This window comes from Lonchura striata, chromosome 4 (assembly GCF_050655825.1).
Source record: "Lonchura striata isolate lonStrDom1 chromosome 4, ASM5065582v1, whole genome shotgun sequence".
NCBI lineage: Eukaryota > Metazoa > Chordata > Aves > Passeriformes > Estrildidae > Lonchura > Lonchura striata.
Window position 1 is genome coordinate 48,439,315 of NC_140706.1, and position 253,362 is coordinate 48,692,676.

General features: G+C 37.9%; 6 protein-coding genes and 1 long non-coding RNA gene across 20 annotated transcripts; 5 read left to right on the top strand and 2 right to left on the bottom strand.

The window, feature by feature from the left end:
• Nucleotides 1-52,568: 52,568 nt before the first annotated feature.
• TACR3 (tachykinin receptor 3) lies at nucleotides 52,569-116,843 on the top strand. The gene is made up of 5 exons (XM_021531474.3): nucleotides 52,569-62,536; nucleotides 75,020-75,208; nucleotides 76,926-77,076; nucleotides 94,567-94,763; nucleotides 97,656-116,843. The coding sequence occupies exons 1-5, from the start codon at nucleotides 62,061-62,063 to the stop codon at nucleotides 97,969-97,971; spliced, it is 1,329 nt and encodes a 442-aa protein (XP_021387149.3). The 5' UTR covers nucleotides 52,569-62,060; the 3' UTR covers nucleotides 97,972-116,843.
• Nucleotides 94,743-147,245, bottom strand: LOC146767625 (uncharacterized). The gene is made up of 3 exons (XR_014955170.1): nucleotides 144,734-147,245; nucleotides 96,662-96,707; nucleotides 94,743-96,454 (listed from the first exon to the last, which is right to left on the bottom strand). It is a non-coding gene; the product is annotated as an uncharacterized LOC146767625 (long non-coding RNA).
• Nucleotides 147,246-147,553: 308 nt separating this feature from the next.
• LOC110471163 (radial spoke head component 4A) lies at nucleotides 147,554-154,604 on the top strand. Its single transcript, XM_021531473.2, has 6 exons — nucleotides 147,554-148,151; nucleotides 148,650-148,884; nucleotides 150,469-151,209; nucleotides 152,396-152,525; nucleotides 153,285-153,402; nucleotides 154,015-154,604. The coding sequence occupies exons 1-6, from the start codon at nucleotides 147,919-147,921 to the stop codon at nucleotides 154,232-154,234; spliced, it is 1,677 nt and encodes a 558-aa protein (XP_021387148.2). The 5' UTR covers nucleotides 147,554-147,918; the 3' UTR covers nucleotides 154,235-154,604.
• A 967-nt stretch (nucleotides 154,605-155,571) lies between these two features.
• On the top strand, nucleotides 155,572-194,696 carry CENPE (centromere protein E). Of its 12 annotated transcripts, XM_085579004.1 has the most exons (49): nucleotides 155,572-155,746; nucleotides 155,914-156,005; nucleotides 156,849-156,938; nucleotides 157,016-157,134; nucleotides 158,188-158,307; nucleotides 158,970-159,051; nucleotides 159,251-159,318; nucleotides 159,400-159,471; nucleotides 161,032-161,083; nucleotides 161,855-161,942; nucleotides 162,125-162,251; nucleotides 162,776-162,895; nucleotides 163,964-164,122; nucleotides 164,475-164,619; nucleotides 165,598-165,692; nucleotides 165,991-166,047; nucleotides 166,128-166,295; nucleotides 168,264-168,338; nucleotides 168,587-168,709; nucleotides 169,065-169,199; nucleotides 169,806-169,983; nucleotides 170,436-170,590; nucleotides 172,029-172,343; nucleotides 173,103-173,414; nucleotides 173,562-173,720; nucleotides 174,210-174,419; nucleotides 174,658-174,951; nucleotides 175,054-175,212; nucleotides 175,968-176,210; nucleotides 176,593-176,637; nucleotides 177,397-177,639; nucleotides 178,149-178,358; nucleotides 179,277-179,570; nucleotides 179,673-179,831; nucleotides 180,578-180,820; nucleotides 181,200-181,244; nucleotides 182,007-182,249; nucleotides 183,105-183,305; nucleotides 183,388-183,528; nucleotides 186,036-186,248; nucleotides 187,429-187,638; nucleotides 188,112-188,321; nucleotides 189,389-189,610; nucleotides 190,245-190,448; nucleotides 191,026-191,138; nucleotides 191,624-191,721; nucleotides 192,286-192,445; nucleotides 192,856-193,118; nucleotides 193,920-194,696. In XM_085579004.1, exons 1-49 carry the CDS (start codon nucleotides 155,691-155,693, stop codon nucleotides 194,015-194,017), a joined length of 7,683 nt encoding a protein of 2,560 aa, XP_085435130.1. In that variant the 5' UTR covers nucleotides 155,572-155,690; the 3' UTR covers nucleotides 194,018-194,696. The 12 variants fall into 12 exon arrangements, with proteins under 12 accessions (XP_085435130.1, XP_085435131.1, XP_085435135.1 ...); XM_085579005.1 differs by lacking the exon at nucleotides 181,200-181,244; XM_085579009.1 differs by lacking the exon at nucleotides 179,673-179,831.
• Nucleotides 194,697-196,296: 1,600 nt separating this feature from the next.
• Nucleotides 196,297-207,078, top strand: BDH2 (3-hydroxybutyrate dehydrogenase 2). Its single transcript, XM_021531457.3, has 10 exons — nucleotides 196,297-196,618; nucleotides 197,957-198,037; nucleotides 199,440-199,518; nucleotides 201,395-201,491; nucleotides 202,059-202,167; nucleotides 203,348-203,408; nucleotides 204,077-204,190; nucleotides 204,713-204,771; nucleotides 205,472-205,564; nucleotides 206,852-207,078. Exons 2-10 carry the CDS (start codon nucleotides 197,966-197,968, stop codon nucleotides 206,903-206,905), a joined length of 738 nt encoding a protein of 245 aa, XP_021387132.2. The 5' UTR covers nucleotides 196,297-196,618; nucleotides 197,957-197,965; the 3' UTR covers nucleotides 206,906-207,078.
• Nucleotides 207,079-207,228: 150 nt separating this feature from the next.
• On the top strand, nucleotides 207,229-232,119 carry LOC110471142 (sodium/hydrogen exchanger 9B2). 3 transcript variants are annotated; one of them, XM_031504705.3, is made up of 12 exons: nucleotides 207,229-209,930; nucleotides 212,516-212,615; nucleotides 213,780-213,963; nucleotides 215,268-215,438; nucleotides 218,098-218,240; nucleotides 220,021-220,148; nucleotides 221,041-221,216; nucleotides 221,749-221,855; nucleotides 222,985-223,134; nucleotides 225,448-225,556; nucleotides 225,726-225,862; nucleotides 226,845-232,119. In XM_031504705.3, exons 1-12 carry the CDS (start codon nucleotides 209,614-209,616, stop codon nucleotides 227,082-227,084), a joined length of 1,962 nt encoding a protein of 653 aa, XP_031360565.2. In that variant the 5' UTR covers nucleotides 207,229-209,613; the 3' UTR covers nucleotides 227,085-232,119. The 3 variants fall into 3 exon arrangements, with proteins under 3 accessions (XP_031360565.2, XP_085435142.1, XP_085435143.1); XM_085579016.1 differs by having other exon boundaries at nucleotides 213,783-213,963; XM_085579017.1 differs by lacking the exon at nucleotides 207,229-209,930 and having other exon boundaries at nucleotides 209,945-212,615.
• Nucleotides 232,120-233,144: 1,025 nt separating this feature from the next.
• Nucleotides 233,145-241,242, bottom strand: CISD2 (CDGSH iron sulfur domain 2). The gene is made up of 3 exons (XM_021531458.4): nucleotides 241,081-241,242; nucleotides 235,190-235,401; nucleotides 233,145-233,553 (listed from the first exon to the last, which is right to left on the bottom strand). Exons 1-3 carry the CDS (start codon nucleotides 241,181-241,183, stop codon nucleotides 233,464-233,466), a joined length of 405 nt encoding a protein of 134 aa, XP_021387133.1. The 5' UTR covers nucleotides 241,184-241,242; the 3' UTR covers nucleotides 233,145-233,463.
• Between the last annotated feature and the right edge of the window lie 12,120 nt (nucleotides 241,243-253,362).

Here is a 253,362-nt window from a genome sequence, read left to right on the forward strand (position 1 = left end):
GTCATAATTGAAATAAAGTAATAAATAAGCAATATTATTAAGGGGAAAAAAGAGAAACAAAACCCAAGAAACACTAGTGATGCCCAATACACTTGCTCACCACCCACTGACCAATGGCCAGCTTGTTCCTGGGCCACAATCAGCACCTCCTGGCCAACTCTCTCCAGGTTATACACCAACCAGGATGCTCCATGGCATGGAATATCCCTTTGGCCAGTTCAGGCCAGCTGTCCTGATCATACTTCCTCCCAGCTTCTTGGGCAGCTGCTCACTGCCAGAGCACAGGGAACTGCGAAGTCCTTGACTTATCTAAGTACTACTGAGTAAAACACCTGTGTGGTATCTACATTATTCTCATACTAAACTCAAAACACAGCACTGTGCCAGCTACAGGAAGGGAATTAACTCTATCCCAGGTGAAACCAGAAGAGTGACTGACCAAAACAAAGGCCTATCTCATCACAAAATACAGCATCATTCAGACCTAATTTTCCCATTTAGTAAAGTCTCTTATACCTATTGACATAGAATATAAAACAAACAAGCAGTGCTCTGACATATTCAAAATAACTGGGTACATAACATAATGCAAAAGAAATCATATTGTTAAGTGTTGCACAACCCCCCCCCCCCCCCCCCCATATCTGGTCTTGCACAGGATATCTTCAGTAGAGTTTATACAACTGGTTACAATTCCCAGGCATTTCTAGGCACGTGCTTCAGGATGTGGCAAGTTCTAGGATTGGTAGATCTTATAAGCTCTGAACCTTGTTAGCAAGGCAAACAGTTTTCCATATGATGAATTTAGGACTTACGCAATTTCATTTCTACCTGAAGATGCCCTGCTGTTGCCTCTCCTGCTCACCTGTCTCACCCAACTCATGCTCCTTTACCCTGTACATTTGAAATTGGTTATTTTGAGTCTCTGATACATTTGTTGTTCCTCAAGGCAGTAAGCCCCTTCTTCACTACTTCTTGAGCTCATCGTTTCAGGTGGACAGTCAGCTACTGGCCCTACCAGGGTTTCATGGACTGTCAGGCAGCCACTGGCAGCAAGTGGGAGTACTTTGGATATTGTGGCCCATGACAGCATAGAAAAACCAAAAAATGCAAGACCAAGCAAAAATACCTTTGAAGATACCATGCATGTAAAGAGTCAAAGGGAAGCTGGCAGAGGGCAGCAGCCAACTCTTTGCTACTGCAGTGAATCACACCAGGAAATCCAGTTCTGCCTCTGTTCTAAACCTACTGCAAATTGCTGCTGCATTCACCTTGGGCATCAAATCAAACTGCTTTAATGAGAGAAGACAGCTTCTGACAGAGTGTAGCCAATTTATGCACATTTTTTGTTGTGACAGTATTATCTTTAATACAGAGTGTTCTTGCACTCAACCAGCCATACAGGTCTCCTTTCAGCCACAGGGACAGAGTTATACATCATTTCCAACAGATGGCACTTTTTAGCCTCTTCGTGTGCGCAGGTGAGTGCGTGTGTACAAACATGTTTCCATAGTAACTGGAAACTGCTTTTTCAGAACACTGCCTACCATAAAGCAGAGAAATTATAGTTGAGCTGAAATGACATCATCTTGTATTTTAGACACTTTTTTTTGAGCCACAGTGAAAATAACATGATCATTTCCTTTTCTTTCTTACCTTGTGGTAAGAAATGCATCCTTGTGCAGAAAGAAAAACACTTAAGGGTAAATATAAAATCCATCAGGTATAGGGAGTTTGTGGGAGAAAAAAAATCAATACAACCTTTCTGATAGAATCTATAGGAAGCCTTTATCATAGATGAATACAGCCTTCCTACAAGTACAAATTGAAGTTATCAAAAGTTAATTCCTGGTTTCTTGGAAGGTACTGTAAAGGGCATGTAGCCACAATTCTCAGGGGACAGGCAGGGCAGCACAGCAAGGCTGTGCAGTCCTTCCTCACAGCCTCCAAGATGAAAAGACTGAGACCTTTGCTTCTCCAATAAAGCTTCTGGAATGGAAGGGTTGTAAATTCAAGCCACTGGGTAATCAAGGTCTAAAACACTCCTCCTGCATCTGGGTTCCAAAACATTTACTTCAGTTTCTTTTTCTATAGTGAAATTGCTGTCTCGTCTTTGTGGTAAATTTTGAGGGGGTTTTTTTGCCAGTCATCTTGAATTTATATTAAGCTTGTCTTTCTTCTAAGGAAACTATCTGCTATGTAATTTGGGGATTTGGGTTGCTGTTTGTTATTCAGTAGTCCCCTTTGGTTCATTGGGCCACTATAGAGTTCTCCAAGTCTTCTCCATGCTCTGGGCATCAATTTTATAGCAGTTCCAATTATGTAGGCATAAAAAGGGACAGAATGTAATTTCTCTGTTATTTTTGTTCACATGTTCTGCTGATGATATTCCTCAGCTGCCCCTACCTCAGCTTAGTCATTATGTTTGGTTTCTCCCTCTCACTCAGCTCTAAGCCAAGCTTGTCTTCTAGTCTTTCCTGCTCTTGCTTTATTCCGTCTCTCACCCTGCCATTGTCAAGATTTCCTTGGGGTAATTAGAGAGTGCCAAGAACATAATTGTATTCATTTCTAATGTCATGGCAACAGCAATGGCTATTCCTCAGGTAGTCTTTCCTCCCTGATTTCAAGGAGGGAATACTGAAAGTGAAGAGGTTGCCCTTTACTTCTGTGACCAATAGGCAGTGTGTGCTATGCTTTGGGAATTAATATTCAGTTGCCAGAACCCCAGTATTTTAGATTTCCAAAGTAAGCAACTTTTGAGTTGCTTCACCTGAAGCAATGCACTGTACTTAGGGGTTGATAGAATGAAGGGCATACTATAAAACATCTCTGCTCCCAATGAAAAAACCAATCATTGGAGAGAGGCAGACTTACTGTTCACTCAGCGGAGCTCAGTCTGACCTGGTACAGGGGGATCAGCCTGGCCCTGTGCAAGAATGAGGAAACTACTTAGGTGCAGAGAAAGGGAGGAGCACACAGTGTTCTGCTACAGACTGCCCACAGCTCAATCCTGTAATGCTGGAATGCAGCAACATGAAAATACAATCTATGAAAATCAAAACATCATCACTGCTTCTTTATTCTCTGCTGAAAATTTTGGTTGGCAGGTTTTGTCAGCAGACAACCTCCATGTCTCTTATCGCTATTATTGCAGCACATGTACCAAGATAATGCAGACCTTGGTGTCATCTGGCAAAAATACATTACCAAATAATGCTTGCCAATGTGTTTTAAATTGTATGCTGTACAGTGAGCAAAGAAAGGGGCAACCAGATTTGTCAAATTACTGTTATGCTATTAATCAACTATTTATTTAGGGTCTTCATGACTCAACTCTACACCATATGGGCAACTTCTAAAATATTTCACAGTGTTTTCTTAAGTGTGAGATTGAAGGTTCAAAAAGAAAATGGTCAACTAAGTCAAACTGAAGAACAAGTTGCAAGCCTCAAGTTCTGAACCAGAAATTAAACAGTCATGAAGATGAGAAATAAGATAGACTCATAGAATGGTTTGGATCGGAAGGCACCTTAAAGGTCACCTACTTTCAACCCTCCACCATGGGCAGGGACACCTTCCACTAGACCAGGCTGCTCAAAGCCCCATCCAGCCTGGCCTTGAACACTTAGAGAGATGGGGCAGCCAGAGCTTCTCTGTGCAACCTGTTCCAGTGAATCTCCACTCTCCCAGCAAAGACTTTCTTGCTAATAGCTGATCTAAACCTGCCCTCTGTCAGTTTAAAGCCGTTCCTCCTGGTCCTGTCTCTACATGCCCTAGTAAAGAAATCTCTTTCCAGCTTTCTTGCCAGCCCCCTTTAGCCACTGGAAGGCTGGCGGTATGACCCTAATACGACTCCATTTAGTCGGAAAGACAGCTATTAACAGGTGGAGGTCAAAAGAGATGCCAGACTAAGTGCTGTACTTCCTATTGTCAAAAGAGATAGCCCTTCTTTTCAGTGGTTCTTGCCATTGTTAAGGAGGTAGTTAGTGTTTTTATTTCTTAAATGTTGTGAATTTCACATCCTTAGGACACCTCTAATAATTTGGAAGCATTTATCTAAGCATTGTACTAGGTCTCATCCTTACACTTTACAACTCTTTTCAGAGAAACCCTGAGATATTCCACCTCTTCAAATTTATTATTTTCTTCTTCAAAAAAGTCTCACAAATACAGCAGTTTGGCTCAGGCTGGTATTAGCAAAGCATCTTACGGAAGTTATTGCCAAAGAATTAGGGTGCACCAGCACACCTCTCCAAAATAACTGTTCATGGAAAATTAATTCATAAATACAGATATTTATATAAATATATACAAACATTCAATATAAACATTACATGCTGCTATTCAGAACTTTTCATACATTTATAACTTTTGTTTAGATTCATATGTTAAAAAATATGCAGTGGTCAGGGAGTAGTTTCCTACTGTGCTGTAGGACAGCACAGTATTTTGCGCTCTACCAGCCCAAATTACCCCATAAAACTGCAACTAAGGACTCTTTTCAGAGAATCTACATTGCATCCAATTTGCTAAAATTCCTCCAACCCTTTTTACAACAAACTAGAAGAATGCCTAGGTGCACCACACTGTCATCTCTCTTAAGGTAAATGAGGGCACTTCTCTCCTGCTTATTATAAACCACCTTAGAGTCAGAAATTCCATGTGGTCCTAAAGAAAACTGCCTGAAGACTGTGCTGCTGTTCAGACTTGACCTCTGAACAGCAGCTCAGCAATATCATCTCAAAATCTCTCCACATAACTGCATTTTAAATGAACAAGAAATACACAGAAACAAAGTACATTTCAAGAATATTTGGTGAGTGAAACCAGGTGCTATCCAAACTAATGGTGTTCCTGAAGTCCTGAAACCTTTCTAGAATAAGTGTCCAAGCTCTAGCTGGCTCCCAAAAGGCAAATGCCCTTGTGCCTGGGCAGTACTCACAGTTTAGCTATGGTTTTTGCCTTCAGAGAAATTGTGCTGTCAGCAAAGAAGAATCAAATGTTTAAACACATCATGCAGTCATAAGATCTGCCATCTTCACACGAGGCTTATACACAATATCATATTCCCAAAAGACATGATTCAAGTTTAAATTCACTGATTTTGGCTTTGCCACTTCCACAGCCTAACAAGCCCTGAAAACATAATTATATCTTTTTCCTCCATCACTATAAGTCTCATGTTCTAAGCATGACCTGTCCATATTACTGTATTTGGAAGGAAATATACCAAGTCTATTTATCTACATGCCTACTTGAATGTAGAAACCCTAATATTCTTCCTGAAACAGTACTTCTCTTCAATGAAAGCATCATATCCTAAATATTAAAGGAAGTACTTTTTTTTTTACTGTCTAAATGTACCATATATCCTTTCACTATTCCCCATGAATGTGAGAGAGGAGCCTCTCTCTTTTGCAAGGCAAAACCATGAAGTGAACACTGCCAGTTTAGCATTCAAAAAGGAGTTGCCAAGAGTATTAATAACTATCTCAATTAAGTGCTGTCCAAAGTGGGACCTATTGAAGTGGGGAAATTAAAGGTCCTGAATAAAACACACTGACCAACCTGAAGTTCTGCATTACAGAGCTCTAAATTAAGTGCGGTCGAGGTGTGGGGTAAATTGATAGCACACATGTTAAATCTGTTTGGACACAACCTTTTCTTTTTAGTATTTACTATATTACTAATGTCTTTGATAAATTTCCACAAAAGACAGGATCAAGCTCTCAAAAGTTACCATAGATGTCACTTCAGCAGTAAGACATTACACATCAGCTCTGTTGTACTAGTTTGTAAGTAAGTTCATAAATGCACCAACAGTTTTTTTAAATGGTTTGTTGTTGTTGTTTTTTCATTGATTTTAATTACAGCAGCGCTTCATGCTGTGCTATAGGGAAGTGGCTGCTGGTAGATGGAGTGTGAAGAAGACAAAAAACTATGATTTCCAGCATATCTCTAGCATCTGTTTTGTCACAAGCTGCCTTACAATATTTCATATGAGTTTCTATTAGCTTTAAATATTAGAAAAAACAAACAAGGAACAAAGGTGGCCCCACCCAGCAATTTTTCAGACTATATAAGGATGTCCTTGTCAGTGGTGCCACCACAGGAGTCTTGATGGACCCCAGGTTTAAGAGACCTATCTGTAAAAATGCACAGAGAGGCAGATAAAAGCCAGGCATCTTTCTATGACCCTTCAAATTGGAAGGCTCAAACACTTTGTCAGCAGCTTTTGAATGACAACAGAGGGTTGTTTCCCCAGTAAAAAGGCTGTGGAAACTCCACAGGCTGAGCTGCCAAGTTCCAGCTGTGCTGAGAGAGAAGAAGGCAACAGCACTCCCGGAACTGAACTCTCTTGGCAGGAACCTGAGCCAGTTTCTGCCTCTGCAGGCTATGAGTTTTTTGGTTCAGTAGCAATACAACTATACCTGCAGCTTTGGGTTTTCCTGCAATTCCAATAGCACAATGCAAAGGGCAAATGGCACCAGCTACCCATTATTTCCCTTAATTTGCCAAGCACAAGGGGACATCAAATTGTAACTGGGGCATAAATCCTAAGAAGGTGTACTCAACCCCCATATCCAAACTAGCAATGGTGTGGAACAGGCTGCAAAGGAGATACAGCTTGAGCTGTAGCTGGGCCAAGAACTCCTCCAGAAAACTCACAAAGGGCAGAGTAACCCAGTGATCATCAATGCACATGAGCTTGGAACACCAGTCATTGATTAATATATGAATAGTGGTTTTCCAGGACTGTTTTTCATGGATCTGAACATGGTCAGGATATAAATTTATGGATGAATAAACCAAATCATCCTGTAATGTTATAAACAATGCTCCTAAGTGAGGCTCTTTGAGCTCTCCTGAACTCCAGAGAGCTGTGCCAGTGGGATGTCTCTCACCATTCGTTCTCTATATCCAAAACCTTACAAATTCTCACTTTTAGGAAGTTAAAAGGACCATTTCCAAAATCTGACAATGGAGTTTGGCCTGTGATTTTTAGTCATTATACTCTAGACATTTCAAGTTTCAAAGAGTGAGTTTTAGGACAATTCCCCTTCAGTCACTCATCTCAAGTTAGATGTGCTGCTTTGACATTTGATGGAGGGTCGCGTAAGGAGTCAAGAGTTAGAGCATCTTCTGAGAGCCCTGGTAATACAAGTGGCAATGGGCATTGACTACCTGGTGAATGTCTCCTGATGGTATTACAGAAATATTAGTATTTGCCTAGTTCTTCCTACATGGAAGCCTCATGTTTTTTGGAAGCCTTCCTTTGGCTCCAGTCATCCCAGTGAGTATACTCCCTGTGGAAATGCTGCAAATTTTTGCTCAGATATAGACTGCTCATCACTACTTCTGTTTCAATGCTTTATCTCTGGGTTGGACTAGAGAAGTAATTTTACATCAAAAAAAGATCTGCAGGAAAAGCAGATAGTGGAAGGAAAATACCACTTAGCCCTTATAAAAAGGAATCCAAGTACATACAGTACAATGGAAAATTATCATTTTTTAGATCACTCTTCTTGAAAAGCAACTGGAGAGATCATTAAAATCACCTCTGTAGTTCTTTGAACACTGGTGTTATTTGCATTTCAAAGGAGCAAGTTTGACAGAGCTCATGGCAAATCTCTACTCCAAGCTTGCAGCAGTCTGGTTCCCTGTTATCACACTGCCTCCTTCCTGACCCTTCCCAAAGCCACAGATTTCTCCTTTTCAACAATAAAAACTAACCTCCAAAAGTGAAGCACATTTATAATAGGATTGCTTAAGAGGAAGCTGCCATGAGTTGGCTCAGTAAAGAGACACCTCAGTATCAGGCCCTTGTTGTTGCCCATTCTCTATTTCAGTGCTGTCATTGTGCTCTCCTAGACTGAGCTGACTACCACTAAATACAGAGCTCAAAATGAGATCACGATGTGTAACTTGGTATTCCACGTGCATCTTCCCCTCTCCAATACACACCAGAATATATTCCTAGGGCAGGAAGCAAGAGTTTAAATTGATCTGCTCACACTTGTACCTCTCTGGCCTTCCTGCTCTATTATAAAAAAATATAAAAATCCCAACAATCCAGTACTTTGCCTGCAAGTTCAAACAATTCTTGCATTATTCCACTGTAGTTCATCAACAGGTAGGGCAGCTTGTCAACAGCATTCTGTTTCCTTCTCATTCATCTTGTTTCTCCTCTAGTGTCTTAATGAAGCACTGCTGCGGTCACATTGTGAAATGGGAAAGAGTCTTAACACAGAAATGGGACAGAAGGAAGATGCTCACACAAAGATCTATGTCTGCTGCACTTCTCAGTCTCTGCTTCAGGATGCAAAAATTCCTAGTAAAGGAAAGGGCCAAGAGGGCTGACTTAGGCTAGAGAGGCAGGCTGACAACCACTGTTAGCTGGGCTCTTACAAGGACATAAGCTAATGGGACCAAAGAGAACAGTTTTTTTGACCCTGAAGTAACAGCTCTACCATCAGCTATACTCAAAGGAGGTGGTGACTTATGGGGAACAAGAGTGGGAGGGGAAGGAATTTTAAACTAGGACCCAGAGCAGACAGATCTGAAATATCTGACAGATGCTACCAACATGGGCCTTTCCCAAAACCAGGCAGAACGTGGCTGTGCTTGGAGAGGCCATGAAGGCTGCACCTTCAGTCAGTCTGCTACAGGAGTAGCTGATGTGCCCTGCTTTGCTTTCTTTCCTTACTATGGACACTGATTCCTGCCAAGGACATCCTCCTCACTGTTCAGAGGTACCAAGACATTTAACTCCAGAAAAACTCATGCTTTGCTCTAAAGTAGATGAACTCCAGACAGCAAGAACCACTGAGTTATAACACTGGCTAAGCTTTATCTCCCAAAAATGTTTAATCTCATCAGCCGCTTTCTGAAGAGAGTAGCAAGGAGGGGAAGTGACAGCATTAGGGAGGACATTCATACCAATACAAGAGATAGTAACTAATGTTGTTAAGAACAATTTTTTGAAGGTATCCTTTTCAAATCATGACTTTATTACAGATAATACATTGACAGATATATGATAGAACTCAGAGAGGCACAGGTGTTATATGAAAGGTTCATCTCCAATAGTTTCCTAGCTACAAGAGCAGCTGAATCATTAATCTTATTACATATAAGACCCTTGTTCTTTTAGGACTGTTCTAGCTAGGTGGAGGAGGGAGGAAAAAAAAAGTGGCAGCAAGCTAGTTAATCTTAAAGCCAAGTAAAATGGTGGATTTAAAATTAATGTGCACTGTGTAGCTAAATTCCTTTATTAATAAAACTGCATATTTTCTTTAAATCTGCTACTCAATGCCTTTAACTTTCAGCACTGTATTTCCATGGGGTCTCCTCCCATATAGCTTGACATTTAAAAGGGCCTCAGTAGTAAGTGATTTTTGTTGCTAATTTCTAACTGGATATTTACATTAAACTGTCAGTACTCTTCAGTACAATTAAACCTTACCCCAAGGGGTACTGTAGATTCATTCCTAGTAATTCTGCAGAGCACTGAGGTGCCTAGATCAAGTTCCCCAATCCAACCATAGCAGAATTTTCAAGACACACAGCTACCTCAGCCTACTTCATAACAGCATTTTAAGACATGCAACACATTTTGCTAGAAGGATGTGAACGGAGAAGTGTCAGGTGGTTGAGAGACTTGCCCAAGGTCAGAGGACAACATGATCTGCAGACTGCCCACACAAGTTCATCTCTGGCAAGGCTGTATTCACAGCCTTTGGGAAAGGAGTGCTTCCCAAAGTGGCACTGCTCACATATATGAGGCCTTTCCTGCACTTAGACTGGAGAGGCAGGAATGCTGGTAGCAGATTATTAAACTGCTTGGGACCTGGCCTGCCACAATGCTAAGCTGTGATTAGCCCCAGCAGCATAAGCAGAGCCAGGCCTCTTTCCTGAGCAAAACCCACAGAGAAAAAAGGAGCAGCCCTTCTTGAGCCAGCCTGGCCAAGAAGACAAATGGCCCTGTGCCTGAGGAAGGAACTTGCCAGGCTGTTGCAAAGGACTCCTCTTCAGAAAAAACCCTGGCAGCCTGAAAAGATGTTTCCTCTTCCTCTCATAGAACAGACCAAACCAGCTTTTTTAAAAACACCAACCCTATAATAAATTCCTATCCAGAAGCCAAGCTCCTTTCCTGAGCGCCTCATTCATAGTGAGCAACAGCACGACAGCAGACAGAGGCCATTAGAGAGCTATTATATTTTACTGCTAGGCAATCAGTGATTGCACACAAGAAAAACATATCAAAAAAGTTCCTACTAACAGCTGTTGGAAGGAAACATCATGGTCATGGTGTCTAGACATTGTCAGGATGCCCTAAATCAGACTGCAAATGCAGGTCAGCACGATACTAACAAAAGTCTTACCAAAGTGGCTAAATTGTTAGCCTGCCATTAAAGGGGCTTCAGCAACAGCCAGTCTGCCAATACTCTGAGCACAGCTCAGGCCACATGACTTTGGGGATTGCCACCGGAAAGGCAGATTGAAAAACTCAAGAGCAGAACAGGAGCTCCATGGCTTCAGTGGTAGGCATCTTACTCTGGCCTTGGCATGGACACAAAGGGGGTCATCTGAAAGGTTAAGAGTTTGCCTCCTTCTTGGCCCTGTGAAACAAGGGCCTCCTCTGCAAGGAATCCTTGTGGAGGGGAACTACTGCCATCACTGCACCTCCAAGCAGGTTTCCACCCTTTGTCCCCATGGGCCCTAAAGCCACCTGAGGTACACTGTTAAAAGGAGGGGACAGCCCTGGTAACAGGTGCTGCTGAGTGTGGGTAAGATCCAGCAGGCTGCTTCCATGCCTGCTTACTGCAGGAGTCATCCTGACTCACAGCCCCCCTTCATCCAATCTGACAAAGGCTGCTGGGAAGAGGCAAGGTGGCACTAGGACAACACAAGTGACAACAAGCTGCTGTAACAGGCATGGATAAAAAGAGAGGTTTAAAAGGTTTCCCGAGCTGATTAACAGTGCACACAGCTCCCTTTCTCTCCTGCTCTGCCACCTGTGGGGCTGCCAGCCAAACAGTGGTTCCCCAGGGGCTGGGAGCAAAGCACAGTGTGGCATGAGGACAGCTGCTGGCACCACATGGCTCAGCAGAGACCAGACATCTGCACACAGCGAGGCAGCAACTGGAATCTTGTAATAGCTACCTGCAGGAAGGGATTTTCCTCCAGGGAATTTGTCTTGCAGTTTGCTTTACAAGCCTTACCTGCAGTAGGAAGCAAACATACTGAAAGATTTCAGACAGCTGTAGAGAATTAATAGGTGTCAGTTTGCCAAGTCTTTGCTTATTACAGGGTCAGCAGTGAGCTCCTCCCCCTGCCAGCTGAAAGCATAGTGATGCTGAGCACTAGTGATGCTCAGAAAGCACACCTACACGTCAGCCCAGAGCCACACAAAGCCCTTTCACAGGGTTTGGAGGTTCAACAGGACCTACGGACTCACTTGCTGCTTAATTCATTTTTTAACCACCATAACCATGTAAAACTGCACTTCAGTGCACAGCAAAAGTCATCCTGTGCACATTATGTCTTTTTCTAAAATGCAGTTCTTGAGCACCATCCTGTTGTGTTTGGTGGGCTACATAAACACAGGCTAGAAGAAGCCAAGGGAGAACAGTGGCCTATAACAGAGAAGCTTTAAGATGCTTAAACTCTTTTTCACATATTACACAAATGTTATAAAGAAAAGGACAGCACTTCTAATATCAGTGATCTTTAATTAAAGCCAAGAACCAACTTGCAGGCCTCTAATACCTGGTCTCATAGTGCTATGCACAAAAACTGCAGATGAATGAAATCACTGTATGATGCTTCATATTTACAAATCTAAAGGAATTTCTGGTGTGCAACTATGCAATTGTTCCTATTCCATAACCCCAACCTTAACACCTTTTCAGTTTTCCTTCTGTTATTTAAATAAATAAATAACCCTCCTAAATTGCAGTGGGTCAATTCAAAACAGGCTGTATATAATCTTAACTAACAAATTACAGTGGCAACCTAAAGTTCAACTGCAATAGCAATACATAAAAAAATTACAGCTAAAACTTCTATAGTAGCTATGAAAATCATCAGCTGCTGCAGCTGCATTTCCAGATCACTGAAGTCCACAATTTCACCATAAATTAAATGTCACCAGATAATGAAAATAGTTATAATCAACTGTGCTGGGCCTCTTGCTTATTCATGGTGCTTTAGTTGCACAAAACACACAATAAGTTGATTTACTCTGCTATACTTTCTACCTATAAGTCAAAATTCCAGCATTAGCATGGGCTCCTGTTTTCTATACCTATAGAATCAGCCATTAAGAATTTCATTTATTTAGTCTCCTGGCACATCAACATGACTTCCTTCAGTAACTTCTCCCTGAAAGTACCACTTGCAGCAATGATTAAAACCCACTGAACACAGAAGTTTTGGGAAAACCTGGGTTGTAGGAAGAAGATACCAAGGATTGTTGTGTTTTATCGCCATTTGGAGAGGGGAAGGAAGAAAAATTTTTGACGGGAATAAAGAGAATTGCAAGGGGACATTACAGGACGTGACAATTAAAAAATAGTTTGCCTCCCATCCCCATCAAGTCACCCGAATATCTGGCTTCTTTTTGCAATATAAACTTCTGTTAGTGGAATGCTGCTGTTCCAGAAAGTCAACCTCATGCTCAGCTACACTAGAAAGGCAGAAAGGCTGACAATTTGTAACAAACAGAGTTGATGATCACTTAAAGTAGGGTTTGGGGTTTTTTCCTATTTCTGAACGGTAGCAAAAGAGAACAGTTCAAGGACCTTTCTGATGTTTTTTTATCTTCTGCTGGTGAGGAAATTACTTAATATCCTGGAAAAACATTTAAATAAAAAGAAATGCAGTGAAGTGTCAGAGGGAGTGGGGAACTGTGCTCTCTCTAAAGATATGCTGACATCTGAAACTATCTCTAAATACCTTGAAAATAGAGGTACTTTAGTTTTACCTTTAGATTGCCAGGTGACAAATTTAAGCCCTAATTAATAAAATAGAATTAAAAAGAGTTTTAATGTTGTTTGATTAAATAAAATTCAATTATCTAAAGGCTATCTGGTTATTTTTGAATAATCACTCATGTAATCGTAACTAAAGACTATAATACACAAGTGGGGTTGATTAAGGTCAAGGATCATTACTATTTCTTAACTCCTAACTTCTGAGAATGTGATTTTTTTACATATAGTATTTTTTTATTTTGGGACATATATATATATATATATATATATATATATATATATATATATATGCACACAGATATATCATTATTTCCTCACAGCTTTCTTTTAGTTTATCTATGTGAACAACAATAACAAAAAAACCTCTTAGAAAGCCAGAGTAAGTAGTAGGTAAATAATAGTATCCCTCCTTTTCTAAGCATTTTGTTCCATCCTCTATGGTCTCCTGCACTCCTTCCATGTATTCATGGTTATTTTCTATTTGTATTTTTATCCTCTTCTTCCCTCTTGCTTTCTAATAATAGCTTCTTATTTCTCTTTCTATATATCCTATTCTCCTTTCCTCATCCAGTCAAGATTTCACACCCCCCTTCTGAAACATGCAGACTTCTTCACCTTTTCCACCAGGCCAGGTACCCACATTTATGCAACAATTTAGGATTGTTCAAAACATGGTTTCTGTCTGATGGTACCACTGGACATCAGATTGTATCATGTGCCTATATATGCACAGTAAACTCTGTATATTCAGACTCCATTTAATCTGTGGCATACATTGCTAAGTTCCCTTGTACAGCCATGACATTGGCAGTATCAAGTTATTAGGACTGAGGTATTCACACAAAGAGAATACCAGTAAAGAAAAAAAAAAAAAAAAAAGCATTTCTGCAGTAATACATGATTAGAAATTATACAAAACACATACCCCATTAATTAAAGCATTCGTTATGCTGAACAATGAAAACCAAATTGTTTATTTTCTAGCTATACCCCCTCCTGAAGTGACTCCAAAATCCTCTACAAAGGTAATTTCAGCAGAAGTGGGAATTATACTTAAAAATGAAGGCTCCAAAGCAGCAACATTTGATCACTCACATACAGACTGTTAAATTAGCTACACAATTCTGAAAAATATCTACTCCATCTTATTCATTAAATTTATGCCAAAGGAGCTAGGCTGTGCAAGAGGTGATTACACAGTGGAAGACACAATGTTCAACAATATTGAAAATGTTTACAAAATTATTACAATAATTGTACAATATTGTAATAATTACAAAATTATTACAATACCAACAGGTTGAAACAACCATACGGGAAGAAATGCATGACATCTTGACACAGTCTAATCATAAAGTTACTTCTTATACCAGAGGAAAATGACAAGGAATGATGTTTACAAAAGCAGTTAGAGACTGGCAATATGCTATTTGAAATAAAAAAAAAATCATAAAAAAAACCCCAAACAACCACTTTTACTTCCAAAACCCAATCCATTATAAGATTCAGAAAGAATTTGTGAAACAGAGCGGCAACTTGAAACTTGCATTTAATAAAATCATGAATCATTTGACACACATATTTGAGTGTAGACTTTAAAAATAGTTATCGAGCAAAAAGACTTGGGGGAGATCAATAGCAAAGGCAATTTTGCCTTTTTTTTTTTTTTTCCCACTAGTTGCAGGAACTTGAAATGAGAATAAAGTTGGGGAACTAAGCAAGTATTGTCACTTAGGAAAGTTGCTTCTGAAAATAGATGGTGCATTTTTATTTACTTATTTTTAAAAGGATTGCTCAGTGTCTTGGTATTCATAGCTGCATTTTCACTGGATCATCCCTGTATAACAACACAGCTGAGTACAGTCCTGGGAACAAAGTCCTGGTCAATAAGCTCAGCTTTCTGCTGATTTCCCTATAGGAAGACATTTCTTCTGCAATGATTTTCTTATCCAAAAAAAGCAGATACAACACATAGATCCTTGGGTAGGCAAAGCCTTTTCCAGTGGTTCTTTAATTAGTGTTTGTGAAGTGCTATGAAGGCAAGCTCTCAGAGAGAAAACCATTAGCAGCAGCAGCATCTTTCATGTGGCATGCTCATTTAGCTCACTAGAAACTACAGAACAGCACTGCTGCAGCTGACCCCAAAGGCAGGGCTGAAGGTGGATGTTCCTCAGCCCAACTATCTTTCTCTCAGTATAATTAATTGCCATCTGGTCTGATATCAGTAAGGAGGCAGCTAGGAGCTATCTGCACTAATCACAGTTAATATAATCATACCTGCATGATTAGAAAGTTAAATTGAGTACAAAGAAAAACAAGATTTAACTTGTAAAGAGGCTTTATCACACATTTTAAGCATCAAGCAGCCTAAGCAGAAACAATGCAATGCCCACAGTGAGTCAACAGTGTATATACCAGCCAGGCACAGGACCAGCCAGAGTTCATTGCTTAGTAGCTCTCTGTAGTCTATATTTATGTTTGTTTACAGTACAGAGAGGCAGCAGCAGTTAACAGCTTGGCAGGAGCAATGCTTCACATGTTTCACATTTGAATTTTGGGCTGCTGAGGAGGCACTAAGGAGTGAACACCACAAGGCACTGTGATGCCCCAACACCCTGTGGAACGGTGTGAATAAAACCTGGAAGTGCAGTGTGAGGTAATGACTGGTATCTTCTGCCAAGAATCCCAGAAACTTGCATCAGTTGGTACTTATGGGCTAAACATTTAAGTAACACAAATTCAGATATGTACAATTTTCCTCCTCCATCTTTCCTTGCTTTTGCATTGGAACAGAAACCTCATGCAGGTTGTGCCTTCCCAACTTTTCTTTTTCTATGCTCAGACAATACATACTTTGTTAAAACACTTTCTGAAGTCTGTTCTCATTAAATTACCAGCAGAAGCACTGATCAAAATATATCACAACAAGGTAACACCTCTAAGAACACTCCACAGGTTATGAAAGAAGTGAAACAAGTACATAGTGAAGTTTAAAAAACACTTTAACACTTTTCCCCCACACTTTTTGCAGCATCCTTTGCATGATCAAATATACTTTGAACCTGAAGAAGTCTGTAACACAGCTCTGAGACCTCCCATATATGATTTCCTGTGATCATAATTTCATCTAGGTATACAAAGGCAACTTGTCATTGATAAATTATGGGTAAGAATTTCTGTTAATTACTGCACGACCCCTGGGTAAATAAAAAAACAAACCCAAAACCAGAACAAATGAAGATTGTGAACTTATTCATCACATAAGCCCATAGCTACAGTAATAATTAGTACGATTGAAGAGTAAACCAATTGATAGCTATTGTTACCATCCTTATAATTGAAGTTAGCCAGAAAAAGGAAAAGTCTTAAACCCTGTGATTTTCTAATCATACAGTGACTGCTTCAGAGCCAAATCACCCTCACTACCAGAAAACAATTTCTGTTGGCTGATGAGAAGTTATGGCAGGTGGATACATGGTGTTTGCATGGGACACAAAACTGCATAGAAACAGTAAGAAAACTTAAAAGTTTTAACATGTAGAAGACAGCATAGTTGGGCACCAAACCTCTGCAATCAAGATTCTACATCATAACTTGTAAGTCATCAGTCCACTGGGACACCACTGCAGCACTGGTATTATTCAAGGGAGCAGCAGAATTCAGCTCCAGGTAGTTTAACTTGTGCATTTCTAGACCTGCTTGCAGCCACATTCTGAGCTACAAAGACCTTTCAGCAAAGAACTTCCTTAAACTCTCTAATTGCCACCAATAGTTGATTAGTTTCAAAGCAAAGTGGTTCAGCCAGAAAAAGGAAGCTTAAAAAAAAAAAAAAAAAAAAAAAGCTGCTTTAGTAGAGCATAATACTGGAACAGTTAAGTTCCCTGTAGTTTTACAGTTTTCCCCATTTTGTTTTCTCTTTGGATTACATTTGCTTGTAATGTAAATACAAAAGTCTAGGACAAAGTTTACTGCAAGTTCTCATTGCTTTTAACAAGCTTATTTCCTAATTGATAAGACTATTTTAAATGCAGTTATGCAGAGGGTAAAGTTAGTTTTACTTGTACATGTAAAACATAACCAGTATTTTCCAGCAATGTACATGGGACAACTTAAACAGATATGAATTACACAGGATGTGCAATGAGTCTGCTCTAAATGTCAGAAGTGTGTTAACTTCAAAGAACGTATTTCTAATCTCTCCATTCTGAAGCTATGCTTTCACTACTGAGTATCATGCTTTAAGGACCCTATTTTTTTCAAAACTACTTTAAAAGCTCTTGTTAGCCAAAACATTAACAAGAGCAGGCTACTCCAACTTTTATTTGTAGCCTTTAAATGCTTTATTCTCCTTCAAAGGCCACACTTACCACTGACACAAAGAAAACTGTTCAGAGCTGCTGTGGTCCTTCACAATGGTCAGAAGAAATCATGAAAATAAGGTCATTATTGGCTCAGATAGGGACATGACTCTTTTCTCCATATACTTCTTGCATAAAAAGCATTTAAAGCATTTCCTTGGCACAGTATTCCTGCTTCTTCAAGCTTTTTATTACTGATTTACCATTCTGCTGGCACCCTAAGGCAGGTTACTTTAACCATACACCCTGCACCAAGCAATGCCTGCTCACCCTTGCCCCTCTCAGAGCCATCTCACCTGATCCCAGCAGCAGTCCCCTCCAGGTGCACCCAGTAACCTCCACCCATGCAGCCCAGATTGCAATTAGTCCTGCTCAACATCTCAGTACGTTATACTGAAGTCCACAGGAAGCTGAACATAAAAATGAAGAGAATGCTTTTTGGTTTTGTTAAAATAAAGCTCCTGCTTTTACCAGCTCAGAGTTGCCAATGCTCTGGTCAGATTCCCTGCTCCTTGCAAAATTTTCATTACTCTGAATTCTATTCCTTTTAAGATAGCATTGAGGAATTACATTTTGTCATAAAGAGAGAAAAGGAAACTTCAACTGAATTGGCTTCATTTATTAATCTCACTATTCAACTACTAGCAGATGAATTTGCAGTGTTTCAATTAATACAGTCTATGGAGGGATGGGAGACAAGAGTCATACACAGCCAAATTTGTGTTACTCGCAGGTTTGGCCCATAAGTACTAACTAATAAGCAAGTTTCCAGGCTTCTAGCCCAGCTGTAAAACCTATCACATAATCACAGAATGGATTGGAAGCTAATTGGCTTGGAAAGGACCACAATGCTCTAACAACCCTGCTCAGTCCAGGGTCATCAGAATTGTGTCCAGCTGGTTCCTGAATATCTCCAGTGAGAAGAGATCCCTAGGTATGCCAGAATTATCCTCCCCAGTTTGGTTACTCATATTCAGGTGACACTTCCTGTGAAGTGACAACAGTTTCTGCCTGTTGCCTCTTGTCCTATTGCCTGGCACCACCAAGAAGAGCCAGTGAGGGACACTCCACAGCATCTCTGGGTGATCTGTTCCAGTGCTCAGTCACCTGCATAGCTAATGAAAAACTTGCATAAAAATTCAAACCCAGGAGATTAAGTTTGAAACGGATGATCTTAAAGGTGTTCCCCTTTTCATGTTCTTTCTCTCTCTCACTCCCCTCTCTTCTCCAGCAAATTCCCATTCAGATGCATCTAGATTTTCTGTGCTCCTGTCTCACATGATAAAAGAAGGCCTTGGTTAAAGAGAAACTTCCAGCAAAACAGCAGTTTGTATTTTGCACCATGCCTCTCTGCCCTTCTCCACACTGCCACTGGATCAAAGCAAGTCACCTAGTTTTGGGTCACTTTCAAAAGCAAGACAGGTGTTTCTCTTTCTTTACTGATATCCTTCTCAAGTATTGTTTGCTTGCTCTCCTATTGTAAATGCAGGCAAACCCGATGGGAAGAAATGAAGATGTCTGACTCAATTCAGAAGGCTGAATGATTTCTTATTATAATTATGTTAAAATACACTAATAAACTATATAAAGGAAGATAGTAAAAACTACAAACCTACTTGTTCTAACTATATCTCTCACACGACTCGTGACCCTCTCTCTCGAGTCCAGACAAAGGTGGATTGGATTTGCCATCAGGTGCAAATCCTCACCAGAATCCAATCAAGCACTCACTCCAGGTAAACAATTCTCCAAGCACATTCCACGTGAGAAAAACAAGGAGCAGAAATAGAAATTGTTTCCTCTGTCTCTCTGTGCACCTGCATGAAAAATCCTGAGAGAGAGAGAGAAATGCACTGCCACACTCCCCAGGTTTAACTGTGACTTCCACATTATCTCCTCCATTCTCTCACACCCCCAGGGTGCCATTATTATAGAGGGTCACCATGGAAACAGCTTTCCGGGAGATCCCTGTGCTAATTGTTATCTTGACTTTTATTAATCTCATACAATCATTTGGCACTTCAAAATTTATCAACACACTACTCTACAATAAGAACTCCAGTGCTCTGTCCCATTTCAGTTTGTACTCCCACAGCTCCAGCATCCGCAGGGAATATGCTGATTTGTTTCTGAAGGACCAGGGGACACTTTGGCAGTTGAGGAGTCACCACCAGTGGGAGAAATGCTGAGATAAAAGAGCTGACAAGACCTCTGTATGGCTAACAACAGGTCTCAACAATGAGGAAGAGGTACCTTGTGTTTGAGCTACTTTTTCAGCAGAGGAACCTAACCTTCCCCTAGAAACAGCAATTTGATATGCTATACTTTTAGTCATACATTTCCCCTTAACAAAGAGAAAAAAAAACAGACATTTACATGACATTAGATATAGAGAACAAAATGTGAGCAAAATTAAATATTTTTCTACCTAAAATTCCAGTTTATCCTTCTACATTCACTCATTTCATACTAGGAGCTGAAAAATACCCAACAATGACATGGTGATTGCTTTATATTTATTGCAGACTTTTACAGTGATGGACAGCTGTGGCAGCAGCCCTCTGGCCACAGAGACCAGGCACGGACTTTCCCAAGCATTTTCCCAGGGAAGGCTGTGAGAAGATCAGAGAAAAGACTGAGAAACAATTATTATGTCCACTTGTTGCACCTGCTGTTGTGCACACGTAGAATGTGTCATGGAGATTTGTTTACCAAAGGGTGATTTCTTAATTTTACACTGGATAATGTTTAGATTGATTGACCAATTAGGTCAAAGCTGTATTGGACTGGCTGTAAGGGTTACTGAGTTTCTTAATAAATATAGTATAAGATAATAATAAAGCAATTAATCAGCCTTCTGCAATCATGGAGTCAATACTAATTATTACCCAGTTTGAGGCTGTGGCAACAGACTGCCACACCAGGTACATGGGAGAGAAAAATGACAGCTTAGGGATTCTCTAGTACTGCACTGAAAACAGTGTGTAAAAGTTATCTTCCACCTATGATTTATTCTGTATTTGCTTCCACATATTCCCAAGAATTTTTAATGGTTTCCAAGAATTTTTAATTTCACATAAAAGATTAACTCATTAGTTAACAATATCATCTTTCAATGACAATTCTGTGCTTCCAGATGCTCTGGCCACATGACAAGAAAAGCTCTGGATGTCAGAAGGCCACATTCAGATTGCAGACCAACACAACAGACGTGAATGTATTCCAGTCATTCAAATCTTTGGCAATTTGTTTTTCCTCAGACATAATGATTACTTATCATTGCAAAATTATTCTCTGTATTGTGCAAAATACATATTCTATGCATTATTGCAAAACTATTTTATTTATTATGTATGCTTTAGGTTTGAATAAATGTGAATTAAATGTCATAAGACAAATTACCACTCCTCATATAGAAAAAAAAAAATTGCCCTTTTCTGAAATTAAAAATAACTTCCCTTCAACTAATCACCATTCTGCAGTTTTCAAAATTTATTACTCTTCTTATTATTTTTGACTTGTTATTATGTACTGATGGTGGCACTAAGAGATGTTGCAGGCAGAAAGTCCATTGTCATTTATCTTGTGCACTGCTTGGAGACAGCTACATTTCTTACTGAACTAGTGAATATAAATGGCACTATAAATAGACAGCAAAACCTTTAAATATTTTACTGCTTTTGGGCAGTCTAATAGAAAGCCAAATGCTTTTGTTCTTTTTGTCACTTCATTGTTGACTTAGGAAGCTTTTCCATCAGATCATACAGTAACTGTCAAAAAGGGGAAACATTGCCTTCAAAGATTTTAATCTCAGCTATATTAAAAGAATGGTATAATGACCTGCAATGCCTACATAAATCTTTATCCAAAGAAATGGGAATATTATATATTTATTTTCTGTCAAGAGGAAGTCAAATCTACACATACTTTGTCCCATTTTTCTCACAAATATCAGCACAGCAATATGTCTGACTACATGGTGAAGCAGTTTGCATCTGATTTATGGTCACAGGAAGGTAAAGAAGGATTTATTCAACTTGTGTAACTGCTTGTTGTCAGGGATAGCTTTTCATCTAAGAGGACAGACCTGCTCAGAATCTACAGCCTTCTTCTAGATCCACTCCCAGTGGCAGGAGAAGGGGCAGTGAGTTTTAACATGTTTTGACTGTGGAGGAAATTAGTCTAGGTTCATGCATTAATCTGTCCCAGCATCCACCCTAGGAAGCAGGAATTTTTGCTCCTGACATCAGATCTGTTCCACAGCAGCTGCTCCCACCTCTGTGCACAGCCCATATGAAACGTGGCTCTGGGTGGAGCTGCAGCCTGCAGGGTCAGTCCCATTTGCTTCTTGCCCAGTGCTCCTGCAACATCTTGCTCCACTCTGTCCCTCTGGCCACCTCCTCCTCCTTCCCCTGCCCAGAAACTGGGGAGCACCTTGTAACTCTCACTGGACAGGAGAGAGAAGCTTTTCCTGACAAAGACAGGCAGAGGTTGTCTCCAGGAAATAACAAGGTGCAACACCTAATTAGTCAATGGAATTGCAAATAGAAGGGATGGCAGGGGAGACCATTCAGGTGACAGGCCTTGCCTAGCTGATAAGTACTTAATTTATTTGCATATACACTGACTTTATTATTATTATACTAGCATTACTGGTATCTTCTTAATGAAAAATAATAGAATTTTACTAGAATTAGGAATTCAGAAATTGAGAGATTCCAAGAATTTGTTTTGAGAGCTTCTCTATTAATATTGTAATAATCCTAACAATGTTACAAATTCTACAGGCTCTATCAATGCTGATTATTATAATTATTTGAAAAAATATATGAACTGAAATAATAAAATCGAAGCATGTGGTTTAGCTTCTTTTTGAAGTAAAAGCTCCAGGTGACTGCAAATGAAGCAAGAAACAGAAGTGTTCCACTACAGGTTACAGCAAAACAAGGAAAAAACTCGAGACCCTTCAGATAAGTTCCCTCCCCTCTTGTGCTCTTTATCTAGACTGGTAAATTCTCACTAAAGCTCTCTGTTTTAAGTTGGACACAAATATTCACCAAGTTTAGTGGGGGTAGAATCCCATTTCAGCTTCCCTGAACAGGTGACCCTTTTTACATTGTCCTGTGCTTGGGACCTGCAGGTACTATTAGAAAAGACACTGAAAAAATGGGTGAATATATTGTTATCCATAATGGGAGGCCAAGACATAAAACAAACTTAAGCAGCTACCAAAGAACACAATACATCTTTAACTGGAACATCAGTCAGCAACAAGGACAGCTTTTAAAAACTCCTGTGAGTCAGTGGTCTATTTTCCTTCACAGTTACATAAACCATAGTGATTTAATCCCATGCAATCAAGTAAAAACCTTGTTATATTTTTTTCCCCTATGGAAGAGGTTAAAATTAAGCTGTTTTGGTGGATGTCAAAGAGCAACTAAAAAGTGCACAATCTTATTTTTTCACCATCAAAATATGACGATGGCTATTATTACTAATTGGCAATATTTGAGATAGAAAGCTGTTTTATCACCACTATTTATATTTATATTTGGTAACTTTATCGAAAAACGCCAGCAATTTAAGCTCTCATTCTTGTACTTGGGGGAGCAATTGCTATAGGTTTCACTTGGTGTCAGTATTTCTGAGGTCAAAGATCTTAAGCAACATTCTATTTTTACATTTCTATATTTTTATCCTTATGCAATTTTACTTTACGTAAAAAGCCAAGTTGCCTCTCAAGCAGGAGCTGTAAAGCTACTTCTATACCTTGCAAGAATGGTAAAAGACTATTTTCTTTAGGAAGGTTACATCTTGCTGTCACGAACATACTTGTTGAATAAGTAATTTTCAGCTCAAGGAGAACAAGTGAAAGCAATTTAAACTCAGGCATCCACACTATGGTAAAATACACGCGTGGCTAGACTGTAACAAGGACTGAAAAGATTACAGCTGTTTCTGACTAGTTAGGAGACCTAAATATCAGTCTGGACTTGTCTGAGACATTTAGGGTATAGTTGGAATTTTTTAAATTGAATGGGGGTAGTGCGGAGAAAAGCTGCAGAGGAACCTCATCTCTTGCTGCTTGCAAATTAAACTTCTCTAGAAAAAATTGCAGGACAGGATTGGACCCCAGAGAATTTGTACCAAAAAATAAACAGGAAAAGCCTGAAGGTAACCTTACTTCTTTTCAGAACAGTTCAAACAGTTGGGGTCTGCTTTCACACACACACAAAAAAAACCACACAAGAATTTCTGTTTGCCCTCCTCTTGTGTTTGCAATGGACATTTTAATACAACCCCTAAATAAAAGTGGGAAAAACTACCTTACGACACCTTAATCATTATCTATAAGAAATGTAATAGAGTACATATTTTAAAAGGACATCTACTTTAGATATTAGAGGAAGACAATATAGTGGGGAATATATTGATTGAAAAAGTTGATTGGTAATGCTGACCAAATTTCAATTAAATAAGTATTGAAAATATAGCACTCCACATATAGACAAAAAATACTGCAGTCATTAGTATTATCCACTGTGTTGTAAGCAGTACTTCTCAAAGCTGTTTTACCACATGTGGTGAGGAATGAAGCAGGATTTGACAACTATATTTATATTCTGAGACTACATTATTGATTACAGATAAGATTGGCACATTATGTATCTTCACAAGAAAGGGACAAGGAAAAATATTCAAAAGTTTAAGCAAGGGAAATTTTGTCTGCATAAATAGAAAAACAAAATTCAGTTTTATAATGGTCAGGCTCTGGATTACAGCCCAGAGAAACTGCATTCAGTACTCAACCAACTCAACCAGACAAAGCCCTGGGCACTTCCCTTGTAATTTAAAGTTTGCCCTGGATTGCACAGGGGGTTAAACTAAATACTTCAAAATTCTAATTTACCAAAGTATGTCCTAGTGCTAAATATTAATTTTTACATTCTGAAAAATAACTAAGTGTTTCTTACATGTACACCCACACATACAATTTCTCAGTCCTATCCCAGAGAGTGACAAGTCAAATTAAATTATAGATGCAAATAAAAACTTTTATATTTGGAAATAAATATATATCATTTTAAAAGCAGAGCAAAGATAAGCGTGGCCAAAACTACACAGCATTAATTAGTTTTGTATTTTCATAACTATGTGGATTAAATCCAGTGGACCTTTTCTCAGATTAAAAATATAATCTAAAATAAAACATATATAAATAATATAATAAGAATATAAATATATATAATAAATATAATATATAATACATTTTAAATAAATTAAATTTCAATTAAATGTCTATTAAATATTATGTATTCTAGTAAATATTGATAAGTTATATTACATATTATACTAAATATTAATATATCACTACAAAATATGTTGAATATTAAATATTTTTATATATTACATTATATATTGAATTATATTAAATAATATGAAATTAAAACAAATTTAAAATATTCTATATATGTATATAAAAATATAAATAATAATATGAAATAAAAATATATAATATAAGATTAAAACATAGACCTGAGGATACATGAAACAGCACATTTCAATATTTTTCTCTCTGTCTTTTCTAATTCACAATTATTATTATTACAAAAGTCACATAAGAAGATATAAGAAGTACAGGCAAGAAAAATAATTTCTACAAGCTCTGAATATTTTAAAGTAAAGCAAAACAAACCAGGATAGAACACAAATAATACATTTGCAAGTAAGTCAGAGTGTATTTTAGGTATTTCCACAGAATGTTTTTTGGAATAGGCTCTCTCTGAGATAATGTCAGCTGTGCAGAAGCTGTCCTTTCTAGACAGCCTTACACTGAAATTTATTGTTTCCTGCACTATCTAAACCAGTGAAACTAAACTTCTCCCTTCACTGGACATTGATAAATCCTGCTGCCTAGGTGTAAGTAAGTTTTCATGGGCATAACAGATACTCTTGACTAAGGGTGTGGCCATGCATTAGTCCCTCATGTAAACCACAGTAAAGACTTATTGCTTTTATAGCTATAGGTGTCAAAAAAATTAGCACAAGTAGCAAAATCTAGTTTAGAAACTGTATGACATGTAAAAAAAAATTCCTCCCAGGGTAAAGAAGAGTGGGATTACATTATACAAGGCAGAATGGATCAACACAGGGGAAGGAGGAAGGAAAGAAGTAGCCGTAAATTAAAACTATATCACACATAAAATTAATCTTCCTTTTTCTTATAAGCATCCTTCATATTTACAGCTACAGATGCAGAAAGAAAGAAGATAATACTAAAGCAAACCATTTCTAGCAAATTAAATAGCCAACATGAAAACAACCCACAAGTATTTATGAATGTTTACATAAATAATACATGAAAATGGCAAAGCAAGCAATAAGAATTATTAATATCACAATCAACTAATTCTAAAAAATCACCTGGAGTTTCAGTCCTTGCAGTTACTTTCATCATTAAAACAACTGAAATTATATTGCTTTCAAAAAATAATGCAAGAATATAGTCTGAAGGAGAATATAGTCTGAATTATCTCTGAATGAAATATGGTTTTTATTATTTTCAGAATTAAATCATGTACATGGTATATAAGTCACTTGAGTTATTAGTAAAAAAAAGGGAAGGTATTATATGTTTTCAATGAAGAATTGTTCTCACATTCTAGACCTTCCTATATGACCCCAAATGCATAATCTTGCTAATAGGTCTTGCTACCATACATCTCTCCATTAATTTAAAGTTCCACAATAAGAAAAAAAAAAGCCCTTTGGTATTATCTAAATATTGTGAGTTATTGCAAGACTAGGACAATACAACAAACCTGAGCAATGAGGTAGAAGATTCCCTTCTGTCAGAGGAATAAAAACTATATATTTTTCAGTTCATTAAGTCCCACCTGACTGTAGCTATTTCCAAAGCTGCTCATCGAAGCTCTCTGGAATCAGACTGGAGCAACAGGATCCTCTTGAGGATGATTCAGCTTCACTGAAGCACCGCAGCCTGGAAGTGCTAACTCTGATTTGGCTGCACTGCGAGCTTGGACAACCAGCTTAGATGTAGAAATCCACCTTTCAGGTATCCAAAATCAAATAAGATTGACTTTGGTACAGCTACATAAATGAGCAGAGTATCTGTTTACATCTTGTTCTGTAACAGGCAATTGTATTTTTTACCATGCATATGTAAGATTGCACATGAGTAAGGTATGTCCTCTCTCCTGTGCTACATTAAGCAAGCATTCCTGAGAGACATTTCTGCCACCAGCTAGCTCCATTATAGTTTTATTTTTGATTAAAAATTGGCTATTGGTATTGACACCTGGCACCACATGACTTGTGCCTAATGAATCACAGAGAAAACATAAGGAAAGCATTAATATAAAGTTTAGCACCTGAATCACTGACAGCACTCAAGATATCACTCTGTTCAAGTGTCAAGAACCAGCTAAGTGCAGCCTAAGGCTCTGATAGTATCAATTATTTTACTCCCACTACACAGAATCCTATCTGTCAATCCGTACTGTGTCCCATTTTCCAACCAGATAAAAAGAAAAAGCATGAAGAAACCACCAGAAAAAAAAAAAAAAAACAGCCAGTATCAAATGTCTCAATTTTGCTTTCCTGCAAAACTCCCTTAATGTCCCTCCCTAGGTTATCTATTTGCTGTTGCATGGATGAATTGCACTGCAGAGCTGATGAGGACAAAAGGTTTTAATATGGCATTCTGTACAGTTTGTCTCCTACAGTTTGCAAGGAGCTGGAAAGGACTGACCAGAATGTTTATGCATGACTTGTAAAGTACCTTCATGTCAATGTGTGTTACAATGTTTGCATAAACAACTTACCTCTCAAAAGTAGAAGAAGGTGAGCCCCACTCCAGCCCAAGCACAGTTGTGTTTGCACACTTATGAAAAGAAGTTGTGTATTTCACAAGATCATTAGCAGGCAATGCACAAAAACAATTAATGAACTTATTATGAAATTCAGTTTCAGTAACTAAGTTCATGACAAAAATTTTACTTCTGTTTAGGAACTGGACATCCGTTATTTCTGTTTGAATTGGATAAAGGCAAGGTTTGAACTTGGACAATCTTTGAGGTCCCTTCCAACCCAAACCACTCCATGATTCTATGAAATGTTTCAACAGCAGAAATAGTTAATGGTATTTTCTTTTTCTTTTCCTTTTAGGAAATAAAAATGCTATAAACATTTGAAATTAATTCCCCTCATTGGATGCAGAATACAGGACATCACCCTGTAAGTTGTTACAATAAAAGTTACTTTTTAGTAGATTATAGCACAACTGTGCTCATTTCAAGCTTTATTGAACAATGGTTCATATAACTTTATATGCAACTAAGAGATTACTTCTTTTTCGTACCCAGTTGATCTAGAGATACTGCAGATAGATTAAGTTGGTTTATATTTATACCAAAATAATAAAGTAGCTTACATGAATTCAGTATTATAAAAGCTCCAGCCAAATCTTCTGGTGTTAATTAGACACAATCAGTTAAAAACATCTTTGAAATTACATCCAAAATTAGCTCAGACCCTGCAGGGAGTCTTGTAAACTTGTCACTGTGTCAAGTTGAAAACATTTACAACATTCAGAATTTCACTCAGTTCTTCTGTGATTATTTTAGGGATGTCAGATTTGAACATCAGAGCAGAATGGAATCAATCTGAACCTGCCAAACTTCAGTTCTCAAGATCCTCATAATTTTAAAAATTGTTTTAGAAAAATAGTTTAGAATATCAAGGATATTTGCTCTTTCCAATAACTCTGCAATGGACCCAATTTTAAGCTAAGAGATACTTACTGGAGACCAGTATATTGTAATAATATTACAATTCCATTTATCTGTAATGTTTGGAAGGTACTTAGGCATTCTTAGGTACTTAGGCACTGCAAAGTACTCCTGTAAGCTGGCAAGAGAAGAGAGCACAATTTTGACCATGTGAAACTTTGTTCAATTCACCCTTAAACTTTGTTTTTTGAAGTGCAGATGCTAGAGGCTGCCAGCACAGTCAGGAAAATTATCTAAAAGGAGTTCTCTTACTTTTAGCAATAACTGCACAGTTATTCAAACATGAATTTACATGAGCAGATAAATAGAGTGAATTTGCAACAGCACTTCAACCTTAAGAAACAAAAGGTTGTGCAGAAAAGAGAACTGCAAAGTGATTTTATTACTACTTATTCATATAACATTATGTTTTTGTTCATGCCTAATACCAAGGTTAACTGCATTATTGAAATGTGTGCAGCATTTGAATAACTGTTTACATTTGTAGGTCCAATATAGTCAGAATATTCTCCTGGGATAGAATATAAATGTGACTTTAGTTAGATGACTTTCTCTTCCTGAACACTCTTTCATTTTCTAATGAAGACAAATAGTGGTGAATAACTGAAATCTTCTGAACAACACTGTAATGTGTTAATGGCAGAAAAAAATGAAATCGTTATTTCTCAATTTTAACATTGATTTCCTGAGGAAATTACAAAATGCGTACCTATGATATAAATTGAAAAGGGGTTACATATATCAGAAAAATGGTTTCATGAAGTGCTCTGTATGTGCAAAGCAAAAATGGCCTCTGGAATTAGTGGAAATCAAATTCAGAGATCTTGGTTTCTTTTCCCTTTTTCACTGTACCATCTGCTTCTGTAGCACCCCAGCCCTGCAGATGGGTTTCACACCGCAGGCACAATTGCACGTAACTGTCACAAGTGGACTGTGACGTACATTTTGCAGCAGGTAACAGAAAAAGGAGAGGGGTAAGATAAGCTATTTAGAGACCACAGACATGACCAAAATTTGTGTGACAAGTGTTCATCTGAGTTATCAAATTTCCTCCACCGTGTTAGTTCAAGAACTCTATCTTTACTCAATATAAATATGTGCGAGGCAGTTTGAAATGAAACAATTTCCTGTACCTTTGCACAGAAATGTAAACAGGAGGATCAAAGCTAGCAAGTACTCTCAGCATTGCAACATAGCCAAGTTTAGAAGAAATGTAACACCTAGAGTATCAACAGTACTGCTAAGGCACAGGTGGTAAGCAATTTTTCTAATAGGAAGAAGAGCAGCAATCAGTGCAGCAGAAATCAAAATCAGATTTCTCCAATAATTAGCTGGAAAGCTGGTAGGTGTCTGTATGTGGTTTATTACTTTGTGACTTGGGACGTTGCATGTCTAATAAATGTACTGAATTAAAAGTTCATCAAAATATTTGTCTGTCTAAAAACAGAAGATGCCAGCCTTGGAGGCTTTAGACAGAAATTTTACTGGCAGCTTTCTAGAATCTTGACACATATGAATGAAGTCAAACCAGAGGAAAAAAGCAACAGCTGAGCTTCCTGCTTAAGCAGCAGCCAGCTTACTGACCTTGCAAAATGTCAGTAAGTGCAGAGATTACTTCACGCGCTAGTAGTCCCATAATTTTGTTTTCACTCCCTCCTTGCTAAAGTTCACATCTCCCAAGATCCCATGTGCATGATCGGGCTGTAGTCACAGACATGCCAGGACAGAACTACAGCTACTGCCATGCCAAAGATCACAGCACCTACAGTGAATATTCTCATTACATTTGTTACTGTTTAGAGATCTGAGTTCACCATAAGAAATCTGTATCAGGGAAGGGCTTAGCTTGCACAGTGACAGCCTCACCCAGCCTCCAACTGTTCTGACAGCAGGCAGCAGCAAATGCCTAAGAAAGATTTTAAGAAAACAAAGTTTTTTATTCTTCCCCATATAGTCATCTGGTCACATAAATCACTTATGGTGCAAGAAATTAATACAGTCACAGAAAGACTTGGGTTGGAAGGGGCCTGAAAGATCACCTAGTGAACTTCATTCATAAATTCTGGGGTTTGAGGTAATATCTTTATCATGTATCAGCTCTTGACAAGAGGTGACCTCTTTTTCATCTATGAAGCTTTCTAGTTGCTTTTCTGCATCCATGTAAACACTGGTCTTTACAGCACATTGCAGCAGAGCTCCCCAGTCTCACTATACAAGGCACAAAGAAACTTCTGGGGCTTTTTTAATATATCTCTTTGTGTTTTTCTTTTACAACCCCGATTTCTTGGAAGAAAAACTCATACTTGAATGACAAACCCTAAAGGAATTATTCCCTCTTCATCTTTTCCATACATTCTTATTACCTTTCCCTTCTGTTTTTCCTTTTCTAGACAGAAAATTCCTGGCCTTTTGTTCTTCCTTTCATTCCCATGGTACTTAAATGGTCTTTTTATCCCAGACACATGGAGTGAGAAGGTCCTATCCGTATTGTAGCACAGGATTCTTAGTTAAGATGGTAAACTCAGAGGAAATCAGGTACAATTTCACTAGCACCCCATGTCCTTTTGTTAGAAGTATCCCTAGGGTGTAATCATTGATGGTTTGCTCAAATAAAAGTCTTCTGATTAAGCAAATATTGGGTCTTGTAGCACCTTCAGTGCTGGATGATGTCTCTACCTGCTACATAGGGTAAATTTCAACTTTTCAGCACAGACAGAACAAACATTTGTGAATGGCAGATGACCTTCCAACAACAGTGCTGCTTGTTAACTTTCCAGGATTGTTTCCATCCCGAGACCAGTGGTGAAGGAAAATGCTTGGGATGATGTTTGTTCCTAAGCACAAAGGATCTAGGCAGTCTTAATTTTCCCTCTTACATATTCAGCTCTTCCCCGTGCTCATCCTTTGGCAGATCAGTGCACAGTTCACTGGACACTGAAGGATGCACTCTCTACTCAGCAGGACCTACTTGCTGGGTCACTCACAGCAGGCATTCATTCAAGCAGTTACCTTGGCAAGGGAGGGAGAGAGATTCTGACAACGAATGGAAAGAATAATTTCCTCTAACAGCTCAGCTTTTGACAACCTAAGTATATTTTCTTATCACTGGCAATTTTCTACTAAATATACAACTCATGGTGCATATTCTTTACTGACTACTACTACTGACTAGACTGAAAAGCTACAGATAGAATGTACCCACCACATTCAGGTGGATTTCTTGGTTGTCTGACCAGAGAGGACTGTCCTTGAAAAATCAATTGGATCTTTAGGGATTTTATTCAATCTCCCCATGGATCTTTCATGGACACTTGAGATATCTTTAGGGATTCAGAATTCATTAGAGAAACATTTCTCCCCCCTTTCCCCGATGCCCAATCTTTGTTTGAAACACCTGACTGCAGAGACTTATTTTTACAGTGTTTTAAAGGCTTGGAATGTCACAAACTCTGCTCTAGTACACTGCAATAAGGAGGTGGGAGTGTGGAATGCCAGATCAGAATATTGATCCCTCCAAACCTCTGCCCTTTCTCTGATTAACATCAGATTTTTGTTTGTGTCAAAACTTCCCTACTTGGATAGAAATGGGTTTTTTATCCACTAATTGGAAAGTGAGGTATACCCTAATCAATTGCTGCCTACAGCAAACAAAAAATATTTTCACCCTCAACTCTTCCAACCCTCTGATTTAACTGATTGTTAAATTCATATTCTTTTATATTTGACACTAGTATTTATTAATTTTCTGTACATATACTTCAGTCTAGATTTCACTTAAATTTAATTGCAGAGTACCATATAAAAGGAGAATACTATTTTTTTCCTGATGATTTTGGAAGTAATCCTATCACTAAGCTATTAAAAATTAGTGATTCTCCTACTCAGATAAAAGTTAACCTCATAATAGGAAACAGTAAAATTTGTCTCTTAAGCCAAAAATATACTGAGACAATCACTGTTTATGCAACATATTTATTTTGAGGAAATTCAGTCTGATATCAATGAAAATATAGCAGATAGCAGCCCCTTTTATTCACCCCAATAAAGCCTTTTCATTCTTTCTACTTCAGAAAGAAACAGAGGCTTTGCAAACACACAACAGTTTAGGCTAAGAAATTTGAGAAAGCACACAAAAGGACATGAAATTTTAGCATAGAATTTACAGTCTATTATTTGCACCACTGAGTGTGCAAATTTCTATCAGATGACTCACCACTAAGTGTTCAGTTCAGCTCACTTTAGTGCAGTTAATTTTTGTAAATGAGGATCATATTAGATTAAGAAGTTAGGAAAGCAGATCACTGGTAAGATCACATACAATAATATTTCACATCATTTCAGGAAGGACTATCAGAGTTACCCTGAAGTTTACCAGCTTTATTTTTTTGTTTTGAAAATCCTGGGGACATAATGCCACAAGCTTTTTCGCTGTAGCAATACAGATGGAATTAGTGAAAAATAAGCCTATGAACAGCAACAAAGTAAGTATTGTCTATGCAATAATTCTGCCAGAGATAACAGGACATTTATGCTGTACCACAGGACTAAAAAGAAATTAGTTTTTCTGGGAAATTGTCTACATCGGATGCTTTTAAATTCATCCAGAAAAGCAGAATGTTCTTTGTATGACACGAAATCATAGACATTCATCAAAGCTATGCTATTTTATTCAAAATAAAGCACACCATTCCTCAAGGAATATTAAGGGCCTATAAACCTGGAGCTTTTTTCTAAGTTTAATAATTCATAGAATCACAGAATCACACAGAATCACTAGGTTGGAAGAGACCTTCAAGATCATCGAGTCTAAACCATGCCCTAAAACCTCAATTAAACCATGGCACCAAGTGCCACATCCAATCTTTTTTTAAACACATCCAGGGATGGTGACTCCACCACCTCCCCAGGCAGGCCATTCCAGTACTTTATCACTCTTTCTGTAAAAACTTTTTCCTAATATCCAACCTGTATTTCTCTTGGCACGGCTTGAGACTCAGTTCTCTGGTTCTCTCAGTTGCTGCCTGGAGAAAGAGACCAACCCCCACCTGACTACAACCACCCTTCAGGAAGTTGTAGAGAGTGATAAGGTCACCTCTGAGTCTCCTTTTCTCCAGGCTAAACACCCCCAGCTCCCTCAGCCATTCCTCACAGGGTTTGTGTTCCAAGCTCCTCACCAGCCTCGTTGCCTCCTCTAGACACACTCCAGCATCTCAACATCCTTTCCAAACTGAGGGCCCAGCACTGGACACAGCACTCAAGGTGCAGCCTCACCAGTGCTGAGTACAGGGGAAGAATGACCTCCCTGCTCCTGCTGGCCCCACCATTCCTGACACAGGCCAGGATGCCCTTGGCCATCTTGGCCACCAGGCCACACTGCTGGCTGATGTTCAGCTGCTGTCACCAGTACCCCCAGGTCCCTTTCTGCCTGGGCACTGTCCAGCCACACCGTCCCCAGCCTGTAACGCTGCAGGGGGTTATTGTGGCCAAAATGCAGGAGTAAGCGCTTGGACCTATTAAATGTTATCCTACTGGACTCTGCCCATTCATCCAACCCTTCCAGGTCTGGCTACAGAGCCTTCTACCCTCCAATGGATCAACACATACTCCCAGCTTAGTGTCATCCCCAAATTTACTAATGAAAGACTCAATACTCTGTGGGAAAGACATTTCTGTGCTGTTCTAGTGAGCTAGTGAAGGCTTCTGGAAGATAAGGAAGGCCTCATATCTCTCTCAAGGAATTTACCAAGGCTATCACGATGACAACTCAGGGAGAGAGAGAAAAGTGTAAGCAAGAAGATCTGGAGTTTGATTGCATTACACAGTGGCGTGGCTCCTTTCACCTATTGAAAGTTTTATTTTTTGTTTACGACCAATGTGCAGTGTATATGTTCGATAAGTAAATGTAAACATCTTGTAAAACTATGAAAGCAACATGTTGCTTTAATAAATAAGCCTAAACAGCCTTCTGACTGAGCCCCAGTGCTTTGGCCGTATGGGGTTCAATGGCAACATTGGGTGACCATCCACCGTGATTACAACAGGGCTGTAAAAAAAAAAAAAGGAGAAAAAAAAAAGAGAAAAAAGTTGAAGGGTACAACCAGGCACCCTAATGAGTGAAGGCAACAAGAAGGCTGCAGAGGTCCACACCTAATTCAGCCATCTCATTTGAGGTGAGCAACTGGGAAAAAATAATGGAAAATAATTTATCAAATGAGGAAAAGACTGTTTTGTCCACGTGGAAAGCCTTATTGTAAAGGAAAAATATTCCAGCTTCTGATTATGCCTTTGTAGTTTACAGATATGGTGTAAATCACAGGACTTTGAAGCTGCTGCCAACACTACCTTTAGTATCAGGGCATGGAAAAATGTTGGGAAGAGACTATAGGATGTGATATCTAAGAGGGATAAGACGGTTGTCAATTTGGCTACTAGCTGAAGACTGTTGTATAAGGCATTGAAGGAATGGAAAGCAGAACAAGATGGAGGGGAGGAATTGGAGGAAGAGGAATTCGAGCAAAAAACTGAAGTAGAGGAACAGGAGGATGATGGGCCTGAGGCTGTCAATGTATTTCCCCCCGAGAAGTCTGCCCCAGGGATGAAAGATATTTGACCGCTGCAGCAAAAAAGGCTGTAGAAGAAGTTGAATTGGCCTTGACATCTAATTTTTTTACCAGGATAGATGTTTCTGTGTATGTGCAATTATTTATTCTGGGAGATGATGAAATACCATGCAGATGGTAGTGTCAATAGAGTGATGAATGGGAAGACAAACTGCATATTTTGGAATGGACATTTCTATCTTTCAGGTCCCAAAAAACAGCTCCAGGTCTTTATGAGCTTTTTGCAGACATCACTATCAAAGGTTGCAGATGCTGTGATGAAATTTTAGGCCATGATCCTGTAACTATTGTCATACCCGTACAGCTGTGGGCTGCAGCTTTTCCAGGAGCGCGCTGTGGGAGACAGTGGCAAAGGCCTTGCTGAAATCCAAACAGACAACATCCACAGCCTGGTGGGTCACCTGGTCATAGAAGGAGACCAGGTTGGTCAAACACGACCTATCCCTCCACAGTGTAAACTGTGCCATGACCTTACCGGTACTGAGGTCAGGCTAACTGGTCTATAATTACCGGGATCCTGCTTCCCACTCTTTTTGTGAATGGGTGCCACATTGGCCAGCTTCCAGTCATCTGGAACCTCACCAGTGATCCAGGACTGTTGGTAAATGATGGAGAGCTTCACAGGCTCATCTGCCAGCTCCCTCATCACCCTGGGATGGACCCCATCTGATCCCACAGATTTATGAACATAGAAGCGGCCCAGCAGTTCTCGGACTGCCTCCTCCTGGATAACAGGGGCACCATTCTGCTCCCTGACACCATCCATCAGCCCAGGAGGACAGTTAGAGTGAGGGTTAGGGCTTGTCCTGAGGATAAGCCATCTTCCCACTAAAGACTGAGGCAAAGAAGGGATTAGACACTTCTGCTTCATCTCATTTGCAGTTTCAGTTCATCACTTTATATCAATTTTTAAGAGATTAGGAGCATAGGAAAACAGAAACTTGCAAGGAAGGGATGTGTGACATATTAGAATAATACATTTTTCCCAATTGTAGCCAAAAAATGCATATTAAAGTAAGGTTATTTTTGATTATTTGATTATTTGATTATTTGTAGTCTTATTCTTCCCTGAAAAATGTCTTCCTTTTAAATGAGACCATTTAGTGAAAAACTGGTGTCTTATTGTTTTGTGGATCACATGGACTGAGCAACCACTTCTATAAACCCTGGAAGGTAAAGAGGAAGATTTGCAATGGTGAGGATTACTTACTGAGTTTAGATAAAGTAGAGCTTTAGGTTTAAGAAGATTTAGCGAGAAAATGGAACCAACCACAAAATGTCAGACGAAAGCTCTGTCTAGGTCAGTACACTGTACTCAGTAACACCAGCAGAAGATTCCTAAGGAAAAGTAGAAATAAAATGAGAAATATATTTCCCAAGAATTGACACCTAGCTTTTAGTTTCTTATTCTAAAATTTCCTGACCCCAGTTGACATATTTCTTTTAACAGCCTAGATAATTTTTTCTTCAATTAATATATGCAATCAGTTCTGAACACCATAAAACCTTTAGTGCCTGCAATACCCTGTGGCAAGGAAGTACATAGCTTAGTACTGTGTTATGGGTTTTTTCCCTTTGTTTATTTTCAACCTGCCATAAGTAATTTCAATACATGTACATCAGTATTAGAGAAGCTGTGGAGAACAATTTTTTTTTGCCTTTTTTTTTTTTCTTTTCTTTTTTTTTTTTTTCCAGAATTCACCTTTGAATTTACTAGCATAGAATGGAGCACAGGATGGTTTCCAGAGTCTTTGAAATACCCATGGTTTTTTATTTCTCTGATAATAAATTGTTCTGACTTGTCACATCAGTGCCATACAGAGTTCTCTACCTTAGATGCTGTTGGACAGCAAGTCAGGTTTGAGTGGGTTATCTTCACAGCATCACTATAAATTATCATTGTAATCAACCACATTTCTGTCACCTGAGATCTCCCTTGTTCAACTACTTTTCTACTACTACTTTTTCACCTGAGATCTTCTTTGTTCAACTTCATATGTGAGTCTCTTCTCACTCATGTATGTGAGTTTTTGTAAGGCATTGCTCAGATCCTCCTCAGCTATATAATTTGTATTTTCCTATAATTAACATTTTATTATCTGCTTCAACTATTGTGAGCACCTCTTTCATCATTTCAGTACTACCTTCAGATTTCATTAAGTTATTACCAATACTTTCTCTGAGTGCTTACATAAGGAGACATTCAATAAAACTCTTCCTAATACTAATTTCCAGACAGACTGATGCTACTTGTTGCCTGTTACATTAACTGTTCTGGCTTATTACTCTAGCCCTATTCAAGCTAGCTCAAACTCAGATTCAACTAGGATTTTATAGGAATGTCAATAAAATACCAAGCATTGATTTTTTTTTTTAATCTCTACCTTTTCTCCATCTTTTATATTTTTATCAAGAAGTAATATCACTTCTATTGACAAGGTACAATCCTATTTATGAAAATATGCAAAACAATAGTTATTTATAGTTTAAAGACAAACTATTAGACATATCCTCTGATATTTTTCACATGCTGAAACACACTGAAAATCAGTACCATAGAAAATTTATTGGAGGGTAAGGTTTCATTCCTGTCTAGATATTGAAATATCTTGCCTGAGCCTAAATGGTAGACCAACTAAATCTAAACCAGCCTTAAAGCTAGTTTAGTTGAACCAATATATCCTATTGACTACCAGCCTTAAGCATCAATTGCAAATGAATTGCAATTTCACATTTATCTCCTAACAAATAAACTGATACAGAACATAATTGAACCATAGTAGGTAACCTGTGAGGCTTTGAGCCCATTCCATGACAGTACTTTAAAATTCTTTTGTAATTGTAATAATGTTATCAGCTACTCTTTCCCCTTTGTCATCTCTATTGTGCGTAGATATCTAGTCCTTCCCTTCCTCTCCTAGGATCAACCATCTGGTTTGTGCACTCTTGGATCACACACCAGCTGCCTGATGTCCATTCATCTGAATTCTCTTCTTTCCTGGCAGATCAATTCAGTCAACCTGTTTAGTGGAAGGGAACCCACTACCACTGATAAATCAGCTCATTTTCTTGTCAGTTTTGATCCCATATACCAGATTACATTGTCTTCCAATATCTGTTTTCCTCATTTGTACGTAGTCATATAAAACCTCTTTCTACCTTCAGAGTGAATGTTCACACAAAGGAGAATTATCTACAGGGAATTTTGTGTAAAAATGTTCCACTCACTGTTGATAGCTCAGAAGTTCTCAGGTCCCTTCAGAGCATCAAATTGGTGATTCAGTATATGAAAAAAAAATCATGTGAATTTGAGTCATCAGGACAGTAGAGTGAGATGGTAATTGCAGACCACTTCAATTGGGCTTCAACCTTTATCTCTATACTCCACACTAGTCCCTCAATCCAATTATTTTCACTAATCCCTGAAGCAAGCCTCCTACAAGCCTTCCATCTTGGAACTCCTAAACTATATTCCCATGCACTAACCTTGTAGCAATGACCCAATTCTGACCCAGTAGCTCCAACTCCAGCCCATTTGGCCATTGAGAGGCAGAAGCTGTGCAGGGATTTTGAGGTCATGGGTAAATTCCTGCTGCCAATTTTAATTTTTACACAAAATGGTCTTGTTCTCTTTGGATGTGTGATGTAGGGTTCAGGTCACTTTTCTTACATTGCAAAAGCAGTGGGATCCCAGCACATAATTTCTCAAACTGAAGTGAATGCTTCCCGATTCCTTAGCTTTCAGTCTGCCACATGGGACTATACTATCTCTACTTATTAACTGTTGATGGAAAAAAAGGCATGACTGAGCTCAGTGTTACTGTCCTGGGTTGTAAGATAAGCTTGTATTCTATTTGCCATCTGTTGGAGGTTGGGCAGGTTTGTTATCTCTGCCACGAACAATGGTTTGCTCCGAAGAGGTAATGGTTTGTTAATGGGCCATTGACTGACTCACTGCAGGGCTGGTAAAGTAACACCATCCCATTGTGAGGGGTCCCACCCAGAGGGGGAAGCCAAGCACTCTTTTATTGTATAAAGGGGTACCTTTTGGGGGACAGAGCAGCTCTCTCTGCAGGATTTCCCAGAGAAGCAGCTCCTTTGGCGGGATTCCCAGAGAAGCGGCTGGAGCGTGGTGAGGCGGCGGCGGCGGAGCTCGGAGGCGGCCCCGGCGCAGAGGAAGACCGGCCCCACTGCCACCAGATCTTCAGAGAAAACTATACCCTTCTAAAGATCACCACTGCAGCTGCAATTCATCAGCCACTGCAAGAGGAGCAGCTGTCATTTCAACCAGACTGCTACCAACACCCTGACTCCTCAGGTTGTGGACTTTATCACTAGTTTTGTTTGTACCGATTGCATTTGCCTTTTTAAATTGTTATCTAGTTTTCTCCTAGTAAAGAATTGTTACTCCCATTCCCATATCTTTGCCTGAGAGCCTTTTAATTTAAAAATCCTAGTAATTCGGAGGGAGGGGGCTTACCTTCTCCATTGCACAGGAGGCTTTTGCCCTCCTTCACAGACTCCTGTCTTGTCAAACCAAGACAGTTACAGAAAAAGCAATATATTTGGGAAATAGCTGCTAATCCTTCTATAATATACTCAGCTTTCAGTCACTGATTAACACAGATGTGGATGAAGTGATCTTTAATGTTATATATTTAATTCATACAGCTTCTTTTCTAATTTTTTTACACCTATATATGGTCTGACCTGTGATGTGAAACTATTAGTAAGAAACAGTTGTTCTTTCCAAACCCCTGCATCTACTTCATTGCCAAAAATAAAATATTCTTTTCCCCTTCTAAGGAATTTGAACTTCAAAGCATAATTTCAAAATATAACTAAATTAATGGACAATGGTCTTAACATAGTGAGCTACCTTAATAAATAGCCAAGTCATGGGAGATCTGTCAAGAGAGTAGGTCAAGAGTCCTCATAGAAAGTTGTAATTCTTGAATTCTTGTTATTTAAAGTAATAAGCAAACTTTTCTTCACTCTTGTTCTTTCTTTCTTTTTTTTTTTTTATCCACTGGATTATTAATCCAAGCAGAATTTCTAATACTGCTCCTGTAACTCTAAGTGTATATTCTTTCAGTAGCTACAACTTTAAGAGACAAGAAAAATCTGAAGGGGCATATAGGAGATATGGTGCTTAGGGACACGGTTTAGCAGTGAAACTGGAAGTCATGGTTAAAGGGTTAGATTCAATGATCATAAAGATCTTTTCCAACCTAAACAATTCTATGTTCTCACTAGCAAAGTTAGGTTATTTTCATAGTAACTTTCATATTGATTTTGAGAGCTGCAGGGCTCACAGGGGAAATTTTCAGATGTTCTGCGGAGGATGGCTTTGGAAAATAAGTCATTTGTCTAAGCTGTTTACTAAAAATCTCTAGTGTGTCATGATGCAGAACCATGCTGTGAAATTCAGCAACATTCGTGGCTTGCTATATCTCCTCAGGGTCACAGGTCCCACATGTGCCTTAAACACTTGACTGAAATTGACAACAAATGTACCCAAATATTGTCCCAGAACTTTTCAGGTGTTACTCCTGGCTGCATCAAATTCTTGAGACTAATGATACAATAACTGAGAAGAAAGCTCTCATTTCTCATACGGGAAACAACAAAATGCAAATGCAAATGTCCATACAATCAGAAGAGGCAAGCACACAGATGGAAATAGGCTACAAGTCAGAGAAGAAACAAAGATTTCAGTCTGAAAGGTCTAAAGTCACTAAAATGTTTGAAAATCTGCCCATAGGCTTTGAGAATGGTAATAAAAGAGGGAACAGTTTGATCAGGCAGGGAACAAATCAAGAAAAAATGAGGGAGTTTAAGAGGGATGCTGTGGATTTAATAATCTCACAGATGACTGTTGGTAGAGGATACTACTGGAAGACAGGAATAGACTTTTTTGAGAGGTTATACCTAGGTAATGGGACCACCTAATAGGAGTAGTCAAGGAAACAAATATTTGTAGTAGGTTACCTGAGAATGCAGTTGAACTTGGAGTTATTGCAGTGAAACTGAATATTATCCAAAAATATGTGGTCCTGCCTTGGAGGGAGCTCATCTCCTTTCCTGAATGAAATTCATGGATAGAACTCAGTTGTTTGAGATATTCTGAAAAAGAACAGACTAGTTAATCACAATTCTTCCATCTGGCCTACTGGTTATTAGGAAGAAAAAAAAACCTGAGTGAATAGAACCAGTTAGAATTTAGGCATTTTTTTTCAAAGCATTGCAAGGAACAGCAAAAGGCTGAAACATACTTAGAAAGCAAAAAAAAAATAAATCTTCTAAATGGCTTATTTGGAACATCAGTAAATACCACCCTTTGAATATGCTTTTGGCTTTATTTGTAAAAGTACCACCAATTAGATTTTAACAGCAATATGGAGCATTACCAAAATATTAGCATCTAATAAATACTGATCACAGCAGGAATTTTCTATTACCATAATTACTCAAGTAAAGACTATTAGCACTGCTTCCTCCCAGCTAAAACATCAAGCATCTTTTATTTAATTTCATTTGCTTCAGACAGTAATAAGTGTCAGCATCTTAATGAATTTATCCTTTTCTTTGTCCAATTTTAAACTGTTCTTTCTTCCCACAAAGTAATGCCATATCATCCTAACTACACTTGTTAAATCTCAGAATAGCAGTTGTGGAGTACTCATGCAGTTGTGGAGTGCTAAAGACAGAAAGTGCAGGAGAATACTCAAACAAAGTACAAACGTCAAAATTTCATTCTTTCACAGTCTCTCTGGACCACCTGTCAACCAATGTCATTTTTGCCCCTTTTATCAGGTCTGTTTTAGATCCAAATATTGTTTTGGTTCTTGAAGTCTTACAGGCACAAATATGTAGTATTAGTGTCATGGACTGATAATAGAATTGAAACTGTAGTTTATTTGAACTCTGGGTGAGGCCAAGAATTTTTTTTGTAAAAAACATTTTTTCACTCTGTTGAAGGCGGTGGTGTTAGTTTACTCCAGGAGCAACCATGTAAATATGTTTTGAGCTTTTCAGCAAGTGACATCTTTGGAGGAATTATTCTGTGTATGAAATGTTTCAGTCTTGACACTAGCAAGGGTTCAGTTGTATGCTTACTTAAAAGAAAGAAAAATCCGAAGTGCTGCTACAGACCAAGCCCAAAGCAGGGGGGAAAATGGATTACTGAGTAGTGTCACTCATTTTTTCTCTCTTATTCTGACACAAATTCATCTTTTTTTGAAAGAAAAAATGTGTTCCTTTTTTTAAAGTCTGTTATCATACCTAAATACCTGGACCTTCATGAAATGTCAGAAATTGCTGTTAGTCTTTCAGGGGTTGTCAAGTGTGGTAAAGACTTACTTCTCTCAATGATTACATAAAGAATTACTGTCTGCAGTTGGGATTACACAGAATAAAACAAAACATATTTCTTGATTTGAAAGAAAGTCAGTTCTAACAACAAACTAGTTCTTACATGTAGCCAGCATGGCAAATACAAGGTGAGTAGTGTCATTTATGAATGGAATTTACAAATTCCTCAAAATCCTTTTTTTCTCAAGGTAGTGATCATGCACAGTAATTCACTGAGAATGCACATAAGGCACAAGAACAAGAAGGTGCCAGAAGAAACAAGGTGCATCTTTCATTAACTTTGCATAGCTTTCTGTGCATCCATATCACTTACTAGAATGCCAGTCCTCAGTTTTGCATAGAAATATGTTGCAACTAGGTGTTTTATCAAATCTTATGATATGCTTTCCTTCTTGCTGAGTCATGTTCTAGTCCTAGGGAGCAAACACTTCAAAAGGCATATTCCCCAACCACCAAAATATATATTTGATACGTCTAGGGCTGACCATTCTCTTTCATGATCTCAACATATACTAAGACACTAACCTGTTGCATTGCAACCTATTCCATCCCAAGAACACTTGTCTACATATTCAGTTTGGCATTTAATGAAATACAGAGATCAACACTGAGGTGTCTGACACAGATCATTCAAACAAGTGCTCTTATCTCTGGGCCACAAACTCACCCTGTTCCAGCTTTGCTTTTTCTTCAGTCATTTAATGGACACTGGCCCACTTTCAACAGAAGAGTGGAAGTCCAGAGCAGCACCATGATCCAGACTTTTAAGAAGCTACGGTTCCCAGCAAGATACAGGATTTCACAGCAATTGCACCCTGTGTTGATTAGGACTCTTAGCCAGCTGGCTAGTACATGATCAGCATTAACAGCATTGAGAATGACTGAAAATCATAAATTGTAAATTCTGTTACAGAATTAGAAATTAGAAACATTGTTTATCATACACTAGCTCTTAAGATAATAATTTAGGTTGCAGATCCAAGTAGAAAAGGTTATTTCTCTGATGTTATAAAGTACTTGTATAATTCCTACAGAGATACAATTCCACACCCTCCCTACTTACAGCTCATAAGAATTACTTTTATGCCTCCCTGCATTTGATGCAAATGATATTTGCATCATGTAGCTGCTTTTGTTGACCCTTGTGATAGTGTCATGGAAATACACAAGAAATCTTTAAAATCACACTGGCAGTAATTTTGAATTAGTTACAGTCAGAGTTTCCTAGTCTTCCCAACTGGAGAAGTAGAAGAAATAACCACTTTTTCTTTACTAGTATGAAGAGCATTACAAATGCAGTACCTTTTGTTATTGAAACTACTTCTAAATGTAGTCAAACCAATATCAAAACAATATAGACACACTCACTTTAAAAAGCTCACCATCTATCGCCTTTGACCCTTCAAAAATGAGTAAATAAAACTGAGACACGGATGCAGACATAAATTAAGAGACCAATTAAATTTTCACAGCACCCAAAAGGTGAGAAGGGATAAACTGAATTCAGATATCCTCTGAATGGAAAATAAAAATGTACCCATTCAGGGAATATCTACATTCAATATTTTTTAAGAATAAAAAGCATAACTAATCATCATAAATAGTAGAAAAAGATATTATAAAGTAAACTAAACAGAAAGGTCTCAGCACTGAAAACGAGACACTTCTGGTGCAATTTTTTGCAGAAAATAATCTGTAGAAGAAAGGATTTAGTTAATAAATTAAATTTCACTTAGTTTTTCCCTTTAGGAGACAAAAAATACAAGTATTGTGTAGCTATCAGACAAAACCAGCTAGTGCATGTGAGCATTCACTTCATGCAGAGAATGACTTTTGTCTGCAGCAGGCATGGCAGTACAGTGCACATCACACTTTATTCTAGGAACTGTCACAATAGAGCCTCCAAGCTCTCCCTTGACAGGAAACCAAGACACAAAGACTTGGTGACGATGTAACTCTTTTAACAGAATACATCAGGAATAGTGGTTTTGTTTTTTTTTTTTTTTTTCGTAGTCCAGCTTTGATACCGAGCATAGACAAAGAAAAGTGTCAAAGAGAAGTAAGTGGTGAAGTTTTCAGTACTACACTGGGCTCCCAGCTCTGCCTAGTCAACAAATTTGGGGCCATTCTATTCTTACGCAATTGCTTAATGTGGATGGTTTACACTCTAGCCCCTCTTCTTGAACACCAAGTTGCTCAGCTGACACCCATTTACTTCCCTGGCAGCTCTTACATCTTACAGCCCTTTTCCACTGGAGTCATTACTATTTCTTACCTCCAGAGCAGAGCAAAGGACCTATCAAGGCTTCCACTGACAAAAGCAGCAAAACTCATCCTGATCTTTGCCAGAATAAGAGCTGGATGCTAATTACAGACAGTTATTCTGCTGTAGTTCATTCCACAGGAACTACATGAAAAATGGTACTGAACAGAAAAGAAACTAGGTCTTATAATAATGCTGTACTCTCTAGAGCTTAGTAGGGCACTCAGGAATCAGAAGACCACTGATTGCAGCTATTTTTCTTTTCACTTATCCCTCACAACCATCTTCCCTCCATCCATATAGCTGTTCAGAAGGCTGTGGTGTAGAGAGTGGATTGGTGCCAAGGGTTAAGCAGGACGCATAAGGTAGTACCTCTGAATTATCTCCAGGCTGTGATTCTTTAACTCCTTAGCAGCACTGACAGCTGTCTTGTGCTGTGCTTCAAGTTCCCCTGTTTCTTTTTCATGTTCTTATTTACTGGGAACTTCTCAGCCAATCAACAAGGAATGAAAGCTGTGAAAAGCCTGTCACTTTAGCCCACTGTGGTGTTTCCATTGGAAGCGTGTTGTTCCATTCCAACAATGACAGGGATGCAAATCAACTTATATTCTGTTTATTTCTTAAATTATAAACAGGTATTTTATTGCCTGTTCCACTTTCACTGCAAGTTTCCAAATGCTGCTTCAGTATTTGTTGTTAATTATGTTTCAAGTCTTACAAGAATTTCTGCAAGTAGTTGTGCAAGCTGTGTCTGCACAGATCCCCACTCAACAAACGAAACACAAGTGAACATCTTTGGTGCTGAAATAAGGGCCAATTCTAACAATGTATTTGATTACTTATAACCATAGCACGGCAGAAACACAAGGTGAACAGCTACCATCATTTCATCCCCTTGAAGAAAAAAAGCTTCATAAATTATTCTTCAACTACTATCTTCAAACCAGGAAATTTTATTAATAATTTACACACCTATGTATAGTTGCCACAGTTGGCAGTTCAGCATTACTTCATTTGCATTAGTTACCAAATATTAAATATTTTTTTTCTGTCCAATAGTTTAACTCATTGCTTTTCTCCACTGCCCTCTATTCCTCCCTAATTGTTTAGAACAAACTGAAGTAAAAACTAGGCTTCACAAACAATAGAGATAGAAGTGGATTTAGATATTGTATGGATCTCATAACTGGAATTTTATGCCTTTCATGTCATCCACAGAGATGTGAAGAGAAGCCTGAGGAGAGATAAATGAATTGCACAATAAAAATTAAAATAAAATTTCTATCACCACTGCCACCAGCTGAGGTCTCAGTTTTCCAAGCTGATGTTTCTGTATGGTGTCTCCATTGTTTTCTAACATGTTCCAGGCAACAATGGTACAAGAAAGGTGAGCAAGGGACAGACTTCAACACTCTACATGACAAAACATGTCAGATAATAACTTCAGACAAGCAAGGACATGTTCCCATGTGCACACACAAAGATTCTTTGCTCAGTCCACAGCTCTCTGTGCCACATGCCTGAATCTCCTGCTCAGTCCCCCAAGTTTCACAAAAAGGCTCTGGGTGCTCATTGACATTGTTGTACTTGAGTGAAACAGGCAGCTGAGTATTCTTAATACTTTTGTACAGTAACACCATGAGGGCAAAAGACAACTCATGCTCTTGAAGCACATGTCTATCTAGGTCACAGCCATTTTACTTGGGTTTGACATAGGGCTGAATTAATGCTACTAAACTTTCCTGTATATGAATACTAAAAATGCTGGAACTAAGAGGCAGCTGATTGATGGTATATCTATACAGGAAAAATAGTATCTGCTAAGAAAATTACAGAGGAAGAAGGAATTTACACAGCACAGTGAGATCTAATCTCAATAAAAAGTTGCTACACATAACACACTGGTAAAGTTAGAGAGGTACTCTGCTAGCTTTGGTAGAACAAATACAAGGGATGTTAGTGCAGCCAGAATATAACACCTTAAAAAGCCTCTTTAAAGCAGTGTTTTTGTAATCAAACATTAAATGTTGGGTAATAAAATTCCAAAACAAAGTGACTAAAATGAAATGGATTGGGATGAAAGGAGAAAGCAGCAAAATGGACTGAACCTTGCCAAATCGATCCTCATTGAAGTCACAAGATGCATCCTATCAAACCCAGTGTGAGATGGATTGGCTCCATGCCTGAGACAAGTCATTGCTTTTGTTAATACAATGATTTATGTGTAATAACAACAGTGAGCACTTGCACGCTGTTTATATTCATATTTTCCAAAAAGCTTTATAAACATTAGTCATTTATGTAACAAAACAAGCATCCAAAGGAAATGATTATTAGATAAATGCCTGAAGAACACAACCTAGAGGTATTTTCTTTAACCTTTTCTCATGCTTTGACTTTCACATACTTCTAACATAAATCTCTACTGGAAAACCATCCAGATAATTACTGTGAATCACTGTTTACAAATTTATTTTTCTACTTCAGCTTGCAGAGGTGAACCATTTAAAAGACAGTCTGTCTTACCCTTTTTCAAAAAATCTTCCTATGAACCAGAGTTGCAGAGTCATTGCATTTAAACAGCATCAAAGGACAAGCAATGGGTGGCTTTGTGAAAGGTGGCTTCATTCAGAATGCTGCTGCTGTCCTAGTCAGCCTATACATCTCCAAGCACAGCCAATTAGACACCATGGTAAACTTCATTAAGAAGAAGACAGGATGTTTCTGCTCTATGTTTCTCACTGCTCTCAGGCAGCTATTTTCAAAATATTCGTATTTAAAGAAGAAAAAATACTGCCAGTTTTACAAAAGAGAATAAGTAGCTTGACTATTATTAATAAGAGCTTGGTGGTGGAAGGTCCTTTGAGATTAATTCTGCTACTTTTCCTGAGGCTTGCTTTAGTGGACAGCTACACAATGAGTTCTGTCCTTTGTGCTTCCATATATCCATCAGCTGCTTCTTCCTCAAGCCTAGCACCTTTGCATTGCCTCAGCTCTCCTTCCCTCTCATTAGCACCAATCTTACACGTATCTGGAAGGAGCTGGAAGTGCTGCCTTCAGCAAGGAAGTGCCACACACAGGTCACTACAAGAGCAATGGGGAACCCTCTCAGGCTGCATGATTTATTCACAGATGTCTATATCAGAGGCTTTGAAAGGAATAACTAGGGTGTGTTTTCCCAAGGTGTAAAAACAGACTAACAGAACCAGAACATGTCATCAATTGCCAAAAAGGCAGTACTCTCTTCAAAGAAGACCCTGTAGCTCAATTTAGATGCTTTTGAGATTATCTGAATAACTGCTAATGATTTTGTTAATTGCAGGCTCACATACAAAGAAGAGCAGTTCCTTACACAGGTTTGTTAGCTCCTACTGGACTAGCTGGGCTGATAAAGGGCTCACTTCAGCTGCTCTAAATCAAAATTCAGACCCAAATGCCTGAAATGAATGCCATACTGAACTGCAAATACTGTAACTCTCCTGAAAATTTCACTAACTCTTTCTAATGTTTGAAAGTACATAATTTCCCCTCTTCAGTGTTTCCCATTGACTCCTCCAACATCTCTTGCAAAATGTCAGCATTCTTCTTCAATGACAGCGTATATTTTTTACAGTGTTTGATGTCTTATTGCTGTATTACTTAATTGATTGTTTTCTTAAAAAAAACCCGTATTGACCTTTAAGAATTAGGTATGACAGACATAAATGTAAATAGGCTCCTGCCCTTCTGAAGCAAATGCTATTTTCCCCCCTTGTCATTTAGTCTGTCTTCAGTTTTCTCTTGACGATGTAATTCTTAGATTCTTATCCCAAGAGAATAACTGTTACGCAGTCTAGGTGTTTCTGGCACAGACTTTGTTTTTCATATACAAGGCAGATTAAAAGATGAAAATAATCAAACAGACTGATTATCATAGAATCATAAATACCTCCAATATCAAGTCCAACCATTAAACCCAGATCCACTAAGACACCACTTACCCATGTCACCAAGTGCCACATCTACCCATTTTGCAAATACCTCCAAAGCTGGCAATTCCACAACTTGAAGAAATTTTTCTCAATATCAAACCTAAACCTCCCCTTGTTCAAGTTGAGGCCATATCCTCTTGTCAAATTGCTCGTTACTTGGGAGAAGATAATGACTCCCACCAACTTACAACCTACAACCTCTTCCAGGCTGAGTGGTAACAACGTTCCCTCTGCCTGAGCCTCCTTTTCTCCAGGCTAAACACACCTCCAGATCCCTCAGCTGAGAACTTGTGCTCCAGACCCTTCCCCACCTCCGCTGCCCTTCTCTGACATTCTTCAGCACCTACATGTCCTTCTTGTAGTGAGGGGCTCATAACTGAACACAGAATTTGAAATGTGGCCTCCTTGTCCTTCTGGCCACAGACACAGGCCAGGATGCCCTTGGCCTTCTTGGCCCCCTGGGCACAGCTGGGTCATGTTCAGCCACTGTTGACCAGCATTCCCAGGTCCTTTTCCACTGGGCAGCTTCCCAGCCACTCTGCCTGTGGCACTGCCTGGGGTTGCTGTGACCCAAGGGCAGGACTCAGCACTTGACCTTGTTGAATGTCATACAACTGGCCTTGGCCCACTGATCCAGCCTGTCCAGATTCCTCTGCAGACCTTTTCTACCCTCCAGCAGATCAACATTCCTACTCAACTTAGTGTTGTCTACAAATCTGTTTGGGTGCACTCAATCCCCTCATCCAGTTTTTCAATAAAGATATTAAACAAGACTGGCTTAAATACTGAGCCCTGATGGGAAACACCACTTCTGACCTCCTACGTCATAATTAATTACAATATAACTCTATATTCTGCCTCTTTTTTTCTGTGTTAATTTTGCCAAATAAAGGGTACATTTATCCATTTCTAATCCATAGTTCTACCCATTTGGAGACAGTACTTAAAGCTGTTGCTTGCTTTTCATCTACCATAATGCATATTCTTTATAGGGGAATTATGCATTTTACTCATGATGATCATCCTCCCGAAACTTTAAATTACCAACAGAAGGCTGAGAGTTGGAGTTTTCACCTGGAGAAGACTCCAGGGATACCTTATAACAGCCTTCAAGTACTTAAAAGGGGCTTGCAGGAAAGCTTGAGAGAGACTTCTAACAAGAGCATGTAGAGATAGGATAAGAGGGAATGCCTTCAAACTAAGAGGGGAGGTTTAGATTGGATATTAGGAAGAAACCTGCTGATGTGAGGGTGATGAACTGGAACAGGTTGCCAAAAAAAGCTGCAGATATCCCACCCCTGGTTGTGTTCAAGGCCAGGCTGGATGGGGCTTTGAGCAACCTGGTCAAGTAGAAGGTGTCCCTGCCCATGGTGGGAGGTTGGTACTAGATGACCTTTAAGATCCCTTCCAACCCAAGCCATTCTAAGATTATTCAGTAGTTTTGCTCTACATTTTCTGCTTTCTATAGTTCTGAAAGGCGCTGCTAAAATCACTAGCTAAAGCCTGCTAAGAATCTAATTAAAGGAATTTATCCCAACTAGAAAAATCTTACAGTATTTAGAAGAAATAATATCTTTTTTTAATATAATGTAAAAAACTGGTAGCCTGTATTAGAAAGTGATTTTTTTCTACAGGTTTTGACAATCTATTGATGTGATGATGTTTGGGGGGTTTTTTTAAGTCTTACAGGAATACCTATATTTTCTGCTAATAATCCAAGAAAATACAAACAGGTCATGTTACTGCCTCACTTATAAATTACCAACTCATCATACAACAACAAAAACCTGCCCTTTTCTATCTCATTAGCTGATACAGAGATAATTCTAAAATAAATTGACAGGTGCCCCAGCCTGCTTCTACCAGGGCAATTCCTGTGTCTCATTTATCCTAATCTATGGCTTCTCCCAAGGGATGGCTGCTTCAAAGATTTCTACAGCCAGACTCCTATGCTCTCTCTCTTTTTTTTTCTCTGGCCACTGTCCTTTGCAATTCCCTAACACAAGAACAATCACACCAAGAACCCAGAAGTTAGGATTCTGATCTTGGAAGACAAAATTGTTCCAGTGAAAATCCTTCTCATTTGCCTTCTGGTTGCTGAGGGTATATTTGCAGTTCTTCAAATTGCCTTCTGCAAGACTTTTTTTTATACTATTTTTTTACGAAAGAAATTTAAAATCCTGTAAATAACAACACAGCATGTAAAGAAAGAACCTTTACTACCAAAAGAGTCAATAAAAATTTCATGGAATAAAGAGCTTTTCCCTGCAGCTATGGGCCCACCATTTAGGCTTTAAATGGCTGCTTGATTCTTAGAAAACATTGGCTTATAGCAACCAAAATTCACATATTAACTATTCATAGTAATTCACATATTAACTCTTCATATTAACTACCAGAAATGGTAGAAAGAACAAAACACAATTATACTGCTCTATTAATATATAATGCAACTATAAATATTAAAAAAATATATATACAGGTAGCAACATGATTTGCTGAGAAAGGCAACCATATTTAACAGAAATGAGACTTATGGTGTAGTTTACAATTGGGAAGGTTTAAAAATATTATATATCCTCTGCTTGCAAGAGAAACACATCTAATACATCTTAACAGAGTCTGGAGAATATAAAGAATTCTTATTTCTTGAGTTTTATAAACAACAGTATTAGGAAACTGAGTCCAAAGAAATTATCAGGCCACAAATTTAAGAGACAAGATGGAATACCTTTTTGGGGCTAGTTATTATTTACTTTTGGATCTACCAAAAGTATAAATAAAACCACTTTTGCTAGGTTTCATCATGATTATTAACAATGGTACCCCAAATCTGATCTACTCAGTAAGTTCCCAGGACACACTGAAAATGGCACACTGGGAGAAAGACCATAATACACTTCTTCAGTTCTTTATATCTCTGACATAGAAAGCTATAGCTGATCATTGTCATGTAGAGGGTTCAGCTTTATCCATCTTTGTACTGGAAAAGACCTGATGGCCAGCTCTTCATCCAAAAGCCCACCTTTCAAGAGTCTTACCTGTACTTATCTGGAACTACTGAGGCCTCTTTTATTGGATAAAAAAATAGCAGCAGCATCACTCTATTTGAAACACTCAGAGGCTATTGAATAACATTTTCATTGCAGTAGAAATTCAGGAGAGTAATTTACTTCACACAGCTTCCTTTCTTTTAAAAATTGAAGGTTTTAGATCTCTAAATCTGGTATAATATATTCTGTGCCAACCAGGAAACACTATGTATAGATTTTAGAATTAGAACTTTTGGATACATGTGCTTTTCAAGACTTAACATTGTAGCACTGAAGGAGAGATTTCTACCGGACCAATATTATATATGTATTTGTAGTAGCACCTTTGCATGGGATTTGGAGCTAGGGCTGGTAACAATTTAAAATTATAAAATACATTGTATATGTATCTAAGATTCCACCATAGACAAAAGATGCAGAGTATATACAGCAGCAAAGATGTCAGTTTTCCATGACGGGAGATGGTTTTCTGGATTAGATGATTATTTGCATTAGCAAAGCATCTTGCAAAAAAACCTAAATGGGACAAAGAGCCATTCTGACAGGAAAGAGTTCAACACAAAGGTGACAACATGCATAGATTAGCATATCAATATGAATTTGTCAGTCATATAAACCTGCAATGCCAAGTTGCACTTTGCTTTATGAAAAGAACAGTTTGTTCTTTTCAAACAAGAGGTGACAGCAGTGAAAAACACAGTTGATTGCTGCAGATTGATGGCAGTTGTGGTGAGGGAGTTGCAACTGGCTAAAGAAAATCCTTTATTAATGTCCATATATAAAACACAATTTCCTGATATTATGACTTTGGGCTGCTGGTAAAGAGATGCCACAAGCTGGATAGTATGCAAAAAAACCCCAGCCTCCAGTGTACAGCCATGAGAAATTTCAACATGTACTTTGGTCCTGAATCAAGACAAAAATATCAACACAGAACTGAAGAATTTTTTTCCCAAGTGGGAGTTCTCAAAAGTTTAGATTTAAAAAAAAAAACAAAAAACCAACAACAAAAAACCCCCAAACAATAAAAAGCCCACCCCCATGCAAAATGTCTTGCAGTATTTCGCAAAAGAAACAATTTCCACAGTCTGTAACTCTAATGCTTTCATTTAAAGTCTGAAGACATGACAAGCATCTAGACTCTGTGGAAATGGAGAATGAATAAAATTCTGCTGCTGAAAGACAGGGCCTAAACAAGGCTGCTCTGTGTTGACAGATAAAACTGCATCCATCACTGTGGATGCCTGTCAAAATTCATCATTATACAAGCCTTAATATAACCACAGACAAAAGCAGTGTTTCAGTCCTTCCTCCTCTCCCTCATCCCCCAAAGAATTTGGTTCAGTTTCCAATTATCTTCAATGCTTTCTTTCCAATCACCTATTCCAATCTGCTATTCAGTGATTTTTCTTTTATCCTTTAGTCCTTTCTTTGGATTCTCCCTCTCCAGTCTTCTCTCTTTTTGTAGGGAATGTAAATTGGTTTTAGTAGCTGTCATTGTCTACTTCCACAGGTTAAGACTCCTATTGCCCCTTGCTTTTCCTTTTTGGGTATTCCACACACTAACTCAGTAAGGAACAAGAACATGAAGGAAAAACACAGCTTTGCAGCAGGGAACATTAGTTCATCTTTCTAAGAGAGCAGTATTTCATTAGAGCAATGCTGGAATCTGTACGCCAGCCCAAGACTTCTCTGTCTTTATTCACCCATAAAAGAAAATGTGTGCTCTACAGCAGGAGAGATGGAGGGCCCTTTCTCCACCAGAGACATCTAGAAATAAATCCATTAGATAAAACTCTGAATACATGAAGTCAGACACAAGAAATTAGTTTCTTCAGCCTTCGAATGTTACCTCTACACATAATTCTTACCACTACAAACTCTACTCGCTAAAATTAGATTATCTGAACAATTTAGGGAGACAACAAACATTTTATCAACACCCACCATCTGGTTGCAAAAGAGCAAAAGATTTATAAAACAATTTCAATCCTCAGTGCTTGCTACATGAGAACAAATTATCTTCAGACAATAGCCTGAAGGGAATGTAAAGGATTTAATAGAAAGATTTTTTTTCTTTGTCTGCCTCAGGAAAGGTAAGGAAGAGTTACATTTTAATTTTTACAATTCCAGTTCCCTGACCTCCTTTTATAGTCTTTTTATAAGCTACTCTATTGTAAGAGCATCAGGCATCAGGCAAGAGTAGTTGCATGTGTTTTCCAATAGTGAGGCTTAGTTGGTACATTTGTAATTCCATAGAACTTGTTTTCATTTATCACTTCTTGGAGTCAAACATCTTATTCAACCGTAAGACACAAAAATTACCTTCAAAACACCTTTGTCTGTATTTGTTTATGTGAACAGGGGTGTGCACATGTGTGAAAAATTTAGGCTGTGAGCATCCTCCTTTGCTGCTAACCTAGGCAGGAAAGACTGTTCATCATTAAAAGAAATCCAGTAAAGATAGAAAGCGTTTTTAGCAAGATACTGCTACCTGCTGCCAACCCTAAATTAATGGCATTCTTTAAGGAGAACAATGTTGCTGCCAGATTAATATGGTTAATTAAAATGACAGAAGATCAAATACCACCACTGTTAAGACAATGACACATTACAGGTGCAGACACACTGTCAAAACCTGCCTTGAATCTGGCATTGGGAAAGCAGTAGCAAGCCTATCAACTGGTTTTTTCTATCATTTCCACATAAAAGTGGTGTTTTTGTTCTAAAACCAGCAATGAGGATCAGAAGTGGCCTGTTACTTAAAAATTAATTTTAAAAATCTTAAAAGAACATGATGAAAAAATCAAAGTACCTTCAATGATGTTCAGAAATTATTAGTCATCAAATCAAAATGCTAATTCTTGGAGCCAAATTAATAAGACACATTCTTTAGAAATTATATTTAGTTACTACATTTTGCTTTTATGCCTCTCCCTCCCTCTTTGCTACTGCTTCTTCAAAACTCATCTAGTGATATATGTCATCCACAAAAAAAAATTAGCCTAAGTCACTTCACCTCAGAAAATTAATTGCCTTCCTTTCTGTTGCCTTACAATACCTCTAGAACTTGCTGAATTATTGAGAAAGGTTAGGTCACTTGAACTCTTGTTCTCACTTAAATAATCTCTTTCAACATGAATATAGAAAATCAAATTAATAGGAACTCCTTTGTAAATATATGTCACAGCAAAAATAAGATAGTGCAGTGGTTTGCAGAAAAGGCGCAAGAGACTGACTTCTTGAAGCCACAAATTGAATTTCACTGATATGGAAGTAGTTGCTTTTCCTTTCATTCTAATTGCAAAGGAAGAATAAAGGTCACATGACAGAGAAACAACCTTAATATTAAGGAGAAGGAAAAAAAATACATTTGGCAACAAATAAACTTCCAGTAAAAAATACTAGTTCTTAAGACACAATAATTTCAGTAACAGGCTCCATAAAAGTTTACACAGATGATTCATGTGGGGTTTTTTGACAAATAAGTGAACTATTTCACTGAGCACCACCTAAATAGCAGAACTTTTGGCTTAAGAAACTTGAAGTTTAGAAATAGAAGGTGTGTGATAAAATAAGAATACCATAATCCTTGTGCATAATTTTTGACAGTAATTTCTTTTCCACTGACTATCACATAGGAAAATGCACAAGATATGACAAGACATTGTTACCATTTAGGACACAATAGTGGTTTAAAATGTGGGAAAGCCAAGTTCAGATCTCCTTTCCACTTTTATCTCAGATGAAAAAACTGGATTCTAAAAACGGCAGGGCACAAATCAGATTACAAACTGTAGAACAGAACACAAGTGGTATTGGACATTTGAGATAATAGCTGATGTAATATTTTCATTTTATCCTTTACTTCCCAAGCAAAATATATATATTTCAAGACAAAATTTGCTATGTTGCCAAAGGTTCCCTCCTGTATTTATTACACATTGGCAGATACAGCTTTTCTAAATTATCATATGCCTACTACACAAGCAATTACAGAATTCCTTTTACTCTGATCCTTCTCTAGCACCCAGAAGGTAAAATAATTTTTGGTCAACAGTAACACCATGTGTAAATTTGTACGTTTTTTTCCTTTTTTTTTTCTTGTACAACTAAGAGCAACCAGCTATTTCTATGCTGACAGACCACAGTTCCATACCAACATTCCAAGCAGTTTTCTAAAGTAAATGAGATATTTTATTTTTTAGAAATATTGTCTAGATAGTATTTTAAACCTGTGGCTTTCCTGTAGTGCTTTATATAAGACTGATCCATAAAAATTTTATTTTATTTAAGGAAAAAAAATAGAATATTCTCTTGATACCACAATGATGGTATCTCCTGTTATTAAAAAAAAAAAAAAAAAAAAGCCAAAAAGTCTATCTGTTTTACTTTTCAGGTAACAGTGAAACACAGATGTGTCACTGATGCTCTATAAATAACATGGGTAAAGCTATCAGAAATTCTTATTTTCTGATTTTACTTAGCACTGAATTACTGCAGTTCCATTCATGCCTTTTCAACTTGCTCAAGAACTGAAAACACACATTTATTATGTAAGAGTATGAATGTAAATTTAGTATATGCAATATATGTATATAATTGAGTAAGTCGCTTCAAGAGTCAAAAAAGTCACCAATAAAATCCCCCTTAATTTGGATGTTTGTAAGTAAACAAATTGCTGGAAAGAGCCCTGTAGGAGACAGAGGAGATGTTCTTTTCTGCCAGTAGGTGTCTTTTTGATTGACTTCAGTGGACTTGCAATTTCAGGTGGCTACAGCGGCTACCCATTAATTTCAAGGCTGTACGTTCTGAACCTACAAGATCCAATCAAACACATTCTGACTCATGTATAATTCTGTTGTTAAATGTAACTTTTTAAAAAGTTATTAAAGTAATTCAAAAGAAGAGAAGAATATGGGCAAACATGTATTCAGTGCACACATAGAAGTCAGTTCATCTCACCTATGACATTAGACAGGCACTTGAGAGGTTGCAGAAAGAAGAAAATGAAGAGGTGCCTGGATTTACAATTGCAAATAAACTGTCTCCCACTAGAGAAAATAGAGAATGTACAGCAGCTAGGGGGAAAAAGTATCAGTGAAGGTTCCTTACTAATTAACGTCAAGGACTCTCACAAAGAATGTAAAGAAGAAAACAATAATAGCAGGAAAGAAGACTAATTGCAATAAGCTAAGAAAATGTTCATTACACCATAGTCCAGTTCACTTTGCCTTTACTTCCTCTCCATATACATTGCTGTCAGGTAGGAGAACCACTTGAATCAACCCACTTTGTTTCTTCCCAAAAATTGCTAGTATCTCACTTTGTATAATATATTTTCCTCTCAAAGCCCTAGCTGACCAGGAAAGCAAATGAATAAGAATTACTTTTCACAGAATGACTGTGCTCTACAAATTACATTTTGGCACAGGCACCTCACCGTGCCAGCAATTTAGCACCTTCAGTCATGTCCTATGTGTAGCAGCGAAAGAACAGAGAGATAAGTCATGCTGATAACAATAGAAAACAAAACATATCTTTAGCCTTTCAGGAGGATCAGAAGATCAAACCCTCAATGGCTGAAGAAATCCTTCATTCAGGGAGAAAAAAGTTTTCTCATACCAAAAAATTTGTGAGTATTATCTGAAATTCAAAATAGTCTTCATTTCTGTTTACTGTTTCTCACAACTAATCTCTAGACATACTAGTTCAGTATGTCTAATAGTTCAGCAAAGTTGCATCTCAGCATCATATTCCAGAAGAAAACTTGTCTCTAATCAGTTCTTTGACTCTGATTTTCCTCACTCTTTGTCCCCCTCTAGCCATGATGAAGAGCCACACACTATATTTCTGGTTTTGGTCTTTCACTTTTGCTGCAACATCCTTACTTGCATGCTTGTGAAGCTGCTAAATATCCTACTGAGTCACTTGCAGACGGTGACAGGAATAAGACTTTTGCATTCATAAACAATTATCAGAAACCAAGTTCAAACTTGGTTCAAGTTTTCCAGATGTGTTTTAAGCTACACAAATAAAAGCAAACTGTTCAAAATCTAGGTGGTTTGGCACTGTCATGACAGCAGCACAATAAAAACACACAGCCATGATAAATAGGACAGTGCTGAGCATCCTTAAATTGCATAAATTCTGCTGCCCTAGCTAAACCTTTTCATGACTGACTGATGAACAGGAGCTATCAAGGCTGAAGAATAAAAAAAATCTCCTGCTGAAGGATCATTTCTTCCAGTGGGGAACTGGAAGAAGGAAGCAGGGAAAGAGGTTATTAGGCTAAGCCTAATCAAGCAAGTAAATCCAAAACCAAGAGCAAATCTCACAATACCCTCTGTTCTATATACCAAAGAAAGGACAGAGGACAGGCCTTGTAAAACATCTTCATGATGCCATTATCACATGCTAAATAGAGATACTGTGCAGGCTAATTTACCACAAATCCCTACTTATGCAATAATGGCGATATTCTCTGTCTCTCATTCTCATAACACACAGAAAAAAATAGTGGAAGAACAATTTCCAACAAAATATTTAAGTACATCAGAAGACCAATAGAAAATTAAATCTTACTCTCATAAATAGCTAAGGAAAGAATAACTTTTAAACCGACTTCTAGTCAAGATGCTAAATCAGGAGCTTAGCTTCTGCTTGGCTAAGTAGGAGCCAGTTAAGCTGGAACTGTGAAAAAATAGCTTCAAACTATATAACACAAAGGAAGAAGTAGAGACAATCACAGCTACTTTTATCTTCACCCTTTGGAAATTTCTTTTAGATTTCCTAGTGTTTCTGAGAAGCTAGGAATGGGGAGCTGCTAATAGTGACACATTTAACCACAGTTTCAAAGTACAACATGCTTTTTACACAAGCACAAAGCAGCAGTCCGTGGAAAAGCAAAGGAGCAAATGACCATCAGGAAAGAGCAGATAGTAGAAGGCCTAAAGAAAGTAATTCTAAAATTGAGTAACCTTACAGACTGGAAAATTAAGCATTCCCGCTGCAAATATGCATAAACTGGAATGGCCAAAAGTTAACATAAAAAATCACATACCTGTTACAGTTCTGGAAGAAAACACCAGCACAGTTACCCTCCATTGTCTATGAGAGACTGAGAAAAAACACAGATCCTTGTCTTTTGTACTACTCCTTTGCATAAGGTGCATCCCAGTCAGGCAGATTATGCTACTCAGAAATTATGAATACAAATGTTTTCACCAAAGTTGCTGTGGAACTTTTTTGAGAAACTTAATGCTGATGGCCTCCAGCTGACTAAACTTTAATCAATACATGTGGAACCAATACAAATTTTGATGGAGAAGTACAGCTAGAATCACTATATATGTGAATTGCCTCTATAGATAAGATCTAATTTATGACTGGCTGCCTAACATCTTCTTACATTTAGTTAAGTAAAATGTTAGCAAGGCATATCACCCTGGTTTTTTGCTGTAGCCCTTCAGATGTAGGAGAATATGATTTTGCTCTAGGTGATTGTACCAAACGACCTCTCAGTGGTTTCAGTAAGAATGAAAGCCAGAACACAGAAAAAATATTCTAGCAAATTTTTAGTCCTCTCCAAAAGAAGTCATAAATATTCCCCATGGGAGACTGATGCAGCTGCCCAACATTTGTCCTGTGCTGTTCAGTTTTTCCACTTCTCAAAACAAAACAACTCCAGCTATTCAGCCACCTCTTCTGCCAGTTTCAGATACATGCTGCAGGCTGATAACATGCATCTTACTCAGCAAAAGACTAATTAAAAAATCTATATTGTCTTTTATGCTAATGGTACCCCACAGTTTTTCTTCTCATTTATGGGGGAGAGGGGATGGGGAAGAGTATAGCGTATAAAAATTTCCTTACAGGGAGGCCTTATTTCTTCAGTGTACCTCTAAAGAGGAAGACAGAATCAATGACACTTTGATTTCTACACTGCAAAGCTGACCCTCCTGTGTTGGTGGCCTGGCTGACATTTCACAAACACAGACCACAAAAAGCTTCCTGATTTGTGTTCAAAGTAAGTCTCAAGGACTCAGTTTGCCTTTACATTTGCTAGAAGAAGATATTGCCTTGTACTGTCTTCTCACATTGTGATTAGGAATGCACTGAGAACAGAATCCCTTCGGGGAACCATATATGATTACGGAAAGACATGGGAATGGTCTCTCCTGAGCACCTGGAGTGCAATGGCAAGCAATTTTTTACAGCAAAGCTAGAACAAGCTTCTCTCCAGAACAAGAAATTAGACTTCTGCTTTCAAAGTCAAAATTCAGTCCCTAGTTTGCAGCACTACTGGATATTGCACATTTTTCATGGAAACCTGAGACAGAATTTACACACATGACCAGAATGGGGTTCCATGAACTACAGCAAGTGGTTCAAACACAGATCCTTTATCTTCCCATACCACAGTGCTCTACAGGACTCTGTTCCTGTATGTTTACACTCTACTGCACGCTTGTCAGTACTGTGTGCTAGAAATAAGGCGCCTGTGTCTCTGTTGAAATGAAGGAAAAGGAATAATAGAGCTGAGGTTGGGAGAGATGGATGGAAAAAACAGAAGTATGTGGGACACTTGTGCAACTGGTGTACAAACGTGAAAAACACATCAGCTTAGTAAAAGGATAAAGTCTGGAGTTCCTAATTTGGGCATAAAGGTGGAATGGTACAGGGCACAGGGCTGGGTTTGTACTCTCTGGTTTACAACCATGTGAAAATCTTGAGTGAAGCTGCTGGAATTAAGAGCTGAGTGTCCAGCTCTCTGCTATAACTAATCTGTCCATTGTTCCTCACTCTTTGGAACCTCCATTTAAAATTTTTCATCTCTCAAACTCACAGAAATTTTCTACCACGCCTTTCTTCAGGCTTGCCTCCAGGGAGAGAAAGAAGAGGCAGATAGAAGATTCAGAATTCAAAATGGAACTGTGAAATTAACTGCAGTGACTTTCCTGTTACAAGCACCTGCAGTGCACAGGTGGGTTCTAGACATGCTGTAGCACCATGTGATTTACAGCAGAGCTTCTGTGGCTTTCTGCAAAACTTCTAAGCCTGATGTGGGCAGCTGCTCAGGTTGGGCTAAGTTGGTGAAAGCTCATATAGAAACAATCACAATTACATTCATTCAAATTAAAACTACAGTGAAGACCTGACAAAGTGCAGCCACTTTTTCCACTGGGTAAATACATCAGGGAGGAAGTGGTACATAGCAGTATTTGATTTTTGTTTGAAGCTTTTGTTTAAAAAAGTATTGAATGTGTCATTGCTGATAGGGATATTGAATAGCTCCCACTGCTGTGATACAATTGAAACCTCTGCTGATGACAAGTAGTAGCTCTAAATTGTTGAAACATGAAAGATTGGCATTAAAACAAATTTTCTCCCTTAAGACTGCAGCCTATTGAATAACAAAGGTTTGTTAGTTCAAGTCCCTTGCAATCAATCCTTGCATAAAACATGCATTCCTAATGCCAGCTCTTGTTACCATATTAAAAGAAAACTGATTTTGGATCTGAAAACATTGGGTGTTAAATTTCCTCATTTACCCTTTTATACTATTATAAAAACCACTGCATATTAAAATATTGGTTGCTCAAAATAATAATAGTCCTAAGCAGGAAGTAAATGCCAATCAAGAAAAATAACTAAATTTTTTTTTCTCAAAGACACAAAGAAAACAAACCCCTAATATGTTACCCATAACTAGTGACACCTATGTTTAGGGCTGCATATTGTTTCAGTAAAAATCAGTAACTGCTGAGCATGCAAATAGCTTATAAATATTTCTTGATATCAATTACTTATTACAAAATTAGAAGTGAAATTAGAGAACAGCAGAATGTATTTGTTTGTCCAAAAGAGTCACTATTCTAAATCTGTAGATCAAGGAAAGTGTGTACTAAATAAAAAGAGAGCAGCAAAAAAGCAGCTCTGAATTGATCTGGAATACATTCATCTGGAAAGAGCTTTAATAAAAAAGACAGCCTCAGTCCTGGGAATTTCAACTAAACCAGCTGATTAGCCCTGCAAACACAAGGCAAAAAGACTATTTAAAAAAGGATGCACAATAATGGAACTTAAAGAAAGACAATACAAAACAAATCTCTCAACATTAATGAGATGAGAATTCATTTTCCTTCCAATGCTTTCCACAGCTCCTGAAAGTGCCTGCTGCTGGCAACGAATGACATACAAGGGGAGGGAGGGCAGAGGGAAAGAGCTGTTAGCTTACCAGCCGATGGAGCTTATCGCTCCACTCCCTTTGTGACGCTGGGAACTCACAAGCCTATAAAATGTGACTTGGCTCCCAGTGCCCTTCTCCTTAAGCAAAATCAAAAACAAGAGGCTGTACAGAGGAGAAACAGGATGCTGTTCTACTCCAAGGTAGCTCTCCTGATGTGTCTGTCACAGCATTTCTAACAGTTGGAACAGCATAGCCAAAGATTTTTTGCTACAGAGCTCTCCTTTCCAGTACCTGCTGTACTACCTTACTTCCCCTTTTCTTCCTTCCCTCTTCTGATCTGTTGGTGGGGGTTTTGGAGGGTTGGGAGAGGGAGGTGGGAAAGGTACATCATTCCTGGAAGAGAGGAAAGAAACACCCAAGATGACTTCGGTCCCCACAGCCAAGTGGAACATGACCATAAGCAGCAGGTGGAATGTAAGCCTTGCTGAAGCAGGAAATCCCTGGGGACAGGCTCTGGAAGCACCAGCTGCAAATGCTTCTGCCCCTGTAGCCTCCTCAGCAGGCAACTTCTCCAATCAGTTCGTGCAACCTTCTTGGCGCATTGCCCTGTGGTCTCTGGCGTACGGTGGTGTGGTGGCAGTGGCCGTTTTTGGAAATCTTATTGTCATCTGGATTATCCTGGCTCACAAGCGCATGAGGACGGTGACAAATTACTTCCTGGTGAATCTGGCCTTCTCTGATGCCTCCATGGCTGCTTTCAATACTCTCATCAACTTCATCTATGCTCTGCACAGCGAGTGGTATTTTGGAGAGGCTTACTGCCGCTTCCACAACTTCTTCCCAATCACAGCTGTCTTCGCCAGCATCTACTCCATGACAGCCATCGCTGTGGACAGGTGAGAAAAGAGAAAAGTTTAGGGGCAAGAGATTGAGATCAGAGTCTCTGCCAAAATAAAAATGCAGGGATACCATAGTGATGAGAGGCAAAGACCTCAATAGTTAATTCACTGTGCTCCTCTGCTTCTTTAGGATCTCTCCCTAACACACTTTTTCTCCTGGTCTTTGGTCTTTTTCCTTCACTCTTCCATTATTTTTATTCTTCTGCTTTCTTTTATAGCAAACATTTCCTCTCTCTGTTTGACTTCTGCTGCTTTCTGTGCTCCATCTTTCAATACATGTTCTGTAACAGCAACTCAGAGTTTTGCTTCCCACTGTGAAAAAAGTCTGGCTCTCAGCCAGTCATTTAATATATACTGATAAGGAGTTGCAGAGATTGTGTGAAAAGGGAGAGGATTTCAAATTTCCCTCTTCTCTGTATTTCTGCAGATGGCAGAGGCATTTGCCTCCTCTTCAGAAATCATTTCAGATCCTGTTTTTAATAGCTTTTCTCACAACCAGCTCTGAGATGCTTTGTTCCTGCTGATTTTAACTAATGAGACTATTTACTTTGCCATCTGTGCATTTCTAGAGGTCTGGCAAGAACATAGTTTCAAAGTGCTCAGTTTTTTTCTGATTTCTTGAAGCAAAATAAAGCTTTGTGACTGTCAAAGAAAAAAGGTCAGGGAGAAACTTTACCTTTGTATTCCTGATAATAATGGAATAAGACAGCTGTAGTGTCCATACAGCAAAGGGGAGATGCAGTTTCCTACACACATGCATTGATGGACTGTTTCTCAGAGCATGCTCTGAGTCTCCCCTGAAAAATGTTTCTTTATTATTGTTTTCACATTTGCTGTGCTGGAGAGATAACTTACGGATCTTTAAATTTTTGTTAAGAAAAACTGATTTGTATTTCAGGTCATTTATTCCTCTTAGCAATGCATTGAGATTACTCACTAAACTACTTTCTATATATTCAAATCTCATTATACATATTTTCTGAATTGACTTATCAGAACTGCAGTATTTCCAAGTGATGGTAGTTAACATTTTATAAAGTACAATCCACTTTCTGTAATATTATTTCTCATTTCCTGGTACAAAGATTGGGAAACATTGTTGTGCCTTTTGTACTTGTGGACAATTTCATAATAATACTTTTCTGTTTGCCCTACTAATTGCAAATTTTTGGTGGCATTCTCAGCTAGATGCATTCCTGTTCTGTAAAGCTAGAAATGAAAGAACAAGTGAGATTCTGGGCAACTCGTACTTTTCTGCTCTGAGGATGGGAGTACACATGGGGAAATCAGTACACTTTCCTCCTGCCAGTGATGTATCTTCTCAAATATTAGTCCCCATTAAAAACAGAGAAGATAGTGTAACACCAGTGCTACTACCTTAGACCAGGCAAAGATTTCTTTCATTGTCTTTTTGAGTTTCGCTTAAGATTCTCATCTAGCTTGAGGTTTTCAGAAACATAAAAGGGCATGAGTATTTAACAGAGCCGCATATTTAATAGTTACTGCAGCAGCTCATCAAGTCATTAGTTAAGCAGTTACTTGGATGCTCTGAATAATGTTTTATTTCATTTCTCCTGACAAAATTATCCCCAGAGATGTAGTACGTACTACTTTGGCACCTCCTAAATTTATGTTAGGAAACTGGGAACAAAAGTGAATCCAGTTCTTTATGAATCCAAACTGCATTTCCAGACTGAGAGAAAATAGCTCTGCTCCACACTGACTAAAGTGCAATGGACAGATACATCTATTGGAAATGTTTTCCTTGGTTCAGCAATGCAAAATGCTCGTGCTCAGACGTGAGTAGATAGCTACTGTTACTCACTCTAATCTAGTTCTTGTTTGAAAATCCCCTGAAGAAATCACTATTTGCACCCCATCACATCCTCCAAGTTCACCTGCCTCCAAAGGCAGATGAAAATCTTCCCAAGGAACAATGGCATAGCTGTGTTTAAGTGAGCTATCTGTAGTGCCACGCAGCATCATGTAAAACAAACAGGAGAGCAGTCTATCCCTCCTTCCCTATTCTCACTGCTATGCCTTTTCCTTTTATACCAAATCACACCTGATGCATTCAGTACCTTTAAACATTCCCTGGCTACCGCTGCAAAACAAATGTGCCAAGTTGAGGAAACCTAAGGGTCAAAATAGATCCCAAGGAATGTCCTTGGATGTAAAGACTGCCCTATTCCAGGGCAAAGATCTGCTGGGTGGATGTATTTTAAAACTTTGCTTCCTGTTTGTCTTTCATAAAAGTTCAGCCATTTTAACCCAATGAACTCATCCTTACACATTCTTTTCATTGAAAAATTTAAAACAACAAAAACTACAAATCAGGATAAATCTGCTAAGGGAACTGAAATGATGGGATCAGATGATTTTCCTTTAGAAATTGTTACCATCCCAAAATACTAAAGGTAATGGGTAGTAACTCGCTAAAAAGTATGTTGAGATATGCTTTACTGGTTGCTTTAGAGCATCCAAATGTTCATAGAGTATAAATGTGTGACTGTGAACCTGGACAGCACTGAGCAGACGTCATGGGCAGTAAAGGTTTCCTTTCACATCTGATTCCATAGGACATTCTAAGCTGTGTAAATTGTGACATTACTGGACTGACACAAAGTTTTGGAAAGTAGGCACTTCCTGCAGTGGGGGTGAGCTGCAGCTGGAGCTGAAGATTAAAGTATCCAAGACTGAAGATCCTGGTCCTTGAACACAGACTCAAATTCATGTGGGTTTATTCACACTTCTGCGCATCCTTTCCTAAGGGGATTTTTTCCCCTGCTTTCTCCTTCATTTCCAACAGCCTCTTTGCAGCCTAGTGCAGAGATGGTAGCTCAAACCGAGTTTGTTTCAAGCACCAGAAACAGCAGAGATTTTACACTGTGCTGCTTCGTGGGCATTCATTCCTGCATTCTTCTGTAGCTCACACTGCACAGTTCCACTGCTTCCAGTGCAACAGTTCCTTTAGCTATGTTATGGGGATAAACTCTTAAATAGTCCAAGATAAACTGAATAGGAGATAATTCTGGAGCCAATATGCCCTTGTCATTGACCAGTGCATGATCCTAAAGGGTCCATCTATGATCCTAAACTCCATCTGGCGATACAGTGTGTAAATGCAGTACAGTTCTTGGACATACTAATGACAATAAATTACTCAGAATTTAGGCCACCTGGTCACTGAAGATCTGTTGTCCTTTCCCACAAGATCTTAGCATGCAAAGAAGGTGGTTCAGGTATGCCAGTGATTACTTTTGAGTCCCAAGATTGCTTCATTATAAAACCAGTTCTGTGTATAGGCCTAAAAATTCTCTGCAGATGCTTGGTTACAGTGTAAGTTTGGGGATGAAGGAATACAGCACAAAAATAACATGCCTTCAGTAGAGCACTTAGTACTATACATTTCCCCCTGTTTTTAGCACATTTACCATATTACTTTCGCAGTTACTTTTCTCACTTCAATTCCATAATGATTCTCACATGTCAGTGAATTTAACTCTTTGTAAAAGCAACTTCTCTGGACTTAAAAGTATTCTAATAGCTATGGTGAGTAGTTGCTGATCCTATTCATATCTTACAATTTATTTTCTTTCTAGTAGGCCTGCAAGTTTTTGGTCCTTGAATGCAAAAAACATTTGTTTCATTTTACATGACTTTAATATTAAATTTTATTTCTTCTTTTACAGTCTTCTATTTGTATGAACCTTAGTATTACCCAGTTACTATTATGCATATGTATATCCTTATTCAATAACTGTAATTCTAGTTTCCCACCTTTTCTCACTTTTAATATATCTACAGAAGCACACATATACTGTGTGCACACATATGTCAGTTTTCTTTTTTTCTGTGACATTGTTCAGTTACTGATGGCTGTTAATCCCTCTGTACACTCAGACTCCAGCAAAAGTAATAATATGAGTTTGTAACAGAAGATGGGCATGAGACATAAATGCAGGATTCACCCTATAAAATAAAACCCAAACTCATCACATATACACACTCTCATCCTCAAAATATTATTTAGGCTCTTCAATCTCTCCAGGTGTATTCTGTAAGAGCAATTATTAGTATCACAAAATAGTACCACAAGCCCAATAAATTAATGTTACTGAAATTCTGAAGTAGGCAGTTGGCACACTGAAAAATGTCTTATCTTTCCAGGAGAACACATTCTGGTATCAGTCTCTGCCTGATTTCCCATTTCTGGGACAAACTGCTCAAGGCCTTCATGCACTATAAGCATTTTAAACTGATATTCTTTCCAAATGATCTATTATCTGACTGCTATCAAGCATCTGTTACCTGCCTTGTATGCTCAGAAATAATAAAGTACAGATGTGTATGTGTAAAAATGATTTCAAACATTTCTGGCAGGTTAAGACCTGGAGTGCACAGGGTACAACCCTGTGTTATGGTCATATGGCAGCAGTATCAGCAGAAGATACACATCAAGAGATTCTGTTGGCATTTGCATCCTTGACCATGAGCTTGGCACCAAGGGTTTTGTGTTTGCTTCAGTGGTGAATGGAAGAGGCTGAAGCAGTGACAGACAGGAAACCTGCACTGCCCAGCCAGCTGCCAGACCTGGCACAGAGCTCAGCTCAAACAGAGCTGCAGCCTTTGGCCCCTCTCTCATTCCCTTTCCCTCAGATTTTGATGTCTCAAAGTAATTGGCTTTCATGTAAAAGAAGTGAGAATTTGCACTGAAGACTTCTGAGAGATGAGCATCGGAACAAGAAAAACAAAAAGGAGATGGAGGTTTTATTTCAGGTTTCTCGTGCTTCACAGGCTAGAGACCTCCCCCTCATACCTGAGAAGAAGAAGAAATGGATAGTAATTATGTCTGGTTTTTTTTCTATAAGATGCCACTTTACTGTTAGCTGTCTTTTCCTAAAGCCTCCGGTGCCACATAACTACTGACCATATTGCAATTATGGTGCATATAACTGCAATTCCCTACTACCACACTAAAGTGCAACACAATGTTTTTTTCAAACTAATGGATGACTTCAAAATCACTTCAGGAATCGGCCTTTGTCACTGTATATCATAAAGGGGAAAAATGCAAGATATGCTTTAGAAATTATCACTATTTTTTTTTTTTATACTTTGCCAGTCAAACTAAAGAATTCAAAGAGGAAATCCCTTCCCTGTTTCTCTGTCTTCCTCAAAGAGTATTTTAAGACAAAGCATATGTTATTTGTGGGTTCCAGTATCTGAGCTGCCCTCTAAAAACTACGAGTTCTCAGAAGTGGAGAGAAAGTTCAATAGGAGGGCATTAAGGGTTCAAATATCAAAAGCTGAAATACAAAGGACTCTCATCTGGGGGTCAAAATATTTTTTTGGACTTGACAATACTCTTTCTGTCTTAGTAAAGAAGTGAGATCGTTTCTGCAGAACACTTTGATGCAATGGCTACAGGATTCAGCATGCAGAGGCCTAGGAAAAATAAACCTTTTCTTGCAATGGTACAATTTAATAGTGATTGGGCAAAAAGATGGGATTTTTTTGCAGTTTTGGTCAAAGTTCATGTTAGAGTTACATTATTAATAACATACTGGGCAGTCTGGGGAAAAAATAAAGGCCTAAGAGTTATTTTTTCCTTTTTGTTTTGTACTGAGTAAATATTCTATTTAATAAACTGCTTTCAAAAGGTGCTGTAATAAAAGAGGTTGATACACCAATATCTTAAGAAATATAAACAACATTTACAACAGCAACAAGCCCCCAGAATTCTTGTTCCAGAGAGGAAATATCCAATAAATTTTAACCTTATGTTCAAACTAGAAGTTCATTTTAGTCAGAGTCTTAGCCTTAAATACATACTCTTGTTTATAATTTAATGAAAATAATTAAAATATGTTCTGTGGTTTACTATGCAATGTAGCCTTTTAAAAGTTAGTCAAGGGTTGGGATGATGATGAGTTTTTTGGAGAGAGAGGTTTGTTTTGTTAACTTTATTTTCTTAAAGATTATTGCCTAAATGCATGTTTTTCTAACTAATTTACCAACCAGGAAAGTTGTATCTTTCGCATATTTGTGTTTCCCTAAAACAAAATTATTTCAAGATAACTGCAGAAACAAGAAAGAAGCCATCTAGATGACAGTACCAGAAACGTAAACACTAACAGTGGTTTATGCAGCTGGAGCTGTTTCTACAGACTTTGCACTGATACTGGTCCTCAATAGCCTAGGTAGATATTAAAAAAAAAGGAGAAACAGAAACCTTTCTGTCAGGAGAAGTCAGCCTATCATTTTATGAGCCAGACCTTTTCTATCAATATCCATAGGCATAGAATACATTGCATAAAATCAATTACATGCTCATAAAAATCTAGCCCATTGTCAGTCACCAGATTCTCCTCAAGTAGAAAGCACTGTATATGAGAGCTCAGTCATGCTGAAAACTTTCAATATTACTGCTTTTATGTTTTAGTTAAGAGGTACTTGTAAGCAAGGCATTGGAAGCTACTCCTGATTTCAGAAAAACTTCAATGTTTCCCTCTGCTCAAAGCACAAATAGTCATTCACCCAGAGCAACACACATTCCTCTGGGTAAATCAAGGCCAAGGTATACTCTGGGATATTGCCTACTGATATCTCAAATGTACCATGTGTTTATCTGTCATGTTGTCACACACCTCCTTTATGGCATTAGCTTCAAGGTGAACACTGCACAACAGACCCTTCAGGGCACCAAACCCAGTCTCTCTCAACAGTCATTTACAGTCCTACAGAAATGCCCACAGCCACTCTTCCTGCAGAGAAAGTCAGACTAAGCAAATGAATACAAATCAGTCCCACAAGAAAAGAAAGAAGAAAAGAAAGAGAACTGCTCTAGTAGGTAGCAGATAGCAATTAAAGGAAACAAAAGTTAAAGATTTGGTTTTCATCATACAAAAAATGTCTTTAAAATCTCAGTTCATTCCATCACCTTTAGTCTAGTCTATACAGCTTACATTTTAGAGGATTTTCCACAGCAGTGTTCTAAACAAGGGTAGGGAATCATAGCAGTTTCCTTAACTTTAAATACCAGTTGATTCTAAATACAAAGTCTCAAGATCAGCCTCTGTCTTGAGGGAATAACAACTTCTGTGTATTTATGAAAGCAGCATGCTCCGCTATCTCCTGTTGACAAGTCACTTACATGCAAACATTATGATTTTTCTCCTAGTCTCTTCCTTTGTCAAGTTCCAATTTCCTGTTACAATCTGGGATGATTACATTTTGCCGCATGTGAGTTTATAAACACATTGTAAACAGGTGAAACAAATCAGTAAGGATGATTAAAGGCTTCCAACTGGGTCTCCAAACAGGCATTTTTAGGATCCAATTTTGAAAATCATTTTGTTTTAATACCATCTTGTGCATTTTTGCCACAATTTTCTAAATGATGTTTTAAAGATGAAAGGTTTTCCTGGCTGTATTAGCCATTGTATGCCATCTTATAAAAAGACAAATTAGGTTTAGGTTTTTATCTTTTCTGTTGTTGAGACCACAATACACAAACTTTGCAAGCTTTTATAGTATGTAGAAGCTATTTGGCTCATGCTACTTGAACACTGTAAGGGAGATACGTGATTATGCTGCCACTGAAACTACTGGCTTAAAGAGTTTATCAGTATTACTCAAAAGAAGACTGTCTCTATTTTTGTTCCAGAGAAAACATCTTTTCTTGATTTGCTGAAGCAAGTACACCATGATGCACCAGCCATGCAGCCTGAATGATTTCTCATTAAGCTCAGTGAAAAAACTCTTGCTGACTTCAGTAGTAATCAATTAGGGACAAAAAATTAACACAAGATAAAGAGAAGTGATGACAGTGGGATGGCATATGGTCACAAAAACCAAAATTATGTGCTAATGATGTGCATATAAAACTGAAGTGCTACCTAAAAATGCTTTGGAGTCATACACAGAAGAACATGGTGCAGTTGGTTGAGCACATTATGTTGGCTTGAGATTCTACCTGCACATATTTCCATCTCTGCACTTTTGAATGTGCATATCCCATCTTGTAATTATTTTCCAAGTATAAATGTTTTGCTGGGTGGGGTAATAATGATTTGTGCTTGTTGTGATTAATATAATGAGTTCATTCCTTTCAGCAATGTATATTTTACATCCCTGTTTTGTTGTGTGGAATAAGCTATCTGTGGCACTATCAGCAGCTCCCACTGGAGTGAGAAAGCATTAGATGTTCCATCTTTAAATCAAACCACCTCACTGGGAGTTCAGAGTCCTTTATTCAGCAGGGAATCACACTGCTCAACCCTGGTGACAGGTTGAACAGTAACTGTCCAAAGACTGCAAAGCAAATTGGCACAGCACCCCACTGAAAAAATGTCTGTGTGGCTCCAGAATGCTTTTCAGAATGCTTTTCAGTGGTGTAACAAGCCTTCAGTTGCTTGTAGCCATTAGAAATCTTTCTACAGCTCAAATGCCTACTATCTTTTATTGTCCTTGCAGATGTGGTATGGAGCGGTACAAGCTCTATGTATAAATATCACAGAACATGGTGAGCCTATGAGGGCTTCTGCATTTGTCACTGGCTTCAGAACAACTGCAAAAGTTTTGGGCACTATGACATTAAAAAGGCATTAATCTAGATAGAGAGCATCCAGAGGAGGATCACAAGGCTGGTGAAAGGTCTGGAGTGGAAGCCTTATGAGAAGTGGCTGAGGTCACTTGGCTTGCTCAGCCTAGAGAGGAGGAAACTGAAGGGAGGCTTAATTGCAGTCTTTAACAACCTCACAAGGGAAAGCAGAAGGACAGGCAGTGATTTCTTCACCCTCTTGACCAGTGTCAGGACCCAGAGGAACAGCATGAAGTGAGTCAGGAGAGGTTTAGGTCAGGTATCAGGAAAAGGTTTTTCACCGTGAGGGTGGCTGGGCACTGGAACAGGCTCCCCAGGGAAGTGGACACAGCACAGCCTGACTCAGTTGGACAATGCTCTCAGACACACAGTGTGATTCTTGGGGATGGTCCTCTGCGAGTTGGACTCAATGATCATCATGGGTTGCTTCCAACTCAGCTTTTTGTATGATTCTTTGATGAAGTTCAGACCACTTGAAAGAACTGTGGAGTAGCAGAACAGTCTGCAAGACAGATGGCATCAGAGCATCCAAGAAGTCCTGCTGTTCTCCTTGCATGCTGTTTATGGTTGGCTGATTATAGAGAGAAAAACTCTCTGGGAGTTCTCTCCCATACGCCTGCAGAAGCAGAAGGGCTTGCCACCACATAACCATACTGCCAAAATGTTCTGGTTTTATACCAGTCCTTGGACTCTCTGTTATGCTAGGGCTGATTTTTGTCATGTCTTTTGCTCTTACATGACCCCCAGTTTCCCTTCTTAGTCTCTTCTCTCTCAACACAATTTCTATATGCTGTTATTCTACAGTTCTCCTTTTTTTGCTTCTCCTATTACTTTATTTTTCTCTTTTCATTTCTATTTTTTTCATTCAGTAAACTGCTCCCCAGTCTCAGTTCTCTTGCTAGATCCTTTATTTCATAATTCTCTCTTTCACTCCTGGCATATTCAAACATTTCTTTTATTTCTACACCATGTTCAGCACCCTCAATGTACAATTGAGACAGTGTGTCTACTCTTCCCCCTTGTAACTGGCCACCCTTAATATATGTAAGGATATCATACAGAGTAAAAGAAAAAGCCATAATGGCAGAACTACACCATGATATATGAGAGACAGTTTTCAGCCATGGGAAACCATAATATACAGGGGCAATATGCTCATCATACATACCCATTATCCCATCCTTAGCCTCCTTACCTCACCGATTTTCTGAGTGACACTTAAGCAGGAGCAACACCTAAACATCACATAAGCAGGAGCATGTGTGCCTCCTTTGCAAATCACAGCTAACAGTGCAGGAAGAACTCGGTTCTTTTCAAGGCTTCTTTTGGCTACAGAGCTAACATCCAAATTCTGTTCAAATGTGTAGTTTTTGATCTTCAGTGAAGGATCATTGCACATTTTCTACTTTACTTACTTATGGCAATGATTGTTTCTCTAAGAAAATGCTACCAAACATGTGTGACAAATCTGAGTGAATATAATAATTGCAGTTATAAAACAAAATCTCACTATGTTAATTAAGCAATTTTATTTCTAAGACAAGCCACTTTGAGAACTTACACTTACAGAACACACTGTAATTGTGTAATTGTAGTGTACCAGCAAAGCAGAATAACTTAGATTTGCTATCAAAAGCTCTGTAACAGAGCTGTCAATACTCTCCACTAAATCTATCCAGCACAAAGATATTATTGAGGGAATAGTCAAAGTTGCTCTACTTCCTTTCTATTTTGCTTGTTAGAATGCCTACCTGCTACATATTTGTAATCAATCTTGTGCAATAGCTAGGCTGTTGGCTTATCACTCAAATTTGAACCCTAAAGATAAAAAGCATGCTTTTCATCTGATCCTTGTCCTTTGACTTACATTACTCAGACAGCCAGTTGTTAAAATTTCCATCAGTACAGCTGTATGAGTCACTTCATCTAAACAATCCATGTCTTTAAAGGGCAGACTGGGAGATGAAAGAACCAAATTTTATCTTGGGCAACAAGAACTACTGTTGATATCTATTGGGAGTAAGATTAATATAACTGGGAATAAGAATGATGTGAATGCAACAGAAGTCTGACAATAGCACATTAAATAATAGCAATGTGCAATCTGAAGTAGCAATTTGCAGAAATAATTTGAGGCTAGAAGGAGATGTCATAAAAGTCTCACAAGCATGTGAAAATTATTATTTGTTTACAGCTTATCACTTACTACAAGTAAAGATCTTCAAATATTTGGACAGTGCTTAGCAGTCCACACAAAAGCCAGCTCAGTTTGAAAGACAGGGCTCATGACTACCAGCCTGACTTCTTTACCAAGTGGTGCTTACTCTTAAGAAGAGAAAGGAGATACATGGGAGAGGGCAACAGTCCAACTGCTCTTCTCAAGAAACGGAAGGCACCCAGCACTCAAAACTATTTCATACTATGTAATACCAAATGCACCAGTTTAGCCAAAATAAAAAACTGAAAGGCACATGAAGGAGAGGGTAACTGTTACTCTATGGAGAAAAAACATTGAAGTGCAATAGAAACAAAAAATGAACAAGCTTGAAATTCCAGATATGGAAATTGATGATTCTGAACTGAACATGGTTTAGATCACTCCCTGTTTCTGACAGCACTTAGATGTTTTAAGATATTAGGGCAGTTATGTCTACTAGAAAAGGCATAGCACTATTATGGCCAATGTTGGATTTATCACATATTTTATCATTAACTACAGAGTTAGCTTTGCTAAAACAAATATCTGTTCTGTAATTATTCATCTGTCAAATATAAAATTTCTAAAAAATAATAAAACTATCTTGAGTGAAATAGATAAACATGGATGCAGAAGATTCTTGCACATTCTTATCAGGAACATTATCTTACAAATATTATTGTTACTGTCTCATGGCTAATATCTATACATAAAAATCTTGGACAAGTCTGCCAAGAACCTAGGTGTGTACTGTAACAATTAAAATATATCACTCCTTCCTTTGTTTGAAATAAGTATAAGTCAGTCAATTGCAGCAAACAATATATTAATCAAAAAATGATTGATACAAGTTTTGTCTCACTTGTTCCTTGCATCTGTAACAGAGAAAAAAACAGAAAACAAGACTTGCTTTTCTATTACTGTTTGTCTAGATGCTTTTTCTCATTGCTTTTTTTTTCCTAAGCTTTTACATTGTAATTACCTAAACGTTTTGATTCTTCTTTTGCATGTTCTTCTAAGGTTACCAGCATGCATGAACTGTCAATAAAATTATGGGGCAACACAGAGTGGTATCCTATCTGGGAGGACAGGAACTGAGACGGCAAACAAGATGTTTTCTTGCTTTATGCATCTATCTCCCTTAGGGATTTTACCAGTCCTAAACTGGCTCTTCTCTCAGTCTCTGTATGAATCAGTTGCTCTGGTGTTCTTTGGCAGAAAATCTGAAGTCAGTCTATCTCTACTGAAATAAATGCATGTGGATTTACCAGGTTCCTCCTGTAGCTTTGGGACAGATGACTAATAATCCTGACAGCTTGGCTGTAAGTTTTCAAATAAGAAATAAATGTTGTATGACCTAGCAGAGTAACAGAGGATCCAGTGCATTGTTGCTTTTCAATCAGGCTGTACAGTAACAGAATGGTCTAACTCTTAACAAAATAATTTCTCTACTAATATACATATGATTAACTGAGTGTCTCATGGCTGCAAAATAATATCCAATGAACTACCTTCTTCCAGCACTGCCTTCATCAGAGCTGAACCATACAAAGAGCACAGTGACATCAGAAGTACAGGAAGACAAATATCTCTGCTTTTATCCTAAGCTTTGGTGGATTCTAGACACATGTGACTCTCTGAAGACTTCTTACACAGAGGTTTTTGCTTTCTTTTACAGATATATGGCCATTATTGATCCCTTGAAACCTAGGCTCTCTGCAACTGCTACCAAGGTGGTCATTGGGAGCATATGGATTTTGGCATTCCTGTTAGCCTTTCCCCAGTGCCTATACTCCATAACCAAGGTGATGCCTGGAAGAACTCTCTGCTATGTAGCATGGCCAGGTGGCCCAAAACAGCATTTTACGTAAGCTTTTGTTCTTTTAAACTTGTGCATGGGGGTGTTTAGACTTACAATGGACTTGGCAAAATCTCTGGAGTCGTGCAAATGCTCTACATGCAGAATAACTAACAGCTTTGATCACTGAGAAATGTAGAGCCATAAGTAAGGATGATAAAACATTACATGTGATAGAACAAATTCTCCTCAATATTTGAGTGTGTTCCCTCCTGTGCTGCACTTTTACTGTCATTGCTCAACATAGATGGCTACTTCTATACAGACAGAGATGGTCAGAATTGGGAACATAACATGCATTCAAAGCAAGCTTCCTCTTTATCCTAACCAGGAAAACAAGGATTTCTAGTCTCTCCTTCGCATCATTTAGGTTGGAAAATACTTCTAGCATCATCAATTCTAACCACTGACCTTACACTACCTAGTCTATCACTAGACCATATCCCTAAGTGCCACATCTACACATTTGAAATACATCCAGGAATGGTGAATAAATTGATCATCTGGGCAGCCTGTACCAATGTTTGACAGCCCTTCTCATGAAAAAAAAAAAAAATCCCAATATTCAGTATAAATTCCCCCTGGCACAGCCTGAAGCCATTTCTTCTCTTGCAACTAGGGAGAAGAGACAAACATCCACCTCATCACAATCTCCTTTCAGGTAATCGTAGAGAAAGAGAAGGCCCTAACCAGTTTTTTTTCTCTAGATTTCTTCATGGAAGGGGTGGATTTTGCCACTTCATTCTGTTACACTATCACAATTATGTCAGATACAAGTCCAAAAGAGAAAATTGGATAACCTATAACTGGTTCCACTTTCTGAAAGTGAGAATATCAGTCAATTAAATTAAATATATCCTGTTTGTCCCTCTGGTAGAATTAAGAATAAGTGGCTACTTAGGTATCTGTCCTTTCATGTCATCACTGACATTTAAGAAAAACATCATGTTCAAGGCTGAAAGCCTATGTGACCATCCAGAATCAAATTTGACCTTCTGCTCTTTTTGAGGCAGGTGAAAGACGTCCTAGTCATATGTAATTTTTACCACTTTAGGACTACACACAGACATTTCTCTTTAGGGCAGGAAGGTCACACTCAGTGACAGCTGGGGATTCTTCACTTACCATTCATTAGGATTTTATCTGAAGCTGGCATTTAACCAGGAACTAACAGGAGACAAAAGAAATTATCTTTGTCTTCCCAGTGCTGACATAGCAGTGGTGACTATATTGCACACAAGCTGCAGATCTGTGCTGTCTATGTGCAACAGATCTGCCATATGAAGAACAGTGGGTGACAGGACTCTTATCTTTGCACCAATATATCACTAAAATACTTATTTTCCTCTTTAATTTATGGTCCAGACTAGAGCTCCAAATGCCTAGCTTGCCCTCATGATACTTGGCTGTGTAATTAAATCAACTCAGCTAGTTATGGACAAACACAGCTTATTCTGCAGTCACTAATCATCATAACTATGGAATCACTCATAATATATATTAGTGCAGGCTCAGCATTAGACACTCCACAAAACACATGCATTAAAATGTACATAAATTTGCAATGCAGTTTAAGACTTTCAAAAAGACAGTGAAAACACCAAGGACTAGCCAGTTAATATAAAACATGATTTGTGCTAAAATAGAAGTTTTGACTTGTATCAGCCCATTCCATTGGTATAGCTCCTCTGAAAGCACTTAAAACTTTAATACCTTTTCATTGCAGGTATCATATTATTGTGATTGTGCTGGTCTACTGCTTCCCACTGCTTGTCATGGGCATCACTTATTCCATGGTGGGAATTACCCTCTGGGGAGGAGAAATACCAGGCGACACATCCAACAAATATCATGAGCAGCTGAAAGCCAAGAGAAAGGTACTGTTCAAGTCAATCCCACTAAGTGAATATTTATATAACCATCTGCAATTGTGTTGCAACATAGCACAGTAAATTCTTGCAGAAACACCAAATCACTTGTAATAACAGTAGTAAGAGATCAGCTTCAATACAAAATTTGATTTAAGTTTGACAAGTTGTCTTCTCTGTTCACTGGCTGTTCTTTTCATAACTTTAATAACTGTCATTAAATAAAGGAAATATTTGGGTTTTAACTTCTTACTCCACATGTAGCTGCACACACTGTGTCTGCTATGTGGAAATTCAGGCAAAAAGTGTAGCTTTCATAGAGTTAAGATAGTGACTTTTCAACAATGAGCTAGCAAACTATTAGCTCTTGTTAGGCAAGATTCTCATCCAACTGAAACAAAAGTGAATCTTGCTGTAACTCTCAGGTGATTAAGGTCCATGCACATTTGAGATAAGCACTGATCAGCCTGTTTGTAATAAATAATTGGATTTTTAAACAATAACCTTTTTGTGAGAAATGCAAACAAGTTTTCCAGATTTTTTTTTTCAATCTTTCACTGTAGTTACTGCTTAAGTTAAATAGACTTGGTATTGCTTATGAACTATTAGATTATCTCCAGTTCAGTTTTCCTAATGTTGTAGTGCAATGAAGGTTTCTTTCCTACAACATTCTTTTTCTTAACCTAAATCTTCTTATTTAGTAAGATAGCTTTCTGCTTTAATTTCTGACATATTTTTTAATACTAAAATGTATTTCACCTTTCAAATTTGAAAAAAATGGTACCCTACTACAATCTTCTAATTCACAACAACGAGCACATTTTCAGTTGCTCAGTTCACTTCCTGATGCTGTGATTGAACAGTGAAATATGCTACTGGGCTGCAGCAACAGCAGAGTGGGGCATATTGGGTCCTGAGACAACACAAGATCTCCTGCAAATTCTAGAGAACACTAACATTTTCATTTCTTTCAGGACACTGCAGAAATCACTTTCTGTAACAAACACAACTTGCAAAAGCAAATGTGGAAAGAAAATTATTAAATTATTGCAGAGCCAGGACATGCCAGAATTTCAGGACCTCTTATCATAATGACTAAGTAAAATAATCATCTTGTGACATAGAAACTAGAAGCCTCTGAAGACCAAATCTGGCTTTTACTATATGAAATAGAAAGCCCAATTAAATCCCTTGAATACTTTAAAAACAGCACCTGCTTAGAATTCAAAATATATACAAGAGACAAGGAAGAGCATCCTTAATTAAAGGATTTTCAATCCTACGGGGATGCATATCTTCAAGACATGCAACAAGGGAATTAAATTATGTGCAGATATATTATAACTGCATCAGTGACTTTATGGGTAGAGCTCCATGACAGCACTTTAGCTACACTGCTGTGCTCTCCAGCAGGATTTATGAAATAACTGGTATTTGGAAAGATGAATCATAATTGGTTATTCATGGGGAGGAACTAACAGACTGGAATCCAAATAAAGCCATAACTTGGCCTGCCTCTGATAACACAGCTAGTGCTTTGCTCTTTTCAGGCAAAGAAATAATCTGGTTTTCTTGCTTTTTAGTATATAGGTATCAAAACACATAGAAAATCTGTGCACTTATAATGAAGAAGAAATATAAAATAGCTGACTATGTTTCATATCAGGCAATGTTACAGCACAAAGGGGTCTGATTAGACATTAGGGTTGCTTGAAATGGTATTTATTATTAAGAAGGTAGTGAACAGTTCATGTAAGACCTTCAAAAGAAATATTGTTTGCCAGCAAAAGATGTGAAGCTTGAGAAAGTTGTTTGTAATTCAACAGATAGTCTCATCATTTCATATATATGATTGGGCAATACAGTCCTGCAGCCTCCTGAAAGCAACATTAAGGGATGAAGGATTCAAGGAATTTCACAGTGCACACTGCAGGCTGGCCAACAGAAAGCCCTGCTTAGTATCTTTAAGGGCAAAGACAAAATATTTACAAATTCAGGACTGGATGAAACTACAAAACTACTTTTGCCTTTTTTTTTCCTTGACACTCAGCTCAAATATCTCAGGGATGACCTATTTAAATCTGCCTGGTATTAGTTTTTTGAACTTCTGAACATGTGCTACATGCAGGGACTTTGCAGCCCTTATGCCTTCTTCTTAAAGCTCCTGGCATGAGCCTGACTGATGTTCAGCTGAACATCATTTATTCTCCTACAATTCCCATTTTCACAATATGGAGTTATAGCCTTAATGGTGTCACACATAACAAGTTTATACAAGTGTCTCATAATATTACTGTAAGATTCATAGGTCAGAATGTTCTTTGCATCCACTGCAAATTTTTGCTCTCAGATTTTGTCTCCACACCCTGCTTTAGCAAGATCCAATCATTCTTTCAGCTCTACTTTAACCCTGAGAAGGAATAATCATTTAAGACAAGTAAAAGCAGTTTGCATTGTTTCTATCAAGAGGTACCAGTTTTGATACAACTGTTTGCTGGAAAAAAAGGACATTTACCTTGACAGAAGATGCTGCTGCCTAGCCACAATGGGAAGAATACATAGGAACAGAAAATGTTCTCCTTAACATTTATAATTCCTTTACTCTTCCTTTTATTTATGGCTGTTACTTTGTGATGTCACCAGGCATCTTCTTCAGTAATTTTCATTCCTCCACACTTATGCTTCTGCCTGTATTTTCTGCTTCTCCTAACACAGCTTGAGGTTTCATCTCAACTTATTTTAGCAATAAAGATTGATTAAATTCAATATAATTTTTTTCTCAAATTTGAGTATAAAATAAGAAAAAAGCTCCATATGTTTGCTATCAAATCACAGCCTTTGTGAAAACTCCTCTATGAACACTTCACACATAGTTTCCTGGTTTGTTCTCTTTCTTTCCCCTTTTCATAGATTCAGAGAAAGTCCACGGAAGGGCAGTTAAAAATTATCAAAGGACCTATGAAGTGATTAAAATGTTTTTAGTTTGTAGATAAGATCACCAAATCCTGAAATACAAGAACTAGCAGGAGAGCACCACCAGGCTGGTAAAAGAGAGAGCACTTTAAGAAAGGGTAATTTAAAAGTCAGTAAAAGGCATCTGAGATGTTCTCCTGACAGATGCTTATGATCTCAGAAAATTCAGAAAGGTTTTAGGAAAATTAACAAACAATAAATTCATAAAGCACAGAGTTGGAAAAGGTTGGAAAAGACCTCCAAGATCAACAAGTCCAACCTCTGACCAGTCTCCACTGTCAACCAGACCACCACACTAAGTGCCATGTCCATTCATTTCTTGAACACTTTCAGATATAGTAACTCCACCAGTTCTCTGGGCAGCCTTCTTCAATGGCTGACAACCTTTTCAGTGAAGAAATGCTTCCTGATGTCCCAAAAATTCTCCCTAATGTCCAAGTAGATACTGAGAGGAAGAATCAGAGATGCATTCCTCTTTAATACAATCTTGGGTTCTGGGACAGTATTAGGAAAATAGAAGATGGATAACAGCCAGGTTCATGGGATAAACAGCACATCCTACTGCCTCCAAGACAGAACAGCAGGATAGATGGGCAAATGTGTGATTCAAAAAGAACTGTCCTATGTCTTTATACTCCTGTTTTCACATAGCAGTGCAGCTATAAAAATACTCCTGACTTTTCATTGACTTTCAGTGCCACTAAAAATGCAGATTTTCCTTTTTTAATTCTTTATTACATATGAACATGAAAACACATGAATGCATATTTTATATCACACATTACAAAGAAAAGTACTAGTAGGATACTTTTGCTGGCATGAAAAGCTAGCTAACCAGGTCAGACTGAAAAAAAAAAGTTTAATTGTTTCACTATGGAGTAGTTTATTGCAGAGCAGAGGCAGGAAAAAAGAGAAAAGGAAAAGGGAAAAAACAAGCAAGAAAGTCAAAGCCTAAAACATTGCAGCATGGCATCAAAACTCTTAAAATACTGACACAGATTTGAAAAAAACAAGACTATACTCATAATATAAAGCTTATTCAAAATAAATAGGTAATGAAAATACTACACTATGAACTCATAGATCAGATGATAACCAATAATTAACTCTGAAATCAGAGATCCTTCTAGTTAACAAGCAACCACTAAGCTTAGACAGACAGACCAGGGTTAGATATTGCTCCATTCATAAAACCTGTTGTGAAAGTTTACATCCAGCCATGTGAAACAAAATGTTTTGACACTCTGGGACCAAGGGTTTGTCTTGCATGCAACACCCTACACCAGCTTGAAACTTCACTTTTATCCTACATATTTGTTCAGACTTCAAGATTAGAAAGTAATTGCTTCCTCATGGGACTTCATAAAAACATGGTAAGTTTAAAATCTTCAAACAGTTATTTAAAATCAGTTATTTAAGCAATCTATCTTCTGGCTTATCCCATCATGAGAACCAGCACTGAAATCTCCACTAACTTATATATTACATGCCATTTTCAAAATTACATAAGGGAATAGAAGCTTAATGTAGCAGAAAGTAAACATAACTCGATTATCCTAAATTAAAAACACCCCCTGGAATCAACTACTCTACACAAAATTGTACTACAGATATCAAGAGAAAGCTCAATCTTGACAGCTGATGCCCTTATATACACTGAATCATCACCTGTGACTAGTTTTAAAAGTCAGCCAGTAAGAAACACAGAATTTTATCGTCTTTTTCAGGTAAGGGTTTGCCAAGGCTGCATATATGTCAAAATATTCACTAGACATGTTTAGGTGTGCAAAGATACCAAAATTCTAGAACGTGCTGTATGTACAGTGAAGGCATCTTCACCCTACATACAATATAAGACTGCAGATCACCCAAACCTGATGAACATGCAAAGCAGTCTGCTGAAAAGAACTTACATTGCCATGGTGCCTTTTCCATAATTTATTTATTCACAGGGCACGAGTGTTTCCACCTTGAAGATTTGTTTGTGTTTGTGTGCCCAGACAGAAACGTCTGCCATGGTGCTGTCGGAGCACCTTACTCACACACTTCTTCCCATTAGCTGATCTTACATTTCTGGGAGTGATATGTGAAACAACCTGCCCATCCTGTTGTGGGCTAATGAGGTGCAGAAGCTCAGTTTGCTAGGAATACTGTGTATCTCCTGCCAAAAATAGGGGTCTGCATCATTTTTTGGTCCATCTTCTGTAAATGGGTCTTCTCTTTGACTTTGCAGAGATTGACAATGAAAACAAAGTGCAAAACAGACTAAATAAATACTGGAAGACAGCTAACATAGAAGATTGAGCTGGAGAAATAAACACTATTTTAAGAAGACGTGATCTCACTGATCTAACAGTCACAGTACTATGGCTTATATTATAATGTATGGGGTGGCTGTATTGCTTGACTAGCTGAAATTTCATGCAGCTATAGTAAAATTATCATTTATCCAAAATGCTGGTGCACCATGGCCAAAGCTCTATCATGATTGAAAACCACTGGTGTACTTCAGTGTAGCCACATTCACAAATTTAGCAATCATTGTTCAGCACATTGAAAAAGAAAAAAGATGTAGTAATATGAGGTTAAAGAACAACTTACACCAGCTAGCACCATTTCTGTGCACTCCACTGCTCTGTTATCAGCCAACAATCAATAGAAACAGAGATGCTTTTTAAAGACTGCAGTCCTTACATAGAAATTCCTCAGCCAACTGAAGATGTAACAAAAATACCAAAGTGGCAGCTTATGCTCATACACTGTGTTTCCTCTAAGCAAAGTGACCAAAATATTCCTGAAGTGATTAGTCTGACTTTATGATTTCATACATTTAAGTCAGTCTCCTCTGAGGTTATAATCACATAGTCATATATCTCAGATTTTGTGAAGCTACTCTTGAAATTAAATATTTTTGAAGATTTTCATATCAATGAGTCATGCAAAGTTTTGTGTTTGGCAATGTCACATTTCTTATCTAACATAAAGAAAAAAAACAGGAAGAAGGAATTCTCAGATGGCATTAAAGGCTCTTCAGAAAACAAATTCATCCCTTGTTTGCCAGACACTGTTCAGCGCTTTCTCCACTTATTCATTCAAAGTGTCAGTTTGTGTCTTTCAATATTAAAACATTAAATGAACCCAGAACAGGAACCAGCCCTCAGGCCTGTCACCACAAACAACTCTTAGATAAGTCCTCTGCTATCATCTTAAACCTCCATCTTCTAAAAAATCTCATCAATCCTAGAGTTCCGTTTTCCAGGCTAAATTCTTTCATAGACAGCTCTATACCATTATTTTCAGTTAGCTTAATTAATTACTTAACATCCCTCATTGTTGTCAGCTCCACAGATGTTTTTATGTCCATTTTTCCCTCTCAGTCTTTGTTTACTTTTGTTACATAAATTAAACAAGTGCTTCTCATCTTCTTTTATATAACAACTTTATGTAACAAGTGATCAAAACCAGACAAGGAATGCCAGTAATGTAACATCACCATGGTCCTGCACAGGGGTAGCTCCCTGTTCTCCACGTAGAATGTCTCACCTGGAACATCCTAATATCTCATTTTTTCCTTTCATTAAATGGATGACCTGGTTTTGGCTATGAGTCAATAACATCTGTATCTTCTTCTTTTGTTCACAACAGGCAAACAAATTCACAGCAGATAATTTTATCAGTCCTTAGTTGAGCAGATCCCAGAATTTTTCCGAGTATGATCATACCTATAAAAGTACAGTGTAAAACAACCCATTAAACTAGCACAGTACCAGTCCAGCAGTTCCTATCTGACAGATATCTGCCACCACCCCACCTAGGGACACCAGCACTAGTGGTACCATACAAAGTATATGACCAGCACTGTGAAACTTCATTTCTGCTCCCACAGTTCTTCCACATGCCAGTCCTTCTTGCCTTCTGTAGCAGCAAAGTTGCTCAGAAGCGTCTTGTCATCAAACTTACCTGGCATGTCTTTATTTTGCTGTACAAAACTCCTCAGTAAATACATTAAAATTAGGTAGATTTCAAGACTGACACTTAGAGAATATATCTCAGATTGGAGAGAGATTAGTATTAAATACTTTCAAATTTTTTTCTCTCAACTACCTTTCCAGTGTAAAGTGTTTCCTGAATCATGCTCAGTAGTGAAATGTAACAGGTAAAATTACTTACAAAAATTAATAACTAAAATTACAAAAATTAGTAACTAAAGATAGGTTTCCTCTCATTCTGTTTCAAGGCACCTCTTACTATGATATCCTTAACTCTGACTATTCTTGGGAAGTATGAAATAGACTTGTTAATACAGTAGATGCAAACCAACCCTAATTAAGCTAAGCCTGACTTCACAAACTGCTTCACATGCCTAAAATTTGGTTTGTAACCCTGTAGATTGAGTTAGTCATACAAGGAGATGTGACATGATGTACATGCTTCCTACAGAACACAGATGCTTACTCTGCCTGCTGCTCTTCTCCATGGCTCTGCATGTGTGAGTCAGGACTGGCCATAAAGAAGGTTATTGGGCCAGACTGCAGATGCCAGTGTTCCACTAACAGTTTGAGCAGTTGTTCATAACCATAAAGACAAATACCCTGCCAGACTCACCAGATTGCTATTAACACTATAGCCAAAGTCTCAACTTGCAAGTAATTGCTATTACAAACAAAAGTTTGCAGAATAGGACTTTCTTTAAGCTTATTTTCTCTAAGTTTAAAAAAAAACTTGAAAAGGGCAATGAGGGTGAGAATATCATATGAGTAGCTTTCTAGTGAAAATACTAGCAGAATAAGATATCTGTTACTATTTTGAGCGGTAATATGTTCCCATAGAAGAACATATACAAGAAAACAGAATACTGACGCGAAAACCTGATTTGGGCTTCTTAAGTTACCATTAAGTTCTTGCACAATCATCACATTAATTACAATCTATGACCCCCTCCCTAAACACACACATAGAGGCACCAATTTTTTTCCAGAAGGATGAGGCAGAATAACCAATAAACTTTGATTTTAAGTTTCAAAACATTCTGTAAACTCCTATTACCAAGTATATGGACTGAAAACCGACTGAAAACATAGGGAATAACCATGTAATTATTAAGGTTGTGAATCATGACTTCTATTTCACAGTCTCCCTCTTGACATACATGCTCAGAAATTGCCTAGGAAAAACTGGGGCATGAGGTACAGGGGAATTACTGTAATTGCATGTTAAACCCAAAGTATTTTTTACTGAGCTGTTTTATTGTCTTAGAACTTCAGAAAAAAAAAAAAGGTTCACCAGTTCTCCTTTTCAATATTTTTTCTCTAACAATTTGTTATCTTTTTAATGATCTGCACATAATTTTGAACAAGATTTCCTACTAAGATAAAAATAAAGTCAGACCTCAACCTGATCATTCTCTGAACATGACTAACACAGTGAAATATAACAAAATTATTGGAAACTGTTCTTCTCTGCTCTCTGTCTCCAAATAGCAACAGAACATTTAGCAGCATCACCAATTCCATTCATTGCCTCAAGGTCCTAAAACTCACTCTGAACTGTGAAAAAACACATCTTTCCTACACCCATTGTCCATGCTTCAAGGAGCAATCACAGAAAAGTAAAAGCAGAGTAAATACTAAAAATGGCTTCATACTGTGCATATGCCTTTCCAGTTTACATATTTACTGACAAACTGATGGAAGTTTTCCGGTCAACGCATTTTTATAGAATAGCTGGCAACACCTCCAGGTCAGGGGCAGATTTAAGAGACTGGTTCTGCATGGTCAGTGAGTAGACTCAGAATTGTGCACTCACAGTTGCTATGATGGTTCTCCTTGTTGTTTTTATATTTTTCATCTATTGGCAGAAAATTTATGTGAAATATAAAGCCTAGGCACAGTCCTAGAGCAAAAATTCTGCTTACTAGTGCCTCATATTTTTAAGAATGGAAGTAACACTAGGTTAACAGACAAAAAATTCAACAATGCTTCACTCCAATGTCAGTGAGCTCAGTGTGTTTTCAAATGCATTGCTGAATTCAACTATACATGTTCATTGATAATAAAACCAAGATACCTATGAGAAAGACAAATGAAAGACAAGTGTCTCTTTTTCAACATTCAGATTTTCAGCATGCAGATTATGATCTTCATGTTAAAAACTATGGAGTTGTTTTTTTTAAGACAGACTTCATTTTCTCTGTGCCATTATCTCCAGGTTCAAGTTTGGGACCTGACCCTCCAGACCAGTAACCTTAAAATCCCACATTCAGGACAAAGTGTATTCATTAATTTGTATGCAAATTTTTTCACCAGCATAGAAACAAATCTTGGAAACTTCAAAAGGTCTTTTTTTGTATCATCTAATCTGCAGTCAAAGTTATGCCATTGCATATCCTAAATTATGACTACATGAAGAGTCCTGTGTGTGCATGGGTGTGTAAAAATATATATAAATGTATATATGTATACACTCACACACAGAGAAATAGGAGAGAGTTATTAAGAAGACACTTCCTCATAGACTCCCTGTAGGGAAGTTATGAACAAACTAATTTTAGCATGAGTTTTCAGTCTGCTGAGCTTTCCAAAATACTGCTAAGCATCTGTGTGGTGAAAAGCCCAGGAAATCTGATGCAGATCACTCATTTTGGAGGACTGCAGAGCCAAGACCTGTATATTCAGCAGAACAGAACTGCAGTTCCAGTATTACACCCACACACTTTTGCATTCATCAAAACAAAACATAACTTCAGCGCAGTTTTTTTCTGAGTTAAAGCAGAAATCTACACACCTGCACACAGAGGGGTGTCTATGTTACACCTGTTAGTGCCTTCCCCTAACAAATTTAACTCAATAGTTTAATTCTATAGAAGTTTCTGTACTGCAACTATTCAAAGCACCTTTATTTCATTACTCATTTTCTGGGGTGGGTAGAAGTAATTTATTTCCCCAGGTTTCAGCCATCCTGGCATGAGTCAGCTTATATTTTCTTCCACAAATTGGGATATCAGAGGAGTATCAAACCAGTGCAATAATGACCAATGTGTTGACCATTATGGCCAAGTCATGTGGATACTTTAATATTTGAAGCAATGTTTGCCTGTACAAAAGTAAATGCTGCCAGGACAATGACACTCCTGACATTTTTCTTCAATAATTAGCCAGAGCATGTACCACTTTTTATTGACCAAGTATTTCCAAAATATTCTGTATGTGAGTCACAAGTCTAGTTCTCTTAATAAATTCACATCCTTGTACAGTCATTTCAAGAATGACAAAAATAAACTAAGTGCATGAAATTCAAAATATAAACCTCAGCATCACTGCCATTAACAGTTTTGTTTGAAGTCAATTTAAATGAAAATAGACTGGGGAAATATATTAAAATTTTTTGCCCTTTTTTTTTTTGGTGGCAAGAAGTTTTTTCTTTAAACTTCGAAAGGGAAGATGCTATTAACACTGCAAATGCATAAAGGCAACTAAAAATAGCTTTAACTGTGCTTTTTTCCTGACAGAATTTTGCCATGCAGTTTAAACAAGTACAGTCCAGGAATAATTCGTAGGTCTTATCAAGAGAAAGGAGAAGAAAGAGGTTTTTCAAACTATGTAGTAAACAATCTGCATTGCTTCTCATTATGTTCTTGTGCCAAAATTCTAGAGAAATATGGTAAACATTCAAATGGTTTCTCATTATATAAATCACTTATTTAATTCCCCTAGGTGAATAAGGTGGAAATAAAACAATTCAAAAAGTAGTCTTTCCATATGAAAAAAGAGTCTGTGCTCCTATTCTCAAGATAACAAAAGGTGCCCGTCTCATTTTAGGTTCAGGAGGATAGATTTCATTAGAAGGAGCCCACAGTAAAACACAAGATGGTATGCAACTTTTGAATAATTGTATGGCATAATTCATCATAGCATTAGTTAGTTATTGCAGTGTCCAATATATAAGATTAATTTTCAAAAGAGAACATTTATTACTGCCATTCCTTCAGAAGTCCTATATGGAAAATTAATTTAAACATGGAGCCTATAATGAGGATTAATAGTTTCAAAACACTTTCAGAATTGTGTCAAAGTGTACTTCAGAATTAACTACCCCTATTAGCAAAAAAAAAAAAAAAAAAAATTATTTTATTACACCCCACACCAAATCTCATATTTGGTTGGAGGCACGGACATGAGTTATGCCACATCATTCATTCCAGGAAAGGAAGGAAAGTACTGTAAACTATGTAAACTAAATGGTGGTATCAATCTAAAGTACAAAAGCACTAGATCAGATTTTTCACTTTTTTTCCAGAACAAGATATCAGGTGGATTGTCATGCCAAATAATGCCTATCCCACAAAAAGCACTCAGGGTCATTTTCTAAATAACATAAACTTATGCTACTCAATGCTTAAGACCAAGGCAATGATACAAGGACACCTACTTTTACTTGTTGTCTAGCTTACAGAAAAAAACTCTTAGTTTGAGCAGCAGGCATTAGCATATTGCCTAATATCCAACAATTTCTTGTGAGAAATTGAGACATCTCTTCTTAGATAAAGTAACATAAAACATGTGAAAACTCTTACTCCTTGCCTCCAGTCAGATTCCTGTAAAATCACACATTCTCAATGAAAATAAAACTCTGAGCAAGATATTTACCCCTTTTTTGAATGGAATAGATATTCCTTGACATGTTGAGAGAAACTCAAAGTCCCTCTCTAACCTGTGTTCTATGCAACTTTATGGAAACATAATTTAAAAACAGCAGTAGCTAAGACCACTCATAAAAAATGTCAAAATTGCTTTAGTTTTAGGGGAGTCTCACATCTGAGCATTTGAAAGCAAGCAAACTAATTAAAAACTACTTCACACTAGAAGACAATATATTTTTGAACTTTAGAGCTTAACTAAAAAGTAAATGATTATGAATTCTTTATGTAAATTGAAATGAGAAACAGCTTCTTTATTTCAAGTAACTGAGAGAAAACAGATGGAAAACGCAAGTCAGAAGACTAAAATTATCTGGAGCACAGGAACTGGCAAATACCTTACCTAGCTGAAAGACTTCCAAGCACTCTCATACTTTCTCCTCCTAAGTGTGCATCTCTTTCAGCTATTAATAATCCACCCTTTACTATGGGCTGAAAGTCCCTGAGTTAGTCAAAGCACTTGGTACCTCAGAAGTCAGTTCCTTCTCTGTACTATTGCTAGTAGAATTACCTTTGAATCCTAACTTTCTTGCAGAAGAGATATAGTTTACTCCAAATAAGCATTGTGGAGAAGCAAAGGCATATTGGTGTTCCTTCTCTGGTGATTCATGCATAAGTGCCATGTATGACCCCAGGACTAGGAAGTGCATTTGCTGGCTGCATCCTAACATGCTGGGAGAAACAATTTGTAAACAATTTTTGAAATGTTAGTGTGGCATTTTACTTCTCCCAAAAGAGCACAGGGCCAAAGTTATGATTCCAGGGATTATCTGTGAACTGTGTTTAAGCTGTGTTCATGAATAAATAACATCCAGGAGAGGATAAACAAAGACAGACTTAGACTCCATGGCTTCTTAAATCATTTGCTTCTCGTTTATATCTGCATAACAGCCAGGAGTAAAAGTTCTGAAAGTTAATAAATTGTTCCCTGTGATATAAGTGCAAATGAAACTAAAATCCAAATTCCTGCACTTGTAGAAGCAGCAGTATCAAAGATTACTTAGAAAGGCAATAAAGAGCTGCAGAGAAGATTGAAAAGGAAATGATTGCATGGTCCAAGTCTTAGGTATTGCTGGCAAATCAATGCCTTGCAATGTGAATTGCTATATTCCTCCAGCAGCAACTGAGTCTCTCAGAAAAGTGTATCTTATTCCAAATCTTTCAAGAGCTGCTCTCCATGCTACACCTTAAATCAGACTACTCTTCTAACTATTCTTCATGCAAAATAAAAACAGGATGGAAAAATAAATGTACTTGCAGTTTTTTCTAAGTGTAGCAGAATCTGTTAGTTCCATTTCACTTTTACTGTTCCAAGTGTTTCACAGAAAAGGCAAACTTGCAAACTCCAATTCCAATGAACTTACATCAGTTTTGCTCCTTAAATACATTTTTTTCTCATTACATGCATTAATGAAAGAATGCTTCTTACTCAGAGAGGATTTAAAGGAAAATACTACGAAGCACATAAATTAACTTTCTTCTCTAGACATAGTTTTTCTTAGACATAGGCAGCAATATATTAATATCAGCAGAACTAGTTGATGAAAATCATTTTATAAAATAGATAATTTGATTTTCCATTTACAAATCTTGCCTCAAGACTGGCATGAAGATTGCACAGGTGGGGGACTCAGCACAATGCATTTAACAAAGTATTGCCTAGAACACAAAAAAACTCTCCTTCCTCAAGATATGCTGCCCACATAGAGGGAGACTGAACAAAACACCAGGGGAAAATGGGATAAAAGATTTTGACAGCAATTCACATTTTGGGAAGCTCCATGGTTAAATGCTGGCAGGAGCAGAGCTAGACCTTAAGCTAAACAACTGAATTCAGTCATTTTTTGCTTTAGAAATGTTTCCTAATGCACAAGAGAAAACGCTTATTAATAAATTCTATGCAAGTTAGAATAGAAGGAAAAGCAGCTGAAAAAATAGTAATATCTCAAAAAAGAGAAACAGAACAGACCTATTAAAAGTATTTTTTCTTCAGTCACAGGTTTAAGTAGACCAAAAACAACCCCCAACACTGAAGCTCTCTTTTATACTCTGCAGTTGGAGAATCTGTGAAGTGCCACTGGTGTTTCTTTAGAAAAACATCACAGTGTACTGGGAAAAGACAATCAAGTTTTTGTGGTAAATTCATACTGGGCCTGTTACAAGTCTACTTCTCTTAATAAATTCACATCCTTGTACAGTCATTTGAAGAATGACAAAAATATATTAAGTGCATGAAATTCAAAATATACATTCTCTTTTGGTTTACTTGCACTTGTTCATCAGAATTTATTCCAAGTAAACCCAAGGTGCCCTAGGTTTATAGAGAAAGTCACTTTCTGTTCATAGTTATTTATATAATCAAGAAATGAAACTTTATACTGGAATGATCATCATTACAGACAAGAACTGCAGCTATAAACTGCAAGGTATGGCCTTGCAGTGTGTGCCTCTCTCTGAAAGGGAAAAGGACATTGAGAATAATCTCCCTCCATCTCCTCATTCTTTTTTTCCTCCATTTCTGCCAACACACAGTCATTCTTAGATGAAAAGAGAACAGACTAGGTCTTTTTGATTCCTCTCACAATTTCTGCATTTGACTTCAAATTTAACCTTAATTGCCTTCTGTTTCCAACAATTTTACACCACACAGACTTGCAACATCTCACTTATCTTCTCCTAGGAAATATGTCAATAAGTGCACTGTACTATATAAATACTTAAAATGACATGCAAACCTGAATGATTGAGAATGTGATGTGCCTCACTGTCTGTCATTCAAGTGACTCATTACTTCACAAATTAAATCAAACACTCATGTCCATCTAGAATCCGTAGCTTGTTGTCTAGTTTGACTATTTGCTTCAGAAATTTCTGCTTTCAGGAGGATCATGACTAAATATTTAATCATAGATTTCCAGACAGAAACAGCAACAAGAAAACCTTATATGATTCTCACTCTTTTAAACAATGAGTATTTGTTTTAAACAAGAGAGTAGCCTTGCAGGGAAAGACACAATTCTCTGGGGGTGATTTGGCATTTTTCATTTCAAAACTTTAAAAATTCAAAATTAGAATTGAATTGCCTGAAATTGTCACAAGAAAAATTGTGGATTTTCTTTGCAGGGTAAAAGTTAGTTTGAGATTTCTGGTCCCTTGAAGAAAACCTGAAATGTTGTATTTAATAGTAATTTAAACTGAAACTTCATTCCTTCAAGGTTAATTTTTGCAGCAGCTGAAATCTAAAAGCTATTTTTTGTACAGTGTGTGATGGTTTATTAGCTTTAGGAGGCCTTTAAGTAGACTCTGGAAGCACTGCTTGCCTTGCCATTCAATATAACACAAAATTAGACAATGAGCATTTGGATGTCAGAAAAAAAGACAAACAACTTTCTTTTGGAAAAAATTAACACAATTAAGTATGCCAAACAGGCAACCTGGACTCTGTGATTTCTAGCATCCCTGGGGCATGAGTGATACAGTGCTCAACCAGATAAAGCAACATTTTGTTTCTGGGAAGCTCTACTGTTTTAGTTCTCAAGTACTGCACAGATGAAATGTACACTGTAAATACAGATTTACCTGTTTACACTTGGAAAATTTGGACACAAAAATCTTTTCATTCAGTACCTATGATATTCCAGTGATGACTCATTCTAGGAACAATTTCATATGCACAGCTGGTACTGCAAGGCTTGCTGATTAAATATTAAGGTAAATAATTAAGACTCTCAAGCATTCTGAAATTACAGAAGTCCTGAAAGGTGCTGAGGTAACACTTGTCATTCCTGACAAATCTATAAAAACACAACAACAAGCAAAAACAAGTAAATCAATGACAGGGAGCTTAAGTACTATGGCAAAAGTACAGAATTAAGGCTCTTATCTATACAATGTGTGCAAGGCAGAGAAGTAAGTCCCCAGCAGAACAGTGGAAGTTATGTCAAAAGCAGTGAAATAGTGATGCCATTTAATGATAGACTGATTTAACAACATCTTTTTATGTATCACTTCACATACATAGTTTAGTCCAGAAATGTCTGTCCACATAAAATCATAACCTTTTCCCCATCCCAAAAATCACATATATAGTCCCATAAACTTATATATATGCCTAGATGTAGGCACATAGACATACATGTGAAAGGTAAAAGTGATACTATGTTTTGCTGTGTTGCCTTCCTTTATAACAATGAACTTCCTGTTGCCCTGATTTTTAAGATTTTCTAAAGCCTTCTGGGTTTACATTCTTGTAGAAAACTTTCTCACACAACTTTCTGTAAATAACCTATTGTTTCGTATTCCTTCAGAGAGGTGGAGAAATTTCATGCACTAATAGTTTGTCCAGTGTCATTGGAGAGGTGGCATGTTTACCCTCCAATCCACTGTCAGCTTTAGAAAAGTATAAATGTTAGTCAGAAATAAAACTTCTTCTTTGCTACCTTTACAATAGCAGCAGCTCACATCATGCTTTCCAGTAACATTCCTGATCATAGGATGATTTATAGTTAACTGATGAAAAGTGCTTCAGAAGAACCGACTACTATTAATGTTTTATATGTGGCCAGACGCCTCTTTCTTGCCTTTAAGTGATGATCAGTGGATATATATCAGCAATAATAAGTATTCTAATAAGCAAAATCTTGCACATTACAGTCCCATCCAATAGGAAAGATTGTTAATTAGTGCTAGCTTTTAAATGAAAAATTGTTTTATGTTTCCCATAGGAACATGCAATTAAAAGTTAAGGTGGATACCATAATACATATATACAAAATAAAGATATTATATATTTATATATAATATATATATTATATATATATATTATATATATAATATATATATGTAATATATATATAATATATATAATATATATAATATATATTATATATATTAGTTGGAATTTTATAAAAACATTAACCAAAGACAAGTAAGTATGGCAAATTTCAGCTCTTTGGATTTTTCCCTTGGTAAAACTAGAAAGAGTATGAAAGGGCACTTTGTACAGAGGTACCGTTTGTCGGGATCCCTGTTATTCCTCAGTATTCACAAGTACCAATGAACAAGAGACTTCCCAGCACAGATCTATCATGTCTAGCTTCATTTCAGCTACAAAAAGAAAACCTGTGGTGTAAACATGTGACATACTGTGCTGTAAATGGTAGCTGGACTAGTATTTGACACAGCTGAAAAGAGAAAGATGGGAGTGAAAATTTTACATGAGTTGCAAGCTGTCTTCAAATGTTTAGAGCACAAAGCAGAGCTCCTCTTCATTTGTGCTTACTGGAAACTATGGTAGCTAACAGATGTGATGCCTGCAGAAAGCAACAAATAATAATCACCAGCCAAGGGAATTGTTAGGCTCTGAAATTACACAGGATGCTGCAGTTGCTCATTTCCTACAACATAGTGTTATTCAAATCATATCTAAAAACTGGGGACAAGAAATAGACTTGCAGACCACAATAAAAATAAACACCAAGGTCAATAAAGGCCAAAATGAGGTGTCCAAATAAAATACTCCGTAACCTTATGCCACGGTTAGATATACAAAAAAATAAGTGATATTTTAAATAGCCAAATATAAGCAAGCAAATACATTATTTGCAAAAATCAATACAAATAAAGTTAGGGAAGGTTTTCTTGCTATTTTTCTTAGGAAAAAGATCTCCAGTCAAGAAAAAAATAGAGTCAGATTAAAAGGAAAAACTATATAAAAGAATATTCAGCTTTCCTTTGACTAACTTTAAAAATTAATTACAAGAAAATTATTAATGGATGTTGAAACGCTAGTCCAAATTAAAAAGGCTAAATATCATTATTACTTCTTTCAGGTGGTAAAAATGATGATTGTGGTTGTGCTGACATTTGCCGTCTGCTGGCTGCCCTACCACATTTACTTCATAGTTACTGGGATCTATCAACAATTAAATCGGTGGAAATATATTCAGCAAATCTATTTAGCCAGCTTTTGGCTTGCCATGAGCTCTACAATGTACAATCCCATTATCTACTGCTGTCTTAATAAGAGGTAAGAGCTGGTTATGAAATGAGAATATAAACTGCTTAAATGGAAAAACAGACATAGAATTTTCACTTAAATAGCTTCCAGTTAGTGGGGAAAAAACAAAATGAAAAAAAAAAAAAAAACACCTTTCTTTAGGTCTGTACTTGAAAAGAACCCCCAAAACCCTGAAGGTGAACTTCCAGTAAAAATTCTGGTCTACTTAAAATTTCAGAGCAAAATTCTGTTTTCAGAAACAAGTCCTTCCCATGTGCACTTGCAAAATTAAAAAAAAAAAATATAGCAGTTTAAAGGTCTTGGTTTGCAAAATATAAAAATAAAGAAGACAGTAATTATTAATATAGAGTGCAAGCTGTATGTTCACTAATTGTAGCCCAAATTTTGTTTTGCTGGAAGAATGCAATACAAAATGTGATTTACTGTGTTTTGTATATCTCAGCATTACATTTCTACTGTGCTCCAAGATCTGCAACAGGCTGATGAATATTATACCAATGTTTATATTCTCATTACTTTATACTGAATTACAGGATTGTTTGATAACAAGACATTATGCTCTAAATTTCAAAGGCACTGCACCTATTGAGTTTGGTGACATTTTACCAATACGTGCTAGTCTGAGAAAACTGCACTGCAGAATGCACTCAAATCTTTCATTTCAACTTACAGGACTAGGATCTACACAAGCATCCTGGCCATCCTATTCACCAGCACTCCTAGCATAATTGGATAAAGATCACCAAGAACAATTAATTACTTCACAAACCCAGTATGAATCAGTATTGAATAAGTAATCTCAAATATTATTTCAAATCTCTTTTGACTTAGCAGCCAGTGCCAAGTTTAATTACTGTCAAACTTGATACCAATATTACATGGTATTTCTCAACACTCACTAAAGATCATGCAGTACCTGTCAAGAGGAATCTAATAAGAAATGAAGTGAACAAATCCTAACAAGCTTTTATTGGAATAAAAACACTTGTGTCATCCTTCTTGATGGGAATAACTTATGACGATTAACATTCATTATCTTTTTAAAAGATAAGGTAATGACTAAATTCATAGAGCCTTCTGATGAGCTCTTCATCATTTTACAACTGCTTAAAGGTGAGCTTTTCATCATACACAACTGTTTAAAGATGACAAAGTTTTAGCATGCCAGAACAAAACTAAGTCAAATGGCAAATTTTCCATTAATTTCAACAGAAAATAGATTTCAGTAAGTGTCCAGTGTCTGCAAAATCAAAGGCAAGGAAGAATGAGGCCTCATATATTTCAATTACTACCATAAAACTTATAAACTAATCCCATTTTCTTAAAAAACTTTTTACAGCACAGCTACAAAAATATTTATAAAAAAATAATATCTCCGATGTGGCTTATGTTGACACTTGCAAACTGCAAAATTAAATGTCTGGATTAAAGAATGCAGCCACAGAAAAATTAATATTTAAGACATACTAAAGGTCATCTTATTCAGAATTTGATGCAAGAATGAAGTCCTGGTGACAGTTTTCTTATAATTAAGTTCCATATTGAAATGAAGATACCAGAATGTCTGCTTCCTTTTCATTAAATAGGAAAATAGAACTTGTTGCTGGGAGTCAGATCAGCTCGTGCCTCTGCTGGATCTAGTATCAGACAGAACATCTATCCCCAGCATCATCTTCCAGGCTAATTAGGATATTACACATCTAGATAAAGAGAGCATTATTTCAAGATGAAGAAAAAACATGCCCTGAATTAGAAAGAGGATGGAAGGTGCCAAGAAAAGTAATACAGTTTAAAGATGCTTTTGTTTTACAATTCCGATCACTAAATCCATTTCCATCAGAGGTTCTTTCAGTATTTTTCCAAAATATGGACTGCATGTACACAGAGAATGCTGAATAGCAACCTACCTGCTCAGTTGTCATAACGTGAAAACTCCATGGCAAACTTCAAAATCTGAGGAAGTAAAAGTCACTTCTGTGAGATCTGTTAACTTTAACAGAACACTTGATCTGAATTTTTACCTGCAGTCATCACTGTGCTAGTTTAACTACTGCTCCAAAACACTTAGGATAAAAAACCGAGTTGATTGCTAAAAGAAAACAAGAGAAGCAAGACAAGTGAGAAAGCAAAAGAAAATAAGCTTTAAGTCTGGGTGAAAATGTGTTCTTTTTCTAGTTATACATAGGTACATAGGGAATCGCTTTTCTAATATATTAAACTTTTATTCTGGAAATGCAACCACACAAAATGTAACAATGGTCTTTATGGTGAATCCCTGCCTCTGTATGAGTATTGCAAATACTTGAAAGCTTCAAAGTGCCTGTTTGTATATTGCTCACATTCAGATTTCAACTTTCTAGGATGCCCTTAATTATTAAAATTATTTTCCAAACATTTTACATGAACAATTATTAGTCATTACATCATTCCCATATAAGCATCTCTGTTAGAAAGAGACACAGAAAGGATATTGAAATTTGGAAGCTGGGATGGAATTTTAGAGAAAAGAAAGTTACAAAGTTTCTTGCTGAAAGATGAAAATATGGGTGCAGATCACATTAGAGGTCAAATCAAAACAATTTCTGTGAAGACAGTTCTATGAAAGTTGGTGTTTGTTTACTTTGCACAGGCAAAAGGCAGGAAATTCATTATAAGGAAAACACCAATGTTAAAATGCAGGGACAGCATACAGAAAATCAGAAACCGCAATGAGATGTTACACTATCTTTTGTTGCCCTACTCAGACTTCAGTCAAGGAAACTCCCACTGACTTCAGCACACCCAGGCCTAGGGGCAGGATAATTGGCCAAGTCAGTATCCTGCCAGCACTGTGTGTTTTCAGATGAAGGCCAGGGGCTGGCTCTCCCAACCCAGGCATTCACCAGGCTTCTTTCTTCCTAGGTTCCGAGCTGGCTTCAAGCGAGCTTTCCGCTGGTGCCCCTTCATTGAGGTGTCCAGCTATGACGAGCTGGAGCTAAAGGCAGCCAGGTTCCACCCCACCCGGCAGAGCAGCCTCTACGCGGTGTCCAGGATGGACTCCAGCATGACGGTGGTGCTCGACACCAACGATGGAGACAGCACGCATGCCAGCCATAAGAAAAGAACAGCTCCAAGGGACCTGAACTTCAATGGTTGCTCACAGAGGAATTCCAAGACTGTCTCCATGGCCTCAAGTCTCATCAGTTCACTACACGCATCAGCAGATGTTTATTCCTAAACATTTCATGTTGCTAAAAGGGCAACACTGGACAATGTTCTACTATGGGATTTAGTATCCATACCACAGGAAAGCAAACTAGATTCCATTAACAAACCCTAGCTATAAAGATTGTGAGACTTTCGGGAATCTCTTACTTGTTTTTGCTTTGGAGAGGAAGAAGAATTTGAAGACATATGTATGCCTCAGTCCAAAATCATAGTTGCACCTTAGCCACAACAATGTTTGTGGGGATTATCCAGAGCAAACCAATGGCATAAAAAAATTTGTTTCAGATGTCTCTTACCTGTGGCATTTATGTTTGACTTATTGAAATGTAACAGGCTCCTTTACTTATTGAAGCAGAAATGTACTGTTTTCCATTATGAGTGTATTAATTCCACAGTAACAACATTACATGAGATTTGATTATAAAGATGTATTTATAATGAACACCTAATGAGCCCCAAGTCTATTAAGCTGTTTTACAATTTAGTCCCATTCCCAAACAAATAGATAAAATGAAGTTCACATCAATGCAGTTTAGCTCTGTCTGCAACAGTACAATTTTGCAAATATATATGAGAACAGGAGAACATGACTAAGAGACTAAGTTAAATTCTACCAAAGTTTGCATATTAATAAACATTAGACTCTAATGGGTTCTGTACTTCCAGGGGAATATATTGCTTTGATGAAACTCTCATAGCTTTCTATCTTCGCAGAAAGGGTAAGGTCTGTCTCCAGTGACCTTAAAGGAACCTGACTGACTTTAGAAAGGCCAAAAGATTTTAAACTGGAGATTCATATATGAAAAAAATGTCACTGTGGCAATAGACTCGTCTCTGCAAAAGATAAAGTAACAAGATTAATGATGGAAAACTTCCACTGGAAGAAAAAAAAAAGAAAAAAAACCTGTTTGGGCTTTTTTCACAAATTTTCCATAGCTTGATTCATGTAAAAATACTCCTGTGCTTGCCTCTGAAAATATGCTAGGCACTCTTACACAGACATGTTCCCACTGAATTCAGACAAAAGCCCACTTATCATCACTGTTGCAGAGAAAGCTAGATGTAACAAAAAAAGGAACCAGAGAGTAGCCTTTTAGTTAAATGACTGTGCCTGTTGCATGAGTAGACTGGTTACGTGAATGTTGTCAAACAGTTAATAAAAACATAAGCAAGAGTGTGAATGTCTTCTTGAGTTAGCCAAACCAGCACAGGACAGTGTATATCTGGCTGACCTAACACAGTACCAAAGCTGAGCAATTAATAAGGAGACATTTGAAGAGAGAAATGCTTGATCTGACTTTAGTCCACATTCCTTCCCAGCACCTGGGGATGATCACATCAAACAAGACTAGTAAAACAAGAACCATATTTGTATAGTGATTAATGTATATAGTAAATTGTTATGTTCTGATAAGTGTAACTTGTGTAGTGATTTCAGAGCACTGTGGCATCATTTACTAAATCAAAATCCTGCATAAGGTAAAAGATCCTCAAATACATAAACCTGATACATTAAACTCTCCATGTATGGAATAACGGAAGAGCCTGGTTATAGAATATTGTACTCTTACAAAAATGTATCACAACTCCATCCTCAAACTAATCCTATCTATGGCCTGATCTTAAATCCACTGAAATAAAGAGGTCTGTTCATTAATTACTTCCCTTTTAAATGTCGATCCATGCTTTTCAACAGGCTATTTCTCTAAAAAAAAAAACAGATATTTTCCAACATTGCAATTGTTATACTCTCACTTCTCCTTGTTTGTTTTTTTTAAGTGTGTAGTACTCCAGCAAGTGTCATGCAATGCCTATAAGATACTTGTAAATTTTTTCCCCCTGAAATACTGTGTTAAGGACTTAAAAATCTTCACAGGTTTTTAACCACTCTGTTGAGAAGTTCCAGAATAGTCACGCACACACAAAAAATTACTAAGTATATTAACCTGATAGTGATGTACTACAAACACATGCTGCGAAGTCCTCCGTCTGCTCATGTACAGCTTCAGAGAAACATACATAGAGAAAACATATACTTGTTAAATAAACAGTCTTTTCTGACTATGGCTATTACAAAATCAGTGTTGATAAACTTATTGTTTTTAAATGTAGAGTATAAATTCAAAAAAGCTGTATATAAAACTACAGCAGCATAAATGTATAAAACATCATCTTCATATAATTTCAGGATTTTTCATTGACAAATATCAAGAAAGCTTTTGTGTGCCGAGTTGGATGGTCATGCTTCTCTTGACCATATGGCAACTCTTGCATGTTTAAACTGGGTGCATTCCTGAGATGAAGGACAAGAGGACAGTCCACTTACAACCTTGGGACTTTACCTGAACCACAACCCAAGGGGAATAATACCATTGTGGCTGGAGTTTGAAAAACAGTTTGAACTTGTATTGGAAACAATTTGGAACTGGTTTGGAAACTCCAGTCATTACTGATCTGAGGACAGACATTTTACAGATTTTACCTCGCTACCCTATAAATAGAGGTCTTAAGTGAGGCCCTTTGAGCTTCCTTGGACTTCAGTGGGGTGCACCAGAATCTCCCTTGGAGTGGGAGATGGCTCTCAGAGCTTGCAAACTCTCAAGTTTGTGAGAAAGCTGAAGACAGGGCATAGGTGGATAAAGTCTCAGTCATTGAGCTTCAACCGCTGAGAAAAGCCAAAGCACTTGACATGGGATTTGACTGAAATCAGAGGGAATTTTTCACAGGTACTTCTGTACACACTTCATCATGTCTGTGTGCATGCATGTGTGTGAATTGATTTAAATATCCTCTAGCAAGTATAGCATAAACACTGACATCTCAGAATGATAATTAAGTAACTACTACAAATTTAGTCAATTTTATTGAATTACTTGATAAATGCTGAATTAGTAAATTGATTAAATACTACTTAAATCCTTTAAGCATGAAACAGTGATTGGGTCTAAGGCTAAGTTTTTCAACGGCGTCCACTCTGAACCTTGTGACTCTATGGGAAGGTCTTCCTTACACTTTGCACCCATATCACTTGCATCCCTAGTCTTCATGCAAATCATTCTAGTGATTTGAAGCCAATATTCCTTTGTATGCTTCATTTACATAGCAAATAATAGAGCAAACATTGCCATTGAACTTTGTTGCTCTTTTACACATTTATATTAAATATACCTGTGACAGTGATTGTTTAAGCTGCCTCAACCACTCAATTGTGGCAAATTGGCAGTCAACAGAATACTAAATCAGGATTTGCAACAGTCTTCCACATAAAAGCATGATCTTGAGAGGAAAGAACTCCAAGCCAGTTAAGGGTACTCAGACAGGATGCATTCAGCAAATTGCAGCCTGGATCTCTTGGCAGGAATCCCTTGACAGCCTTACTTCCAGTTCATTTGCAGCACACTGTCAAGGTTGGGAGGCACTGGCAGACCTGCACAGAGTGAGCTATTTGCAGCATGTTCACATCTGGTAGCTAAAGGTGTCACTGAGGAAGGTCACTGATCAATACCAACATATATTTTTAAAAATAACATGCAGAAGGAACTGATGAAAAAAAGGAAAACAAAATAGTTTTTACAAGTTGGTGCTTTTTTATCTAAAAAAAGCAATTCAGGAATTTTGGAAGAGGATGTTCCTCCTTTAATACTAGGGAATCTTTTTTCACACCAGTGAAGAACAACTTATTTCACTGATATAAATTTCAAAACCTTTCAAGCTGTGCCCACTAGGACATAGAATTCAGAGAAACTCTTGTTCCTTTTGCATTTATTTCAAGGCTTTTGAAGTGCCTATTCCAAGTAGAAATTTACTGCTGAACTTCATCCTCTAATTCAAGATGAGTTTAAATTTAGAGTCCCAAATACTATGGGCTGTTTGTTAAAGAATACCTCCAAAGATTGCTACAAAAGATGCAGGACATACTACTAAGGATATAGCACAGTTTACAAATATCTTGTGACTTCCCTGTATTAAATAATGCATTCAGTTCAATTTGTGTCTTCTTGTTCATGCGCAGGTTCAAGTGGTTCTACATTCATAAATCAAAATTATCTGTTGAGACCAGTCAAAGATATTTCTTCATCAGTCCATGAGCAGTTGCTGCAGGTATTTAAATACAAATTGTATTTAGATATGTTTATATATCACATGGGATATAGTTACTGGCTAATTGAATTCTCTCCCATCTCTAAAACTGAAGCATGCATATTGCATTACAACTGGAATTGGATTTTCTAAAGCAAAGGGTTAAGCTTTAAAACACCAAACCCATCTATTATGAGTACTCTGCAGCAGCTTCTGGAATCACTATTCTTAAGTTTCACAATGAGTATTTCACTGCAATATTTGTGTTGCAAACAGAAAAAGGGACACCAGGAACAGTCACATGAATTGTACTTCCCAAGCACACTTACTATGGAAATTAATGTTGCCCAGCTTGCTTGGATTTACATGTTTTAGATTTTAAAAAACCCAAAACCAAGAAATAATTTAATCAGTAGGCATTCACCAATTAAATCCTACAAATCTGCCAACACTTGAAATGCTCAGCAGCTCTTCTACAACATTGCCCACAAATTCATATGCAAATGAAGGTAACAGATCAAGTCTGTAGACACTATACACTATCAAGACTTTAGATTAAGCTAGGACTTTAGGCTCCTTCTTGAATGCCAGGGAGAACTTCCTGGACAGCTTCACCAGATTTGCAGAGGTTCTGCTAGAGGAGGTCTGACCAAGGACAGAGGTATGTTCCAGAATCAAAGGACTTCACAGAACAGTCCAGCCAGCAGCTCTTTCCTGTTTGCAATACTGAAGTCTGTATCTTGTATGAGAACTGAAAAGCAGCCAAACAGCTTGCCCCCAGCCCCAAAACTCCTTTTCATAGCTTGTTAGACAAGTAATCACCCTAAAACTAACAGGATGTAGAGATACTTCAGAGCTAGCAGCAGATAAGCTTAGGTACAAAAAATAGCACAGACATATCAACATAGAGAGCTCTGTGAGGGCTAAATTTTACCTTGAAAGTACCAAACTACCACAGGTAGACTTGCCCATGCTGGCATTTGGTTGGACCATTTCTACTATCCCTAATCATACACATCCCACTCAAAGTACATGTAGCTACCTCCACATTCTAAAGTAATTATTATCCTCGTGTATATCAAGGGAAAAAAAAAAAAGTCAGTCTAACCATCTGCCAAGCTCTCAAAAAAGGAAATGATAGAACTCCTCACACACCCTACACACTTTCCATCTTACTGCCTTAACAAGATCTTTGGCAACCCCTCGTTGTTTCAACCCAAGAGAAGCCAGACCCTAAGGCCATGAGGGAGTTGTGGTGCAACCTCACTGATTTCCCAGCATGGCTGCACAGCTGCAAGCTCTGACACAGAGAGGTTCACACCCTATCTCAACATAGACCTAAATACCTGAAAGAGCCAGGAGTGATAATCCTAATTGTTTTCTACCAAATCATTCCATTTGCCTTGCTTGCCACAGCGAAATACCAGGGTGGGCATTTCACAGAAATTCTTTGAAACAGAACAAATAATGCACACGTACACACACAAGTCCCAAGGAAGGAAAATGATCCTGAATTAAATCTACAGGTTTCATCCACAGAAAAGAACTATGCCGTTGCCCAGTGCACCTTGGACTCTTAGCACTGGTTCTGGGGCCCATTCACTGAGCTCAGACCCTCGCAAGAATTTTTAAGTAATACAATAAGCACCCAACAGGAATTCAGAAATGAAACACTGGGAAAAACAGATAGTTAAATGCTAATAATCTTCCACCTTCTTCCACTGCCAGGTGAGTATTTCAACAGAAACCTATGTAGATGTGTCAGGTTGATATGATCGAGGAAAGTGTGCTAATCATATCATTTTGATATACAACTTTGAGGGGATCTGGATGGCCATTTGCCTAATCAATGTAATGTGATCTTCAGCCTGAAAGGCATGCTCCTGTTCTAATGAAAAACTTTGCCTAGGAACTAATAATTGCATAAGGGTCTTAACTCTCTTGAGGCCTCTGATAAGGTGACACAGGAATTTGGAGTTCAGACACCAAAATACTTAGGAGCCATTGTCTTTAGGGGTAATTGAAAACAGAAAAAAACCTCCTCTGACACAGGGCACCATATGTTTCTAGATATAGTAAAACAGGTCTCCACGTTTTAATTGAAAAAGCCCTGCTAATATCATTCTGTATTTCAAATCACAGCAAAAGCTCTTCATAATGAAGGTCAAACACTAAATTAACTTTGCTATAGAGTAGAGTACATATCAGGGCTGGTAACTCTGCAAGTTCCTGCCTGAACCTAAAGACAGAGAAAAATAGAGTAAAACTGATTAGAATAAGAAACTATCTTTTGCCTGACAGATAGGAATCTGAAATTTTGAAAAGCATTGTCTCTGTTTCACTGGTATTGGGGAACACCAGAGGCAGCAATTCTAACATATAGCTTAGGCCACAAAAGAAGGAGCCTGCACACTGATGTTGTGCAGAGCTCTAAATCATGAGGTAAAGAGCCTGGAACCTCACCTGGAGCTACTTGTGTCTACCTGGCAGGGACTCAGCAAGTGCATTGCTCTACATGCACTTGTGCTACCGATTCTCAAACCCTTCTCCTAGTTTGTTCAATGCCTTTTCTTTTCATTTTTTTTAATGTGATATAGTTTCTCCTCAGACTAAGAAACTTCATCTGCCCTCTCTTCATGGGGCATATTTAATCAGACTGAAGATGAAGGCACAATATTCTGTTGTCTATGCTGGGATTATACACCAGTCAACCTCCAAAGAAGCAGCATAAATGTCCTGAGAGCAGCTGACACTTGTAACAACAGAGCATCAGCTGGATGCTTTTAAAAACCCACAACTGTGAACATAGATTAAATTAGCATATGTAAGTAACTTATTCTCACAAGTTATTGATGCATAGGGTCAGACTTGACTATGATATGATAAATCAAAATGGATATTGCTATATTCTACCACAACTTCACTGAATGCTTCACAAAATCATACTACTGTAGTGTAAGACACTGATTAAATTCAATCCCTTAAAAATATTGTGAGTTTTCCATCTTTCTCCAGAAGATTAAACAGTGTTAGAGCTGTTAGTTTCATCATCAGCTTCTACCCATATTTGTAAATTCCACTTCTTTTCTCTTGCTCTTCTAGCAAGACTATTATGACTATTATGTGTAGCCTGTACTTGTAAGGCAGCCTGGAAATGGTCCCACTGAATCATTGTGACCTCCATAAGAAAAGTGTGCTAGAGTTAGGCCACTAAAGCTGAGAAACACTAGTCTCCAACTCTTCCTCCTCTTTTGTCAGGAGGCTTGTCCCAAATTCTGTAGATGGAAAGGGGATAACTGTGTTTGTTCATAAAACCCTAAAGATGAGAATTCCAGAAAATGCTTTGGCACTTTACAAGTGAAAAAAACATTACTCTAACACAGATTCAAAGCAGCAAATGCCAGCTCAAGATTATAGTTATGTATTGCACCCTTAATTAATATAAATGTTTTTAAATAACACCCTTAGAAATAGCCAATTGTTCATTTTATTTCAATGAATTTTGGGGTGGGGGGGAAGAAGAAGAGATAATGGAGAAAGAGATTAAGAATAGGAAAAAAAAGTAGATTAATCTTGTCTATGCTGAGGGAAACCAATCAGTCTAAGCTATAGAAATTATTACATGTATTTTTTTAAAGCTCAGCATCTTCCTCAATGAACACACCAGGAAAGCTTTTACTGGAAATGGGGAAGGGGGAGGGAAGGCAAAGGTAATTAATTTCAACTTTCTTTCCCACAAATGCTACAAGAGCTTTTTTTAAACTTTATTTCCCACCACCAGATAATCTATGGCCTTTTACTATCAAAGTACAAACATGTCTGTACCATTCTAATATGAAAAAGCAATAGTTCTTTTTATATTTCAAACTGTGTACCTGAGAAAGGTACTGGGTAAACATGACACTGCAAACCATGACAGGGCATGGATATGTTTCATGATATCTGTATGATAAAGTCTTATTTTATAATCCTAATACATAAGCACTGTACTTACTTCTCTTGCATTAGTAATATAATACCAACTAAGTTCTTATGGAGCAAGACCCATGGGGCTGTATATCTCTCACAACAGAAAACAAAACCACTGCTTCAATGTGCTTAGAATTAAAATGTAACACAAAGAATGTGTAACAATGACTGGCAGATGAGAAAACATATGCTAATAATAATAGTCAACTTGATTAGGAAAGGCTCTCAAAATGGCTCCTGGTTCACTCAATGGAAAAGTACAATGCCTCACTTTCCTGGCAAGGTTAACAGTGAATTCACAAGATGGTCTGAGAGAGTATTTGGGAACAAATACAGTCTTCTCTTCAAATGCATGCAACAAAGTTAATTAAATCACACATGGTTCACTCTAAAATAACTGAGAAAAATTGACTCATTTTCATTATAACATTCATTTGTATTCATTCAGGTAGAAAGAAAAAAAAAACAAACCATTATTCTTCTTAGCTTTGCACCTGACACATCCATTTATGTAAAAATTGAGAACTTGTGTAAAATTATAGAGCTATAAATGACAAGATTTTATGAAATCATAGAATATGCCGAGTTGCAAGAGACCCGCTAGGTTTATCAAAGTCCAACTCCTAGTCCTGCACAGGACAGCCCCAAGAATCACACCAGGTGCCTGAGAGCATTATCCACACACTTCTTGAACTCTGTCAGGCTTAATGCTGGAACCACTTCCCTGGGAAGCCCAGTGCCCAAACACTACCTGGTGAAAAACCCTTCCCTAATATCTAATCATTTGGCTTTCTGGGCTGCAAGTTCACACTGCTGGGTCAGGTCCATCCTGTCTCCCACCAGCACTCCCAAGTCCTTCTCAGCAGGGCAGCTCTGATCTGTTCATTCCCAGTCTGTGTTGGTACCAGGGTTGTACAAACCCAGCTGCAGCCCATCACACTTGGTGTTGCTAAATCACATAAGATTCCCATTGACCCACTTCTTAAGCTTGCCCAGGTCCCTCTGGATGGCACCCCATCCTTCAGGTGTGGCAACAGCACCACTCAGCCTAGTGTCATCTATAATTTGCTAAAGCTGTACTCAACCTCTTCACCTATTTCATTAATGAAGATGTGAAATAACTCTGGTCACAATATAGACTCCTGAGGGACACCACTTGTCACTGATGTCCATTGGAACTCAGAGCCATTGATCACAACCCTCTGGATATGACTATCCAACCACTTTTGGATTCATCTGACATTCAACTCATAAAATCCACCTCTCCAATTTAGAGAGGAGGATGTTGTGGAGAACCATGGCATATTTATGGAAGTCCAGATAAATGAAATCTGTAGCCTCTCCTCATCCACCGACAGTCACTCAGTCATAGAGGACCACTATGCTCATCAGGCAGGACTCACCCTCATGGAAGTGGAAGAAAAAAGCCATTACAGTATCCAAACATTAAAGAGACCTTAGGTATTTCCACTAACCTACTCAAGTTATTTAATTTACTGAATGTAAGATGAAAATCTGTTCCTACTGTACAACAGTGGGTGTTCGTAAAGAAATCTTTGAAATTATAAGAAATGTAACAGTCAGGGTCTGTTCCCAGAACCTCATGACTTTTGAAAGCAAGGTGCACCATGTTGGTGAAATAAAATCCATACCAGTGGACATGGAGCATATCCAGAAGTTGCACAGCAGTCTTTGGGTTCTGAGAGAAGAATTTTTTTCTTTCTTTCATCTTAAGTCCCTTTAAACTACTAGCTTTTAATGATCTTGTTTACCTTATTGAAACAGGGTCTATAATCTGTCTCAAGGGACTTGTCTACACAGCAACACAGCCACAGTCCTAATTTTTCAAAAGTACACGTCCTTCTTCCTAACTGCATAAAAGCAAGAACTTGTAATAGGCAAAATCACTTAAATAGACAAATTAATTTTTAAAACTGAACATATTAAAAAGCAATACCTGCTTTTCTATGTATTCTAAAAGCTATTAATAGGAGTTATTCTACAATTGGTCTACATTATTCTGAATTCAGGATGTCATTGGTATTATTAAGAAAATACAGGGCTTCTCAAAGTACGGGTGGTTCCACACCTGACATGGGAGGGCATTTCAGTGAGTTGAGTGATGTGGACTTAACACAGTAGAACAGAATTTCCCACCTCTAGATGGAACTCATTAGCTCCTCCTCAATGGAGAAACCAAAGGCTGAAACAAAGGGTCTAAACCATCACACAGTTTCTCTTCTGCACTTGAGTAACTTAGTTCATACCAAGCAAGGTCTTTTCATACTACAGAAGAGTATCTTTCTCTGAGGTACTGACAAATTCTGGTTCCTGACAAAGTCAAGGGGGATGCTTTTAAAGTAGTTCAGCATCTTGACAGGGATGCTTGACACAGCACATACTAAATCTTATTATGCTGTAAGTCGTGAAATTATTAAGTGGAGATGAAAAAAAGCACACTCGAGATCAATGCCTTTTTTGCAATTATGAGGCAAATGCACAGAAAACAAAGTATTACCCCAATGATACCCATAGACTCAAAAGTCACAACTCAATTGCTTTAGCCTCTGTGAAACAGGTTTCAGGTGCATGTGTCAGAAAATGGATTTCAGGGAACTGGTTGTCCTTTATTCTTATCCACACAATTGTTACTCTGCAAAAGTATCTAAATAGAAATGGGCCTGACTTAGAGGTTTTCATAAATACGTATTAAAGTCTAAGGAACAGTGCAGCAGCCACAGGACCTGCAAGGCCTCCCTGGTGGTCACTTGCCTAAGATAAGAAATGCCCAGTCATGATGACTGCACCAAGAGACCCCTTCTGCCTTTAGACCCTCATTATTTCTCTGTAAGACCATAGGTCATTTCACTTCAACCCTTGCTATTGGACAACTTCCAACACCCCTGTACCCTATGTAAAACCCCCATTTCTGCCCGTTTCAGCAGAAGAGCTGTCACTGAAACCCTTCGCAGGAGCTGCCAATAAAGATACGTCTGTGGAACCTCACACAGCCTTCCCCTCTCTCATCCCTGCATCTGCCTAGGCACTTAGCAAGCAAGGAGCTGAAATCATCAAAGAGCTGATCTCACTTAAGAGCTGAGCTACTTGCTAAGATTTCCCGTGGCTGGGAGCCTGCCTGGGACACCTGGACAGGTTGTGGTTAGCAGGACGTCGCTATTCGGGACACCTAGGGAACCCAGACCATAATAGAATAGCTTGCCTGAATGACTGTCATAAGTGGAACATTCTGTTCCACAGGAAGGAAAACACTTGCACAATAAACCTCCACAATATGTGGTAAAAGCTCCAACAGCACAGTAAGAAGCAAAGAGAAACTACTAATTTAGTTCTACAAACTGATGCATATATATGTGTGTGCATTAAATTATGTGGAACATAAGCTTGATGCAAACCATAGGGAATAAAGGGTGGAGATTTTATTTGGCCTGAATATGATAGAGCTACTTTTCCCCCACAGCTGCCCTCAGAGTGTTATGATTTGAATTCATGGCTAGGAAGGTGTTAACGTACCAGTGCGTAGGTACAAATTATGGACACCACTATAACACTGAAGACAAGGCAGAAAGCTCTCCTAATACAAACATGAAACTTGTAAGCTGAACAGTGTGATGCACATTCTCTGAGCAACTCAGGGACTGAAATGGATGAATCACAGGCACAAAGGAAAAAAGCTAACAAAATTATCACTGAAAATTATTCTTGGGCAGGTATCTTACAAAATGCATACAACCTGTTATTACAAGAACAAGAAGTACAGCAACCACTCCTATTTCCCTTGTGTACCAAGAATTATTCGTTGACACCTTATAAGTCTGGGACATACTATTCTTTCTAACAAGCATCACAGAAAGCACATATTCAGCCTTAGCTATTCCCTTGCTATTGCTTGCATTCACCATTGAGGCCAGGGCATCATTTCACAACTAAACAAAAGCCAAAGAAGTTATCGTTAGAGACTATTATGTAGCAGAAAACCCTACAATTGTAATGCAACTGAAAGAACACAAAAAAAAACACAGGGATCAGATCACAAATAAGCTTAGAGAAGAAAATATCTCCAAGGAATCAGAGACTTAGATTTTGTCATGTTTTTAAGAGAGCTTCAACTCAACAACTAACGAAATGTGTGTGGCTGTGTAGGTATTTGGGAACACAGCTGGGTTCCCTCAGACACAAACAAATAGCTCAGTACCTCACTAGAGTATCATTGTCCTTTTTCCCATTGCAACCAAAATGTTTTCACCTTGGTAAATCTGGGACAGAATTTAAGAACAAATTCTAAAAGTCAATTCCTTTCCCCTTAGGAGCTGATAAAACTTCATGAATCTTTTAATTAATATGACCCACCTCAGGCATATGCAGAAGTTGCATAGGCCTCCAACCAGAAACTTCAAAGGCACCCATTAAAAGTTTTGGTAAAACTTTTGCTTTAGCAAGTACTTTCTCATAATATTTCATTAAAGTGGTACAGGGAACATCAGGCCTCATAGGTGTGCATTACTTTCATAGACATCTGTAAGTTTAAGCATGCAAGATGACAGACCAAGAAATCTGACACCACAACATTTGTAGGTGAGATGGAGTGCTACAAACCACTCTTCTCACCAACTCGTTCACCCTCTGCTCTTTATCAATCCCCCGGCAAAATTATTACTCTGTGGGAAAGAACACATTGTCAGGCTCCATAGGAACAGGAAATAATACTGTAGTGTCATCTTCTATGCATTAAAGATGACCACTGATAGCTTTCTACCACAGATATGTGTCTAAATTTTTAATCTGATAGCTTTTCTAGGAAAAAAAAAAGTTCTTTTTCACAGTATGTTTTACAAAACTTTTCCTACCATCCTTTAAAGAATTAGAATTAACAAAACAGATTTATTTTTTCTGTCATATGACACTTCTCAGGAAAGCACAAATCTTCCTTGGCTTTTGCAGTTGGTCTATTTTGTTGCATCTCATATTTATATAGACATTCACAGGGGTTTACAACATTAGCCCTTTAATAAAAAAATGAAATTCAGTTCTCAATAATCGATTATTTTCTCCTTCATTCACGAACAACTTTTAGTTTTCTTCCTGTTTTTTTAAATTTACTTTTCTCCTGATATGTTTGTAAAGATCCTTGCTCTCTCTAGTTTCTTTGTCCAATACTAAATTACTGTGTTTATGTTTGCTTGTACCAAGTAAAATAAAGGTAGAGAATAATAGAGCAGGAAGTATTTTGTACACTGATCTGGGACTTGACCTCCTGCTAGAGCACAAGTCATAGCACAGTCCCTAAAACGCACAGGAATGGGTGACAAACACCACTGCAGTAACACAGCAGTGCTCCTTAAACAGTGAACCAAACACTGATGCCCTCCCCATCCTTATGCACTTACACTTTGTGGTGCATTCAGTTTTGCAGTGCTGTCAGTACAAAGCCCCATAGAAAAATCTGCTGTTACAAAGAATCTTTGGGGGAAATGAAGCTAACTCTTACCCTTAAATGTTTAAGAGCTTTTGTGGAATATACCCTAAGTCAGAATGTCCTGCAAGCATATTATACACGTTATTTAATTTTATTTCTAACAAACCTCTAGGTTTAATTTCAATTTCCATATAAAATGCACACACATGTAATTGGTGGTTTTCTAAAAGTAAAGAATGAAGCTTCTGTAAATTCAGAAATTAATTGCATGTACACTGAGAGGGGGTTTTATAGTCAAACATGTCACAGATTATTAGGTTTGTCATCGAGCTATCCTAATTATTTTGCAACAGGTGAAACAGATTTGACAGTGGTTTACTCATGAGATGTCCTTAATTTTTAATGTGATACACTTCAAACTCTCATTGATTTTATGAGACTAATCTAAAAAATATCATTCAGAAGTCAGCACTGAACTTTGAAGTGTGTTCTGCTGCTCAGTTACTACCCCTGGAAAACTTCCCATCTTTAGACATTTACTTTGACATCACCTTACCACAACTTGTAGCAATAGAAAGCTTTGCTTGAATCCCTAATCTCATTAATTCATTGGCTAATGCTACAGCAAACACCACTATTGTAAAAAGAAGTAACAAAACCAGCAGCATCCAGGACAGTCATCCTATTGTGATGAAGAAACAGACAAATTGTTGGACCACCCTGAGTAATGCAGAGGCACAACCCTGAGTAATGCAGAGTGTGAAGCAGAAGAGTACACACCGTGAAGATTCTAAAAGAAGATGGGGACACTCTTGAGAGTAAGAACTCTAGCTGAACTGTCCTTTCCATCAGTGTATTCCCATTTTTACTAGCAGTATTTGCTTTTCACCTAGCCAGTAGAGTGCCTGTTTTCAGAGACTCAGTAGATTAAAGAGAGACTGAACTTATCTTCACTATAAGCTAGACAGTAAAATAAGACATTTGGTGCCCAAAGGCTGACTCAGAGGATCTCAGCAGGTCTCTCATATGGCTCTCATCAATGGTGTGAACTTGCTCACTTCTTTAAAAAACCCTCCACTATCTACCCCATTCTCACACCTGAGTATCATAAAAAGAAAATGACAGAAACCTTACACAGTACCTGAGCTATATATAAAGTGGTACCTGTACAGCAACTTCCATTAAATCCATATAGGAAGAATGCCACTTCTTCCTGTGGGAACTGAAATATTCCAAATGGGGAAAACACAATTAAGGTTTGTTGCCTGTTTTTCATACCTAAGAGAAAAGGAGCAGATGTTTAGTTTGCTTTCAATTTGAGAGGGTTGTGTATCACTCATCAAGTTGACCTGAACACATGAGAAAAAAGATGGTCAGGAAAAATAATAGTTAAAGAAAATAGTTAAAGAAAAGTCTGTAAGAGACAGGAAGGATTGGTGTGTACAGAAGGCAATTTTTTTCTATGGCAGATTTCTAAGAGCCATCATTCTGTTGTGTTCCATTAGTGCTATAAGTTGTACCTATTTTAACTTATTTAGATAACTGCACTATGACTGTCAAGAAATGGCACCAATACAATGTGGAGTTTCTTTAATGTTTTTGTCATTATGCACTTTTGTTTCATGTGAACCAAAACAAACAAGAAAAGTGCTTTGAATATAACAAGAAAATTGTTCCTTTCAAGTGAATTCAAGGTGTGTATGTGTGAAGGAGAGGAGAAATTGAGTCCAAGTAGAAATACCAATTAATTAAATACATAATAACACTGTAAAGAAGACAGAAGAATAGATCCCTAGTATATACAGGGGCTAATTTTACTACTAAGCAAATCATTGCTGCAAAACCAGTAGCTTATTTCATAGGCAATAGTAAAGACTTCAATACAGCTTTGTTCAGATGCCCTATAAACGGGAAAAAATTGCACAGGTAAGGAATCTTACCCCCTAACAAGGATCTGTCTGTATTTGCTCCTTTAGAAGCCAGGAAAACTATTCTTGTTGAAACACACACTTCTGCTGAGTCAGGTGTTAAAGCACACCTTAATGTTACTCAATAAGGACATGAAAAATGAAGTGCTACATATCACAAACTGAAACTGTGCTTTATGTCCAGTCTTTAGGCTTTCCTATGCCAATATACAGCTTTGTGCTTAGTTATGTATGCAACAAATGCACTTGGAATATATTTCCACATGAAAATCAGTAAACAACTGCATTGAGAAGCAGGTAAATACACACAAACATAAGAAGCACTAGAGAAATCCTAGAAAAATCAGCTACCTGCAGATTGCCAGACTATATTCCAATACTGAAAAAATATTAGAAGCAGTTTTGGAGCAGAAATGAATTAAGAAAGTCAGAATTTCTGTTGAGGTGTCAATGTTTTCTATGAATTAACTTGCTGCCTCTCTGTAATAGAAAAACAATTAATTTATAATAAAAAGAAAAAAAGAAAACTATTCATGTCTCATGGTTACTGGGGGGGTAGTGAGGATTTAAATGATCTTTCCTGCAACTGCAACAAATTCAATGTAGTCTACAGAGGATTTTTTATATCTGTTTAAGGTTAATGAAGATTTTACAACCTTCTTCTTGCCTGAATACACTGTCCAGTTTGCAAAAGGGGATTTTTTTTTTTTTTCCGAGATTGTTAACAAGAATCTATTTACTCTTCCATATGCTCTTCTATAGCTTTCAGTTATTAGAACAAATTAAGAGTATTTGTCAAATTAATTTAAAAATGGCATCTTCTTATACTACCAAAAATCAGAGAAAAACAACCATTAGCTAGTCTACAAAAATCTGAACACCAGGAAGTCCCAAACACAGGCAAGATACTAAATTGTTTTGCATTTTTTCTCCCCCTGCATTCCATTTTTTTTTTTTGCTTAAATTTAAAGTGGATCTTGAGCCAGCAAAAATGAAGATGATTCTCCATTGACTTTCTGTCAAAACCACTAACCAACAAAAAACATATTTGGAAGTTTAATTTCATAAAGTTTATTTTGCTATTCCAATTATATCAAGAAGACTTATACCACATTACTTAAAAAAATAAACAGGGCAGCTGACTGGCATAATTTATATGACACATTCAATAGCAATAATGCTTCTTTTACAAAACAAGTTTATCATATTTCAAGTACTATCTCTCATGCTTTTGGAATTTTACTCCATTTTCCCCCCATATGTTAGAGATTGCATATCACTGTTCTAAAAGATCAGATTTTCTATCAGTTTCAACTTTTTGTGATTCAAATATTTTGTTAGTGGTAAACAGACTGGTAGAATAATGAGTTCAAAGTATCACTGTGATAGTAGGAAAAGGTGTAAGGCTGATGTGAAAGAAGTATCTTGGCAGTTTTGACTCTGAATGAAGAGCAGATGCATGAAACAGGACCCAGAATAAACAGTAACTACAGTCACAACAAAGCAGAAATTCTGTAAAATCATAACTAGGTTGAACAGGGAGAAAATACCCTGACTTAGAAAAAAGGAGGAGCTGAGTCCTACTGAATGCATAGCATCCAAGGTAAGAGAGGCTGTGGGGACAAAAAGGAATTTCTATTCAATTCTCAGCTTGAGAAATAATTTCAGCAAACAATTCACCACATTTTTGTGAAAAAGTATTTCCCTGTCTCCCCAGAGAATGTGTGTGCATGTGTCTAACCATGTCTCCACATCTTCACACAGTGGACAGTAATGATTCCTGGTTCCCATTTCCAGACTTGTGATACAGAATACTCTTGTATGCTGATTAAAGGTGATCCAAATGACTAAGATGCACTGCAAGATATCCTTTGAAGATCTAGATAACATATTTTCCAAAGAAATGGAAAGAAAAGTTTTGAAATACTGCCACAGGAGTGACTGACAAACTTTTCTAGAAAATAATTTTACTACTGAATAAAAACACTTGAGAAGAGTTACAAGAGACCTACACAACAGTAGTAGCTACAGGACATGAAACAAAAATGGTAACTCCCAACCAAGAAATTACTTGTGTCATTCACACCATATGCTTAGCTTGCACTTAAGCATCCATATTGCCATAGGAAAAGAAGAGTGTTCTGTCTCTAGATACTATTGTTGCTGGCAGGAAGATTCGTGAAGGTATCTTCCAAAAAAGCAATGATAGAGAACTGATCAGAATGGAATAGAATAAAAAAAATTGTAAAAACACCCCCATAATCAATTGAGCAGGATATATTTCCAAAGAGCAGACTGAATCATTGCCAAAAGCTGAGTTCCATTAATGAGGAGGTGAGGGAACAGAGATAAGAACAAAAGCCACAGGCTTAAGACAGTTTAAATAGCTCTGTTGTCCAAGGTCAAATTAATAGTTACCAAGTCACTGGTCCTGTCAACCTGGAATAGGCCACTGTCTGAATCTTCTCATAGTTACATTCTAAGTTGCATTAAATCCCAAGGATTTTCCTTCTCCAGATTTTTCTCCAGGAAAAAAAAAAATCACATCTTTCATACATGAGACAGAACAAGTAATCTTTCATACCAAAATCTGGTGTTTGCCATAGCCATTCAATTGAGTGCACTTTTTTCCTGCAGCCTTATTAAAAATGTCTCCTCTCTACATGTTTTTGTATCATCTTTAAACATGGTTTTCTACTTCAGAGGTTACTTGCCTCTTGTTCACTTTGGTAGGCTTTTATGCATTACCCACTGAAAAAGAAGACTACAAAAAGAATTCTGGTTTGTTAGTCCACTAATGAGTAATAACCACTGCTATGAGTGTCATTCTCAGACTCACTGGCTACATATTTATTCTTCACAACCTGCTTGCTTTTGAAAACCAATTAATTGTCTGCTAGAAAACCCTGTTGGTGTGCCAACCCCATACACAACCCCGTATACATAAAGCCCTGTCTGGTTTGTTCCCAGACCTCTATGTTCAGCATGTAGCCTCCATAGGGCTTATACCCATCAAGAACATAGCACGAAGAAAAGATACCAGGTTTGGAGCACAGGCAAGACTACAGTGAGATCAAGAACTACCAACCAGGAGCTGGCAGGGCAGAAATGAGTGAAAGAGATGAGGAAATGGGACTGGAATGGAGATGGCTGGTGAATGGCACCATATGAGTGCACAGGTACCATCACGTAAGAGAACCGCAGGGGGAGTTGAGCAGGACAGCCAGAAGAGCTGAGCATTGCCAGCACACACAGGGCAAAAGTTCCTCAAGCTCTTGCCCATCAGTGCAAGATGCCATTCGTGTTGCCAAGCACCGAGGCTTTGCAGCGCCCTGAGTTCCTGCGGTAACCTGCCTGTGTCTCCACGAGCCGCGCACGGAGCTGAGGTCGGGTTCTCCCGTCCGGCACTGCAGCCCCCTGTCGGCACCGCGCTGGTATTGCACGGCAGACAACGCCGCAACACCGCTTCACGAAATGCACACCCTCACACACCACTTGGCTTCACAGACAACACCCTATTCGCATCTCCTTGGAAAGCTGTTTATAAGCCGGTGACACTCCTGGCTTCCTTTGAAGAAACCTATTTTGATGTATTTGAGCACTGATTTTGGCCTGTGCCTTTGTCTCAGGCTATGTTTTTCTTTACAAAATTTCAGTAGCTACTTTACTAGGTCTGCTCTGTCATAGCACAATCTGCCTACATTTTTGACAGCTTCACGGCTTAATTTTTGGATTAGACTCCCTAGAGAGCTAATCAAAATTGTCTTCCCTCCTATGACCTGAAAGAATTATTTACATTGCAGACTTATGCATGCTCAAGGAATCGATGTTGGTATATTCCTATTCTGAATGAATACGCACACTTACAGCAGACAGGTGTTCAGCAACTTGTTTGCAAAAAGATTCTAAGAAAAAAATAGTAAAGAAATTACTTTATATGTCTCCTGAATAATGCACAGGAAAAAGAATGCTATGAAGCATCTCCATGAAAATAAATAATTTCCATAACTTTAAAGCCACTTTTCAGGAAAAACACACTTTCATTGATTAAAAAGGTATCAAGGCCTGTCTTGCCCTTGTTCTAGAATCCCCTTGCACCAAAAAAACGGAACAAATACATTACCTTGACAAAAATTTCCCAGGATAAGCCATCTTCCAGCAGTAAAAAGGCAAAATTTAGTTGCAATACTTTCATAATTTAAATTATTAAGAAATTGGAACCTCCACTAGGCTGGTAAAAAAGACAAAGCTTGAAATATTTAAGTCAACATGAAGTCAAAAATTTAGTCTGCCATTAGGTTCATCATAGCATAGCACAAGTGCTAAAGGGTTGTCAAAAAATCTGCTTAGACAGAAACTGCACTGACAAAAATATTTTGTGTTTTCACCAGTTGCTACATCAAGTCTTTCAGACAAAGGAGCAGAGGGTAACTGCAAAAGTGAAAACAGCAGAAACCTCTTCCTCTCAACGGACTACAGAAAAGATCCTGGCAGCAAATATGATAGAATTTCACATGGAATAACTTAATATAGCAAAAATAATGAGCTGAAAATAAAAATGCACCTTACATGATGTGCCCCACATAATACTCCAAAGAGTGAGATTAGTTCCTGTCTGCATTCTGCAACATTAAAATGCTCTTCCATAAGCAATGCTTATCAGAATAGAAGCCATCTTCAAGTAACACAAAGACACCCCCTTATTATAAAAATATCATTGCTTCACCCTCAGAAATAACAAAGAAGTAGCTCTCTAGACACAGAATCCCTAGGATTCTGTGAGAGTGCAATCTGGCCACTGAGAAATGCATATATCTAAAGTTTGCAAGATGCTTGGCACAATAACAAATACACTGCAACTTCTTATTTTTACACTGGAGAATAATGCACTATTCTCCAGCAAATTTCCATTTATAATCACATCATTACAGTGAAAATTCTCTTCTCACACAGAGCAATGGATGGACTTCATGATTTTAGAGAACTTCTCCAACTTAAATTTTTCATCAAAACCTCCAGATAGTTCTATTCCATTGATTCTAAACAGATGAAAAGGGTTCTGTTTTACTATTCCCAACACAATTATGTAGTATAGTGTAAAATCAATAAACACTTTGAAAAGAGACACTATCATCTCACTCTCTTATCCCTGGAAAACTCTTCTCTGTAGACGCAGTTTTAGGTTAGCATTAAAGTGAGCAAGGAAAACTTGACTTAAATACACTGCTGCTAAATAAAGAATAAAACCACACTGTCTCCTGGAATACGAGCTCCTCTCCTTCTCAAGGGAGGTTTTAAGATTTCCACTAAATTACATCAGTTGGTAACTGAGATACTTGAATTAAGATATTACCATTCTACCCTCTTCCTGATTAATTCTGGTAAGATTTGAACAGCCATAATTTTCTTTACATATACTGTCTTTGAAAATCATTCAGCACAGTTGCCTATGAACAATTTGAACTTAACCTCCAGTCTATTATTTTAAATTTTACAATTTAAATAAATCTTACCTTTAATCCTTATGATTCATTTACTATCAAGCTAAGATATATTATTAAAAAATATAATTTCTAGCTTTGATGAATTGGTGTCTAAAGGCTGAATTGGTGCATTTATATTCAGAAGCAGTTCAGAAAAAAATCCAATAACAATAAAACTGTTGCTATTACACTATCCAAAATCTATAGCCTGCCTCTTGCCTTTATGAAGTTTTTCTCTATTCTCATTTTCTTACTTGTTCAATCTTTCTTAGTTCTTACAGATGCAAATAGAACAAAAAGCTGAAAATGAGACGTGAACTCACTACAATTTCTTATGAAGGACTCCTTGCTGATTTTCCTAAGTGTCTGCTGGGAAGTTACTGCGTTACCAGTGTAGATTTCAACCAGTACACCATGTTCCCTTCTGCGCTGGTGAAGTAACCTGAAGACTAACATTAAAATGGGAGGTGGGAATTAAAGCCACATAAGTACAAGAAAAATCAAAGCAAGAAGAAAAGGCTTTTTGTATTAGTGTCATAGCATATGTTGCATTTGAGACAGCCACGATACATGAGTATCGCCATACAAGTTCAGAAAGCTTCAACCCATGCAGAGTAACACCTCACCACTGCAGAAGGCTTCAAGTATCTTCCCTTCTTTTTCTTCTACCCAACCTTCTATATTCTTCATCTAACATGCTTTACACCTGTGTGCCCTCTGTTCCCTTTGGTGATTGGTCAGTGCACCTGGGCACACCATGGCTCATTGCTTTCAATGCTGTTTACCTGCTTTTCACAGCTGTGGGGATGAGGCTTGGCTGGAGCCCCACTCCCAATTACCACAAACTGTATACCTACATATTAAGTTAGTTATTAAGAAATATTAATAATTATTAATAGTAATACAGTAATGTTACAATTCTAATTGTAATAGTAATACAATAGTAATAAAATAGTAATACAATTCTACTCAATGGATTTGAGATGTGAGCAGGATCTGCATTTATTTTAAAAGTCTATAGGTCCCATGTCTTCTGTTTGGATCCACATGCAGGCACTAATTCAAACCTGTATTTATAAAGACAATTTATCTCCCAGCCTTGCCTTGTATTTATACTCAGTTAAAAGAATTATTTTCACAGATTAAATCTATTGCCAGTGAAAAGCGATGCTGCCCGTACTACTAGCATCTCTCCTGTTGACCACTTAGGCAGCAACAATAAATCATATGACACAACTCATAACTACTAAGCTTTAGCAGGGAAAGTTCATAGACAAGGTAAAATATGGTGCTGCTGTGGGTTTCAGCTAAGATGCTGTACTTTTCTATCAGTCCAAGGTCCTTATTCAGTGAAAAAGCTAGAAGATACAATAGCTCAGGGTAAAATTTGACATAAACCAGCTAGTAGTCCTTAAGACATAAAGCTTTATTTTAAACAGGTCTTCAAATTTCAGTACTAATGACCAGATTCTTGGCTTCCAAGGATTTGACTGAAAGGGCTGCAAACAACGGAACAATCATCAGCTTTTATGTCCCAGTACCTGCTCCTTATAGACCAGGTAACAAACAAAAGGTCTACTCGTTCACAAGTATGTTGGACAAGGGTCAATTAGAAGACAATGATCCTGGATATCATCACCTGAGCTGCCAAACTAAGAATTAGTTACCATTGTACATCTGTTTTGAACTCAAGAAAAGTAGAGTGTTCATAAGTCTCTCATTTAATGACTTTAACTCAAGCCTCTTTTTCATCATAAAAGGTGAAAATAAGAAATGGGATTCCCTTTGGCTTCATTTGGAATGCTGCAAGCAAACCCTCCTTAGACATTTTGTAAATCTGCAATATGATCAGTTCTGTTCTGTCCTGTAAATAAGTAGTAATTAAGCAGTTACACTGATACTAGAGACTGATGTGTCACTGAGGCTGTAACCCAGTGCCTGCTATCATGAAGCCATTATTCAATAGTTACAGATTCAGGCAGAGAATATTAGACCAGTAACTAACATCCTGCAGATTCATGGAGGATTCTAATCACAAGGATCATACAGTTCTTTAAATAAAGACTACACTCATCACAAAATATCAACTTATGTGTGATAAGATGTAGTAATTCATTTAGCAATAATAGTTTTGTCCTTTTTTCCTCCCCCCAGAAAAATTTGCATTCAAACACTTCACCACATCTTGAATTGGAATGGAGAATTCTTCTTGCACAGTAGAAGAACTATGGAATTTAAAATGTGTGGCTGAGCTGTCAGCCCTCTCTTCAGCCTTCATGAAAGAAAATCACCTTGGCAGACAGGCATGAAACTTTTCCTGAACACGTCACTCAAACTACCTAAAAGGAAAAAATGTATGCATACAATATCAACAACCATGAGAAGGAAAGGAAATTTAACCTTTCTTGATACAGCAGAAACAAAGAAAAAAGTTCTTAAGCATCATCCCTCACCCCACTCCCCAAACCCAAGTTCAGAGACTTCTAGCCAATGACAAAAAAAAACACTGTTCCTTGCTTTCTTCAAAATAGTTCAAGTGCATTCTTTCAAGTTTTCATGCTGGAAGAATGTACGTGATAAAGCTCTTTCTTCAGGAATAAAGGAGACATAATGGATAAACAGATTCAGAAAGAGGCCAAGAGAGAACCAGCTGGCTATATGTGTCCTTGCACATGATGACATGCTGGTACATTTAGTTAAGGATTTAGATCAAGGCTGTCTTTATCCAGAACAAAGGCAAAATTTCTACCACAGAATGCTCAGACATTGTGAGGAATTGTAGCATTTATTTAATTTTAAATTTATGTTCTTCTAAATCACCTGTCTTTTATAAATGTTCTGCCTCAAATTTTCGCATTATATTACAGCAATAATAAAGTGAGTTATTGCTGACCTCTTATGTTTGAAGTTCCTCAAAGTCAAGAAGGGCTGAAAAATGCATTTTGCTACATCCATTTAACTTCTGTAAGAACAGATCAGCTTCTGATTTATCGATTTTTTTTCCAACAAACCAATCATCATCTAACTTATCTGTTCATAAATCAGTTCATTACTTTTTCACATTACTACCCACGTGTGAGGAAAAAGTCTATTAAGAAATAATAAAAAATATTAGTTAAAATGTGTATCACACAAACTACAAAACTGTTTAGCTGAAGTAGAAACTGAGTAAGAATAGAATAAATTAAAGAAAAAATAAACCAGGAATTAATTTATATATGCAAAACCCAGAAAAACAGATTTCAACTCTAAATCAAAATCTGAATTATTTCTAAGTTGACATAAACTACTGAATCTTAGGCATTTAAACAGCAACTCAATACAACATAACTTTAACCACAGCTTGTTGCTGTTGAGGTTGAACAGTTCATTTTACACAGCAGCATAAGGAACACCACACAGCTTGAGTTTTTCCAGGTGACTAGTGACAATTGGTCAATCTTTTTGATACGTAGCCTTTCATAGGTTACATGTATTGCATTTGAGAAAAATTTAGATGTTTACAGTTCACATGGTTTAAAAACGTAGAATTATAGGAATAACAAGTCTAGATTAAAAGAGTATTTTTGTTTCAGTTTTCATACATGCATTCATCTAATAAATTTTGCAAATGTTCATTACATAGCTCAAAGAAATTCCTCCTTACTCTCCAAGTGTTTCAAGGCTTCTACTTGTGACAACCATTACTTTGCTAGCTTCACATATTACAGCAAGGATCCTGCATGATCATATTTTCCAGGATTTTAATTGCCTTGTTATGCATATGGACCTTTTCAACAGCAGAATTTACAGGTTGCCCTAACTTTTAATTGAATTATTGAATCCCCAGGCGTTCCACAAAGCCAGGCTCCATTTTCACCACCCTATTCTATCAATCTTTTTAATAATCTCTTCTATTTGGATTACTTTTTTCCATTTTGCCATTTCCTCTCTCATCTTACTTTACCCTCACACCACTGTAATTTCTCACCCTATCATCAGTACTGGTAATACCACTGTCATGTATAAACATTACAGGAATAAAAATTACTCCTTAGTCTCCCACTGAGATTTCTGCTTGCTTTCCATTGTTAATTACCTTATATTTAAAAAAAAAATTATGAAGATGACAGTCATGATTAGGCCTTACCATATGAAAGAGTTGTTTAAAACTTGATCACAACTTAATTTTACATTTTATACCAAATTGAAATGGGTAATTAGCTCATCATGCAGGTAAACATGGTCAGCAGTGTTCAAGGGAAGTAAATGCCAGGAAAGCAAACTTCAGCCGTCATCACAAACCATGAAACCTGACATTATACACTATGCTTCTCACGCTTCTAGTGCAGATTCCTTTTGTATACTATTATCCTATTTCTACAGTAATGAATTTCTGCATTAATTGTCAGATAGCAATATTATGCTGTTTGTGTCTTAAAACTAAAGTTCACACAGGGACACACACATCTCAAAGGAATATTAAGTAAGCTTGCTGATGACACTAAATTTGGAGGGACTGGTGACTGTCTCAAGAGAGGAGAGGCCCTGCAGAGAGACCTTGACAAATCAGAGAGATGGACAATCAGCGAGTGCATGAAGTTTAAAAAGGGCAAATGTCAGATTCTGCGCATGGGATGGGGCAAGCCTGGTGGGTGTGTATATGCTGAGGAACGAGAGGCTGGAGAGCAGGGCCACAGAAAGGGGCCTGGCAGTCCTGGCTGATGGCAAGCTGAACATGAGTCATTGTGCCCTGGCAGCCGGGAGGTTGGCCCTGGGAGGGATCAGGCACAACATCAACAGTGGGGCAAGGAACGGGATTGTCCCTCTCTGCTCTGCATGGGAGCAGCCTCACCAAAACTGCACTGTCTGCCATATTGGGCTCCACAACATAAAAAAAGGTACTAAACTATTAGAGAGCCTACAAAGAAGGGCCACAAGGAGTGTGAGAGGTCTGGAGGCAAAGCCATATGAGAAGCAGCTGAGGTCACGTGGCTTGTTCAGCCTGGAGAAGACTGGTGTCTGCCCCTATGTCTCCCCTCAATCTCTTCGGTCTTGTGACCAGTGACAGGATCTGAGGGAATGGCCTGAAGCTGTGTCCAAGGAGTTTTAGGTCACGTCTCAGGAAAAGGTCCTTCACCCAGAAGGTGGTTGGGCACTGGAACAGGCTCCCCAGGAAAGAGGGCACAGAACAGCCTGTCCAAGTTCAATATGCATTTGGACAAAGCTCTCAAGCACACGGTGTGACTCTTGAGGTGTCCTGGTAGGACCAGGGATTGGACTTAATGATCCTCATGGGTCCCTTCCAACACTGCATATTCTATGTTTCTATGGTAGGTTGCATTGGAATCATTGTCCACTTTCTTTTCCAAAGCAACGTTCATGCTAATTTTGTATACAAAAACTATGTTCTGACTTTTCTGTAAGAAAAAATCAATTGAAGAGAATGGTCTCTCCAGTAAGTAATATGCAATTAGCCCAAGCATAGCCAATATCTCTGCTAAAAGGTTGTAGTAATAGATGTCAGATATTGCTTCATTGCATTTCATTAGAACATTGCATTTCATTAAAATATTACTTCCACTGCGCTATTTACTTATACTCAATATGTAGAAATAAACATAGGCCAAGCTGCTAGAATGTATCATTGACAGAATGATTGTTTCAATCATTAGTTTAGTTCACAGACCCCATAGCTTCAGGCTAGAAGTTCCTTCTCATTACACCTCTGTGCTCATAACAATTCAGAAAACATTTACCTTACACTTCCACAGGAAATATTAGTTTACACTACATGAACAAAATTTATAGCAAGTAAGTTTATTACCATAGATTCAGACAGGAATTAGAAAATTGTCTTGAAACATTTCCCACAAAATAATATTCTGCAATGCAGAAAAGAAGCGCTCTTTGACTTTAGTTACTAGTCCATGGGGTTAAGTTGCTATCAGCTTTTTCTACTGGCCTGTACACAAAGCACAGTCTACAGACAGAAAAGAAAATATTCCTCTTCCCTCAAACAAAGTCACACAAAGATTCAGCTATACAGTTAGTGTGCAGCAGCAGCCAACCAGGCTTCAGAAGCTTTTCTGGTAACCATTTGGACAGTCTTTGAGGTACTGTGATGGACATGTTGGCAATCCAGAAACTGATGCATTTGTGCTTTCTCTTTACACAGAGCTTTACATGTATTGACATCAGTTACCCATTCCAGGAAATGCAGGGTAAAACCACTCCAATGAATTTATCATCTGTCAGGTATTTTTTCACTCTGGCAAGCAACTGATAACACTTTGTATAAATCCAGGTTTAATGCATAAAGTGCACTGGCCACTGAAAAAAAAACCTGACCTGCAATTCAAATTTTTCCTACACTTTCAAATGGGACTCTTGATTACTTATCTTCAGTTGCTGCTTCTTATCATGGTTGGTTTTCAACAGTTTTTCTCCCAGTATTTAGTGAGAAACAGAGGGAGTTAGCAACACTAAGTGCTGAAGAAGCAGCAAGCCTAAGGCCAGACCCTGTGCTTTGTCTGTGGGATGATATGAAAGACCTTCAGCAACAGGATCTGAAAAGTGACCATCAGCCTACTACACAAAGGCAGGGATGGGCAGAGTTTCCTTCCAAGAAATAGGGCCTATGGAAAATAATCTTATCCTTTTATCTTGCCAAAAAATAATCAGAGATTAAAGGGAAGTGGCAAAAAAGGATTAATTCTTCTTTTGCTTACTTAATCTCCTTCAGCCTTACTGACCAGCTTCTGCATATTCTTAATGAAGAACCTGGATCTACTCCAGGTTGAAAGAGACTAGAGGCATGTGAAGTGAATACAAGTCAGATAATTTCATTCAGAACTAACCAAAGCAAGAGACAAAAAGCCTTAGAAGTTCTGATCCTTACAAACAAACAGCTTCAGTTTTCAATGATTTAGTGGATTTGATATCAAGGCAGGCTGTGATGGACCCAGAAGCTAATGGGACTTCAAGAAAGAAAAGTGAATCCATTGGCTAGGTGGGACGCAAGTCCAAGTTTTAGACTTCTTTATGCTTTTGAACAAGTAATTTCAGATTTTACTGAGGATTCACTGCAATATTTAAAAGCAAGAATTCAAACACACATTTGAAATGCTTTAGAGGACTAAAGAAAGCTGAGACTTCCCAGCCAGTGTCCAGAATTACAGCATTCTAGCTGCTATCTGTGAACAGAGGAGGAGTGAATTTGCCTACTCTGTAATACTAATGTCAACTTAAGGTTTTTCCAGTACAACATGGCTTGATGCAATCTGTTTAGAGTATTGTTACTCTTATCTTGTGGTTAGGTATCAGAAATTAATGACTGAGAAGCAAAAGACTCTGAGTCTTATTCTGTGTTCCCCAAATATACTAAGAAAGACCCTCATCCATAATTATTATAGGGAATATATATATGTCTATATCCCTGTAAATTTTTATGAAAGAAATTATTTCTTAAGAAAAAAAAAAAAGGCAAAGTAAGCATTTCAGGGGAGAAGTGACAGATGCTACATATAAAATCATTAAGTTTTCCTTTCAAAGATCTAAAATTCCACATTCATATATATGCAATTTGGGAAATGATCGCATTCAACAGAATACATTGATTTAAGTAATGGCCTCTTTAAATAAATGTTACAGATGCAACATTGCTGGAGCTCTTTGGAGAAATAGCCATCCAAAGACCAGAGTGTGCCTTTAGGACTCAGGAGATCTTTTTATAATTCCCTCTTTAGTCAGAGACTCTCTGTAAACAGATTCATAAAATTATTTAGATAATCCACATTAATGGAATAAAGACATTTAAAAGCATCTCAGCTTCAACGCCTCATTTTTTCAGCACTCTGTCATCTAAGGATTCTCCTATTTCACCAGTGCTGGGAGGGAATAAATATATCAGAGAGTGAAAAGTGTTTATATCATTGTGAACGCATTATGTTTATATATAATAATAGGAACAGGCATTACATGTAATTTGAAATCTTATACATGTTCCAATGCAGAGGAAATAGCAATTAAAGCCTTACTATGAAACACTGTAAACAGACAAATCACAATATGGTTCTCTATTAAAGAATTCCCAGTGCCACATGCTGCTCCTGCCATTATTTATGCACAGCCATAAGTCTTAGAACATAAGTAGTCCATTGACTGATGCGTGACTCCAACAAGTGTTTCCACAATCAAACCCAAACTATTTGATGACAGGCAACAAGTGGATTACCACCCAGACAGGGAAAAATAATTTCTGAATCATTTCTGAGTTGAAGCAGATTAATATAATCAACTTTAAAACATTTTCATTTTGATTTCCCAAGAGACTACAAAGTAACTCTGCACCCAGGTTTTGATTTAACAGGATTCTACTAACTAAGAGTCTTCCAAATGCAATCATGGAATTCTCTAGCATAGAAGCTAATTATCCAAAATACTGCTAATTGTGACTCTTATACTATACTAGTCAGAGAAAATTCTAATTAATTCGTATTGCCCTGGAACTTGTCTGCACACAAAGGAAGAAAGATGCCATGTGGCACCAATGAGTATGAAAGGAGAACTACAGCACCCCCAGCTGTGTCCTTCCTCAGGACACAATGCTGCATGGTGACTTGTCCTCTGACACTTTGACACCAATAATACCTTTATCCTCCATAACTGATGTTCAGATGTCAAAGCTTAACAAATCTCATAATGAGGAAAGAGGCTAGGAGTTCCTTTAATAAGACTCTTTTCTGCTGTTTATACTCATCAAGAATTATGTAATCCATAATTTTAAGAGCAAGCTTTTTCAGTAAGAACATTTTAAAACCAACATATGTTTACATCATATAAACTATGGTCAGTCTTTCATATTTTCATAACTCTTTTAATGCATAGATGTTTTAGCACTTGTCACAGGGAACTGTAGTACTGTATTGGTTCTATGTTTCAGAGACAACTCAAGAAATTCTGTAACACACAGTTATCTAGTAGCATCCATGTACAGATGCTTACTTCATGTTAGTTTATGTCATCAGGCACAAGGTTTTGAATTTAAGCCAATTCAACTGGTCTTCCCACAGCTTTTCATCACCAACTCCATACTCCTCACTTTCTCTACCTTTTCAAAATGCCATTTACACAAAGCTGTAACTCAGCTTAATACATTCAGGTATTTCCTTGCTTTCTTTTCTGTCTTTCAAGTCAGGATTTTATCCTAATTAACTCAAAATATATTATTTTCTGATTTTTACTTCCAGTGAACACTACAGAACTAGTCTAAAAATAAGACCTCCAGACTCCCATCTTCAGGTGTGTTACTTTTAAAATACAAGCTCACTCAACTTTCATTACAAGATGAAACCATTTTGTATATATGATTAGCTACTGAATATTTTTTCATTTACATTTTTCATCCCGTTGCTCCTTTTCATGTATACCATTAGTCTGCTGTTTTTATACTATTTACTTCTCAAATTACCTCTATTCAGGTAATTTGAAGGCATATGTTAACTTAAAAAAAATTACTGAAATACAAGGGACTAGGGATGGAGAATCATCATACATCTGAATATACTACTTCAAGGGTGGATTTTTGTAAAAAATAAAAGAACAATTAAATGTTAATAGCTTACTTCAGAGCTGTTGCGTGCCTTGAGAATGTAAATACACCAGGCTTTTCTTTTCCTATGTTTTCCCTCTCCCTGTTTGGCAATCTTAATCAACAGACAGCTACAGAACCACATCAATGTGGAGTGCGGTTACTGCAGTGGCTGCACAGGTCAGCAGAGAGGACCCCAGACGTGACTTCAGGACTCTCAGATGATTCAGGATAAACCTCCCTGGAGTCCATTCTCATGGCTTCTGCTGCATCATGAGCTACAGCTCAGTGATTCTAGTCTCTGCTTTACTGGGATACCAATTAAGCACAATTCTTACCCACTTCAAACACACAGCTGAGATCTTTGAGTGCCTGTGGCTAATGGCCCCCCAGATTCCTTAGCAACATGCTTAAGTCAAGGAAAACCTTGCTTTATGCAGACCACAGAAATCTAGGGCACTCAGCAGAGGAAGTGTAGTTAGGAATGGGTCTCTACATCTCTGAAAGAAATTTAGAGTGTGGCAAACTCTGCAGTTGACTTAGGATCTGTTGATAAAAGACTAGAAAATCATGGAGAGACCATTATCTTTTCAACCTCAAGTTAAAAATCTTTGTGCATTTAAGCAGCAACAACATAAACATTGCTATGTTTTAATATGTTAAAATAATTACACCAAAAAGCATCCAATGTATAGTATCTTGATAAGACAGCAAGTTTACCACATGAAAAATATTCACAGCAACTTTTCCAAAGGATGTTCTTCAAAACATTATAAATATGTTTACAGATTAAAAGTGTCAGAAAGCAAAACAGATTAGAAAGATTGTAAAAGACGAGCAAAATTAAGTTCTACCAAGTACACCCAGTGGAACCTCATTATTTGCTTCACAATTTTTACCAGTTTTTGAGGAAACAGGGAAACAGAAATCTAGCAGGGAAACAGAAATCACTGTCAGATCTGGACATTTCAGAGAGCTCCTTATTTAGTTCAGAACTGACTTCTACTACTCGTAATTATTCCATCCATGTACATTTTCAGGAAATACAGAGTTCTCAACATGCCTCCCCCTCTTCAGGGCAGGCAGAAAACCATGAGCTTCAGTAATCAGTTACATGTAATGACCTTGCTGCATTTAAAATTTACTCATTGCAACTAACCCTAATAAAACTTGCCTTCCAGTAAAATCATCCAGAAACATTTAAAATTCCATCCTTGCTTATTAACCAAGTGAGAAATAGGTTATATAATGCCACAAAAACTGTAATTGAAAAGTAATTCAGTACTAACATTGCCAAATATCCACAAAGACCAACACAAAACTTCCACTTTGTTTTATCCATGGACAAATGCAAATAAACACAACAAACAGACACTATATTAGCTGCCTGCTGGTACACCACAGTCAATAATATACCACTACGCCCAACATTCAACATACTCTGGAGCAACCAATGGCAAGCTCCACCCACATATTTGGCATAATCTGACTGCTGTTGAACAAGTTGAACCGAGACTTAAAATGTTCATTTTTAAAAACTTAATTTTCTTTGCATATTTATTAAAGTCAAGATGTGTTAGGAAGTCATTCAAATGTGGAAATGAAATATGCAAGAAAACATGAGCAGCAGAGTAAGTGCACTCTGCTTTGACATGCCCCCATTTTAGGAGGCATCTTGCTGAGGAATACAGGCTGGGTTTTTGTTTTTTTATTTAGCTCAAAACTTGATAAATCTGGTAAATAGGTGATGCAATTCCCATTTCTTACACAAAGTAAAACTAAATTGAAAAAAAATCAGAGGCCAAATTTGTCCATTAGCTTTATGTTCATGCTTCAAAGCATAATACAAGCTGACAGTGCTTATCTGACATACTTTTAATGTGTCCAAGGGAGCACAGAAAAATACATTATTATATTGATTTTTCAAAATATGTTAAATATCTTCCCACTCTGAATAACAATTTAAATGGCATTTTAGCTGCTGGAAAACAGTGTTCTGCTCTCCTCTCCCTCTGTACTGCAAGGCACTTCATGAAAAGACAACATGAAGGAAAAGACTACTAACTTTGCATGAGTCTGGATCAAAGCTTACTAAATTTTCACAAACTTTTGCTACAAACTCTGCAGTGATATCTTTAGAAAGCCAAGAAACCTCAATAAAGAAATTCTCCCAAGTCACTGACAGTCAAACACAACAATACTGGAGAAACAAAGAAAACAGTAAATCAGACTCTGTGGCTGAGAAGAAACACCCGAGTTTAACACCACTTTAGCACAACTACTGACATCTCTTATTCTTTGCTTTCAGTGGCATGCAACATTTTAAAGAACCAGAGCCTGAGCCAAGGATAATGACAAAAAGTCATTGCACCAATCACATTTTGGCAGAAGGTGTTCACACCTTTTCTTACTAACTTAGGGTGCCGAGAATTTGGGCTTTCTCACAGGCTCTTTTATAATACACTTCACAGCTTGCCCACTGGTATCATAAAGAATCAGCACAGCTACAAGCTCCAGTTGAAGGTCTCATTGAGATCTATTTGCTTTACACCACCATGGGACATTAATTCATTAATAGCAGGGATGAGAAAGCAACTTGTATGTGATCATCAGGACTAACTGTATCTTGCAACACTTCCACATTCCAAGGCAAGAGGACACCACTAATATGACTTAGTAACACTTTTACCTTGTGTGGAGTCCATAATCACCCAGCTATGAGAAAGCAGCAAAGCAACACTTTTTTTCTAAGCTACATATATAGAGAAAAAAGTATTAATAAGTTTAAAAGGCTCTAGTCTACAGACCAAAAGAAAAAAAAGAAAAAAACACCACCAAAAATGTTGTGTCTGTATGTGTTTTGATAAAATGCATCTCTAAATTTGAAGATTTGATCAAATATCCTGCCAGCTTTACACAAGATTTGGCAAGTACAGAGCCTGAAAGCTGACAGCAGATAAAAAAATATCAGCATTATTTTGTATTTTTCTCCTCTTCTGAGGAAATGCAGTTTTTATCTTTTCCTTGCCTGCAAACTACCAAAACCCATGAAGTCTCTTCAGGAGACTATTCTTTTTCAAAACATTCTTTTTCAGAGTAGTCGAGTAGTCTGGTGGTGGGGCAGGGAAGAAAGTCTGGTGGTGGGGCAGGGAAGAAACTAGATAATAGGTGTGTTATCTTGAAGTTTTTTATTCCTACCTAAGTTCTAGTGAAAACTAGGTTCCAATTTGCTAGCAATTAAGACATTCAGGATATCTTTCCCTTTCCTTTCCTCCTCCCCAAGACACTAGTGGCTAGTTTTCTTCAAGCTTCCAAGTCCCCAGCTGAGTGGCTATGCTATGCCAAGTAAACTGCACATACACATTTTATGCAACTCAAATGCAGGTAACCCTATCCTCCCTATTCTGCAGGAAAAAATGAAATACAATGTATAGTGTATAGTGGCTAACAAGTAAAATTTCCCTACAGCATTTCTATCTCAACACAAGAAACAACAAAAAACAACAACCAAAGATTGACCACAACTCCTGGTAACATAGGAAAAATGTTACCATAGGCTTTACTTGGATAGGTAGACTAGCAACCAAGTATTGATTACATTTTTACCTCACCTGTCCTTTTGAAGAATATACAGTTTCACCAGAAAGGCTGGTTTATTTCCAAAAGGGAAGGAAGAAGTAAAAGCTACACAAACAAAATGAGAGTCACTGGAGAATGACTTTATTTGGTCTAGTGTTATGACCACACTAGTGAAACACCCAAAATCTACAACCATGGCAGCACATTACCCATTCATTGCAGCACTCTGCTTCAGTGGAATTATTTCCATGCTTAAATTTGAGCGAGGGCATGTCTGGCTGATCTCTCCCAAGCTGACAATGCACATGCTCTCTGGACAGCTCTGCTCACAATAAGCCAATTGTGCTATGTGTAGCTGTGTGGGTGCAGCTTTCAACCATAGCCTGTGTACTCCTGAATGAGGGCTGTTAGCTCAGGCTCGGAGCCACACTCATGGAAGGATATTGTTTTGGACAGCTTGAAGGGCACATGGGGCGAGGTTGTATCTCCAGGCAAATAACACCATGGACAGAGTATTATGTCAGATTAAGATCAGAGATATGGCAGATCTAAGCTCTAGCTTTCATACATCTTGCCCCAGAGGCAAAACTGTACACACATCTAGAGTTCATAGATGCAAAGCCTTCCATAAAAGTCTTGGAGAGCTACCTGTCACTCCTAGGAGAAAACTCAGGATCGTCTTAACTTTCTTCCTGGAAATATTAATCAATCCTTTGACTATAACTAATAGGTTGCAATTAAAAAATATATAATTTAAAGTTCAGTGCTAGTCTGTGCTATCAGAATTGCAGCCCTACCCTGCATTTACAACAGAGATACACAACCATATGTATCTCGCATTCAAGGGGAGCAACCAGAAGGATAAGCTTATGAGTCCCTGTTTGACTAATCACCATGATCTACCACCACTAAAAAAACTGCTTATGTAATTCAGGGCAAATTTGAACTTGGAAGGATCTATTACATCAATTTCTCTAAATTAAGGAGACAATATAATGCACACAAGCAAAAATGTTGGCATGGGAAAAAATCAAAAGGTTTAATTTAGCAAAAATTTTTAAATCATACAACAATCAATCAAGATAATTAAGGACCTAAAACACTGCATTAGTTAATAACAGAAAAAATTAATAATTGTTTTTTTTTTTCAGCTGGCAGTCCAATAAATCCAATGTGTTAATAAAGAAAGTCAGGATCCATATGATAAAAATAACATGTAAAAAAAAAAGGCTCAGAGCTAGAGTGTGCACAGAAAACTTAAGCTATAGGTGTAAAAAAAAAAATCACAGCAGTCACCAGATGCTGCTAGTGTCATTTCTCAGTGTGACTTTCAGGTTAATGTCCCATACACGCAGAGAACTGAGCAAAGCAGTTCAAAATTTTTGTACAAAGCCCAATCAGTAACTGTGATTTTTCCTGCCACTGAAGTCCTCCATGAAGTCTCACAGGGATAAGTATGAAAGAAAAAAGAAGATATATTAAATAGATTTTTTTTTTAATTATAGGGAGCAGGTGCTTTCTTCTATATTGATTTTCTGACAGTGTTCTCTTATTCTATACCAATTTAGAATCAGAATCAGTTCTTAGTCATGCCAGAGCTGACTATAAGGGAGACAAATTCACTGCCGAGATTCATAGACACAGATGGGGCCTGACATTTTAAAAGCAAGCCAGAAGTTTAACGCATTCAAGTGCAAAGGCTTCAGGAGAAGCTTAGACTTCAGCTTACACCCCAAACACACATGAAAGACATAGCAAAAGCCTGCTCTTCTCACCAGCAGAATTAGGTCTCTAAATTATGCTGAGACTATAACCAACACAGCTAAGGACAGAAAATAATCGTATCATTCAAACTCAGACCAATTGAAAATGTTAGAAGGCAGATATTATCTAACTAGAGGACAGCTGTGGACCAAAGGACGACTATAACAGAATCATCAAATGAATTCTCACATCATAATGCTACGAATAAATAACATCTGGCCACCCACATCTGATTTTTGTGGAAGAAAAACATTTTCCTTCCAAATAATTTCCCCAGAAAGAATAGTGTTCATATCTCTTTTAATGCTTCTTTTATGTTCTGTGACAATATTTGATATTTGTACAGACAAACCAAGGATCCTCAATATTGGATTAAGGGATTATGTGCAGTGGGTTTTGCAACCATTTTCATTTTCTCACTCCTATCATACCAGAATTTGCCAAGCTGAAGTGGGCTGGAGGCAAGTTCAATTTCCATCTTTGCTCAGGGGAGTGATTAAATCTAACTGATGCTGAGAAAAGGAAATTCAGTGTGATGAACATAACAAGACTTGACTTGCAAGCCTGTGAGACAGGATTAATACCACAAGCAGAGCAGAGCTACTAAAACACCAGCAGAAAATACAAGGAAAATACACTTTACAAATTTGGGGGAGGCGTGTGGGGAGTGCAGGGGGAGGAAGAGTAGGAAGGAAATAGAAATTTAATCTTTAAAAAAAAAAAAAAGCAGAACCCAAACACTTAAGCACATTAAACTCAATTCTGTTTTCAATACCAAAGAGCATTCTAGTAAAATTTTATTTTCATGAAGATCCCCTTTAATTTTGAGACAGTTTGGAATACAATTTGAGGTTTGGATTGTGTGGTTAATATGCAACTTTTAACAAACTGTAATGGAAACCTAAGTGAGTTCCACTAGTGTTTGTAGTGTTTGGAGCTGATTCAAATTTTACAGGATTTATTAATTCCTGACAATAAAGCATTAAATACTTGCCTCTGTTAGGAAGAGCTGTTCAAACATTTGCTTGTGGCAAGCTGGAATAACCTTTCCTATAAACTGAAACTTTCTACCAACAGAAATAGCATCTCTTCCCTCCAAGAGATCAATGACCACTTCAAAATTAACCACTGCACAAAAAGGACAATTTCTACTTACACAGTCAATTGAACACCTTATTTTGGAGTTATATATTAGTCCTTTTTTTTTTTTTTTTTTTTTTGTAACCTAGATAGATTCAACTGAGAGCACCACCTTGTCAAGGCTGGCAAAAAATTATTGACTCAGCACAACTATATACCAAAATTTTCACTATTTTTACTATTTTAAAAGAGTATGATGGCATCTTAAAAACATAATGTTATCCATCCTGTCAGAATGAAGGACTAGAATTTCTTTTCCAAGACTGAATCAAACATATGGAAAGAAGGAATTTTCTTTTAAAACCCTGCTTTTCCTCAAGAAGGAAAAACACAAAGGTGTTTTGGGATTCTCTTAGCTTTTTTCTTTTTTATGAAAGCAAGCAGATCATCTAGAGCTAATGCTTGTTAACTTGAGTAAAACCTAGGGAATAAAACAGGTCCAAAATTATTTAATTCAATTTTCATTAGCTGTTGATTTTGAATCAGTTCAAAACTTTTCAGTTTTGAATTAGGAAAAAATATTATAATAACAAAATTATACAATATATAACTGGATTTTAATTAAGATGAACTACTCATAAGTATGTCAGATACCAGCATATTAATATCAACAAAATAACCCTGTTCATCGCAAAGTGCACAGAACCATTTCTACTTAAAAGCAGGTCAATTTGATGAATTACCATCCACAATATCTGTGTGGATTCATGTGTGCTTTAAAGACAGATCATATCCACAACTAGTTTACTGGTTTAATAATTTTAATAGTAAAACTGTACTACTGCATGGCCCACCTTCCCAAAGCAGTGTTTTGTTTTGTCTTTTCATCTACTCATTTTAGCAAATTCACTTGGTATGGGAAAAAACAATTATCAAAGAGCTCAGTTCAGCTGCTCCTTCCAGATGGTTCATGTCAATATCAGCACATTGATACTATCTGCTCTTCACATAAGACTCAAGAATTAGACATGAAGATGCTCAAAACATTGACCATCAGATTTTATATTTTATATCAAATATAAAAGATCTTTTACAACAGGAGCTGAATATATTAGAGTATCTGTACTCTAAGTCATATTAAGCGTGTTCGTGTCATAATTACACAACCACAATGCAGGAAAATGTCCCACACTAACACAGATGCCAGCTGGCCCAGCATCTGTTGTAAAAGTGAATTCATACCTTCTATAGGTAAGATGTTCCCATCTGTGTGCACATTACCACTAAAAAATACAGTAAATATACTTGTAATCACAAAACTCCTTAATGACAAAAGGATAAAAGCGCCTCAATTTTGCATGCAGAGCCATGTGAGAAATGGTTTGTCCTTGCAGCTCCCCAAAAGCTAGAAGAGTTTTCCTAACTGCCCTCTATATGAAGTTCAGAAGTACATTCTAAAGAAATGTATCTAACTTCAGCAATTCATTTTGCTGGAAAAGAATAAAACATTTCAATAGTGAATTATTTAATTACAAACAGCATCATCAATCAGATCTTTCTCTCCTTATTTTGTCTCAGCAGTGTCTCATCAGATGGCATCTAGATTATATGCCATAAATATAAAAGTCCCAGGTAATATAAGGAGAGTTCCTTCCACTTTTCCCAGGAGGCTGAGTGAACTGTTCACTGGTGAGGTTTTACAACAAACATTTGTGACATCAGACAGTGAGCAAATGCTGCCCTGGTGAAGAGGAGGGTGAAGGACAGAAGAATTCATTTAGTTTCAGATTTGCTTTCAAGTTCCAAAACTCATTCAGGCACAGTATAATCAGTCCACACTTTTAAATCTAGAGCTAGAGCTAATACTCTATAAGGCTTCACTCTTTGGGGATTCAAATGTCCCATGTAAAGAAGGCATATGATTTGCTAGCTACTCCTTCACATTAAGCAAATGGGCAGTGGCCAATTTTAGAGAAAAACAAACCAGTGATTACAATGAAGTCAAGGGAGGAACTGTAAGGGTAAACATTCTAATTGACTAAAACTCTAGACTAAATAAAAATTAAAATAAAGTCTGACATGAAAACCATAACAAGTAAACATTCTCACACATAGCTATTCCCTGTTATATTTGCTCCCATGTATATTAAATGAAGATTGAATACTTCCAAACAGCTGATTTGTGGGGTTCGAGTTTTGGGAATGAAATAATTTATTTACCATTCATTTGTTAAAATATTTCCCACTCTTTCCCTAAAGGGATTAGCAGAAAAATCTTGCAAGATTTTCCTTTCAAAGGCCCTTCTTCATAGATGAGATGTAAAAGCTCCATTATGACAAGTATTTGATACACAGAAACTAATGAGCTATTATTTAACTTCATCCTAAGTGTCAGAAGCCTAAAGCAAATAGGCTTAATTAAGATGATGTGTGCCCCAAGTCTTCTCCCAGGAAACAGGTAAATCACAGCAGATTCCCTTCTCTACCAGATACATGCACAGAATTATCTGAGCACATCTGTCATCAATATATGAATGGCATGACATCGCCTGCTGTTAATTCAGATTGATTACTTGTTAAACACATTTAATTGAGGCAGAAGGGAGCTTAACTGATGTTTACATAAATATATTTAAAATAATGGAGAAAAAGTACTTGTGGCATTTAAAGAGAGATTGAAGGACTGCTTGAACATCAGATCTTATATGTGTTCAGATGCAACACATGAAATAACCATAAGAAAACTAATGTTTCCTTTATCTTTCACTGTTGTGTACCTAGTCATTTAACAAATTTCAAGGTCTGAATAATATAAACTAGACACGGCAGACCCTTTATTGTTTCTGACAAGAAATAAATTATATTCCTTCATCAAGCAATGACTGCTTCTAAACCCTAATACTTCACACTACAGGCTGTTTACAGAAACAGATGCATTACTAGACAAAACTTATGCTCCTGAAAATACATTACACCTAACTAGAGAAATATTTTCTATAACTTTTGTGTCCTGTGTTGATTGTCCTTCCATTGAATCTCAGAACCAGAAGGGATCCAGCCAGCCGAAACTTAAAGATTGCAAACATTCAGTGAGAGTCAAACCAGGTCTTTTTCAATTTTTGTAAACTCACCACGGTTTTGCCTTGATCCTTCTGGGCTAGATCATGGGAAACGTACCAAAAAAGTCTCAGCTTCCTCTCTGGTTAATTGCTCATGCAGAAAGCTCTGATTCAGGAAATGTATTTTAGGAACACAACTATTGTCACTGCAACCCCAGCCTCTTTCAGCAATGTCATCTCTACAAGTAAAATAACTATTGCCTTTATCTGCTGACTTCTAGGCATAGTGTTTCAATGTCTTCTGGAATATTACTAGTCAAATCGGTTTGCCTTTCCTGAGACTTAATCAACTTGTTGATTAGTAAAACCATCCATTGCTTTGCCACTTTAATCTTACCTGCTCATCTCAAAACACTCTTGATCCTTCACTTTGGAATTAAAATAGGTCAAGAAAGTTGGAAGGGAAAAAGGTAGCAAGACAGTATTAAGAATACCACAGATATCACAAGAGAGATTTTCATCTACCAAAGGGATGCAGTTTTATGGATTGCTATAGAGCTATTCTGATTCAAATCTGTTGAAAATAGCCTTCTAAGTACAATTGTATCTATTCAGAAATTATTATGACCATTTCTCTTTCTCTCACTATCTTTGTCCAAAATAAAATGTAAAATTAATTTCAGTTACAAATGGGGCTTATTTAAGTGAAGTATCATCAAATAGTGGGTACATTTAGCAGGTTTTTTTTTTTTTTTTTGCTAAAAAGTTCCCTTCTCTTTTCCCCATAATTCATAATTACAATTACTTCTGCAAAATTAAACTAGAATGAAAGTAGGCAAGCTCTCAGAATTTTTTTTCTGTTAACACTGGACCAAAAATCTCAAATCAGGGTTAAAGGTAATTTGTGACCTTAATGCAGGAAGATATGAGAGAGGACAAACTCCATAACACAGTAACTGAATTCCATCTAGCAGGAAATTATTAAAATTCCATTCCTCTCCCCACACACCCCAGGTGAATAGACCGCACAGACCCTAAGTTATGAGCTCTCAGACTCGCTCAAGGGCAAGTTCCACAGTCAGAAAGAGGAGATGAAATGGAAGATAGTTGTTGGTAAACAAATTTACAGCACGTGCTTAGAGGAAATGTACAACCTACCAGCTGCAGATACACCTAGGTCAAGAGAGGCAGCTTTCAAGAAATGCCTAGAACCACAGCTGAAAAGGGGAGAAGGAAAGGCTTGGTAAAGAAATACAATTTCTGGAAAAGCTCCAGAATTTCAGAAACTACAGTGTTTCCCAAAAATAAGATACATGGCAGTTTTGCCATTACTGTATTTTGATTCTTATTATATTTAGGTTTCTGTGTTTCTCATAACACAGCCAGAAACCTGTAAAAATGTTAGGATTAAGAAATGTAAAATTCAAAGTACTAATACTTCTATTTAGAAGCCTTTTCCCCGCCATTTTTGTTGTACTTCAGCATTAAGCAAATGAGGAGAAAGGTAACATGAACTATACAATTTAAAAGTGGACCTGATTTTTTTTTAAGCACAATGTCAAATAATCCTGTTTTATTACTGCTCGGTTATCAAAAGTGAACTTTCTGATCACAAGATTATTTCATACACAGAGTGAAAGGCTGATTAAGCACATAGCAATAATTGCCTAATTAATAATCATACAGAGATCAATACAAAATCTGTACCTCATTCAAATATATTTCAAACACTGGATTACATATTAAAAGAAGCTTTGAGTCTCTAAGATCTCAGGCTGAAGAAGTGCTTCTTAAAAACATTCACAAACCTGGTAATGAAACCAACTGAATGCTATTTTCATCTCCACAGAAAAAAAACAATATTAATACACTCTCTTCAGGTGCTGGGTAAGCTAATTCAGCATCATATGGTGCATAATTAAACCTGTTAACTCAGAATTCCACAGCCATGATATTCTTTTGAACACAAAGGGTATAAACCTATTCACAAAGGTTTTGACGCTTGTCTCAAAGCAGCAGGTAAAGCAGCACCTCACAACACTCAATAGTATTTATTAATAATTATCTCAACCCAAAGCATCAATTACCAGGAGTTGTCAAGAAGAGTGGAAATGCAATACAGGTAGCAGGCATGTTAAGACTGCTGAAAGTTTTCCTGTTATGATTTATTTTCATCTGTAAATAACCTTGTAAGTAAGAGGCTTGGTTTTCTTATTTTAAACTCAAAGTATCATTCTTATTGCTTCATGCTAACCTGTGCAAAAAGTTGGGTTTTTTTTTAAATGCATGAACTTAGTATGTCCTTCTGTGAAATATCATAAATGAAAAAAGCTTAATACAGATTCCTTTCAGACAAGATTTTTGAGCCATAACTGTCTCTCTGATATAGTAATTCTACAAGGCAGAAATCATGCTTCTAAATGAAATCATACTTACTTCAGGAAGCAAACCACTGCAGGAGTAACAGAGAGTGCTTGGACCTAAATTCCTTACAGAGAAGTATAAGCTCTATTGTGAATTATGTTAATGCCTGGACTTTTTGCTCCCCATGTTTTCTCCTTACAGTTATGACTGTATCCTGGAAAACCACTGTTGGCTGTCATGTACTAGCACTCATTTTTTTCATCTTTTCACTGATAGTACTGGAATCTCACAAGAAATCACTTACACCAGTAGTCCTGGTTTTGCTTTATCAAAGATGAAAAGAAAAACTTTGAATATTAAGCTAGGAAAAGGTTAGCAGAAATTTGTAGTGTATCCAAGTCCCCTCAGACAGATCCAGTTCCCTTATTTGGATGAGAGCAATGTGGTTTGAGTCTTATGCTGAAGGGAGCTGAATTCAGGTCTCTCCCCAAGTGAGCTCTACCCAGGCAAACAGGATTTCTGCATGAGCACCTGTTCTTCAGAAAACAAGGCCTGCTCATTTCTTTGGATAGTAAAGGAAAAGGCAGAAAGGTGCCTTCTCCTTCAGTAGAAGATCAATACATGTGGAGTCTGAAACAGATAATTGTGACCCCTTTCTGTCATAAAGTGCTAAAGCCTGAAGAGATGCATAATTTATAGCATACGATGACAGAATTTCCCAATCATTCACTTAAGCAACCTTTGCTCAATGCATGGATTGTAATGTCTTTTTGAATTCCAAACATTTTACCCCATGCATATTAACTTCAAGCAGCAAAGAGTTTGCAATCTCATCCCAGACAGCTATAAGTGAAATGTCATAGCTCCGAAGTTTTACATACTTAAGGGCATGTTTTCTGATGCTCTTACATTTTCTTATCTGGAAACAATGTTTTTTCATATTTTGACAAAGGAATGCAAAAAAAATATTGTGGTTTAATCTGAATGCTTTGAACATTTATTAACACTATCAGCTTAAGCTGTTTTCATCAACAAAGCATAGATGGAAACAAGTTTCAAATGCAGGCGAGCAAGATACTGTCTAGAATGGTTCTATAAGTATTTTGCAAGAAAACACAGGCTAATAGAATCTGTTGTACTATCTAAATTCATACTGTATTTTTCCATGGAAAATTATTTATATGTAAAATGGGATGGAAAGTCAAGTCATTGCAAAGTTGTTAATGCAAAGTAAGGAGAAACATCTCTGAGACACTTCATAGGTACTCCTGTTTATTTCCCCTGAATATAGTATTTTGAATTCTGATGCAAATTTTTCCTTTATCTTGTGTTTTTCATAGAGGAGAAAAAGGACATGGTGACTAAACAACTAACTAAAAATAAAAGCTCTATCCAACATAATAAAAAAAGGAAAACAAAGAATAAAACAAAAGCAGTTTTCAAGTGAGCATGTTTGTTACTAGGAGAAGGTTGTTTACAGGAAGTTCCAAAAGTCTGGAAAAAAGAAAATAGGACAAAATTGTCTACAACAATGGATACTGATCATAGACATCAAATTTACAATGAAACACTGTTTGAATTTGTAGGAATTATTTCCAGATAAAATTACTGATCTAATGGCATTTCATGAAAGCTGACGCATAGACTTCTCTTTAATGGAAATCAAAGTCAACTTTATAGGCTTACCTCCCCACTACACTTTGAGTATTATTTCCAATTAAGAATGCAATTGCATTATTAATTCAGCGGATACAATTTAAACACACTATTTTGAGTAGACTGCTATTCTCAAATACATCCATTATTACATGTCACACAGTCAAAACACCATGGATATAGGACAACTTGACTGAGTGTTGTTGAAAATCAACATGGCCTGAAAAGTTGAATTTTTTAAAAGTCATATTCAGTGGCATGAATTTCATGACAGGACTGCAATATGAAAATGGATTTTTGAGTAGAATTTCATATTCATGGAGTCTAACATGGCAAGATCCTCCTGTAAAGAATCAGGTTGAACTTACATATATGACTAATGCTGGGGAAATACTTAAACCTCTTCTATATATCTCCAAGTTCCACAAAAGCTTGTAGCCATTTCCAATTTCTAATGGAAACAATTCTATCTACACTTCTGAAGGATTTTGGTTTTAGAATATTTACTTTATAATTATTTGATAAATAGCAAAGAATATGCTTCTATCTATCCTCCTCCTAACTATTTGAAAGGTGAAAGTGTCAGAACTGGTTCTCTATTTCTAAAATTATTTAGATAACTTTGGTAAAATACTACTGAATCATTATACCCTGTTTTACACCACTGCTGCAGACTAGAGGGCTTACCATAATAGGGGGAAATGAAAGAATCCATTCTCTACAATGAAAGTGCTGTGACACACACAGCTAGGGAAAACCAAAATAAGGAACAAAATTTTTAATCATCTTGAAGTAGTTACACTTGCTCAGCTTCATGTAAGAATAAAACCTTTATATATAATAAATGTAAACTGAACGTAGTATCTAATAAACATAAAAGATGACTCTCAGAAATCCAGCAAAAGCTCCAGATCTGCAAAGCAAAAAGTGAACCTCTCTTCCAGTAATGACAATAAATCATTGCTCCATTTTAACTGTTACGTAATTGACTCTTCACTGAAACAAAATCGCCAAGAATTTCCACAATGAACAAAACCTCCTCTCCCCTAACCCACGTCCCCAAAAAGGAAATTCACATGCACAGCAAGGAGAAAATAAGCCTGGTAAGGTTTCACAAGCCTTCAACCAGAGGTGGTTATTTGAAGCTACTTCCACCTCACTACTGCTGCAGCAAAGATCCTGAACTCCCGTAGTCTGGTTTTGCACATCCACAGGCTCAGCTGATGAGAACAGTGCTGCAACACACAATTATGCATAGTCAGAACCTTGTGAAGGAAGACTCCATCCCAAGACATTCAGATTTCACTGCACACCAGTTGACAAAAACATGTAGCAGAAGCTGAGCATCCAAAACAGGCCCATTTGAACCCTGTATCACATCTGTAACATACTAGCTATAATCAATCTGCCTTTCTTCCCACCCTAGAAAGTGCCATGCAACTCCAAAATCTGCAGTTGTGCTCCAAGAGACTTGTAGGGAATGGACAGCTCTGAGCACCAGCACAAAGTACCTTGGCTGCCAGCAGTTAAGCTCAGCATTTACTTTAAAAACTGCCATACCCTCTTTGCCAGAAAATTCAGCTTTGTCTTCTTAAGTATTAAAACCCACCATGCTCTGATAGTACTGGCATATAAGAAACAATACATAAACATCAATGAAAATTATTATAAATTAAGAGACAGCACCAAGGAAGTACTAATCACACTGTCCTGTGCAATTTTTATCCAGTTACACAGTGACATACTAGAGAAAATACCACCACCTTCAGTAATAGAAATCATATACACAAAGACATGACATTCCAGAGTCTAAAACACTATCAACTTCAATTTCTTGTGCTTCTCCTAACAAAAATCCTCACCATGTCACTGTAATAACATAGTCTGAACTAAAGCTTAGTTTACAAAAAAGCTTAAGAACTCAGATTACTAGGTGATAAAAAAAAATTCCCCCTTGGAAGCTTTACTGGTCCATGCCAACGCTGCTGCCACTGCACCATCACCTGTAACTCATGGTGATTTTCTGAACTCAGAGAATGTAAAATACAGAATTCGCACATCAGGATGCAAAGTCACACTCCACATTAGCCACAGGAACTCTCCACCATAAGTCAGAATTAAAACCAGTTTGTCTCCCAGCATATATCCTCGCCTATGTCGAAACATGAAAATGAAATGACAAAGGAGCTAATCTCACTTTCACAGAAGTCAACAGCAAAGCTCCTGCTGACTTCAATAAGAGCAAAAGCCAGCACTAGAGCTCCAAAAATCATTATTACTTTTTTCAGAGCACCAAATGCATTTCCTATCAGTCCCATGCAGAAGGATGATGGTCTCTCAGCTTCCCAATAATATTGAAAAGCTCTCATATAGAAAAGCACCTCAGACTGCCAGTGCTAATCTAATGTCTATGACCACCTGAGGAATACAGTTTGAATTCAGCATACAGCCCAAAGAGAATGAAAGAATTCATCTCCCTATGAGAGAAGATGATGCCTGCAGTAATTACTCTGTGAAAACTTTGGAACCAACAGAAGAACATCTGCCATATTTTAAAGAGAACTTGTATGAGTATCTCTTCCTCTCTGCACCATAAACAATTAAGATTCAGGGAATAATATTTACTTCTATACAAGAACTTCCTTAGATATTTAGCAGTAAATTACTATCAGAAGTAACATACAAAGAAGAACTTTGACTCTATGGAAAACTATGAGAAAGAGATTAAAAAGTAGTTATGTAGTTAATAGACTTTTAACAAGAATTAACAAGGGTAGCAAAACAAAATCTGCACTTTTCAAGTACCTTTTCTCTTGAACTCATTTGGAATTTGGAAGCAGTCGGAAAAAGCATAAGGATTTAATCCACAAATAAAGTGCAAAGGAAAAGCTATCTTCAGACCCTCAGGAACTGGAGCCTTAGCCACAGCACACAGTTTGAAACCTATGCCATATGAAATCCAACAAGAAGCTACTAATTATGCTCTCTTCTTAAGAGAGCTGTCAGAACACCTGCAACTACTTGATGGAACAAGCTCTGAGCAGAAAGCAACAACAGCTGCTTCTTATTGCATAAACTGAAATTTAGTTAAATTTGCCTTGCCAGCTACACAGGAGAGACCAGCTTCACCTCATTAGTTACACGTACTTACTGGTCCAGAGATGAGGGCATTCTTCTAGCAAGACACATGTGGGACCTGAATCTGGGTTTTCCAATTCAATACTTGTTTGCAAAGAAATCAATAGAGCAGAGAAGGATTACCAGCTGAAAAGTGAAGCTTTCTTCACATTGTCTGTTATTCCCTTCCCAGTGCAAAATTCATGTGGTCAAATTCACAAATGAACCTGTATAGAAATGCAACAGCTGTCCAGTTCTATGTGCAACATTTTTTGGATCTCCATTTCAATGCCAGTAACAGGGAGGAGTTTAGTTGGGGAAAAAAAAAACAAAAACTACTGAAAAGCAGAATTGATTCTGCAGGACAAGAAACAATGGCTACCTGGCCACAGCAGAGACAATACAAACATCCTTTGGAAAGGGAAAACATGAATACTTTAGTTACTGTTCTGCTAATTAACCCATGCTACTGATCAGAGTATGTTTATGCTGCAGCATTGCACATACCCATTTCCTAGTTTTCTCTATCAACAAAAGACCATCATAGCACCTTGATGAAACATCCTTCCGCACTGATGTGTTATTTGTCCTGAGCCCTTGCACATTTCACATGTGTCCTAACTTAAGCAACTGCAATATAGGTACCCCCAGTTTTCTTTCTTTTCTGAATAAAATTTAAAAGACAAAGCACTTGCCCCTTCTTGAGCAGCTACTTCACTCAACACACAAGCAGAAAGGTAACTTAGTTCATACAGTTTTAATAGAAGTGAATTACTAAAAAGTTTTCCCTCCAAACATGAGATGTGAAAATCTAATAAAAGGGAATTCACTTGTAATTTGCAAGTACTGTATCGCCCTCTGCAGTCAATAGGTAAGTTCTGCAAAATGAACCTGGGCACATTCCTTGCAAAGATCAATTAAAAAACTTCTACAAGTAGAAACCCAGCAAAACTAAGTTTTTAAATCATGTCTTACTTGTTGGAATCATAGGAACACAATACACAAACTTTTTCGTGCTTGATATAAATGCTCCAGCTGTTACAGATGTGGAAAACTATGTTCTGCTGTTCCTTCACAATGGGTCAGATTCCTCAATGATACTTCTAGCATTTACTCTCTTGGAATGTGACAGAAGTTTGCCATAGCTACTTCATTATTTTTTTTTCTTGTTGCTTCTCCTAAATATCCAAAATAAAACACACTTTTTAAAAGTTACATTAGCTGATCCATCAATGACAGAGAAGTATATTTTTACTTCTATGTTCAGGTATTGCACTACTTTATTTAACACAACTTGTAACTTCCATAGGGCATTCTGCTGAGATTTTTACAGCACTGTATTGGTTTCACCCTGGCTAGATGCCAGGTGCCCCCGAAAGTCAATTTTCTATCATTCCCTCTTTTGAACTAGAAAGAGGAGAAAAACCACAACACATCGAGAATAAGAGCAGTAAGAGCATTCACCTATTACTGTCAGAGGCAAAACAGACTTGCCTTGGAGAAGCAGATCGAATCCTTCGCTGATGAAATCAGAGTAGGATAATGGGAAATAACACCAATTCTTTAAACAATGTAGTGTTTGAATACTGTTCCAAACAAAAGTTAACTCACATGATAGCCACCTGTCTCCTTAATTCTTCACTTTCTTGATCTGCAACGGGGTTTGAAGAAACAGCATGAAGCTGAGTCAGGGGAGGTTCAGGTCAGATAAAGAAAAGGTTTTCCACCCAGAGGGTGGTTGGCCACTGGAACAAGCTCTCCGGGGAAGCAGCCACAGCACTGAATTTGTCTGAGTTCACAAAGCATTTGGACAATGCTCTGGGGCATGTGGTGTCACTCTCAGGGTGTCCTATGCAGGGCCATGAGCTGGAAGAAGCGATCCTTGTGGGCCACTTCCAACTCAGCAGATTCTGTAATTCTCTTAACACTGAATCACACTGCTTTCCATCCAAGCACCTCCATTCCAACTAAACTTTACAACTGCTTGGGGTTTTCCCCTTGGCTCTAGGAATAGATTTTTTTTTTTCTCTTAAAATAAAAACCTTTGTGCTTTATGAACAGCATATCACCACTAAAACACACATGAAAGCAATGAAGGCAAATTCACAACTTTTTAAAACAAGATTGAACTTTTGAAGATTCACCCTTTTTGCTCTCAGCAGACAGCTGTAAAGGTCATAGCACAAATGTGCAAGGGAAAGTATTTCAAGGTTTCACAGAACAGGACTGATTTGGGTTGGTAGGGACATTAGCCATCAACTACTTCTCACAGGGTGCCATAAGCAGGGACACCACTCACTAGACCATGCTGCTCAGAATCCCGGTACAGAGCACGCTGAACCAGATTCCCTGAAGCTAAGAAGGGTTCGAAAGCCCTCCGGGACGGGCCGTGGCAGCCGGGGCGGGTCGCTGGCGCTGCCCGCCTGCCGCGCTCCCCGCGTTGCCCCGCGACGCCGCCGCCGCCGTTGCCGCTGCGGCGCCGCGCGGAGTCCCCGGGCGGGCCGGGAAGGGCCGGGGCGAGCCAGCCCGGGGGAGGGCGGACACAGCCCTCACGCTGCTCGGCGGCCGGGCAGCCTCCCTCTGAGAGCCTGCTGACGTCGGGACCGGCTCCCTGGGCATACCGGGGGTAAGGCGGGAGCAGCCGCGGGGGCTGAGGAAAGGCGCCTCTCAGGCGCACCGAGCGCAGGACCGAAGGGGAGGTGCCGGCCGCCCGTGCGGCGGACAGGCGCGGCGCCGGTGGCTGAGCCCGGCTCAGCTCCGCGGGCACCCAGGGCCAGCAGCGCAAGCCGCTGAGCCGCTGCGGGTGCCGCCACCAAACATCGGGCGGAGACGCGCCGAGACGAGGCTCCCGGGGCACCGGGGCACGGCACAGCATGGATCGGTCACCAGAATCAGACCCTGCGGAGGAACCACAAAGTGCCTACCCGCAAGATGCCCGTGAAGTTGGGCATGGCCCTTACCAGCCGCACGAACCGGGTTATGGTCTTGACCAGCCCGGATACAGCCCGTATGAGGATGAGATTCCCGATCCCCAAACCCGGATGCTGGCAATCAAGAACGCAAAAGCCTATTTACTGAAGACCAGCACAAAATCTGGCCTGAATTTGTAAGTCTTAAAAAAGATCACAATCAAATAGGGTAGGAAGTATGAGTGGAGAAAAAGGTAAAAGGACAAAGGGAGGTGCATATAGAATGGGATAATGTTATACATCCAATATTTCATCACTAGTGATACTTGCACGTGTTCAGCATCTTTCAGATCCACAATTCCCAATGGAATTTTATAGGGAGTTCAAAAAAAAGTTGATATGATGGAGGATAAGTTTAAATTCAGATTCAGATCATAGATGGGGTATATACTGGAAATGGAGGGTGGGAATGCTCTTAAGTATAATCAGACTAGTTTTAACTCTAATTTGCCTTAAGGCTCCATGATCCCCTTTCTTCTAACTATTCCAATGATTTCTCCAAAGTTCCAGATGATTAGCCTTTACTTTTTTTAAGTAAAAGCTTACTAAAAAGCATAATATTATGCTTTTACTAAAAGCATAATATTCTATGACTTTTGTATAGTAAGCCAGCAATATTTACATTTATATGACAGATATGATCATTTTGCTAATATACTAACAAAGATCCTGGACGAACAGCCTGCAAATACAGTAGACATAATTGAGAATATCAGCCAGGATGTGAAGAGGGCACAGTTTCGGAAAAAAATGGACACTCTTCGAGATGAACATGTGATCCCTCCCACAGTCGAAGCTGCAGAAAAGTATAAAGCTTTGTTTGTCAAGGAAGGTGGAGAAGATGAACAGGAAGAACTAGAAGAAGAGATGGTGAGTTATTGGAGTGAAACAGGTACCAAATATATCAGGGAAGGGGTGGGTGGATGGTGAGAAGGGAAAGGAGAAGGGGAGGAAGTTGTGGTCTCCTCTGTAGTGCTGCCTCTCCTGAACATGCAAATAATTGCAGTCACAGCACCATGTACCTTCCTCACAGCTGAGGTCGTCCCATGTCTAGTTCCGAAGGAAAAAACCCATCTGGTTACTTAGTTGAAATGTTTTCCTGTAGTAAATCTAATATCCTGAGCTGTTTTAATCACGGATGTCCCAGAGGTGATAAACAGAAAGTAAGTTTTATAGCATCCAGTTCAGCATGGAATATTGCATCCAAGTTTATTTTCTTTTTATAAAAGGGATGTTTCTTTACCTAAAGTGACCATAGTTCAGTTTGACAATATTGTACACAACTGCTGCTGTAAAATAGCAGAATGCAGAATTTTATGATTCTTCCAACTCCTGGTGTGGTTCCAGTCTGTCCTTCTCCAACTGAAACAAAATCCGGTTTTAATTAAGAACTAATATAATTGAAAAGCCATTTCTTAAAACAAGATTTTTCATTATTCAATTGCTTATATGCAGAAGCATTTCCACCCGAGAAAAAAAGAGAATTCTTATAATGAGAAGTTTAAGAATATAAATGAGAATTATAATAGCTATTCAACAAGATGTTGCTTTTCATATTAAGTTCACCAGTACATATTCAAATGAATTACCATCGCAGAATACAAATACCAGCCTCAGAAGAGACAGTCCTCCATCTTTCCCATAGTCTGTTATATATCTTACATTAACAGTATAGGATGCTGAAAATGAAAAAAAGGTAGGGTATTTACAAAAGGAATTCTGAATTTTTCATAATCCTGTCAGTCTTCCTTTGGTATAAGAAACCTGTCAGATCCAAAGAAATTCCATATGAAACTAGAACTAATTCTTCAAAATTCCCAGCCCTGTCATGTCCAACTTCTAATAACTCTCTGTGTTATATGATCACCTGACCCCCATTAAATGAGAGATGGGTGATAGAGCAACTGGAAATACTTAATTATTGACCTAGTTCTGCTTCCACTGAAGCCAGATGGAGTCTTACAATGGACTTTGATAAGAACAGAGGGCAATATTTTAAAAACTGTAGGCAGCTGTATGCCAAACAACATTCATTCCAGAGAAATGTTGTTGGTATGGTGCCTAAATATATAAAATCTCTATTATCTACAACAAAAGGCAACACAGTGTCACTGTTTGCAGCATCAAGGCTTCTTAGCTGACATGCCCTAGCATTGAATCCCTTGTAGAGCTTGTGTAAGAATGCTGACTTCCCTTATTTTGCAGTAATTAGGAATTTGAATTTTGAAAATCTATGGTCTAAGAGCTGCTGTGTTCTCTTCTTTACCACTGAAAGACTTTTAATTTTTCTAAATGATAGCTTAAAAAGTAGTGAATGAATGTGTGCAAAGCACTTTGAGATAGTGAGTGGCACTACAGGAAAGTGAAGTATAATGTTCAGTAGATAACATGTTCAAGTTTTAAAATAGATAATTACCCTATTATCTAGCTCTAACTCTGAATCTTCTTTCCTAGGGACAGCCCTCTCTACCAAATGTGATGGAAACAGCCTTTTATTTTGAACAGGCTGGAATTGGCCTGAGCAGAGATGAATCCTATTACATATTCCTTGCCCTTAAAAACCTAATTAATGTTCAGCCAATCCAGACTTGTCGCTTCTGGGGCAAAATCTTGGGCCTGGAAATGAACTATATTATAGCTGAAGTGCAGTTACAGGAAGAGGAAGAGGAGGAGGAGGAAACAGAAGAGGAAGGAGAGGAAATAATTGCAGAAGAACAGAATGAGATGGATGAGGCTGAAGAAGATGAGCAGAAAGAAAAAGAACCTGAACCACCAAAGTCCACCTATAAACCCCCACCTGATATCCCAAAAGAAGCAAATGGGACTGGGACTAATAAATATGTCTACTTTGTCTGTAACGAGCCAGGCAAACCCTGGGTGAAGTTGCCTCCAGTGACACCAGCCCAGATTGTCTGTGCCAGGCAAATCAAGAAGTTCTTCACTGGTCACTTGGATGCTCCTGTTGTGAGCTTCCCTCCTTTTCCTGGAAATGAGGCCAATTACCTGCGTGCACAGATAGCTCGAATCTCAGCAGGAACCCATGTCTCTCCCACTGGATTTTACCAGTTTCCAGTGGACGAAGAAGAAGAAGCAGATACATATGAAGAAAACCTTGAGTTTGAGCCTCCTCCTGTGGCTGAAATGGTGGAGTCCCTCGCCACGTGGGCACACCACGTCAAGGAGATTCTAAAGCAGGTGTGTGCCAGTATAGCTCACGTGGGCCTGGGATGCCACTCACACTGCAGTGCTTGTAGGGTTACAGAATGTGAATGACACTCCTAACCTGCACATGCAAACTATTCACCAGAAATGGTATTGGATTGAAAGATTTTTATATAGGAGATACATTTTATATCATATATATTATCCAAATATCTTACACATAAAACATGTATTTTTACATGTTATATAACACATAAATATCTTGCATGTATTTACATATACCATCTGGTTTTATGTGTGTGTATATATATATATTTAGGAACCCTCTAGGTTTAGTATTTTTTCCAGTGATGTGTTCTTGAGATTGAAACTTGTTTTTAAATAACAGTATGGAGTTAGGCCCTGATAGATAACAATAATTTCTTGCAATATTCTGTATGAGGTTTTCTGCTTTGAGATCCTTATTTGACAAAAGTGTTTAAAATTCTCTTTTCTTGAGTAGGATGTTAAAAAGCAGATAGCTTATGGCTGTACGCTAAATGGAATTTATGTGGTGTGTTCTTCTGGTTAATTTTTTGTTTTATACTTTCTGCTGTGAAACATTAACATGAAAAAACTTAAAAACATATTGTATCAGACTAGTGCTAGAAGGAGGTATTACTAATTCAGTTTTTATTGCTGGATGATTTGATGGCCAGTCTACTAAGTCAAGAATGCTAGTGTAAAATAACAGCAAATTATTGGAAATAAGGTTTAAACGTATTACCAGCAAAAAAATTACTGTAAAAAATAAAAATAGTGTGCATTAAAATCTTAAGAACATTCTGTTATGTTCTCTGACTGATAGCCAAATAAAAATGCAGATTTTAAAAAGATGGAATAAGTCCATAGTTTGCAGTAACTAGTAATCTAGCAAGGATATAAACTAAACTGGCCAGGAACTGAAGAATACAAAATGACAAAAAGCTGATAACAGAGCTATAAGGTTATTCTCAAACAGTAAGTAGGAATGAGTAAAGGGAGGAGTGAGGGGAACATTCTGCCAAAAGGATGTTGGTAATAATATTTTATTAACAATATTCCAGTTATGGAATATGTATTTTTCTTCTTCCTATCCCTTAACTGTGTATGTCTCTGAGCCAAATGTTTTAACTTGTTTTAACTTGCATTCTTTCAATTATTGTTAGATGTATTTATAACTTTTCCACATCACTTATAGGGTCGTTGTGTTTGGATTAAACCTGCTCAAAAATCAGAAGAAAATGAAGAAGATGAGGAAGAGGAGGAGGAAGAAGAGCAACAGGAAGAAAGAGGACAAGCCCTTCTTACTCTAATCTCTGAAGATGAAGGTACTCTTCATGGAATATGAAGGTTTTGATAGAGAGTCACTAGGAATGTTGTCATTTAGCAGTAAATATTTGAAGTTATAAAACTCTGACACTTCTTGGAGCAATATACTTTGTAGGGTAAACATTCTTTTACAAAATCAATCAAAAGCAAAATGGTTAATAGTATTGACATTAAAACTGAAATCATCAGGTTTATTAGGTAACCATCTTGTTGAGATTAAAAGGAAAAAATAACTTGTCATGTTATTGCAAGTTCAGAACAGCTTACTACAAGAAATACATTCAGCTATTTTTATCTCATCTTTTTAAGAAAAAAGAAAAATGTGTGTTTATGTGTAAGTAAATAGAATAATTAATATGTACACACATGCACTGATACACATTACTTGTATAAGAATTTAGATCTTTTAGCATATTACTGCAGCAAATCATGGGAGTAAAGGAGCCTGAATATTAGATTACATCAATATTTGACTATTTTTCTACTCTCCATTTTTAAATCAAGGTAAAATATAGCTATACAATTTATCTATAAGTGATAAAAAGTCTTTGACAAAAGATGTAGGGGTGAATGTTATTGAATTTTTTCTGTATGTGGGGATCTATCAGCATTCCTGTTGGAAAAGAGTGCCTACACTTACTGTTTCTTTCTGTTGTGCAACTTAACATAAACCTTGCTTGAATTCTGTGCAAGCCTTGTAGCTCAGTCTTAAGTATTTTGTAGAGGCTCGTCATGTCCATTTGTTTGGCTGTCTCCAGGCATAAAAAACATCCCTGCTTGGACAGTTCAGGCTTCTACAGACCTGATCCCAGAATATGCTGTTGCAATCCTGCAGTCTAACCGATGGCCTGGAGCTTATGCCTTTGCATCTGGCAGGTGAGAGTCCAGCTGATATGGTTACAACACTGACTGTATGTGCTACACACAGATGCCTCTCAAATGCAGGCAGAGTTACTTTATTATTAATTCATTGATTGAATTACAGCTATTCCAGAGGCTGATGGAGAAGGCCACTTAAATGTGCACAGCAACAGTAAATAGGTATTTAAGACTGAAAAAAAAATAATCATTGGAAAGGCTGGCATAAAGTTAATGGATGTAAACGCTGAGTTAGCATTTGAGCACAGTCCTTGATTTACAACACATATTCTTGTGTTTGTGGGACTGTTTACAAAACCAGCTACATTCTGTGGTTCTAATGTTTGTTTGTTTCCCTACACGTGGTTATTACCCTCATGTGTATTTCCAGTACACAGTCTTTCCACTACACTGTACTGCAGTGCAGTGCAGTGACACTTCATCATTTTAAACAGAGGATGCATTAACAACCATTAGGGCAGTTAAAAAGAGGCGCCATGTTTAAAATTCTTCTGCTATAGGGTATGTGCACCACAGTGACTTCTTGCGCAGCAGAGTAAGGATGCCTGACAGTCTCTCTGCTAATATTTTGTCGGGGGATGTGTGTGATCTTTCACTTCTCTTTCTCAGGAAATTTGAGAACATCTATTTTGGCTGGGGTCACAAATACAATCAAGAAAACCACACTCCTGCATTGCCCCCACCAGCAGAAGCAGAATTCCCCAGTGATCCAGGAATAACTGAGAGAGCAGACCCCACTGTGGAAGAAGAAATGGCTTTCAAGGCTGCACAGGAAGAAGCCTTAGCTGAAGCTGAGGAGGAGGAAAATGAGGAAGTGGAGGATGATTAAAATACGGAAGAAAACAGATTGTTTTAAAATATTGAATATAAAAAGCTTTTTCTTTTTTAGTCATTTTTTAGTAAAAATATTTAGTCTTTTTTTTTTTCAGACCTCAAATTATTTTTGAGTGTGTCTTCTTTTTTGATTTCTGTAGGCTTTTCTTGGCAACTGTCTTCTTCTCCTTCCCCACCCCTCAAACCTGTCTACACTGGCATGAAGGCTTTTTCTGTTTGTTTAACTAAGCAAACATAGTCTGCTTCCTAAAATGATGCTGCTTTGAACTAAGAACTACCACCCACAAGATGTTCACACAGTTTTTCTAGCCCTCATTTCAATTCATACATACATTTTACTTAAATAAACTTTTTTAAAAATCCCATTACAGCGTCGCTCTTATGTATAAAAGTGTACAGTAGGCAGCTTATTGAGGTTCTGGGGGATGAGTGTATGGCAGTGATAACCACTCATCATTGGCACTGGGGGCTGCATCTCCAATACCGTGCTCAGTTTTGGGCTGCATCTCCAATCCTGTGCTCCGTTTTGGGCCGTCACTGCAAGAGACATGGAGATGCTCGAGCGCATCCAGAGAACGGCAGTGGAACTGGGAAAGGGTCTGGAGCACTGTGAGGAGCGGCTGAGGGGGCTGGCGGTGTCGAGCCTGGCGGAAAGGAGGCTCGGGGGAGACCTTATCCCGGCATACAAGTGCCTGACAGCAGCGTGTATCCACGTGGGGGTTGGCCTCTTCCCCAGTTACAAGCGACAAGAGGAAACTGCCTCAGGTTGCACTAGGGGAAGTTCACATGGCGTCTTAGGAAAAGCTCCTCAACGGAAAGGGCTCTCAGCCTTGGAGCGGCGGCCCAGGGACGCGGCGGAGCGGCCATGCCAGGGGGTGTTTAAAAGACCGGCGGGCTGCCCAGGGACGCGGCGGAGCGGCCATGCCAGGGGGTGTTTAAAAGACCGGCGGGCTGCCCAGGGAAGCGGCGGAGCGGCCATGCCAGGGGGTGCTTAAAAGACCGGCGGGCTGCCCAGGGACGCGGCGGAGCGGCCATGGCAGGGGGTGCTTAAAAGACCGGCGGGCTGCCCAGGGACGCGGCGGAGCGGCCATGGCAGGGGGTGCTTAAAAGACCGGCAGCTGGGTCCGGACAGCCTTTCCTGCCCAGGCCGCTGCCATCTGGGCAGGCGGGGGGGAAGGTGTGGCGGGAGAGCTCGGGGGCTGCTCAGCCCGCTGGCCCTGACCGCGCTTCCCTCGGCCGCCCCCCCCACACCTCCCCGCCAGCTCGTGCGAGTGGTGCGCTCCACGCAAGACGTGCGTCCCTCGCAAGCCAATAGGGAGCGGCTGCGGGCGCAGTTCAAACCTCGGCGGCGGTTGGGGCGGGCGCTCCTGCGCTGCCAGAGCTGTCCCTTGTCCGCTCCCTCTCCTCCTGTCCCGGTCCCTCCTGTCCCGGCCCCTCCTGTCCCGGCCGGCATGGCGGACGAGGGTGCCGTCACGGTGTGCGTGCGTGTGCGGCCGCTCATCGCCAGGTGAGCCGCAGGGCTGGCGGCAGTGGAGGCTCCCTCCTCACCCCCGGGCGCCGCCGCGCTCCCGCACTGGGGCAGGGAGGCGGACGGAGGGGGTCGCGGTAAGGGGGTTCGCGTTTTGGGAGCAGAATCCTCGCCCAATAAAGGTAACACGGTGTTTCTTCTTTTAGAGAAAATGCCTCAGGAGATAAAGTGTCCCTGCACTGGAGAAGTGAGAATAATACTGTTTCCGACGTGAGTGGTACCAAAATATTTAGTTACGGTAAGAATATGAAAGCAATTGCTTTACTTAGATACTTACGCGGAGCTTTTCTGCTGTAGTCATGAACGTGTTGACTGTGGTGAATGCCCTGGGCTTCTTGAAATGTGCCCCAACCTTCCCAGCTTCCTAATTCCGAAGGAGTGCCATTGGGGCACGCAGGATTTCTGATGTAGGCAGTACTGGGATGTGCTTTTGAGGTCAGCTTCCTGATGGACATTGCTTTCTCTGTTCTGGTTCATGCCGTAGTGCCTCTGGAACACATTTTTTTAATCTGAAATCCAGTTGTAAATGGACTAAATGGCTAGTCTAGAACATATAGGGAGAAGGGTATGGGAGAACACAGTCCCAAAAGTGATTAGTGTGAATGTTGGATCCTCATAACTAAGTGGCTTTCTTTGAGTCTTTTCTTACTGATTCACTCTACTTGTTAATATGAGCCACTACAAATATTTTTCCCAAAATACAGATTCACATAAAAGTATGCAGCAGTCTAGGAGTTTAGCAATTAACCTGTCTTGTCAGTCTTACCATCCTTGTACGTAAATTAGCCAAAACCTTTTAGGATTAAATGGGATGACTGTTTAAGTGTGTTCATCATTCTTAGTTTTTTTTTTTTTTTACTTGTCTATCATCTGTGCATTGTGTCTTTCTTCATTTTGTGTTTAATATTTATTTTGAAACAAAATTTTTAAAGCTTGCATTAGTAGTGATACAATGATAATTATATTGGCGTTAACCTGCAGATGTTGATCCACATTTACTGGATTTGGAGTCTGCAATACTGAATTTGAATTGCAATAGAGTGGATTCACATGCTTTATTTGTTTTGTTGTTTGTTTTAAGATCGTGTCTTTCACTCGAGTGACAACACTCAGCAGTTGTATGATGGTGTAGCTGTTCCAATTATACAGTCAGCTGTGCAAGGCTATAATGGTAAGTTTTAAAACTGTGTTTAAAATCTTTTAGAATGTATTTCAGAGATAGTTGGTAAAACTTAACCATCTTTCTAGGCACAATTTTTGCTTACGGACAGACTGCTTCAGGGAAGACTTACACAATGATGGGGAATGAAGATTCCGTGGGCATTATCCCTAAGGCAATTCAACATGTGTTCAAAATTATTTGTGAGGTGAGCAATTCTATTAAATTGAAGTGACTGAAAGGACTAGTAATATTTGTGCTGGTTACATAAAAGTTAATTTTAGTATCAAGAGGCTTATGAAGGAAATCAACTTATATTGGACTATATGTTGCAGTTACTTTGCCAGCCTGGCAAAGATGAGTATTTCAAACAAAAAGTTAATGGCACTCTAGTAGTTTAAATCAAATCAGAGCAAAACTAAGGAGGGTTCTTAACTTCCTAATATGTTAAACTGATTGCAAATAAAAATAGATACTCACTTATTAATGTGGTAGATAAGATAATGCAAAGTTGTGTTTATTTTGCCGCTTTAAAAGTCTAAAAAATTAACAATTAATGACTTTTTTTTTGTGGGAAGAATATGACACTATATTATTTTAGGCTAACAAAAGAATTTCTAATTGCTCAATATTAATAAAAGTAAGGAGAAAGTGTACATTAAAACAGTGATTTCCAAAACATGATTTGCAGAGTGTTTGCTTCTGCCTTGAGAGTTTCGGGTAGTTGTTACCAGTGAAGTGAAAAGGTCACTGCTCCTTTAAGGAGCAGAGTACCCTTAGAGGGTTTATAGAAGTAAATAAAAGCAAGAAAATGTTCCTTGAGTCCATTGTGCAGCCTTTCCTCCCCCCAACATTCTCTGCCAAGGAGGCAGGGGAAGAAACAGCGGCAGCAGCAAAGTAAAACCGAGCAAGCAAAGAGAGAAGACAAGGTACACACAGAGGAAGGAGCCTAAGCAGGAAGAAAGTGGTTATGGAAATGGCATTTAAGTAGAAGAACTATTCCCACGCTTCTGTTGAGCAGTTACCTTAATTTTATAACTTCTTAGAAGTGGTATATCCATTAATGCAGCTGGAAGGAGGTGGGATAGAAGAAAAATTATTCTGTATCGTTAGATTCTAATGTACAGCAAGGATGAAGGGAAAGAAATCTGTGGAACAATATCCAAATCTTTATCTCTAGTTTAAGAATTAAACTGTATTAAAAAATGTTCATCAGTTAGTCTGATTTTTGTTTGATTTTTTTTTCTCCTTTCAACATTAGATTCCAGATAGAGAATTCCTGCTGAGGGTTTCTTACATGGAAATCTACAATGAAACAATTACTGATTTGCTTTGCGATAATAGGAAAAAGAAGCCTCTGGGAATTCGTGAGGATGTTAATGTAAGTGGATGTTAAATAATTGTTTAGCTAGTGGCACTTCTACAAACATGATGTTAAGCTCCATGTGTTACAAATTTCTGACAGATATACAGTTATTTTAAGATCTTCATATAATCTACCAAGCAGATACACTTTTCTTCTGTGATCATAGAATAACCATGAGACTAGAACTATTCAGTAAGATGATCACTATAGAAAAAGAAGTCTGTATTAACACCATCTTCAGTTTCGTTATATAAAGGTTTGTAGGAAATTATAAAAATTGTTGATTTGGGTTTTGGGGTGTTTGTTTCCCTTTGGTTCCGTTAAGTGGTCATGGTTTTGGAACATAGGAAGAAAGGAAATTTACCAGATGTATGACTATGTTCTTGTAAGAGTTACTGAGAAATAAACTCCTAAATTCCCTTAGAAAATGTGAAGGATATTTCACACAGCCCTTCTGTTTTTAGGAAAATCTAAATCTATTGTTTGATTCATGTGCCCTTAGGCAACAATTGCCTTTGACAATTTTGGTCAAAGTCTAAACTTTACCCATCACTTGTGATTAGAGTAAAAAGACATTCAGCTGTTGAATAAATACCATAATTGCTGGTAATGTGTACTTTATGTATTGAAGTGTGTTTTGGAGTTCAGTAAAATTTATTACTGTGTTCATTATATAGAGGAATACATATGTGGAAGATCTGATTGAAGAAGTGGTAGTTGCCCCAGAACAAGTTATGGAATGGATCAGAAAAGGAGAAAGTAAGTATTTAGACAATGTCAGCTGATAGCTTTAAAAAGTGTTGGTTAAATCAGGTACATTTAGAACCATGGGGTATCCCCTTGAATTTATATTCATAAACCAAAGGTTTTCAGAAAGTCTTAAAATGGTACTTTTTGTCTGTTTATCTCCAGTTTATTAGATTATAAGCAGAAGTATTCTAATATTATTTTTTGACAGGAAATCGCCATTATGGAGAAACAAAAATGAATGAACACAGCAGCCGTTCTCACACTATCTTCAGAATGGTAAAAAATGTTTCACTGTTGGAAGTGGTTTTATTGTTTTCAAAGTAGTAAAAACTTAATTGCATTTCATTGCATTTCTAGATCATTGAAAGCAGAGAACGAAGTGACCCTGCAAATGCAAACTGTGATGGAGCAGTCATGGTTTCCCATTTGGTAAGTGCCTATTTAATACCTTCTTGGAGTACAGGTTAACTAGAGAATTTGCTGTTAGTGCTTGTTTGAGAGACTAATGGTACTGCATAATGACTTACAAGAGCTTTTTGTTGTTAACTCTGACAGATGTTTCTTAAGTATAGAGGAAGACTCCCATGGCATTATCTAGAGCAGATATTCCCACCAGAGGGAGTTCTACATGAGAGTTATTCATGCTGGACTGGGGAAGTGTTATGACATTCTAGGAGCATAAGGGACTATGTCAGAGTGCTCTTGAATTTTGTTCAATACATCTTCCCTACAATTGTTTCTGACCACTGACAAGTCCAGTAAAATAACTTGTAAAATGGGTAACCTTAAATCTTCACTTATCCTCAAATTTAGTTGTTAAAAGAATGTGTGGCTTATGTGTGCAATGGCCAAAAGATTCATTTTTTTTTCAGAAGTGACCCCTCTTAGCATCTCTTTGGTGGATTACTGGTATATGAAATACCATAAACTGGGGAGTATACCTCTGGACATCTCTAGTGAAATGTTAAGGTTTCAGAAGTGTTGCAGAAGATAGATAAATATGATTATCCATAAATAATACAGCCAGGATGAGAACAGTTCTCCCAGCTAGCCGGACAACGCCCCTGCCTATGGATGGGTCCTGGGGTCAAGTGGACTGTTCCATCTCACCCCCTAAAACGTATGGTTCACCCCGCACCTCTGTCCCTCCCCTAAAACATCAAGTGCCTGTAACCCCATTGGCCCGAGCCTTGTTCCAGCCCACCCTGAAGCCCCTTGAAAAGGGGGCTTTGAGGGGCCACATGGCCTCTTGGAACTTCCTCCCCTCTCTTGGAACTTCCCCTCTCCTAGAGCATCCTTTTGTCTCTCCCCTCCTCCATCCCCTCAAGCCTCGCCACGTGCTGCGTTTGGCAGCTCGAGGCAGGACCTTTCTGCATCCCCAATAAACCTCATATCCCAAGAGCAGCCTTGAGAGATCTCTCGTCTCCATTCACCCAAACCGTCCTGGAGCAGGCAGCAATCTTCTACACAGAAGCCTTTTCTACAGCCTACTTGAAGCTACTTGCTCAGGCAAATCATTATGGGATGCCATAATGTTCAGAGTGAGGCTTTTCTTATGGTAGTTCATTTTTTTCCTTATTTCCACAATGATAGGCAAGGAGAGACATACAGCCAGCATCGGACAGGACACTAGCTCATCTCATCTAGGCTCTTTCCCATGAAAGATTCCTACAGCTGGAATTAGTAGTCAACACTTCTGTATTGAGAAACATTTATCTTTTTGTGACCGAGGGTAGAGATTGTTGCACTGTTAGTTTAAAACACTATTTGGGGTGAAATAATAGAGTTCATACAAACTTAACTCCACACCCTTATGTACCTTTGAAAGTATTGGTTGTGTGTAGTAAGCATTAATTCCAGTAATGACAGACCCTTTACTCTTTTTTTTTTAAGTTTAGTTTATTAAATTTTTAGCAGAGATTTAGAATTATGAGGGTTTTAAGTAACTTGGCTCAGAACTAACCTGTGAAATATTTAATGCATTTGCAGAACTTGGTAGATCTGGCAGGCAGTGAAAGAGCTAGTCAAACAGGATCTGAAGGTGAGTGTTAAATGAGGCTCCACTGACAACTCCTGTCAATTAACCTCTATGAGAAACTATGATAGAAAGGAAATTATTTTCTTCATGTGCTATTATGTTATTTATTGTTTATAAATATGGCCTTTTCCCCTTGGCAGGACAGAATCTACTCAGGAAAATACTATAAATACTGTGAAGTGCAAACAATTAAGTAGCAATATGCCTTTTCTAGAATTGCAGGCCCAGCAATAGTTCTGCACTGAACTAATACAATGGGGATGACTCAGTGAAGATGCACCTGTAATAACAAAATCACAAGAAGCTTTTTAGGGACTTGTGTGTAGAGGTGAAGAGTGAATAGATGGCTCACTCTTCAGTTCAGAGGAAGCATGAAGCTGCACGGAAGTGCATTGATCAGAAATAAGTGATCTGAGAGGGACACAATAGCCTCTCTTACAAAGAGTGACTAATCTAAAACTCGTATCTAAGTCAGGTTTGTTATACATGTAAATGTGGGCATTTACAAAATTTAATCAGGAAGAAAAATTGTAGTTGTTATGGCCTCAGATGTAAAAGTACTAAATGTGTTTTTTTTTTTAATTACTGTTTTATTTCAAAGCATTTTGGCTATCATAAAGGATTGGGTACTGCCTGCTGATGGGTCATTAGTGTATTAAGGTTTAACTCTTGGACAATCAATCCCTCTGAGCATACAGAAGCTTGACAGGTTGAAAATGTATCTTAATATTGTTATAAATTTAAAATAGTAATAATAAAATGTGTGGTACCTAGGTGTTCGACTGAAAGAAGGCTGCAATATAAATCGGAGCTTGTTCATTCTGGGTCAAGTTATCAAAAAACTTTGTGATGACCCTTCTGGGTAAGCAACTATTTGTGTACCTGTTATAAGATAAGGCACTGCTAACCTAAAGAATTAAAATCCTTTTTTTGTAATCTTATGTAGGTAACTGTTTCACGTAACCTGTTACCTCTAGAAAATGTATTTATCAGGTTTATGCCAAAATCTGACATTTTTTGTTGTTGTTACCTCTTTTTTATTAGCTTCATAAATTACAGAGACAGTAAACTGACTCGAATTCTGCAGAACTCCCTTGGAGGAAATGCTAAAACAGTTATTATTTGTACAATTACTCCTGTTTCTTTTGATGAGACACTCAGCACTCTTCAGGTAAAGCTTCTCACCTCTTCTCCAGCACTAGTCATTGTAGAAAGGTTTGAGGGGTGGAAAATGTAATCTGCTGAATCTTTAATGAGCTGGATCTTCTGTAGGGCTTCTGTAAACTCAGAACTTGAAATATTTTTTGTACACAGCATTTTTTCCCAGTCATCTTGTGCTAGGTGGTCTACCTAGAGCTTTCTGGAAGCTGGAACAAAGCTCCTTCTCTCACTTAGCAGACAGGAGACAACCACTCTTATCTCATTTGCCTTTTCCAAACACAGTTAAGCAAAGTCTTTGCTAGCACAAGAATGCTTTGCTTCACATTTTAGGTATAAATATCAAGCAAGGAAAACTTCACCTTTTCAAAGCTTAGAATATATTAAAAATAAGCTAATTCAAATATTTGTGTCCTATTATATGCTGCTCTTTATCTAATAAACTCCCCCTTTAATTCTGTTGGGAAATATGGGACAAAATAAGTCTTTTTAGATATTTATTCTTCAACTATTACCTATGAAAGACTGTTCTTCCAGTTTGCCAATACAGCCAAAGGAATGAAGAATACACCAAAAGTCAATGAAGTTCTTGATGATGATGCTCTCCTGAAGAGATACCGCAAAGAAATTCTGGATTTGAAAAAGCAGCTGGAGGAAGTACGTAATAAACTCAAAAAAATCAATCCTTAGTACTGATAGCTATTTGGAGACTATCTGTTTTAAACCAAAAGCAGTTAAATTTGGAGGGGTAGGTGAACTTTTTCAAGTGATTTCTGCCACTTTTATTGAAAGAAGAAAAACTGAGTATTTGATGAATAGTCTAGAGCAACTAATGATAGTCAACATCTCTGTGTGCAGGCTAAGGCTGAATGAGATCAACTGACAGAATTGTGAATTTGTTGCACCTAATCAGTAGGTTAACATAATTAAGAAATAGAAATTTCTGATGCCTATAGCACACTTTAACAGATCAAAAGAAACAATTCATATAATTAATCTAAGAAGAGATTGAATGTTCGTTAAAGATCCCAACTTCATATTATTTCCTTCCTTACTGATATCTAACTTCAGTTTGAGCTGCAGGAAGTTGCAATTGCATGAATATCACCGGCAAAACTTAGGTCACCTATAGGTGGAAGTTGCGTTTAGAAAATTAACAATAGTAACTTCTCACCAAACATTGTCATTTCTGATGTTTTTCCTTGTCTAAAAATCTATGGACCTGTGGAACAGTCTTGCAAGTCTTGTTAGACCACAGGTGATAATACATAAACACAAGAAAATAACAATGCCAAATATACTGTTCTAGTGCCTTAAATCAAATAATGCACTTTCTTATTGCAAATTATAAATATCCTTGGAGAATTTTTTTTTAATTATTCCTTATTTTTAATGATAATGAATTTGCAACATGAACTTGGGAGTATGTTTCATATCTTCTGTGATAGCAGGTAGTGAGTTATATTTGGAAGAATGCTCTTTTTATACGTAGAAGAATCTGAGGCTGTATTGTTTCTGGAAGTTTTGACCACTTTTAAATACTAAGTCTGCAGTGAAAACGTAGACTAAACTGTCAGTTTCATTCCTCAGGATTAAATATTTCTCTTCCATACTTAAAGAAATGTATGTGTGTAGTTGTTTTTAAGTATCAATGATTGTGTATCTGTTGCAGGAGTGGTTTCTGCTCTTAAGATGTCAGTGTGATTAATATTCTCTTTTTGGAAGGTGTCTTCAAAAACTCAGATTCATGCAATGGAAAAGGACCAACTGGCCCAGCTGTTGGAAGAAAAAAATTCCCTTCAAAAAGTACAGGAAGACAGAATACGGAACTTAACTGAGATGCTGGTGACTTCTGCTTCCTTTGCCTCAAGACAGAATGTTAAAGTAAGCTCCTGTTCCAGATCTTACCTGATAAGTCTGAAATTCTTTGCAAAGGCAACGTTACATACATAGGTTTATATTGATCATGAAGAGTAACTATGATGGGCAATTTTCACTCTTTTTTTTCATATTTTTAAAGGGCTAACTTGTAAATTAACTTCTGTCAATTCTATGTTGCCTTGTGGTGAACAGACTGCAAAGACTTTTTTGGTTTCCAACTAATTTTGAGGAAACTGCAAAATACTGTCCAGTTAACTGGTGATGCAACTATGGATGCAGAACTAGCCAGAGGCAACATTTACTCTCTGCCTAGTAGTTTGGCTTTACCACTTTTTCTGTAAATACTTTTTTAAAGGCCAAGAGAAGAAGAAGAGTTACTTGGGCTCCTGGTAAAATAAACCAGGCAAACGTGAGCTTTTTTGAAGACTTTGAAAATGCGATGCCGACTGAAACAAAAAAAATGAAGTTGTCTCTGCCAGCAGTACCAGATGTGGAGGATTGTAAGTAACTAGGTGATCTTTGAGGTCCTTTACAACCCAGACCATTCTGTTTCTTTTTCTGTGAAATTCCCGACAAATAACTTTGCAAGCATTGCATTACATTTCCCAAAGGGAATAAATTGATCCTTTGAGAGCAGAAATTAAAAACCAAAATAACAAGACGGTAAGTGTTATTCTGCACACTTTTCAACAAAAAGTGCTTCTACTACTTCAAATTGCCTGGATATTGAGTTTTTAATTCTTTAAACCAAAGGGGGAGAGCTGTGAGGTAAATGGCAAGGTCTATAAACACTTGCCATGCAGCCTACCCACACCCCCTAGTTTTTTGGGAAAGTGTTCTTTAACACAGACTGTCCATTTCAACTCATGTTCTCTCCCATTAAAATGAAGAGGTATATGTGTGAAATCCCCAAATCCTCAAGAATAGAAATTGTTACTCAAAGATGAGATTGAGACAGAAATTCAAGGATTCATACGTGGAGTGAACTGAAATTGGAAAATAAATTTTCTAACAAAAGTCAACTGAGAACAAGAGGACAATTTAGTAGTATTGTTGTGGAATTACATCCTACATCCTTATTACCTCTTCTGTGAAACATGTATTTGCTTGTAGGTGGATTGTTCTGGGCTCTTTTTTTTCTGTATGGGGGTGGGGTGCTTTTTTTCCCTTAAATCTTGCAGGTTACTGTTGAGTGGTTCTTTCCTTGACACTCAAACTTTTCCTAGTCTGTAATTAAGTATATGTTCTGGATTTGGTTTAGACTTCATTAACTTGTGATAAGATGGCCAACATAAGTATATGGATTGGACTTCACTGGTGTTCCCTTTCATAACAGAAAATCATGAAAGTCAGAAGTCTTGCTGTGGTTTTGCCATTGAATGATTTGTTTCCAATGTGGTAAAATTATTTGATGAAGAAATTCTTGATGCTCAGTTTAAAATCTACTGGTGCTTCTGTTAATACACTTTTCTTTTCAGCTACCTTAGAGAATTCTGGGTATGAGAGCCATTGCCTGATGGTTCCTGATCAAACTTCAGAAGCAGAATGGATTGCTGGTCCGAACATGAATTGGGTAACAACATAATCTGTTTTGACTTTCTGATACTGCACATATTGATAACATGCTTCTCAGTAAGATCAGCTTTACTCTTCTGTAGAACACCAGTGTTCTGTGTCTGCAGAATTATTGAAAATGGTTAGAAAGTCTCTTGCCATCTCTGTGAAGCTGTGGTATGAGTTTGTGGCAAATGATAAAGTCAACTTTGGTCTTTAAACAGGATTAGCTGTGTGAAAAGACAAGCAACAAGGAATAGAATACTCCACTTACTTGATCTTGTAGATCTGCTAACAGAGAGTGTTCCTTTTTCTAGACCCAGAAAGACTTCGAAGAATCTGTGCAGCTCTGTGAAGCATTAGCACTAGAAAAGGTAGATCTATTCTGAATTCTCTAGCAATAAGGCTGACATTGCAGCAACAGCTTCTAAAGCTTCTTGTGCCACTTCTTTAGGATATTGCTGTAAATGAGGTCAACATCCTGCAAGCTAACTTCGATAATCTAGTGCTGGAAAATGAGCAGTTAAAATTGGAAATAAATGAACTGAAAGAGAGACTGAAGGAAAAAGAAGAAATAGATGAATTTGAAGCCCTGGAAAAGCAAACACAAAAAGATCATGAGGTAAGGTGCACTGAAATAGAGAGATATGAATTCTCTATGCTCAAATGCTTTCTGGAGTTTATTCAGTGTAATAGCCTTGAATGTTGATTCATAAACAGATGGTGTTATAAGCTACATTCAGCAACAGAATTAATGAAATCAGGCTTTAAACTGGATGTACTTGGAGTGTAGAGTTCAGACAAATTTTTTGAGAGTTGCATACTGAAGCCTGGTTAAACGTGTGTATAAGTATCTATATGTTATTTTTATAAATGTGTGATCTGAATTTCACTCTAGACTTCTGTGCGGCAGTTGTTTTGCTGCTTAAATACATTTTAGTACTGTTTTGAAGTTTAAATATGGTTGCTAAACGGTATTTCCCATATTTCTTGTGTGAAACATCTTGTCTTACATTCCAAGATAGCTCATTTTGGTAATCCATGGACTACATGAGCATTAACTTTTAACATGATTCATCTTAGTCATTAAATTATTTTAAAATAATAGTAAGAATAGTAATAGTAAAATCAAAACATCGTATTTTGTGCCAGGAAGTCACAAAAAATGTGACGTTATCTACTAGATAACTTGGAATATAGGAAATGCTAACTTTCCATTCTCTTCACTCTTTGTGTGGTTATTGGAGATGTTCCTTGATAATCCAAATGTTTATGTTCTGATTCTGTAGTCTAAAATACCTACTACTTGTATTAGGTTCTACCTACCTAAAAGCTGGATTGTGAAACAAGTTATGGCAAAAAGAACTCCAAACAAAACCAGTAATTCGAGGTCTTGAGATGTGGGTGTATTGTTCCCTTTCTTTCCTGATACCTTTGCTGGACATTACTTGTGCACATTAGTCTGTGTAATATCTTCTGATCATGATACCCATGTTGAATTTTGTTACATCCTTTTGCATATTTATTTCAGGTTACAATTTAACAATGTCACTGCTCATTTGCATTGTGTTCCCTACAATGATTTATGAATATTAAAGAAAATGGTTCCATAAAATATTACCATCTAGCTTGTATTTAAGATTCTATTTAGAAGACTCTTTGTATGCTAGACTGAATGTGCTGTCTTCCTTAGCTAATGTTTAGCAAATCCTAAGTTACAGTTTTCCCTGCAAAGTTCTTGGGTATCTAATAGCAGATGTAATGTCTAAAGTAGCTTCCATTGCAAGAACTATTTTTTGAATTATTTGCTTTCAGATATCTGAAAACAGTTAATAAAATCTAAGCATTTATTGATAGCCATGTAGTAGATTACTTATAGCAATACTGAAAGGTCACATACTTCACCAAATACATTAGATTAAATATATCAGTTTCTATAGGTAAACTACATAGGAATTCTCACAGCTTGTTTTAAAGCTTTTCACTAATATTAAATTTGCAGATTGCATCTTTTTACCTTTGCTTGTGACTATACATAAGTACTTGTAGATGAGTGCTTATTGTAAAAGTTTTCTAACAGAGACCAAAAGAGAGAAATCTAAAAACCTCCTATCTGGTCGTCTACTTGTGACCTCTTTGAGAGAATGCTAATAAATGTGTTCATGGCTTGTTTTGCTTCCGTTTTGGCACCTTCTCATTCCTGTCAGTGAATAGATTAAATAATAAATATCTGCACTGTGTCATAAAAAGCTGCTTAACGTGACTAGAATTTGAAGTGTTGTATGTGTACAATTTCTGCATTAACTGCTTTGATCACATTGCTCTTGCTTCTCAAACTATTGCAGATTAAATTGTACTTGAATCCTTTCTAATTACTGGGGAGCTAAAACAGAGCTTTGCATCTCATATATCCATTTTGAAAGAATATGTAGCATCTTGCTTTGTAGCTGTTTAAGTAGATGTGTGAGTATATACTAATAAAAAATAAAACACAATAGACCTGGCTTGTTTTCATGGTGTTGGCAACTAAAACTACTGGTGTGGGTGCTTTCTAACATCCTCTGCAATTTTGCTTTAATTTGCTCCACAGATTCAACTAATGCATGAAATTACCAGCTTAAAGAATCTAGTTTCAAATGCTGAAGTGTACAATGAGGAACTTGAGGTGAGCCTCTCCATGAATTTACAGGTAGTAAGACTTGTATGAAATGTGCTTGGTTTGTTTAGCTTGAAATACTATATCTGCTGAGGACAAGCTAGACATGATTGTGCTTGGGTTAATCTTAGCAAATATTAGGAAGATGTATCTAAGAAACACAAATGCTTTCTGTGTAGGTTTTGATAAATTCTGACCTGAAAAACCAAACTGAGCACTCCAATCTTCTTTGCCTCTTTCTCCCCTCCAACTTTTAGGCAGAAATAAATTCCAAACTGGAACAGCTGAAAGAGAAAGAGAACAAAATAAAACTATTACAGAATCGTGTGGAAGAACTACAGAAAGCAGGAGGGGAAAAAAAGGAGACATCTTTTGCACTGGTAAACTTGAGTTTTCTATTGGTTTTAGAAATTACTTTGTTTTTTTGAGCTGGATTAAATTTAGGTATAGCCTTGATATGATGAACATCTGCTTCCCTACAGGTCTTGGGAAATTGTGTTTTACAAAATTTAAAATTTTAATTACTACATATCATACAGCAGTACCCTGGGGAAGTTAAGCTATGAGAAATGCTGCTCTTTCTCCAATCTCTCAAACAACCTGCTACTCTTCCCCTTAAAGTAAACTTACTTAGTTTTCTAAGCCTGCACTTAGATTTTAACCACATTAAAATGAACTCATTTACTTTATTATGGCTCTGTCGATTTTTGCTTCTGTGAGTGTTGTCTTTTTCAGGGAGATTGTGATAAACTAACTGAAGAAATTCAGCAGCTGAATAAATCCCTCTTAGATAGTGAAGCCGTAGCCTTGGATGCCAAAAAGGAATCTGCTTTTCTCAGAAGTGAAAATCTGGAGTTGAAGGAGAAGATGGCAAGTACTTGTTGAACTGCATTTATAGTTGTATCAAATATCAAATGCTGTTAAGGGCCTGTCTGCTTCCAGGCTTGTGAAGAAGACCATCAGTGTGGTGGAGCACTCATCATTAACTTTCTCCAAATACTCTAAGTAATACTTATGCAGTTTGTGGAAAATGAGTCTCCAGGAAAGAGATAAAAAGAAAGTAAAGGCTTTTTCCATAGGAGTGGATGGTTAGTTTTAGTTTTACCAGGAGGGAAAGAGAGATTAAAGAAGCAGCCTTTAGTGCATTATTAGGATGTAAGACTTAAGACCCAATTTTACCAGAGAACAAAGAAAAATAAGAGATGTGGACTCAGAAGTGGGATGGAGCTTACTTTGAGCTTTGGAAGAGTAAACACAAAAGAGTCGCAGCCATTATGGCCCTGAACTCTAAGGCAGGTTTTGTTAGAGGACTCTGACAGGAATACAGTTGTTAAGTTGTGCCTTATTCTGCCATATTTATCAATGTCAAAGCTGGTCAGAGTGACAACAGAAAATGTACCAGATGCATTATTTAAATGTCAAGTACGTAGACTTTTATTCTGTGTGTGACTTGAATGTTGTATTGTTTTCCTGAAGAATGAACTCTTAAATAACTACAACCAAATGCAAAAGGATGTTCAGTTATATCAAAGCCAAGTAGAAGCGGGAAAAGCAAGTTACCGAAAAATGCAAGCTGACTTGCAGAGAGAGCTGCAGTCTTTATTTCAAGAAAACACAAGACTAACTTCACTGATGGAGGGTAAAGTTCCAAAAGGTACTGTTCCAGGTGGTGCCTTTTCCCTGCTCCCTCTCTCCTTCCTTTTCCTTGTAATGGTGGGAGGATAGGCAGGGCTATGGCTCTTGTCTTCCTCAATGCATGGAGGTTCTGTCAGTATAAAGCAACCAGGATCTGGTATTGCTGGCATGGAGTAACTACTTGAGCATTTCCTTGAACATTCTGGAAAATTGCAGCTTAACAGAGTGTTTTGCACAGTCAAGTTAATCAAGGCTGTTGGAGAGAATCTAAAATAAACTGGAATACCAACCTAAGAAGTACTGACAGAATTCAGACCTGGAGCTTAGTCTTTTAATTGTTTGCAACAGTAACATGTACTTTTCTGGAATTATAACTATATGACATCCAGAATGCAATATAAATCTTCTGCTTAATTTAAAACATTTTTTTTTCTCTTGCACTCGCTTATTAGTCTAAATTTAAATTTCTAGATTTGCTTTCTCACGTGGGGCTGGAAAAAAAGGCAGCTGACTTAAAAGGAGAACTAGAAAATGCTTTGAAAGAGAATGCACTTCTACAGAAACAAGTAAATGAACTATCAGAATTTCAATCTCTACCAAATACTGTTGAGATGCAAAAGAAAGAGGTAAAAAAAAAAAATTCTAACCTTTTTTTCTTGGTTTTGTGTTTTACTTCACTGGTAATGTACTAATAGAGGTCTGTTGAGTATGAAGCTTTAAAGCCAAAAGTTGTCATGAGTCAACCTGAGATTTTATGATTAAGTTTATTAAATTGTTGCTTCTAAGATATTTAATATTTGTTCCTAGGAATAAGTTTGTTTAGTTTAATGTTTAGTCACTGACTACTATAATTATGCCTTATTTTCTAGTCCAACCTTTTCATGTCTATTTGCTGTGGTCACCACTGACAACTGAATGTATAGATAAAATGGTGTTTGATCCTGGGCACTATTCTAGAACTGATTTTTTTTTTGTGTAATTGAGCAAAGAGAAAATGTCAAGATCTCTTAGCAGAAATTCTGCTTGAGAAGTTAGAGATTTACCTTGCAAATTCTAGAAAATTTGTTAGGAAACTCTTTTATTTCCTAACAGGTAAGGGGTTAGTAGACTTAAGTATGCAGTAAATGTTTTAAAGGCTTTGCTTGCACACACTTTCTAGCGTTTTTTGTTCTACAAACCACTTGCTACTAAGTATGTGCAGTGAAAATTATTCAGGGCAAGTAATCTGCAAACTCATTAATGCTTTGCAAAAAATTCCAAACCTCCAAGGGTCTACTTCCACTAATCAACAAAATGTAATTAAATGTTAACAACTTCATCTCTCTGTTGATGCCTTAAATTTTTAGCTTCTATATTGTTCAGATTCTGTAATGCATTAGTGTATAACTCTGAACTCTATACAAAACACTAGTTAGCTTTCTTCACATTTTGTTCGGACTGAACAGTCCTTCTGGGCCTGGGAACAAAGGTCACACCATTTACCTCAGGCCCTGGAAAATAGAAACAAAAGTGAATCAGGGACAGGGGAGAAGCAAACTGGGGAAATGTGACTTTTACCTGAAGCTATAGTTGAACAATTAACCTCTGATATGCAAACTGACCAAACTTCTATCCGTCTGAGAACTTGTGACTGTTGTCCATCTTGAGTGTAGTTTCTGCCAGGCTTTTGCACTACCCAAGGTATATCCTTTGAAGGCCTTTAATAAATACCCACTTTATTCTCTAACTCTGCCTTGTCTCTGTTCTAGGTAGCCAGTCCAAGGGATCAGTATTATGAAGAAAGCATTGATAAATGTATAAATTCAGTTTAGGAGTCCAGTCTTAGCTCAAATATAGGAAATAGAAAGTATTGAAGAGTTAGAGATTTCGGGTCTTGGGAATCCTTCTTTTTTAAAAATTCTTTCTTAGAGAGTTCCATCCCAACAGAGCAAAACCCAATGTATTGTGTATGTTTGCCTGTACTTTATTTCCTACATCTTCACATGTACCTGGTTTTTATTATGTAGTTCTACCAAATACTGATTTAGAAACCATTATATATTAATAATGTTTTTCTGTTGGCAGATTCTTGAAACATGTGAGGAGTTACGCTTATTAAAATTGGAAAATGAAAAGCTACTTTCTGAAGTAGCTGATAATGAAATGAGACTTAAACATATGTCTGAAGAAATTGAAAAATCAAAAGACAATCTCACAGATCTACAACTGAAATATACGAAGTCTGATGAGGAATATACAGCACTTAAACAGCTCCATGAAGAAGTAGAACAAAAATACATAGCTGCATCAGAAACCAATGAACAAATGAAACTCCAAATAGAATGCCTATCTAAAGAAGCACAAGAGTCTAAAACAATTTTGGATGAAGTTAAATTAGAGGTCAGTGTCAGCTTGCTCCTTTTTACATATGAGACTTGAGGAATTAATTGAAAGTGCTAAAAAAACTGTTTTGGATAAATAATCTTAAAGGTGTAAATGACAATATCACTGGCTTCCTCTGGTATGAGTGGGTATTACTTATTCTGTGCCAGGAGTATATTGAATGATTAGTCAGCTCAATGGACTCTTTATAGGCAAAGACGTATAATTGCTCCAGATTCTTCTGTAATTAACCTTTTAATTATTCTTTTTCCATTTTTAAGTAATATCTTCATTATTATCAATGCTGCTCTCACCTACTGTATGTAAAGTCATAGAAACTTGTTGGTATCTGGAGACCTGTTAGAACAGGAGTTCCTTCAAACCAGACAGAATCAACACAGAAATTGGCCATTAGAATGGAAAAATAAATATAAAACATTTAAAAATAAAAAGAAGTGAAGCGTATGTATTTTTAACAAAGCTTTGGGCCCAGCTATGGTTTTGATAATTCCTAAACTATGCTACAGTTTGATGTGTATGTTTTAGTAAGACTTTCACTCCTAAGGAGCCAACACAGGAAGGTTCCTGTAATGTGACATAAACAAATCCTTATTTATTGTGGGCAAGAGTATAAGCAGTGACCTAGAGAGAAATGACCTTGCTAGCTAGCATCTTTCTTCCTTTCTAAGCTCATAAAAGAATCTGTGAGAACATGTACATATAATGGAGTTCTGCATTACAATGAAAGTGTCTGTCCTTTTCCTTTGCAAACTAAAGCTCTCTTGCAAAATGAAAGAAGTGGAAGAGAAAGAAGCAGATCAAAAACAACTTCTTGAGCTAAGAGAAAATCTTGTTCGGACTCAGCAGAAGTTAAATGAACTGGAACAATTAAAAGCGGAAGAAAGGATTAGTGAAGTGAGAATTGAGGCAAAAGATTTGGAGATCCAGGCAGTCTTGCAGCAGCTTACAGAATGTCAGGAAGAAATAAAAACTCTAACCCAGGAAAGAGATGACCTGAAGCAAAAAGGGGAGTTTCTCCAAGCTGAGACAGAGCAACTCAGAGAGGATATAAAGGACACTGTTTCAATGGTAGGAGAAAAACTTATGAACTATATTAAAATATTTAGAAGAATATGGGAGTGGGAGTTTGTGTGGTCGTTTTTAATTAAGGAATGCTTACTAATATTACAAAATGCATGTATTTTCTTTGTGGATTTTCTCTCTTGTATTCTAAAGAACATCTTGGCACATGAAGATTTGAGAAATACACAAAATTCTCTGAAGGAATCCCAGAAAATTGTCAAGAAGTTGGAAAAAAGTATTTCTGAAAAAGAATCTCAGATTCTGAATGTTGAAGAAGCACTAGGGAAGACCATTGAAGAACTCCAAATACGGGTAAAACCTTATGCAATAATGAAAACAAGCCCAGTTAATCTGCTTATAGTCTCTTCTGCATGTCCTTAAACTTTTTAGGCTCTTGATAGCAAGTGGGCAGGAAAAAGAGTACTGCTTAATCCAAGTCTTGACCAGCTGCTGCTGTTTCTGTAGACCTTCAAGATGTAATGTATAGTCAATAAAGCTTTGCTTAACTGGTGTGCCCCATGGTTGTGGATTTGAGTGGTGGCATTGGATGGGAAATGGAAGAGGAGATGAGGGTTACTTAAGTGTAGAAATGAGGCTGATTTATATTTAAAAAAGGAATTTCATGATTTATAACAGTCCCAATGAGAAGTATAACACGTGGTTGTCAATGGCAGCTCAGATCCCAACACACTGCAGAAGGCTGTTATATAAATACTTTAGGAGAAAGAATCAAACAAAAATTTGGCATTTAATTTTATATTGAATTGAAGAAAATGCTGTCTTTGGGTTTTTTTTAAATAGATCTCAGAAATGACAGAAGAAATGAAAATCATCACATCAGAGAGAGATCAGCTGGCTGAGGAGAAATCAGGAAGTAATATCTGTAGAGAAAGTGATCAGCTTCAGCTGCAAAAGGAACAAATAATATTCCTTACACAAGAGAACCATTCATTGCAGGAGAAGCTGGACAGTTTACTTTTGAAAAAAGAGGAGCTTGGGGAAGGAACTTCGGTAATTATGCTAAATCTGTAATGGGAAGCTTGCTTACTTAAACTTTTGCTTCAGTGAAATGTTTGCAAAACATGGTACAGAAAAGAATCGTGGTAATTGACTGCACCTTAAAAATCCAAGTTTATTATGGATTACTTGTGATCTGATTATTGTACATAAACAACACGTCAAAGGTATCACATGAGTTTTTCCTAAAGCTGCATCCTGAATGTGTTTATTTGAATCTCTTACAAAATAGATACCACAGATTCAAGGACAATCTATGGAGCAAGAGTTATTTCTTCTGAGAGAAGAGCTGAACCAGGCACAACGGAGATTGCATGAAATGGAGGAAGCCAAGGCCAGTGAATATCAAGGGGAATCTGTAAAAATGGAGAGAGCAGATGTTACTCCAAAACCACATGACTCCCAGGAAGTCAGCACCCAGACAGAAAGAGATGATGATGATGAGGAGGATTTTAAAATGCAACTGGAAAATCTCCAGAATGAGAAAGACCAGCTTAAAGAAACTCTACAGGAGACAATTAGCAAGGTAATAAAAGTAGTTCTCCTCCCATAGGAGAACAGCTTTAGTAGACTGCTTAGCTTTTGCAAGTGTTGTTCAGGTGTTAATGTACTTTAATTGTGTCCAAAGAACTCTGAGATGCAGGAAGAGTTGAGATGTACTCATGAATCTCTTGGACAACTTCAGGAGAAGATTGTGGAGCTGAAAGGAAATATTTCAGAGAAGGAAAATCAGCTTTTGAAGGCACAAGGGGCATTGAAAGAAAAAACTGATGAACTGCAGCAGAAGGTCAGAAGCAGTTTTGTCAAGAAAATTACAAGTTCTGCTGGGTTTGGCAGCCCGTGTCTACTGCATACTTCCTTTTCTAGGGCTCATACATCTGAAAAGGAAACCCATTTTTTATAACTAAATATGTCTTGGTGATGAATGACTGAATATTATTTGGAGCACATAATGCACTTTAACCTCTCTCCAATTTCCTAGTCTTAAATTTTATAATTCTAATAATGTAAAATGGCTATCTAATTCTGGAGATCTTTGAGCAACTTTAGGAGAGTGTAAATCATTCTTTAATTTGTTTCACTATTATGAATTTGTTCCTTAAGTTCTTGTTTTCATGTCTGAATACACTGTGGATTGTAGGCTTCATTTTTAACACTCAGTAATGTCAACTGTGGATACAGCAACTGAGGCATTTTTCTGGATTTAGAATGTCTTGCATGTTTTTCCACATTTTACTTTTGCCTTCCACTGAGTCAGAAACACTGACGTTTGATTGGCTTTTCAGGAAAATTTTGTCTTTTTTGGCTTACTACAGCAGTAAACTTTCCTTAAAACAATCCATTTATAACAACCATAGGTACTGACAGTGCTTCTGGATGATGATGCAACAACACTCTTCAATCCAAACCTCATTCCTGGGTTCACAAGAACATTTAGGAGCTTATTGTGTTACTCGTATTTTCTCTAAGGCATCAAATTAGTTTTGGCCTTGCAGGAAGTGATTATAAATACCAGTACTGGTTTGGATTTGTTCTTTCCAGCTCACTGATGTCACTGAAAACCTGACTCGTGTCTCAGCTGAGTATGGCAACCTCCTGGCAGAAAAGCAACAAACTGAAAAGGCAATGAGTGAGCAAGTGTGTCAGCAGCTTGAGAGCATCACTTTACTTAACCAGGAGAAGGATGAGCTTCAGCAAATGGTAGAGACTTATAAAGAAAGGGAAGAACACTTGTTAAAGGTTCAGAGGCAGGCAGAGATTTTGAAGGACAGCCTAACGAGCAAGGTGAGGGGTGTTGGTGTTTAGTCTCTATTATGTATTCTGACATTTTGTCACGAGTGTGTTAAATTCTTTCTCCATATCAATCCTATTTAATTTTTAACTCTCAGGGTGTCATTTTTGTGTTTGGCAAGCAAGCGTGAACATGGGCAAAGGATTTTGTCTAAGTTGCTTTACTGTCTTTTAGTAATATCACTGTTTTGTGGTCTCCGCCTTGTAATCCATTGGATTGGTCCAGCTTTGGAATGAGTGTGAATTTATCTGATGAGTGCATATTTAGTACAATATTCAGGTCTTGAACATGTCTTCCAACTTTTATAACAGCACTTTTTAGACAGCATGGGCTTACCTGGGTTTTTTATCTTTGGTGCTTTGCATGCTCTCGAAGGTGCAAGAGGCATTGAAAGAAAAAACTGATGAACTGCAGCAGAAGGTCAGAAGCAGTTTTGTCAAGAAAATTAAAAACAAGTTCTGCTGGGTTTGGCTGCCCGTGTCTACTGCAAACATCCATTCCTAGGGGTCTAGTACATCTAATAAAGAAACCCATTATATTTATGTGTGGGTTCTAAATGGCTGACCATTATTTAAAATCAACAATGCACTTTAATTTCTCTGTATTTTCCCAGTCTTAAATTTTATGCATTTTAATAATGTAAAATGGGTATATAATTCTGAAGATCCTTGAGCAACTTTGGGAGAGCTTAACTCATTCTTTGTTTCACTATTATGAATTTGTTCTCTACTCCTTGTTTTCATGTCTCCATACACTGTGGATTGTAGGCTTCATTTTTAACACTCAGTAATGTCTCCTATCAACTGTGGTTGTGGCAACTGAGGCACTTCTATGGACGTTGAATTTTTTACGTGTTTTTCCACATTTTACTTTTGCTTTCCAGTGAGCCAGAAGCGCTGACGTTCGATTGGCTTTTCAGCAAAATTTTGCCTTTTTGGCTTACTACGGCAGTAAAACTTTCCTTAAAACAATCCATTTATAACAACCATAGGTACTGACAGTGCTTCTGGACAATGATGCAACAACACTCTTCAATCCAAACCTCATTGCTGGGTTCACAAGAGCATTTAGGAACTTATCATTCGTTATGGTTGTATTTTCTCTAAGGCATCAAATTAGTTTTGGCCTTGCAGGAAGTGATTATAAATACCAATACTGGTTTGGATTTGTTCTTTCCAGCTCACTGAAGTCACTGAAAACCTGACTCGTGTCTCAGCTGAGTATGGCAACCTCCTGGCAGAAAAGCAACAAACTGAAAAGGCAATGAGTGAGCAAGTGTGTCAGCAGCTTGAGAGCATCACTTTACTTAACCAGGAGAAGGATGAGCTTCAGCAAATGGTAGAGACTTATAAAGAAAGGGAAGAACACTTGCTAAAGGTTCAGAGGCAGGCAGAGATTTTGAAGGACAGCCTAACGAGCAAGGTGAGGAGTGTTGGTGTTTAGTCACTATTATGTATTCTGTCACCGGTGTGCCAAACCCTTTCTCCATATATATCCTATTTAATTTTTAACTCTCGGAGCATCATTTTTATGGTTTGCCAACAAACATATACATAGCCAAAGAATTTTGTCTATGTTTGGATACTGATATTTAGTAATGATATTGTCTAGTGGTCTCCACCTTGCAACCCATTGGATTGTTCCAGTTTTGGAATGAATGTGAGTTTACCATATGTATGCATTTTTAATTAGTACTTGTACATGTCTTCCAACTTTTAAAAGGCACTCTGTAGACAGCATGGACTTAAATAAATTTTGAATCCTTGGTGCTTCTCACACTCTGAATAACATGTTTGCTTTGGAAGATTTTCTGCTTTGGTTATAGTGGTTTGATGTTAAGAACACTGTAGGAGAGTGGATGAAACAAAAATTTGGTATTTAATTTTATATTGGATTGAAGAAAATGCTGTCTTTGGGTTTTTTTTAAATAGATCTCAGAAATGACAGAAGAAATGAAAATCATCACATCAGAGAGAGATCAGCTGGCTGAGGAGAAATCAGGAAGTAATATCTGTAGAGAAAGTGATCAGCTTCAGCTGCAAAAGGAACAAATAATATTCCTTACACAAGAGAACCATTCATTGCAGGAGAAGCTGGACAGTTTACTTTTGAAAAAAGAGGAGCTTGGGGAAGGAACTTCGGTAATTATGCTAAATCTGTAATGGGAAGCTTGCTTACTTAAACTTTTTCTTCATTGAAAAAAAATTGCAAAAGACTGCAGTAATGTTGTGTTACTTTACTGCAGACCATTAAACAGCAGATTTATTGTTTACTTGATATATAATGCCTCCATTTATTTACCTATGGACATCTAGTACCATGATGTGACAAATGTTTTTCTGTAAGTAAAATATTGATACTGGATAATGATGTTCTACATTGATCTGCACATGGATGTGGTTGTAATAATCAAGTAATCTGAAGCTATAAATGCTCATCTGGAAAGGGTCATTATGCTTTTTTTACAGTCTGTGTAGAACTGACTTCTTTCCTTTTTCAGTGGATGGGACATAGCACTCAACACTTGATATAACTGCATGTGCTGACTGTACTTCTGTGTGTGGGTGGATATATATATATATATTTATATATATATACATATATAATGTTAACCTATAAGTAAAATAATCTCTATGCATTTATTTTAATATTTAAGATGCCATGGACAAAATTCAAGTAAATAGTTTTCTGGGCCTAGATAGCACTTTATACTGCTGAGACAAGAAAAAGAGATAAGGTCTCTAGTTTTGAGATGGGAGAGGTTTGCTATGGAGCTTATTTGTTGTTGCTATTCCTCACTATGCTAAAACTAAGACAGTGAAATTTCTGATAACTTCTAAAATAAGTTCTTGCTTCAAGTTTTATTTTCACATGTCTCTTATTTCACGAAACTTAAATTGAATAAGGAATTTGATCAAATTTTAATACTCTAAAAGAGTACCAATCTGTCTAAAGCAGTTCTGCTGTCTGTTGTACATAATCATCCTGTCTGTGGTGTCAGATGAGTTTTTCCTAAAGCTGCATCCTGAATGTGTTTATTTGAATCTCTTACAAAATAGATACCACAGATTCAAGGACAATCTATGGAGCAAGAGTTATTTCTTCTGAGAGAAGAGCTGAACCAGGCACAACGGAGATTGCATGAAATGGAGGAAGCCAAGGCCAGTGAATATCAAGGGGAATCTGTAAAAATGGAGAGAGCAGATGTTACTCCAAAACCACATGACTCCCAGGAAGTCAGCACCCAGACAGAAAGAGATGATGATGATGAGGAGGATTTTAAAATGCAACTGGAAAATCTCCAGAATGAGAAAGACCAGCTTAAAGAAACTCTACAGGAGACAATTAGCAAGGTAATAAAAGTAGTTCTCCTCCCATAGGAGAACAGCTTTAGTAGACTGCTTAGCTTTTGCAAGTGTTGTTCAGGTGTTAATGTACTTTAATTGTGTCCAAAGAACTCTGAGATGCGGGAAGAGTTGAGATGTACTCATGAATCCCTTGGACAACTTCAGGAGAAGATTGTGGAGCTGAAAGGAAATATTTCAGAGAAAGAAAATCAGCTTTTGAAGGCACAAGGGGCATTGAAAGAAAAAACTGATGAACTGCAGCAGAAGGTCAGAAGCAGTTTTGTCAAGAAAATTACAAGTTCTGCTGGGTTTGGCAGCTCATGTCTACTGCATACTTCCTTTTCTAGGGCTCATACATCTGATAAGGAAACCCATTTTTTATAACTAAATATGTCTTGGTGCTGAATGACTGAATATTATTTGGAGCACATAATGCACTTTAACTTCTCTCCAAATTCCCAGTAATAATTTTATTCAATCCAATAATGTAATTCAGAAGATCCTTGAGGAACTTCACGAGAGAATAACTCATTCTTTAACTTAGTACACTATTATGAATTTGTTCCTTAAGTTCTTGTTTTCATGTCTGAATACACTGTGGATTGTAGGCTTCATTTTTAACACTCAGTAATGTCAACTGTGGATACAGCAACTGAGGCATTTTTATGGATTTAGAATGTCTTGCACGTTTTTCCACATTTTACTTTTGCCTTCCACTGAGTCAGATACACTGATGTTTGATTGGCTTTTCAGCAAAATTTTGTCTTTTTTGGCTTACTACAGCAGTAAACTTTCCTTAAAACAATCCATTTATAACAACCATAGGTACTGACAGTGCTTCTGGATGATGATGCAACAACACTCTTCAATCCAAACCTCATTGCTGGGTTCACAAGAACATTTAGGAACTTATCATTCATTATGGTTGTATTTTCTCTAAGGCATCAATTTATTTTTGGCCTTGCAGGTAGTGATTATAAATACCAATACTGGTTTGGATTTGTTCTTTCCAGCTCACTGAAGTCACTGAAAACCTGACTCGTGTCTCAGCTGAGTATGGCAACCTCCTGGCAGAAAAGCAACAAACTGAAAAGGCAATGAGTGAGCAAGTGTGTCAGCAGCTTGAGAGCATCACTTTACTTAACCAGGAGAAGGATGAGCTTCAGCAAATGGTAGAGACTTATAAAGAAAGGGAAGAACACTTGCTAAAGGTTCAGAGGCAGGCAGAGATTTTGAAGGACAGCCTAACGAGCAAGGTGAGGGGTGTTGGTGTTTAGTCTCTATTATGTATTCTGACGTTTTGTCACGGGTGTGCCAAATTCTTTCTCCATATCAATCCTATTTAATTTTTAACTCTCAGGGTGTCATTTTTGTGCTTGGCAAGCAAGTGTGAACATGGGCAAAGGATTTTGTCTAAGTTGCTTTACTGGCATTTAGTAATATCACTGTCTATTGGTCTCCTTGTAACCCATTGAATGGTTCCAGCTTTGGAATGAGTGTGAATTTATCTGATGAGTGCATATTTAATACAATATTCAGGTCTTGAACATGTCTTCCAACTTTTATAACAGCGCTTTTTAGACAGCATGGGCTTACCTGGGTTTTTTATCTTTGGTGCTTTGCATGCTCTCGAAGGTGCAAGAGGCATTGAAAGAAAAAACTGATGAACTGCAGCAGAAGGTCAGAAGCAGTTTTGTCAAGAAAATTACAAGTTCTGCTGGGTTTGGCTGCCCGTGTCTACTGCAGACATCCATTCCTAGGGGTCTAATACATCTAATAAGGAAACCCGTTATTTATAACTAAATATGTGTGGGTTCTAAATGGCTGACCATTATTTAAAATCAACAATGCACTTTAATTTCTCTCTATTTTCCCAGTCTTAAATTTTATGCATTCTAATAATGTAAATTGACTCTCTAATTCTGAAGATCTTTGGGCAATTTTGTGAAGCTTAACTCATTCTTTAATTTGTTTCACTATTATGAATTTGTTCTCTACTCCTTGTTTTCATTTCTGAAGACACTGGATTGTAGGCTTCATTTTAGCATATTGTGATGTCTCATACGGATACAACAACAGGGTCATTTTTATGGACGTAGAATGTCTTGTATTTTTCCATTTTACTTTTGACTTCCACTGAGCCAGAAGCACTGACATTTGATGAGCTTTTCAGCAAAATTTTGTCTTTGGCCTTCCCCCAAAGTTTTACTGCCATAGTGTCTTCCTTAAAACAATCCATTTATAACAACCGTCGGTACTGACAGTGCTTCCGGATGATGATGCAACAACACTCTTCAATCCAAACCTCATTGCCGGGTTCACAAGAGCATTTAGGAACTTATCATTCGTTATGGTTGTATTTTCTCTGAGGCATCAATTTAGTTTTGGCCTTGCAGGAAGTGACTATAAATACCAATACTGGTTTGGATTTGTTCTTTCCAGCTCACTGAAGTCACTGAAAACCTGACTCGTGTCTCAGCTGAGTATGGCAACCTCCTGGCAGAAAAGCAGCAAACTGAAAAGGCAATGAGTGAGCAAGTGTGTCAGCAGCTTGAGAGCATCACTTTACTTAACCAGGAGAAGGATGAGCTTCAGCAAATGGTAGAGACTTATAAAGAAAGGGAAGAACACTTGCTAAAGGTTCAGAGGCAGGCAGAGATTTTGAAGGACAGCCTAACGAGCAAGGTGAGGAGTGTTGGTGTTTAGTCACTTTTATGTATTCTGATGTTTTCTTACGGATATGCTAAACTTTTTTATGAACTTGTTGATTTTTAATTCTCAGAGCATCATTTTTATGGTTTGCAAACAAACATGAACATAGCCAAAAAATTTTGTCTGAGTTTGGATTCTGATATTTAGTAATGATATTGTCTAGTGGTCTCCACCTTGTAACCCATTGGATTGTTCCAGTTTTGGAATGAATGTGAGTTTGCCATATGTATGCGTTTTTAATTAGTACTTGTACATGTCTTCCAACTTTTAAAAGGCACTCTGTAGACAGCATGGACTTAACTGGTTTTGAATCCTTGGTTCTTTGCACACTTTCTGAATGCCAGACTATGTTTGAAGGTCTTGCATTTAGTTCTTGTCAACTCATTCTTTTCATAGTGTTTGCTTTTGAGCTTTTCACCTGTCAAAATTTTTGCTTTTTAGATCAAAATGTGTATTTGAGGTTTGCTTCAGTTTAACAAATCTTACTTTTCAGTAGAGGAAATACAAGTGCATTGTCCATTTTTAATGATCATCTTCTATTTTAATTTTGTTGTGATGTAGGTATAGGTTGATTGCCTTTTCCTTTGATTCCTCTTGTTTTACAGGAGACCAAAGTTGATGTAGAGTTTTCTGGGTGTCACGCTATTCCTCTTCCTTGTAAATTTTTTTCAATGTTTTTAGAACACTAAAATTATTTTTAAACTTTTCTTTCTACTGGTGTGATTATAGTAATTAAAAATTGTGATTTTTGGATTTGACTACTTCATAGGATGCATAAAGACGGCAACCACCAAATTGTGATTTGTTTTTCTCCACTATTCACTGTAGATTCAGCAATTAACTGAGACCCTAAATAGTGTAGCATGTGAGAAGGACGAGTTATTAGCTGAAAGAACTAGTCACTCTTTACAACTTAAAGAACAAATCTCATCAGTTAATCATGAAAAAGATGAGCTAGAAAAACTTCTTCGGGATGTCAGGTCTGAGCGGGACCAGCTCAAGACAGAATTGCAAAGAAATTCTGAGATGGTGAGTGTTGCAATTAGCATACCTGAGTGACTCGTAACTTCCGGTCTTGACTGCTACTTAAATAAGTGTGTTTTTATTTTAGTGTGTTGAAACCAAGGCAAAACTGGAAGATGCTTTAGAACAACTGAAGCAGAGAAACCTGAACAATATTCAGGTAGACCCAGTGGATATTGCAAAGGAGGTGGCTGATGACAACTTGAAAGAAAAAACCTTGAAAATTAAGGTAAGCTTATTTTTCTGTTTGTTGTAAGGATGCACATAGGTACTTAATGACACTCACCATGAAGCATAAGCCTTTTGTGCATTATGTATAAAGTGGTTTGGTTTGCATATCTTACTAAGATGCTCTATACCATGGGATCAGTTGATTTGCTGTTATTGTTCAGTGATTGCACATCAATTTAATGTTCACAGAATATCTCACTTACTTTCATTACTGTGCAGCCACCCCAATGAAAATATCTAGTCATGTAGGATCATAGAATCACTTAGGTTGGAAAAGACCTCTTAGATTATACATTTCAACCCTTAAACCAGCACTGCCATGATCACTGCTAAACTGTGTCCCTAAGTGCCAGATGTACACATCTTTGAAGTAACTCCAGGGAGGGTGCTTCCACCACTTTCCTGGGCAGCCTGTTCCAGTACTTGACAGCCTTTTCAACTGAGAATTTTTTCTTTATAATCAGTCTAAACCTCCCTTAGTGCAATTTAGCACATGTTACTGGACAGCAGAGGTCAGCCCCCACCTGGCTACGCCCTCCTGTCAGGCAGTTGTAGAGTGGTAAGGTCTTCTTGCAGTCTTCTTTTCTCCAGGCAAAAACACCCCCAATTCCCTCACACACTCCTCACAGGACTTGTGCTCCAGACTCTTCCCTAGCTCCATTGCCCTTCTCTGGACACTCCCCAGCACCACAATGATGTTCCAGTAGTGAGGGGCCCAGAACTAAACAGAGGATTTAAGGTGTGGCCTTGCTAGTGCCGATCCCTTTCCTAGTCCTGCTGGCCACACTACTGATGACACAATCCAGGATGACCTTGGCCAGTGGGGCACATGCTGGCTCATGTTCTGCCAGCTGTTGACCAGTGCCCCCGAGGTCCTTTCCTGCTGGGAAGCTTTCCAGACACTATTCCCACAGCATGTAGGACTGCATGGGGGCGTGTTGTGATTTGGCAGTTCCCTTTGTTGAACCTCAAACAGAAGCACTTTGCCATTTTGGTTTTGTAAAATCCCCCACCAAATCCTCCCTTCCATTATTCCCCATCAAATACTAAATTGATGTAAATAAAATAATTTCATTAAAGTGCTTCTGCCATCAAATGAGGAATTCCTCAGACCTTTTGAGTATATTTTCACAGATATGAGAAGTACTAGTAACCTGCCAAAAGCCAAAATAAACCAGGATTTATGAATGTGTATTGTTGCATATAGGTAAAGCCTTATAAAATAAGGGCCTTGTTAACCTTTTAAAATCGTGGCTCAGGCCTGCTACTTTGGCTAAGTAGCAGGGAACTATGGGAGAGTGACCCAGCTGGAATAGGGGTACAGTGGGGTACAGAGACGTGAGACACGTGCTGTGTGACTGCCATGTGTCCCCATCGTGGTGTATGGTGGTTGGTTGACTTGGGCTTGTTGTGCCTTAAAGCTGTGAAACTGATAACTGGCTAACTGCTTAAAAAGGCCTGGGTTTTGCAGTAAAGGGCTCTCCTTTGCACTGCCTGGGGACTCTTGCTCTACATTGTCACATCTGGCACCCAAACAAAAAGAAATAAAATTACAATGAAAAAGTAAACTACAACCAACAACAAAGCCCTACAAAACCCAAAGTACTAAATTACAATGAAGAAATAAACTGCAATTCAACAAAAGAAGTCCTTACAACCTTTAAACTACAAAGAGCAGAGTTTAAACTCTACTACAGTAACATAGAACTTTATTTAAGAACCACAAATCAATGGAAAACAAAATACCAGCACAGCTTATAAAGTTAAATCATAATGGAGTTAACATCAGCTGACCCCTTTTAAGAGCACTCGCCCCTTTTGACTTCTGTAGTATATAGGATCTTGTCTGCCTCTTCCCAATGTTCCAGTGTTTTTACTGTGAGGTGAAGAGTTAAGAAAACTGGTGAATCTTTATTCTTTCAAGTAAGAAGCAATGATGGAGAGAGTATGTCAGGGGAGTTTTATACTTATTTTAAAATGTGTAACATAGACTATTAAAGATGATTCTGGAGTTGCAGTTTACTGGGTTTTCAAGCCTGTAGTGCTACTGAGCCTGCTCACTGCTTGTTCACAGCTTCCTTTTCATGGCATAGTGCTAGGACCCACTTCATGAGCCCTTTCCTTCAAGAAAGAAGAAGCAGATAAACCTGGGAGTCCATCCTGACAGAAGACCAGCTGGAAAACTTGCTAATAGGGATTTTTTTTCCCTGCCTGATTTACAAGTCTCGATGTGGCCAGGCAATCTAAACCACAAAGAGAATTTGAGCTTGTGAAATTACTTGCTGGAAAACTGAGAAATTATCTGGGTTTGTGCCTGGATTTGTTTTTTTCTTATCCCTGTGGCAAGTCAAAACTGAAGCCTTAATCATAACTTTTCCTGTTGTAAAACTAGTACATACCGTAGGGGTTAGTCCTGAAGTCAGGTAATTTACTTTATGTTTCTGTTTATAGCTAATCACACTTTTCCTTATTATGAACAAATTCATTTATTTCTCTTGCATTTAGGAGCTTCTTGAGAAATTCCCAAATATGGGGAAGAGATATGAATGTCTCTCTACAGTGTCTCTTAAGCTAAAGAGTGAACTGAACAGTCAGAAAGCACTGATAGCTGTGATACTGCCTCAGCTTACACTGGAGCACAGTAAACAAGTCAAAACACTTCAAACTAAAAATGAGGAAATGAATACTCGTCTCCAGAAGTTATTGACCAAATTGAAGGTACCAACTTATAATGCTGAATATGTGGATGCTTCATATCACTTGGATTTGGGTTTAGGTTTTTTTAAATAAGCTCTCAATGGTAACAGCTAGGATTTTACTCTAGCTTGGGTTTGGAGAATCCATACATTGGAGAAAATAAGTTGATAGTAGTTGCTGTACAATCTTAGAAAACTGCAACTACTTAGTTATGTAAATCAAACTTAGTTTTTAACTGTAGTTCAGCTGTTTTGCACAGGATTATTTAATTAATGTTATTCCATTTTAATTGGAAAATGGAATTTCCTTTCTGTACTCTATAAATCAAATAATAGATTACTTTCTCTGTGGGGGAAAGAGACATGCAAGATGGCTTGGAGATGCATGCTTACTCTGCTAAACTATCCAGGTAGTTTGATTTGACAGCCTTGAAGATCTTTCCCAGTTTGGAATCAGTTTCTCCTCTGGACTAAAATTATTAGCAAAAAGGTTAAGAGTAGTTGGGAAAGAATTCCTGTTAACATATGCAGAAGTACAGTATATGACAGAGTTTTTTCTGTTTCTTTATTTACCATGAAATATTAAGGGCTGGGGTTTTTTCTGGGTTTCAACATGGAAACATGCACAGGCCTGGAGAGAGAGGGTGAGGTTCTTGAGAGTCAGTGATGTCTACAGCTACCCATTAACTTGCAAGCTGACTAATATTCCAAAGAGCCTCATTTTATAACTTAACCCAGCCATTTTAGGTTCAATTTTTTTCCATAGATGGCTTTTAACTTTCATGGTTAAAGATGCTTAAGATTTAACTAGTGAGCTCTGCTAGAATAAAGTTTTGAATCAGCACAGCAATATTATAATTTGCACCTTTCACAACTCCAAGAGAAAATAAATATAACAAAGAACACTTTGTTTTTCAAAGTTTAGATTTGTTGAAGGCTGTCTAGAGCCTTTTAGACTTCTTGGCTTTTTTTGGAGTCTACAAAAAATAGTGTAGTGGAAAAGTGCTGTCTCAGATAAAAGTTTTACATGCCATTACTATAATGCACATGTGAACTTGATTTTCTTGGTTATGTGTTAGTTATCCTGGGCATTTAGAGGTTCAGAGAGTAAAAGGATTGAATTATAAAATACTGTATTTTGGGTGGATGCAGGGTACCAGTTTAAAACAGGCTCATTAATACATTCTGTGCTTCTGCAACAGCTTCTGTTCAGCTCTGTTTGCACAAAGAGAAGAGAGTACCACACTACTGTTCACAAGTATGAAATTGAGTTGTTTGAGGAAAAGAGAAGACAAGATGACCTACAATCCCAGATTCAATATCTCAGGAAGATGAATACAAAGCAGAATGAAGTATCATCTCAAGAGTTAAACAGCAGTGAAGAGCTGCAGAGTTTGCACTTGGATGTAGAGGTAATATTTGGTAAAAAAAATAGACATAAAAACCCAAAACTCCAAGGCATGGGTTCATGTGGTGGTGGGAATCTAATGGCAGTGGATTTATCTGTTAAAACTTTTCTAAAGAGGGGGTGAAGGAGTAGAGTTATTTTTTTATGCTGCTAGTCCTATAATAAGAGGATTTTGCTTCGTAAAGCAGCTGAAAATAAAATTAAAAGGTTAGAAAATAGTGGGAATGTTATTTACTAATTTGCCCTTTCCAATACATACTATCCAGTACCAAGATGACCTGTTCTTTAGGAATGTAGGTTTTCTTGCTTTCCCAATAAGGTGTAATTTTGAATCTTAACAAAACTCCTTTTATATGACAATTAGATGCTAAAATGGATTTCCTGCTATACTGATAGCTGAGAGGACAGAAGGTGTATTTAGACATATGATAATCAAACCAGTACTGAAATTTTAATTCCCTTTTTTTTCTTTATAAGAGCATTCTCAAAGATGTATCAGAAATGGAAAATGAACTTCTCTGCATAGAAGCAGAGTTACAGCAGGAAGAAAGTGCTAGAAAAGAAACAATACAGTTCTGGGAAGCTTGTTCAGGAACTCACTGGGATGCAGAGGAACTGAAAGAAGAACTAAAGAAAGATAATGAAAGACTCTTGCAAGTCTTTAAATTCTGGACTCCTAAAGTAAAGGTATAATTAAATGTTCTGGAATCAGAAATATATTTTGTGTAAACACTCTGTGAATGCCTATGATTGAAAAAAACACTGAAATGGCTCTTAAATGATCATTCATTTATTATCAGCACTTAATTATACTTTAACTGTAAGATGTAGGAATACTTAAAAGATTTTTAAAGTTTTTTATAAAGTGAAAAACTTGCTTTCTAGAAGACTTTCTAGGTAATAAATGTGAGGGGGTGTGGGGTTGTTTATTTGGGGTTTTGTTAATCTGAATTCTGGTAAATGTTGCTTTTCTTGCCAAACTTTATCAAAAGTACTATAGCCATATTTGAAACTCAGTTAAATTTATATTTACACTCCTTTCTTTCTTATGCTTACTGCTTTCCTCTTTTGGAAACCTGACCAGCATTTTTCAGAGTTTAGTGCATCATGAACAGAATTTCACAATATTTCATCTTTCTGATTAAATATTAAGTTTAGCCTATTTTAAAAAGTTTCTTCTGTAGAGTCAATAGTGAATCTTGATATTTTTGGGATTTTGCAGTGTTGGCAAGGTTTTTGGAAGAATTCCCTGACCCTAATATTAACAAGCAAACAAAAATCTAGTAAACATTGTCATTTCCTGACAATTGTGATGTTTTTATTTATCTGACATGTTAAACATGTGGGTTTCTAGAACAGTCCAATGTGTAAGTTTGATTTCCTTTAGTCAGTGTATATATTCTAGTTAGAAAAATCAGTGAATAATTATGGTTTTCTGTGGCTGACTTTAAAGAAGTCTTCCCAATATAGTTCCTTTTGTTTCTCTAATATTAGACGCTGAGTTAATGCAAAAATACTGGTGAACCTGCAATACACTGTCATCTTCTCTTGTGTCCCTTCCTGCCTCCCTCTCTTGAAACTGTTCTTTTGAGTGATAATGTTACCATTTGACAGCAAGCATTGTCAAATAGGGCACCGGAACAAGAATGTGAAAATAATACAGGCTAAGGTACTTCCTGTTTCTTCACTTGACATATTTCTAGCAGATTAAAAAATTATTTAAAATTATGGTGTCTGATGCTTCTGATTTTCAGATACTCCTTGAACTTTCTTCAGAGCTGGATGCCAGAACTGCTAATTACAGTAAAAATGCTGATGCTGAATTAAAAGAGAGAAAAGAGAAAAATGAAGAGTTGCTTCAGGATCTAAACACTCTAAAAGAAAAACTGGCCCCTGGTGGCTCTTCCACTCTGGCATTAGAAGAAGAAAATTATAGGCTTCATAATAAATTAAAGACTGCAGAACAAGATAAAAAGGTACCAATATTTGCCCCTAAGAACTTCTTTGATGCTTGCTTTCTAAGGGAGAGTACTCCAAACTGAAAATAAGTATTGATGGCAACTGTAAATCTATGCCACCACAATACAAATAGAGTACACCTTATTTTAGTAGGTCTTTTATTTCCAAAGTGGAATTTTGAGCTCTTGCTTGTAACATGATTATTTTAATAGCCTGATTTCTGTACATAAATAGGTTTTCAGTTTAGAAATTATATGAAAGCCTTATTTGCTTTTGAAGTGTTGACTTTAATAGGGTGATAGTCTTGATGCTTCCTGTGAGTATATGGTATTCACTATGTCAGATATGAAGCTGGAGAAGAATTCTCTATTTAATCACAGGAATTCAGAACTCATTTCTTTCTCTTTTTTTATGCCACAGTTACCCTTCTCCAAAGCACTTTTTTCTTTTCTTAGACATGAGTGTTCTAGACTATTAAAAGATGACACAAAACAGTTACCTGGACATAAATAGTTGCTATAGAGCCTGTAGTGTTGGGTTTTTTTGTGTTTGGTTTGGGTTTTTGCTAGTTTTTCCTAAGAATATGACCATTTGCTGTTACTGTCTTTTAACATAACTGCTTATAATTGAGTGATTGATGTATCTCAATAGGCTATGGAAGTGAAAATTCAGAAGTTAGAAAATGTAATATATGAAGTAGGAGAAAGTGTCAAAGAGAAAGAGGACATGATAAGCAAGCTACAAGCTCAGATAAGAATAAGAACAGAGACAAGTGAGCTCACTCAACTGCAAGCCAAACTGAATGAGATGGATAATTGCCTCAGGACTGCCTTAACAGAGAAGCAGAGTCTTCAGGTATGAGCAAAATACTTCACTCTTCTTTCTCTGATGAAAGACACAAAGCATGCTTGACAATAGTTACAGGTGAAACTTAGCTCTCCATAGTCAATGTATTTGCTTTGTATGGCATTCCTTGAGTAAATTCCACTTGCCTGTTTAGCAAGCAGTTCTGCATTCTACCAGTGCAACCTTCAGTGGCAACATTTTGAATCCATATTATGATACTAGAAACTTATCACTTGTATGCGATGCCTTTCTGAAACACTTCAAACTATTTAACACTTTTAAACTGAAGCATGAACTATTTACTCAATGTGATATAGTTGCATGCTAATTTAAAATTCCCAGATATATATCTGCTCAGAAGTCAGCAAAACTTGCTCAAATGTGGTTGGCATGTAATACACCAGAGTAGGATATTAACCGCTTCTATAGTGCTGGTTGGTAATGTGAGCCACCTTTGTGAAAAATAACTTCCTGCTCCTGGTCTTCTGCAAAATCTAGCAGATCATAGTAAAGATACAAGGTAAACAACCCTTAAGTTCATCGCTAAGTAAAAAGCCCTTATTTGTACTAAACATTTTATTTTCAGGCAAAATTAGATAAAGGTGCTGAGCTGTACAAAGAAGAAATTGACCACCTAAAAACACAATTGGTAAAATGTGATCTGGAAAGAATGAAACAATCCAACTCCTTTGAAGTGAAGTAAGTTCAAATTTTATCTTCTTACAATTCTCAACTACTCCATTCTTAGTTTCTACTTTGCTCTTTTCCCACATAATAAGTAGTAAGTATTCAGCTTGAGGTGTTGTAAGTTTTTATGGTGGTTAGAGAAAGTAAAATCTATATGCATCTTGGGCTGCTTACAAAACTTCTCCCTATACACCCACCAAAATTTCTCAATCAACCGTGTTCAGCCAAAAATTAAATAACTGTTCTGAAAAGAAGGCAAGGGGAAAGCACTAACTGAAAGCATTCTCTATTTCATTTAGAGAGAAGGGGTACACCAAGAAGAATTAGTCCAACTTTTGGGTGCACTTTAAATAAAATCTGATAACCAGATTTATGTAGTTTTTCTTGTATAACATGAGTTTGTCTTGTATTTGATTGCTCATTGGAATTCAGCTGAAACTGTACCAACTATTAAACTGAGGTTTTCTGATTTTTTTTTCCCTTCCTGCTTCACACAGACTTGCTAATTATAAAGCCCTTGCAGAACACCGAGAACAACAGTTAACAAAGCTAAAAGAAGAACTGAGAAGAGCACACCAAGAGCAAGATGTTACTGGTAAATCCAAAATAAATAGAAGGGACTCTTTCACGTTAAACACTTGAGTTTTGAGGTTAAATGTTTGAAGACCAGATTGAGATGCAGGCCTTGCACTTAAAGGATATGAGGAGAACTGAGTGCATTGGAAGATGAAGTGGAAAGTAGATTACACCAGCTGCATATGAACTGCATTAGAATCACAGCAGTTGTGTTTTTCTCCAGCTACATTTGCCCTTGTGGAGGGATAAGCGGCAGTGGTGGTTACTCGTGTTGCCACTTTCTCCTTGACATATGAATATCTAGTTCTAATCAAAGCTATGACATACCTGGAACAATAAGTAGTTTGCCTTTAAATGGCCCAGTGAGGAATCTGTCATGTTTCTTAATATTTCCCTGGCAATGTGAATACTGGGAGGTGTATTTTGTGTAAAAAAGACTAACTGTTGTAATGGCACTTGTAACCCAGTGAGGTTTTACATATAAGACCACAAGAAGGATTACGCTAAAAAATTGGTTTGGTATTTGTTTGGTTTTAAGCACTCTCCGAATAAGCACACACAAATGTATAAATCTGTTTTCTAGTGCTGAAAGAAGCAGATCCTCAGCAATCTCCAATACCCCTTACTTGTGGTGGTGGCAGTGGTATTGTGCAGAGCACACAAATACTTGTTCTAAAATCTGAACAAGCTAAGCTACAGAGAGAGAACTTGCAGCTGAAGAAACAAAATGACCTTCTACTGAGGTAAGTGGACAGCTGACTAGCAGCATGTCAAATAATTTGTTGTATTTATGTATATCATTAGTGTTTGTTTCTGGGAGACTATGGAAGCAAGTAACCATGAATTTTGCATTTCACGTCACAAATTTTTATTTAAAGCTAGTGTTTTATGGCTCAAAAAGCTATAAAGGCCTTTTGAACTTTAAACTGCTTGCTTTCTCAAGAATCTTAAATGCTGGAAGATAGACTTGAGTTGTATGTTGGAAGGAATTTCAGCTTCAAAAAAATCTTCTGAAACCAAGATAGACAGCTATTGTACTGCCATGCCTGTCATATGTCATCTGAAAATACAGGAACTGTTGTTCAGGACTTTTTTCTTAAAGAAACTGCTTTAAATGCTTCTTAATTGAATGCTGGGGTTCTTTTCTTTGCAGTGATGAACTTCAGCTGAAAGAGGAACTCAGGAAATGGAAAGAAAGAGCACTAAAATGGAGAGAACGATCCTCAAGAGAAACTACTCAAGAGACAATACCAAGGTCTCCAAAGAAGGCAGTGTCCTATTTCTTTAAAGAGCAAATGCCTTCACCCTGCAAGGAAACTGTTTCTCAGGAAACAGTGACTCAGGACCTTCCAAAGCCTTTGCCTCTGACTTGTCCAACGAATTTCTTTGATAATTCCAATTTGGGTGTGCTAACAGGTGCGTAACTGTGGGAGTGTCCTATACTATTGGAAGATGCAAAATGTAAGGGATGGCCTGAGATCTTAAACTTGCATGATAATTTTTCCTGAATGGTCTGTCATATGACTGTTGAAAAGATGACAATCTGACCTGTGAAGCTTCTGTATGCTCTACAGAATTGAAATACCAAAATGAATCCTTCACCTGCTGAAGAATATACAAACTTTTTTTTTTCCTTTTCTGCAGTGGAAGTGTTGATGAGTGACTTTTAAAAGTGAGTCAGCAAAATATTGGTATTAGATAGCTGGTGCTCTAAAATGTTTTGCTTTTAAACTTTACATTGGTTTAGCACTGATTTCTGGTACAACTATATAAAGTTAACTGCTGGTTAACTTTTTTCTGAAGTTTTTTAACATGGTAGATTTTAGTCTTTGTTGCATGTGCTACTCTGCCTGGCTCCAGCTGCAATAATAGCCTGTTTTGATGAGAACTTCTGTTCCTCAGCCTCACTTCATATTTCTTATATCTGGCCTGCTGACTTTTAGTGACCTTCTGCCCTCATTTTCAGAAGGCCCCAGCAGACATGTTAAAAGAGTAGCCAGATTTTGAGGTATTAGTAGCAGACTTCCAGAAAGAACATGACTCATTGTTGGCTTTGTGATGGCCAATTTGGTAATAGCACAGTTTTCCTCACAACACAAAGCTCCTCAGAGGAAAGCTTTCATAGCTGATGTACAACACACTAATCAAGATTAAATCACTGTATTCCTGCTGCTTGTCTAACTGAGAAAAGCTTTAATGTTCTTATCTTCTGTACAGATACACAACCTCTGGGCACAGAGTCCACAGAAGAACATCTTAAGCACTTGTTCGGGACTTCAGACAGAGATAAAGCCCCTGATTGTAGCACACAGTAAAGATGCACAACCTGCTAATCTGCTGATGTTCTGCTTAGATGTTTGGATGCAGATTTTTTTGATGGCCAGGAGAAGCTAATGTATTTGAAGAAAAATATGGAAAAAAGGAATGGATCACAAACTAATCTACTGTGAAACTTCCCAGTCTCAAACTTTTCCTTCTGTCATTCCTAAAACAGCCCTTTTCTGGGGTGTTGATATTTATATCTTCAGAGTGCTGTTGACTTGTCAAGAAGTATTCTTTTTGTTTCTTAGCATGTGGTTTTTATACCATACTTTCTTTAGGCCAACAGAAACTGCATTTTCACCACAATTTCGACTTCTTTGGACACTACAACCGAAGCTACTGATCTTCTGTTTGTAGAGCACACAATCAAGGGTTCCTCTTAAACTCCTTAAAAGTTTCTGCAGCTCAGCTAATTATGGTACCGTAAGTAACTTTGAATTTTGCATCATTTTTCAATATATCTGTCTGAAGTTGTGTATTGGATTTTTTTTTAATAGTAAGCAATGGACTGCACCCTCTTCTGCTTCTCCCTTCTAGTGAAGGGAAAACAAACCAGATCATTGAGACAAGATGGACTCTTATTAACCTACTTATCTGTATTGTGAGACCTACATTTTGTATGTTTTATATGTTTTATTGACAATAAAATGTTAAGTGTTAAATATGTAAAAATGTTTTTGCTGTTCACTTGTGCTACGATCCAAGGATTCTGACTGCAACATTCAGTGCCTAAATGCTACCAAATTACTATCTCTTATATGGATTTCATCACTTCTATCATTATTATTCTTCTTGTCGCCATCCTTTATATAACCTTCTGCAGCCATTACTCATGCAGAAGCTTACTGTTGTCAGAGTTATATGTAATTCTTTGAGTTTATCAGAAAATGGTTGAAGTCTGAAACATAGATCCTCCTCACTTTCCTCTCCTCTGTGCCCTCTACTGCCAACTAAACAGGAGTTGGGCATTCAGAACATGCAATCAACTCCATAAAGGATGAAATCATCATGAGATGAGAAAGTCATACCTAAGGAAGATAGATACCGGTATCAAAAGCATCATCCTTATCTTATAGGAATAAATCTCTGTGATGTGAGGTCCTGTTTGGGTCACCCAAACTGACAAGCAAATGGCTACACTGACATGTTCCTGAGCATTCAGCAGTTACTGAAACTGGGGGAGTTGCACGAAGATTAGATACCTCATGGATGTACTTCTTTAGCAAAGAACCAACTTTCTATTTACTTTAAATGGTTGAAAACTGCCAGCTACTGGGCCTACTAAGAAGGTGCAAGGATTTATTTCAATCTCTTGCCTGGAATGTGTTTTGAGAAGCTTTTTAAAGGCATGATGAGCCAAAAATATACAAGGTATATTTTATATTATTTTATATAAAATAAATACCATTACAGAGTTGGTCACTGCAATGTCTTCTTTCCAACCACAGCCACAGGTATTTATTTTCTGACAGGAATAAATGCAAAGTGCTGGGGTGTCGGTGGTGGTTTTTTGTTTGTTTGTTTAGTTTGTGGGGTTTTTTGGTGGTTTTTTTTTTTTTTTTGAGGTTAGTTAGAAGTTTTCTGTGTTTGTTACTTTCTTTTATTTCCCACTATGATGAACAAGATTTCCTTTGGCTTACCAGCATTTTGGTGTTCTAATAAATAGACTGACTTATTTTCTTACAGAATTGGGAAAGAAGGCATGAATATATAGATCTGCCTCTTCTATATACAATTTCCATTGGATTTTTTTTGTTAATTATTGCTTGCTTGGAACAACTAAGTTCAGTGATTTTTTTATGGGGATTGAACTAAAAATAGCAGAGACTTACTGCAACAGGTCTGTGGCTGAATTTGGGTGGCAAAAGCTTAGGGGCAGAAGGATAAATTATTTTAGCATATTAAGTCATTACAGGTTTTGTTTACTGGTAAGCTGTTTTAAAAGGCCTTAAAAGCAATCATAGTTTAGCAGAAAGACAGGATAAACTGAAGTTTGTTTATGTGTGCCCCAGTTTATCCACAGAAGTAGCTTTTTTGAAAACTAACTGATGTTTAGGCAGGACACCAAATCCCTTAATAGTACTCTCAGGTAGCTTTAAGTCTGGTGTGGACTTCTAGCTAAAAAGGTTTGTTCTAGAATTTTTCAGTCTAATGGTATTAATTGTGCTTTAATATATGCATGTTAAACCACTAGAAACAAAAGATACGTTGGTAAATCACCAGTTTTAACAACAACAAAAAATAATCACGTAAGTTTTTGGAATTTGATAGTTTATATTACAAAAAGAAATTGCTTGGAAAAACATGTTTGTGGCCTTTTGGTGGGAATCCTACTGATCTCTTGAATTCCCATTGTAAAAGTCAGCTAATGCTGGTCATACTTCTGTATCCTTTCCTGTGCAGGAGAAAAATCACACTTTTTTAAAATCCTGAGTTCACTAGATGGCAGCATCTCAATATGTCAACAGGAAATTACGTTAGTCTAGAGAAATTTAGCAAATCCCAACAAGCACAGTAGAAAAAAAAAAAAAGCCCATAGAACTTCCTTTTGTACAAGGGTCGGTAAATATAACAAAGCTCTTTGAGATCTCTTGGTAAGTAACTATATTAATAGTTATTTGTAAATGCTTCATAGAATCAGTATGTTCATAAAACCTGATTGTTGGACTCAAAAATGTATTCATAATGCATTTTGCTTCCCACATGTTAAAGCAATTTGAGGAAGTACTCAAACTGATCCAGGTGGCTTTTGGAAAGAAAAAAAATTTTTCCATTACATTGCTTCAGAAGTCTAATTTGTTGAATGTGTAACCTTCAGGAAAACAGTTTTGCTGCAACTTTTGTCAGGAAAAACATCTAACAAAACAGAATTTCTGATCAAAATAAAAAAAAATTTATTCAGAAACTGGGGCACTCAATTTGACTTGGTAATTTGAGTCACAGCATGTATTTAAGCATCTCTAGAGGACAGCATTGGCTGCTAACATAGGGAGGATTATGGCAACTTTATTTAAATTTTTTTCAGTGAAGTAGTGTGTTGGATTTATGTGTATATTTAAAGACTTTGTTCTTATGCCACCTTTCTACACCCATATCTACATAGACAAAGTTGCTTGGAAGACTATGAAAGTGCAGGAGTTTTGCTTATAAGGAATGCAATTAAGAAACTCCAGATACTACACTGTGATTGGAACACAGGGACATCACTTTTTAGGAAGATCTTTGAGACTCGGCATTTGTTTTCACTTGTTTGTCTGTATTTTGTTAAACGTAACACAGCACTTGAACAGGGCTGTATTTTGCCTTTTGGCTGCTCCACCCAGACTAAGGTAGCAGCTCCTAAAGGTTCCCTACTGTCCCAAGCACACTCTGTGTTCCCTGAGAACAGGGAACAAGAGGCAAGACTGGGAGCTTCATTCCCCCACACTTTCCTTGCTTCACTGGGGCTGGGAGCCTGCTGTGCTGGAAGATTCCTAAGGCAACTGAGGGCAGGTACCAAAGCCAAGGCATTGTGTGGAATGCGCTACAGTCTATGACATTGAAAATTTGTAGAGAAACGGAAGACAGACCTGCTTTCTGAGAATACCATGGACAGTGGAAACACTTGACCATAAATCACTGTACTGCTGTTTCATCCTGGCTTTTTTTTTTTTTTTTTTTCACATTTAAGAAAAAATAAAATCTAATTTCTGTTATAATGAAGCTTAATTTCTGAGCTCAAATGCCTTTTGACTTCTTGAGATACTTTATGTATAACTAAAAAAAAAAGATGGGATAGCCCTGTCTCAGAACCCTGGATAACTGAGGGTCACATGACACCCAAACAGTACACCCTGGATCATGTCTAGTTTTGGGATATGTTTTCATTTGATTCCTGGGAGTGATGTTTGCTTATCTTTGTTAAGTTTCTGTGCCATCCCGTGTCTGTGCAGGTCAGCACCATGGGGCGGCTGGATGGGAAGATCATCCTGTTGTCTGCAGCAGCACAGGGCATTGGCCGAGCAGCTGCTATTGTAAGTTGGAAAATGTTTGTTCTGCTGGGCCTGTACAAGGTCTCTCATTCTAGTTTGTCCAATGATACCTGCACCAAACCAGTTCTTGAATTAATAAACCATAGATGAGCCCAGAACTACCCAGTGAAAAAGTCAGGGAATAATATCATGTAGGCTTTGTGCTGTTCCAATTTATGAAAATCTTCAACTTTGAGTGAAGATGCTAGACAAGGATAAGAACAAGATTTGAAGAAAGCTGCATATGCTTTTCTAACAATATATGGTTTGTACTGTCTGTACCTTTTATTCAGTATCACTGGATACTGTGAGGATCCCCTACAGTAAAGCCAAGGTATTTTACCTATATTTGTGATTGACATAACCAAATTCAGATGACACCAACATGATGAGCAACTGTAGGAAACCCTTTACAAATTTTGTTTGATTACTGTTAAACAGAATTCAAGGTTTCCAGTTAGCTTGTAACTTCTTTTGACCAGTTCTTCTCCTGCTACTTCCCTTTTCCATAGCAAATAAAAAATGCAGTAGTTATCTCATTATCTCTGTAATGTAATTAACAACCCAGGAAAAGCTCCTGTAGCATTTATGCTGGACTGGTTAGTTTCTCATGCATGTGGTTGAGAACACAGAAGCCTGCTGATCTTGGCTCCTACGTGAATCACTCAGTCCAAGGAGCATCTTCCAGATGGTTTCACTTTGTAAATATCCAACAAGCCATGGAAGGCCGGTGTGTTTAATGTCACTATCCTCTTAAGCTGCACTTGGGATGCTTATTTTGAAGATTAGGGGTACAGTCCAAGATGTCAGAATACTTCTGACAGACTTTACATTGTTAGCTGTTGATTTATCAGTAATCACAATAAAAAGAAAGGCTTTTGAGGAGACCATCAAGGATGAAGCAATGTCTCTGGTTAAATATTGAAAGTTATGCTGCTTTTAATATTGTTCTATTCCAATTACTTGGATACAAAGGATTTTGTAAAAAAAATCCTGGTTTATGACTTCTGCCTTTACCTGTCAAATTTCATAACTTTAACAACAGATTTAAATTAGAGTTAAATTAGTTAGATTTAAATCTAACAGTACAGACAATTCTAGTCCCATTGCTTACTAGTGCAGCTAATAAAGGCAATAATAATATCCATTATCTTAGTCTGGTTACTGTTCTTATACTTTATTTATGGATTCCTTCCTTTAGGGAAAACACCTTGAATCTGTCTTATCACACAAAGTTACATAATTGTGTGCAACTCTGTGACATACCCAGAATGAAAACAGAGATCAGCTGCCTTCAGCTTGGCTTGGCTTCAATTTCAAGCCAAAAAGCACCTGAAAATAAAACATATTTTATTTCTAGTATGACCTGGAATATCTAAAAATAAACTGCTTCTGTGTTCTCCAGGCTTTTGCTAAAGAAGGAGCCAAAGTCATTGCTACAGACATCAATGAGTCAAAACTGCAAGACCTGGGGAAATATCCAGGTAAATGGCCCTACAGTAGGCATTAGTTCAGCTCTTACAAGTTCTGTGTAGGCTGTCAGAGATACATTTTGAGGATAGGAAAGCTTGAAAAAGACAGAAAAAAAAGAAAATACCCAGACTAGTTCTTTTGATGTTTGCATCACTTTATGCTGTGGTGTGAAATAAGAGATCTAGCATGTAAAATATTGCAACATCAGCATGTCAGAGTATTATTCCAGACATGTGGAATAACTGATTTTCTTGTGTCACAGAAGAAGTTGATATTTGTTTGCTAGAATAGCACCCATTTCAGTTACCTTTTGGCTTCACTAGGCTAATTATCAAGGGCATCACTCTGGAAGGCATGAAATGCTTCTTTCTCTGATCAAGAGAACATCTCACTGTACAAAAAGGTAGACCTAGCATCTTGCATTTCTATGGTCTATACTTGGCTTGTTCTTTTAATGCATTCCTCACTGTCCTGTAGAATCCATATGTCTTCAGAAATTGAATTCTAGCAACACTACGTATGCCTATTCTGTTTGTACAAATGTTCAGGCCTGAAGGTGGTTTTTGTACTGACACCACAGGAACATGCTTCAAGGAGCAGGTTTTTGTATAGATGTGTTTCTAATCACAAGTGGGACATTATATTAAAAAGTATTTTTTCAATATTGAAATAAAAATAAGACTTGGATAAGAATTTACAGCTGAAAATGCTTCAAACTTAACTTGAGAGAAGAAAGTAGGTTTAAAAAATTCCTACTAAAGGCTGAGAGCAAAATACACAAAATCACAGCTGGCACAGGTTTTAGCATGAATATCAGGCTCTTCCAACTGGAGCTCACAAGAAATCCCTTTGCAATTGTTTGGGAACTTGAGGGCTTTTCAGGTTCCTTCTGAAAGTATTTGGGAAAATGTTACATTTTTTTCCTCTGCTAGTATGCTCACAAGGAAAGAAATAATTTTCTATATATTCAGAGCCATTTCCATCCTTTAGACATATGATTAATCAATCTGTAATTCACCAAGACTTGGCACTTTGAGGTCTTTGAATTTTATCCAGGAGTGGTAATTCCAATGTGATGTTAGTTACCAGCCTGTAGTCTGATCAAATACACAAATCGCTTCAAAAGTGTCTCTATCATTTAACTAAGGCACAGAAAGCCTTCTCATGGGCTTGTTGCTTTGGTTTCAAAAAACCCTAGGGTTTCATCCATTTCAAATCAAATTCTCCTTTGACAGCACTTGGATGCTTTACAGACAGCTTTACAGTGTTTCATGGAATCTGCTGGGTTGGTCATGTAGTTCCATCTAGTGCTCAAAGTGGCACAGGTTAGAGCAGGTTGCTCAGGTCTGTGTTTAATTAGGTTCTGAACATGTCTAAGGATGGCATTTCCTCTGCAGGACCCTGTTCCAGAGTGATTGCCCTCATTATTTTAATAGTTTATGCAAAATTGGTTTTCCCTATTAATTATATAAAGCTCATTCATAATATCATCAACTACACATGAGAACGTGGCATGTAGTGGCACTGTAAGACACATGTAACTAGTTCCAGGTGTTATTCTATGATAATGAGTGTGAAAGTTCATTATGATTATATAGATTCTATAATTGTTCTGTGCAAGAGTATAGTAGAATTCAATTTATTTTGAATGTTTTTATGGTAAATTAAGCTAGCTCATCTGCTTGTGTCATACTGTATAACAATTAAAAGAGTTGGTAATTTTAACTCCCTCCTGAAATTTTAAATAGCATGATATGCTGTCCCAAATTAACCACTGTACTAACTTAATCACTGAGTGAATTGAACTGTGCTATCCTCAGCATATCAGAAAAATACTCAGCTAATCCTCAATCAAATACATTGAAACAAACGTTGTGGTTTTTCTAGGCATTCAAATACGAGTTCTGGATGTCACCAAAAAGGAGCAGATCGAAAATCTGGCCAGGGAGATTGAAAAGATTGACATCCTCTGTAACATTGCAGGGTAACCAGATTCTCTTTGCTACTGCTATTTTTCTAGTTTTCCCTGTCCTCCAGAACTCCTTTATATTACTTCAATGCATTTTATTTGTTATGTTTTAATGGATTTTATACTCTTAATAAAAACTTCCGTGTGTTTTCATCAAAGCTGAACTTTTTTATACTCTTAATAAAAACTTCTGTGTGTTTTCATCAAAGCTGAACTTTTTTGTACAGCCACATACAGCCAAGACAGAACAGCTCTGGAACTTTATGTTTTGCTCACTCTACTGATGTGGAAGGATGTACTGATGGCTTTGGCCCTTTGTACAGTTTGCTAGTGCTGTGCCTTTTTTTTTTTTTTTTTTTTTTTGTGGTTTTTCTATTGCCGTCATTTTGTTGCACATATTGAGTCTGCTTTGTGTCCTTGATAGTTATCAGAAGAAATACACTGCTGCTTGCATTCTTCAAAGGAGCTCTTATCTGCCTGTTTTCAAGGTTGGAAAAGTTAATTACTGCAAAGCAGTGGTGGAAAAAAGGGCCATAGAAATGTAAACCACAGACAGTAATCCACTTCATGCACTCATTCTAGGTTTGTTCATCATGGAACCATTCTGGAGTGCGAGGAGCAAGACTGGGACTTCACGATGAACCTCAATGTTCGCAGCATGTACCTAATGATAAAGACATTCCTTCCAAAGGCAAGGCTGGGCTGCCTGTGACTTTTAGTCTCTGCTGCATTGTTTAAAGCATGACAGATCTCAATTGTTGCTACTGTGACAATATACAAAATACAAGCATGCCACTTTGGATAGTGGAGCCCTTAGATTACAGTGATGCTGGTGTATAACATTCTCTGCATTGCGTAATATTTCAAGTAGACAATTTATCTAAAGGATATGGTAGAGAAGATTTATTTGGGGAGCTGGCCTATGTAAACTAGCTAAAATACTTCAGACTTAATGCAGAGCAGTGAGGGAGACATTACAATACAGTGTTAATGTATTATACTACAGCACACAGCTGCACAATACCACTGCTACAAATTATTAATAAATCATCTATATTAATATTAATTTTATACTGCTCTGGAGGCTACCTTGTGAAAAAATTCAGGAATGCTGATACTAACATGCTGATTAGAGCACAATAGCTCAATGAATGTAGCAGCTTGAAGATGCTTCTTGGTTTTACATAATCACTTGGCTTGGGTCTACAAAAGTGTGTGGACTGAATAAAGTGTTTGCATTCCCATAAATGCAAAGACCAGATTTGAAAATTGTGACCATGATTAGATGATAGCTCCTCTTGCCAGTATTGTTCCAGTTCTTTTTGCTTGGTTAGTTTGGTTTTTAGTTTGTTTGGGGGTGGGTTTTTTCTTAGCTGAACTTAATTTTCAAAGTTTGGGGTTTTTTAAGAACTTCAAGCATATCAGATTTTAGGATGCCTAAAAAGGTTGTAGCTTAAAGAAAATTAGCAACAATTCATAGATGCTAGAGTTTTGGACTTTAGTCTTCTCCAATACAGGAAGAGTTTGAGTGAGATCAGTGAGTTGCTGCATTGGTAGATGGTGTGGGCAGATGTCTGTATGGTGTCACTTACTGTCGTGACAAGAGGGCAATGCCTGAGAGGTGGCAACCAAGGAAAAACATCCTATCCTGGCATAGTTTGCAATCCTGACATGGCTCAGGGGAACCGAGTGAGAATTTCAGACTCTGCTTTACTGCTTCAGTCAATGGCACCTACCCATGCCAACTGAGCTTTGCTGCCCTGTGTGTCAAGTGCATGTGGGGCTGTTCTGTGAGTTGCTGTGGGCTATTTTGCTGAACCTGCAGATGACAAAATAGTTTGCATTTGAGTGACATAAGTACTCTTTTGCAGATGCTTAAACAGAAATCTGGAAATATTATAAATATGTCTTCTGTGGCATCCAGTATCAAAGGTCAGTAGCTTGCTGGAGTTCATATAAATCTTTAAGGTGATGGATATACAATATAAATATTGTATAAACTTTGAATTTAGAGGACATTCTAAATTCAAAGCCATTTCTAAATCCTGTGGAGGGATCAGTTAGGAAAAAACAAGTGAACACATTCAACTCAAACATAAATGCAAGGACAGAAATGGAAAATTGTAGAAACTCCAAGATTCTTACCTCTGAGCTTTTTCAATGTTTTGTAGCATTCTTTCTGCCAGGATTTATTAACTAAAAAGATATTACTTCCAGTCCTATCTTGGTACATATGTTCTTCAGAGATATAATAAAGAAATTACAATTATGTAAGTGCTGTTAACTAGGCTTTCAAAAGAAGCCTGATCATGACTAACAGATGGATTTCTGCTGTTCCTAAATTTTTGCTGCTTGTTACATTTTCTAGACTACTCCCCAGAGTTACACTATTGAAAGATTGTGTACTTTCCTCTGGTGTATACCTGAGTAGAATTCTGGCATTTTGCATTTCAGCTAGCCTACCCTTATGGAGAGGCTACAGCTGCTACAGGAAATGCTGGATTCCAGAAGCAGGTGCATATTGAACAATCTTGGCTCTTTCTTTTTTTTTTCCTTTTTATGTCTGTTTCTGTGCTGCCTTAACATGGATCTTCTGCTAGGAGTTGTGAACAGGTGTGTCTACAGTACTTCAAAGGCAGCAGTTATTGGGCTAACAAAGGCTGTGGCTGCTGATTTCATTGAACAAGGCATCAGATGCAACTGCATATGTCCTGGTAAGTGTTCTTACGTTATCCTGTGATCTAGGAGCAGATGCTACAAGGCCAGATTGAGTCTGGCTTTTTTTGCAAAGAATAGACTTGCAAATGGTAGCTAAAGTTACCAGCAGTCTACAAGAACAGAGCATGCTTGAAAGGCTTAATATAGTAAAGTTGTTAATCTGTGGTTAACTGGATGTTTAGTCTGATTAACCCAGTATCTGCACTTTATACATACATCATGCAGTATTTGAATGTTTTTTTTCAAAGATGCAGTCTCAGAAGTTAGAAGCAGGCAAGAGCTAGCTAACAGTCTGACCATTGTTTAACCATAAAAAAGATATTGAATCTAATTCTCAAAACTCTTGCTTTCTACGGAAATTTAAAATTCTGTGCTCTATTGGTGGCTTTGCAGTCTTTCTCCTGAGTTATATTACTAAGTTACACATAGGTGTTAAGACATAAAAATAGAACAAGTAAACTTTTGTTGTGATTGCTGATGCAGTTAATTTTTAACACTGAATTTAAAATTGTTCTTAGGAACTGTTGACACACCATCTTTACAGGAAAGAATCCAAGCCCGGCCTAACCCAGAACAGGTGAGAAAACAATTTATTACCTTGGTCACATGTATGTATGTTTAACTCTCCTTAAAAAAGAATATATAGCTGCACTTCTGCCCATATTCAAGAATAGTTTCAGAGTAGTGTGGATAACTTAGTATTATGTCTCCTTTGAAAGTGTGGTCAGCTTGAACTTGAGACAGAAGCCTTATGGCCAGACCAGAACTGAAGCCTCAGGATAATACTGATTAGTTGAATGTAGAGGGGCTCTCATCCATGGAAGCAACTCCAAGTGTTGGTTACAGTATCCAGTGCAAAAGCAAAGGACATTTTCTATTGTGGCATGTGTCAGCCACAAGGAAGTGCAAAAACAGTATAGACAGGGCGTTCTGGCCTATGCATTTTTCAATGTTATTTGGGATGCTTAACCATCCTTATCATATAATGGCAAGTTCTCATTTGCAGGACATGGGAATATCTACCACCAAAGGAAGAAGGATTTTATTTGCTTTATTCTGGAAGCAGAGATTTAGCTGCTTTCTAAATGTCACCTATTTTTTTTCAGCCTGAAATTCACATCCCTGATGATTTTGTTTTTCCAGCTTTAATTTCCTACTTAGTGCACTAAAGGAAGTTATGACTAGAGGCCTGTTTCCAATATTGCTTTGTAGATGTCAATAGGTAAAAAATAATTGGGCTTTTATTTTTGGTATACCAAATGCTCTTATATATCCAGGCACTGAAAGACTTTCTAGCCAGACAGAAGACTGGCAGGATGGCTACTGCAGAAGAAGTGGCCCATCTCTTTGTGTACTTGGCCTCTGATGAAGTAAGTATGAACAATAAAATGTCCTGTCACAGAATCCCACGCTACTTTGCTGCATCACAGTAGAGAGGGTACTTGTTTCAGGCCGATTTACATTCTCTTTGAGCTGGATTATTACAAAAATAAAAACCAAACTATGTTCTTTTACAGAGTTTATCCTGCAATACAAAAGGCATTCTGAATGTTGACAGTGATTGCAAGGCATTATTTGGTGCCATAGCCTGGTGATTTCATGTCACCTGAGCAAATTGACTGACTCCAGATCATCCTGAATGGTGAACAAAATGAGCTTGTCAGCTTTACCAAGCTCACACCATGGCTAGATCATGTTTTAAGGAGGTAGAATTAGTAGAACTACTGAAGATTTTAGCTAATGCTCAGGGTAAATCTGCCATCCCAGCATAAGAAAAACAACAGACCTGCTGTGGTTGTTACACACCAGACTCCTGATGAGCACTGCAAACAGCACCAACACTAATGAGCACACACCAACGTTATTTCACCTGCTATAAATTTACTGAGACTAAAACCTGGACTGGACTCGTCTGGATGTGTCCAGCAGTCCTAATGTCCATGTCAAAATACTTCAATGGATTTATTTCAGTATTAATGTTGCTATCTATCAATAGTTATCTAATGTTGCTATCTATCAGTATCTATCAGTTACTATCAGATTATCAGTAATCTATCAGTAGTCTATTAGCATTGTTGAAATACTAAAACAAAAATCTTTGTTTTAGTATTTCCATAATGCTAACAATTTTTTCCAGTCTGCTCACAGGGTTTTCAATGGTGTGTAAATAGAATTCCATGTTTTCAATATATTTGGCATGTTTCAGCAGTAACATAGGGAAGAATGTCAACAGCTCAGATGCTTACCCCATGTCCATATAATCTAAGTTTTTAGTTATGTCCCATTATAATTATTGGCTGACCTGGTCAGATTCTGCTCAGCTGAACAGACCTAATTAACATCACAGTGTGAGGTATTTACTCCTTCAGGTAAGATATCTGAAATGTAGCTTTTATAAATTTGTACTCTCAGGATGCAGTCTCATCTTAATGCCTCTAGTAATACTTTTGTCACACTTCCTTGAATTAAGTAAAAGGCTTCAATTTCTATGTTTGTTTCTATTTAGATAGTATATTAGTTACTCAGGTATTTTTATACACTTATTTTTGTTTTACAAAAAGAAAGCACATTTTTTTAATTTAAAGAAAATGTGTTTCCCTGTAATTAAGAGTTGTGAAAAATTACTTGAAATCATTGTATATTTTATGTCATTTCAGTCTGCCTATGTGACTGGTAATGAATTAATCATCGATGGAGGATGGAGCTTGTGATTGACTCTACCTGCAAATGGCAATTCATATTATGATGGGCAAAAAATGAGGATGGTGCTTCTTGCAAAGATTGAGATCATGCACGTGATGTCTTTCCTAACAAATTTGCTATCTCTAGATTTATCTTACTGATTAACTTTTCCTTAAATAGAGAAACACTGGAGTAAAACATACTTCATGTGGCTTCAATTTATGCCAACTCCAAAAACATGAAAGAACAGCAGTTTAATGTTTCAGATTTCAGGAGGCCAAAAATATTATCCACATTACAAAGTCTGAGTTGTGTTTTAAGCAAGATCTGAGTGAAAGGAATTAACTATTATCTTTATTATCTTCTTATGAGGTATTTGGAAATTAAATGCAATTAGGTTTTCATGTACAGGAACAACTATGCAAGGGCAATATCCTAGCAGGTATGGATGGGGTATATATGAGAGGAGTATTCTTACATACATGGGTGAATCTTCATTAATATACTTGACTTGTAGCACAAAAGCAAAAGGAATGATTTTTACCACTCTAGATAGAGCCAATATATTTGTCTCCAAAATTATGTACTAATATTGGACAAATTCTGTAAAATCTGTTGCTAGGTGCTACACTTTAGTACTCTATATTTTATTCTCAAATACCAATACAGCTCACACTAAAGCACGAGGCAAAATGTCTCTGAAAAGGACTGTTTCTACAAGAGTGTGTGCTGATGTTTTTATTGTGATAGCACATGGTAGCTTTGATTCATGAAATAGAAACCTATTATTGTCAAGTTTCATTACTCTGGGAAAAAAAATAGGTCCTGACCTAGAAATCTAAGGCAACGAATAACCTGAATTCACAAAGCATTTGTTTTGCTAACATACTGCTTAAAACCAACATGAATTGCATGGTCTGACTGCCTATAAATATAGTTACCTTTAACATAGCTCCATTTATCTAATTAATAAATGAAACTCTATGTAATTTAATATATATCTTCATATACATTTTATACATATATATGTGAGGGAGGAATTAAGGGCTAAATGCTACTTAATATGATTCATCAGTAATCAAAGCACAGGAAAAATGTACAGTATTGTCTGTGTGTTTCTATAGCAACATAAACTGCCATGTTTATAAAATTACTGCTTCAGCTTTTCAGTATCAGCTGAGGCATTAATATAAATTACCTGATTTCAAAGATAATGAAACACATCTAGTTAAAATCTGGTCTCTTATTTTAAAATAATTGTATGTAAATCTAGATTTTACAAATGAGAAACACTATGAACGTTGATTTCATTTGGCTTATTATGGGCTTAACGTTTACCTTTAATCATGGCTGGAACATTCTGACCTTGTGTAGATTGTTTATGGGGTTTTAGAGAATCTAATGTTTCAATCAAGTGACCCTGGCAGCCAAGCAGGATCAAGCTGGGGCACAAATCCAAAGTTATCCAAAATGGCTCCAAAAATGTTCACAGACATAAATTCAAATATTAAAAATTGAGGTTGGCAGGACATGATTTCAATGGTTTCAGAGTTTAATATGAAAGCCAAAGTCCTTCTTTTGTAGTAGGTGCAGAAGACTTACCTTGAAAAGAGAAAATTTCCCCACTGCAGTAACACAGGGAACATGTACTGTGTATTCTGAAAATATAATTAAGAATCTGAGAGAAAAATCATTATACTTATTGCACATTGACCATCATTACTTAATGTTTCTAAGCTCACTTAGAAGTGGTTGTAGGTGATTGTAGTATAGGGTTGCTGCTCAAAAATGGCTGCTGCTGCTGTTGTTGTCAAAGCACTTGTGTAAGAAAATAAGTAGCACTTGCCTTTAAATTGCACTAAAGGCACAAAGGGCTTTTTAGTGGTAGGCCAAGAATCCGATGGACCAGAAAAGTAAAAATCAGCAGAGCTCGCTGCCTCTTGCCTTATTAGCAGTACTTTTCATGGAGGTGTTAACAGTTGCAACTCTGAAACTCTTCCAATGTCATGAGGTTTTTCAGCAGACTTGCAGGAATTATTAAAGGAAAATGCTTTTTAATGCTCTTGTGACCTAATTCCCTGGTTTGTTTTTAATGAAACTGGGTAATTCTTTTTGTTTTCCTTCCACACCAGTGATAATATAAAGAGGCTTTTTGACTTTTCAGATTTTAGGTCAAATTTTTCTCTTGTGAGGGAGGGAGGAATAGACTTGCTTGATTCCAAGTCCTTCTGGAAAATTTAATCTGATCAAAAAATGCTTTCATTTTCTCTTGGATTTGTATTCAGCTTAGTTCTGTGTGATGATACCAGGATCAAAGTAGCAACATGGGGTATTTGACTTGCCTTTCACATGGACTCAGTGCAGCTTGCAAATTGAGGGTTGAAAAAAAGAGAAGGTCTGAGAGAACATCTCGTTACCTCATGTGCACTTACAAATAAGGTGGATGAACTTGCTTTATCTTTAAGAAGTCAAAATGCCGGGATGGGAACATATGCAAGTTGCGTTTGTTCGGGGTGGTTTTGGAGATTGGTTGGTTGGGTTTGGTTTTTAATTCTCCTGCCTGTGCCAGTGCATTTTGTCAGAGCAGAATCAGCATTAGCTCCTTACCCTTTGCTTGCACCAAATCTCCAAGTCCTCCAGTGCTGTAGTCTGGGTTGAAGGATTGCGTGTGGCTCCCCATGCATCTTCCCACAGCCATGGGAAAGGCAGCACAGAAAGCCTTTTTTGTTTGTACTGGATGCAGCGAGTCTCGTGGGCGACTGGCTACGAAAGAGACAAAAATCTTGGCTCAGGTCTGGTCCATCGCTCCCACCACCTGAGAGCTCGGACGCGGCCGTCTCCTGCCGCGCTTCCCGCGGTGCCCGCAGCGGGGCCCGCGGGAGCCCTCGGCGGCATCCCCGGCGGCAGCTCCGGCCTGGCGGGGCTGTGGCTGCGGAGGAGGGCCTGTCGCTCCAGCAGCAGCGAGGGAGGAGGAGCCGGAGCCGTCAGCGGGCTGTCCCGCTCGGGGCTGCGCGGGAGGAGCGGGTCCCGGCTGGGCGCCCCGCCGTGCCGCAGGTGAGCTTCGGGCCCCTCTGGCCGCGCTGCCTCCCATCCCCTGCAGCAGGAGGGGTGGGAACGGAGAGCGGGCGTGGCGGGCAGGAGGCTGCTCCCGGGTTTGCTTGGCGCCTTTTTGTGAATAATGATGGCTTGGGTGTTTTAATCGTTGTTTGTTCTGCCCGTTGCTGCGTGGTGTTTGCGGTATTTCGTCTGCGTGGCTTTCTGTACCGTGTGTGTGCAAAGCGGAACGCTGAGAGGCACCGAGGCAGCGGAGCTCCCGCCATAGGCATGCACGTGCTGTGCCTGTCAGCTCTCCCTCACTACCCATTCAAAAACAACTGAAACCAGAGGATATATGCAAACCTTTCTGCTTTCAAAACGAGAAGAGTGCATTTTACAGGGAGGTACTAAAATGGGTCTATTACTGGCTAGTTTCCATGGGATGGGCCTTTACCCTGAGGTATAAATTCCTCTCAGTGATTTCTCAGTCACTGATTTTTGTTGGCATGGAAGGTGAAATTGAAAAACCAAAACCCCCCTCCCCTCAAAAAATCCCAAAACCTGTGAACTTCCAAAAGACCCATGCTAACATGAGTACACTAACTACTCACTTTGGTCCTGTTGCTCCAAAGGACAGTTATTGGAAGTAGGTTCTTGATCCTGCCAACAGAGTGAAGATCTGCCACAAACCAAATAAGGACAGCACTGTTAGATTCCTTATTCATTCCCTGAAACCATTCCTGTTAAGCAGAACATTCAATATCCCTGCTTAGTCCATCTTGCCTGTCCCACACTCTGCTGTGAGCAGCACTATCAGGAGCTGAAGCTGTGGTGAGGTGGACTTGACATTCTCAGAAGTATTAATAAATTAATTAACTCTTAGAAGTATTAATTAATTTTGTGTCACCTGCTATGTGACTGATCTGGGATGTTGCCTGTGCCAAGCTGGATGGAGAACAATATCTTTCTGTCCTTTGCTTGCACACAAACCAAGTGCAAAATTAAGTACGTGAATCCACCCTGGGAAAAGTGGTCAGTGAAGGGAAGGAGGGAGGCACTGGTAGGTTGCTGATACTTTTTGTTCCAGTTAGGAGGATTGGCATTTGTGGATTCCCAGTCCCAATGAAAGAATGAAAAAAAAAAAAAAAAACCCAAAACTGAAAGTATTACTGATGTCATTTAAAAAACCCTAAAATCACAACCATTTGGTTCTGCAAATACTAATTAAAAATACAGAAAAGTACTGAAAATTGAGTTAATAAACACTTTACCTTTAAATAAGAAAGGGGAAAAAAGCAAAACCATTAACTTATAACACATTGAAAGTGTTAGCCTATAATTCTATATTCTTCTGCTGTGCCTTGGTCATGCCTCAGGCGAGTTTCATATCAGAAGAGCTCAAACAAAACTTCATAGGTGTTAGAATGGCCCTTGTCTTTATGGTATCAGCCCCTCCCAAATATCAAATATTTCATTTTAAACTCAAGGCTTGATAATTGTGAGAATCAGCTCTGACTTACTTCCAACCATCTAGCAAGAAAGGAATTTCTTGGCTCAGAAGTTCTGGCTTAACTTCACTGGTGTTTTATATGGCCAGAGCAGTGTAAAAGACTTGAAAGAAATTTAGCTGATGGAGAATATATGCCAGCCTTTGCTCTAAGAGAGAACACTATCAAGCCTTGTCTCCAGAAGTATGCCTGCCCCCCCTTTGATGGCTCACACTTGTGAAACTACAGTAAATATGTGCACCACAAAATATCTGACATACAAAACAGTACACTGCCATGTCTCTTGTTAGAATCTATGGGACAAGTAGTGGACCAGTTAGAGTTGAGCAAATACAATGATAACTATCCACAAATTACTTGGATCTTACTTCCGAGTCTGAGAAGTACCTCCATGGGATATAATGAGTAAAAAAAGAGCCATGTTTAATCAGGTTGCAAGCTGTGAAAAGTCCTGATCTTTATTCAAACAGGCATTTTCACTTTCTTAGATAGTCAGTATCTTTGTAACTAGTAGCATCTAATAGAAACACATTGTTAAAATTCCTCTGAAAATCAACCTGGATCAATCAGGCTTGAGTAAGGGGGAGAGTGTCCCCTCCTCAAGTTTTATAAATCTCTTGGAGTTTTAGAAACTGTTGTTGTTCTAACTTCATTAAATGTCACTTGTACTGACACATGTACACAGGACCTGTGACACTTTCAGAACTAATGGTCCTGAGCGGTGCTGACAGCAAATAAAGGTTATTATATACTGAAAGGAAGCATAAATAGATAAAAATTACAGCCATAGTTTTAAGAAGGAATTAAGAGGTTATCACAGATAACTGTGATTCTAAAACTCAGGGGGGTTTTGGGGGATTTTGTTTGTTTGTTTGTTTTTTGTGCGTGAATTTCTAAGCTTAATACTGTTCTTCAGTTAGTTTCTGTCTCTTATTCTTAGGTACAGCATACAGAGGGACACCATTAATCCTGAAACGGGGCAGAGGATTTTTCCATGTGGTCTGTGGGGAAAAGACATCACTGAGAAGTCACCCATTTGGAAAACAATGTTTATTTGCTTCTCTTTAACTTTTTCACCTTTATTTCTTTCTTTAGGCTTGCAACAATGGTAAGGGAAGATGTAAAGGACAGTGAAGATTCTGAACCGTCAGTATGTGAGAGAAATGACATGATTCCCATGCATGAGCAAAATGAGGTAATTAACTAGGATCCTAAAGTATCGTTCTAGTAAGATAGAATCCTCCTTTTCCTTTTTAAGAATAAAATTCTTAATGTAAAAGGCACTTAAAAGTAAGCACATAGTATTGAGTGTATCTCATATAGATATCAATATGACACATCCTTATGCACATGGTGATCATAGAATCATGGGGTAAACAAGTAACTCCATGCTGAAAACTCATGAGATTTATGTTCCATTCATGACTCTGAGTAAGGAATATAATATATATATATATATATATAGAGAGAGAGAGGGAAGAAACAGAAAAATAATCAGAAATGTGGAACTAATCCTGAAGAAGGGCCAAACCGCATTATAAGCAGAATTCCATGTCTACAGTATGACAATATGCTGACATGAATAATCATACACGAAAGGCAGATGATTAACTTGTCAAAAATAATGCTAAAATTAAGTGAGACATATCCAAAAATGGTCAAAAAGTGCTTTGGTTATAAATATGGACAAGTAGTGTACCAGTATAAGAGAACAGCTTCAAGGAATGACTCCCAGTTACAGTATTTCTGCATATCTACTTTGACTTATCAGCTTGAGCCTTCCAGCAATGGATCATGTGAGTAAAGCTTGTGCTGGCCAGCTATACTATTTCTTTCATTTTTGTTTTGTTTTTTGGTTCAAGGCTTTGCAAGAGTAGTTATTTAGGAATTATATTAAAACTACCATCTCCCTGGAATGATGCAAATCATTCATTCTACTGTGAAATCCAGTCTTGAAGCATAACCTTATCAAACTGTAGAAAATATTAATGTGTTTAGTTTTGTACACAAGACAAGCTGAGCCTGGCCTGCTATTATTGTTTCTTCATCAAATATGCAAATATTGTTACTGCACAGGTGCTATATCTGTTGGGACAGGAGCCCTGTCAGGTGCAGATAAAAAGGCAAATGTCCTGCAATTTCTCATGTGCAGTTCTTGGTGCCGCGCAAAAAAAACAAACACAGGGCCAGAAGTACAAAAAATAACATCAAAGCTGGGCATTCTTATAGTGGTTGTTCAGTTAATGTGGTCACCTGTAGCCAATATGGATCCAGTGCATCTCAGCTGACTTCAGGTGGTGCACACTACTTCAAATACATACAGTGCTACTTCTGAGGGAGTCTCCTTGTTTGCCTTCAGCAGGGACCAACAGCAGGAGCCAAAGGTACTGATGGGAATGCACAAACAGAAGAAACTGCTCTCTTGAACCACTGCACTCAGCAACCTCCAGAACCTACAGCAGGGCCTTCAGTTCCTGCAAGGGCATGGAGGCAAATATTTGCTTGTCCTCCTCAGGGTTTACTGGCCCAAACAGTGACAAATGGTAGGTAAGAGAGACAGAGTTTAATTAAAATGAGAAGTACTTGTTTCTCTGAATGGGATTATATCTGTCTCCTGTCCTTAAAAATAATGAATGGAGTAGCCGTGTTTTACTTCTCACACCATTATTTGAATGTTTTAGCCAGAGGGAATAAAAAAGATGAAACAAAGGTTTGAATGTACAGTTTTTGTCTCTCTAGTCTCATATGTTTACTCTGGTAGGTATGTTTTTGCACTGCAAACTGTTTTTATCAGAAAAAAGACCTCCTAATTTTTGTCTTGATAGTTTGTCCTTAATACCACAGGCTTGCAAAGCCAAGAGTCCTCACTACAAGGCAAACGGAACTATTTTCCTTAGAATTTGTGCTAAACTGAAAGCTCCCAAAAGAGAGCCAATTATTTAATATTTTTCCTAACAAAAGACTTTTCATGTGTCTTTGCTTCCACAGCCACTTGGAATTCTTAGGCTTTTATGTTTGGAAATCTAATGGTCTTCCTTTGCCACCCATCACCCTCAAGTAAGATTAAGAAAACTCCAATCTGAAAATGCAGGACATTTATTCATCACATTTTTTTCTTCTCCTTCAGTCTTCTGTTTTACATGCATGCATGCATGCCTGTTTTCATTGGGCAACTGTTGGAACAGATTGGTGAACCTTGAAAGAGCATAATGTTTTCGCATGCTTCATAATATTTTCACACACTGTTCTCATAATATTTTTCAGGATTTTTTCCCCTCTATATTATCCTGCTTTGATGGCTGTATCAAGGGAAGTATTTGTACTCCAGATGTCCAGAGACATGACCCTCTTCACCATTTTTTTTCCCAGAGATAACAATGTACTGCACAAACCCATTCAGCCAAAAAATTATACTTCAGTTCTTTTAAAAATTAGACTGGAGCTGCATTCATCAGTTCAAAGATACGCTAGACAGTAGATTTTACTGTGGTTCTGAAGTAGCTGAAGGAAAATAAGCAAATACAAGATAAATTAGTGAATGTGTTTCCTGTGAGTTTGGAACCTGTGAAGTACTTTTTCACAGCAGACCAAGGCTCACTAAATTTATTTTGATATTTAATGATGTTCCTGTTAGCAATTTTAAAATATTCTAGCATCTATAAAATGAGAACATCAGTCTAAGGACCCTCAAAGATTAACTGCATTATGATTAATTTTTAAGGTAAGTAATTTCATTTCTAAAAAGTCATAGCTAATTTTTTTCTTCAATAGCAAAAAAAAAATGTGATCCAGCAGTAAAGTTGTTGTTGAGAGATTATTAAATATTATTTTTTTTTGTTTGTTCCAGTTGCATTTGTGGTCCTGGTTTGGGCTGTGGTTTGGTCCATAACTGGGGCTGAGTGTCTCCCAGGTGGAAATCTCTTTGGAATTCTGTTTCTTTATTTCTTTGCTGTCATTGGAGGTAAAATTTTTGGATTCATTAAAATACGAACACTACCCCCTCTCCCTGCTCTTCTGGGTAAGATATCCTTCCTTCTTTTCTTCCTGCATATTTTGTGTTGTTTAAACCATCAAGTAGTATTTGTATGGGTTTGGATTGGGAACAAATAAGCTGTGTCACATTCAAAATCTGTAGCTTTTCCAAATTACTTTTTCTGGTCCTCTCTGGAAAGGTGCAAAATTGCTCAGACTGGCTCAGGTGAAATTAACTAATTCTCTCTTCTTAATTCTATGTGGATCAGAGAGCTGTTTGCCTACAGACTCAGTTTATTGTCCTTCTGTCACAGTTACTTTAAATTTGGGTTTTAAGTTTACCAAACAGGAATATCAATCCAGACATCATTTTACAGTGGAATAGTAATCTCCTTGAAAAATTACTGCTATTTCTTTAGTACCTCACATAATGAAAATGTTTTCCTAAGAAAACGTTACAGCAATTCCCTACTACTGGAAGTCAAAGGATTTCTTTCTTCTCCTTCCTTTATTTCAAGATAATTAAAACCTGAGAAAATAAAATTACAACAAGGAATAATTCTTCTGCAGAGAGTTATTCTGATTCAATCATAAACTTTTTTTTTTCACATCAGCATCCTATTTTATCTTACATAGAAATGCAAAATAGAAATGGGAGATGAAAATCATGTTAATTCTGACATATTTAAAATCTTTCCTGGTTTGATTCCTATAGGAGGTTTTATAGTTGCTTAGATGAGTACAATATTTTGAAGTGCTGTGATGTCAGTGAAGCTGGCAATGAAGCTCCAAGTTCTTCTCACCAGCTATATGCTGTCCCCTTGCTATCTTTAGTGCAGGAATGAGTAAAGCTGCTGACAGACAGTAAAACTCCTCGGTGGGGTGGGCCTGCAATGGCCAGGTGTGACTGTAGCCTGCACTGCTGGTGTTGTGCCTGACACAGGAGATCCACACACGGCTCTGTCCAGGCAGTGTGTGTGCTCTTGTGCTGCCTAATTTCACCAGAGGAAAAAAATTCAAATGAGAGGGAGGGAGGTTTTGCATATGGCATGCATGCCTGCAGTATGAACATGGAATGTCACACGTGGGGAGTCTGCCCTTTCTAAGTAAACACCCCTCTTAAACAAATAAAAGTCTTTCTGACCATTTGGGTTCTGTTTGTTTGGGAGTTTTTAATTACATCTGTATCTAAAAGCTATGAGTTGAACACTTAAACTGCTTGTCAGACAGGTAATACTGGACAACAGAAACTTCAGCATGACAGCACATGTCTCTTGAGTTGTTTAGGACAGAGTTAATTGTTCTGATCCCCAGTCTTTGAGGAAAACTGGAGAAATCTATGACTCAGAAGACAAGACAGGCAATGTCTGTGAATATTCTGGTTTTGCATTTAAAATACAAACCACGTGCTCTTACATGCCTATAACCCACTTTTGCTAAGGTCCAGTAGAGTGTAAGGTGGCTGCCTGAGCATTTAAGCACCTTGTTGTAAGCCTCTCTCTCAGGAAGAAAGGAGTGAAATTGGTACTGAAACAGCCACATAATATATTTTGGGTGCATGTTGCAGAGAGGTTTCTGCAGCAAGAAGCACAGAGCAAATCAGCTGAGATATCCTTTGAGGTGGAGATTTTTTGCTTTGTTAAGTAGATTCCCAGATCAGGGTAGCTCTAAATGTTGCAAAGAGCATGTGATCACAGTGCCAGCCATATATAATTGCCATGAGGTCCCAGAAATTAATGATGATACTGTTTTTCTGAGAGGTGGTAGAAAGGACAATGTCTGAAAGTTTAGAGTGTCCTGTGACAAATCAAGTTCACAGTCAAGGCTCACACTGAGCTGAGGCCAACCTGAACACAGTGATTTGTTTACTTTTTGTCTTTTTTTAGTTTCCTGTTTCTAAACATGACTAATATAAAATTATGCCACAAAAATGTATATTTGAATCATCAGGACTCACAATGAATCCTCTGTAGGTCCATATTTAAAGTCAACTTTTCCAGTACTTTTCCATATCCTTCCAGAGCTATGGCTTCAATAGCCTTTCAGGAAGTCTCTGCTTGGACAGTTTTAATAATATTTGTAAAATGTTGTGTCTTGCAAGTAGCTCAAATAGAGGATAAAACAAAGTTTCTGATTTCCCTTCCCTTTTTTGCCCCTTTTTTGTGTAAGAGTCTCATTGCCAGAGCACTTTAAAATGTTTGTTAGTCCATGATGAGCTGGTTTAGATTATATTTCCTAATGACTGCAGCATTATGGTTCCTGTGATACCTGCATTTCTTACACCTAAGATGATTCCCAACTTCTGAGATAAACACACAATATTAGATGATCTTCCTATTTTTGTATTTAAACAAGCTAACAAGAAAAAATCTCTAAGAATGCAGAGGTGTCTTTGCTAAGTATGACTTGCACCTGGTAAACAAAGCTGAGTTCTTTTGGCTCAGACTAAAGCTGTGTATCAGCATCCTAATGATTTATTTATTGGTGACCAGCTGTGTTCTGAGGCCACTTTCACTGCTTTAAATGTGTTTATCTCTTCTCATGCCTCAGTCCCATTGTTAAAACACGGCTAATAATTCGGAATACAAATTGTTTCTTTTTCTCTCATAAAAACATGATATGGTGTCTATTTTTAAGGGTGCTCTGCAAGCTTTTCTTGTGCAATGAAAATTCATTTGACAGGAGCTTACTTGTTTTGACTTAAGGGATGCTACTTGCTGGTTTCCTCATCAGAAATACCCCGTTCATCAGTAACTTTGTCCAGATAAACCTACGCTGGTCTGCAGCACTGAGGAATATTGCTCTTTCCATTATCTTGACCCGAGCAGGACTCGGCCTGGATCCAAAGGTATGGCACCAGCCATTTGTGTGTGGTACACTATATAACAGCAATAAAAAGAAATTGAATAATTTATTCCATTAAGAATATTGAACTGCTCAGTCTTGGAGCATCTGCAGATTAGATCATTACAGAAAGCATCATTTCTGTGGTATAATTATATGTATGTTAATATTGGCAGCTGGATTTGTACAGTAGGCAAGCCAGCAAAAAAAAAATCTGAAAAAAAAAAAGATTTTATGATCATTTTAATTTCCTGAATTTTGTGAGTGGAACATATTGTGGATGTGTGCACTGTCATGGTCTGTCAGGAAGAGTTTATGCTCCCTGACAAACTCCCTGTTAGTTTATACTGAAAATTTGAAACAATGCAAGGGATCCTCAGTCCTTGAAAGAGAATGTTTTTGTGTGGCCAGAAATCCAAAAAGCCCAACCAATCAAAAAAGTGTAAACCCTGTGTGACTTTAACTTTTTTTTTAATCATTGCCATTTTAATGCAAATATGTTAATTGCAAAGATGAATCCTGCTGCACTACTGAAACAATGATTCTCATCACAATGAAGCCTGTAGCAGTCCTGTGAACAAAAAGTAGTCTCTGCACCCTAAGAAATGTGATACTTCATAACTTGATGAAGTCAAGGTTTTGCTTATTCAAAATGAGCTGGCTGAATTACAGCTGTACCATACTGGCCCCTCCCTGTTGAAGGAACCACTCAAAGTTTATATAAAAGTTAGATAAAGTATGGGTAGTTTAGAACATCTAAACTCATTTCTCTTAACCAAGAAAAACTACAGAGTTGCCAATGCTGCAGTTACTTAGGAAAATAAGGTTTTGTTAATATTGGAAAATACCTGTTTTCCTATATTATCCTCATCTTATTTTCCAAGACGTTGAGGCTTGTAGGAGCATGAACTGTGTGTTGTTGACGCAGCTTGGATGCCTAGTTCTGTGAGACTGCATTTCTTTCTATTCATAACACCTTTTTTTTTCTGAGGGAACTTAATTTTTGACTCCTTTTTCTTCCATGTGGTAAGAAAACTGTCACTTGGACTCTGTGTGTGGTAATGCTTTGATGCAGTTACAATTGTTCCTCATGTAATGAAAACTCTGAAGACAAAGAAGTCAGTTTCTCTTCTCAGTCCTGATTATGCTGGAATAAACTGGACTGGTAAAAAGTGGAGCTCACTGATATTTTTTTTTTTTTTTTTTTTTTTTTTTTTTTAATTTCATGTCAAAATTAGGGACCTGTCCTAGCAGGCTCATGTTTGTGACTAGATATTAAAGACAGCTCTTAGAAGCAAATTGTGCAATTATGCCAATTTAGAATTTTTTTAAAAAGTTGCTGAGCCAAAACAAACTTAATCTCTGAATATCAAGTGAGAGACAGACAGCTGAAAGATGCTTGGATCCTTGTGTCAAGTCAACATAGTTCTGCAACTTTTCATGATTTGTTCATAGATTTTGGGGCAATTTTTGGAGGTGCTTGTGCAACTTCTGGGATTACAGTAAAATCTTTTATGGATGGAGCAAATGACAAGAAGCCAAACAGAATTTTCTGTTACTCCTTCCCGTGACATTCAGGAACCTTATCAAGCCTAGATTCACTGCCACACTTGAAATTTTATATCCAAATCTGGCTGGGCTTGGGGTTATCTGTAGTTTAGGCCATGTCATGTCCTATATGCATCTCAGACAGGATTCTTTAACAAGCCATATCAGATTGTAAATGTTTTTCCTCTCTGTGAAGCCAAGGGTACTGACACTATATTGTGCCTGTATGATTGCAGGCTCTTAAGAAGCTCAAAGCTGTCTGTTTACGGCTTGCTTTCGGACCATGCCTCTCAGAAACAGGCACAGCTGCTGTCCTTGCCTACTTGTTCCTGCATTTGCCATGGCAGTGGGGATTTATATTAGGGTAATGTATTGCCTTTTCTCCTGTAAGACAAAAGTGCCAGTTTCCAGGCTGCAGCTCAATGATCCAGCTGAGGTTGGTTCTCTGTGCCAAGCAGACACCTCAGTTCAGTGTCATTTGGGAGGCTGTGCTCAGCCCCTCTGGTCTTCTGCCTACCTTTTATGTTTGGTTCTGTGGCCTACATAAAGGTCATATTTTCAGACTGCAGAGGAGTACTTGCATCATTACTCTTCTGTGTTTGTGACCTGAGCACTTGAAGAAAGAAGGATGGTGCAATCCTTTTGAGTCTTGAACCACAACAAAGGAGGCTTTTAGGGACAGAATATTATACCACAGTTTGGAGAATCTTCATACTGGAATTCAGAAATTCCACACAGAGAGATGCACATAGGACAGCCTTCCTGTAACAAGTTAAGGATAAGGATATGGCATAGTACATTCTAGAGTAACATCCTTGAGAGAAGACCTTTTCCATCTAGCCCTATTATCTAAATTGGTGGACTTGGGCCAGACCCATACTCTAGAACTCCTTCTCTGACACACACTGAATTTTATGAGAAGGAACTGGGCTACTGTGTCATAAGCATGTCTAGACAAGGTTTCCAGATGGGACAATCAAGGTGTCTATCAGGGAGCACAACTGGCCTGTAGTGTAGACTCCAGATTTAGTCTGTGGAGCCCTTTACTTTTAATGTTACTGAGTTGGGCAGAAAGTGAAAGCTGAGTGCAGATGCACATAGAAATATCCGTGCTTGTAATTAGAGGGGAAGGGTCAGGAAAATGCTTTACATAAAGGTATACTTATTTATACTTCAAAATAATTAAGGTCAGAACATTTTGAAGTTTTTTTAGTTCAGTGCTTTCTTTTTGAGATGCTGAACCTATGTGTTTTCAGTTTTGTTCTAGGTGCAGTCTCCCCTGCTGTGGTGGTTCCCTCCATGCTGATTTTACAGGCTGGGGGATATGGGGTGGAGAAAGGTGTCCCAACTTTGCTAATGGCAGCTGGCAGCATTGATGACATTCTGGCTATCACAGGCTTCAACACTTGCCTTGGGATGGCTTTCTCTTCTGGTATGCTGGTTAATTTGTACATGATTAAATGCAGAACAGTGTTATTTTGGAGAATGTGTGGTCTGTTATAGCTGACTGGTTTGTAACTTAATGGCATCTTGTTATAAAATTAATGTATAGCCTTAAATACTGAGATGGAAATTACTCATGTTCAAGAGTTAGTGTAACATTGTCAGCTTTGAGTTGTGGGTCACAATAACTTTCAGAGAGCATTTTTTCCATTACTGCTCCCTTAGCTACCAAGTCTGGGCCCTGCATGCCCAACATAATGCTTGGAAATTTCACTGGGTTTGGCAATGTTCTTACAGTGGCTCTTTCTCTGGCTTCTCTTGCACACTTTCTTGGCATGAGCTTTCAGAGAAAGGAAGTTGCACCATCCAGTTCCTTCAGGCCCATAGGTTCCCTCCTGAATAACTTTGCCCCAAGTAATTTAAGGCAGACACTGTCCTGGTATCACCCTCATAGGTGTAGAGCATGGTTTGAGTGAGGGTCTGTGGATGGCTACTGAATATGTTTTCCTTTTGCGAAATAGGTTCTACTCTGTACAACGTGCTCCGCGGAGTGCTGGAGGTCACTGTTGGCATAGCAGCTGGGGGAATTCTGGGAATGTTTATTCGATACTTCCCAAGCCATGATCAGGTAAAAACCTAGTTTAAAAAAAAATTACAGTCAAGTGATCCTTTGCTAAGGGATTATTTTCCTTAGTTATTGGTTTCCAACCTTCCTGTGAAGCTGGCTTTGGGGAAAGCTTTTTACAGTGCTAGCAGCTTCCAGATTGCTAACCTATCAAGTGAGAATGTGTTTTAAAGGTGATTACTTATTTATTGCACCAATAATAATGTATGATCTCATAGTCCTTCCTGATGGAAGTTTGGAATCCAGCTCACCATCCTGCTCTCATTGAAGAGAGTAGAAATGGAGGAAGCCTCTGATACCCATTTGAGACAGTAAAATAATACTTTATTAGATTGATGCAGAACACATTTACTTGTTTAAGATGTATCCAGTAGGCTAAGATTAAAAACTAATAAAGCAGATGTATTAGAGGTTTTAAGTGATTGCCAGTATTAATTGTAAGGTATTACTTTCCATAAAAATTACATTTATAGAAAGTGGTAAATTAATTTTCTATCAAGGTGTAATTAAATGAACAGAAAATTGTGGAAGAATGCAGATACACTCTGGACTATCAAAGTCAGTATTCAGAGCATCTATTGCCCTCAGTGGCATCAAATTTTCTTACTAAATAATGTAAGAAGTGTGATACAAGGCTAAATGGATAGAAATTAGGAACAATGGTAGATAACTGTCTGCTGTGGGACTGAATGAAATAAAACTAGATTATTCCTGGCAAATGTTTGATTTGTCATTAAAAACATCTGGTGGCAAAGATTTCACCTTTCCTTGGATAAACTGTTGTAAGACTTGACTACACAGGTAGAAAATCCTCCTACCGCAGAGTTGAGGCAGAGCTGCTAGAACAGAGCATCATGTTCCTTGTGATAAAAATAGCCTAGTGGCAATAAGAATTTGGATGGGTAGAGGAAAAAAAAACACATTTTGAAAATTTGTATTCTTAGGAATTAATGTCTGAAAAGAATCCTCAATCCAACTGAGCAGTTCAAGTCTCACGTGGAAGCTTTGATTCCTTAAAAATTATAAATTTTTAATTTTCAAGTTCTTGTTTGCAAAATTAATGGGAGTGTAACTTTTTCCCCCATTTCTGAAAGAAATTAACTTTTTTGTTTGTCTCTTTCCTTCACTGCAGGCATCTTTGGCATGGAAGAGATCATATTTTGTACTTGGACTGTCCATGTTTGCTGTTTTTGGCAGTATATACTTTGGCTTCCCTGGATCAGGAGGGCTTTGCACATTAGTCTTAGCTTTTGTTGCAGGTGTGGGATGGTCTGATGAAAAGGTGAATTTTTACATAAGAAGCATATCTTTTCCAAAGTCTGGTGAATGTACAGTCTGACAGGAGCTTGAATTTCTGTCAGAAGTGGTAATAGTATACTTGTGAAGCGTTAGAGGGTGTACAGATTTAAAACAAACAAGCAAAATAAAACCCAACCAAACCAAGCAGAACATTCCAAATTTGTTTAGGAAGTCTTTAGTTTTTCTCAGGCCAGAAAGTATGTATGTCAGTAGAGCAATATGTATGCCAATACATATTGAGAATTGAGAAATGCTCAGCTTTTCTTAGACATCTTAAAGCATATGAAGGAGACTTAGTTGTGAAGGCATTTGACAGTAGCAATCCAAAGCTTCAATTCCCAGCTCTGTGAGTGTCTGTACACAGTCACTTTATGGTGAAGCTTACAAATGGGTGTCCAGGATGCAGTTGTGGACATGGCCTGAATACCCTTAGGGTATTCTGTGGTTTGGAGGAGGTGAAATGAAAAGCAGTGATTAAATATCCTTTCTCATCTTTCCCAAATCCTAGCCAGTGTAATTAGGATAACTTAGAAAGCAGGGTGCACACAATAAATAATTATACAAGGCCATACAAAAGACTGTTTTTTAGTCACTTTCTCCTAGGTACTAGCCTACTTCATCTTACTGCTGCTGCCTCACTGCCTTTCTGTACCTTGCTATGTCTGACTACCTCTTCTGCTTTATACCCATCTACATTTAATGTTTTGAGGGCATCTTTCTGTCCACAACTACAGCTTTGTGACATTCAGTAGAAGAAGGGGAAGAAAAAGGATAGGGGGTTAGATATACTACAGTCCATGTTATTATCCCCATCTTGACCATGACTTTACAAAGACACCAAGGTTTGTTATAACAATGAAAAGAAACTAAGATTGTCCAATTTTAAAGGATGAAAAACTCTTCTTGGGTCTTAAGTAGTTAAGGACATTACAACTGATAAAGCTCTCTCCTGGAAAGCTTTTAAACCATTTCGGGAGGAAGGACCTTAAAAGAGTATATGCAGTCTATAAAGGCTTAGTTTAAATTATTTTGATCTGTGAATGAAGCTTCATGGCTTTAAATATATTGATGTCAAATGCCTTAGCTCTCTTTTTTTTCTCAGATAAAGCTAGAGGTGTCTGTGTACTCAGTATGTTACCATGGTTTTTGTGCTGAGCTTCTCAAAGTCCACTGCCTCCCACTGTGCAGTCCATGGTGGAAGGCACTTAACAAACACTGTCTACAGAGAACAATGAACATGGAACCTATTCTTGGAACAGTCAGATGGGCAATAAATAGGCTGAAATCCATAAAGAGGGGATTTTGGGGGGCTTTAAAAAAAATTTTTATTTTATTTTGCCCAAACTGAAAAGGGTGAAATAACAAGGAGAAATGAGGCAAAAAAATATTTATATATATTTCCACCTCATTTTCTTCAAGGTTACAGAAGTTTTTGTGTTACTGTAACCTACTATTCCTTGACAGAAGAGCAAGACATGTTGCAGAATCAGTCCTAAAGAGAATACCAATAATGGGACATGTCTACGCCCTGGATTGATTATTAAGTGACAGAGCACTGCACTTACATTTTCTGAACACTCCTGCCTGAAGGCTCATTTGCTATCGTAGAACCCACTTAATTAAAAGACAAGTGCTATTTGATATGCTGTGTGTACCTTGTCATGTAAGTGGAAGATTCCTGTTTACCCTGTCAGGAGTTGTTTTAGGAAAATTGTGTAAAGCTCAAACATGAGGAGAAAAGATGGTTTTGCCTTTATACTCTATTGCAGTGGAAAGTTCAGCACTTGTTGCTGCTAGGTGATTTCAGACTTGCTTCTGCTGACATGGAGAGAGGCCTCTGAGTGAGTGCAGCAAACAGTTAGGTCATGATTGAAACTTGGGAGAGTGTTGACTCTGCTTGGCTACAAATGGAAGAACATGTTTAGGCATGCAGTTCCCAAGGGCTCAGAAACTTCATGGCAAAGCTGTTGAAATTACATCTTTTTAAATACTGAAAATCAACAACACTTATTTTCCTTCTCTTGTCTGCAAGCTAGTCTGTTACTGTTCAAACACCAGTGCTTTTTATTTCTCCTCTCAAAACATCAAACATTTATTTATTAGGACAGCTAGACTCAGTCTGACCTTCAAAAGGTGTACAACTGATTTTGAATGTTGTAGTATTTGGTCAAAGAAAGAGGAGCAGTTCTGGACAATCTTTATGGAACATTTTCACTTTGTCTTATGATTACTGAACTGTTGTGTCTATTTGGCCATCTTCTTGTGAATTTACAGATTCGTTTTGTTTTTATTGCAGAGGGAAATAGAAAAAATTGTGGCAGTTGCATGGGATATCTTTCAGCCTTTTCTTTTTGGTTTAATTGGAGCAGAAGTATCCATTACATCTCTTAGGCCTGAAACTGTTGGTAAGATCATTGACAAATTTTCCAGCTTTCATTACTGGCTTTGAAAGAATCTCTATAAAGAAACCTAAAACAAAGGCTATGACTGACCCTCCCCCCCCCCAAAAAAAAAAGAAAAAGCAAATAGAAGCACCTATGCACAAAAGTACTGACAAGTGTTTGTCTGTTGCAGGGCTCTGTGTTGCTATATTAGGCATTGCTCTAGTTGTGCGAATCATAGCAACATTCCTGATGGTGTCTTTTGCTGGGTTTAATTTCAAGGAGAAGCTATTTGTCTCACTGGCATGGATTCCCAAAGCCACTGTCCAGGTAAACAATCCAGCACAACTTTCATTCCAGGCTAAATCTATTTTTCCTTGGCAAAGCTCTCTGTAACTAGCATAGCAGTAAGCAGGGAAAGGCTCAGGCTCAATGACAGCTGAATATAAAATATTGACTGTTCATACTCTAAAGGACTTTAACTGCTTGAAAAGTGTCTGGAGAACTTTCCATGTGCAGGTATTTTGCTTGCATCCTAGGTTTACTCTTTATAATGACACTGAATTGTACATACACCACAGGAAATTTAACTATTTCTCAGCCATTGCTGATTATTGTGCCTTCACATACAGATTCTGAGACCTCTCAAAGGTAAAAGTATTTCCCTCTTACACATGACATGCCTGCAAGGACAGTCACATCAGAACTCAGAATGGGTTTCAGTTTGTGATTATTTTGGTAAGGAGTAGTCTGAGAGCCATATTAATAGAGATAGCTCTGGTTAGGTACATTCCTCCTGCTCCTTTATTTCAATGATTGTCAAGTAATTTAGACTTTGCCTCAATAGCATGATTACTTGCAAACAAAAGTTAATAATCAAAACAGGCAAGGCTTATTACATGATCAGTGAATTGAATTTTCAGAAGCTGCCACTAGTTGACTATTGTCAGAATACATTCTCAAAGTGTGGCCTTTTCACAACTGCAATACACAATACACTGGCCAGTTTAATTAATCACATATTCTCCATAAATGTGGATAAAATGGCAGCTAAGCAATGTTCTTCACAGGAGGAAACCACACAGATAAACTCATTAGCTTAGGAAATTCCAAGGATAGTCAAGTGAAAATTGTTCTCATAGGTATAATATAATGTTTACTTTGCTATGTACAGCCTAGAAACAAATGTGTTGAATGTACTAAAAATGTCAAATTTATGTGAAATGTTGACTAATGATAGGTTCCCTTTTTTCCTCATTCACTGCCAAAGATTACTTCTTGCTCCATCTCAGCAATGTTTTCTTCTCTGCAGGCTGCAATAGGTTCTCTTGCCCTGGATACAGCAAGACAACATCAAGATGAACAACTGGAAAAGTATGGAATGGATGTACTGACAGTAGCTTTCTTGGCTATCTTGATCACTGCTCCAATTGGAGCCCTGGTTATTGGCTTGGCAGGACCCAGACTTCTGCAAAAGGCTCAGACAAATAGCAAGGAGGATGAGGAAGGTGCAGAGATTGGAGAAGAGGCAGAAGCCTGTGAACCTTCGTAAGACAGACAACTACAGCAGTCCAGTCCTTTAACTGCGACACTTCTGTTGAGTAAAGACAGCATGTCTAATCGTGTTGGAGGAACCTAAAACTATCAGTCACCCCTGCTATTTTTAAAGTAGCCCTGGTGGAGTTCTATAAAATATTTTTATGTGAAGCTGGTGCCTTGAGATGAAATAGATGAACATACAGTGAATAAGATGACCTGGCAATGAGTCACTGAGAAGTTAGCAGTCAAGAATTACTTGAAATGTGTGGGTGGTGAGGCCAGGGAGAGGGTCAGAATTGTTGAGGCATGGAGTGGAGTCATGAGGTAGAATATCAGGAAAAAAAAAATGGGGACTAATGTGAATAACTTCTTGATGGTTGAAACTGGGCTGTGAGATGACACAGTTCTACAACTCAAAGAAAGCAACTTCCAAGTAAGAGATGGCTGATACATAGTGAACAAGTCCTGCCATCAGTTGGTTAATGATTGTTGATTGATTGGTTGGTGAGTCCCTCTCCTTCCTCATCTGTGTTCCTAAACTTGCCTTTCCCTGTTGCTGTTCTTCCTCACAGCTGAGCCACTCCTTTGTGCCTTCAAGGACTTTCAGGTCTGGTTGTATAGCAAGTGGTACTTATATGCTCAAAGAGACAGTTGGGGCCATCATAGACTGGTAATAAAGATGTTGGTGCCAGCAGAAAGAAGGATGGAGCCTGAAAATGAGATGAGGGTTGTGGGATGGCTGTAAGGACTGGGGGAGGTTGTATGGGATTGGGATGGCTGCTTCTTCACCTGTGTAGCTCAGCCTTCCCACAACATGATGTCAAGGGAGATATGCTGTCCTACAACCAGGAGTAACCTCTGTTGATCAAAATCCTGCTCTTGCCTTTTAGATTTGGTACTTGACAGATACCAGCAAATCTCTCTGGCTCCAAGTAAGTTGTTGGTAACTCCATTCTGAGGCACAGGGTCAATACAGCATCCATCAGAAACTGGAATTTACTTTGTTATTTTTTGGAGGGGCTACTAGATTGTGGCTGTAACTGAGGTGGAAAACACTCTCCTGCAGATTTCTACACTACAGTTTACTGAACTCATTTTACAGGATACTGTGTAGAATACATTTGATCGTGTCTAGATTTTGGCATTACTAAGAATCATTTCTATTTTAGCTTTTAAATTTTTATATGCAAAACAAAAAATGTGCAAAAATACTTTTAACTACTTAAATACTCCTGATGTTAACACTACTGTTTGCAGAGTGATATGCCATACAGATGAGCTGTATATGCATGCCTTTGTATAAGCCTTACTCTCTAAGCAGAAGAAAAGCTTCCTGAGAAATACTTGTATTTCATAGCCCTTAGTTCCAGCACAATGATAAAAATACCAGGAAGTTCTTTGGTAAGTCCCCTGAACAGTTGTCAAGTACACTGTATTGCTCTAACTATGCACACTGCTGTTCTGCTTCCTTGGGAATGTACCATCTTTAGTTCAGTTCAGCTTTGTCTCCTGACCTGAAAGGAAGATGCTTTCAAAGTGCATCTCATGGGTTTGAAGCTGGAGCAATGGTTAAGGGTGTTGTGCTTGGTTGTTATTGTGACATACCTGGCCCTCTGTGCCTGTTCTGCCTACTTCACATGCACTCCTGGTGTCCCCCTGGCCCAGTCCTGTTCAGTATCTTTAGTGACGATCTGGATAAGGGGATTGAGGGCACCCCCAGTAAATTCATGGACAACACTAAGTTGGGTGGCATTGTCGATCTGCTGGAGGGCAGGAAGTCTCTGCAGGGGATCTGGACTGGTTGGATCAATGGGCTGAGACCAACAGAATGAGGTTTAACAAGGCTGAGTGCTGCCCTTGGGTCACAGCAACCCCAGGCAGTGCCACAAGCAGGAGAAAGAGTGGCTGGGAAGCTGCCCAGTGGAAAAGGGCCTGGGGGCTCTGGTGACAGCAGCAGAACATGAGCCAGCTGTGCCCAGGGGGCCAAGAAGGCCAAGGGCATCCATCCTGGCCTGTATCAGCAATGGTGTGGCCAGCAGGAGCAGAGATTGTTCCCCTGTACTCGGCACTGGTGAGGCCACAGCTCAAGAGCTGTGTCCAGTTCTGGGCCCCTCACTGCAAGAAGGACATTGAGGAGCTGGAGTGTGCCCAGAGAAGGGCAGCGGAGCTGGAGAAGGGTCTGGAGCACAAGTCCTGTGAGGAGTGGTTGAGGGAGCTGGGGGTGAGTGTTCAGCCTGGAGAAGAGGCAGCTCAGGGGCACCTTACTGCTTACAGCCCCCTGACAGGAGGGTGTAGCTGGGGGGGTCGGCCTCTTCTAGCATGCAACCAGTGACAGGATGAGAGGACAGTCTTAAGCTTTACCAAGGGAGTTTTAAGTTGGACAGGAGGAGCAGTTCCTTCACAGAAGGGGTTGTTAAACAGTAGAATAGCCTGCCCAAGATTCCATGGAATCATCTTTCCTGGAAGTGTTTAAGCAAAGACTGGACATGGCACTGAGAGCCACGGTCTGATTGACATGGTGGTCATAGGCTGGATTCAGTGATCTCAGAGGTCTTTTCCGACCTCATTGATTCTATGATTTTGTGAAATGCATGTAGTTTTAAAAGGAGGTTGAGTATTTGGAAATTGTAATGTTGGTAAAGCTAACTGACAAGATGAGGAAATAGTGTTCAGTTCATCAGTGACTATAAAATAGTTCTACTTGAGTAGACTTTAAAGGAGTTCACTTTTTTGTAAAGCTTTGTAAAAAGTAGAATCCTCCCACAGAGATCACTATGCCAAATCTGGAATGTGTTCAATAACAGAAGTGTGATGTTGTAAGGATTACAGCCCTTTAAATTTGGACACAACCTCAAGTACAAAAGCAAACCTCTGATGAAGAGCTCTCGTTTGTGATAGCCTCTAATACTTCCTCCCCAGCAAAACAGCATCTCATAAATGGGATTCACCTGTTCCTTTAACCTCAGTGTGCTCTCAGTTATACATTAGATACTTCCACAATTCTGAGTGCCTGAATAAACTATACCAATTAAAACTTGTCATCTTTTTTGTTAATCTGAGATTGAATAGATTTTTCTTTCCCTGCCATTTTATGTCGGCATTTCTCAAGAGACCCCTTTCCCCCAGCTTTTATTAAATCTTCAAAAAGTATCAGGTTGGAGCTACTACACAGACCAGCAAATCTAATATTAAAAGCTTTAATGCTTTATAATGTTCCCTCTCCTTATCTTCCAGAAAGAAAGAAAACACTTGCATCTTTTTGTTAAATGATATATCAGGACTAAGAACTTAAGAGACTAGGTTTTTTTAGTAAGTATCGTGACAGTTTCAGCTACCTTTGAATAGCAACTAACTTCGAGAGATTTCAGTTTTTATCAGAGTACAGGTGAAGCATGACATTAAAGACCACCTCCCTTTTAACAAAATGCCTTGAAAATAATTACTGAATAAGGCATACATTCAAGCTAATTTAATCATTATGCCATGGTATTCTCTTATTTGCAGAAAATAAGAGCACAATGTGCAGTAACTGATAACCAGAGTCCTGCTGCGATGCAGACACAATCACAGGCGTAGTGTGAGGAACCTCGGAGCGTGCTGTTCCAGAAGGTTCACAAGAATCTCTGCAGCAAAAAGGTCTGACAGCAGAAAGTGTTCCCAGCAGTTACAACAGGCAGCATATGGAAAAAGACAGAAATTGTCTATCTGCAAGCAGGGAGTTGATCAGGCCAGGGGATGTGATGATGATGTGATTATAATCACTGGTTACTCTTACTCTCTCTTTTTCAGCCAAATTGAGCTTTTTATGGAATTCAAACTCAAGTCTAAAATTAACTGTGAAAGAGTCATGGTGTAATACAGCCACAAAATGGAAGATGGTTCCTGTATCTTGCTTTTTAAGTAAAGAATGCAAGAGATCAAATTTTTAGTCAATTGCACTTCAATTACATTTACTTTGTCTAGTAGTTGCCCCAAATCAGACACCTTTCTCTAAACCTGTTTTGCAAGTTTATTTGTAGTCCATTGTAACCATGTTCAAATTAATTATGAAAAGAAAGGAAAACATTGTTCTTGTAGAAAAAAATGGTTGTCACAATATGCTGATTTCAGTTTCCTCAGATCTTCAATCAGGACTGAAGACCTGGTCCTCAGTTCTGGTCTTTATTGGTACTTAGGGCAAATTTATTCCTGTGTATGCCGCTTCCCAATTAGATTAGAAATGTCAGGTAATAGGTTCAACTTTTCAGTTGCTGGTGAGATACAGAGCTGTACAAGCACTTCAGCTTTTAGCTAGCTAGCTATCTCTGTAGACCTCAGAACAGATTAGTAAACTGAGATTTTCTATGGAAAGTTCTGTGGACATGAGGCAGTATTTCCTTCACAGATTTTGAAATGCAAGGAAATGATGATTTATCTTGCTTGTGATTCTCATTATAATATCTTGTGGAAATTACTAAAATGTCCTTTCTACAAAAGAACTTGCTCTTGCAACACTACAAATTTGTTCCATACCCTTACAGATATAAGCACAAACTAAAAACTCTGTTTATCCTACAGCCATGTCTGGAGTTTGCTTTTAAACTATCTCATCTAAGAGCAAGTAGGGAGAAAAAAATAGTTACTTAATCAAGTTGTGTTAAAGATAGAGTGAAGAGGTTAAACCTTATACTGTTCTTCTCTTCAAGAAGCTTTTTGGGAGAAATAAAACCATGTTGCTGTATTACTCACTAACAAAGTTTGTCCTAATTTAACAGGTTTGGTTATGATTTCAGAGGAAACCAAATACAGACGTATCCTGATAAAAGCTGGAAGCACATACAAGCCTGTGTCTAGTAAGTCTGCTACAGTAGACTGTGATTTTTAAACCCTGAAAAAAATATCAAAAATGGGGCTTTACATTTCACAGGAATTTCTTCACCAAATCCAAGAATTGGGGATTGGTATTCTATATACATCTGTAAGTGAAAACAGTGTAAGACACTTACCTTTATGTATTTTTCTCTGTTATAAATGTTTCTTTCCTAATACATTTATCATTTGCTCATCCATTAAGGTAAGACCACCATGAAGCATTCAAACAATATACATTATACCATGGCTCCGTTACACTTTGTAAAAGCAGGCATTTAACACACAGTCACATCCTAATCTGCCATCTTCTGCTGCAAGGCAAGATGTTTTGGAACCTAGAACTACAGCTACTGGCAGAGTAATGATCTACCTTAACTCTGCTGTTGCTGCAAGAGCCCTTATGTGAGAACATCTTTCTGACTCGCTTTCTGTTTCAGCACTGTGGTGACCAGCTTTGGCAACAGCTCTGGTGCTTCCCACCTAAGAATAGGTCAAATGAGATGCTGTTAAGGAAAGGGTGAGATCTCTCATGATACCATTGTCTAAAACTGTAGCATGGACCAACTTTTTATTTTTAAACTGATGGATACACTATTTCATGGGAGAATTAAGCACTTCAGAATAATTAATTAGAAATCTAGCAGTTAGGTAAGTAGTAACTATCTGCATCTGAATTTAAGCCTCAGCACAGCAACGTTCTGACTTGCCTAAATAATTCTGAATGGGTAACAAGCCAAGAGAACACCTCAGCTCTGCATCCTCAGTTCTGTCTCTTAACCCATTCATCCCTTGAAAATTCCCATTGCAAAAAGTAGTGACTATAGTGCAAGGGAACTTGCAGGAGGCAAATTTGTGTTTCCTTACCATCAACACAGGGGCTGAAATACAGGGGTAATGGTGGTGGGTGACCTGCTCAGTAGTTTGGTTGATATATATGGCCTGGAACTGCCAGCACTCCACCTGGGATGCTGTGTGAAACTTTCCAGCAGTGTGGGCTTTGTCTGAGCTGAGCTGTTTTCTCTAAGACCAACAAACTGCCCAGTTAGGCACTACACAGGCCAGACGTTCAGCCTTCATGACTCAACACTGATCTGCTGCCTGAATATACATTCACAAAGGAGGAAGCTGATATCTCTTTCTCCCCCACTTAAGTACACTTAAATTTGTTGCTGAAAAGCAAAGTAAAACATGATTTCTCAGCAGAACAAACTCAAGAGAAAAGTGCACTTGAAATAGTGACAGTTTTATAATTGTATGCTCATACAAAAAAGGCTTAGTTGTAGAAAGTCAATTTATTATTGAAATAAACGACTTATTTACAGAGCTAGGTACTTTACAGTTTTACAAAGCAGGCAAAATTCTTCTCAGAATAAGGTACCAAAACAGCGACAAATTCGTCACTGTCTAAATGCAGTTTATTCCAAAAAGAAATCTACAGCAATCACGAAACTAAATCATACCAATCACGTAACAAAATGCTGTCTCTTGCAACTACAACAGTATAAAAGACTTTATCAGTCATGATCTAGATTACACATCTGCTATACTTCTTTCTTCTTGAGTATTAGTGGACCTACATTATCTCCTGTTAATTCATTGTGCTTGTTGTGGGAGCCATCACAGACGGGGAACTGAAAAAAAACCAAACACAAGGAATTAGCATAATTCAGTACAGAAGTTGCATGGTGATTTTTGTGTTTCTTCCTATGCCCTGAATACTCTGGTAATGTTGCTAGTTCCTCCTGTGATGTCCTGGTTCAACGTCAAACTCCCTGTCTCCTATCAGACACAGGATACTAAGGAAACCTGCCGCACTCCCGCCCCGGTTCCCTTTGTCTCAGCCCCGGCTAGCTCTCATCCTGGGGCGAGGGCGGGCGATGGAGGCACCCTCCGCCGCTCCCAGCTGGGGTTTGGAGAGTGCCTTTGTGGGTCCCGAGCAGCGCTAGCAAGCCTCACGGTGGTAAATGAAGAGCGGATCCTGCTGGGGGCTAAGTCCGAGTTTATTGTAGCCCAACGGGGCCAAATATCCTAGAACGGTGCCAGCCAACAGGAACAAGCACAAGGTGCTTGCACTGGCTTATAAACTGTAAGGGAGGGGTATCCAACGACCAATGGGGATAGGGATAGGGGGTGGCTCCGGGATGGGGGGATATGGTGGGGTCCAATGGGGGAAGGATATGGGGGGAGCCCCAGGTCCTTGCCCAATCACCCGGTGCCCTGAGTAGAAGCTTCTGGATGGATGGGAAGGGGCACCGAGTGATAGACAAGGCACCCGGGGGGGGTAAAATGCCTCTTTCAGGGTGATGGATAGATACTGGGAAGGCGGGAAGGGCGGACAAGGCGGGAAAACTGGGGATAAACCAAGTTGCACACGGGGGTACAAAGGAATAATACAGGGATAATAAAACATATACATAACGCAACTCCACAGAAACCAAACACAGTTAATGGGTAGCTAAGTTTGTGAGATCCTAAAATAGCTGTTCTTAGACACAAAGAAAGGGACAAAGCCTTTTCCATGAAAGAACAGCAAACAGCCGTCACAGCTACAAATGGATTTACTGTGCAACTAGTAAGAGTGCTCTTAATAGATTTAGTCATTTGCAACTAAAAAGTACTTTTTTAAGAAAAGCTGAAATACTTTGCTGAAGTGCTAAGTCCAAAGTGAGAACAGCTGAGTTAAGCTTCTTCAGTTCAGGGTAGACTTTTCTGTTTTTATTAAAAAAAGGAAAGCATTTGGTCCAGGGAGAACAAAACCAGAGTGTGGTCAGGACATTCAAAACTGAATCAGGAAATGAAAACTGAGGCAAGATGAAATGCACTCATTTACATCTAGTTGATTTGGGGGATATGGAATATCCCAACCAGTCATCTCACTGCTCTGGACCAGATGGCAATCACCAACACAGGCCCAGCCTTATTTTCATTCTAATATGAACAACTTTCTAAGCATTGTTTTTTACAAAATAAGAGTAGTTATCTCTTAATTACTTGCAATGTATTTCCAAATAGTAAAACAGGTTTGCTTGGTTTTGTCCTACTCACATGTGGTCACTCCCTAAACATTTCTAGAAAAACCCTACTGTGCTTCTTTCAAGTTTCTACAGTTGCTTGCTTCACGTAGACATGTTTTGCTATTCTACAAAGTTCAGGAGCATGTTCCAATTCCATACAAAGGCAACAGCTAAACACAGCAATACACCACCAAAGCACTGCTAAAAATATGCAAGTTTCAATCTCTAATCCTACAGTAGCACAACGTCTTACCGTCTTTGAACGCCAACACCTGCAGTAAGCTTTAGTGAGGCACAGATCTTCAATGTTTATCTCATTCACTACTTTGGGATTTTCCTTCTGGATCTTGAGGTTAATCAAGCTATCCTTCTGCTGTTTCTTCTTGGGGAGGAAGGGACGAACAGCAAGGTAACCGAGCAAGGCCAGCACGCCCAGGAAAGGCAGTAACCGCAGCCATTCTGAAACTAAAGATAAGGTGGTAGATTCAGGGTGGCTTCTGACTCCACTCCAGGATGCTGCAGCATCAGCTACTTTCACATGGCTTAGGCTGAGGGTATGAAATGGGGCTGCTCAGTCAGCAGGACCCTCAGGGCAAACAAGATTCCATTGGTGAGTCTCAAGGGAAAAAAAAAATATTTAGATTAAGTCCTAGGATTTACTCCAGCGAAAGTAAAAATCTGACTCCTAGAATTTAATCTGAAATTGAATTTTATCACCCTAAGAGGATGATTCAATGGAAGATAATAAATACAAAACAAATAGATTTACTGAAATGGGCAACCCTAAAACACTGGCAAAACCTTCAGAATCTTTCTGGTTTTATTTTTCAGACCTGTGTTTGCTCAGGGATATGCAACCAGTTTCTACAAAAAGGAGAAAGAATGACACCTAAGATCAGTAGGGCAAGTCACAGAAAATTGCTTTTTACGAAGGTAAGGAACTTCTTTCAAGTACAGGTAAAAAAAATAAAAGTATCCACTGCAGATCTGGCTGCCCTATTATAAATCATTATAAATTTTCTAGGCATACTAGTGAGAGAAGACTTACTAGACTTTTTAAGAAATATATCAATAATTGGCATTTATCTATATATAATATTTTTAAAATTTAAATATATATATTTATATATAAAATGTATAAGGTGGATCCACTTTTCCAGCAAACATGCTGTGGCAATACTCTAGTGCAATTTAAATACTGTGGTACACTAAAGGTTGAGAACATTTTTCTGAATTTCTGAAGAATATATTAAATCTAAACACTCATACAAAATAGAGTTTAAAAATACTTTAGAAGAGAAAGAAAAAAGTATAACAAGCTGGAGCACAAATAGCTGCACAAGCACCTTTTAGACAAGACACTAATCAACTTACTCTTCTAAATTATTTAGGATCAGAATATAGTAAGATTTTGTTCTACAGTTTGTTCATTGAAATTAAGATGTACAAGAAAGAAAACACAACAGAGCAGGCTAAGTCTGCCAGGTGGGTTGTAGCCCTGAAAAAATACATTATTCTGTATAGCTTTTATCTGTACTAGTAAAACACATGATTATAATACTTCTAATACTAATACTTCTCCAGTGGATTTTTCTTAAAGATTTAAATTCTCTGGAACCAGACCATGTAATGAAAATAATTTGTGGGATTATTTTTTTGTTCTTTGTTGCCTTTGATGTGACAGCCACATTTAGTGCATTTATCTGGAAATGCATCACAGCTGCATAAATGCTAAAAGCACTGCAAGAAGTCTCAGCAGTCATTTCCCAACTGCACATGCAGCAGTCCCTAAAAATCACAATTCACTATATTCACTAAAACCCACTTCAATATATTAATCTCTGGTGCTCTTTCCTTAGTTCCTCCAACAAACTGCAAGCCCTAAATAATAATTAACACTGAGATATTTAAATGTTTTCAGCTGCAAGGAATCCTGAGTTCCTGGACAGCAGTGCCTGTTTGCCTTTTCTAGCATTACTTTTCTGGAACATTCCATCAATTCCATCAGGAATCCAAAAACATTTTCTGACCTTACCTGAAGGACTGACTTGGAATGTATTTCAAAAGAGAGGAAAAATATTTGGTCACTAAAAAAAATTTCCAAACTTTGTATTTAACCTGTTGACAAAAATGTGGATCTCTACAAAGCTACTCCTCTGAACTCCAAGACAGAACAGGCATTCCAAGAGGCAGGAATTCCAGGACCAGGCCATCTGTCAGGTGTGTGGTGAATATAACTGGGCTAAAATTGACACACAAAAAGGACACATCTCACACTCTCATACAGCATCAAAATCGGAACAGTGGTCATGTCTATGAATGGCTCACAGCCAGCTGGGTTCATACAGCTGAAGGAGGAATGTGATAGCTGTAACCTCTGAGAAAGGAAATTAGAAATAAACATGAATAGGATGTACAAGGCTATAATTTAGGATGGTTATTACTTAATATTTGTACTAAGATAACTGTTGATAAATAGTTTTATCCTCACTAGCCAGTAAATTCTGTGCTTACTTCTAACCTGGGAGTCTCTGGAAAGCCCCCAGTTTCATTCATGTGTACACTAATCATAAACTGGCTTGTTATTGCCAAAAGACTGCCAGAAGCTCCTGTGTTTAAACTGAAAAATCAATGTGATCATGTTCTAAGGCATGAGCTACAAGACACTGTCAGAGATCTTTAGGCTGGGTGAGCAGGGTTGGGAAAAACCCTTCATCCACACTAATGCAGTGATGCCTTCCTACAATTGCAGACTGCTCTGGTTTTGAAGCCATGCATACCTTTCTGAAGCAGATGTAGGGCAATTCACAAGACTTTATTTTCACAGCTGACAACTCAGAATTCAGCCATTACACTGATTCTGGAGATTCTTTATCGGTTCTGCTGCCTGGGGAGAGGCAGATTTTGGAGACAGAAATGAAGAGTAGTGTATGGAACAGGTCAGTCTTCAGACTTGTGTTAGATAGAGACTATTCCCAAAGTTAAGTCCTGGAAAATATCTGAAACCAGAGAATTCCAAGAAGCTGAGCCAATGGATATTTTCAAGGAGAGGTGGTCTTAATTTTTAGTCCAACAGTAACATGTCCAAAACCAAAAGAAATACATATACTATGAACAAAGGTACACACCAGGCACTGAGAGGAAAAGCAAAGCAGGTATTTCCTGCTTGTCTTCCATCAACTACTCCTTTGGTATCTTTGACTTATGTTTCAGCTACTTTTTGTGGAAATAACCCTATGCAGACCCAAAAGCAGCTTCTTACAGTAACAGCTCAAATGCAAATCAAAATTTTAACAAGTAATAACTACCAGTCAAAAGGAATATTGGAACTGTGTCTAAACTAATGACATTATTCAGGAAAATTTGAAGTACTTACTAATTACATTCTCTTCAGGACTAATAGGCAGATCTTTCCTGGTTTTGGTTGTTTGCTATTTTGAGGTGAATGTCTGTGGCATTTTAATGACACCTTCCAGGACAAAAAGCAATGCTGGCATGAGACATTACTGCTCATTTCACTGAACTTGACAATGGAAGACTAAAGAAGCAATGACAAGACACAGAAAGAGGCTTCTGAGCAGTACAGTGTGATATTTAGATAGCCACTTTCAAACCCAAGGTCAAACATTCTTTCCTTCCTCCCTCACTGCTTTTACCTTCAGGAGGTATGCACTGGATATTAACAGTCTTTCTCTTCAAACAAGCAGTTTTTCATTCCGGTTTTGTAAGGTCACACCATACAACATATGTCCAGATCTTTAACCAGCACACTATACAACATCCTATAAAAAAGTCAGGGTGCTCCATATATTTTTGTTCTGTTGTTTCTAAAACTGGTGCACTACAGGAACTGCAGTTGCATCTGCCTGCAAGCTAATAAGAGTTTATAGAAGCAATGAAAGAGTTAAGAAAAGACTGCACTGTTCCAAATCTGGATTCTGGCCTGCATTTGCAAACAAGATCTATGCTGCCCAGTGTTTCATACTGCTGGTCCCTGATTAAGTTCATTAGATGCCACCAAAGGGCAAATATTAATGCACTTTAAATGTTTTTAGACCAGTGTTATCTCACTTGCAAAAAAGGAGTAAAGTCTGCCATTTGCCAAAGAATATACTTTGTAATTTGTAATAGCAGCAAACACAAAAGGTCACATTAATTTTCTCTATTGCCTAATAGTCTTTCCCTAATGACAATTCAATGCAAAATAACCCCAGCACTGGGAATCCCCTGCTCTTAGAGGATTGTAACTTTAGGACAGGACAAAGACCACAACAACACAGAAGAGGCAGCACTTGCTCAAGCAATCATTTTCTCAAATGAAACTTAAGACAACAGCTCTGCGTGCAAGTAAGCACACAACTCTTCAACCAGCCACCACGTTTCAATGACTTTGAATAACCTTTACACCCTAAGAGATTATATTTTTTTAATTTAGGTGCCTAGAATGCAGTGTCCTACACTATACTTCTCACTGTGTTGCATTTACCCTATGCCATAACTTGAAGCACCTGTACAGTTTTGCTTTTTTTCCTCCATTTTCATTCATATTCACCCTGGGTGGAAGATGTATAAGCACGGTGGAAGGTACCAGTCTAGCTTACTATTGGAAAAGAATGTAAAAATATAAAACTGTTCTCTCTATAGCTGTGTATTTTTAAATATACCTTTGCCACCCATTTTCAGAGTCCATCCAAAAAATCCCAAAGACCTAGAGGCAGTGGATTTTTCAGTTATTAAACTAAAAAATACTCAGCTCATTAAATCCTACCAGTTCTCCAAAGCAGTTTCTGACTCAGCTCCTTCTTTTGTTTGAACTTTTGTTTAATATTTTTTTCACATGTTTGGTCTACACTTAAGAAATCAGTTATTTGCTTCTTGTCCTCTCTCCAAATTCAAGGAAGTACCCTGAAGTCAGTGGGGTAAACAGTGTGACAGTTCTCCCATGCTGATGACACTATTTAAAAACCCCAAAGCCCTGATTTTGGTCTACAGGCCAAACCTTAGAGGTTTTCAGAATAAATCATATTACTACTGTGCACTATAAGTACAGAAACTGTACAAATAAAATCCTGTTGCAGAAAGACATGGTTAGACAAGTGAAGCAGTAAGATATTAAAATATTACTAAGCTCAACAAATTTTAAGTCATGTTGTGGTTACAAGGGCAACTGGCTTCATTAGTAAACTGCCAAATACTAACAGGAGAAGCTGCACTGTTCTAGAGTTTGTTTTATCCTCCCCTCCCAACTTTGCAGCAGTAGAATTTCCCTATTTGGTAAATATAATTAATAGCTTTTTCATATGAGAGAGTGCTTGTGGAATAAGAATAGTTAACTTAAAAGAGATTTGCTCGTTCTTGAGGAAGACAATGATACTTGCAGCTCACAAGCAGCATAAACATGCTGGAAAAAAGGACTGCTCAAAGCCAGCTTTAAATAAACTGAGCCTGTTCTAAATTTAACAATTTTCTGACACTATTACAGTCGTGGTGTTAAAGATATAAGGTTGATTCTGCACTTTGATGCTTCTACTCTCTGTGGAGTGCTCTTTCCTTCTTGTCACCGAGCTAATGCTGTCACTTGACACTGCCTGTGGGCCCCCAGAGCCTCGGTGTGCAAAGCACTGAGCACCCACAGAAGTCGCCACTTTTCTTTCCTGTTCACTGTCACAGGGCTACAATCGATGGACTGGTGTTTCTACTCCCTCACACAAAATACTTACCAAAATCACTAAACTAAAAAACTACCCTAACTTTATCTTTGTGGCAGGTTCACAGAAAGAGATTTTTTTTTGTTTAACTCGGTACAGATGCTGTCTGTGACCTGTGAAGAAGACGAAGAGGCGGTGCTTTCGGCCTCCGGCTAAATCCCAGTCCGTCTCGGCGCACGGCCTCTGCTCACCGGCGCTGGTTCCCAGAGGAATTCCAGACGCCAACATTTTACTCTGTCCCTGCCCTTCATGCTGACGGCTTCCCCTGCCCCACATAGCCCCTACACCTCCTGTCGGGCCATCCTCCTGCTGCAGCAGCTCAAGGTTTGGGCTCCCCCGCTCTGTGACGCGGCCGGAGCGAGGGGTGAGAGCGGGGTCCCGGGCAGCACCGACCGCGCCGCCGGGGCGGGAAGGGGGTCCCGCTCGCCCCTCCTACCTGTGAGGCGGATGAAGCCGCCGACGCTCTCGGGCAGCGGCAGGCGCTTGAGGTACGCGGGCAGCTGGACCTTGACGATGCGGGCCAGAGTCTCCAGCACCATCGCCGGCCTCTCCCGCCGTCCTCCCGCGCGCCGGCCCGGGCTGCGCCCGCCGCGCACGCGCCGAGGGGCGGGGCCGCGCACGCGCCCGGGCAGCCCGGCCCGCGCCCCCCGCGCGCCGCCCGCGCCGCCAGGGGGCGCTCCGGCCGCCAGGGGGCGCGCGGGAAGGGACGGGACATGAGGGACTGTATTTAATCATATGTGGCTTATGCTTTACAGGTTTTATGTAATTACCTGTCATCACCCTGCTGGCATTCAAGTTGCATTTCGTGTTAATGGTCTTATAAATATTGAAGTAAAAAGATTTAAAGTTTTTCTTCATATGAATGAGGTAGGATAACAGTGCTGAGAGGTTAAAATTACAGGGAGAGGTCCATCCTCCTTGTGTTTGGCAATAATTTGCACAGAACAAGACCTATCACGTCTGTTTGTTTGTTTGTTTTCATTTTATCTTATATCTAGGAGATGTAATTTTTTGGCATAGAAAATCCTCCCTCTATAGGCAGATGAAAAAGTGGGAAGCATGTAGCTGTTCTGGGTCAGTTTAGACAATCCATCCAGACCTGGAGATTCTAACATCAATCCCTTGGTTATGACAACACCGTTTGGTTCAAGGTGCTTTGCTATCTTAAGTGAATCTGTCAAGTGCTAGTAGCATATAGCACAGAGCATGAGAAGGAAAGCTGAAGCAGCACAATCCTACAAGACCTGTCTCCTTCCTTACGTGATCCTGATTGAAGCACAGTTCTCTCTCCTCCTTCAGTATACTGAAATCACACAATATCTATCCAAATCAACTGTGTACTTTTCCTGCTGGAAAATACTGGAAGCTAAGTTTAGGATAAATCAATTTTTTTTGTGCTTCTGGCCTATTACTTTTCTACCTGTGGCCCTACATAAACATTTCCTGATGAATCATTATCTTTAGCTAGTGGGAATATTCCTGTGATCTCAGAGTATCTAAGTTCCCTACCTCACATAAATTTATTCATGTAATGACTGTCTGATGTCCTAAGATGATTCCTTCTTGTCTAGGTAGATGCCAGCTATTAGACAGGATAATGAAAGAGTAAAACATTTGGTTATTCCTGTAAAAATTGTACATCAGATGTCGTGATGTGACCTCCTTTGTGAGACTTTCTGAGGGAAGAATACATAAGGTAAATACTCCAGCTCTAAATCAAACAACTTCACACTGAAGTTGAGACCCTCTGTCCTACTCTCCTCCTCTCCAGATTCTTCTGCTCTTCTGGATGCTGGGAGCACAGGAGACATTTTGGGGAAGCTCCCGAGCCTTGCTGTGCTGCCTTTGATCAGTGCTGCATTCAGCACACTGCAAATCAATCTGCACATACTGCAGAGAGGAGCTGCTCACCCTGTGCCCCTCCTATTGTGTAGGGATCAGCGGACACAAGTCACGGATGGGTTTGGTATATCAAAGTCTGAAAGTCACAGATTATGGCAAACTTATAAAGAAAATGAAACCTGACTGAGATCTTTAACCAAAGCAGAAGCAAAATGTGGTCTTTAGAAACCCAGTTTGAACCAGAGTACAGGAGATGCATGTTGACCCTGCACTTTGGCTACAGACTTCCTGTTTGCTTTAAGGTGTGAAATGTAAGCTTCAGGCTTGCTCAGTCCTGCAGGAGATAACTGGATTTTACAGAGTAATACATCTTTAGGCACCACATTATGGGTTCAGAACTTAGTCAATATCAGGAGGTTTAGCAGGCAGCTGTGACATCTTCCCTCTGTTACACATGTTTAAAACCCTATGTGGACATTATTATTCCAGAGGCAGATTGCTTCATTAGGATTTTATCAGCATATTTTTCAACTCAAATATCAATATTGTTTGGTATCTAGAAAATTGTCTTACTTTTTTTTTTAGGTAGAGTAACATGCAACAATTTGTTCTTGTACATTTAGTTTAGTCTGTGAGCTGTTCAAAAGTAGAGATTGCCTCTTGCTAGAGATTGTTTCTTGCTAAATTTGGCCACTGAAACTCTAGTATTGGGAGGATATATAGAAGTTGCTGTAATAAAAGAGCAACACAAAAAGCCCAAACATAGATATTTGAACTGAACCTAGGTCACCTGTGTGGAAAGATTAATATTGCTTTCAGCACTAGGTTTCCTCTATCACTGGGATTTTCCACCTAGCAAGAACATTAGATAAAATGGAGCATGGAGGCCACATGAAAGGATAGCCATCCTTAGGGCTAGCTCAGGTCTTTGACATGGAATTCCCCAAACACTGCCCAAATGAGAACCAGCCCATGCTTTGATAAGAATGGTAGAAAAGTTTGTGGTGCAGATGATGTTTGGCAGAATTTGTTCTCGTCACTACAACATAGCTATACTGGTCCCACTCACAGCAGAAATAAGAGTTGCCTTCAGCATCCACAAGCTGGTTGGTCCTGGTCCAGCAGAGTGAGGATAGATGAAAAGAATCTGTTTGTGTAGCTCCTTATATTACCCTTTGAAAATTGCTCTGTTTCCCTCTGCCCTTAATTCAGCTGTAAAATGAGATAATATTTACTGATCTCCTTAGAACATGTGAGATTTGCAAAGGAAAAGAACATTTATAAATTACATATATTTATTTTATTTTACCAAGTACACAACAGTAAGGATAAAAGATAAAAGGTTCTGAGGCAGCAGACACACAGTTCTTACATCAATAAAACAAACCTAAGTAGCACAGTCATTTGCTCAGTACTCTTTCATGGTATATGAGCTTTTCTATCAAGAGGATGTCTGGTGTTGTTTCTACCAACAATGAAAATGGTAGAAACTTTCCTGTAATTGGTATTGCCATTTTCTAAATTGTCCACCTAGAATAATGTCTGCAGCAGGCTAAAGGTACTACTGCCAACTAAAAGGGCTGCCTTCTGTGATCAGCAAACACAAGTCTCCTGTCTAGGAGGAACCTAGAGCTCTCCCTTTGTATTTGAATCATTTCACAGTGGGGTGTGATTAGCTGCTGTTCCTGCTGTATGCAAAGATCTCTCTCTCTCTTCCACTTCCCCAAAAGCAAGCAAAATCATTACACCCTAAAAGAGCTGTAGGAACTCTGATTCACTTCCTGCATTATCTCCATCAGCTAGTTATGCAGCACTGTCAACATCCAACTATTAAATAACTGAATCTCAAAAACTAAGCAGACTGGCTTAAAACTGGATATAAGACCACATAGATACAGTTACTTTCCTGTATTTTATGCATAATAACATTATAAGCAAGTTGCAATTGCACTGCACACAGGTTAGGTTTTTATTTCATATTTTTACATCCAGAGGTTTAGATGCCCAGAGAAGAAAGCTGAATGTTATGCTTTCACTTGGCTCTGAGACCTGGCACCTGAAGTGGCTTCTGCTGGTGTTTATTGAAAATAGTTACCTGTCCATGGTGGGCAAAGTGTTTGAGAGAAAAATAAGTCAAGGAAACAAATCACATTTATAGCAAAATCAGTGGGGTAATCATGTTATAGCATAATGTTTATATTATAAAATTACTACTAAATGAGCAGGCATTACTTTGTAATCTAGCTAATGTTCAAGAATTTTACAATGTAGCCATTATGTCTTGAAAGGAGGTGCTATCATAATTGCCTAAGTAACTGCAGTGTCCCACTAACAGCATGTGTTATTGTTGGATTTTTTAAATCCCTCCAGTTTAGAATGGCACTTATTGTTGGAGATTGTAGGGAATTAATTTTGAAGAGAATGGCAAGAAGAATGTAAAGAAAAAGTGCAAGATTTCTAAGAATTGCATCAGGTTCAAACATGGCAACTTTTATTTATTTGTAAAAAATGCCATGCTTTGATCTCTGAGCCATGTGTTTAACACTTTAATTCCTTTCTTTGATTGCTACTGCTGGAGAGTGGGAAATGTTACCCATGAGTTGGGTATAAAACAAAGTTGAATAAATCTCCAGCTCAAGAAAAAAATAAGTGTATTCAGTGCTAATTTCCCAGATATCCCCAGCCAAAGTTCAGTTACTTTCTACTTACATTGTAGGGGTTTTTCCCTACAGCTGGAGCTGTCTTTTTATGAAAGAAAAAGACCAGGTTGTCACTGGTAGTGGTTTCTACAGCTACTCTAACAGCTGCAGAAATAGCACAAGATGAAATTAAGAATATCCCCTCTGTTACCCTGAGTTGAAATTGCATTTATTTAAAGTACAGAAAGCAACAAGTTGTATGACATGAAACTGTTGTAAAAAACATCAGTCAAGTAACACTAACAATGCACAAGCAAGTGCACAAAATTTCATATTGCAATGAGTTTTAAATTTAGACACATTACACAAATCACCTAGTTTTTCCATCCACACTAGGTAGCTGATCCAGTACATACTGCTTGTGAGGATTCAGAATGATCTGATTGCTGGTCGCATACAGACTTGCATACATTTGGAACTTCATTGGCTTCCAGGGAGCTGCTATTTCACAAGTTTTACTCAAATCAGAGCAAGTATCTTTAGGATTCACTAATATGTTCATAAGAGACCAGATATGTTATTGATTTGTAGCAAGTTCTGCCTGGTTTGTTGCAATAAATCAGACTGCAAAATCCCTGATTGTCCCCTGGGAGGAAGCTGCAGTGATGGAAAACAGATACATCCTCCCCTTCACTAAAGGACCTACAGAGGACAAAGCTGACATAATCTGGGAAGTACACACTGTTAAATGAACAGATGTGAAGTAAAACCACTATCAAAACACTCCAAGCTGTGCTCATTATGGGAATTCTGGGGACAAGAAGCTATATATATATATATATGTCAGTATATTCTCAGCAGCAGACCATTCTCCTTTTTAAACTGCATTGATGAGTGAAGACTGTCTATTCTTGGCCAGATACTTGAGGATATATTTTTTTCCCTTGGTACTTTACTCCCTTGGCATAAGAGCTGTCACTGAAAGATATTTCCTTCATTTTGGAAGGCAAAGGTGAGAATGACACAAGACTAATTCCTGTGACGCAATATGCATTCTTTGGCACCAGCTAATTATAGCTCAGAAAAAACTACCAGCTTCCCTGCTCAGGACAGAGCAGATGATCTCTGCTGTGGGACTGCACTCTGCTCTTGGCTTCTTCCTGTATCACAATGCCCAGTGACACTGCAGTGAAAGGGCAGTTTATCATCCCTTCTCAGACAGCTGTGCAACAACAGCACTGAGGAGATTTCTGAGCCTGGCTCCCCTTTTCAAGGTTAGCCAGGTCTGGCACTGACAATAACCCATGCCCATTCTCTGTCATCTCACAAGAATAAAGAAGAGCAAAAGAAAAACCTCAACCCCAAAACACCATGCCTCTTTAGTTTAGACAAGCGTATGTCCAACAGATGGAGATGAAAGCCAGAAAAAAGTAGCTATCTTGATTCCAAGGCTATGACATGGAACAGTATTACAGCTGGTAAATAAGATTAATACAGCCTCACTTATGCCTATCTTACTAATGCTTTTTGTTTTCTATTTTTTTCCAGACATTCCCCATCCTTTGGACCATAATTTAGTTATAGCACAGTGCACTTCTAGATCTACACAGCTGGCTGTTCCCTAGATCTTTAAGTTACTTCATTTACTTTTAAAGATACTGCCAGAAATTTTTATAAATTTTGTACTCCAGCCCAGTGCACAGAGCTGTACTGTCTGTAAATATTTTTTTAATAAAATGCTTTCTCTGCTGATTCAAAGGGGAAAGAAGTAACTAACACAAAATATAGGATATAAACATATCACCCGCAAATTTACAGAACTCACTTTACAGGAAATGTAATCCTAATGTCTGTGAAAGTTACATGATCATTGAGAGGCATTCATGTTGAACAACATGCTAGGAGAGTGCTTTTGGAAACTAGGAAAAGATCCTGGATCCCCTTTTTATTAGAACAACACGTCTTTTATTGAATGCTAATTTTGTGGTAGTGTCTATAGTTAATTTATTGAAACACTTGAGAATGTTTTAAACTGATTTCCCAAGAGGCATTAAATTGTTATTAAGTTTTTTTTACTTTCGTGTGAGTTACTTTGACAGTTTCAGGTACAGAAATGTTTTGATTATTTAGGAAACAAGTAGTAGAAACCATTGATGCACAAAGTCCCTTAAATTGCCTACCAACACAATTTGATACTGTCAAATATCCTGAATGATGAATGGGTAAGGGTATCATTTAGTCTCCAAGTACCTGAGTCCTCCATTTCTATTGTAGCAGTGCTTTTCTTATATGAGAGTTAAATGGAGATCATAAAAATCATTTAAGATAAGCCAACAAGTAATCAGGAAGGAAATTATATTTTTTGCTGTTATTTTGAATTTAAATTGCTATGACTAAGAAAATTAGTATCTTGGATTCCACTACCAACTCCTTAAATGAGTATTTTTCAGGGGGCTTTTTTTTTTTACAAGACGATACCCTATTTTCCAAAGCAAAACAAACCAAAACATTTGCAGTCCTCATGGTCTTTATAAAAACAGATTCACATTTATTGCTTGGAAAAGTGACAAATCCATGCAGTATTTCTTGAAAAACTGAAAAGCATGCTTGACCTTGAAGAATAGAAGTCAGCAGGAGTACAGAAGCCAGGTTGCCTTTGCTTTATGATTTGCAATATTTTCAGCAACTCGCTAACACCTGGCCATATTTCATTACTACTATGTCTGTCACAACCTACCTTCTCAGAAATACTGCCCTGGTCCATCCTCCTAATGATAATGATGAAATAACTGGCTAATTTCAGTATTGGTGACTTAGAGTCATCAACAATATTTGCCAAATTACAATAAGACAGCAAACAAGAATAATATTCCATCCTTCTAAGAGATATATTTGGATGTAATTACCTGGGTATTTGAGGTCTAAGTAAGCTCTCGGATACCTTGTGGTTAACTGGAACGTACCAAAGAAAAGATCAGGCAAATCTTTAAAGATGAGATTGCTCAAAAGGACAGAAAGAAAGTAAAATGACTCCTCTTTGCAATGATAATTGGCTAGTTAAAGCCCTTGTCTAAATAAATAGCATATATTCCTGACAGTTCAAAGACAAACAAACAAACCAACCAAACAACCAAACAAAAAACCTGAAGTATTTCTGTGGACTTCCTTATTTTCTTAAATCATTAAATTAAGTCAATATGCCATCAAACAATTAAGACACAGCACTCTGTAAGACATTGTAATAATTTCCCCAGAGAAACAGCATTTTTTCTGTATAAAACACAATGGGAGAGGAAAAAAGAGACGAAGAATGTTCAAGAAAAATAACCCTCTAAATGAAGAGTGCCAGCAAGTCAACCTGCTGCCTCTGCTGAAGTGTAATGTCTTATTTAGTTACAATTCGCTTGCAGGACTGCCTCAGAAGGAGGCATGGCCAGGAGAAGCAGTTTGCTGCAGGCTATTTGTGACATCAATGGTACTAGGGCTCCTAGCTCAGCGAGGGTCTCTGCCCCAGGTCTTCTGGAAGCACTGGCAGGCTGGTCTCTGCAGGGAAACCTACTGAGATAAAAGGTTGTTTATACTTTGGTGTAGGAAATACACCATCAGTGTCCTGATTAGCTTAGGCAAACTAATTCCCTTACCTCTAGTCAAACAGTGAAAATTGTACTTTGTGTGTAGCTGGGCAGGTGACTGGAAGCCTGCGCTTCAATAAACACAGCCTGGTGTGACCCCTGAACAGCCGTGCCCATGCTGGGGAGCCCGTGAAACACCTGAACTGGCCTGTTGGAGTAATACCTTTAAGCATTAACATTTTATCTGAACCAGCAACTTTAAAGCCTATTAGGTACACTGCTCAAATCCTTTCTTAAACCCAAACATTCCTCAAAGGTTGTGGTTTGCTTAGTACATTTGCATCCTGGAACAAGCTCTGGAGTAGCAACTGCATTAGGATGGTCCAAATCTGGCTAGCAATCAATTACATCAAAGTAATAAAAATAGACATATCTTGAAAGCGCTCCAGAGAATCCTTTGATATCTCCTTTAGTAAACACAATAGGTCAAATTACCTACTGCTGAAAACTGCTGTTAAGAGCTTGGTCATTTTCAGTAACAGTGTGGCCCATACAGACTTAGCTGGCAGTCTGAAGGCAGCCTGAGGGGACAAAAAACAGGTACAACAAGGAAAAGCAACCACCTCCAAAGGGATAGAGTAAAGTAGGTCACCATTAAACTCCTTTTTGACAAGGTCTCCAACTGATGAACCTTGGCCTCCTGAAATAGATAAAATTCCTGAGTTGCTCCAGAGAGGGGTTTTGCCTTCTGAATTCAGCCTGTGTTACTTTGTTTTAGCAACAGGGGATAATTGCTTAGCCCTTCACACCCCTCCTATTTTGCCATGTACGTTTATATTATCTATGTTTATTCGGGCATGTAAAGAATTCATACAAAAGGAGGAAACAGAGGTAGTTAGTAACTGCATGACAACAAAAAATTTCAGTTTTCAAATTTGGCATCATAATTGCACCACGCACATGCTCATCTGACTTTCATGCTTTAATATCCATAGAGCTGAATCAGCAGAGAAAATGAACATTCTTGTTGACAAAAACTGCTAGTGACTTGACAGGGATATATTTTTCATCTAGATCAAATAGTAGTTTTGCTGGGGGAAAAAAAGGAGGGATACTCTATATGCATACTAATAAATAACCTGTAGTGGTTTTCAGAGATTCTGTTGCTTAGGTCTGTGAAAAAAGCATAAAGAATTTTATGTTGTCAGGATTATTCTTGTAAAATAGCTCTTATTTTCTGGAAGGATTTCAAGAGAAGAGAAAAATCTTTAACTGAAAGAAAACTATGTTGTTTCTATGAAGATAAAAAAGTGCCAAACAATGACATGCTATACAAAATCCTGAAGACCAGAAGATTTTGTGGGGGACTTCAGTCTATTTATCTTGGTGTAAGTTACTGAAGTGTTCTATGCTCTTGTGAATCCCACATGACTGTGCAATGAAAACTTAGCATATCATTATTCAACAAAGCACTCCAGGTTTTCACTGGGAATCATATGTAGTACTAAACTCAAGGCTTTCCAACTCCCTACACAAAGCTGCAACAACTTAAAATGGATTAATGCAGGGACTCGGCATTTTGCTCCGTGACTTAGAACTGAGATTAAAAGCACTTCTAATTCAAAGGAAATGTGGATTAGCTTGGGAATTGTTTAAGTGAAAATGTCAGAGAAGCTGTTGAAGAAATAATGGGAGATGAAGAATTGGCCAAGTTGGAATATGAAGAAAGTTACCTTTTATCTAGTATTTCTTAAAAACTAACTGCTGCCTAACACACTGACCTTGGCTTCACTCCAGATGTGAAAGGGGGTTGCCTACCTATTCTTCCTAACAGGAGACATAATGGTCACAGATGCATCAGCAAGGAAACACAGCACTGCTAAGTCTGTAACTGTGACCTAGTCATCCTCACGGAAGAGGAGAAGCCCACAGCTACACAGAAGGGCCTGATGATCTTTGGAATTTGAAACAGATAAAGTGGAACCCAATGGCATCCCCAAACCTGTTTTTTTCCACTGTCTTCTAATGGCACTTGGCAAATTCAGCCTTTTGTTGTTGTTGTTGTTGTTGTTGTTGTTGTTCTGTTAAAAAAAAAAAGGCCAATGGAACAATCTTGTTTTGTCTGCTTTCTCCTGTGATCTTATTCTTTGTGGTATCCACTGAATCAAAAGGGTCCTCAATAAGGTGAGTTTTGCTCAGATTAAAGAAGGATTTGTCTGCAAGCTTGATTTACAATAATTAAAGGAAAAACAAGTTGGACAGGATGCTGAAAATTGAGGCCTGGTAATACATGCAAACAGGGAGAAGCCGAAGCTGTTGTTGTTCATCTTAGTGCTTTGTTTTCCAGCAGCATAAGCTGAAGTGCTCCAAACAGGAACTAATAGTAATCTATTGGATGGATTAGATGGATATCTTGCTTTTGTTGAAGTTTTTTTTTTTTTCTCTCCTAAAATGGAAAATATTTTTGGAAAACATTTCCATCTTGTTTCCCCCTTTCCTCTCAGATATATGAAGCATCTTGTATGGAATGCTGCTTGGTGTCCACGATGTTTGGTTGCTCCACCTGTCTTGAAGGCAGGTAGAATAGCATGCTCCAAATATAAAACTGGCTCGTCTCGGGCAAGCAGAACTGAAAAACCAGCACTGATGTACAAGTAACCTCTGTAAACCTTTAAACTAAAAGGCTGGGCTGCTTTTCACTCAAGTCCCCAAGGGGCACTGCTGTAATAGGCAAACAAGGCAACCTCCATTCTTGGCTGGACCATCCATTCCTATGTTGGACCATCAGGAAGTAGCTGAAATGGACTGGTGAATCCAGCCTTTGGAGGCTGTTGATCACTTGGTCACACATGGCTCTGGAAACACCATATTTGAAAAAACAAAATTTAAAGACAGGTTCAAGACAGCTGGTCTGCTCTCAGTATTTTTGTGCAAACTTTTTATTACCAGGCCACATCTACTGAGGTATTTTGCATAATAAACCTCTAGAAGTCTAACCTGACTCCACTGCTGTGGAGGATTAGACATGGTAATACTTCTCTACAGCCACTTCTGAGGATTAGCTTCAAAAATCAAATTAAAATGAAGCAAACACAAATAGTTCCACAATAAGTTGCAACACCCTTATTCAGTAACCATCATCTGCACCTCTTGCGTTTTATATTACCATATGAGGAATCTATGCAAAAGAATATACATACTGTGTGTGGTCAAGCTGAAAAACTCTGCATGGGCAGATCAACATATTAAGATTTTGAGGCCTTGTTTGTCCACACATTCCTAGTGAAGTAAAAAAACTATTTGGTTTTATTTATTTCCAAATACTGAGGAGAAAATACATGATTTTTACCTCACAATTTGAGGAAAAGGAGGTGAGAGTGGAATGCATAATGCTCTCCAAGCAGAACTGTGTGCTTGTGACTTGCAGAACAGGTCACAGAACTGTGACTGCATGTCTTGTTTTTCATTCCGACACAAGCCATAATTTTTTATTTTTCTCAAAGGTCAGTATTTAAATGTGCAGATTTGTTTTTTAAAAATGACCAGCAAGTGCAATGAAGTGTTTGCCTAAACAAGTATACTAAACTAAAATTTGCAAATCTGTTTCTGAGCAATGGCTATAAACAAGACCTATCCAGTAAATTTGAAATTCTCTTTGGGGTCAAATGCTAATAGACATTGAATTTAACACGTAAGAAAACTTGATTTACCAGATTAACAATTCCAGTTGTCTTAAATTAGCAGGGGAAATTACACACTGCCAACAGTATGTTTGTGCTGTTCTTAATTTCTTTCATTATACAGAAAACGTGAATCACAAGTCTGATCAAAAATGTTAATATAAAGTCATATTAGAGGTCATTAATCTCAAATAATAATTACAAAATGTAAAACTGGAATACTGCCAAGTATCTAAATCTCCTGAGATGACAAACCATAATGAAGGTCAGAAAGTTTGTGAGCAATTTACAAGGCAGAGCATCATGTCTGTGGTGCAAAGATAGACACGCTGGTGATTTGGAGTCGTTTAATAGCATCCGTAATCCAAAGCTGGAACAGCAAGGTGTTCTTCAGCAATATTCTTGACTAAGATGATAAGAATGAAAATCAAATCATTTGTAATTACACTTACTGAACATGCTGTTCAGTACAATTAAAAGAATAAGCAAAAAATGAAGACTACATAAGGAAGCTGCTAGGATTGGTTTAGCAGATCATAGCAAGATAACTGGACTTTAGAAGTACAAGGTATTGTTTACTCTTTTGCTTGCAAATATCAGTTTTAAAAAACAATGGCAGTTCTACAACTCTGCTATTTTTAATAATAATAAAAAACCTCCACTGCTCTCCTAATTCACTGCTGCCTGTTGTCAAGCTTCATACTGAAAATGTTGTTACACAGTAAGCTTTTCTGAATATACTGCCTTCTCCAGACCAATAATAATTAGTATCCTAGACAGCAAGACAACTAACACTATGGCACTAAAACGAACACAAATGGAGCCCAGTGCCATTATGTGGACATCCCCCTGGACGTCAAATGCCATGTTTGTCACTTATACATTCCATCCTTACAGAAGAAGGGCAGTCAGGCAATCTTGCTCTTGTTTCACGGAAATGGAGTAGGAGTCCTTCCCCTTGTAGAGAACAATGTATAAACCTGCA

Bases quoted from the DNA above. Each gene is read 5' to 3' on its own strand.
- TACR3 (XM_021531474.3), top strand. From the start codon at position 62,061: ATGACTTCGGTCCCCACAGCCAAGTGGAACATGACCATAAGCAGCAGG. The intron at 62,537-75,019 runs GTGAGAAAAGAG...TTTCTTTTACAG, and splicing joins ACAGCCATCGCTGTGGACAG to ATATATGGCCATTATTGATC. The intron at 94,764-97,655 runs GTAAGAGCTGGT...CTTTCTTCCTAG, and splicing joins TACTGCTGTCTTAATAAGAG to GTTCCGAGCTGGCTTCAAGC.
- LOC110471163 (XM_021531473.2), top strand. From the start codon at position 147,919: ATGGATCGGTCACCAGAATCAGACCCTGCGGAGGAACCACAAAGTGCC. The intron at 151,210-152,395 runs GTGTGTGCCAGT...CATCACTTATAG, and splicing joins TCAAGGAGATTCTAAAGCAG to GGTCGTTGTGTTTGGATTAA. The intron at 152,526-153,284 runs GTACTCTTCATG...GGCTGTCTCCAG, and splicing joins TCTAATCTCTGAAGATGAAG to GCATAAAAAACATCCCTGCT.
- CENPE (XM_085579004.1), top strand. From the start codon at position 155,691: ATGGCGGACGAGGGTGCCGTCACGGTGTGCGTGCGTGTGCGGCCGCTC. The intron at 170,591-172,028 runs GTAAAAAAAAAA...TTCTGTTGGCAG, and splicing joins TTGAGATGCAAAAGAAAGAG to ATTCTTGAAACATGTGAGGA. The intron at 181,245-182,006 runs GTCAGAAGCAGT...TGTTCTTTCCAG, and splicing joins CTGATGAACTGCAGCAGAAG to CTCACTGAAGTCACTGAAAA.
- BDH2 (XM_021531457.3), top strand. From the start codon at position 197,966: ATGGGGCGGCTGGATGGGAAGATCATCCTGTTGTCTGCAGCAGCACAG. The intron at 198,038-199,439 runs GTAAGTTGGAAA...TGTGTTCTCCAG, and splicing joins TTGGCCGAGCAGCTGCTATT to GCTTTTGCTAAAGAAGGAGC. The intron at 201,492-202,058 runs GTAACCAGATTC...CACTCATTCTAG, and splicing joins ATCCTCTGTAACATTGCAGG to GTTTGTTCATCATGGAACCA.
- LOC110471142 (XM_031504705.3), top strand. From the start codon at position 209,614: ATGCAGCGAGTCTCGTGGGCGACTGGCTACGAAAGAGACAAAAATCTT. The intron at 209,931-212,515 runs GTGAGCTTCGGG...TTCTTTCTTTAG, and splicing joins GGCGCCCCGCCGTGCCGCAG to GCTTGCAACAATGGTAAGGG. The intron at 218,241-220,020 runs GTATGGCACCAG...GTATGATTGCAG, and splicing joins GACTCGGCCTGGATCCAAAG to GCTCTTAAGAAGCTCAAAGC.
- CISD2 (XM_021531458.4), bottom strand. From the start codon at position 241,183: ATGGTGCTGGAGACTCTGGCCCGCATCGTCAAGGTCCAGCTGCCCGCG. The intron at 235,402-241,080 runs GTAGGAGGGGCG...CCTTATCTTTAG, and splicing joins CGGCTTCATCCGCCTCACAG to TTTCAGAATGGCTGCGGTTA. The intron at 233,554-235,189 runs GTAAGACGTTGT...GTTTTTTTTCAG, and splicing joins GGTGTTGGCGTTCAAAGACG to TTCCCCGTCTGTGATGGCTC.